This window comes from Macrotis lagotis, chromosome 1, assembly GCF_037893015.1.
Source record: "Macrotis lagotis isolate mMagLag1 chromosome 1, bilby.v1.9.chrom.fasta, whole genome shotgun sequence".
Lineage (NCBI taxonomy): Eukaryota > Metazoa > Chordata > Mammalia > Peramelemorphia > Peramelidae > Macrotis > Macrotis lagotis.
In genome coordinates, this window is record NC_133658.1 from 95950185 (window position 1) to 96238542 (window position 288358).

The following is a 288358-nucleotide window of genomic DNA, read 5'->3' on the forward strand; positions in this document are numbered from 1 at the left end:
AATTTTAAACCAAGCTCTATATAGATCATAAGATAGGATGAGCTGGTACTTATGGACAGGGCCCTCAGGGTTGTTTGTGAGCCAGGAGGCCAAATCTCTTCAGAAATTCAAATACTTAATGCAATCACATTCTTTACAGCACTTTTAAAAAAAGAGGAAAATGATTTTGCTTAAAAAAAAAATTCACATCTGGTTCAAAGTCTGTTTATGCAGGTAAAAACTATAGCAGAGCTACAGCAAGTTATACTAAATGAAATCGTTAAGGCTTAGCTGATACCCATGTGCTGAATGTGACCAGAGTTTGTTCTCCCTTTGTGGTACTGCTGGTGCTGATAGCCATTCATTTCCAAAAAAAGAAAAAAAAAAATCACGGTCTTTAAAGGCTCATATGAGTCTATAGAATTAACAGTTGAGATCCAGAATTCCAGTTTTCTCTGCTTCCTGGATATATGTAACTTTCATTAGCTCCAGAGGACTTTAGGAAAGTATAAGGATTTTCAATTTTATCTACAAAGCTTGTTTATGTGGCTTCTAGGCAGGAGGGCTAAATATCTCTCATAGGCACTTTTAAGATTGCATTTTTATCTGCTATACCTTAGGAAATTTGCATGTCTCTTGTGTTTCTGAGTGTACTTTGAAGGAATTTGGGGGTTTATTAGAAAATGACTGATGCTCCATTTAAGCTTTTGGAGGTAAAGGTCTCTTTTCTTCCAAAGTAGATTATAAAACTAGAAACCTCACACAAAGAAAGATAAGGAAGCATAGCTGTACAAGATCAAAGAAAAGCTGTCAGTTTGTTTTAAGTTACCATCAAACTGAACCGGGGAACAGGATGTTTCTCTGCAAAGCAGTCTTTGCTTGGAGGTAGGCGGGGGTCGGGGGTGGAGTATCTTTGCAATATTTTAATAAATTGCAATGATGATCATAGTTACTAAGAGTATCTTCGCAACCATTTAGTTGACTTCATGAACACTGAAGTTTTCAAATTCGCATTATTCATTCTTGTGATTGGTTTATAATTTAAAACCTCATCCTGCATTTCAGATTTTGAAGTTAGATCTAGTGGGTTTTTTGCAAATTTCCTAAAGCCATAAACTGCCAAATAAAAGTTGAATATTCTTTTATCCTTTCTTTTTAGACCTTAAACAGTGATATATTTCATCAATGAAAAATACAGTTGACATGCTACAAACTCACATCATTTTATTTTTGTAAATTCATATTCTAATCAGACTAACAATATTACAATTCCAACACCCAGGTCCAAAGGTCCAGAACATCCAGAGAGATTTCAGTGACTGTGGTAACAAATACTCTTCCTCCCTGATTCACCTACAGAAGCCTGACAGCAGCTTAACTGTTATGTCTAAATAAAACTGGAACTCTTCCTCGTCAAGGGTTCAGCCTGAACAAAATACAGAATATACAGTCATGTTCTGAGATTTTTGTCATATACCCCTTGATGTAATATGTATATACCTTTTAAATAATTTCAGTGCCATGAAAAAAATAATGTTAATAGCTTAGAATCAAAAAGATGAAAAAATCTAAGTCTAATTTTTTTTAATCTTTTTTTTTCCTCAAGCGTTTTACGATGGGATAATGAGACAGATGTCTCTCAACTGGAAGGACATTTTGACATTGTTATGTGTGCTGACTGGTAAGTACATAAAAATCATAAAACTCATGTTAGGGGGGAAAAAAGAAGCTTTGCTGGAGTAATTGTGCTCTGCCGATTTGCTGATGGCTAAGCAAAGTCAACAAATGAAGCACAAAGCCACCTTCACCTCGACAAATTAATATTCATCTCCATGTGACAGTCCTAAGGTAGTCTTCTATCACACAGTAACTTCTACCACATTATTTCCCAAAGATTGATTTTGAGAAGCATTTCCATTTTCTGGAATTGCCTCTGTTTCATGCTTGACGTATCAGTAAATGGACGACTTAGGCAAATTGCAAATAATTATGGCTCAGTGAGGAATAGTCTGGAGAAAAGGGAGTTTATCAACACAAACAGCTCAATTAGCTTACTTCTTAGGAAAGATCTGACTATTGATATAAGAGGATATATGCATACATAACATACATATGTATTATATCTCTATATGTATAGATGTGAGAGTAAATAATCTTGATATATTCACAACCATATCCCGAAAATATTTTATGTATGTATTTGTACATATATAGTCAAAACAACTCTAGAGAAAAACATTTCTCCAGTGTTTGCATTTGATATACAATCATTTCAGTTTTTATCCAGTAGCCTTTGTTTTTAATATATGCTAAAACAATAGCTAATTATAAAATGAAATTCCCTTAATAAATGGAAAATTAACACATAAAATAAGGGAATTTTTGAAAGATTGGCTTTTAAAAAATGTCCGCATTGAGTTTTTTTGCTTAGTGTTTTTATTTAGCCAGACTTGTTTGTTCATGAAGGTCTATTTCTTTCTGAGTTACAGGGTAAACAAGCCTGAGCCTTTTAATAATTGCTGCAGCTAATCTTTCATAGTTTCTTTAAATAAATTAGATACTATTTTAATTTATGGGAAACTTTGGCAATTATTGCATATTTTCTGTTAAATTTCAGTCTCTTTGACTTTGTGGTAGTGTTTCAGATTTTTAAAACACAAGTTCAGAGGTAATAAACAAGCTCTTATTTTGATGAGCACAATCAGCAGGTCCAGAACACTGGAACAGACAGGGTGTTGGTTGAATGATGTATTTCTGGCTCTCACTAAGAAATATGGCATTTTTTAAATGAAAGGAAATAGATTTCTTTTAAAGCAAAAATCCTTTTTAGTTTTATAACATTTTCAGCCAGTCATTTTCCTATTTAAACCAACTAAATGATCTTTTCAGGAGAACCTGCCTCAATGAAAAACATTTTTCAAGCTTGTGACTTTTTACTTCTTCCTCCTCCTTTACTTATACTGTGTGGCAACAGCACTTCATTCTCTTTATCATTTCATTTCAGAAAATGTCTTTGTTCCCAAAAAGGACAGACCCAGGTTTCTGACTAATCACCAATAATGTCTTAGAGATGCATCATCTGATTAAAATAAGAAGCTAACCATGGCCATATGATTTCAGCAAGTAATTTTGTAAATGCCTTCCTCACCAAATAGGAGAATAGATTCTCCAGGTTTCATTGCACTGATGAAGTTAATGCCAGCAGGATTAGATCAGATTAAGTATGAAAGTCAGATCAGAGTGCTGGTGGACAAGAGCAGAAGGGCAGCAGTCTTCTCGGGGGCTTAGACAAGGGTCGCTTGGGGATGTTCTCCAGATTAGGTGGGTGAGGCAAGGTCTGGCCAAGAGATTTAGAGTGAAATTTGTTCTTCACACAAATATCAAAACAACCTGGCTTTTTCATATCTTGTACTATGGACACTCACACCGTGTCATCCTATTTGTATTGGAGAGTCTGGCAGAGAGAACAAGACTTAAGCTGTTTTCCGATTAATGTCCTCAGGTAGGTTAAAAATAGTCTAACATTTTTGAAAATTGTATTTTCAACCAGAAAACAACATGCATACTTAATAAATACATAATGCAAATTCAATTTAAGCTCTTTAATTCAATCATACATATCTATAGATAATGGCTAGGCATTTTGGCATTTGTACATTTAAGTGATAATAAGCCAACTTTAGTTTTTAAAATTTTTTTCTTAGTTGACATATTGGTTATCTTCTTTCTTGTCTCCTACCCCCAGTTCTTTTTCCTTTAGCAAACTTATAATTTTCTTTAGTAAACATGAAAAATCTAGATTACTCTCCCTGAAGTGCTGATTTTTCTATTCCAAAGATAAATATTTTAGTATCTGGTCTGTCATTGACTGAAAATGATTAAACTGCTTAAAAATTTAATTTGAATGTTTATGACTTATTATACTTTGGATATAAAGTTTGGATGGACACTGTATCCTCTGGATTTTTTTTTCCTTGTTGGTATTACTTAGTATTAGAATCAATGCATGGATGTTGATTCTGGGAGCAGACAAGCTACATTGCATGGTTAGAATGTGACACAGTAAGGGAAAGGAAAGCTTTCTTCAGTTCTGGCCTTAGATGTGGATGAAACCTAAAGAGCCCAGTGTCAAAAACAGGTGCTACACACAAATGGATCACGTTTAGCCTCACACTGTCCTCCCACTATTGTCAGGCTACCAGATCTGAGATTAGAGGCCCAGAATATGAAGTAAGAATCTGAGTTCAAATATTAGGTCCATGGATTAAATTCTTGTTGAAGGCTTTCCAGCAAGGGTGGTATTGTTTGATTTCTTGAATAGCTAACCAGTGGTACTGCTTGATCCCATTTACATGAAAACAAGCTCTATTCACAAACCTATTCTAAACCCACATTGAGGTTCAAGTAAAAATGCACATGATTACAAGAAGCGGTGATATGTTTATGTTCCCAAATCATTCATATATTCATATATTTACATTCAAACATTCACAAGCCTCGTGTGCAGTGGTGGGAATAACTTATTTCCCAGAACAGACAGTCTCTTGGTTCACAACTAAATTTAGTAGCTCCACTAGATTTTAAAATAAAGAGGCAAACTGTGAAAGCTTGTCATTATTTCCCCATTCAGCATTTTTGACAATAAAAAATAGTTTCATGGTTCAACAGCTCCTAAATAACTTGGAAAGTGTCAACTTTGAGATAAATAGAAGGAAAAAAAAACTAGGTGAGGCCACACCTGCAAAAAGATGATGTTGACAAACATCAAAATACTGGAATGTTTAACCACAGGGACAGAAAAACTACTTATTATGGCTCCTCAGATGACTTGTTTCGGGTTGAATATAATGTAAGGATTCTTTTCTGCTGGAATGCAGGCCAACCCCGTCCTTGCTGAGTTTAGAATAGCCAGTGATTGTTAATTTTAAGCCTGCCTTTCCAGACTCCTGTTCAATCACAATGAAATCTAAGGGTCTGGAAGTAAGATGTTTTTTACCCAATGAACGCTTTCATTCACTGGTTGACGGCTCTCTAGTTTATTGGAACGCTGCAAAAAGAGAAATGACTGTGTACATTTGGATTCTCTAAAGGCTTGGAAAGCATGTCTGAAATGCCACCCGTAACCTGGCCTATTGTGCCCAGGTATGCCAGTACAATTGCAGTATAAACTCACCCGCAGTCAGAGACTTTTAAAGATAAAATTGGAAGTGTGGAGGAAGAACAGTAGCTGTTAACTCCAACTTTCTTTTTCTTTTTTCTTTTCTCTCTTTTTTTTTTTACTTCTAGTCTTCTTAATACTGATTGCACTTCATTCTTCCCCTATTTTTTTCCCTTTGATGTGAAGAAATATTTAATTTTAAGCTTTTTTTTTTTTGAAGGACTGATATTTTTTCCTAAACCAGATATTCTACAATCTCTCCTGACTCAACTCTGAGTTGTGATATTATAAGTATCAATCTAGGTCATAATTTCATAAGACTTAAAGCTAGAAAGGACCTTATAGATAATCCAGTTCTGCTCCCTTATTTGATAGATGAAAGGGAGCAAATGAAATAAACAGTATTCAAACCAGAGCTTACTCAAAACATTGTTCTTTCTATAGTTTCATGAAGTTCATAATTAAAATAACTCTTCAGTCTTAAATGAATTTGAATCTAAAGGAAGTTAATTAAAGGTGATAAGATCTTACCTTTAAAGTCCAATGAGAATACTAATTTCTACCAGATTACCCAAAAGATATTCTCCTGTCTGAGGATCCCATTTCCCTTTTGGCTAGTATTACAGTGGATATACTCATTTTCTATATAGAACTATATTCTAACAAAAAGAACAAACACAGACCATTGAGCATTCTTCCCTTTAATTAGAAACAGAACATTAATAAAGGTAATAACAATAACATTAATGTTATTATGCATTTGTTGCAAAACATTTTGCATTTGCTTCTCACAATACCTTGAGATCAACAGAGCAAGTATTATTGCTCCCCTAATACAGATGAGAAAAGTGAGACACAGGAAAATGTGGTCTTGAGGCTGATGAGTCTACATAGAAACAAGAATGAAAAACCCAAAGTCAGCTCTTTTGACTCCTAGGTGAAAGCACTTTTTTCTTCTACTTGACATTTTCTTCTTTGACTCAAGAATCAATAGGAGAGTTAGCCCCATAGACAAATTGCAAGGAAGTTTTGGTTTGGAGGTCAAACAAGATTAACCATCAATTTATCTTACTTAGTAACTGAAGATAAATTTGAAACTATATCTTCCTCTCAACAGAGTGACTTACTGAGCTGTAGATCCACTTAAATTAACAGCTATTCTTCTAGCCCATTAGGATTTATATAAAGAGTGCTTTTTTTCCAGGGAATTGTGCAGGCATATACCTTCCATTAAAGGACATTGAAATTGTTCATCTAACATTTTCTGCAAAGTCTTCTACTTGTGCTAAGGCTGAGGTTTGGTTGGAGGACAGAACTACTAGAAAGCCAGAAAATGTTCCTTAGAAATTTTAACTAATTTTTGAGGGGTAGATAAATGTGGTTGTGATTATACTATCAATGTATCAACATCCCAATAAATATCTCAAATATTAACTGTCTATAGAAAGTTTATTTTCTTTTTGAAACTTTACTTGCCCTGTGTTTAAATCCTGCTTCTGACATATATACTAATCTGTATGTTCATAGGTGAGTCACCTGACTTCTCAGTGTCCTAAGACTTTAAGCTACAGACTAGTGCTGGACCAGTGCTGACCAGAGTAATGAAATCATAGTTTTATAACAAAACAAAGTAAGATAAAAATTGCTTGGCATTACAATACACTCAGCTGTAAGAGCCAGTTTGTCACTTAGTAATTACATCATTGCCCAGCCAACTAAGCCTCCTGTAGGGATAAACAATCAAAAAATTATCACATTTATTCTAAATTTTCTGTGTAAATTAATCTTTAAAAAATAAAATAATTATAAAATTAAAGAGTGACATAAACCAAATTTTAAAAAATAAATAGTGAGGTATAATTTCTACCTTTCCCATTAACTTTTAATATTATTAATCACTGTTAAATATGAGATTATTTCATTTTAATTAATTGGTTGTGTTTTTACACAGCCAAACACATAAAAAATCACAAACCCTAAATCCCATTAATTCAAAAACTACCAAAGAGTGTTGATATATGAGAAATGCACGTTATTGTACATTTTTATTATTTATCATTTAAAAATATATGGTTGTGAACATTAATAAGATAATACTAATAGCCTCTATTCTGTTTCATCTGATCCTATACTTTTACCCTAATTCTCCTCCATATTTGCAAAGTATCTTAGCATCTGTCTTCAAACACTGACTTTAAGCATTAGATAAATTCATTGATTTTGTATTAGTCACATCCCCACCCATAAGAATGAATAGACTGCTTCTGCAGAGATTAAATTTTTTTCATGAAGTAACCATCAGCCTATCCTGATGAATAATTCTCTCATCTAGAGCTTTACATCTTGATTTCTTGTTCTTCCGACATTCTGCTGCACCCAAACCTTCTTCTAGCAAAGGAGATGTAGCTACTTTTTCTCTATTCCATTCATGTAACCCCCAAGCACTGATCTTCCCTCATGTGCCACATATTTCCCACACATCTTCCCCAATTACAGACTTATAGAGGTAAAAGGAAATCCAGAAAATCACTTTCTCCTTTCTTTTCTCTTTTATTGTTGTTGTTATTATTAATTATATTTTTAAATTATTACAGGGAATGACTCCACCATTTTCCCTGGTAGCTCTTTTAAATCCTGGAAGATTAAGTTCCCCTTAAAACCTACCAGAGTGTCTATCACATGGTAGGTGTTTAATCAAAATTTGGGGAAATTGAATTATTTAGTTATATCCAAATGAAAATTTCTGCAATTTCCGCATTTTGGGACATCTGTGAAAGTGGAAAACACCTGGTCACTATCTGCATAATAACCTTTCTTGTTTTTATATTGGTCTCCCTAACCATCTTTCTTTTACTTTTACCATAGGACCTACTTTCTCTCCCCTTCCTCATTTGTGTTGGTCTCTGAAGCCATCCTCAATTTCTACCACATTTGTTTTACTTTGGAGAAACCCAGTGAGATGCAGTCCTTTAACAAAGGTTTGGCTGTAGCTGAATATAGGTCCAAGGTTATTTCTCAGCCATTTTTCTATCCACTGCTTGTTACTCCATGCCATTATCTTCTTGACTTTGAAAAGAAAACCACTGCAGTACTTACTATCCTTTCCCTTCCCATTGTAGTTAGTACTTGCTTCACCCAAGAATCAATCAATCTGTCAATCAAGAAATCTTTATTGAACACTTTATTTAATTAAATTCAACAAACATTTATTAAGGGTCTTCTACATGTTGGGCACTGCGTGGGGGCTACAAAAGCAGGTTCAACTCAGACATATTTCTCAGGGACTGTCCAATATAATAGGAAGTTTTATCATCTTCCTTTGGACCACTATTGCACTAGACATTATAGGGCATACAAAAATTGTAATCATTGTCCTCATGGAGCTTAAAACCAATGCACACAAAATCCTAGAAAACAATTAAGTGTGAGAAGAATTCAGAGAAGAAAAAAAATGGCAGGGTAGTTCTGGCACTAGGCAGTGTATACGTGTGTGTGTGTGTGTGTGTGTGTATGTGTATCATAAAAAGAGAATAGGAATAAATTAAATTAGCTAAAGACAAGGCAGTTTGAGAGGGAGGTCACTATCAATTAGAGGGTCAAGAAAGATGACTCATGTGGAAGGTAGAGATTAAGTTGCAGCCCAAAGAAAGAGTCATGGGGGGGGGGCGGCTAGGTGGCACAGTGGATAGAGCACCAGCCCTGGAGTCAGGAGTACCTGAGTTCCAATCTAGCCTCACACACTTAATAATTATCTAGTTGTGTGGCCTTGGGCAAGCCACTTAACCCACTGCCTTGAAAAAACCTAAAAAATAAGTCCTGGGCGTTGAGGAAGAGGGGACCCCTAGGCATCAGGCAGGACTAGTACAATGTCATAGAGGCAAGAGATAGACTGCCACATTATTGAGCTGCTGCCTAGATCCAGTCTCTCTAGTCATTCTCCACTTCTCTCCTCTTCACTTCTCAGTCTCTTCTTCCCTCTTCCCTGCTTCTTCATTTATAGATTGTTGTATTTTTTGATGCATTTTTTTCTTGCTGATACTTGTATACATAGTTCCCCCTCTAAAAGTGACCTCCCCAACTTCACATCTAATGGTTGAGCCTTCCCCCAACCCAAAGCCCTTACTAGCTCTAGGTTCAAAGGTAGCCTCTGGATTCATATTCCTAAAATGAGCTTAGGAGCTTTCATCAGTAAATTTATTTTTTAATAGTCAACAATTATACAGAATTATCTCAAAGTTACAAAGGTGAAATAATAAGAACTATAGCCACAAAATGTCCTCCCCCCTCCCCAAATAAACTCAGTGCACAAATACACAAAGCATCAATGAAAGGGTGGGCACATACTTAAGAATCACTGGTAGTGAGCCACAGATGAAGGAAACCTGCAGTGCCAAGGATACTTATGACTTCAGGACTTCAGGGTCCTGATGGTTTTTCCTCTTCTTTGTCCTTCCACTGCTTCCCACTGTGGTCAGTCCCTCTGCTGGGTAGCTCACCCCTCCACGACTCAATTCTTGTTGTCCACGATTAGTTAGCTACACTCCTTAGAGCTGCTTCCTGACCTCATCTCTATGCTGAGCAATTGGTTCAGTTACAAAATTTTATAGTAGATAGCAAGGGTTAAGGAGGGAGACAATCTTATCCTCCCCCAATGCCCTTCTTCTTTCCCCTAAAAAGCTTCATTTCTGACACATCTAACAGCCAGACTCCCCTTCCAATTTCATCAGAGAACTATTTTCATATTTTGTAAAAACACAACTGCTTAGAGTTTTGCTGTATTTAACTTTTTAAAAACATATTAATACTTCTGTTTTTTGCACCTTCATTTCTGTGATTATATCAAACAGCTAGCAGGAGGAGAGGAGCCAAATACCAGCCTGCTCATCCCTCCTCAAATCTCCTCCCAGGTTAAACATGTTTTCCCCAGCAAATCAACCAAAGTGCTTTTCAGTTTTGAATAGTTCTCTGGTGACTTGGGGAGGCTCAAGCATCATTCTTTGAAGAGCCTTCCTCACTACCATGTTCTTATGAGGCTCCATGTGCACAGACTAGGAATTAACATTCTTCCATGAGGGTTCAGGCCCCTCAAAGCTAGTGGACCTGGAGATTACACTCATGCCAACAAATATATGTTGATACAATTCCAGATAAACAGATCATTTTACAAAATCCTAATAAATAGGTTCCTGCTTGCTTGTCTTGTGCTTGTTCTAATACAAAGACATTTTTGTTTAAAAGAAAAGAAAAAAGATAATCAAATTTCTCACCTTAGAAGGAAAGGCTGGTTCAAATGGACTCCTAAAAGAGATAGAAAACCACCTTTCAGGTAAGAAACCAAAACATCAGGGATGAAAATTCCTTTGCAAATGCAAAGTACAGAGGACCCCCAGAATTTCTCCAGGGATCTCTGCAGTACATTACAACTAGAGATCTGGCCAAATCTTCTGAATGAGTCCCTATAACACATGAGTAACAGAAATTTCCATAGTGAACCCCAATCACACCTAGAGCAATCTGAATAGAGGTCCAGACTCACTCATCTCTTGAGGGAAAAAAGCTTGAAAAAAATCAAAATCAGAGAAGTCCCCAAGAGTTGTGGGGCTCCTCAAAAGGGATTAAGCCCTTAGAGGTGATTACCTAGTTTTTTAGGCCATCAGACTAACCTTATCCTATGGATAAGGATTCACAGGATTAAGCATCCACTCTCATATCCCAATAAGGCAAACCTGCTCAAAAGTAAAATGAAATGATAAAAAAAATCTCACATGAATGAGTTCCTACATTGTGGTGTAGATGGATTACTAGGTACTGATATTCTAAAAATGTAACACATCTAAAATACTCATACCATATTCCATATTTATAATGGACACACAAATTCAATGAATATCAATAATTATTCATTCAACAATGCAGAAGTTTTTTAAAACAGTAAAGGATTCAAGGTACAAACTGGGGCATTCTTAGATTCTGCTAATGTGGGAATTTGTTTTGCTTGAGTTTGTATATTTGTTATAAGAATTTAGTTTTTCTTTTTTTAATAGGAGGAAAAATGGTGGGAAGGGTTTAATGATAAAATTACTGAAAATAAAAAGAAAAAGTAAGAGTCATTGAAGAAGGTTTTTTTTAATGCATAGAAGGGAACAGAGGGAAGGCCAGAAGAAAACACAGACTAGGAGGACAGCTTTGAAAGTTATGTTTTGAATTTATAGAAAAATTAAAGGAAAAGCAAGTTGTTCATAAAAGTTAAACATTTTTCATGCATAATCTCTTTTCTGATCTACTCTGTATATAGAAATACTCATTTTAGTTGTATTTAAATTCAGAATATTTATTTTTAAAATTTTAAAATTCCTTAGAAAAATTAGTCTTCCTTTGAAAAGGAAACAAAAAAACTGACTATCCATTACAATCTGCAATTGCTTAAAAGGATATACAACTGAAAAGTGCTGAAGTCTCATCATCATCATCATTATTTCTGAGTGTGTGTGTATGTGTGTGTGTGTGTGTGTGTGTGTGTGTGTGTGAGAGAGAGAGAGAGAGAGAGAATTCTGAATGAAGACTCTCTTCTGTGAGCCCCTACAAATGTACAGAGCACCTAAATATATCCAATCAAAGGTCTCATAGTTATGTGTCTATATGTCTATAAAGATAATATGGCTTAGTAAAAAGAACCCTGGACTCATAACCTAAGAGGTCTGGGTCCAAACCTAAGTAATTTCATCTCTCTGATCCAACTTTCTTCATCAGTAGTAGAGGAATTAATAATAACTTCCTCACAGTGCTGTGAGAAAACAGCTTTGGAAACCTTTTGGAAACTCAGTTGTGAGTTGATTTAGTATGTAAGTGTTATTTAGGGGAGGTTTTTTGGTCTCTTTCATCTTTCCCTTTGTACTCCTCAAGGGCAGATACTTCATCATCTTTCACCCAAGCTATTGGTTGAAACACCATAGTATCTTAGGGGACAGACAAGAGGCAGAATGCCAAAGGGAATCCAATTACCACCACCACCTTGCCTGCATCTCCCCTCTGACCATGATGGAGTCAATCAAGGACCCTTAGCCCTTTTAAAAGTCTTGGAAATCACAGTTCCCCTCCAGTCCACTGGACCTGTTTCCAGACCACCCTTTATAGCCATTACTAGGGGAAAAAGCTTTGTGGAGAGGGGTTCTACTTTCATCACCACCACCAATATCTGCTGACCAATTTCAACCTATAGACAGATAGACATAGGAGACCTGAGAGTGGTAGCACCCCTCTTCTTCATTTCTGCTTCTAATCCAGCCCTCACAGTCATCATCTGAAGAAGTATCTCCTAGGAGGAAGAGTTTGGCCATACCCATTAACTATCAATCATCTGTCACATATGGGGCAGTCAAGCTAGGCCAGTCAAATCTCTGTCACCGCTTGTTCACCCCCAAACCCTAACAGAGCCAGCTCAGAACCTTGAACTCAAGAACCTTAGGATTCCAAGTACTTCCAGCCCAGGACCTAAGCTATCATTAACTGCTGACAGCTCCTCTGGACTTCTTACCACCAAATCCTAGGCAATGGCAATGCCATCATGTCCAACAGCAGAAACTGATAGGATGTTATCAGTGTAAATAATATTAAGGAAGAAAACATCAATATCTGCTTTGCCCCTGCACTCTAAGGACCATGGGACTTATCCATCTGACTTGCTGGAGAAACCTTGCATTAAAATGTAAGCTCCTTGAGAGCAGGGTCTGTCTTATTCTTTTCCTTTCATCCAACACTTAGAACAATGCTTTGTACATAGTAAATGCATAATATTTGCTTCATTCTTTCATTCATATTCTAGTTAAGTCTTCATATTATCTTTTACTAAAAAAAGTAAGAATAGGGGCAGAAAGTGCTGCATGAAGGTGGTTAACAGCCTTGTTTTACTAAGACACACCCATAAAGAGGAGACAGTGGAGAACCATTCTTCAGGATACTTCACATACATTGTTCTTGGCAAGTCGTTCATCCATACAATAGTTTCAGCACTGGAAGCCCTCTCTAGGAAACTTTTCCCCTGCTACAATAAAAACTCCAGTCTCAGAATAAGCTTACGAATATCCCATCTGGTTACAATTGACCCAAGTCTGGGAATCCATAAGGAATTTTCTAACTCCAGAGAAAGATGCTATATACTCCAGGTCTCCAAGGCAAAGCCTAATGAAGACAAGGCCAGACAGGAGCAATTTGGAGAGTGACAGACCAACAACAGATGCTATTAAGAGGTCAAAAGAGAAAAATGAAAGATCACATTGAACTAGATATCAACATGAAGGTCAAGGCAAAAAACCAAGCGTTTCTTTGACCTCTGTCACAGCCTGACTAGACTGGATCCTTTGTTACGGAACCTTTTACTTCTAGGTCGCTGGTTTGAGTCCAACCTCAATGGCATTTATAGTCATAGAAATTCATTACCATTTCAGTGCTATTCATTGATTTGTATAAAGATAGGTTGCTGGAGGATCCCATTGTTTTGGTAGGCAGCCTCAGAAATCTCCTGAGACATAAAGCACTCCAGAGACAGGTTTTTTCCCCCTTGCCTTTCTAAGGGAAGCAAAGTATCTGCAGTTCAAGAATATTTAGGAGTATTAGGAGTATTCTGAATAGAAACATCCTATCAGAGTTGCTGTATGTTGACTGGCCATTTAGGCTATTGGGCTGAGAGCTATACAATATGAGAGAGAGAGAGACAGTATTACAGAAGGGGAATTAGAAACTGGGATGTAGGCAAGAATCTTGTACAGTTATGTGAGCTTGGGGGAGTCGAGTAGAGGTTTTAATGGTTGTAGTGGCTGAACATTTGGCATTGGAAAGAGAATGTGTGAGAGAGAGAGAGAGAGAGAGAGAGAGAGAGAGAGAGAGAGAGAGTAGAAGTTAGGAGCAATATGTTTGGAAAATCACATGACAGCAAAGGGACTCAAGAGAGAATGTGGCTATCAGAGCAACCAATGGTCCATTGTGGACATGATCTGTAGGCAAATTGGTTGAGGCTATATGCAGTTATAGGGACTGCTGGAACTTAAACACACATAGGAATACAAATACATTCATACCTACCTACCTACCTATCTAACTATATACATACATACATACATATAAACACATACATATTAAACCAATCTGGAGCAGACTATGATGGATGTTTTTAAAAGACGATTCCATTCAGTCCATTATATATATTGGATTTCTTAGCTGCTCTTGCTTCTTGTTTCAGAAAAATGAGTGCCCAAGAAGGGAGTGGAGGGCATAAGGTGGGGCAGTGTGTGATATGGTATCATCCAATAGGTGGGTAGAAGAGCTGAAGCTGCAAGAATCTAAACTGTGATGAACTTAAATGCTGGGAAACATGAATAGTGTACTCAGAATCCCACCAGCATACCACCCTACCACCTTAAAGCCTAGAAGAACAGTCAGGTGTGGATTCAGTCCCATTGCCTATTGATGTTTTGACTTGATTTGGTTACCATTGCTTACAATATCATTCTCTTCCCCTTTTCTATAAAGGCATATGAATAGAAGGAAATTCAAACCTCAATTTCTCCTTTTTAGCTTTGTGTCCATATAGGTAATTAGCCTTGTACTTATCTGCATTAGTATCATTAGAATTGAAAACCCATTTTAATCTGGATTCTGTTCTCTTCTCAATGTCAGCCTGTTTCTGGACCAGTACAGAGCTAGCCTTGTTGATGCAATAAAGAGATTACTCCAGCCCAGTGTAAGTATGTTCCTATTTTCTCCTGAATACTGGCTTCAGAATAATTAGTCTGTGCACAATGATTGAGAGAGGAATGGAATGGCAGGATTAATGTCATATAATACTTTAATACTTATTATGTCCAACTTCAATTGAGTCTTCTAATCTATCAGATTCTTTCCTAATCATAAACTAGGAAACTTCTTACACTTGGCCTTCTGATAAGGAACACAGTGGGGAGCAAAAGAAATAAAAGCGCTTCAAAGATAGGGTGAGATCATTTGTTATCAAAGCTTTTGTAGAGTATGTGCTTTTGATAGCAATGTCTTCATATTAAAGTAAAAGTACAAGATGGAAAGTTTTTTATGTTGGTTCTTGTCACGCCTAATCCCTTCAATGGTAACCTTTGCCATTGGGTACTTATTTATTGTGGAAGAACATTATTTCTCCTCTCTTCATTTCTGTTTATGTCAAAGGGAAAGAACTTTAGATGAATCTGTATATTAAAACTTCTTTTCTTTCCAAAATAAGCCCCATATTTACATATTACAGACATTAGGTCACAATGAAGCCAGGCATGCCATCAAGCTTTATACACATTTTTTACATTTATACATCCATTTATGCCTGTGAGTAAATTACATAGTTTATATCTACCCTTATTTTGTTGGGCTGTTATGCTAAGCTAGGAGGTCCTATAACAGAGATGGAGAGTGAATGAACATCTATTTAAAGCAGGGAAACATATTTAAAGCCCAAGTGTAAAAAAATTATATAAGTATGTGAAACACTTGCTGTGCTCTAAGAATTTAAAATAGGTTAATGATGTTAACCTAATTCTGACCTACTCACTATAAGGCAGAAACTTACATTTTCATAGGAAATGAGATAGACTATCTGTGAAGAAGAGAATTTCCAAATTTTTGTTTTAAAATTCTTTAAAGAAAATAATTTACACTTTGGTCTCTAACCTCAGCCAGACTAATAATACCTTTTAATCTTGCATTTAAATCTTTTTTCTTATTGAAAGCTCCTAAAGCATTTGGATAACCATCCTCTGCTTCATGCTGTTGTTGGGGTTTTTATTTTTTAATTTTGTTATCTCTGGGTAGCTCCCAAATGTATAAATAGCTTCCTCTGAAGAACACCAAAAGCTTTTCAAGTGTTAATCAATTAAATTAGATTGGCCTTTGTAGTCCCCACAGTGAGGTAGGTAGATACTCCTGAGGTGAGGAAGGGCTATACTCCCAGCTATTGAAGGCTGCCTCCATGGTTGACTGACCATTCTAACTTGGGGGTGGAGGAAGGAATGCCTGGCAACTTAGGCCTCCTAGCTAGCCTTGGGGGGGGGGGGGGTCTGGGAGCCACAGGCCAGAGGTAAGCATTTAAAATATAGTGGTATTATAAAAGAATGTCATTGAGATTCTGTAATGGGGAGGTCTGTAGGAAAAATGTCATCAATCAATATGTCATTTCAATATCCTCTGGATCTTATGGGTTACAAACAGTCCTTTTGTAATCACCAACATTCCTTCAAAGCAGATTTGGGGCAAACACAACTAATTCCATTTTGCTGAGGATTTACCCGATCTACCTGGGATCATAGAAGAAGAGAACTAGGGTAACAAGTGGGTCAAAGGGCAGATTAGACTGGGATCTTTAGCAGGGCTCCTGCCTCTTTCATTAAAAATTGAACCATTAGACACTGTAAATAGCAAACCCTCACTGAAGGAAGGCAACCATTACAATGAGAGTACATGACTGTGGGAAGAATGCAGCAACTGCCAGATGGTAGTTGGTATTTATCCACAATATTAGAAAGATACAAATCTCTGAACTGGGAACTAAAATAATATGAAATGGCACCATTTAAGACTTATTTATGGGGGCGGCTAGGTGGCATAGTGGATAGAGCACTGGCCTTGGAGTCAGGAGTACCTGGGTTCAAATCCAGTCTCAGACACTTAAAAATTACCTAGCTGTGTGGCCTTGGGCAAGCCATTTAACCCCATTTGCCTTGCAAAAAAACCTAAAAAAAAAAGGAAAAAGAAAAAAAAAAGATTTATTTATGGTAGAAGATATGCTTTTTTAGTGGGTGCATACCACAGTGGACTGCAAACTAGGAAAATTCAGCTTCAAATCCCACCCTCTTAGTTATGGGTCCCTGGACACATCACACCTTCTCTAAGTTCTGATTTCTTCATTAGTTAATTAGAGATAATAATACATATAAAATCTACCTTACAGGGCTATGTTGAAGCATACATAAGGCAAAGTATATGGAGTGCTTTATAAACACTCAAAGGTTAAGTAAAATGTCAGTTATTAGTGCTGGTATTAATATTCTCTGAGACCAAGGTCCAGGTCTCAGCTATCTTTTTTGACATGTAGAGGCGCTAGCATTTTCTAGTAGGATTAGGGCTTGTTGGATATTTATAACATCATTCAAGGGCTAATACAGCATTATCAATTTAAAAAAAAAAAAACCCTCAAAAAAGTCCCTGGAAATAAGTGAGGATACTGAGGAAAATAGAGGTTAAGTGACTTATACAGGTTCACACAGTTACAAAGTGACTGAGGCTAAATTTGAACTCAAGTTTTTCTAACTACTGGCCCAGTGCTCTATCAAATACATACCTTTAGGATAATTTAGTCATCAGTAAAGCAGGTTCCCATTATCTCATGTAACAAAGAAAAGTTAAAAAAAAAGAAATCTTGGATTTTGTCACTCTTAGACTAAATCGTTCTCTTTCTGCCTGACTTTCTCTCTTTGTCTCTGTCTCTGTCTCCCTCTCTCTCTCTCCTACTCTCCCTTCCTCCTCTCTCCTACCCTCCCCCACTTCATCATTGACTATCTTACTCAGGGGACAAGACTGCAGGTCATATAAGGCCCATCTGGCACTGCCACAGAAACCACAGGCAGGACTAGAAATTCAATAAATTTAGGAGCTTTTAAGGGGTGAATTAATTGTTTGACCAATTATAGCAGGCTAATTTTTAAATTGATAAATTTATATAGCCCTCAAATGATGTTATAAATATCCAAATGACCCTTGGCAGGAAAAAACTCACCCAATCTAACTAAGCAATGCTAGAGCCTCTACATGTCAAAAAATAGCACCTAGACCAGACTCTAAGCATTTTTATAAATGCTTATTCCCTTCCTCCTATCTACAATTTATCCAACCTCTCCAAGGTTTGAAGACACAAATGCAGTAGGGACTCTTAACAGATAAAGAAGGAAGAAAAATATTGTTCTGGAGCACTTCCTCACTTCACTACTGTGAAATGGGTGGGCAAGTACTCTGACTCTCAGATACATTCCTTCATGCTCCAAGAGGAAATGACAGCATTAGGGTGATCTGACCCCAAGTGGGTTCTGCATCTATGCATTTGTAAGCAAGATCCATAGTCCCCTACTAAAAATTCAAGGTTCTGACCATTCAACATGAGATATTTATAGGGAAGTCTTAGGCCTCTCTGTAGCTCCATCATCTCGATATTTATATACAACACCGCTGTTAACTAAACCCTCCCCACTTGCAGGAAATACCCACTTGCCGCAGAGCAGTGAATCTTATTGAGGGCTAATTACGTATGGAACGCTAGTGTTCAGGGTGAAAGTGCAAAAGTCTTCCTTTATCTCTCTCCATAGGTACAAATGCCACCCAAGTAGTCCCCATGTTTGGGGGGGGGGGGTCTGGAGATCCATTTGTTTTGCAGTGAACAAAAGCTTAAGGGGCCCATTCTGAAATTTTTGCTTGGAAAGTGTTGGGGCAAAATTTTCTCCACTTAGAGATTGATCACTTGTGAATGGCATGCCCTGAAAAAAATGATTTGACTCCTAGGGGAAATTCAACCCCTAGGTTTCTAGATAAAGCAAAACCAGCTGCTGGTTCCCAATGTGTCCAGAGGCAAAGAATGGCAAGTGGAGGGGGTTGGGGTGGAAGAGGAGGGCTGCTACTCAGCTCTTCAGAAGATTATAAATAGGGATGTGGCTGAGGGGAGGAAGGGTCCCTGGAGAGAGCTTAATGAGCAAGGCAGGTTTCCAGTTTGGTCCAGGAGCAATGGAGAAATCTCAGGGTTGTGTCCCAGCCCTGCTGTTAATCTGACACCTGTTCCTGGGTGGGCAATTATAGACAACCTCCTGACAAGGAGGAGGAAGATTCACCAGCAGAGACTTGAGTTTGGGCAGGAAATGTTTGTCACCTGCTAAGAATGAAAACTTTCCCCAAATTCCCTGGTTCTAGGGAAAAACTATAAAGACAATGGATGTCAACTTCTGCCAGCTTTCAACAATGCTGTGCGTGAGAAGATTCTGCAACAAGCCTACAAGAAGACAGTAATGTGAATGATAGTAGGGAAAAAAAGAAAGAAAGAAAAGGAAAGGAAAGGAAAAGGAAAAAGAAAAGCAGAAAAGTTGAAATCAGCAAATTGCATTCAAAGAAGCAATAGTTCCCCTTTTTTGGCTTCTTGTCACTGATGATTGATAGGGCAAGATGCACTGCAGTCTCTGCTACTGCAAGCCCCTAGCAATCCCGTAGTTTGAGATCAGAGGCCCCAAATGTAATTTAAAATAAGGCAACATCCTGAAAATTGAACTATGGATCAGAAGTGACAACTAAGAAACTGTATCTGCTAATTTTCCTCAGAAATGGCTTTGGGGTATTCAGAGAAGCTAGGAAATAGGAGTTTACCTAGGAACAGGAGGAGATCTGGGGGTCAGCAATATTGACAAGTCTTCTGCTTGTTATCACTGTTACCAAATTGTCAAGAATTCAAAAATATCACTGTAGAATTCATTTAACCTTCTTCCGAAACTAGCCTTAGCCCCAACTGCCAAATTCCAGGAACCCCAACTATATCTGAGAAATGCTGTAAATGTAAATGATGGGCTCCCTCTTTAGAAGAGCAATTTCTTTTTACTGACAGATTTTCTCCTCTTTTTTTATCTAGCATCTGTAATCTACTTTATTTAACTGACATTTAGTACAAACTGTTTTTGCTTGTCTCATGGAAATTGGTTTGTGAGTAAGAACTGAGTGCTGTGAGAAGAAGACAGGGCTTTAGAAAACTTAGGTTCTTGTGAACTTTTCTGCCACCTCTTTGCACCCATAATATTTTTTTTGTCTATTCCTGGGTGAAAATAAGTTACCAGGCAATGGTGAGGACCTACAAGGGGTTGTTTTGAGAAGAGCTAAGTTGATTCCCTTTCTCTTATAGCTCAAAGAGTCTAAAAGAAAATACCTAGCCTCTCTCCTAGAAAAAGGAATTGTTGAAAGGACATAGAAAATAAAATGTAGCAAGATATAACAAATTCTTTCCTTACTAAAACTTTATTAATAATACTAGAGATTAAAGACAACTAGTGATCTCTAAAATAAAGGTTCTTAACATTTCTGTGTACTTGTCATGGAACCATTTAGTAGTCCAGTAAATCCAGTGCCCACTCCCACTCACCCCTTCTCAGAATAATGTTTTAAAGTGCATATAAGATTATGTTAACATATAAAAATTGGATACATAGGAAACCAATTATATTGAAATAATTATGAAAATATTTTTTAAACAAGTTCATGTACTCCAGGTTAAGAGCCCCTGCACTAAGCAAGCTTAGGTCTTCCTCCAGGGGGCTGGGTTTACTTAAAAACCAATATTTTATTCCCATTTTGGTGGATTTTGCATGTGATAATAGTAATAATAGATCATACTTCTTGAGTAATTCTTTTTTTAACTGGTGAAGGCCCTCATTGGATATTGCCACCTCTTGTACACCTAAGTTATCTACTAGGCTCCTCCATATACTCTACAGAGATGGAAAAGATGGTTTAAAATAGTTTCCATTTGTAGAATACTTGTCACCTTCCTGTGGCATGATTGCACAGATGGAATGAAAAATGCTACAAATCCATAATTGTGCTCTGGGTTGCAATGCATTTTCCTAATTGTTTTCTGTTACAGAGATGGTAACTAGAGACAAAACAGTCTGGGGATTTATTCAGTAGCTGTACTCAGCAGTGTAAAAATTATTGAGAGACATCAAAAACTATAAGATCCAAGCCCTGCCCATAAGGAGCTTACACTGAGGTTGAGAGGCTAGGACAATACAAATTGGTGGTAGTTTAGGGACCAGTTTAGTGTTGGCAGAGGCTGTGTTTTCAGAGTTTGAAGAGTTCATGGTTCATCATTCTACTAATTTTACAGATGGTAAAACTGATTGATAAGTTCTGGGATAACTAGGAAAGGCTATATAGAGGAGGTAGAAGAAGGAAAGGCTTTTCCAAGTTGAACTTATCCTTATGGGCTATAGCATAGGTTTGGTACTAGTGAGAATAAACAGGAGACATCCCAGATATGAAGATAATTTCATTTATGTCTTTTTCTATTCTGTTCTATTCCTACTACTTCCCACATGATCCTCCACATGGCTAGAGTATTGAATTTGGAGTCAGGAAGACCTGCCTCATGCACTTCTAACAGTATGATTTGTAAGCAAATCTCTTAATTTCTATGTGCCTCCATTTCTTCATCTGCAAAATGGGTTCCAGAATGGAACCTGTCATTTAATTACTCTCTGCAACTCCTGGGTGAGGAAATGTCCTCTACCCTTACAGATCAGCACTTTCTCTACATTCATAATCATCAATCAATCAGTCAGTCACAGACAGATACTCTACTTGAGATGTTAAATGAGTTGCCCGGGGTCATCTAGCCAGTATATGCCAGAGACAAGACTTGAACCAAGATGCTACTGGATTCTACCTCTCTCTGTCATTGCGTTTTTTTCTTTCTTCTTTAAAATTATGGGAAGTCACACTTTCACTACCCATATCCTGACAGATAATTTCTAAAAAGTGCTCTGCAGATTATAAAAAATGGCCAAATAAATATTAGTTGTTATTATGACCTCACACCTGAGAAAGAGTGCTCAGTTTCTTCATCTGTGAAATAAGGAGATTGGCATAGATGTCCAAGTCCCAACCCCTTAGCACAGCCTTAGTCCTCTCCTTATTGAGCCACTTGAGCTAGACCTCCTCCCCAGCACAGATTCCCCTCTAATTAGATTGGCCCCCTTGGTTGTCCCTCACCTCCATTCCTTTGTTCATGCTGCCTCTCCTCACCTGGAATTCCTCTTCCCTTTCCCATTCCAAAACTTGATTTTCCTTGAAAGCAAAATTCAAAATGTGAATAGGTGTAGGTCATTGATACCAAACTAAAATAGAAACTGGACCTCTAAACATGATATAAAGATCCTTACTAGCCCCATTTTGACTTAGAAAAAAATATATATATGTTAATATGAACTATGTTCTACTATATTTTTATTTATTTTGTTAAGTATTTCCCAAATGCAGTTTAATCTGGTTCCAGTGAGCTTGACTTGTCGTTAGGAGACTTGAAGGGTAAATAACCTTTCTAAATGTGATCATCAACATATGATCCAGGAAGTGCCCTCTTTCATGAGGTTAAAAACCATTTAAATAATCCTATTTTTTATTTCTAATTCAGCAAGTATCAGTTATTACCCCACATAAAAATTTTTTTTGTGGGATCTTCCATAATTTTTGAGTGAAAAGGTGTCCTGAAATCAAAAGTGTTTTAGAACTAATAGTCGTTTCTTCATCTATAAACTGGAGACAAAGACATTTTGTACAACCTACCTTACAGAGCATGAGGAAAGTACTTTGAAAATGTTTATGTAATTGTATTACTAATAGCTAGCTCAGTTGATAGTGTGCTAGACCTGAGTTGTTAGGAAGACTCATCACTTGTTAGGAAGATTCAAATCTCAGACACTTACTAGTTGTGTGTCCCTGGGCAAGTCATTTAACCCTGTTGTCCCAGTTTCTCATTTGTAAAATGAGCCAGAGAAGGAAAGAGCAAACCACTCCATTATCTTTGCCAAGAAACTCCAAATAAGGTCTCAGAGCTGGACAAAACTGAGAAACAATTGAACAACCAATATATTTGTGGATTCTTATTTTTTAAGATACTTTTAAAAGATATTTTAGTAAAAAAAAAAACTTGTCATATAAAGGGATAAAACATTTTATGAGCCTGAAACACTCCTCTTAAAAACTTTAAATCATCCTAATTAAGTAAATAAATAAGACATCATTATAGAGAGCTGACTTGGGAGTTAGGGAGACCTGGAGTCTGGAGGCAGTATAATATACTGAAAAAGACACTAGCCCTGGAATCAGAAAATCTAGGTTCAAATTCCATCTCTGACATAGATCCCCTGTGTGATATTGGGCAAGTCACTTAATTTTCATCTTACCATCCTCATTTCTAAAATGAAGGGATTAGACTAGATGACCTCTAAGTTCCTTCCAGCTCTAAACTGATAATTCTATGAATAAGTCCTATCTTCCACATATGACCCTGATCAAAACACTTAACCTCATTGACCTTAGGAAACACTCTTAAGACTTTAGTTGCAGATACACTTTGGTAAAGGGGGTTTCTTCATTGGCAATTTTCCTACTCCGATGAAAACAGAAGTTAGGCAAAAGAAAAAAGAAAAAAGAAAATAAACACATGAGACTCCATATATGTTAGATCAGTAACTTTTGCCTTGTCTAGGGACAAGTGAACAAAAATGCAAAAACTAATGCATTATAAATAAAGGTTTGCATATGATATGATGATCTTTCTGAATTTTAAAAATATTTTATAAATATAAATATTATATAGGAAGTTAAACTTTGTTGAATTGAAAGTCAGCTGATTAAAGTCATGATAATTTGACATCCATAGAAGTCTTATATTTTTAAATTTTGGAAAACAAAAAAATGCAATGTTTATCTTCTAAGATCTAGCCAGGTGGATTATTGTGCCCTGATGATATTATTGAAGACCCTTAAAATGATGTTGAGTTATAATAATCCCATCTTTCTTCCACAATATTTGATTATGATAAAGAAAGAAGTGTAATATTCCCTCCAGGGCTATTTTCCCAACTCTTATCCAAATTAGCAGTCTAAGTTCCTAGATAACAGCTGCTATTCACTATTCTCAGGTTCTAGGGATATACCTGTGCTCTATGAACAAGGCAGAATTGAAGCAGCTCAAAGGAAACATGAGTTGTATTTGTTTAGAGAAAACCCACCATTTTGTGCCCAACCTGTGGTAGAGCACTCCAAGGTTTCATTGATCTGATCAGCCACAGTTGGACTCACTACAGAACTCTAACATAGTGATGTCATTTTGATCTTCTTTGATAATGAAAGATAAGAACCAATCAACCAAACCAGAAGTAAGAATATTTGGTGTAAAATCTCTTCCACCTCACCTCTCTCACCCCCCCCCCCCACGCCCACCCCATCAACTGGAGGTACATTCTTACTGTGAACAAAGTGGATTCAAATTTAAACTTCAAAGGTAGAGAAACTACATAAATAAATGCATGTGACAAAAAAATGCATGTTGGTGCCTTTGTAGAATCCATAGCTGGCATATTTCACAGGTACAAGGGTCACTTTCCTGAAGCTGCCACTGTTTTTAGGTGAATTTTTTTTTGCAACCATTTTTAGGTGCTTCATTTGGCATGGAATGAATGAATAGGTCATTTATTAAACACTTACAATGTGCTAAGCACTGGAGACAGATAGAAGAGTTAGATAGTACCTGTTCTCAGGGAGCTCACATTCTAATTGGGGAGAAACACATAGAAAAAGTTTCCATTGCAAAGCAAAATGGATCCATCCCATAGTTCTTAGGTTATAGGAACATAGTACATAATAACTGCTTTTCCTTAATGTCAGTTCTACTGATAAAATATTTTAAGTTTCTGATATTGAACGATTTAGTAGTAAAAGGACCCTGGAAAGCATTTTGCTTTCTGGGTCTTAGGTAGATGTGGCCGTAGCACGTTCAGGAAAAGTTAATTCCCACAGGAGTGGCTTCCCAGGCTGAAAGCATTGTACTCTTCACCATTCATTGCTACTAGCTCCAGTAGACTGCTACCAATCTTTATCACCAAAGTTCCCTCTGATATGTCATCAGAATTTCCTCCACTGCAAGGGGAAAGACACAGACAGATAAATTCTCTACTCCACCACATTCCTAATAGACTTGATTGTCAGTCTTCCACCACTATATTTGCTTGACGATAGACTTTACTCTCTTCAACTGGCTTGCTTTGTTTTGTATTTAGGCCAAGAAGTATGTCCTTTTCTTTCATACAGTCACAGACTATTCCATTCCATCAACTGTCTGTCCAATGGTCAAAAGACTTTATTTCTCTCAAATTGATTGATACACCCTCATCCAGTTTTCACACTGGATCATTTGACTGAACTACCTTCTTTATCCATTAACTAGAGTGAAGATTGAAGTCCCTAGCTGGAGGAAGGGAGGAAGGAAGGAAGGAAGGAAGGAAGGAAGGAAGGAAGGAAGGAAGGAAGGAAGGAAGGAAGGAAGGAAGGAAGGAAGGAAGGAAATTTAGGAAGTTAGTGGGCAAAAATCTGGGCTGGTTTTGTGAAACTGAATATCAATTTAATCCAAGAAACTCATGGCTGGTATTTAAATATATAAGATAGATAATAGCTTTCAAAATTTGACTATGTCATTATGATCATAAAACCAATTCTAAAAGACAGCTTTGAATAAAACACGGAAGGAAAGAAGGAAGAAAAGAAGAGAAGTTAAACTTAAAAGTAAATAAATAATGGACTCAAATAATTACTCTCTGTCATTCTTCTTCTTCTTACTAGGTAAAATGCCATATAGAATCAACATTATACCATCACAATAAGCTGAAAATAGAGCTTTTTAGAAAGGAGAGGGGACTTTGCTTCATATATGGATATTTTAAAACAAAGAAATAGACCTCAAAGTCCCCCAGAGGCTTTAGGTTTTAGATTACTTGGATATAGATTTATTCATCAAAATTTTAGATATTATTCAACTAAGTTCATTAAATGCCTACCATGGGCAAGGCTCTGACCCCAAGCCCTGGAGAGACAAAAGGATTACATTAGACAAAGACCCTGGCCTTAAGGAGGGTATATATACATATATATATATATATATGTATAAATTTATACATATATATGCAAACAATTACAGTGTAGAGAAAAGATAAGTTCAAAGACAGTGTCAAAAAGATTATAAGCAATGGGTGAGATCACTTCCAGTCATCCTATAAGCTTTCATGTCAGATTTAAAAGGCATGTGTATTTGCACAGAATCATAAAACTATGAAGGGGACTTTGGCCAGGTGACTTGCGCAAGGTCACTTAGCAAGTTAGTGACAAAATGTGGACTGGTTTTGTGAAACTGAACATCAACTTAACCCAAGAAGCTCATGGCAGTGATTTAAATGTATAACATAGATAATAGCTTTAAAATTTGACTCTTACATTGTGACCATAAAACAATTCTGGAAGGCAGCTTTAAATGAAACAGTTTTCATTGTTCAAACATCTAAAAAGCCAACCAGTTTTCAGAAATGACTGAATGACCTACTAGTATTCTTTATTCTTTTTTCTTTTTTAATGGAGGCTTTTGCTCCCCTGCTGAGACCACGTATTATATCCAGTTTCACATCAGAATGAATTTTTGTGGCTAAGTTTGAAAACCTCCTGAAAATAGCAATTAATAATGGAAAAGCTGACAGACCCATAAGTGTAGTGGCATGAATGGCGCTGCTATAATTATGTGTCTTGGTGTGCATGTAAACACATTATAAAAATATAGTATGTGTGTGTGTGTGTGTGTGTGTGTGTGTGTGTGTGTGTGTGTGTGTGAGACAGTGTGTCCTCATACAGGTAGTTGGGGAAGCGAATGTATATGCATATATGCATTCAGTTCAATTCAATAAATATTTATTGAATATAAAATATGTAGAGCCTTGTATTAGCTGCTATTAAAAATAAAGTTTCAATTTTACATTTGGACAAACCTCCTTATTTCTCTAAGTATTTTACTTGTGATTTCATTTGAACCTCAAAACAAACCCTTATTCAAAAATATTGTTTCACCATTTGACAGATGAAGAAACTGAAACAAGGAAGTGAAGTGACTTTCCATCAGAGCAGGCACTAGAATCAGGGTCTGATGACTCTAATTTCAGTGTTGTTTCCACTTTTCTGCACTATATTCTTCTCCCACTCTAAATGACAATCTGTTCTTCAGGAGCAAATATGATATGTTTTCATGATTTGTAAAATATTCCCAAAGCAACAAGTAGAGTGCTGATACCAAATTGTCCATAGCCCTGAAAATAATTAGGAGCTTACAGACTTCTTTAGAAAGACAACGATAGTTAGAGGATTTGAACACCTGAACATTTGGGAAGGAGAACAAAAGACCTGTGTGACACACTAGTAGTGGTTATTAAGAGGAACTCTATGGCAGAAGTTCCTCTGAAATAAAGGAAAAGAAAAAAGAAAAGAAGAAAAGAAGAAAAAAAGAAAGGAATCAGGGAAAAAAACTCTTAAGACTTGTGACCCTAAGTGAAGTCTATATTTATGTTAATTTATTCTATTAAATCAGTCTCATTGAAACTCAAATGTTGGAATACTAGAATGAGGATATTGCTTTGCTAGAATCATGGCCCTTAAGATGGATTTCAATGAAGGTGGAAGACTTTTTGCCCTTACGTTATTGGAAAAGGCTGATGGTGGTAGTGAAATCTGAATACTTGATATGGTCATTAAAAGATAACAAAAGCAAACAAAACTACTTTGATGCTATGTGTTTTTATGGAGTGTTTCTTGGTATATGGCTGATTACAGAGACATTTTCAAGCGATAATGAATAGACATTGTATATACCCCCATTCCTACAAATGCTATTGAGATGTACTGCATTTTACAATTTTACATATATATATATATATATATATATATATATATATATATATATATATATATATATATATATATATAGAGAGAGAGAGAGAGAGAGAGAGAGAGATGTCTTCAGCTGTTATTGAACAGCTCCAACTCATTCTATAACAGTGGATATGTGCTGCTGTTCTAAGCTCTTGTACAAACAAGAGGTTTCTATGTTAGACTTTAGAGAGAAAGTATATATTGTACCAAACACCAAACTCTGGCATTATTCCTTTTGTTATGTGTGTGGGTTTGTGTGTCAAGGGTTCATTTTTTTATATAAAAAAACTTGTCAAAATGCTTATTAATTTTTTAGACTAAAATCAAATATTATTATGAATGGGCAATTTTATTACGCCCTCTGTGGAAGCCTTAATAAGAACAATTAAGTGTCCTTGCCTAAGAGTTTCTCTCTCAATGCTTGCACCAATATCTGTTATGTCTGATCACTTTCCAGTTTGAAAATGTCTGAATTTCCTTTCTAATGTTCTAGGGGAAAGCATTGGTATTTGCCCCACTCCGAGGGACTACTTTAAACCAGTTTTGCAATCTAGCTGAAAAGGCTGGTTTCTTTCTCCAAAGACATGAAAATTATGATGAACACATTTCAAACTTCCACTCCAAGGTTAGTTTTCTGCTTGTGTTAGATAACACTTTAATCCGCATTGCATTTTGAAGAGATCATGGTCTTTTTGGCAGGTAACCTAAATATTTGATTAAAGTACTCCTTAGGTGTGTTGCTTCTGAACAGCTATTTGTATCTGATTATTTTTGTGTGGCAAAGTCATCTTTTATCTTTGTGCGTCTAGGAGGATTTTACAGAAACAGTGCCTGTTTACTCATTTTTTTCTATAATAAACTAATCTTTACATTCATAATAGACTAATTTGTGGGATGCAGGAGAGATGGCCTAGAAGTGAATAATAAACAAGCATTTCTATTTTAATGAAAAAGCCTACCGCCTTTAAGTAGGTTAAATGCTTTGCTGTCCCAAAATAAATAGAAGGTGAATGTCTAATTGTATCATATCGTACTGTAAATCCTTATCTCCCCTGGCTTTATAGCTGGGTCAGTTGGCAGTTTCAGACCGCTAAATCTCATACAGAATTTCACAGTTGTGAGGTTATATGTCAGATCGAGGAGCTACAAGATTTAGGTCAAAAGCACTTATCTGAGAGTGATTTCTAAGCTTGCTTACATAAAGCAGTGTTATCAGCCTTTTATTATTTATAGGAAAGGAGTAATGTAGGACGCGGAAAGGCAGGTGTTCCACCAAAAACTTTTTAGGAATGCCATGTTTGTTAATACACGTCAGAGTTATCAGGATCACATTTATTACCTCTGATGATTTTAGGGCATTGCCCCATGCCCCCCAAAATTCACCTGTGCTGAGCTAATCTGGCTTCAGCAAGATCCTTTGACTTGTCATGATTTTACAAGTTGTAGTTGTAAAAAGTAAAAGCCTGACCTTGATTTTCTCCTGGGAAAACACTAATAGCCTGCTCAACACTCTTTATTACCTACCCATTGGTGCATAGGGAATGTAGAACGAGTTTCATCTTGGAGGAGAAAATGAGGAAGCTGGACACTTCCTGGAAATGAGTTGATTTCCTGGGGTCACTTGGGTCCCATTTTCATCCCCAGAAGAAAGTTTTTTTTTTTTTTTAAATTGGGACCTTATGGACTGAAAGAGTTAAATACTTCCATAACTAGCAATTTATTCCTTCTGACAGAATCTGGTCCACCATTTATTATGGGGGGAGGGGAAGAAAATTACATGTAACTCAGCTCTCATCCAGTTGCCTGGAAGCCTATTTTCCATCACTCATCCCACCCCCAGAACAGGAGGAATGGCTTTTAGGGTATTATGTGGTAGGTGGAATGTTCTCTCATACTCCCCCCTCCTTTACCCTCCATCCCTTATAACAGAATGGTCTCCTCTCCAGCTATAGTTACTAGGGAAGAGATTAGAGGTACAGAGGTCAGCTGATGATGAATTTTAACACGATGCCTTGCACTTATATAAATGTGAATCATCATTATCATCTCCTGGAACATCACATGTATTTTTTCATTGTCAGCTTGTAAAATCCAAGTTACCGGATGATTACATGGGGCTCTGCACTATGGGATGTGTCCACCCTATTGTCTACAGTGACCCTTCTAAAGTCAATGGTAGAGTCCTTGACTTCCCCCCACCCTCCTTTTACCTGTATGAGTGCTCAGTGAACAGTGACTCTCTCTTTAAACTCTGCTTGGTGTCTACCTCAGCATGGTGCACGCCCATAAATAAGCACCCTCAAAAATAATCATTGACTGATTGACTAGTTTCACAAAAGTAGCATTTATTGAATAAGTGGAATTGACAGAGGGCCTTAATTCATTATCTCAGCAAAACTGTCTAAAAATCAAAGTATGTGAGTTTTCCCCTTTTCATTCATTTTACATATTACCTCAGGGATCTCTTTTGTCATCTTTTAAGAAGCAGAAGTGTAATACAATACTGCTGGGAGGAGATGTGCAGGGAAAGCTTTAGGTAGCTGGTATAATATGATGGCAACAATATAGTCAAAGTTTTTTGGTGGTGGGAAAGAATATTCTCCCAAATGGGAAAGAATACTGGATTTAGAATCAGGAGACATGGGTTTGAATCTTGACTGTCTGGCCCTCAGTTTTCCTCATCTGTAACATGAAGATACTGAGCTTAGAAGATACCCTTCCAGATCAAAATCCCAAGATTACATGACTGTGATTCGGTGTCAGCCGAATTTTTTGTTAAAACTCCTGTGTGTCTCTATCAAGAGAGTGTCCCAGATACCCCAAACAGAGACAGGCTTTCCAGCATCGACAGGCTTTCCAGCACAGACACGTACAGTAAAGCTAGAAGTGATACACTTGCAGTTTTTTGGGTTTTTTTTTTTTTTTTTTTTTTTTACTGAATGAAGATATGAAGTAGGATGATAGATACCTACCAGCAAAGCCAGAAGGGATAAACTTGTACTTGTCTTTTACCAAATGAGGATGTGCAGAAGTATTGGAGTTTGGTGCTGTGGAGCAGATCCATACTCTTAGAGATTCAGAGGGCTCTTTCCTAAGGAGACCTTTCTAAGGTCAAAGCCACTAATTGTTAGCTCCATTGCTTCTTTTCCTCCACCATCCCATCCCTCCTCAGGACCAAGTAGGAAGTGTTGGTGAAGGTTGAACAAGTGACTCAAGGCCAGAATGTGAGACTCAGGGAGGGTAGGGTAGGGTAAGGTAGGAAGGCTAGGGGATGTTGCCACTGGAAGCTTTCTTTTATTTGTCTTATGTTAGTGAGCCCAGCTTAAAAAAGTTTTCCCTCTTAGTGGGGGAAACCAGTCGCTTTCCCCCTCCATCTTCTTATAAACTTCCATCTTCCCTGGGATGGGTCGGCTCCCAAATGAAGGAGAGGAGTTTTCCTTCAGGCTGCATGTTATCCTCTTAGCCCCACTGTTTTGGAATAGAGCGTAACCAGCTGGAGAACTGTAAGACTCCTGATAATACAGCTCTTTGCTGCTGTCCCGTCTTAATCTTGTTACACAAATGGTTGTGAAGAGATTCATGAATTTTAATTTTGCCCTCTGCATTAGTGCCTCATGTCACTCATACACAGCTGCCTCCTATGTAGAGTTTTTCACCCCTCCTCCTACAACAGGGGGAAAAAAATTAGTTACAATCTTGGCAGTAGTGCAAGTTAAAAAAAAAATCCACAGATTTAGGCAGCCACCCATGAAGCTGATTAACAGTCAGTGATCAGGAGGAGCAGCTTTGCCTCTTAAACTTTTCACCTTTCATTGTTAGCTGTGAAATTTTATTTCCGTTAAAAAAGCAAGCCTGTAATCAAATCTGTGCCATTCTATACTTTCTGCCAGAGCTTTGGTTATTCTGCACCCACCTATTGCAACCCACCTTGCTCGGGAGCCAATCTGAAGGGGTGGTGGATGTTCTTAAAAAACTGGCTTTGCCAGCTTCGGGAGGCAAAACAAAAAAACCCAGATCGCCACTCCTACTTCTCGGTCCCTTTGCTAGCTAGCTATGGAAGGCACTGCCCAGCTGGGTGGCTCAACATGTCCAGATGTGAGATTGGCAAATTTTTCAGTGGCACAGAGCTCTGACTTCAGAAATGGCTGGAAATACTATTAGCTTGGAATTTTGTTAATAAAAATCCCCTCATTCATAGAAATAGCCTTTAAAATGTCATTTCTTCTGAAGCGTTATCTTTTTTCCTGTCTCAAACTACCTGTGTTGATTTATTTTCTCTCTGTATGTATGCATGTCTACATGTTGGTGTATACATATATATGCATTTATTTTCTATATATTTACATGTATACCCATGCATGTATGTGTGCGTGTGTGTGTGTGTGTGTGTGTGTGAACTTGGTAATGAAAATTGTCTCCAGCTCCGTGGTAAAGTCAGGACATTGTGTCAAAAGAACGGCCATATTGCATTTCTGCTTATCTATTCAAAATGCCACATTATAAGTGGCTGGTGCTCAGAATCTGTGTGGTGTGCTGTTGATAATTGTGGATACTGTAAAGGGTAAACAGTATGAACTCCACTCCTGCGGCAGCTATTCACAGGGTAAGGCTGAGCGTGTTACATCCAATTATGAAGTAAAGCATAATGCTACTAATAGCAGCTATGTAATTTAGTTCAGTCCTCAAAGACCTAGCTTTAACCTGCAAAATTGAAAAATTGTTTTATTCACAATTTGCTTTTTGTTCATTTTTTTTAAAAGGTACCTTTTCATTTCTTAAAATTATAATTATTAATTGGGCCCAGAAATATAGCTTTGATACATGGAATTACTCTTAAGCCACATAACATTCCCCCCAAAGCAGGTATTTTTCTAGCTGTTTTGTGTGTGTTTCAAGTACCCTGATGCTATAGTCTTGACACGTTCATGATCTGGTGACAGGTTATAATATTTTCTTGGAGGGGTCCCTCCTCCTTCATTGCTGGAAGGGCTCACAGATGGCATTGAACTGGACCTACCCCCTTCCAGGAATGAAGCCTCCGTTTTGGCCTGCAGAGGTCAGTACAGAATCCAAGTTAAAAGTGGTTTCTAGCCCATATTTACAGAAGAATTATTTATCCCATATATATTACCTCAGGGACTTTATAAAGAGCTCATTTGAGTCTCTCTCTATTAGTACATTGTGAGTGAGTAGGTCAGCTGATTCAAGCTGAGTAATCAACTTTCCTTTATCCCCACTCCCTGAGGAAAGAATTCAGCTGCCTTTGCCCCTCTCCTCATGGTGCAAAGCATTTGGGGGAAATTCCCTCTGTCACCCTCCTAAGTGGGGGGCAAAGAGAATCAGAGATGTTTGAGCTTAGGAAGTCCTGACTGGTGGCTTTGCTATAGGAAATCTGTGAGGTCATTTATCCTGCATTTTTTCTAAGAATGAAAAGAAACTGTGATTTAAAAAATAAAAAGATTAAAAAAAAGAGCCGTTCCCTATGTTGGGGTGACAAGAATCTTTCCAAATTGACAGACTTCTAGGAAATAAATGGAAGCTACTTCAATGATTATGCAACCCACACCTCGATAAAGTAGATTAGAATGAAAAAACTAAATCAGCTTTTTTCCCCTATAGAAAGAGAAGCGTGTGTTAATTAACAAGGGGCCCAAGGCTTCCAGAATCACTTCCCAGCTAAGGATTATACTCTGGAGAAGGCTTATGTTACAGTTACATTTACAGGAGCCTGTCCTAGACTAACTCATATTTTATTTCTAGTCATTCAGGATAAGCAGAGCTGAACTGCTTCATCTGTCTAGGTTGGGGGTGATGTTTGGCTGATTTATATTATTAATATTATTATTTCATTCTCCAATTGAAAATAAAATGTAGGGTATCCTTATCCCCAAATCATTCTTTGAAAAACAAAAAATTTAACAAGTAGTTTTTAAAAATCTAATCAAAGGTCTCAGCATGACTGGACACTCAAAATTTTTTTTTGAGTTTGATATGTATAACTAGCTAAATATCTTTTACTGTTATAATCAATTAAGGGAATGTTAGTTCTAGATTTGTGTATCTGGTTTTTTTTTTTTTGAAATTTTAATTCATCATGGAAGACCTGATGGAGCTTGAGTAAGGAGTTGGTAGCTCTATTTTTTCTCTGAATTTCACATCATTAATAATAAAAAAAATAAAATAAAACAAATAACAAACTCTTCAGGTGCTGCTACAGGGCCTGTCTGATATCTAAGCCCAGGCAAACCTTGTATTGCCGGAGTCTACTAATGTCTGGTGATCTCTAACACAATGGGGTGGGGAGGAGGATGGAGCTGCAGCATCATTACACATAACTTGGTCTAAGCATGGGAAGTTAACCTCCTGGTGGAAAAACTTCATACTTTGTGGTTAAATCCTTGAGTAATTTCATTAACTTCCTGAGTCTGTAATTTGTGGTTCAGATTCTTTTTGTAAAATGCTATTCGGTTTGTGTCCTGAAAAGTGCTGCTCACAAAAATAACCTATGATTCACATCTTCATAATGCTATCATTGGATTTCCTGAGAGTACTAAAATTTGTGTTTGTTTTTTAGTTGTGTATCAGATACTTGCTGCCTGTGTCTGTGTGTGCGTGTTTGTGTATTTTTCATAAACAATACATCCAGGTAAGAGAATAAAATAAGTTGTTATCTATGGCTAAAAACTGATCCTTAATTTTTTTTCTAATTTTCAGTTGAAAAATGAAGAATGGGATACATATGAAGAAAATCTTCATTATCCACTTCTACTAGTCTTAACCAAACAAGGGTAAAAGACTAAAAAACTCAGAAAAGGCAGGCATCAATTTGTATTGTCATAAATATTTTTCATAAAGCTATGAGCATATAATTGGTAAGATAACAGAGGAAAGTTTTGGGTGTTTGTTTTTATTTTGGCACATTGACATTGGAAAATCCTAAGATTTCTGCCTTGCATCACCTCCATAATATTGTACAGTTTTGAGTTTCAGATTTTACCTTTTTATTAGATACAGTGATTCTCAAGCTCTCCAAAGCTGTGTTTTTCTTATCCTCCCAGTGGACTTGATGCTCTTCCTGAATCAAACCGTTTTGTTGACCTGTGAAAACTCACATATTCTTTTGTTATCTGATTAATTGGGAACAAAATTCTTTGTAGTTAGAGGTTTTTTTAAAATAGAATTTTCTTATTTTGGGGAAGACGTCTAAACAAGACACACGTCATGATTCTTCTTCCTCTCCTAAATCACCATGTCTTTGGAATCTCTCCCAAATTAACTGTTTCTCTGTGTTTCCCTGTGTCTCTCTAACTCTGGGTTTCTGTCTCTCTCTGTCTCTGTGTCTCTGACACACACACACACACACACACACACACACACACACACACACAAACACACACAGCTTTCCCCCCGCCTATAGATGTATAAGAAATCACTACATCAGACCAAATCGTCATAAACTGACCATTTGTCCTTTGGACACAATAGTTTGCCCAGCCCTCTGCTCCTCCTCTCCAATTATGTGTGATTAGTCTCAGTGTGTTGTGTCAAGAAGGGGGAGTGTGCTGAGTGCTTATTATCTGTTTAGGTACAAGAAGAGCACATTTAGGCTCTGACTATGAATGAAAAGTGAGCCTTTATCGAGTCGAAAATCTAACTGCTGCTAGTCTCCAGGCCACTTTAAAAACAGGTCCTTCCCAGAAAAATTCTAAACAAATGGCTCATAAACTGGATTGCATGTATGGGATTTAAAAAAAAAGAATTAGTCCTTACAATTATCTTATTTAAACCAAGCATATATTGTTATGTGTAGTAGTGCTACCAGGGTATAGCAGACATTAAATGGGTACTACACAGGATGAACAGAGAATCACTTTTCTGCAAAAAAAAAAAAAAAAAAAAAAAAAAAAATCTGAGCATATTCCTTTCCTGGTGCTTCATCAAAATGGTTTAAAAAATGCTTTTGTAGAAATCCAGATGTTTATCTGTAAAGAATCATCTGTGCACACTTAGCTGTAAAGCTATTAGCAGGTTATCTTTGCATCCTCATTCAATACCAAGGACAAAATAATGGATATTTAATATTAGGGCTCTTTTTAAAAAATTAAAGAAAAAGCAAGATTTGGTGAGGACCGTTTTGCATGTTAAACAAACTTGGCTGTCATAAAAACACCCACTCCTAAAAGTCTTCCTCTGTTCACGTCTATCATCAAACAAATTTTTCACCACCATCAGTTTGCATGTCCTTATATTCACCACTTTTTCTGCTCCATTAGAGCACCTAGACAGATCTCGGAAGGCATAGGTCAAGTCGCAGTTAGATCATACATTTCTTTCTCACAAAAACTTGAATTGCAATGCCAAGTGATGGGCTAACATCACAATAACAGCAATTTATTCCTCTTTGGATAAAACAGCAGTCTATTCTCAGTGTTAGATAAAGACCAGGGCAATGCAAACCAGCCATTTAGCTGAGTAGTTCAGCTAGTGGTAGCTCTCCTTTGGGGATTGTATGGGTTGCATACTGGCTGAATATTTTCTTGTTTAAAAATCACAAGCATTTGGGATGTTTTAAATAACAGTGCAGATAACTGTCCTCCACTTTCTTCATCCTGGGGGAAAAAACATAGAATTTCTCCCCACCAAGATAGTTACAAAATCTGAGACAAAGAAAACCTTATCACAGCATTGACACCCAAGACTGATCAGTCTTTCATTGGAGAGTATTTTATATATATGTATATATATATATATATATATATATATATATATATATGGATACAAACATACACATATATTCATACACAGACACAACAGAATAGTTAGACAATTTTGTGAAAATTATGTTGTCAAGAATTTCATTTTCATTTGTGTGATTTGGGTAAAGAATTATCAGTCTTTCTTTCTCTGAGAAGAAAATTATTTTTTTTTAACAAACTGCTAAGATTTGGTTTTTTTTATGTCTGCATCGGATTTAATGTTACCAAGTCCTGGTAACTGGAAAACTTTCAAGGAGGATACCTATGATATTCCCTACCTATAAATGAACACAGTAAAGAGACCTGCTTATTGTATCATTTAGTGTATGAATAAAAACATAAATTTTTTTACTATAAAAGGTTAATGGATCCTTATTCTGTCAAAAAAAAAGTTTAGCTTCTTTGAATATTCATAAGAGACTGGCATTTTATACTATGGTTATGTTCAAAATGTGATCAGGATCTAGAAAGTTATGTCAAATTTTAATAGAATGCTGATCATGGAATCAAAAATCCTTTGATTTTAAAAAATTTCCATGTTGCTATATCTGTTAAGCTTTATGATTAAAAATTATCTTTACATAATGCACTTAGAACCCCATAATGTCATTAAAATGAATGATCCATTTTATTACATAGGCACTATGTAAAGTGACTATTTTGAAAGGAAGGCTTCTATCTGATTACGAACTCATAAGTATTATGTCACTATATATTTTTCCTAGCTTCTGACAAAGCTATACCATATTTAGGATAAAACATAAATTCTTTGGGCACCTCTAAGTTAATTTTGTCAATGCAGAATTTTTTCTGATTATTACCCATAGTGATATATTGTGTGATGACCTGAAAAGCTACATTCGAATTGGTTACGAAAAATATATTTTATTTTAGCACAAGACATAAGATGTGAATTGGGATATAAGTGCTAGAAAAGGCTACCTAAGAGGTTGATGCTATTTTGTATAAATCGTGTATTTTGTTGGCTTTTTGACTGAGCATGAAAATGTAACTTCCATTAGGGAAGGGTAATTTAGTTGCTTGGTATTCAGCAGAAAACTTGTCGGGGCCATAAAAGCTTTTCTGGCTGGTTCCTCGGGTGTTTTCAGAGAAGAGCTGCCCACCCCTTGCTGTTTTTCCCTTTGGCTTCAGTATGGGCCGAATTTGCCACTACATACCTGTTGAATCAATTTTGGGGATCCAGCAGTTAACTGAATGAATAGAAGGATTAGTGACCCTCCAGAGCCCTATTTCAACAGCCAGGTGTCTGTCCTAAACTAGTTAACTGCTTTTGACAGTTGAAGAACCTGGTTTTAATGCTATAGGCAATGGGGTTTGTTTCCCCTCCCCCCCACTCCCCCCACCTCCAGGATCTGAATGGAGCATACCTTTTCCCTAACAGTTTGGATTTTTTTAAAAAAAGGAATTGGCTGTCCCCTTTCCACCTACCCCCCCCACCTCCACCTAGGGGGGCTTTGTGCTTAGTCAGCACTTGACTTGCAGTCGACCATATCGACACTGTACCGTGTCAGTCTTGGCCATTTTCCTGGGAAGAGCTTTGCAAAGAAAGGTTGAGAGGTTATGACAAGAAGAAAATCAAAGTGTAAAGATGACCCTTCACATCAGACAGGAAGAAACTGTTTAGACTACTAGGACCAATCTCTAGTCTACAGACCCTATGTGTCCCCAAAGGTTAGGTTCGGCTGAATCCAGGTATTATGGATTGATTATATGGAATGAGCTAGCCCCCTTTCAAGAAAGGTAAATTTGGAATCCAGAACCTTTTCTTCCAAAGGAGCAAATTTCAACGTAAAGCAAAAGCTGTTTATTAAAAAAAAATAAAGCAAGTCATTCAAAATCTTCAGGAGAGTTTTAGGAGTTGCCACGTGTGAATCATAAATTTTTCTTCTCCTAGATAGGTGACTAGCATAAGCTGTGCCTCTGGTTCAATGTGGTCTCTGTCTTGGAAGAGTGTATGTATTTGGAGTGACTTGGTTCTGTCCTTTCCTCCTCCTCCTGACTTTTCAATTAATACACTTTTTAATAGATTAAACAGATCATACTGTGACTTTTTAAATGACAACAACCTAGTAAACAGAAATGTAATAAAATGGCTAATAGGAGATTCAATAGTTAATAGAGGCCCTGACGTATGAGCATATACAGTAGCTGTATATTGGAAACTGTGCAACTGAAGATGGCTTAGTATTGCAAACTGAGGAAGAAAATTGTTTTTAATTAGCACCTTCATAAGAACTGCTGATTAATACTGTTTTGTTTGGTGAAAGGCTTTCAGCTGAGTAATTTGTGCAGCCATTTCAACAGTTTTGTTAGAGCGGATCTCCTGTTGTTAAACACAAACAGCAGATGATAATGGTGGAAGATGAGTTTGTCATGTAACAATTTACCTTATTGAAAAAAAGCTTTATAGAAAACCCAATACAGTAGGTACCAGCAGAAATCACATATTTTAAATCTTTCCAAAATTGCAGTGTGCCATGCTTGTGTTGTTTGTTGTTTTTTTTCCCCAGAGACTAGAAGCAGATTTTTATATCATTTATAAAATTATATACACAATTTAAAGGTGGTGTAGCATGGACAGACCACTTTTCTAGCTACAGTTTACATCAGAGCAATAAAGTGACTTTGTATTTAAATACTTTCTAGGTTAGAAAATTGAAGCCTAATTAAATAATATTGCTTGCATATAAATTTGCACTGGAGCTAGATGTAAGGAAAATAAGGATCACTGTTCTTGTACTAGATGGGTTTGTTCCACATAAGATCTTAAAGGATCTCTCTCTTTTTCTCAAGGGAGGTTTAATTAATCATTTTGCCCTCCTTCTGAGGGCTGTTTTTAACGGGCAAGTGAAAACAGTCCCTTTCACTGGAACCTGCCCAGAGAATAAGGGGCTAATTTCAGTGAACTCTTATCAAATGGATATTACCCAAGCCAGAAGAAGCCTGGGAACTTTTTTTTAATCAAATGCAATGGCAAGAATATTTGCATTAAAATATTACACTAACCAAGGCTGGTAAGAACTGTAAATTATTGGAGTGCCATAAACGAGATTGAGAGTTAGGTATTTTTTTTTTTTGGTTTTTTTTTTTTTTAGACAGGCCTTCGGGGTAATAACAAGGGTTGAGGCTCAATAAGGTTTAGACAGCATAATAGTCTACAAAGAAAAGCCACAGAGCACTAATGTGAAGGAAGAGCTGTCCACCACATGCAGCAAAAATCACCAAAGGTCATTTTATGGTAGCAATTGTGACATAAAATTGGTGGTCATGCTACATGTCTAATACTCAGCAGAGCTTTATAAATGATGGGCCCCTAGCGATGGCTGTCATTAAGTGCTTTCATCATAATAAACTTTAAACTGTTGGCTTTATGAATCGCCAGCCAGCTTCAGCTGTTCGTTGGATGGAGCTTGCAGCGCCTTAAGTGTGACAAGACCTATTAGGAATTGCAACCATGTTTCAAGCGTACTTGGCTTTCCCACTCCTGGGGTGATTGCTGCCTATTAAACGGCATCTGGGAAGATTTTCCTCCAGCAATCTCTGATCAAGAGCTTTTTTGGGGGGCTTTGACCTGCATTTCCTTCAAGACTTTCTCTGAGGAGTTTTATAAGAGCAAAACTCCAGAGGATTTATAGCCACTTCTGATTAATACCTTTTCATTTTTTTTTTCTAGCAACTCTCCCAGTGCTGCATAGAGAAAAGCTTTCATTGTTCCTAAGGTGCTTATTTGTGACCTTTTCTCTGCTTCTGATTCCCTCTAACATGTTCTCAGTGAAATCCTCAGGGTGGAACCAAGACAGTTGTTGAAGTTGTTACAAGCTAGAGAGAAAGAGAGGGTGGGAAGGAAGAGGGGAAAGGGGGAGGAGAGAGAGGGAGGGAGGAGAGGGAAGAAGGGAGAAAAGGAGAGAGGTAAGGAAAAAAGGAGAGGGAAGAAGGGGGAAAGGGGAGAGGGAGGATTAGAGGGAGAGCAAGATGAAGAAGAGAGGAGAAAGAGCAAATGGTGGAGAAAGGAGGAGAAAGAAGAGAGAAGGAGAAGAAAGAAGGAGGAAAGGGGGAGAGTGAGAATTAGAGGGAGAGAAAAGGAAAGAGTAAAGAGGGGGAAGGGAGAGGGAGGAAGAGGGAGAAAAGGAGAGGGAAGAAAAGGGAAGGGGAGAGAGACTGTTAGAGGGAGAGAAAAATGGAGACAGGAAAGAAAGGGAGAGGGGAGAAAGGAGAGGGAAGGAGGGAGAAAGGGGAGAAGGAAGTTTAGAGGGAGCAGAAAAAGGAGAGGGTAAAGAGAAGGGAGAAAGGGGAGAAAAGGGAAAAGAGAGAAAGAGAGGAGAAGAAAGAAGGCGGAAAGGGGGAAAGAATTATAGGGAGAGAAAAAGAGGAAGGAAAGAGGAGAAAGGGGAGAGGGAAAGAAGGGAGAAAGGAGGAGAAAGAGGGAGAGAGGAGGAAGGAGAAAGGGAGAAGGGAGAGGGAAGAAGAAGGAAAGGGGGAGGATTAGGAGAGAAAAAGGAGAGGAGAAAAAAGGAGAAAAGGAAAGAGGAAGAGAAAATGGAGAAAGGGTGAAAGGAGAGAGAGAAGGAGAAGAAAAAAGGGGGAAAGGAGAATTAAAGGGAGAGGAAAAGAGGGAGAAGGGGAGAGGGGGAAAAAGGAGAAAGGGAAGAAGAGAGGAAGAAGGAGAGGGAAGGAGGGAGAAAGGGGAGAAAAAAGGAGAGGGGAAGAAAGGGGAAAATAGGAGAGAGGATTAGGAGAGAAAAAGAGGAGGGAGAGGGAGAAAGAGGGGAGAAGAGAAGGAGAAGAAAGAAGAGGGGGCATGAGAAGGAGGGAGGGAGAAAGGAAGAGGGAAGAAAGAAAGCGGAAAGGAGAGAGAGAGAGAGAGAGAGAGAGAGAGAGAGAGAGAGAGAGAGAGAGAGAGAGAGAGAGAGAGAAAGGAATAGAGGGAGAAAAGGAGGGACAGAGAGAAGGAGAAAGAGGGAGAGAGGGAGGAAGAAACATGCACAAAAAACGGACTTGGCTCCACCCATTTCAGTGTCAGCAGCCACCCAGAAAACCGAATGCATCCACAATGAACCTTCCATGTAAACCGAACACTACACATAAAGATTTCATGATTCAAATTACACTTTCATTAACCTTTCACACGGCAAGTCTTTTAGTTTCTATAAATCTTCCAGTGACTTACCATCTGTCCTGCTGGTGTGAATAATAGATGTTTGGGGAACCACCTCTATAACCCAAAGTATTTCATTTACAAGGACAAAATACATTTTTCAGAGTCACTTAGAAAGGACTTTAATTACTTCTTGTCGTCTTTTCACATTTGCTGTGTGGGGTTGTTGATTTGGGGTGCCTGTTGTGTTGTTGTTGTTGTTGTTTTACCCAGAACTCTCTGGGGTTGACTCAGATGTTTAGGCCTTGGAAAAAGCTTTAAATGTCTAAGACCCTGCCTTAATACTCTTATTAGTCTTTCTTTTAAGCCAGGTAATGTCCTAGGAGATAGCTAGATGAATGTCTCAGGTGTGGACCATTACACAATTAAATTACCAACCCCCAGAAGGGATTAGATTAGAGCCCAGCAGGGAGCACCTGGGAATTCTTGGGTAGAGAGAGGATTTCTGAGTAGCTGGGCTTTCTCCATGAATAGCATCTTCTTGGTTTGGAGGCTATCACCAACTTGTTTTCCCAGATAAATTATTTTTCCTAGGAATGTGATGTCTAGGTACTGAAAACCATTTTTAATGCTCCAAGCAGAATTAAAAAAAAAATGAACAAGAGGGAAGATTCAAGACTTTTCTTCATGCAAAAGCACATATCTCTTTCATTTATGTGAGCAGCTGAGCAAAGATGAACAAATGCATTTAAGAACGGTTGTCTAGGTGCAGTGGGTAGGGTCAATATGAAAAATTTCCCCTCCTCCACCAGGATGTGTGTCTACCCCTTATAAAAGTTACCTTGGTTTATCCTAATGACATTTCGGAGGAGGATCCATGGAAATGATACTGTATTTCCAAAGGAAATCCTTCCCTACCAACAATATTGCCAGATCAAATACTAACTCATTAGCAAGGTCATCTGTGACAAGGTAGTATCTTTCCCAGACCATTCTCATAACCAGCTATTGTCATTCAAAAATTCGTCATCATTCTCTTCCCATACTCTTTTCAAGGGAGAAAGGAAGGGGTACAAAAGAGCAAAAGTGAGTTTAAATTCTTTTTACTCAAATTTCTTAGCTTTCACTTTGCCTCTTTTCATTTTTTGCTGATCTCAGTTGAGTTGTCTCCTCCATTTCTATTCTTACATTGCTCATCCTCATAGTGTGTCTCCGGAGAGCTAGCCTTCCAGAATCTGATCCCTTTCCAACCCAGCAACCCCAGCCCACTCTGCCTTGGAAAGCAAGGAGTTCCTGATGAATGAATGAAAGGGCTAGGAGGCTTTTAATTTGTCTGGGACTAACAAGGAAAATAGCCTAGTGACAGGGCTCCTCACTCACTCTACTTGGCTTCTTCCTGGCTACACCTCCTCAGCCTTTATCTTTTCCTAATGATTCCTTATTTTCATTAAGGGAAAACCCTAGACTAGTTCATCCTCCTTGGCACTGGAACAAATCTCACTGTCCTAATTCTGTGACTGACAAACAACTAACTAAATAGTCTGAGTGTTCCTATTCTGGGTGAAAAATCTATTCAACTCTATCAGCCACAAAGTCTTTGGTTTTTAAACTAGTTATTTATTTAGTCTGTGGAACTTGCCAGTAAATGGAATGTGAAAGTTCTTCAGAATGTTTTTGTCAAGGTCAGTGAGCAAGCTCATCCTATCCTGGTCTTGTTTTGCAAACATGCAAATAGGCCAGAGTCCTAGTATCTCCTTGGAACTTGGAAGAAGGTCGTCGAGCTGCTTCTAACGCAGGATGGTTGCATTTAAAAGCTTGAACCAAATGACCCGTTTTTTCCACCTTCAAGTGCATTATACTTCCTTTTTTCCCCCACTGCCTTCACTTTCAGGAGCAGAGGTCACAGCCTCTATCTGTTTACATTTAAATAGAGGGCTCTCATCTCATTTCTTCTTGGTCAACAGTGACCAAATTAATTTTGTGAGAGCACCCTGAGGTCCAGAGTGGGTGGGCCAGTGAAGAGGAGAGTGAAGAGAGGCTATGCAGAAAGCATCCTATAAATTCTTCAGTTTTCGGAGACCTTCTCTTCCTCAGTGATACTTGTTCTTCATTCACCTTCATCAAGTGTGAGTGGAAGTCAATGCAGAAACATTACTCTGTGAAAGATGAAAGTGAAGTCACTGTTTTGTGTGACCTCATTATTCTAAAGTTCTCCATTCACTTCTACTTTCTAAAGTATCTAAAACTAACATCATAGGTTGAGAGTTTTAGAGATAGAAGAGAACTTTAAGGTGTTCTAATCTCATTTCAGCTATTTACCATGTGTAAACAGGCTGCTTAAGCATCTTGCTACCTTCCCTAACTCATATCCCACCTTCTCCCTTACCTGCAACAGTAGACCTCTTGCTGAGACCCTCAGAGACCAATCCCCTCTAACCGGAGGGAGAGAATCCACTCAACTCTGAAATTCTTCTAATTGTCTTGATTGATAGGTCAGTGGAAACACTCTAATATCTAGCAGGACAAGATGGGAGGAGGAAAACCTGTGCGAAGGTGGCAGGGGGAGCACTGTGGTAGCAGGGCAGATGGCAAGCTATATGGATAAGGCCTGGTTTTCTGGAGAATGACATATGGAGCACTTAGAAGTTAAGTGATTCGTCTAGTATCACCCAAAGATAGGCCTTGAACCCACATCTTCCAGATCTTCCACCATATATACTGCCTCTCTTAGTAGACATAGAGTAGATATTTAATTTTTTTCCATTCATTTTTCAGTTGAGAAAACTAAAATATAGCCATGGTTACACTGGAAATAGCCAAATAGGCAAACCCCTGTACTGTGATTCCAAATCCAGCTCTCTAGATTTATTGCTGTTCCTCCCCGAGTTCTCCTTCTTCTCCCTCCTTTCCTTCCCATCTAAATGATTTGCCTTTAATAGGTTATTTTTAAGGTTCTTATTGGCTTTTTAATGTCAATTTGAATGTGAGGGAAAAGGAATTATGAGGTGGTCTTTGGTATTATTACCTTTTAATCATCTAGAGACATAGGATAAACACTAGCAGAAAGAACATAAGATCAAGTGGTATGTGGTGGAAAGGACCCTGGACATGATCAAGAGACCTGTATTCTAGTCCTCGTTCTATGGCTAACCAGTTTTGTGATCTTGGGGAAATTGACTTGTCTCTCTGAGCCTGGGTTTCCTTATCTTCAAAACTAAAATTATGATACTTCACAAATATATTGCATGGATGAATTCAGAATGTTTATAAATTACTTTTTACAGCATAAAAGACTAGATTTTTGTTGTGCAGTCTTTTCAATCATATCCTTTTCTCCATGACCCCATTTGTGGTTTTCTTGGCCAAGATACTGGAGTGATTTGTTATTTCCTTTTCCAGCTCATTTTACAGATGACTAAACCAAGGTTAACAGGGTCAAGTGACTGGTCCAGAGTTACATAGGTAGTAAGTATCTGAGTTCAGACTTGAACTGAGGTCTCTTAACTAACAGCAATATTATCCTGCTACTTTTTCAGACTAACAGGATATATTCTATTTATTCAAATTCTAATGTAAGGTAGTTATTGGCCAGATAGGAGCATTTTAAAAGAAGATGATTTAATACTTACCATTTTACCTGTTTTTCCATGGGGCACAATAATAATTTTAAAATGGATCCCTCCTAGAAACCCTTAGTGGTAGATAAAAGAGAGACCAAAAAACATTTTTCCTTAGATTACAACCATTCAAGAAGACTCATCAGAGAACTCTTCTATAGTGCCTTAAATATAGGCAAAGTAACCAGTCTCCTAAGTGATATGAGTTTGAAAGTCTGAAAATATCTATTTATCTTCAAAAGATCTCTCCCTGGTATAACCATTAGAACCCTTGTAGCTTAAGACTCTTACTTGTGTTAAAATACCATTTTATTGTTTGCTGTAGTATATATATATATATATATATATATATATATATATATATATATATATATATATTACATATATATGTATATGTATAAACAATTTGGCCAACTATATATATATACACATATATATATATATATATATATATACATATGTGTGTGTGTGTGTGTGTGTGTGTGTGTGCGCACACACACAAACAGAGGATCTGTTTCAACCTCAGGTCAAGAAGACCTGGGTTAAGTCTTGCCTCTGACACTTACTGGCTATGTAACTCTGGACAGGTCATTCAGCTTACTTGATACTTCAATCAACTCTCAGAGATTATAAATTAGAAATAAATGTAGAACCAGTAAGTTGCTGAGGAGTTTCCTTTCTAGAAACTCCCCATGCAATGAAATTGCAAGTCCAGCTGAAAAAGAAATACAAATAACCTCTTGGAGGGATAATAGTTTTCCACCTCCCCTTCCCACCCCCAACATTGGACTCCAACCTTGGTACCTCCCAGGGCTCAGACATTTGAAAGAAACACATGATTTCTTTATTTTGAGTTACTCAACTTGCTAGCATTTCCATGGCATGCCTTCCCTGTCTTTCTGGCTCCTCATTATATATTGTCTTCTCCCATTCAAATGTAAATCCTTGATGACTGAGACTTGTCCAGTTTGCATGTACTTTTTTAACTGTGTTGCTTAGGACAGTGGCTAGCTTTTAAATTCTTTCTCTATATATTACACTTTTGGTCAGACAGGTGGCACACTGGATAAAATGCCAGATTTAGAGCCAGAAAGTCCTGAGACTCAGAAAGAAGACTGTTCCTTAGGCAGAGAAAGGGGTAGAAAGAAAAGGTATAAGAGAAAATAGAGAAGATGTAGAAACTGAAGATGTGGAAGAGAAGTTGAAGAAAAAGGTGGCCATTTCCAAAATTTCACATAGGGTCAGCTCTGGTCTTCTTCAATTACTTATGAAGAGTCACTAGGTCCATCTTTTTGAAAAAGCACTTCTATTGGAAAGGAGTTTCTCCAAGCCTCTTTTTATTTATATTTGCTAAGTTAAGGACACTACTTTCTTAGTCTTCCATCTTGGCCTCTTTTCTCTTCACTTTTTTAAGATCATAAAGACTGTGCCAACAAATGAGAGGGGAGAGGATAAAGATTTGAGAAATGTTAATTGAGGACTTCTTAACAACATCTTTTTTCCCTCTTTCCTTTTTCCTCTTTCCATATCTGCATTTCAGAGTTGGTTTTCTATGATATCCTTTTCTTTCCAAGTAAACATAAACTACTCTGCAGTTATCCTAACCAAAATCAGTTTCTTCTAGAAGCAGAGAACCCAAGCTGTGAAGGGCTTTATTTTCTAATATTAAGGAGAGTGTTTCTAATTTGTATAAAGTCTTAATCTGAGAGCAGAGGATTAGAAAATTCCAAATGTTTCAAAATGCTCAGTAGACTGACTGATTGCTTCTCTTGAACTAATTCTACCATGGAAAATATATGACCAGAGTAGCTAATGTTAGTTTCCGGGGAAAATTGAAATCATTTTGGTCCCAATGTTGTCATTATGATGCCTTGGATCAAATAATAAAATCATATTTGTATTGTACTCTTGAGGTTTGGAAAGCACTTTCCACAGAACAAGTATGTGGAGCAAGAGAACTTAAACTCCATCCTCATTTTACAGATGAGAAAACCGTGATCTGAGAGTTGTGACTTGTCTGTCATCACACATTAGTAAGAACCTGCAACAGGATATGAATCCAAGTGTTCTGACTCAAAAGTCTAGTTCTCTTCACTCTACTAATCTACCTTTCAGACAGAAGATGTCAACCAACAAACCAGGATTTATAGGTTGACTTTAGGGATTTTCTTAATGATACTATGGGGTAAAGTAGGAGGGAAAGAATGAGGATTAATATTCAAATTAGAATGAAAAATAAAATAGATAGTAGATAAAAGCAAAAAAAAGAAATGATTCGGGGCGGCTAGGTGGCGCAGTGGATAGAGCACTGGCCTTGGAGTCAGGAGTACCTGAGTTCAATTCCAGCCTCAGACACATTTAATAATTACCTAGCTGTGTGGCCTTGGGCAAGCCACTTAACCCCATTGCAAAAACTAAAAAAAAATGACTCAAATGAATCATTATTTGAGGAACTAAACTATTATGCTCTTGCAATGATACAATGACTAGTACAAGGTAATCTTTTAATAAATACTTGTTGACTGATTACTTTAGTACAAACTACTCAGAAGCCATGGGTCAAAAACTCTGGATTCTGCTAGATGCATAACTGGGTTATATTCTAGAATGGATCAAGGATTGGCAACTTTTCTGAAAGTCTCATGCCATGTTTTCATTCATGCCTTGGTTTGGGGGGAAGGGTGGCAGGCAGTGAGACCTCAACAATCTACCCCTGTCTGTCAGCATAGCTACTGTAGTCTGGGAATCCTGAAGAAGACCAAATTCCCCAGCACTAAAGAAAACTTGATTTTGGAGCAGATTGCAATAAGGAATGGGATAGAGCAAGACTGGTTTCCTTCCACTATTATCCTGATCACAGGTTCACTAAAAGTCATCTCACATGCCACCTGTGATAGATAGGCTAGAGATTGTCCACCCCTGGAAGAGATGCTTGGGGATCATATAGTTAGTGCTTAGGGAGCTTCCAACACTGCCCCCTGACAACAGAGGAGAAGTTTACCCTGCTCCTAATGTAACAGGTACCATGACCTCGTAGACCAAACTGAAGACAAGAGGATGCTATGGCCTGAAATCCAAGGAGGTCTACTTTCCACATTCTTTTACTCCCCTCCTGCTCAGCAAGGCTGAAACGATGTGTTTGACAGAAAAATCAAATGTGTCTGTGTGATTCACTCCCATACAGTGTAATTAGGCTGTTTCTGATAATTTCTACTGTTTGCAAAGACTACAGAAATTAAGGCAAACAGAAAAGATGGGGAAATACAACAAGAATATAAACACACCAGGAACCAATACTCTCTTCAAGAGGAATACACACACACACACACACACACACACACATACATACATATAGACAGACAGAAATACATACACATGCATACTGCACAAACTCTGAGAAAGCAAAATTCTAAAGAACCAAAGAAAAAAGCAAGCTACCATCCATGAGGAATTCAATTTGACAAATATTTATTAAAAATGTCTATTAAAGCTTAGAGAAATATGAATGATCTAAGATTCCATTTTATTAGAAGCAATTATATGATCTATAATTGTCCAGTCATTTGTAGGGAAGGAAGGGACTGATTATTTATGGTCTTAGATGCTTGGAAAGTCTAACTCTGGGGAGCCCACACATAGATTCATCTGATGACTTCCTGTTTCTTGCCTGGTTGCCATCTAGAGGAGATAATTCCCAGAAAATTCTATTTGCTTGCAGAAAATTCAACATATGCTGGAACAGAATAATCCAATTAAGGTCAGTTTTTGAATTGGATGCATATTTACCTTCCTTTTCTGTTGAAAGAGGGGGAAAAGATTTGCAGGGTCAGAAAGGAGCCTGAGAAAGGGTACAATTAGGCTTCAGTCTGGATATTGATGAACCACTGACTCATCCAAAGTCACAAAGTAAATAAGTTATGGAAGAAGGGTCCAAACCCAAGTCTCTCCTGATCTAAAGTTTAGAACTTTTTATTTTAACTACTTTATCATACAAGAATAATTTATTATCTACTTAATTCAATTTAATTTAAATAACTTAAGTATCTACTTAATCTAATACTCAGGCACTGTGCTAAATGCTCATAAATCTTGCCCAAAACATAGGTCAGATAGGCCTTTTTTCAGCATTCCCATCTGTGTGTTCTATAAAATGAAGGGATTTATGATCCATTGATTTGCCCAAGGTCACAAAGCTAGTATGTGATAGAGGCAAAGTTCAAATGTCACTTCATTTTACAGATGAAGAAACTGAGACCCAGAGAAATGAAGTGATTTCTTCAAAGTCATATACAAGTAGTAAATAAGAGCTACATTTTGAATTTAAGTCCTATTCTAAGACTAATCGTTCAGAACTCTTTCTATTTCATCTAATCATTTAATTTTTCTGGGCCTTAGTTTTTTTCACAAAGCCTCGCAGAGTGGTTGTGGGCCTTAAATAAAACAATGTAAATGTTTGTTATTATTGTAATGCTTTAATATTTATTAAGTGCAATAAATACATTCTCTCATTTGATTCTCACAAGATCCTATTAAGGTACAGACTTAGGAATGAATAAAGACTACCAAGGGACAGTAAAATGACTTGACCAGGACCACACAGTAAGTGTGAGAGATCAAACTTGAATCCAGTTCTATCTACCTACAATCACAGCTCACTGATCTTCTAGTTACAGTCCCTTTTGACTTCAGACTAAACTAGATTGTAAGCTCCTGGAGGGCAGGAACTCATTTTTTTTCTGTATCCCCTACAGGGCTGAACACAGCATGCTCCATAGTGTTTCACTTTTAAAACTGTATACTGTGCACTTTTCCTTTATCTTGGTTAACTAGGAGCCATTCAGATATCTCAACTTCAAGGAAGCTAGGTAGAGCTGTTAACTTTGCATCCTCTGACTAGATTTCCTTTCAGCTTTTCAGCAAGAGTTTATGAGGGGACTGAGGCCAAGGTGTTTGGAATGAGCTCATTCTAGTTGAAATTAAATATTCAAATTGGATTTGTTTTGAGGCTTTGCTCAGGCCTAAAGCTTCAGTTTAATGTAAATGGCAGTGTTTTTCAGAATAAAGGTTTCATCAGGTCAGCATGTAAACTTTTAGTGGAGTTTGTATTATCCATTTAGAGGAAACAATTTGTGTGACAGCCTATCCATCATAATCCCCCTCTTCAGATTTATGGTCACAAAAGACTCTTAATACAGGAGATGTTTTGGGGGAGGAGAAACATTTTCCACACAAGGAGTCTTGCTTTCCTAGGCCAGGTAACAAAGGGTCCAGAGGAATTTGGTGGGGGCCTCCCGACCACCTGCAGGTTAAGCCATTGGTCAGTAGATTAGCTACAGCTAAATGTTTTTTTTTTTAAAGCAAGTTACCCAGGAGAGCAAGCAAACAAAAATCTGATTTAAGATTACATATGGCAAACCAAAATTTAATAAATCCTTCACTGGTGAGCCCAAGCAAAAAGGTGTGAAGCCTCTGGGTATTTTTCTTGTAAGCCTAGTCTGTTGTCACTGGTCTGCAATAACTTCTGGTCCCACCTGCAAAGAGAAGAAGACCTCAGTGAAAAGAAATTCCCCACTTCCCCCTTGAGCAAGTCTTGGTTTATTTACTCTCGGGGCTTCAGTATACCAGCTCAGTGACAGAGTCAGCAAAGGACCTTCCTACCATGATCATTCTTTTTGTTACTGTAACTGCAGGGGCTTGGGGGGAGCAGAATCCAGACTGGGGATGGGTCTGCACAGGCCTTGGGAACTGCTTCTCTTGACCCTGCTGAGACTATGGATCCTGCCTAGGCAAGAAGAGGGAGCATTCCTTTCACTGACCACTATGGTCTCCAGAGAAAGAGAGTTTCCTTGAATGTGCTTCACTGTGGAGGCAGACCACAAGACAGAACTGTTGTCCTTTCTAATACCTTTAAGTCAATCCTAGCTTCTGGGGTGAGGAGAATAAAAGGTGCTTCTAGACATTAGAGCAGAGATCCTTACTTTATCCTTTGATAGACTAGCAAAGCCTTCTTATAATAATCTTCTTAAATAAATAAAATACGTTTAATTGCAAAGGAAATCAATTATATTGAGATATAGCTCTATCTATCATCTATCTATCTCTAGCCTAATGGGTCAGGGAGTTGATGAACTCAAAGAATCTGTATCTATATATCACATGATATATAAATATTACTATATAGTCTATATTGGTATAGATATGTTCATATATTACATTAATATAATATATACTATATACATACACATATATATGTTTCCTTTGGGGGAGCTATGCTCAATGATGTAGTCAAGAACCTTCATGTGATTAAAGGTTATCATGATAGAGAGACTCTAGGAACCCAGGAAGATGAAGATTTCTGATGCCTTCTAGTTGGCTAAGGTTGAACATTTGGGAAACATGATCTCTAATCCTTACTCTTAATAGAAATAATCTGCATTCTATAACATACATTCCTTTTCTCTCACCCTCCAAATCAATAGGATGAACATTAGAAATGTTTCAGGGTTCAAAGGTTATATGTGTGTATCTCTGGGCACTGATGCCTCCTGTTAAATTCAGTCTAAATGAAAGGGATCTGAAATGGAAAACTGCACAAATGCAGCTCCCTCCCTAGGGTTAATTGGTTTTATCCCCAGTCTCCTGAGAGTAATAAAAAGAGAAAGGGAAAGGAAGTGAATAGTATATATAATATTAATGTATTTATAGATTTATGCATGTCTATATTAATAGGCATACATGTACATGTTATGTTTGTATATATTTTATGTCTATATAAAAATGGCTTAGGGAAGCTAGGATAGTACAATGGATAGAGCACCAGCCATGAAGTCAGGAGGACCTGAGTTCAAATCCAGCATCAGACACTTGACACTTACTAGCTATGTGACCTTGGGCAAGTCACTTAACCTTGATTATACCTACTGTTCTAAGGTGATTTTCTTTCTTTTTTTGTGCAAATATCTTATTTTATTCTTACAACAATCCTAAGCAGTAGATGCTATTTGTATCATTATTTTACAGTGGAGGAAACAGAAAGTAAGTGATTTGCCCAGTATCACACACCTAATAAGTGTCGGGTGTCAGATTTGAACTCAGATCTTCCTGACACTAGGTTCTATAAAATGGCTCTTTTCACTCTGTCCTACTTTTTTTTTTTTAAAAAAAGCTCTTAGAGACTATTTCCTTGGATTTCAGAAATATCTGTACTCCGAATGAGATATTTGTGAACCTCTTGTCATAGTGCCCAGGAAACAATAGGCTTTATATAAATGATTGTCCCTTTGCATCTCATCTTCATAGTTAATGAGAACACTTTGTTACTTAAATCTTGGGAAGTAGATGAGCATTCTGAACTCCCAATTAGTCAGTACCCTGCCTTAAGTTATTAAGATAAGGACTTCATCTGACTGATCAGCTATCAAAGCTCTAAGGACAAGGTGGTCCATAGATTCTCATTTTTGCTTCCATCTTCAGCCCATGTGGTGATCTACCAATGCATGCTCACACTGTCATAAAGGTATTTGCCCTGGTTTTGTTAGGATTCCTCCTGCACCTTTCCATCTTCAAGTTTCCTATGGAGTCAATAGGCACATGAACCCTGATGAGTTTTCAAGTGGGGACCTTCTACCTGCATTTTAAGGTTTAAGGTTTCCTGTCCCATGGTCTTCTACCACCCATTTGCTGATTTATTTCACAAGTATTCTCTGACTAAGCCCAGAACTAGCCCTCTGAAAAGGATACAACAATGCAAAATATGCATAATCCCCCAATATAGTTCATATTCTAAAAGAGAGAGAAGATATACACAAATAATTACAGATATTCAGATCTCTCTCAGCTTCCTTATTTCCAGATTCTAAGGTTCTTTTCTTTCCTTCCTATTCAAGACTTCCATGGGTGTCTGGTGAACCTCCCTTTCTGTCTCCTGTCCTCAGTTCTTTATGTCTCTCCTAAATTATTTTCATTGTCATCTCTTCTTTATTTTTTCTCTCTCTCTCTCTCTTCTTTTCTCCCTTTCATAAGTTCTTATCTCAATTCTTCAACACTTAAATCCTGGTATCCACGAAGCAGATGAGAAGAGCATCTCTTTCACTGGGACCTACCAAAAATCTCCTCATCTAGGCCATGAAGTAGGTCCCTACTATCACCCATTATATATCAGACAAGTTCTATTAAATTCAAGAAATATCTAGCAAATACTTATGGCATGTAAGTCACTGGGCTAAGTAAACCCAATGAATTTTAAAAACAAAAATAATTGAGAACTCGTTAGTGGGAGGGGGTAGGTTTTGTGTCCCTCTTTAAGTCTGAGCAGGAAATGAAGGTGGGAAGCATCATCAAAAGCCAGCTTCTACCTTCCAATACTTGTGAAAGGATAATCTTGAAGCAATAGTTCATCATTAGTTCTTTGCCTGGATGCTTCTCAGTGACAATCTAACCCTAAGAAATGACATTTCTTAGAAATGACTTCATCCAACTTTGCAGGATCTATTCAAGCTCCCCAAAGTTAGTATCCCTCATCTCCAAATAACAGCAATAATGTATATTTTTATCATCCTTTAAGACCACTAGCAATAAAGACTCGACTGTCTCCTCATTGTAACACTCTTCTCTTATCTTTGTCACTGGTTTCTATGAATGTTAAACCCCCTTGCAGCAACTGATTTCAAAGCCATATTTCATCTGTATTCATCGTATGTATCCTTCCCCTCTCTAGACATAAGGATCATGTCCTTTCTTCAAGGTTAAGTTTAGTCTGTCTTCTTTGACTGAGTAGATAACACTGATCTTTCCCCACTCTGAACTTAGAATATATACCACACATTCTAGGATTTGATTGTTTTTTGTTTTGGGGGCGATAAGGTCTAGGTTGTTATTTAACTGCTATGAGAAACTCCCAAATAAAGAAATTTGCTCTACCAATTTAAATTAGCAACTTCTCTGAAACTTCTAGCCTGGGATAATTAGTTCTAGCACTGAAAGGTTAAATGAATTGCCCATAGTCACACAGCCTTTAGTCAAAGTCAAGTCTTGAATGCAAATCTTCCTAAGACTGAGACCAATTTATCATGTTGCCTCTTTATTCTATCTTAAACTGTTTTCTAATGGTGTTTTAAGTAGTGTTTCCCTGATTAATCTGTAATATCCTCAGGGGTGAAAATCATGTCTTCTCCCACAATACCTTAAATAGAGTCAGGGAACTAGGAGTTTGGTTGGTCCATCTCCTTTATAGATGCAGATGACAATTTTATCAAGTTTTCTTATCCTGAACTATCCCTGTCCTTATGTTTCTGTGTGGATGCATACAAAGCACTGGGGTTGATCTTCTAAGTCAATATTTCCAAGATGTTAAATATATTAAATTGTAAGCTCCTTGGGGGCAAGCATTTTTTTTTTTTTTGCCTCTTTTTCTATTCCCAGGGCTTAGTTAGTACAGTGGCTGTACTTGAATAGAACTGAAAATTATACCATTCAGGCCATACCTTGCCTTTCATTATCACTTGAGATTGAGGTCTCACATGTGACCTTATTAATATTTGACTCAATAGTGAATGGATAAAGCTTTTACTAAGCATTTATTATGTACAAAGCACTATATTAAGCATGGATCTGGTAAAGATTCTACCTGGTACTGACTGACCTAAAACTCACATCATAGCAAAATTTAGGGGATACAACCAAAGCAGTTTTAGGGGAAATTTTATGTCTATAAATACTTATATGAATTAAAGTGGAGAAAGAAAAGATCGATGAATTGGACATGTAACTAAAAAAATTTGAAAAAGAGCAAATTAAAAATTCCCAATTAAATACCAAATTAGAAATTCTGAAAATCAAAGGACTAATAAAGTTGAAAGTAAGAAAACTGTTGAACAAATAAACTGAGATGTTTTGTTGAAAAAAACCAATAAAATAGATAAACCTTTAGTTAATCTGATTTTAAAAAGAAATAAGAAAACCAAATTACAGTATCAAAAATGAAAAGGGTGAACCCACCACCAATGAGGAGGAAATTAAAGTGTTAATTCAGGGCTATTTTGCCCAACTGTATGCAAATAAATTTGACAATTTAAGTGAAATAGGTGAATATTTATAAAAAATATAAGCTATCCAGATTAACAGAAGAAATAAAATACTTAAATAACCCCATTTCAGAAAAAGAAATTGAAGAACCATAAATAAACTCCCTAAGGAAAAAAAAAAATCTTCAGGCCCAGATGGATTTACAAGTGAATTCTCCCAAACATCTAAGGAACAATTAATTCTAATCCTATATAAACTACATTTAAAAATAGAAGAAGGAGTTCTGCCAAATTCCTTTTATGACACCAATATGGTATTGATACCTAAACCAGGAAAAGCCAAAGCAGACAAAGGAAATTATAGACCAATTTTCCTAGTGAACATTGATGCAAAGTTTTTAAATACAGTTTTAGCAAAAAGATTACACCAAGTTATTACTAGGATAATATACCATGATCAGGTAGGATTTATACCAGGTAGACAGGGATGGTTCAGTATTTGGAAAACAGTGAACATATCAATAGCAAAACCAACAGAAATCATATAATTTCTCGATAGATGCTGAAAAAGCCTTGGACAAAATATAAAACCATTCCTAATAGAAACACTAGAGAGTATAGGAATAAATGGAGTTTCCCTTAAAATAATAAACAGTATCTATCTAAAACCATCAACAAACATTGTATGATATGTAATGTAATATAAACTAGGAGCATTTCCAGTTAGATCAAGGGTGAAACAGGATACTAATTATCACCACTACTATTCAATAGAGTATTAGAAATGTTAGCTTTCTAATACTATAAAAAGTATTAGAATAAGAGAAGCAATAAGAGAAGAAAAAGAAATTGAAGGATTTAGAATTGACAAAAAACCCAAAATCTTTTCTCTTTACAGATGGTATGATAACCGTAGAAAAATCAACTAAAATTACTTGAAACAATTAACAACTTCAGCAGAGTTGCAGAATTTGAAATAAAACCATATATCATCAACATTTCATTATAAAGTCCAAGGACAAGAGATAGAAAGAGAAATTACATTTAAAATAACTACACAACATAAAATACTCTCAAGACAAACACAATTACAAAATACTTTCCACACAAATAAAGTCAGATCTAATTGGGAAAATATCAATTGTCATGATTGGGCAGAACTAAGATAATAAAAATGACAATTCTACCCAAATTAAATTATTTATTTAGTGTCTTACCAATCAAACTACTGAAAAAAATTTACAGAGTTAGGAAAAATGGTAGCAAAATTCATCTGTGGCAACAAAAGGTCAAGGATATCAAGGGAATTGATAAAAAAATGCAAAGAAAGGTGGCCTAGTTAGATTAGTATCAAATCTAAAACATTATCATAAAGTAACAGTCATTAAAACTGCCTGGTACTGGTTAAGAAATAGATTAATAGACCAATGGATTAGAGTAGGTACAAAAGAAACAGTAGTAAATGTCTTGACAAACTCAAAGACATTAACTTCTGTGATAAGAACTCACTATTCAACAAAACTGCTGGTAAAACTGGCAAAACCTAGGCTTAGACCCATATTTCAGATGAAAGGTGAAAATGGGTATAGGATTTAGAAATAAAGGGAGATATCATAAATTAATAGAACAAGAAATACTCATCTGTTGGATCTATGGAAAGGGGAGAAATTTATGACTAAAATAGCAATAGAGAACATTATAAATTGAAAAATGGATTATTTTGACTACATTAAATTAAAAAGATTTTGTACTAATAAAATCAACATAGCCAAGATTCAAAGGAAAACAAAAAACTAGAAAACAATTTTCACACCTAATATTTCTGATAAAGGATTCATTTTTTAAATATATAGAAAGCTGAATCAAATTTATAAGATAACAGGTCATTCCCCAATGTTTTTAGATGAAGAAATTAAAGCTATATAAAATCATATGAAAAAATGCTCCAAATCATTATTGATTAGATAAATGCAAATTAAAACAACTATGAGGTACAACTTTAGTATCAAGTTGACTATGATGACAAAAAAAATGAAAATGATTAATGTTAGAAGGATGTGGGAAAATTAGAACATTAATACATTGTTGATGGAGTTGTGAACTTAACCAGTCATTCTAGAGAGCAATCTGAACTATGTCCAAAGAGCAATAAAACTGAGCATACCCTTTGACCAACCAATACTACTATAAGAGCTGTATCTCAAAGAAATCATAAAAACCAGGAAACGTCTCACATATTCAAAACCATTTATGGCAGCTCTTATTGTAATGGCTGAAAATCACTGGGGAATGGCTGAATAAGTTATTGGATGTTATGGTGTACTATTATTCTATAAGAAATTATACATGTTCAGACTTTAGAGAAGCATGGAAAGAATTACATGAACTGATGCTGAATGAAGACCAAGAGAACAATAGACACATTAACAACATTGCAAGATGATTGACTTTGATGATGCAGTTCCTCTCAAGGACAATCCTGAGAGACCTGCTATCTATAATGCCATCCACATCCAGAGGAAAAAATCATGGAGTCTGAATACACACTATGTTCACTTTTTAAAAAACTTCTTTTATGATTTTCCCTTCTTTTCTCATGACTTTTTCCCCTTTCCCCTTAGTTCTAATTCCTCTTTCATGACATGACTAAATATGGAAATATGTTAAACAGGATTGTACATGTACAATTTTTACCAGACTGTTTGCTGCCGGGATAGGGTGGAGATGGAAGTGAGGGTGATAGAAATGTGGAACTCATAAATTTGCAAATAGATGAATCTTGAAAAACTATCACTGTAGGTAATTGGAAAAATAAAAGAAAATTTCAATTAAAAACATTAAAAATAAAAGCAATTAATGATGCTAAGCATTATGTTGAGCACTGATCTGGTAAAGATTTTACCTGATACTCACTGACCTCATACTCACACTATCACATCTTGCTATTGTCCTGAAAATGCAAGGGGTTCATTTTTTAGTCCTGTAGCCTGCATAGAGCAGATGGCAATCAGTAAGGACACCTTATCAGGGGGCCGTTTAGATGCAACCTCTGACTATGTTCAAAGATATTTCTTCAATACTTCAATGGATCAGAGATTTCATCAATATGAGTATTACCTCCTGTGGTAGGTGAAACATTGACTCAAAGGAGGCAAGGCTAGTTTTTCTATAAAAAGTCAATGAAACCATCCAAGAGACTTAATTAGTCCAAGGGATTAAGGGGTAAACCATTGATGTAGCTTCCTGGTTGCCACTGGCACAAAAAGCCCAATACAAGATAGTCAGAACTCCTCAGACTCCATGGGCTTCCATGAGAGGAAATACACCTTACCAGGTTTGTCTCTGTCTTTCTATACAGGGATCCTTAACCTGAGGTTCATGAATTTGTTTAAATAGAATTCATTTCCTTTATAGGACTATGTATGTTCTTTTATAAATTTTATAATGATATTCTGAGAAGGGACCCACAGACTTCACCAGACTGCCAAAGAGGTCCATGGCACCTAAGAGGATAAGAACCCCTGATATAGAAGAATTGATTTGTGAATTATGTTGGCTAGTCTTCATTCAAGACTGAAGTAGCAGCATTTCCTTTGGGGTCATTTTCGGATAAGGATTTATTCTGTTCTTTTGTGATCATGGGGCTGCAAAGAAAGAAATTCCTATTAAAAACAGACCCTAGTTCATCTCCAGCATTAGGAGAGGAGAAATAATATGACACTGAGGCTACCTGGACAACTCTTCCTGCAGACTCTCAAATCAGAGAGACTTCTCAGAGAATGCATTAATGGTCCAGCCTCCATACTCTCCAATGACACCATGGATTGATTTCAAGGGGTCCATGAATTTAAAGGGGCAAAAAAATTACATCTTTATTTTCACTAACCTTTAACTGAAATTTAGCATTTTCTTCAATGAATTAAAAGCAGTTTTAAGATACCAAAAGGTTAAGATCATCTAGTCAATAGTAAAGAGGGAAACTATAACTCCCTGAACTAATAGTACATCTTTTGCTGAATATCCTTCCTATGCTATCATTAAGTAAAACTGTTTTTGTAAAATGAGAATTAAATACCTTGTTTTGTTATTTTTTAAAATTTTTTAAAGTTTATTTAAGGTAATGGGGTTAAGTGACTTGCCAAAGGTCCCATACCTAGGCAATTATTAAGTGTCTGAGCTTAGATTCAAACTCAGGTCCTCCTGGCTCCAGAGCTTGTGCTCTCATCCATTGTTTCACCTAGCTTCTCCCCTTGTTTTGTTCTAATGCAAAGTCCAAAACATCAAACTAACCCATCACAGGATTGACCCATAACCTTCACTGGCACAGCAACTCATTTCTACCTTCTCTTATCTAGGTTCTCACAATAGATTTTCCAGAGTAGTGTAGTGAATAGATGACAAGCCTGGAGTCAGGAAGACTCAAATTCAAATAAAGCCTTGGACCCATTAATTGTATGATCCTGGGAAAGTCACTTATCCAGGTTGGTTCAATTTCTTCATCTGAAAAATGAGCTAGAGAAGAAAATGGCAAACCACACCAGTATCTCTGACAAGATGACCCCAAATGGGGTCATGAATCACCAGACACAACCTAATGACTAAGCAACAACACCAACAATCTAATCAATGTGCTGAAACCCTTCCTCTAGATCAGGTATTCTTAACTTGTCATTACCTAACCCCCAAAGGATCCAGAATAGATTTCAGGAGTGGGGGAGGGGAGGAAGGCTGTCAGTGAACTTGAATGTGGAAAATATATATATATATATATTTATATATAATATATTATATATACACACATATACAGATATGTATAAATATATATAAAATCTTTATTTTCACTAACCTCTAGGTGTAATTTAGCTTTTCCTTAAATTATTTTAAATCATGATTGAGAAAGGCTCTATAGATTTCACCAAATTGCCAAAGAGATTTATGATACAAAAAATTTCCAGTTCCATGTCTTTTTATATTTCAGGATTACATTGCTTATGCATCTTGTTATCCCTATCCCTGCCTAAAAGAATAGTTTTGTAAATTATAATTGTTGTTCAGTCATACCCAACTCTTTTTGACTCCATTTGAGCATCTTACTATTTCCTTTTCCAACGCATTGGGTACAGATGAGGAAACTGAGGCAAATGGGGTAAATTGACTTGTCCAGGGACACACAGCTAAGTAAATATCTGAACTCAGAAAGAAGAGTCTTCTAGACCCAGCACTTGGCACTACCTAACTGCCCCACAATGGAATTCAAGGGATAAAAACAAACAAAAAGGTTTAGAGAATTTTGGGTCTGATATGAAGAGGCAGCAAGGTTAGACAGGAAGACCTGAGTTCAAATTCAGCCACAGCCATTTACTAACTGTGAGATCTTGAACAAATCACTCAACTATTCTCTACCCCAGTTTCCTTTTCTGAAAAATGGGACTGTAATAATCATAACACCTAGCTTATAGGGTTCTTGTGTATCTTGCTACTGGTTAACATATGTAAAGTGCTTTGCAAACCCTAAAAATATGTAAATAAAGCAATTATAATTTTTATAATTAGAAAAGAAACAATTTAACTTTGGACCAGCTTTGGAAAAGAAACTGATTTTGTATTGGATTCATGAATTCCAAAGATGTCAGAACTGGAAGAAATAATTTTAGAAATTAGAGATTACTTAGAGAAGTGTCTTTTGCAAGGTCATATTACTGACAGCAACTTTATTTTACTAGCAGCAATCCAACCTATCAAACCATCAAAGAGTGGTGTGATCTTAGAAATTAGTAATAAAAAGTTATAAAGATGTTTCAGTATCCTAAAATATTCATTTTGTGTCAGATATGAATGTGATGGGAGAAGATGGACCACCAGGAAGAATCTGAGTTATTCAGAACCTTTGCTTAATTATTTATAGGATTTTTTTTTCAAATTTAAGAAGTAAAGATGATAGACACCTGTCTTCATTGATAAGCATCCCTCAATGATTGAATCAGTCTTAATCCAAAGCATTCTCCTTTGAGTATCTCCTGAGATCCTCCCATCACTTTTGCTCCTCTGTGGAGGTTGGGAAAGACTTCAATATTCCCATCTGACAGAATAGGAAGCTGATCCCACAGTGAAGTGAGCTTGTAGAAAAACAGGGAGTTAAAACTGAAGTCTCCGGTTTCTCAATCCAGGCCTCTTTCCACAGTGAAAACCCCATGCAATCTGCCAAATGTTCATACTGATGCTTACAGTGGCTACTCGTAGAAAGGGGACCAGAAAGAGTGATGGATTTGGTGTCAGGGCTCTGTGGGAATGACTTTGGGAAAAATCACTTTACCTTTCTAAGTCTTAATTTTTTTTTGATCTTTAAAATGAGTATAATACTGCTATCTATTTCAAAGGAGTTTTTTAAAAGTGCTTTGTAAACCTTACTACAATGAAATCATTCTATTATAAAAGCATTTTCAAAGCATGTCTTTCTAGGTAGCTGAGAACATCTGTCTTTGCAGATAGTTATGATCATAATAACTGACATTCATAAAGTATCTCACATACATTATTTCATTTGAGACATACAACTCTGTGAGGTAGGTGCAAACAGGTATCAGTCCCATTTTAGAGATAAGGAAACTGAGCCCCACAAAAGGAAGGGAGGAAGGAAACCAGTGTGAATAAACATCTACAACTGCAAGCACTGTGCTAATTTCTTTACAAATATCTTCACAACAATATCGTCCCCATTTTACAGTTGAGGAAACTGAGGCATATAGAGGTTAATTTACTCACCCTGAATCACACAGCTAGTGAGAGTGTGAGGTCACATAAAGGTGAAGAGATCCCTTTCTCAGATTAAGACCAGTAAGTGGTGGTTTGGAGACTTAGTTGTGTCTCAGGTTTTTCCCCGACTCCTTCCGGCCACAAGCAAACACTGCTATTAGACATTTGCTCTGTTTTTGGTTCTGTTTTTAAAGGAATACCAACTCATGTGAAATGCCTCAAAGTTGATTTATTGCTTTAAAATATAAAATATATAAACTAGCTATCCCTTGAAATCTGCTGATTTTAAGATTTTTTTCTTATAGTCATCTTTTAGCAAACACCTAGGTTATTAACTTGAAAACAAAGCAATATATTTTTTGCTAATTTTTATGGAAGTTTTCTGGAAGAGATTTTCAGTTATTTATTTTAATTATTGGCAACTGAAATTTATGTACCCTCCACCCAATGTTTCCTAGCCACTTGTGCCAAGAGATTGCTCCAATGATATTGTACTTTCTGCATTAACGATCTAAGTGAATATAAAGGATGCCCTGGATAGGAGTGGAAACTTAGTCCCCAGCAGTAATGGGGGGAGGGGGGTTGAGGAGACAGGTTTCTACCAGGATTTTTTTCTTTTTCTTGTAGGCAAAGGAGAAAAAGGCCTGTGACCTATATCGTCAAGGTCTACTTCTTAACTGTTCAGCAATGGGAGAGAATCAGAATGCATTCTGGAAAAAAAAAATCAGAAGGGCTGATTGTCCCTCTAAGCCTTTCCAATCACAGGCTAGCAGTTAAAATAATGCTCACCTACTGAGTTTCCAACTGGGCCCATCTACCTTTTTCGCTGGCAGGGTCATGCCCAGTCAAGCCTGATGGAGCTGCTGCGAGCCCCGGCTGATCCCCCAATACATAGCATCCTGGCTACACCTGTTTATCATGGAGTCCCTCCATTTTTCTTTCCCTTCCTCTCCTGTTGAAAAGGAGCATTAATTAAAACAGTAAACAAATGGGCTCCTCGTTCTAAATCAGGGCTGCAGGCAAGGGAGAGATAACTTGGGCTCTGGAGAAGAGGGATTTTCTGTTAATTTATGGAATCTACCGTCACTCTGTAGAGCAGGCAGGCTGTTCGCTTAGCGGGGAAATGGAAGCAGACAGCTTTTGTCTAAACAGTTCTTTTGCTCGGAATATCTTAATTTTTTAGTTGAATTTTTAATAAGGTACATGGTACTTTTTTTTTTTTTTAAAAAAAGGAGCCAACTCCCGGGTTTTGCCGATGCTCTAAGGGCTGCTCTCCCGGGGCTGGAGGATGAAGGCGTTCTCAAAGTTAGGCGCTGAGGGCAGGCGGGAAGCCGATATATGCTCATCTTTGGCTCAGCCAGCCCAGGGCTCCCGGGCAGGCGGGAGGAGGGATGCGCTAGTTCCAGCTGTTTCGATGTTGTCCTTCAGGCAGCCCTCGTTCGCCTCTGCATCCCTCGCTTGGCTCAGGAAAGCCTTCCCTTTGCAAGATAACAGCACCGACGCTGCCAAGGAAACTCGGAGCATCGTGGAACCCCTACCTTTCCCCTGGCTGAAAAACAAATCCCGAAAAATATAATCTGTTCACTGGAAGTTAAGTCCTGCCCTGTCTCTTACTTTGTATTAACTCCCCCATTCACTCCCAGAGCCTGGGTGGGGGACAATCCTCTCCCGGAATGTCCTGAACACTTTCTCATTTCCCCTAGCTGAAAAACAAACCCCGAAAAATCACACCTGATCTGTTCCCGGGTAGTTGTCTTGCCCTGCCTCTCACTTTGGTTTTATTAACTTTCCATTAACTACCAGAACCTTGATGGAGGAGAATCCTCTCAGGGAACGTCCTTAACACGTTCTCATTTCTAGCGCCCAGAGTTAGAAGTCAACGCCGACTAATATTGTTGGAGAGAGGTTGGGTTTTATTCCAAACTGATATTTGGGATTCTTCAGTTTAAGTGAAATCACATTAAAATTGCAGTTTTCATAAAATTATAGACAGTCCAAGAAAAAAAACTCTAAATTTTTGTCATTTTGAGTGTAAACCTCCTTAAAAACACAGGAATGTCTGGTACATATTTCAAGCCAGCCTACTTTTCCTGGTGGCATATCCAGTAATCATGTTGACAAATTAATGGTAGAGAATTAGTTGTACATTAAAGATTTAAATTATATTATGCAGCACATTGTCATAAAGTGATATAAAACAATAGGAAAATAAATGTAAATTAATTCAAGTTACTGACATGTAAAACACCAGACTGACATCTGTACACTTAACAACCAACTCAGCTGCCATAGTTTAGAAGAACATAAGGCAAGCAAACGTTCGTGGTGGAAATAAATGGGATTCGTGGGTATGATAAATTTGGCTGGGAGGGAAAAGAAGGCACCAGGAAGGAGTGAACTGTTTCTTCTGAATTCTAGAACCTGGCTGATTGGTTTGCTAAGGGTTAAATGAAGCAAACTGCCATCATTCTCCCCCCCCCCCCCTTCCCCGCCTCTTCCTTGATAACCTCTGCATACACATTTCTAGTTTCAGACAGGCTGACAGAGCTGTCCAGGAAAGTTTTCAGTTTGAGAAGAGGGAGGAGGGAGGAACTAAGTTGTGGTGCCCCGATACTGTGAGAGTGAAGCGACCCAGTGCTTGTGTTTTCTCAAATTGAGCTCCTGGAAGAAGAAAAAAAAAAAAGAAAAAGAAAGAAAAAGAAAAAGTAGGAAAAAAAAAGAAAGAAAGAAAGAAAGAAAGAAAGAAAGAAAAAAACTTGCTATGGCTCCTGGGCCCCTGCAGGCCCGACTTTGGGGGGGGGGGGAGTAACATGCACACTACTGTGAGGACTAATTATAAGGATTCGGTTTCCCGGTATGAAGGAATGCATTACCTGTAGCAAAGGATGCATAAAATATCAGAAACCAGAGGCACTGGGAGGAAGCTGAATGCCCCAGTGAATTCAAGCCCTATCCCTAGGTTTATACCCACAATCCAAGCCCATGCTGAGAGACTAATCACTTGCCCATTGTCAGTACCGTTGTCCAATCAGCCCCTGAATAGCAAAACTTCACAATGCAGAGTATGAATTAGAGGAGAATAAATGTGGATGAAGACTTTTTTTTGCAACAATACCTAACTGGGCCTTTCAGAGAGGACAACTGATAGACAAAAGGTCGGCGGAAATTGGAGTAACTTTTGGAGGCCCTTGGAGCTCCTGTCAATAAGAGTTAGCTCCATAATGGAGGAACTGGCCCCCTTTTTTGTATGAGATAGATCAATTGTTCATGGGGGAAGAAAGTCATAAAAATTGGACAATTTTTTTGTTGTTGTCCTTGTCTTAGAAATGACGACTTTCTCCCCTTGAATAAAGACCAAGTGTATTTGACTTCTGCTTATGTGAATTGTAGACCTGGTCATTATTGAGACTAGAGTAAAGTAGTGACATTCCATGCCACCCCCCCTTTCAACCCTCCCCGACTTCCCCCACCCCCCAACAAATAGCTTCTCAAGCTATACAAATGTCAGGTCTCTGTTTTAAAATTTAGCTTTGTTTACCCAACAGAATGGAATTCATTACTGTGTAAAAGTGGTTCTATTTTCTGACCTTTTTATTCAAAATGTTGAGAGTATCAAAAAGCTCATTTGAAGGTCGAAGGTTTATGTATCTATTCTCTTAAGTGTTTTAGAAATTCATACGGAGGACACAAAAGGTGGAAAATGTGAAAACATACTGTTCATTGTTTATCCTAACCTTGGCATGGTTATTAGATAAATGAATGTAGAAAAATGACTTTAAAAGCCATTGTGAACAGGGATTTTTTTTTTCCTTCAAGACTGTTAATTTTAGTCCCTGATCTGTAAAGGTCAATTTCTAATTCTTTTCACTGTGCAGTTTATATAACTTCTGCATTTCAAGTCTATAAAAAGCTTTTGCAGACTTTTCATACAATAAGTAGCAATTTCTTTCATTATTGCTTGAATTTTTTTTTTTATGTAATTCCTACAGACATTTTGATGAAATTATCAGGCTTAAAAGCCGTTAGAGCCTTTCATGGGGGGGGTGTTTTTCCCTCTCTGATCCATTCTCTCTGGATAATTTAAAATTAGTAAGATTAATCAGTTCAGTGATTTAAAAGGCCACACTCTAGTTCGAACAAGGTCTAAAGCAAAACCATTTTATTTTCATATTGGTATATGCCCTAAAAAGTCTTTTCAACTAGTTATCTAAAGCTGATATTTAACTGTTACTTAGTCTCCTAATTTCTAGCTTTTGTTAGCAGAGCTTTCCTGCTCAAATCTCCTCATTCTGTCCCGTGCTAATTGCAGCTTACATTATATAACTTGCTTTGTAAAGAAAACTCTAACTCCAAGCCTTGAAAGTTGCGTGTTTCTATTTGCTCAAACTTGATGCACTTGTCTGGAGAGGGTCATTGCAAGGAAAGCTGTGTAGGCTGTAAGAATGTCCCGGATAACAAGCTTAAACAGAACCTTTTGTTGTTACTAGTATTCTCAGGCCTCCAAAATGAGGCCTTCTTTTGCTAACCGAGAGCTGAAGTGGTTCATTACTGCTGTTTCCTCCTCTAGGCCAGGGCCCGGCTATTCCCACTCCTGAAGGTCTGTAACTTCCTTAAAAAGGAAGAAGGAAAACATGGCCCAGAAAGGTCTTGTTAGGACTTCCTATGTGAAATTAGCAGCTTTCTAAAAGGTACAACTCCAATTACCTCACATTGTGGGGGCAGGGACCAGCCCAACAATGGAGCCCAGCCTAGCAAGTGACATTCTGTCTTTCTCGAGTTACTTCCCTAATTAGGAATGAAGAAGCTCTATTCTGGTGAGTGCATCTATTTACAGTGGCCACAATGCTCTAACTTGAGCATCCTTCTCAAAGACCAGTGTTAAAAAACAAGTGCTCTTTTAGCCGAGCGGGCCCTGGCAGACCGGCACATTCCTCACGGTTCCGCCCCGGACAAGAAGAGGGGAGCTGCTTCGGCCGACGGGGGGATTGTTAACACTTCAGAATTCATTTTCCACAATGGCGCCCCTGCCCAGAGAGCTCTGGGAATTACAGTGGACAATAGGGAGGCATTCTTAGGAGGGGCTAATGATGCAAAAAAAAAGAAAAATATTTATTGCTTTTGACAGTTCCACAAGGGGCAAAAATCCTTGTCGTGGCTAAAGTTTCCACAGCTGGTGGGGGAAGGTGGCTTGAGGGGCTTGGGGGGGTGGGGGGACTCAAGCAGGCTCCGACTCCTTTGTTAGCAGGCTGAGTGCCCAGGGCCAAGCTGTGAAATTAGAGATTAAGTTCATTAAGGTAAGAGAATTGTGTGTGGGGGCATTGTTGTTGATACAGGTGGAGTTCGGGGGCCTGGCTCCCGCGAGCCTATTTACATGTAGGCGTCGCCCCATTAAATGAGCTTAGCGTGCACCACAAGTCAAAGATGTTTATTATTTGCACGAGGGATGACCGACGATTTCCCCGGGACGTTACTTGCCAATCCCCCACCCCGAGGGTGGGCCCGGGCTCCCCGCCGGGGAGCAGGTGGGAATGAAGACAAGTACCACGTAGACAGTGAGAAGACCATCCCCCGGCCTCTCCCTCAGGGGCCTGGAGGAGGGAAGGAAGGAGGAGGGAGGGAGGGAAGGAGGGAGAAGATGAGGGAGGGAAGGAGGGAGAAGATGAGGGAGGGAGGGAGGGAGAAGATGAGGGAGGGAAGGAGGGAGAAGAAGATGAGGGAGGGAAGGAGGGAGAAGAAGATGAGGGAGGGAAGGAGGGAGAAGAAGATGAGGGAGGGAAGGAGGGAGAAGAAGATGAGGGAGGGAAGGAGGGAGAAGAAGATGAGGGAGGGAAGGATCTTCTTCCCCTCCCCCCCAAGCTATTACCTCTTGGGGAGGGCAGCCTGTGGCCTATGTCTAGAGGCCCGTCCACAGTGGGAGCATGAGTGTGCTTGTGTGTATGTGTGAGTATGTGTGCCCAGCAACCAAGGGGCCTTAAGGTAGTTTGGATGCCTCCTCGAAAGATCGCAGGCTCCTAGGCTTGAAGTTCTATGTGGTGAAGGGAAATTAAGAACCAAGGTGGTACCTCGTGACCCTGTCCTTCCCCACAGAACCCAATATCCCTGCTTCCTTGGAAATCTGGCCTACTTAGCTTTGATTTCTTTCAAATAATCATAATGATTATAATGATATCAAGGTTTTTTTTTTCTCTCCCACACATACCTCGGTTCTGTACTCTGTGTGTGTGATTTGTTAGGGGTTTTTTTCCCCTTGTCAATGGAAATGTCTCTCCATCTGTCATAGGTGTTTGATAAGAAGATTTCCACCCTTCTCCAAGAGCCAAAAAGTGCGGGAGAAGTGTGTTTGCATACTTGATAGGCTGTTCCTTGGCCCCCCCCCCAGAACTTTGCATCCTGTTCGGTTTGTCCATTTTAGTTAGGGGTGCTGGAGTGGGGTGGAGGATTCATCCCTGTTGTGGTGGCTGAGTTTAGGATGCAGATAGTTGTGCCGACATCTACCGGTAAGTATGCAAAAAAAAAAAAAAAAAACCCAGTCCCTGCATAGGCCCCTCGTGTTCTCCCTGGGCAGGCTTTGAGGAAAGATTTCTGTGTTTACTTTTGATGGAGTCAATAATCCATCATCTCAGCTGCTTCCACTTATTTTTTCCCCCTTCTGATGGTTAGCTCAGGACTGCAGTAAAGGTGAGAAATATGCTTGGCAGCAGATAGCCGGAGAGTCAGAACACCTCCCCCCTGCAATTTGCATGATAGGCTTCTTCATTGAGCAGAAATTCACCTGCTCTCCTTACCTCTCCCTCCCTCAAGCCACCCGTCCAAAGAAAATAAATAGCTTGGTAATGATTTAGGTAAATGGAATTATTTTTTAAACAGCTGATCCCTTTGAGGCATTTTGAGAAGACTCTTTGGGATTTAGAGTTGATGTTGGTGTGTGAGAAACTGCTTTAATTTTAGATTATAAAAGAATTGGTTATTTGGTTAAAATAAAAGATGTTCAGAGTGAAAATGCAAACTTGTTTCTCCTTAAGTATTCTAATGATGTAGCTTTTTTTTCTTTTTTTGACGATGAAATATTTATACAAGATTTTTGGTCTCCTTTAACCATACTTATATCATTCCTTCCCATCCCAAATATAAGGAAAAAATGAATTGAAATGATCATGGAAGCTATTTTGGCCTTTCACTTGTTTTAACAGATTAATTCAGTAAAACTTATATAATATTTTCTGTAAAAATGTGCTTGTGATCTTTAGCTGAATTTAAAATGATTCTGAAGTGAGCCAGTGGTATTTATCGGACTTCTCATTGCCTTTTGGTGGCTGCCTGGATTTCTTTTTCTTCATAAAATAAAATATTCTTTGTATTGGGAATTCCTATATTTGAGATCTGTGAAATTGCTTATTTCAGACGTTATAAGCAACTAGACAAAAGTTTAAGAAGTTAGATGGAAAAAAAAGGAATTCCCAAATTATTAAATAAGATGTCCAGCTAGAGTGAACTAATGAGGAGAAGAGCATTTACATTTTCTTTTAAAGAACAATGAAGTCAATCCAGGCCAGGGACAGAATTTCCTAAGCTGTCACATTGTGATGTTTCAGGAAGAACAAAGGCCAAAAAGACACAAACAAGAATTTCATGTTCCTTTTTTGTTCCATGTTATAGTAGATAACATTAACTCACAAATCTGTGATCACTTGCAGGTTCTACAATTAACTAAACATTTCTAAAAACTTCTTGTTTTGTCTCGTCCTTGTAATGTGTATGTACATATGAATAATCTTTCCATAAAGTATTATCAAAAAGGCACATTAGCAGAAAAAAGTTGTTATATTAATAACTAGGAGAGAAAATATTATTTTTGATCCATACTTTCCAAGAATAGTTACTTTACATTTTCAGCCCCATTGAATTTGGATTTAAAAACTTTTAAATGTTCTTAACTAGGAGAGAAAATATTATTTTTGATCCATACTTTCCAAGAATAGTTACTTTACATTTTCAGCCCCATTGAATTTGGATTTAAAAACTTTTAAATGTTCTTTCTTTCTTTCCTTTTTTCCCACCACTTTGTTAATAAAAGAAGTTGTTTCTCATTTTAACCAGATTTTCTTTAATTTCATATTCTTAGCATTATTGCACTGAATTTAGGGCAGTGAGTAAAGTTGGTGTAAGGTAATTAGAATGAGATCTGTCTGGCTGCCTTCTTTCTTGCAACTTTGCTCTGATAGGAAAACATTCTAAGTGACCCTCCTTGTTTAATTTCATTTGAGAGCCCAGACCATTTTCAGGATATTTTCCCATCATTTACCTTGATACTATTTAATATGGTAATCAAGAATTGCCATACAGTATTCTGGGTAACTCTTGGTTAAAACATCTTCTCTTTTGGGCATCCTTTATGTTATAAACATTTCCACTTGTCTGCACAAATATTGTTGGAAATTTTACTGGATCCATTTTTTAAAAAGCAGAAATTCCTGCTGTCATAAGAAATAGCTTAAGCGGTTTTTTTTAGTTTTGCATCTTACAACTGAATCTCATTTTAAATAGGTTATAATACATTATGGTAAACATTAAAAAAAAACATTAGATTACTTTCTTGGTCTCTGTAGTCTGCTGTTTAATTATAATCTCTCCCAGCTGGGAATTCTTAAGTCAAGTCTTTGTGGGTAAGTTATTTAACAATGATATTCATTCAATAAATATTTACTGATCACTAAGTATGCATAAAGCACTGTGGTTGCAAGTAAAGATGATAAAAAATATGACATCATCCCTAATTTTAAGGTCCCTTAAGTATTAGACATGCATGAATTATATTCATCAAAAACTTTAGGACACAATGGCTGATTTTAGTATTAAACACTGATTACAACAAACATAATTTTAGCTTTCTAAAATATTAGCAGGTGCTACTGAGGGTTTCTTCATGGTAACATCATTGGCCCAATGTATTTGGAATAACTTTTCCCTACTTTTTATGGAGTTCAGATTTAAAATTTCTTAAACCTGCCTTCACACATACTTGAGTCATCTCAGTTTTGATGGAGCCTAACCACATGTGAGTGCCTTCATATGTCTTTGTTGAATTTTCTTTGGAACTTTTCATGTTCTTTGGCTGTTGAAATTCTGAGTCATGATAACCTAATGGATGTTGGTTTACTGTAGCATTAAGGGATGTTTCCTTCTAGACTTTTATGATATGAAATGATAATTGTAATACCATTTAGATGCAAGATTTTGAAACCAAAATTAAAACTATGTAGCATAACTGCATTTCAAAATTTTAAAAAAGATTCAAATGAATAAGGATTTACATTCATCATGAAATTATGAAAAATATTCATACTTTTTAATGACAACATTTCTGCTTGAAACTAAATTCTTATTTTGGTCACTATGGAAGACTGCAACAGTTTCATATCTCTGTATGGGAGAAGGAAAGAGAACCTAATTATCTAGAATTAGGAAAAATTATAAATTTCAACAAAAATATATACTGAGCCCCTTAAGTGTAACAATGATGAACATTTGAACTGAAGACAAGGAAATTCATCCTGCAGTTTAATCCATAGAAGAATATTTGGTATTAAGGTTCAATCCCTGGAGCACCAGAGGAGGTGACTGTTGTGTGTGTGAGTTGCTGGGAAGTGATTTCTTACATTAGAACCGGAATCTGAATAGCCCAAAATTTGATGAATGCTATTTGTAGCTTTGACTGTTTTGAAAATTGTATTTTGCTGCCATTTCAGGCTCACAGATATTGTCTGAAAAAAATGATTGCAATTTACCATCAGCCTAGAACCAGTAGTTAATTCATAAAATATGTCACAGTATTGCATATCTTTAAAATGAAAAAGATGATCAGATCACTAGAGCTAATTAAAATTTTTATTCATTCTCATTTTATGTGGAATTATTATTGAGAATTGTGTTTTTCTGATGTTACTTTGCTTTCTAATGTTAATTGGCTACCCTTATACATTGTTCTTCCAGTACATTGTTACTGAATTAAGGGGAAAAATAAAAAAAGATTTTCAGATCTGTCCATCATTTGGAATGCTTATTGAAAATTGAAGAAGAGGGTTAAAGATTGCTAATAGATGATAGTTACTCAGAGACTCTCTGCCTTTTCTTCCCAAGTTGTCCTTCCTATCTGACATTCCTTTAACAGGGAATAAAGTCTATTTCAAATGGAAAGCCATGTACCCTTAAGCCAGAGTATTTATTTTTGTGAAAATAATCAAAGTAAAAATAACTGATTTCAGTGCATTCTCATCTTTTCTCACTATTCCTCCTTTCCTAAGAGAAATCCAAGGAGGATTTAGAGAGAGTAATGTATTTCCTTCAGTGATGCAGATTGCAATCTATGCAGGCCTATGTATTTTGGGCAGCTCCTGTCTATGTTATACTATAAAATCACCAGGGTAGGGATGAAGTTACCCAATGGACTGGGGACATTCCTTGTTTTCTCTTGACATTTTGAGTATAGCAGTGGAGTACTTCAGGTCAACATTAATTGTTGAGGGAAGTTATTGTTAAGAGGAAAGAGTCCTATTTTTGGAGTTGGTATCCCTAATTTACACTCTTGGCTATGTCAGTAAATCTCTCTGGAGTTTCCATTTCCTCATTTATAAAATGAAAGTTAGGATTAGATGATTATGGTTTCTTCTAGCTATAAATCCATGTTCCCATGTTGCATTCTCACTCTTCCCAAATAACCCATCCATCACACTTTTCACTCATGAATTTCTTTGGTAATTTTCAGTTCTTCATGATTCCTTTTTTCTAATCTGCTGTAACCTATTAACCCCATCATGTGAGTCTCTCTTGCCTTCTGGATTTTATTAATTTTTAAATTTTTGGAGATAGTAATGTTCTAAGACTCAGCCTTTTAAACATGGTAGACATGAAGTTAAGAAATGCCGACAAATCCTAGGGGAATGCAAGCTCTTCCAGATTCCCTCTACCTAGTGAAAGTTATCAGCCAGCAGATTTGGGGCTGTGTGTGAAATGTAAACTTGCAATTCCTGTTCCTGTTCTTTTTTTGGAATTAGTGACAGAGATGTAGAAAATACATGTGTCTTTTTAATGTCTAAAATGATTAAAAAAAATAAAATTAATCCTATTAAGTAGAGACAAACATCTTAGGTTAGCTATACTCTTGCTTGCATTGCTCAACCTTTTCCCATAGATATAAATGAGATCACAGTTTACTAAAATATTAATATCTTAACTTACTTTAATTTCTTCTAAGTACTACTAATTAAGCTCATACTTTACACAGTAAATCTAAACACATACATTAAATATATTACATATATAAAATATGTGTAGAGGTAATATGGCTTACATATGTATATGAATATATCTACATATGTGCACACATAGATATACATATACACATACCTATAAGCATAAATAAATATGTATATATACTTTAACAGAATAGATATATGTATAATATAATATATTATACATTATAGTGCCTATTATATAATATATGTTAAAACAATCATAATATATATGTGGACATGAATGTATATGTTGTGATATACATAGTATACATATGTGCATATATTAGCCACGTTTTCCATGTAAACTAGTACAAATTTAATAGTACAGATAGTACTAGCAATATACTATAGTATTATTCAAAGTATGAAATTATGTATATATATATATTACTTATTTATATAATATGTGAAGAGAGAGAGATGGACTTCCAATCTCACAAATACTTAAGGAAGATGGATACTCATCTTCAGTCATTCTTGACTTCCCTAGACTTTCTCTACTATGCCATAGAAATCTCTTCACTCTGGAAATTCACTTCATCCATGGATCTTACACATTGGGAAATACCTTCCCTCCTATGGTCTTATTCTCAGATTATCTGATTCTTCCCAGAATTTTCATTCTAATAAGAACTCTCAGACTACTAACTTCATTAATCTTCAGGCTGCAATCCTGACTCTTAGTAACCTCACTTCCCTTTCAGTTTCAATATGTTATCTTTTCAATAAGTCATCATTCCCAACTAGGACCCATGATTTTTAAAATTTCTCTCTGTATTTATGTTACTGTTGTTAGTAAAATTCTTGGAACTAGTAAATATTAAATAAATGTTTATTGACTTGATGATATGATTCAAGAGCAAAAAAAAGGGTGACAGTCCTCTAAATGTCTTCTGGTTAGTCCATAATTTTGCCTGAAACTCTACTATGGGACATTTATTACTAGAGTGGAAGTCCTGTAAGGAAGTCCTCTAGTGACTACCACAGTGCTGTACATGTGGTAGATTTCTTAATAATTGTTTTCTGAATTTAATTGAATTCTTTTCTTTGAATTTTAATTAATTACCCTTTTAAAATAATTATCTCAATTTCTAAAGCTCTTTTGTTCTTATATCACCATAACTTCTGAACATAGCCATCCCTCTTGTCTCCCCTATCCAGCAAACTATCCCTTGAAACAAAGAATAAAAAAAAAAGAGAAAAAAAGTAGTTCAGTTAAACTTATTAAGTCATATGATGTGTTTATTGCTATGCCTAGCCATCCTCCAGTCTACCAGGTCTGCTTTTCTCATCTGTATGACCAAGTTTCACCATTATAATTATAAAATATTCAGTTTTATTTGCTTTTCTTTGTTCTTTCCATTTGCATTGTTGTCATTATGTTTTTCTGGTACTGCTTGCTCATTTTGCATCAATTTATGTTCCCATGGTTCTCTGAATTTTTCTTATTCATCATTTTGTAACAATTCATTATGTTTATACACAATAGTTCGTTTGGCCATTCATTAAGCAATGAACATCCACTTTGTTTCCAGTTCTTTGCTACAATAAATATGTTGATGAACATAAGACCTTTCTTTTGTCTTCAACCTACTTGGTGATATGCTTGGCAAAGGTCATCTGGGTCAAAGATTATAAACAATTTAGTTACTTTTTAAAAAATGTTTGATTACAATTTGCTTTCTGGACTCCATAAGCAATATATTAGTTTGCCTGACCAAATGTTATTTCCATCTTTTATCATATTTTTAAATTTGCAGGACTTGACATAAAATCTTGAAGTTTTTTTATTTGTACTTATATTATTAATTTGATAATTAAGAGATCTTTGGTAACTTTGTAAAGAAGTTGAATGATGAAGTCATAAAACAGATTATAGATAGATGATAGATTATAGATAGATGAGAATAAAGGTAATGGAGGCATTTATTATAGATAGCTTTCTCAAGTAGTTTAGATACAAAAGGAAGGAGAGAGATGAAGATGATAGTAGAACTGGATGGATCAAGCTGGGTTTTTTTTGAAAATGGGAAAGATGTTTGAGGTAGAAGGGAAACAGTCAACAGAAAGGCAGAGATTAATTATAAAGGAGTAGTGATGATACAGGGAATAAACCATTGAAGAAGACATTGGAATAGGATCATTTGTGCATGGGTAGAGGAAAGCATTAGTTTGGAGAAAGATGACCTCTTCAGATAAGGCAGAGCTGAAGGAGGAGATGGTGGCAGAAGGTATCTGGGTGATTTGAGCAGAGGGAAGAAGGAGTTCTCAGCAAATGATTTCTTTTTTCCTCAAATCTAAGGCAAGGTTCTCAGCTTAGATGTGGGAAAAAGAGGAGATGGAACTATGGCTCATAGCTTGATGAGGGATGAAAAGCTTGGAAGCACACTGATGAGTGAGATAGTGAACTAATTAGGGTGGTGTAAAAGAATTGTCTTGCCAAAATGAAAGTCCATTTCAAATTATGTAACTTAAACTTATTGTGGATGCAATGAATATGGTTTCATAGTTTTCTCCAACTTTGTTCAGGAGTGCATGAGTATGAGGTAATAATAAATGAGGGGAGTATTCCATGAACTAAGGCTTGGCAGATTAGGTGGAAAGGGATTTAAGAGTACAGTGGCAAATTGAACTGGTTCACCAAGGATATAAAATGGGGAAGGGAGGAGACTAATGCACAAATAATGGTCTGGAAAAGAACTCAAGATCATGTTATGGACAAAGAATGGAATTTTGGGTTTCAAGGCAGAGAGGTGGAATAACATAAGACTATGATCACATTTGGAAATTTCAGTTTATAAACATGATAGCAATGCTTTATAAGTGATAACAAGATCAGGGGTCTGTAACAGAGGTGGAATGGACCAGGTCAGGTTACATCACTGACAATTTGTCAACCTGCATATTGAATCTCCCGATAATATATTGGAGTGGGGAGAAAGACTGTGAGTCAGGCATTAAACTCATTGAGAAAAGAAGGGGAGTGTCCTAGAGGTAGGTAAATAATAAATATCACAATTGTTGTTGGATATTTGTAGCAATATTTGATAGGATTATTTATAATCTATAATTCTTTTCAGAACTGTTTGATCTTATCATTTGACCACATAGCCATTGAAGAATGATTTTTGATTTTATATACATGGGATAAAAGCTTTTTGAGCTCACTGTGATATATAATATAGAATGCTGATCTACTACTAATTTTTTCAAGTTGTTTCTAATTTTCTATTAGTTATTATCATGTGAAGAGTTCTTCCCCAAGTAATTCAGATTCTTTGATTTATCGAAGAAAGTAGTATTGGATTACATTCTTCCTGATTCTTATCTAGTCTCTTTCCCTAATCTACTTTTCTATTTTAAATACTACCAAATAGTTTTGATGATTGATATTTTATTATATAATTTGAGGTCTAGGAATGCTATTCTTTCTTCATTTCTCTTTTTCTATTATGATCCTAGAAATTCTAGAATTTTTATACCTAAAAATGAATTTTGTTATTACTGTCATTGAATCATAGATTTAGAGATAGAATCCATGTTAGAGGTTATCAAGTACAACTCTAATTTTACAGATGAGGAAACTGAGACTTGGAGATTTTAAGTAACTTGTCTTACATCACACATTAAATGTCTGAGGTGTTAATATTTCAGAGGTCTTCCTGATTCCAAGTTCAATGTGATATCCATATTACTATGAGACCTCCTCTATTTTTATGAAGTATATTGGTATAGTTTTAGATCTGTAAATTAATTTAGGTAATGCTATCATTTGTTGTTCTATTGATGTGATTCAATCATGAGCATTGGCTATCCTCTTTGCTATTTAAATGCTCTCTATTTTAAAAAAATGTTTCTTAACTATATCTATATAAACTTGAATTTATCTTGACAGATTGACTTTGAAATATTTTCTGCATTGTAGTTATTTTGAATGGAATTTCCCTTTCTGTTTTTCCATTTTGATTTTGTTACTGTTATATAAAAATACTTGTGTGTTTGGGGTTTTTTTTGTATCTTGCTACTTTACTGAAACTATTTTTTATATTTATAACATATTTATACTGTTCTTTAACTTGCTTACTAATTCTCTGGAAGTTTTAAGTAAATATTTATAATATCAGCAAGAAGAAAGTTTTGTCTCTTTCCTTTTTTCCTTTAAGTCGATTATTATGCATAACATTTCTAGAATGTCAAATGATAGTGGGGAAAGGGGCATCCTTGCTTTACTCATATTTATTGGAAAAGTTTTTAGTATTTCTCTATTGCAAATAATTACAAGTTTTGGTTTAGAGAAATACTTTTTAATCCTTTTAAATAATGATTTTTTTCTATGTCTATACTATTAGTTTTTTTTGTTAACCTAAATGAATATTGTAATTTGTCAAAGGTTTTATTTCCCATCTATTGATATAATCTTTATGTGACTTTGGGGTATTTGGTTAATTATCCTAATTGTTTCTGAACCATACTTGTATCCTTGGTATAAAAATCCAGTTTGAAAATTGTAGATAATTTTCTGGATATATTGCTATAGTATTTTATTAGGATTTTGCTTAATATTTTTTTGTTTTTGGAATTTTACAATTTTTCCCTCAACCTCACTTCCGTCCCCTCACCCCCCACATTGTTTCCATGCTATACATTGATCAAAATTGAATGTGTTGAGAGAGAAATCATATCATTAAGGAAAAAATAAAATATGAGATAACAAAAAATAAGGTACCTTTTTAAAAAAAATTAAAGGTCTTTGGTCTTTGTTTAAACTCTACTATTCTTTCTTTGAATACAGATGGTATTCTCCATCACAGATACCCTAAAATTGTCCCTGATTGTTGCACTGATGAAATGAACAAGTCCATTAAGATCGATCATCACCCCCATGTTGCTGTTAGGATGCACAATGTTCTTCTGGTTCTGCTCATCTTGCTCAGCATCAGTTCATGCAAATCCCTCCAGGCTTCCCTGAATTGCCATCCCTCCTGGTTTCTAATAGAACCATAGTGTTCCATAACCTACAAATACCACAATTTGTGCAGCCATTCCCCATTTGATAGACATTCACTCAATTTCCAAATCTTTGCTGCTATGAATATTTTTGTTCAAGTGATGTTTTTAAACTTTGTCATGACCTCTTCAGAGTATAGGTGCAATAGTGTTATTGCTGGATCAAAAGGTATGCACATTTTTATTGCCCTTTGGGTGTAATTCCAAATTGCTCTCCAGAAATGTTGGATGAATTCACAACTCTACAAATAATGCATTAGTGTCCTAGATTTCCCATATCCCTTCCAACATTGATCATTGTCCTTTCTAGTTATGTTGGCCAGTCTGAGAGGTGTGAGATGGTACCTCAGAGATGCTTTAATTTGCATTAATCAGTAATGATTTAGAGAAATTTTTCATATGACTATGGATCACTTTGATTTTCTCATCTGTAAATTTTTGCTTAATATTTTTATATAAAAATTCATTAGTGATCTTGGTGTTTATTTCTCTTTCTTCCATTTATCCATTTCTGGTTTAATGGTAGGATTACATTTGTCTTATAAAAGGAATTTGATAGTGTTTTTTCTTAAATTTTTGAGAGTAACTTTCATAAATATCAATTACTCTTTAAACATTTGATAGAATTTATCTAGAAATCTATCATGTCTTCCCCCTCCCTTTGGTAAAGTTTCTTTTCATCCAGTGAATTTAATTTTTATAGGATCCTCTTTTAAAATATAAATGCTACTAGAGAGAGAGAGAGCAAGAATAGAGAAAAAAACTATGGACCAAGTTCCCTAATAAATATGGATAAAAAATTTTAAATAAAATATTAACAAGGAGATTACAACAACATATCACAAAGATAATGTACTATGACCAGGTTTGATTTATACCAGGAATGCAGAGCTAGTTTAATATTAGGAAACCTATTAGTATAATTGACAATATCAATAACAAAAAAAAATCATGATTATGTCAATAGATACAGAAAAAGTTTTTTGACAAATTGCAACACATTCATATTAAAATGCTGAAAACATAAGGGAAAATATCTATAATGAGGATAAGTTAGAATACTTTCCACTAAGATCAGGGTGAAGCAAGAATATCCATTATCATCATTATTATTCAGTATTGAAATTTAAATATATTATAGCAATAAGACAAGAAACAGAAATTAATGGTATAAGCATAAGTTTCAAAGAAATCAACTTTTACATTTTGCAGATAATATGATCTGCTCAGAGAATTGTAGAGCATTAACTAAAACATTAACTGAAAGAATTAACAATTTTAGCAAAGCTTCAGGATATAAAATAAACCCACATAAATTACTGGTTTTTCAAATATAACCAACAAAATCCAATAGGAAGAGATAAGAATAGAATTCCATTCAAGTAATAGTAGGGAGCGGCACAGTGAATAGAGCACCGGCCCTGGAGTCAAGAGGACCTGAGTTCAAATGTGAACTCTGACACTTAATAATTACCTAGCTGTGGTCTTGGGTAAGCTACTTAACCCCATTTCCTTGCAAAAACCTAAAAACAAAAAAAAAGACAAAAAAAAAGAAAAGTCAAATAATAGCAGGTAGTATAAGGTACTTGGTAGTCTACCTGCCAAGACACAACTATATGAGCTCTATAAGAACACAATTGACAAAATATTTTTCATAAAATAAAGACAAATATGAACAATTGTAAAAAATGACAATTGCTCATTGGTAGACTGAGCCAATATAATAACAAACTTAAATTAATTTACTTATTCAGTGCCATACCAATCAAACTATCAAAGAATTATCTGAAATGATCAAAAGGCCAGAATATCAAGGGATTCAATGAAAAGAAATTGTGAAGGAAGGAAGCTTAGCAGGGCCAGATTCAAATGATATTACAAAGTGGTAATCATCAAAACAACTTATATTGGATAAGAATTGAATGACTGATCAATGGAACAGATTAGGTATATAATATACAGAAGCAAGTGACCACAGTAATCTAGTGTCTGATAAACTCAAATTCCAGCCTTTGCGGCAAGAACTCATTATTTGGCAAAAACTGCTAAGACACAACTGGAAAGTAGTCTGGCAGAAACAAGGCATACACCAACATCTCACATGAAATACCAAGATAAGCTCTAAACGGGCAAATAAATATAAAGGGTGATGTCATGAGCATATTAGGGTAGCATGAAAAAAAATTACCTGATAGATCTATGAGTAGAGGAGAAGTTCCTGATTAAAGAAGAGTTAGGATTATGGGAAGTAAAATTGGATAATTTTTAATCCATGAAATGAAAGAAGTTTTTCAGAAATAAAACTAATGATGTCAAAAACAAAGGAAATTAGGGGAATTGTATAGAAAATTTCTCTGATAAAAGACTCATTTCTCAAATATATAGGGAACCAAGACAAATTTATAAGAATAAAATAAGAACCATTGTCCAATTGATAAATGGTCAAAGGATATGAACATTTTTTTCTTGCCTTTCAGAAGAAGCCAAAGCTAATAATAATTATCTAAATCACAAATAATTAGAGAAATGTAAATTAAAACAATTCTAATTATTACCTCATATTCATCAGGCAGAAAAGGGAAAATGACAGATATTCACGGGGATATAGAAAATACATACATTAATGCATTGTTGATAAGAGTTGTGAACTTGTTCAAACATTCTGGAAAATAATTTGGAATTTCGTCTAAAGGGCTAGAAAATCATGCATATCTTTTGATCCAGCAATACTGCTAGTAAGTCTCAACTCCAAAGAGATTTTTTTAAAAAAGGAAAAGGACACATGTACAAAGATATTCATAGTAGATCTTTTTTGTGGTGGCAAGAATTGGAAACTTGAAGAGATACCCATCAACTGGGAAATGGCTAAACAAGTTATAATATGTGTTTGTGATGGAATACTATTGTGCTATAAGAAATTATGAAGGGGAGTAGTTGGGTGGCGCAGTGAATAGAGCAATGGCCCTAGAGTCAGGAGGCCCTGGGGTTAGGAGGCCCTGAGTTCAATTCCAGCCTCATTAATTTAATAATTACTCAACTGTGTGACCTTGGACAAGTCACTTAACCCCATGGCCTGGCAAAAAATAAAAATCAAAAGAAAAATTACGAATAGGATGATTTCAAATAAACCTGGAAAGACTTGCATCCTCATATGAACTGATCCAAAGTAAAATGAGACAAACTAGAAAACTAGTAACAGCAATATTGTAACAATAACTGTGAAAGACTTATAACTTTGATCAATACAAGGGTCCAAAATTCTAAAAGACTTTTGATTAAAGTGCTATCAATTTCTATAGAGAGAAGTGATGAATTTTGAATGCAGATGGAAGCATATTTTTCCTGTCTTTTATTTTCCTTGCTTCTTTTTTTTGTACATGGCTAATGCAGAAGTATTTTACATGATTTCATCTGTAAAATGGGTGTCATTTCTTGCTTTCTCAATGGTTGAGAAAGAAATAGGAGAGAGAGAATATGGAATTGAAAAATAAAAATTAGAAATAAAATATAAAAAAATGCAAATTCCTCTGAGTGGTTGCATAACAAGAATCATTCCTCAATAGATTTATAATAAAAAAAATAGGAATAGACTTTTCAAAAGGAGAAATGAATCCTAGAATTCTCTGAAATCCTTAATCAGAGGAGAATCTTCTCTAATAATATGAAAAAGACAAATCAAAACATCTCTGGACTATTGCCAACAGTCTTCTATTGGGTGGTAGTTAGGTGGTGTAGCCACCAGAGTACTAGACTTGGAGTGATGAAGGCCCGAGTTTGAATTCTGGTTCAGATGCATGGTATTGACCATAACCACCACTACTGAATAAATAACTGTATCTCTGTAGTAGCCCTCACATTAAATATAAACTATTTAAAAGTGTACACAACTTGGCCCCCTTTCTACTATGCCAGTTTCTCAGACATGGACACCTATAGTGAAGTCAAGAGAGTCAGTTTGCTGTTTTTATACACATGATGTTTCCTCTCCTGTTGATATGTCTTTACAATATCTACCTTGTCTAGAATGTACTTTCTCCTCAACTTCTACCTCTTGAACTCTCTGGTTTTCTTTAAGACTCGACACAGGCACCGGCCTTGCCGGCCTTGGAGTCAGGACACCGGCCTTGGAGTCAAGCACCGGCCTTGGAGTCAGGAGTACCTGGGTTCAAATCTGGTCCCAGACACTTAATAATTACCTAGCTGTGTGGCCTTGGGCAAGCCACTTAACCCCATTTGCCTTGCAAAAGTCTAAAAAAAAAGACTCAACACAGGGTGGCTAGGTGGTTCAGTGGATAGAGCACTGGCCCTGGAGTCAGGAGTACCTGAGTTCAAATGCAGGCTCAGATATTTAATAATTACCTAGCTGTATGGCCTTGGGCAAGCCACTTAACCCCATTGCCTGGCAAAAAAAAAAAAAGTGTGGATTGGAGATGAATCTGATTTAACTCCTACTGTATTAGTCCAAAAACAAGCCATCCTGAAATATAAGCTGTTCCCAAGGAAATATTGGAGCCAGTTTAGACACCACCTCTCCCTAACTGCAGGTGAAAGGGGAAGGAATGTTTGGGGGGGGGCTAGGTGGCGCAGTGGATAGAGTACCGGCCCTGGAGTCAGGAGTACCTGAGTTCAAATCCTCAGACACTTAATAATTACCTAGCTGTGTGGCCTTGGGCAAGCCACTTAACCCCATTGCCTTGCAAAAACCTAAAAAAAAAAAAGCAACACAAAGACGACTTTTTTAAAAAAATATTTAAAATATTTTATTTCCCCCAATTAAATTTGAAAACAATTATAAACATTTTAAAGTTTTGAGTGCCAAATGCTATTCCTCCCTCACACCTCTCTGAGATAGTAAAGCAATTCATTATAGATTATATGTGTGCAGTCATGTAATACATTTCCATATTAGTCATTTTATGGAAGAAAACCCCGGGGGGGGGGGAAGAAAGGAAGAAAGACAGTAAATATATTATGCTTCAGTCTGTATTCAGCCTCTATCAGTTCTTTCTATGGAGATAAGTAGCATTTTTCAACATAAGAACTTTGGGATTAGTTTGGATCATTACATTCTAGGAAAAGCTAAATCATTCACAGTTGTTCATCATGTAAAGCCTTACAATTGCTGTACAATATTGTATACAGTGTTCTCCTGGTTCCATTCACTTCAGTTTTTTTTCAGTTCATGTAAATCTTTCCTGGTTGTTCTGAAATCATTCTGCTTTCTTTACAATATTTTCCCATTACAATCATATGCTACAACTTTCTAGCCAGTCCCCAATTGATAGGCATCCTCTTAATTTCCAATTTTTAGCCACCACAAAAAGAACTGCTATAAATGGTTTTGTACCAATATGTTCTTTTCCCTTTCATTTTTAAAAATCTCTTTGGGATACAGCCAATACATAGTATTACTGGATCCAAGGGAATGCACTTTTAACATAGTTCCAAATCATCCTCCACATTGGTTGGATCGTTTCATATTTGTGTACCAGTTTTCTCAATTCCCTTAAACAATGATCATTTCCTTTTTCTGTCTTATTAACCTGTCTGATGGGTGTGAGTCGGTACTTCAGAAATTTTAAAATTTGCATTCTTCTGATAAATAATGATTTCGAGCATTTTAAAAAATATGGCTATAAATAGCTTTGATTTCTTGTTCTGAAACTTGCCTGTTCATATCCTTTGACCATTTAGCAACTGGAGAATGACTTGTATTCTTATATATTTAACTCAGTCCTCTATATATTTGAGAAATGAAGTCTTTATCTTGCTGTAAAATTACTTGGTATAAAAAAATTTTCACCCAGTTTTCTGCTTTCCTTCTAATTTTGGTAGCCTTTCTTTGAGTATATAATCAAAATTATCCATTTTATGTATCATAACATCCTCTATATTTTGTTTGGTCTAAATTCTCTGACAGGCAAACTATTCCTTTCTCTCCAAATTTGCTTATGGTAAAATCCTGCACCTATTTTGACCATATCTTGGCAAACAGCACTTTATGTAGAATTCCTTTTCAGTTGTCACCAGTTGTTAAGATGTACCCTCTTAAAATAAATGTTTTCATTTTATAAATATTCTATATGTAGCTATGTATATACACATTATCTTACCATTAGAATGTAAGCTTCTTGAACTTGGGAATCTGTTTTGTACTTGTCTTTGTATACCTGGCAGTTATCTCAGTGCCTGACATTTTTGTTGATAGATTTATTGGTCTCTGAGGTGTCCTCTCACACCTATAAGATTGCCAAAGATAACAAAAGAAGGTAAATATTTGAAGGGCAGTGGGAGGATAGACATACTAATGCACTTATGAATTTGTTCAACAATTCTAGGAAACAATTTAGAATTATAATTTTCAAATTCACTAAACTACACAATCCGTTTTGATAGAGCCATGATAATTCATATATCCCAAGAATGTTAAAGACAGAGCATAAAAGCATAAGATTCCATACAGATAGAAATATAGTGGTGCAACATAGAACCAGAAGAAACTGGATTTGAGTCCTGCCTTCGACCACTGCTAATTGTGTGATCCCAGATAAGTTGTTTTAAACTTTCAGTGCTCTATGCTACTCTCTATGTTTATAAATTTTAGAGATGGTGCTAGTCTTCATTGGAAGAGGGAGCTTCCTCATACAAATGTTCTTTACACCACTGATCTAGTCCCTCATTTATAGCACTTTTAAAAATAGAAAATAAAAAAGGACAGAAGGAAACATGGTGCTCATTATTTGTGGGCTGAATTATTGTGCTCTATAAATATAATGAAATATCACTGTACCAAAATAATTGACAAAAGTTCAAAGACACTTAGGAAGACTTGTATGGACTGAAATAGAGTTATGGAAACAGAATCAGGAGTCTAATGTGCATACTTCTCCCAATTATATAAAGTAAAACATCATTGAAAGACTTCAGATCTCTGATTAAAGTGAAAAATAAAATATTTTTTCCCACTTCTTAACTGAGAGGTGATAGGCTACAGGTTTGAAATAGAGCAGACTTTTTTGTTTGTTTTTTTAACCAGAGTGAAATTTTCAATTTCTTTGCTTTCCTTTGAAAGCACCTCACCCCCCCCCCCCGAAAAAAATGAACCAGTTTCTGAAAAGATTCAGCTTATGTTTAAAACTCTACAGAGATTGCTTCAGGTTGATAATTACCTTAATTTCACTGTCTTACATTGTAATCTGTATATTTTATTTTATGCATGTAAAAACACTATTCTGAGAAAGGGTCCATAGGCGTCATCAGACTTTCCCCAAAGGGACAAGACACAAAAAATGTTAAGACTCCTTGGATTAGGTGATGCCTAAAAATCCCTTACAGTTGTACCATTAATTGATTCTGGGGAACTCTGTGAAAATTCCTCCTTACTGACAAACCTCAAATACTTAAAGATGATGTGCAAAATTTTATGCGAGTCCTTCTGAAATTGACAGTTATTAGAGACTCTTCTCAAGCTATTGGTCAACCAGATCAATGATGATTTCTGGCCTTTTATGATCCTTAGTATCATCTTACTTACTATGCCTTAGTGGCACAGTAATGATGTTCAAGAGGTGAGGAGTTAGCTGCCTCTGATTCTTGGGTCCTAAGGGCAAAGAAACTTTGGGGTCAGGGAGAGCAGTGTCCTTGCCATGCTTATAAAATGTTGAGGGCTCCAATTGGGCTTTGCCCAAAGGAGCAAAAGAGAGGAAATGAGAATCTTTTCTTCATTTGATGTTTACTCACTTGGTTATCCTTCTAAGTACTGAATTATAACACCCCCTGCTGCTTTTCTAACTCACCTAATTTAATCTTGCCAGGATGCAATTACTTATGCGTCTGATGATTTTGGGATTTTTAAAACATTAGCTTTTCAGACTTATAAGCAGCTGTGCTGATGAAAAGCCACCAAGTTGAGGTGGAAAGAAGGCAGAGACTGTTATCCAAAGGAGTTGTGAAGAGAATAATTGTGAACTAGTGCCATTAAGAGAGGTAAATGAAGGCATAGTCTGAGGGAAAGAAAAAAAAAGTAGCTCAAAGGCATTTTTTAGAAATTTGGGAATATTTTAAACAGTCATAGAAGGCAGGAGAAATAGGAATATCACATGATTCACTTTAAATTCAAGTGTCATTGTGAAGATGCTGACTTTTGAACATGGGTGTCCAACAAGTCCTTAGCCCCTTCTATGGGATCTGATTTTCTTATTGGTGAAATGGGGAGAATAATCTTTGCCTGTCCCTACCTCCTGGGGGTGGATGAATGAAGCCAAGGATGGGAAAAGCACTGTGATTATTCAAGTACACATCCATGAAATTCAAAATACATATCCATGAAAAGGTAGGGGGTGGAATGGGTGGGGGGAAGCCCTTCTCTGCTGAAGAGTTGTTTATCTTAATTGGCAGTTAACAGCTAAGTGGGCCCTTTCTGAAATGTTTGCTTGGGAACCAGCATTTATGTTGATACCACTCTAGTTTGGGCTGCTTTTTGGAAGCTTTGTCTCCTATCTGGGAGATAAAATGGAATTTCCCTTACAATTCTTTGAGATCACTGATGATTAAGCCTACTACCTACTGCCTCTGTCTGGATTCAAGGTGCAAAATGAGACATATGCTTTTTCAGCATGACAAATGAGGGAATTTGTTTTTCTTGATTGCATATTTTTATGGGCTTTGTTTATCTTTTTCCCCTCTTTTCCAGTGTAATAGGGGTAGGGGAGGGAAGAGGAGCATGAAAAAATAGATTTTTTTGTTGACTGCAAAAAAAAAAGCTTAATTTTAAAAAAATCTAAGAAATCTCAACTTATACCTGTTGTCAATCATGATTCCTCCCTTAAGAGATATGTTTAAGTTGGAGAAATTTATTTGCCTAACTTAGAGGCAATTCATTTGGCTTATGTCTCAGGGAACTCATTGCCTTTGATTTCATCTCAAAATTCAGTAACTTTCAAAAGTAAAAGGACCATGGTTGAAGCATAACACAGAAAACTGTGTGATTCAGTATCACCTGGACAGAGCTCAGTGATGTGAAGAAGCTATAGACTTAGATTTTCAACTGATGAAATTGTTCCCAATCCCCAGTGTGTGACTGAAAAAAAAATAATCATTTCACTAGCAGGAGTACCTAGAGGAAGGATTCAGGTTATTTCATCTTGAGGTCATGATCAATTATCAGATTATATAAAAGGACTGACATGTCAGGTTCCTCTCCAGTTATCCAGTAAACAAGGAGATATTAGTAGTGATGAAGAGGGGAGTGGGCCAAGAGGCTCTACTGGCCTCAAAGCAATATGCTAGGGGAATAAGTAGAGAGAGGTCTACTTAGAGGTGACTACATCCTTTTAAAGCCAAGAAATGGAGAATTATTCAAAACTTAAACCATCCAGAAAGTTAGTTCTGAAAAAGCTAGAAAAAAATGCAGGCCCAAATTTTGAGCAATAGCTGGAAAAATTATGGCTTATGGGTGCAATGCAAATAGAGTAGACTTCTGCTGCATTAGAAGGAGTGAAAAATAGAAATAGTTCAGAATATGGGCTTTGTTTATCTTTTTTTCTATACCAGTAGGCTTAATCATCAGTGATCTCATAGAATTGTAAGGGAAATTCCATTTTATCTCCCAGATAGGAGACAAAGCTTCCAAAAAGCAGCCCAAACTAGAGTGGTATAGAAAAACTTCAGAAAACTTTTTGTAAAATGATGCAAAAAAAAGAACCCAAAGAATAAAAGAGATAGTGACTATAATAATGATAATATAACCAAAATTAATGATCAAATGCTAGAATTGATGTTAATACCTATCATGCTACCAAAGGATACATTTCTCCTTTTCAATAATTGACCAATTCACCATTCAAGGGCAAGCTTTGTAGAAGGTTGGTAGAAGGTCCAAATAAATTGTATCAATTAAAAAATTAAATGCTATTAATATTATGTTGAGTTTGGTCCCTAGTTCTCATGAGGGGACACCAAGGATGGTTGAGGAAAGGTCATTATTGCTTTCCTCAAAAATTTAGGAACACAGCTAAAAGATCTCTGGTCTTCCTTAACTGCCACAAAAGAAACCAGGCAATATGGCTAAGTAAAATTTTGTCGTGCTCACATCTCCTTGTCCTTTCTTTTGTGGTTGGTTTTCATAGCAGGTGGTTATAGTTGACTTACAGAATGATGGAAAGTGCCCACTGAGCATAAGTAAAGAAGAAAGCAATTATTTAGAATCTACTATGGGCTAAGGTATGTTATCTTCACAATTATTTTCATTGTACAGTTGATGGAATTCAGATCTTCTGATTTCAGCCCCAGCTCTCTATCCATTGCACTAACTGCCTCGGTGTGTAAGTATAGTGCTCTATCAATGATGACTTGTTCTCATGAAATGAGGTAAAAGCTTTGATCCAAGAAATGTAAGCTCTATTAAAGGAGTTGAATCAGTTATGTAATGAATGAGAAATAAAAGGACATCCCAAATTCTGCAGGTAGCCTTAAAATATTAAAAAATAAAGGGAAGACTTCCAATATATTTGAAAGGTCCTATGTGGGGGATTCATGGAAAGACATAGATAAGTATCACACAAGGTGAGAGACTTTAATATTGTAGAACTGTAAAACTGAGGAAAAACTACACTCAGGTGGGTATCATTGGGTATGTTTCTTGTGGTAATAGGAGCAGGAAGAAATGGTGATAATATTGAGAGGGTCTGTCTAGTCAGACTCATGATTTGGGGAATATTTTCAAGGATACATTTTCCAGGTATCCCTGGCAGTTCAAAAAAGCACAGAACAATGTAGTAGATAAAAATGGAAGGACAGGCACAGACCCAGTTGTGGAATCAGATACCATTCTTCAACCCAAATTCCAGTTTCCAATCCCCCCTTAGCCTGGGCCTCTCCCTCCTAGTTCTTACTTTATGTCTGCTTTCTCGATATGATGATGGCCAGAGGGGAACCACTCATGCTGGCTCCCTTGTATAATCTGATAATTGGCTATAATTCAGGTATGAAATATTTAAAGACCTCCTTCTCCACTAACCTCTACTTAAGGAATGATCATTTCTCCAAGTCCAAACTTTTGGCTTGAGTTCTATTTGCGGGTATCTGAAGGTATTTTCAAAACTAAGGCTCTATATTTTAATAAGTATTATTTTAAAAGAATTTTTCATATATGCATACAATTTAATCTCATCAAAAGTGCTACATCAATATGTCAAGAATCTGTAATTTCAGAATTCCCTCACCACTTAAAATCAAAGATTTCAAATGTCTATAATTTAGTAAATATTCAGAGAGTGAAGTAACTTAATAGTCAATAAACTAGGAAGTATAACAAGCAAAATTTGAACCTAGGTCTTCCTGACTTCATATCTAACACTACATCACAGTCTAAAAATAGTGATGAATGAGCCATGTGTTATATACCATTGATGTCCCTTGAATAAAAGATCTACTCCAACTCTATGTTATAAAGTCCAAGTCAATGTAATAGGTCCATCTCAAATGCAGCCTGTGCACTCTGTATGAACAAAAGAGAAACTTGCAATAAATTTGGAGTGTTATATTCCTTGGAGTGATATGCATTTTCTTACATGTAAAATTACAGCAATGTCTCCTGTTGCCATAGAAATGGCACAAGGATTGTGCTTGGAGGTGGGAGAGCTAAGGGTGGGACTACAGAGGGGAGATGGTAGTGATAGTGATAGTTTTTTAAGATGATTCAAGACTATATGATCTAGCTTGGAGCAACTGGAAGTCCAAAGCCCTTTTCCAACTGCATAAAACTTGCTTCTATTCAGGGATTTCTGAAAAAGTAATAGGGAGAAAAACCTCTCTGAATGTTTGGGGTGTGGAGAAAACAGTGAATAATATGACTGGAAAAGCTAATGGGGAAGAATAGATCTTAGTCTTAGAGGAAATCAAATCCATAGTCATGAAAAAATGCTCCAAATCACTATTGATTAGAGAAATGTAAATTAAAACAACTCTGAAATACTACCTCACACCTATTAGACTGGTTAATATGATAGAAAAGGACAATAATAAATTTTTGAGTAGATGTTAGAAAACTGAGATACTAATGTGGAGTTGTGAACAGATCCAACCATTCTGGAGAGGAATTTGGAACTATGCTCAAAGGGCAATAAAATTGTACATACCCTTTGACCTAGAAATACCACTACTAGGTCTGTATCCCAAAGAAAGTTTTTTAGGGGAAAAGGACTTATTTGTATAAAACTATTTACAGAAGCCTTTTTTGTGGTGATAAATAATTGGTAGGCAAGTGAATGCCCATCAGTTGGATAATGACTAAACAAGTTGTGCTCTATGATTGCAATAGTATTTAGTGTGTTATAAAAAATGATGAGTAGCATAATTTCAGAAAAACCTAGAAAGACTTATACAAACTGAGTGAAATGAGTTGAACCAGAACACTGTGCACATTAACAGCAATATTGTACAATGACTAACTGTTAATGATTTACCTACTCTCAGCAAGAAGATGATCCAAGACAATTCCAAAGGAGTCATGAAAAATACTATCTGTGGCCAGAGTTAAAACTGATAGAATTTGAAACCAAATTGAAATGTGCTATTTTTACTTTATTTTTAAGGGGTTTTTTGGTTTGTTTTTTCTTTCATAACATGACTAATAAAATGTCTTCATGAGATTTCATATGTATAACCTAGATCAAATTGTTTATCATCTCAGAGAAGGGAGGTAAGAGAGAGGGAGAAAAATTGGAGCTCAAATTTTTGAAAAAAAGGAATGTTACAAATTATCTTTGCATGGACTTGGGAAACAGAAATGTTCTTTTAGATTAAAAATTTAAACATGCTTTACATGCAATTGGGAAAAAGTAAAATATTATTAAAATAATAAAATCATCGAGTCTGAGAAGTACAGAGTTTATCTTTGGCAATAAGAGAATAAGACTAGAGTCTCCAGGCATTTTACTTATGAAGTCATTCATATATTTCCCTCATATGTATTGTTGAGGCCTTGTGCATTGAGTTATTATCTTTTCCTACTATCTATACCCTCAAAACAAACTTTGAAGAATTTCCCCAGAATGGAAGGTGTGAAGGGTTTTGATGGCCTGGGTCAGCTTTTCAGGAAGACTGCATCTCCCTGGAATTGATCCACAGGAAGTTAGTTGCCTGTTGGCTTCTATGCTTTCATCTTTCCTAAATTTTCAGAGCTCCCATAATCACTGAAGTGCAATTTTCCTAATCTCTGAAACTCCTTGACATGCAACTAATGTCAGGGATACATCGCACATGTTCTTTAATTGCCTCTTCTACCTTGGATAGGGCCACCAGAGCAAGATGTTGAATTGGACATCATCTGCTCTTCTTTTCCCTTTTTTACAATTACAGTGATGGCAAGTAGGGTTTTTTAATGGTGGAAAAGAATATTTTGTTGTTGTTCAGTTGTTGCAGTCACGTCTGACTCTGCTTGATTCCATTTGGAGTTTTCTCAGCAAAGATACTGGAGTGGATTGCCATTTCCTTCTCCATCTCATGAGGAAACTGAGACAAACAGGCTGAAGTGATTTTCCCAGGGTCACACAGCTAGTGTCTGAAGTCAAATTTAAACTGAGGTCTTCCTAACTCCAGCCACTGCACCAACTAGAAAAGAGAACCTGCAAATTCAGAAATAATCTACCAGAATTGAGTAATTACTCTGGAATAAAACAAAACTATTCAGCCCCAGACAGAATTCAACTTAAATAAACCAAGCCTAGCTTCATTCTAGTGCTGGAGCACATTGACTTGACCTCTAGAATTAAATGTTCTTTTCATAGTGTAATGGAAAGAACACAAGAAGAGATGCCTGAGTTCACATCCTGAGTAATGTATTTGCTATCTGTGTTCAATGTTGGGTAGATCTCTGAGCCCAATTAAGAGGTCATTCTGATCCTAAGTTTTCTCATTTGAAAAACAAGTCACACCTCTATTACACTGCCATTTTTAACTTTTGATTCTACCATTTGGGCTCAGCAGACAAACTCAACTGTTCATCCTATAACATAGGCTCTTTGAAAGAAAATCAGGAAGGAATAAGATTGTATAGGACTATAGGGACTAAGAAAAGAGGAGGAGAAAATATATTTGAAAATATCACCTTCATTCCTACCAGCTAGCTAGTTAATTCTGATTTGCCCACCAAATAAAGACCAGGGAATACAAAAATTTCCCTAAAAATAATCTTTGGTGACCTTTATATAGCACTCTAAGTTTTGCAGAGTTTATTTTACAACAGCCCTATGAAATAAGCATCATTTTTTTCATTTTAGTTTTGGTCTTGACTCATGACTTCTTTGGCAAAAAAAACTCCAGTGAGGAAGTTCCCTCTTCCAATGCACATGAGAAACTGTTGAGTCATTGTTAGTCTTAGAAAGTTGTCTAGGGCAATAGAAGTTAAGCGACTTGGACAGGGTCATATGGGTAATAAGTGCCTTAAAGCACAATTTGAAGTCTGTGTTCTTTTAGCCCTGACATCAGTTGGCTGAGGGAAGCTCTTGAGTCTTACTTCCTATATCCCCTGTAATACAGGTGAGAAAACTGAGGATTTGAACCCAAGTCTCCTCTGACTCCAAATGCAAGACTTTTGTCTCCACATATTGCTTCTTTAGCATGCTCCGTATGTACACAGTTGTTTTCACATCACCTTCCCTGCTAGACTGAATTCCTAGAGAGCAGGAACTGGTTTGAGGTTTTTGTGTTGTTATTTATTTGCTCTTTGCTTTCTATTTTTCTTTTTAGCTCCAGTGCTTTAGCACTGGCATATAGTAGGCACTCAATTAATGTTTATTGATTGATTTATAGTGGGTGCTTGATAAATGCTTCCTAATCAACTTAGGATTTTGAGCAGGATCTATTGGAACAATATTTCTGAGAGGTGAAGAGGGTGATGTCCAGTGGTCTTCATCTCATACTCAGCAATAGAAATAGTATTTTGTAGAGGGAGTCACTTCATATCTTAAGTCTTGAGGGCCAGTTCTCTTCTTCTTATACTTATTACTCCTAAATCCAGGTTATTCTATCTTTAGTTCTACCATGCTGGGTCCTTTCTCTAGAGATGGGATAAAGTCTTCAAAAATACAATCTTTTCTCAATGAGATGTCTTTTAATGCGCAAATCACTCTTTCTCTTCCTTTCTTGGGAATGTTCTTTGTGATCCCTACTTCCTCCCTGTTCTGAGGCAAGATTCATCTTCTTCTCCCCATAATAGTCCTTCCCATCTTTTTATTCCACTTCTACCAAATCACCCATTCATATTGAGAAATTAAAGGAGTCATTATCCCTCACTATTTTCCTGCTAATTTAGTTGGATTTCATCTCTAACATCCCTCTCTTCTCTCTATTTATGAATTTTCCACTATGGTTCTTGTTGTTCAGTCATTTCCGTTGTGTCTGACTCTTTCTGATGCCTAGTGGGTTTTTTTTTTTTACAAAAAGTGGTTTGTTATTTCCTTCTTCAGGTTATTTCACTTATGAGAAACTGAAGTAAACAGAGTTAAATGACTTGTCTTGGATCCCACAGCTTGTGGGTCTGATTTGAGTCTTTCTGACTCTAGGCCTGTAGTGTTATCTGCTGTGCTACCCAGATACCTCCTATTATGGGATCCTGCCTAAAAAGATCCCTCTCTTGAAGAATAGGGAAGAGGAGGAATCTCATAATGAATGGCCTCAATTTTCTCTCAGTAAAGTCAAAGAAAAGAAATAGCTAAAGGAATAGGAGAGGGAAGATATTGAATATTTGAGAGAAATAAACCAAGATTTTAGGCCTGAATGACTGTGAGTATGATGGTGCTCTTTATGGTAATAAGGATGTTGGAAAGAGGGGAGGGTTTGAGGGAAAAAGATATTCTGTTTTGGACATGTTAAGGTTGAGATGCTGAATATGGTTCATGATGTCTGTTAGGCAGTTGGTGATACCCAGATTGATGGTTGGAAGAGAGACATGGAATAGAAATACAGACCTGAGAATTATCTGCAAAGAAGAAAGGAAAGGGAGGAAACACAGATTTATTAAGTACTTATTAAATGATAGACATTGTGCCAAAGTGCTTTTCAAATATCTCATTTGATCCTCATACCAACCCTGGTAGGTAGGAGATATTAGTCTCAATTTATAGTTGAGAAAACAGGCAGGCAAAAATTTGGCTTGCCTAGGGTCATCCAGATAGTAAGCATCTGAGGTCATATTTGAACTCAGGTCTTCTTGACTACAAGCCCAGAGGTATATCCATTGAGTCTCAATTAGCATAGAGATGATAACTGAATCCATGGGAGCTGACAAGTGAGAAAGTAGGGAGAAAAATAGAGTAGAGATCTCAGGGCAGAGCTTTGGGTGATAACCACAATTATGAGAGATTAAAGGAGTCATGACATAACCCATTTTACAGATTAGGGAATCGAATGAGTGAGCTACTTTTCCATGGCCATGTTGGTAAGTGTTTGAGGAGGTATTTGCAGATAGATCTCCAGACTCTAGGTCTAGCACTTCATTCACTAAGCTTTAATGTCTTATTTGGAAGCAATTCCTACTGATGGCAAGTGAGCATCCACAAGACCACAAGTCCTACTTCCAGTCCAGACTCTGAGGCCATCAACCTAAGAAATACTTGTGTCTCCAATGGTCTCTTTCTTTCTCCAAGGCAGCTCATGCCTTTCTGCTCTCTATAGATACTTCAGCATTTTCCTCTAAGAATATCTTGTCTGCTCTGCATATATCTGGAATATACCTAAATAAGTGACATGTTTCTCCCTCAGTAGAATGTAGGCTTTTTGAGGGCAGGGTATCTCCAGAGCTCAGTACAATACCTGGGACTTTTGTTAATGCTTCATAAATGGATGACTGAATGGTTGTTTAAAAAAGAAACTAAGTAAAAGAAAAAACAAAGAAAAGACAGAAAGAGAATTCCCTTTTCACTCAAATGCATACTCTTCAATTTGGGAATGGAGTTAAGATACAAAAGCTTTGTAGCACCAGCTTTTGTGGGGGGAGGCACAAAAGAGAAGCTGTACAAGCCATTAAGGCAATTAAGAAAAGATTAAGGTTGCTCAGGGTGGAGAGAGACCCATAATCAATAGGCCAGAAATCACAGTGGGTTGCAAAATTATAAAACTCAGTGGCTAAAGAACAAACAAGCTTACTACAACCCAGAGGCATTGGTTTGCTCAGGAGTGAAAAAGAAAATCATATTCATTTCTTAGGTCAGGAAAATTAATAGTGCTGGGGCGTCCAGTCATTTTGTCAGCTAAAGAGAGGGGTTATTGGGAATGAGATCCAATAATTCAAGATCTACTTTGCAGCGTCCTTCTTTAAAAACAATTCTTCATTCTGAATGACACTGCCCTAGATCACCTGAACTGAATTCAGCTGATCAAGTAGTCTTAGGAATTTATTATGTAGAGAATAAAGTCCCAAATCCTCAGCTTGATATTTAAAGCTCTCCAAGATTTGTTTCCAAAGTACCTTATCTTTCTGTGTCTGTGTCACTTATAGGGACTCTACTAGTCAAATTGGTCAACTCCTGTATACCAGCACATTCCAGCCTCTGGGACTTTGCTCATGCTATTCTCCATGTCTAGAATGCCTTTCCATCTCCTCTTCCTATCTGAATCATAGGTAAGGTCAAGTAACTGCAGGAAATTGAGAAATCAGGAGAAAAGTAATATATAAACATTAGCAAGCAATTGGGCCTTTCCTTTCCTCAATCTGTGCTTGAATAGGACTCTTCTTTCTCTCTTGTCTGCCCAAAGTTTAGAAGAGAAGAGACTTGGGACACCCATGATTACTATTTTCAAATATGTAAGACAGTTACAGACTAGCAAAATTAGGTTCATTTTGTTTATCCCCAGAGACCATGGTAGAAACCTTCGTAGAAAGTTGCAGAGGCTAGTTTATTCTCTTTATGAACTTCTCCCTTACATCAATTAGGATAGCATGGAAAGAAATGAGATAACTTGATAGGATTTCCCTGTCTACTGAGGTATTGAAAGGAATGAATGAAGGGATCTTGAACATGTTGCAGAGAAAAGTGCCACTTGGGTTATAGGTTGGGAAGAGCTAGTTTAGACGTGCCTTCTAGCTCTGAGATTCTGAGACTCTGGGACCATTTCAGATCCTACTTCCCTGAAAAAAATCTTCCCTGAACATCTTAACAAATAAATATCTTTCCTGCCTCCTATCATTCATTGCTTTTACTTCTTATTTGATTCTTATTTGCGGCCTTATATTTGTGCTTAACTTTTCAGATTTCTATGTCTTCTTTCTAAATTAAATCCTTAAGTCTCTGAGGTCAGGTAATGAAGACATATTTCTTGGTATCTTTCAGGGCTAGCATTAAATCGATCATACTAATGTTCTCTACAAATATTTGCTGGGTGTTTGAAAACCTTCACAGATTAGTAATAATAAAGGACATTGATATAAATGTTTGAAAAGTCCTTATATACATCATCATTTAAGTCTCATGAGAGTTCCACCATTTTGACTGATCTTATTACCCATTTTTGCTCAGCCAGTGTTAGAAGTAGGCTATGAACTCAAGCCTTTCTGTTGCCAAATCTAGTTTTTGCCTTATCTACCTCTCACTGATTAACCCTACAATGATCTGACTCTGACCAAGGCATCTGCTCTATCCACTTGCCCATATTGGGAGAGGTGGGAAGGAGTGTCCTAATCCTTAAAAGCCCTAAGGCAGAAAGAATAATCCGTGAAAGGCCAGTTCTATTATCCTGTCTCCAGCCTCAAGCTGTTCTGACTAATGAACCCAGGTCTTTCTTGTAACTTAAACTTGTTTCCTCTTGTTTGGAGTCTCAGTGGTTGGAAAACAGTTAAGATTCCCCTCATGGTAACCTTTATGATATTAGAGGACTGCTTTTATTATATTCCTTTTCTTGTGTCTTCCTTTCTTTGTTATATAGTCCCATCTTTTTGCTTCCTAGCTACTTAGTTGTTCCAGCTATGGTAACAAGAGGCAGGTTGAACTCTGACCATTATTGGCAATCTTATTCTTCAACTTGTGCTGTGATATAAAACTGTCTCCCAGGGTCTAAAGAGCTTGAGGATTCTCCACTATTTGCTAATATGAGATAATGAGACCCTGCCTAAAAGACATATTTTTAGGGAAAGGTGAGGATAGAAGCAGACAACGATGGTGTATTGAGAGAAATACTATATAAGAAGACTGGAAAAGTGAATGGAATTTGGGTTGTGAAGACGTTTAAATACCAAACAAGGGAGTTTCTTTTTGATTCATTAAGTTAGTGCAGTTTAAGAGAGAGAGAGAGAGAGAGAGAGAGAGAGAGAGAGAGAGAGAAGAGAGGAAGGGAAGAGAGAGAAGAGGAATAGACCTAAATTCCTTTAGGAAAATATTTTTCACATCTAAGTGGAGGGTGGATTGGAGTGAAGAAGAGACTTGGAGCAGGAAGACCAATTAAAAGACTATTGCAATAACTCAAGCAATAAATGATAAGGGCCTGAAATTAGGTGATGACTGTAAGAAGAGGAAAAATTGAGTCACACCTGAGAGATATTGTGAAGCTAGAAAGAAAAAGATTTGTCAATAGATATAAGAGGACCTGGAGAAGATGTGGTATAGTTATTAAACAGTAGATAGCATGATGTAACCTCAACAGAAAGGGTGCTTCACTCTATGAGCAAGGCAGAATGGAAGCAGCTCAAAAGAAATGTGAGATATGTAAGTTTAGACTAAACACCCCAGGTGTTAGAGCATTCTGGGCTCATGTTAGTCTGAGCATCCATAGACACACTATAATTTGTTTCTATAGTGATGTCATTTTGGCCTTCTTTGATAATGAAGCACAAGAACCAAGAACCAACCACATAGCATGCTGGGCCAGGAGTCAGGAAAATTTTTCTTTATGAGTTCAAATTCAATTATACTTACTAGCTGTGTGTCCCTGGGCAAGTCACTTAACTCTTTTTTGCCTCGGTTTCTGTTAAATATATATGAGTAGGGGCATCTAGGTGGCACAGTGGATAAAGCACCAACCTGGAGTCAGGAGTACCTGGGTTCAAATCCGGCCTCAGACACTTAATAATTTACCTAGCTGTGTGGCCTTGGGGAAGCCACTTAACCCCATTTGCCTTGCAAAAACCTAATACATATATATATATATATATATATATATATGTATATATATATATATATATATATATATATATATACATATGAGTAAAACTCATCTGTAAAAGGAGTTGAAGAAGGGAATGGCAAACAGCTCCAGTATTTTTGCCAAGATACCCCACATGGGGTCATGGAGAGTTGGACAGGATTGAATAACAATTCCTTCCTAAGAAAGGGATTGAAGAAAAGTTCCAGCTAGAGATGATTTTAATTTTTTTGCTGTTTAGGATTAATTGTCATACTGCTCTTTTTGTGGACTAGAAAATGACCTGTCCCTTTGGAAGTGACTGGGTCCACCTTTGCAATTACTCACAATCTCCCATCTCTCCCAACTTGGTAGTGTGGTAAGAAGGAAAATGGCAGGCAGCCATTACATCTTGTCATTCTGAAACTCAGTTTACTCTGTGAATGTTTAACTATAGTGTTTTGTGCAAATTGAATTTTTGTATATCAGATTCTATTTCCTCTTGGGCTTACATGATAATCTCAGATATTATTAATAGTCAATATTTATCTAGTACTTTAAAATTTGCAAACTGCTTTAGATGTATTAATTTATTCGAGTCTAATAACAACTCTTTTCAGTATAGACTCACAGGATCACCCACTTGAAAAAGACCTCAAAGGCAATGTAGTTCACACTGCACCTGAAGATGCTATCTACCTGATCTGTGAGCCTCCAGACTTTGCTTAAAAATTTACAGCAAAGGGGTGTTGTCTTTTGTGTCCCAAGGCAATCCATTATATTTTGGCATGGTTTCAACTGACAGAAGTTTTTTATATCAATTCTAAATTTACCTCTTATAACCTTCACTCATTTGTTACTAGTTCTACCCTCTGGGGCAGAAAATATCGAATTCTTCTTCCTTGTGACATCCTTCTGTTATTTGAATTCAACTATCATATTCATTTTTGTTTCTTCTAGGCATCCTTGGTTCCTTTGACTAAACTTAATATGCTATGAATTAAAGTCCCTTCCCTCACTTGATTGCCTTCCTCTAGACCCTCATCAGATTTTCATTGTCTTTCCCAAACTGTAATACCTAGAACTGGACATGATGCTTCAGATATGACCTGAGCAGGGAAGAGACTAGAAAGATAATCACTTCCCTCAGACCTGGACAGTATGCTTTCCTAATACTGGACAGTTTGCCTTTCTTAATACAGCCTAAGATTACATTGGCTTTCTTGGCTGCCTTATCATAGTGATGACTTGTATAAAAATTTCAGTCCCCTAAAGTCCTCAGGGATCTTAAGGTCAACTTCTATCTGTCTATGCTGTGAAACTTTACTTTTATCTCTATTAAAATTCTTTTGTTAGAATATACCAAAAACCAAAAAAAGAATATATCAGGTGTTTTAACCTATTAAGATCTATTAGAGTCCTGCCATCATAAGTATCATAATATTATCATCCTCTTCAACATCAACAAATTTATACAGTAATCTAGTTTTTATATATTATCTTATTTGATCCTTACAACAACCTTCCAGGACAGGCACTATTTTATCCATTTTATAGATTAAGGAACTGATGCAGACAGAGGTTAAGTGATTTGCCCAAGTCACATAGCTAATACCCTTCTGAGGCTAGATTTGATCTCAAGTATTCCTGAATCCAGGTCCAGGATTTTAATGACCATGACACCTAGCAGCATCTTTATATCTCAGCCATATATTGTCTGCAAATTTGATTAGTATGCCAATTATGCCTGTTATTGATAAACAGCACTGGGCCAAACATAGAATTATTTCACAGAAGAAAATCTGAAACTCTAAGAGATTAAGTGACTTGCTTTATAAGAAGCTTACAATCTTATGGGGAAAGACAACATGGAAAAGAAAGCTGGAAAGTGGGGTAGAGAGGAGGAGTACCCTACACAGGGACATGGTGGAGAAGGTAGAGAAGTCCTAAAGTAATCAAAATGAAAATGAAGAGGTGTCTATCTTGAACATTCTCCTTAGAGGTTTTGGAGTTCATGGCTCCTCTCTAACAATCAGAAGGACAGAGGGTAGCGATAAGCTGGGAATATCAAAGTCAGTTAGCTAGTTAAGTAGTAAACCAGGACTAAGCAAAAAGCTTAGTCTTATGGTCGAAACTAACTATCCATATGACCACAGATGAAACTATCTATAAGATCTCTTTGTCCTCTTAATGTTTCTGTGAGAAAGAACTGGAATTTTAAGCCCTGTCTCTTAACAGTAGTCAAGATTGTATACCTCAGTTTTCCTGTTGCAATAAAATGGTATTAGAAGTTCTGTCCCTTTTGATCCCACAGAGAGATTATGCGAACAAAGAAATAATCCTAGATAGGAAAGTATTTGTGCAATGAAACTGCTATAGAAAAGTAAGCAATTTGCTTTATAGTCCCTACCTGTAATGGTTCCTTAAACAATTTTGCTTCTTTCTTTTATAAACCTTGTTCCAGAAAAAGGGAGATTCCAAAATAAGTAACAGTTACTGAAGGTGGAAGGTAAGGTTGAGGGGAGGGACACAGGTGACAACTAAAAGAGGGTGTCCTGAATTGATTTCTAGTCTTTCTATTATTCTCCATAATGAAGATTTTTACTTTACTCTACCCATCTGTTATGAAATATTTCAGCTGTGTAAGGAACTCCAAGGAACTGTGTGAGTTAACTCTCTTTTTTGATGAAGATGAATGTTGATCTGCAACTTCTAGTCTTAGAGAAAGTCCTGGAGGTACTAAGAAGTTAATTACTTGCTCAGGGTCACACATCCAGGAGCATTGGAGGCAGGAATTTTATCCAGGTCATCTTGACTATAAAGTCTATGATATTGTATCTCTTATTGTGAGGATATGACCAGAACACAAAAGGCACATGACTGTAAACTTTCCCAGTGGTCAGTTGTCTTTCCACTACAATAAGCATGTATAAGAGAGAAAAACTACGAGAGAAACGGGTGGGGGGGGAGAGGGGAGAGAGAGAGAGAGAGAGAGAGAGAGAGAGAGAGAGAGAGAGAGAGGAGAGAGGAAGGGAGAGACAGACACAGAGAGACAGACAGAGAGACCATCAGAGAGAGAGAGAGTGAGAAAAACACAGAATGACAGAGACAGATATAGGCAGAGAAAAAGAGGAAGGGAAGGAGAGAGGGCAAGAGAGACAGATAGACACAGAGAGAGAGACAGAGAGACTGTCAGAGTGAGAAAAAATAGAGACAGAGAATGACAGAGAGAGAGAGAGAGAGAGAGAGAGAGAGAGACAGAGACAGGTAGAGAAAGAGAGGGAGGGAGGGAGAGATTGACAGACAGAAAGAAACAGAGACAGACAGACACAGAGAGAGATATAGTCAAAGATAGAGAAAGAGACAATGAGAAAGAGAGAGGAAGACAGAGATGGAGAGAATGACAGACTGACAGAGAGAGGAAGGGGGAAAAGGAGAGACAGAGACAAACATACAGAGAGAGAGAGAGAGAGAGAGAGAGAGAGAGAGAGAGAGAGAGAGAGAGAGAGAGAGAGAGAGAGAAACTCTAACCTGGCAGGTGGAAAGAATTCATGCAGATATCCTGAATGGTCTCCTTCACATACCTCTTACAAATGCATAAGTAACCTGAGTATCATACTATCAAATAGGTAGTCCATAGTAACATAAAAGAGCAAAAAGCATATTATATCTAAAAGTAATCGGATCGGCAAGTGCAAAGGGAGAGATTAATGAATTAAGTGTGGAAGACAGATGTATGGAGAGTCAAAGAGAGCTGAGAGGAGGCTGGATTGGAAATCTATACTCCCATAAATCATCTCTACCTCTTCTGTGAAGGGCCTTGAGGACTAAACTTCTAACCAATATGCTGCATATGCATCAGGACACAATATTCTGGGAAGTTATTGCATTCATAGGCCAGGGAGAGACGCTGTCTTTGGAGAAACTAGATAAGCAAGCAAGGAATAAAGGAAAAATAGATCAACCAAACAGTGGGGGCCATTTGCTTTTCTGAGCTGCAGTGCTTTTTTTTGCAGCTCCTGTGGTCTGTGATTAGCTCCGAGGCCTGCTGGGTGATTTAACATATTTCCTTTTTTTGAACTTGCTGATAATGAAACTCCAAACTTCCAATAGTCCTTTCACAGGAAGCCAGCTGAGGATGGAGGAGGTTGCTGTGAGAATGTCTTCCTAGGCTCAGGCCCTCCAGGGAAGCTGTCCAGTTTTGCCTCCCATTTGAGAGCTCATAGGAATACTATCGAATCCCAAGTGTGAGTTCCTACTTTCAGAAGCTCAGACCCTTTTCATTTGGACACCTACAGAGGGCAATGGGACACTCAGTCAGGGAAGTAGTGGGGATGCATATAGGGAACTTGGTTTTTTCCTTTGCACAAAGGAAGCAACAGAAGCTTAAACCCCTAGACTGGGGAATTCTTCACCTTATTTGTATCATGAACCCTTTTGATGGCAATCTGGTAAAATCTATGGAGTCTTTCTCAGAATAATATCGTTGTTTACATTCATAATCAGAAAGGAAATGTTAAATTTCAGTTAGATGTTAGGAAAGATAAAGATGTAAGTTTATGGACCTCATGAAATCTTTCCTTGAGAGTATAAATAATAAAGAAAATGGGTAATTGTCCAACTTGTTCATCAGGTGACCCAATAGATCTCTCAGAAGATCTTTAGTTAAGAACCACTAACCCACCAATTAAAGTCTATGACTTAATTGCCTGGAAAATAGATCAGTTGACTTTGAGGAAAGCATAAACTTAGAGGATTTAGAGCTAAAAAGAACCAAAGAGATTAATTAGTTCAAACCCCTCATTTTATAGATGTAAGAATGAAGATTTCTACCCTCACTCCTACCTCCCGCTCCAAGTCCTCCACTTAAGGAGGTCTAGAAATCTTTGCATCAATAAATCAAAAATAAATTAAATGTAAATAAGTTATTAAAAAAAGATCACCAGGGCTTTGGATCATCGGGTAAAAGCAGATGACAGCCACACAAGAAATATCTTGTGATTGACTGAAAGAATTTGATACACTTCTTGGTCTATGAATTTAGAGTTTCTTATTCTGAAAGCAGTCAGGGGAATGATGGTTAATCCACAGTGAAGGACTCCTTAGAGGAGGTCCTGCTTCATCCCTACCAGTGTCCATTGAACAGTAAAGGCTAACAGCAGTGCTTCCATTAGGAGATGAGGACAAACTAGACACACCAAAGAAAGACAGCTTCAGAGGCTCAAGGGGGTCCACCTGAACCCCAGGGAAACTTCATGAGGACTTTACGAAGGAAGAAAAAGATTTCCAGTAACAGGAGTTATGAGTTTATCCTTTCACCACTTGCACTGAGTAAACCCACTCTTCCCAGGGACCTTGTCCAAGTGTGTGCCAATAGTTACAAGGGAATGGTTCCCATGTGTGTCACACACAAATGTATATGTCACACAGAAATATATGTATGTATATATATATATATATCTGTCTATACACACATATAACACAGAAATTGCTGTAGAGATATATTTATCTATATATGTTTTGTGAGAGTATATATTTATATGCTAAATACTTTACAAATATTATCTTTTCTGATCTTTACAGCAACCCTGGGAAGTAGTATATTATCCCCATTTTATAGATGAGGAAACATAGAGATTGGATGCTTTCTCTGCTGTTAATTCATTAAGTTGTAACTCATTAGACTTCTTTGCTCAGAGATTTTACTGTTGCATATTATATTGGGGAGTTTAGAGAATTCATAAATATTTGAGAAAGATGTCTATTTGCTCCCAACATACACACATATATATCTACATATGTGTGTCTGCATGTCTGTGTAATAATAGTACAATGGCCAGATGAAAAATGAAACCAGTCATTTAACTTCCCATAGAACAAGAAAACAACATGGATGTTTGGATTAACTAGCTGAATGTAGACATTGTAGACATAGACATTGCCTCTTTCTGATCATTTATCTCCTAGACAATAAAAATTATGTTCACTTCACAAAAGGCATAAAACAAGGAACTACAAGTTCACCAGGAGTATTCACCAATGTGATAGAGAAGAATCAGAATCCAGATCAAGGAGAGATTCCCTGTAGGTAGCAAGATCTTTCAGGTGTTTCTATTTGGGGATGAGATTACTTTGATTGCTTCTAGTCCTAAAGCACTGTAGATTCTCCTGGAAATAATCTGTAATGACTCAAAGGATGCTAGTCTTTCCATCTACACAGGAAAATTCAAAAATTATATAAAGAATGTTAACTGCTCATATTTTAACATCCTTATGACTAGAAACTCAATGGAGTTCATCCAAAAGTATAAAGAGCCGAGATAGAGAATATAAATGAACAACTGAGGGAAGAGTAATGTACATAGTCCTTGGGCAACTGGCCAGTCCATTTGAATAGGAATTGGTGAAACAGTTCCAATGAAAGTAGTAAGGGGAACTTGAGACCCAGAAAAGTTGAGTAACTTGGCTAAGATCATAAAATTTGTTACTGACCAAACCAAAACCAAAATGAATGCTTTCCCCCATATGTAAGAGATTCTCTACCATCATCATTTTGGGATAGGGGAAACATATTTTGTTATATCCATTTTTAAAGTGAAGAAGCTGAATTGTGGAGTTTCTGGTCTATAGCTGCTTCACAATTCAGGGATAAGATCTCCAATGGGTTGATGGGTTAGTCATACTATTGGAGAGTATACATTCATCAGTGAGATCCCAGATGTCTTCTTGAAAATACTGAATAAACTAGATATTTAAATTAGAGAAAAAAAGATTTGGACAGCTATAATAGTTGTCTTCAAATTTTTGAAGAGTTGTCACATAGAGGAAGAATGGCTTGGTCTGTTTAGTCCCTTAGCAATGGGTGGAAACTTCAAAGAGGCAAATTGAAGTTGATAAGAAAAAAGAATGGAGCAGGTTACCTTGGAAAGTGGTGGATTTTCCTTCACTGAGTTTTCAAGAAAAGATTAGAGAACATTTGTTGGATATAGGACAAAGGAGATTTTTGATCAGGTACATGTTAAATTAGAATAGTGTCTGGATGATGTGCTGAGTCACCTAATAGATGGGTTAAAAGACTAGATATTTTTTCCAAAGCTTTTGAACTCTTAAAACTCTACAACATAATTGTATATAAGAGTAAATTCTGTGAGTCAAGAAATCTAATGAGCTAACCACCTGATGAATTAACTGCAGAGAAGTCTCATCTACAATCATAACACTTTTACTTAGCACATCTTCCCCACCAGTCCCTATCCTGTGAAAGGCTGTTACAACCTATCCCAGGGTTAAGCTTTGTGATCCATTCAGCAACCTCCTCACTGCTTCTATAGTTTCTTCCAGGATGCCCTCAACTCATCATTTTAGGCAACCATGTGATCCACTGGATAGAGTACTGTGTCTGGAGTCATGAAGACCTGAGCTGAAATCTGGCCTCAGATACTTCTTTGCTGTGTGACCCTAGTCAAATCACTTAACCTCTCTCTGCCTCAGTTTTCCTTAGCCATAAAATAGGGATATTAACAGCTCTAATTCACATGGTGTATATTATAAGGATTAAACGAGATGATATTTTTAAAGTAGTTGGCACCAGTCTCTGGCACATAGGAAGTCTATGTCTATGTAAATAATGTCTGTCTGTGTAAATATCCCCTTTCCCCTTTTTATGGTATCTAGCAGCAGGCCTTTACCTACCATATGGAGGAAAATATAAATGCTCTATTTGGACAACATATTACTATATCTCTAAGGTGAGAATTAAGGAAGAGAAAGAATAAGGGCATGGTGCCAATATGTATGGAAAGGACTGCACTGGATGTGAAGGATTTGGGGACTGACATCCAACTGGGGCCAGTTTGTCCCCTGAGAAGTCACTTGGGCAGAAACTGAGACTGATGAAAAGTGAAATCCTCAATGTGGGAGGAAGCTGAGTTGGCTTTGAAGTCCAGACTTTGGGGTATCTGCAATCAAAGGGGAAGGAATCAGAAATTGAGGATTAAGGGAGTATCTGAGAGGAGAGAATGCAATTTCCAAAGATCTTTAGAATAAGAAGACTTAGTTAAGGACTTTGTGTATAAAGAGGAGATGATGATGATGATGATTGTCCTTCATTCTCCAAGATCTTAATATCAGAGAAGTGGTGACATGACAAGCAAGTCAATTGAATTTGAGTGAGTGTGTGTGTGTGTGTGTGTGTGTGTGTGGTGGGGTACTTTGCTAATTTACCAGCCTCACTTTCTCTTTTGGAGCCACCTGGTTCCAGTAGCCAGATATGAGTCAGAAAGACTGGAGAAGGCCCTGGATGCAAGGCAATCAGGGTTAAGTGACTTGCCCAAGGTAACACAGTTAGTAAGGATCAAATCAGCAGGGAAGATGTTAATACAGGGAAATTGGCCACAAGGACAGCTAAATGAATCTAAATGTTTCTAAATAAATGCTATAAGACAAAGGAAACTGCATCAATCCCTTTTAAGGTTCTGGTCCCTAGGGATTACCCAGAGAGCATGAGACCACAGCTGGATGCTCTTGAATGGCTCAAGAGAGAAATAAGAATTATGAAAGTAGAAATTCTGTGCTACGCAGCATAAATAATTGTCAGAATAGAAAACTTGAATTCATGGTAGTGAATTTTTCTAAAAAGAGAGAGAATAACTCATTGGTAATATAAATATATAGAAGTGAAGGTTAAGCTGGAAAAACAGAAACAAAAGCAATAAAATAAAAAAAAATTTCTACCTAAGCAACACACACTTATATTGAAGAAAAGATTCAAAGAGACAATTTAAAGATTGCATTCTCCCTAAAAATACAAGTAACAAAACTAGAATGGTTTCTGACAGTTCTTGCAATTCAGATTATATGATTCACACTGACTCAAAATCGAATGTAAATGATGGACTCAGCATTCCAAAAGTCAAACAGTTATTTCTGCTAATAAATTGAATTTTCTATGATAAAATACAAACTATATAACTTCTAGATATTCCAATATCAAGATTGAACCATGTCAAGGCCAAGGTTAGAGGGAAAAGAAAATGAATGAAGATTTATTAGTTTGAAATATATATCTATATAGAGATAGATATGTTTATATCTATCTCTCTATACACACATGTATATATATATAAAATCAGACAGACATAAATATATATCCATACCCATATATCTATGTGTTACAAAGACATATATCTATTTTTTGTATATTATAGAGAGTTTTACAGACATGTATAGATCTTTGTGGAAGTATTTATTCATATACAATCTATATCTATATCCAGATACAAATATATGTGTATATACATGCATACACATACACAGAGAGAAACCCATACATATATGGATGTCTGTGTGTGTGTGTGTGTGTGTGTGTGTGTGTGTGTATGACTTGTGACAGGAAAATGACCAATTGAAAAGCAAAACTGGTCATTTAACTTCCCATAGAACAAGAAAACAGAATAGATATTTATATTAACCAGCTGAATGTATTTGTGCATACATAAACATTGCCTATGTCTGATTACATATTTCATAGCCAATAGAAATTACTTTCACCTTAAAGGGGGAGCAAGGCATAAAACAGAGAGTTATTTTTCCAGAAGTATTCATCAGTGTGATAGAGGAGAACCAGAATAGATTACAGATCAAGGAGAGATTCCCTGTGGGTAGAAGTTTTCCAGATGTTGCTGTTTGAGGAATGAAGTTATATTGATTGCATCAAGCCCCAAGATACAGCAGATCCTCCTGGAAGAAAGCTGTAATCATTCAAAGAACTTTACTCTTGTACACAGGAAAGTTTGAAAATTGTATGAAGAATATTTATTGCTCAGATTTCAACATTTATTTGAATGAATACCCAATGAAGCTTAAATGATAATACAAACAGTATAAATCAACACTGAGCTAGGTCCAGAAGTGAAAATGAGAAAGAGAATGGGTTGTTTTAAAATTGCAAAAGTTCCTTTAATGATCTCAATCTTCCCATAATATCAAAGGCTCATCTTTTCAACTCAAGTTTACCAGCATTGCTGTATGACAGTGAGACCTAGAAACCTATTGTCTCTGAAGAACTAAAGATGGCACTACACAGAAGATTAAAGACACATTGAAGAGGTGAATATCTACCACATACATCCAAAGAGGAACTAGAGACAGCTAGGTAATACAGTGAAGCATGCTGGCCCTGGAGTCAGGAAGACCTGAATTCAAAATCTTCCTCATACCATGTGCTAAGATAAAGTCAAAATGGGTACAGGATTTAGCCATAAAGGGTGATACCATAAACCAGTTAGGAGAAAAAGGAATAGTCTATCTGTCATATCCATGGAGGGGGAGGACTTTAAGATCAAACAAGAGATGTAGAACATTATAAATCGCAAAATGGATAATTTTGACTAAATTAAATTAAAAAGTTTTTGCAGAAATAAAACCAATGCAACCAATGCATTAGAAGGAAAACAGAAAGAGGAACAATTTTAACAACTAGTGTTTCAAATAAAGGATTTATTTCTAAAATATATAGAGAATTGAGTGAAATCTATGAGAATACAAGTCATTTTTCCAATTGATAAATGGTCAAAGGATATAAATAGGCAGTTTTCAGATGAAGAAATTAAAACAATCTATAGTTATATGGAAAAATACTCCAAGTCATTATTGATTAGAGAAATGCAAATTAAAACAACTCAAGTATCACATCACACTCATTGAATTGGCTAAAATGACAAGAAAAGGGTAAATGATCAATGTTGGAGAGGATGTAGATAAACTAGGACACTGATGCACTGCTGGTGGAGGTGTGAACTGATCTGACCATTATGGAGAGCAATTTGGAACTATGACCAAAAAGTAATAAACCTGTACATACCCTTTGATCCAACAATACCACTACTAGGTATATATCCCAAAGAGATCATAAAAAGGGGGAAAGACTCACATATACAAAAATATATATAACTCTTTTTTGGGGTGACAAAGAATTGGAAAATGAGGAGATGCCCATCAATTGAAGGATGACTAAACAAGTTATGGTATATCAATGTGATGGAGTACTATCATTGTGTAAGAAAATGAGTGGGAAAAACTTTGGAAGAACCTAGAAAGACTTGCATGAACTGATGCTTGGGTAAAGTGAGCAGAACTAGGAGAACGCAACACATTTACAGCAACATTGTGAGATGATTGGCTGTGATGGACCTAACTCCACTCATCAGTTCAATAATCAAGGACAGTTATAGGAGACCTATTATGGAAAATATCATCCACATCCAGAGGACAAAACCTATGGAGTCTGAATGCAGAGAAAAACATACTATGTTTACTTTTTTTAAATTTCTTTTAAAGCTTCTTTCTTTCTTTCCCCTTAATTCCAATTCTTTTCTCCCAACATGGTTAATATGGAAATATGTTCAACATGGTTGTACATGTACAATCTATATAAGATTGATTGCTGCCATGGGGAAGAGGGAGGGAAGCAAGAGTGTTAGAAAAATATGAAACTCAAAATCATGAAAAAGGATGAATGTTGAAAACTATCTTTGCATGTAATTGAAAAATAAAAAACTCCTTCAGCTTTGTGACTGGGCAACTTGTTCAGCCTCTATTAGTTTTCTCATCTACAAAGTGGGGATAATATCACCTACATACTGAGATTGTTCTGAAGATCAAAAGAGATAATATTTGTAAAGCATTTTACAAATCTTAAAGTATTTTTAACTCATTTAAATGCATTAAAATACTTTTGTTATTTTTTAATTATTAAGTTTGAAGATCAATAGTAAAGGATCAGTAAGGCAATGTATGGCAAAAGAGAATATGGGCTGGTTTTGTTTTGAGAATGTAGTATGACCAGATTCTCTACTGATTCTCTCATGACATTAGGGGAAATTAAGGAAGGTCTCCAATGACTTGGGTGGATCCACTATGGCTTGGTCAAGGTCACACAGCTAGCTAATTATTAACTGTCTGAGGCCAGATTTGAACTCAAGTACTCGAGACTTCAGGGCCAATGCTCTATCTACTGTGCCACCTGGCCACCCAACTATGGCAAACTTTTGAGAGATCATGGATGAAAGTTACATAAGATAGATAGGTTGTAATTCAGATAATAGATAAGATCATAGACATATTTAGGTATTGGAATGTGTTTCTCTTCTCACTTCCATGAACAGTGATAATCTGTCTTATTTTCCTTTTCCCCACTGGGTGACATGAGAGGAAACAATGATCTTTTCTTCTCACCTAGAAGATTTATGCATTACAAGAAACAAGACACAACAGCAAGTGATTATGTCCAAGGTCTCAATGATATCCCTCAAGTTCTCCTACCTGATTTCCCACTTTTTTACCCATGCAATCTTTAACCAATAAAAGAAGAAACCTTGAACTTGAATTTATTATATTTTATGAAATTAGCATTCTTGAGATTCTTTTAAAGTATTTTTTATTTTGTTAAATAATTTCCCAATTACATGTATTAATTTTTAAAATTATTTTTAAAAATTTTGACTTCCAAATTCTCTCTCTCCCTCCTACTCCTTTTCCCTCCTTGAGGGAAATTGCCAGGTTGCAAAAGAAAACATAGACAAAACATAAGAAAAATAAAAAGGTAAGAAATATGCTTTAATTTGCATTCAGAGTTTAGCAGTTCTCTTGCTGGAGGAAGTTAACATTTTTTCATCGTGGATCTTTTGCAATTGTCTCGAATCATTGTCTTGATTAAAGTAGCTAAACCTTTCATAGTCAATCATTCTTAACATATTGCTCTTATTGTGTACAATATTGTTCTGCTTCTGCTCACTTTACTTTGCATGAATTCATATATGTCTTCCCAGATTTTTCTGAACCATGCTGCTCCTTACTTATTATAGTGCAATAATATGCCATCACAATCATCTGCCACAACCTGTTCAGTCAGTCCTCAATTGATGGGCATCCCTTCAGTTTCCAGTTTTTCCCATCACAAACAGAGCAGCTATAAATATTTTTGTAAAAATAGATCCTTTTTTCCTTTTCTTTAATATCTGGAATATAGAACCAGGGATTTCAAAGAGTATGCACAGTTTAAAAAAATTTTTTTATTTATTTAAGGCAATGGGGTTAAGTGACTTGCCCAAGGTCATAGAGCTATGCATTTATTAAGTGTCCGAGGTTGAATTTGAACTCGAGGGCCAGTGCTCTATCTACTGCATCACCTAACTGCCCCGTATGCACAATTTTATAACTCTTGGGGCATAGTTCTCAATGGTTCTTCAGAATAGTTGAACCAGTTCGCCAACAGTGCATTAGTGTCCCAATTTTTCCACTTCCCTTCTAGTATTTGTCATTTTCCTTTTCTAACATATGGCTTAGATTTAAAATAGCAAAAAAGATACAAAGTAATCAATGGCAAAGTTATGAGAAAATCCACAGAACATCAAGGATAGCAAAGACAGAAAATGCTGACATTTCTTCCTATCCATATTGGGTTGCAAAAAAGAAATTGCATAATTACACTTGCTTCTGTAAGCAATGCTAGATTAAATTCTCAGACAGACTACTATTCTTATCAATTTGCAAAAGTTCATGGAATATTCCTGCCCTGGAGTATGTCATGGATATTGATTGTTTTAGGCTAGTCTCAGCCTATCCCTCAATCATTTCCTACATGGATTTTTCTGTATATTAGGTCCTTCTTCATTTCATTAACACACTCCCCTCCCCCCCTGCTGTCCAATATACTCTAAGAGACCACCCTTCCTTACTACAGTCATGTAGGGAGCAGTTTTTCTTTAGAAAGTGAAACCATCACTAGCCTAATGTTTGTCCTTCATTCTCAAAGAAGACCACAACATCAGGCCTTGACATGGATTTGAATGTGAGGGTACTGTGCTAGGTCACCACTTCACTTTCTTCTCCAGAACCATCTGGGTCCAGTGGCCAGATATGGATCAGGATGTCTGAAGATGGCCCTGGATGTAAGGCAATAAGGGTTAAGTGGTTTGTACAAGCAGTAGGAGACCACTAGATTGAACTTCAGGTTCATTTGTTGTTGTTCAGTCATTTTAGTCATGTCCCGTGACCCCATTTAGGGTTTTCTTGGCAAATATCATGTAGTGATTTTTGCCATTTCCTTCTCCAGCTCATTTTACAAATGATGTGAACAGGGTTAAGTGACTTTTCCAGGGTCACACAGCTGGGAAATGTCTGACGCCAGATTCCTGACTTTACTTGTGGTACTCCATCCACTGTACCTCCAGAAGTCAGTCAGATTTAGAGCTGAAAGGGCTCTTTAGAGCTACTCAACTTTCATATTACAGATAAGGAAAGAGGCCCAGAGAAATAGACATTGCTCCAGGTCATGAGGTAGAATATGGCAGACACAGGTTTCTAATTCAAGTCCCGTGACTCCTAATCCAGTGAGATTTTGATTATGCTGTGCTTCCTCTCTGGTTCTCATCCCAGCTGTGTCATTGATTAACCCAACTAATGCCACTTGGTTCATCATTAAACGAAGAGACAGAACCTAATTACCTGTAAGGGCCCTTTTATTTCTTAACACCTATGACTTGTAATTTAACTTCAAGTTCATTAGGGTGTAGGAAATGTTTCTTCAAAAATGAATGAAAAGTTATCTGCTTCACCAAAACTTGAATTGCTTATCACAGCAGGTGTAGATGCATTAAACCACACCAAAAAATGTAGAAAACTTTTGGAAAGATGATTCCATTCACTATACATGGAATGTGTACATGCCTGTGGTCAATGTGAAATCCAGTAGATCTAAAAGATGAACAGCTCTTGTGAGAGAACTCAGCAGTTATTAGAACTAAATAGCAACCCTGAGAGTAAAAAAGACTGGCAAATGAAATCTAGTTTACTGAAGTCGATTCTTGATACACATTTTTTCTAGAATTGCCAAGGTGAAGGGGAGCAATATGAAGTTGGCACAGATTTTGCAATTGAAGTTCATTCAATAATTTTGTATATTACCAAAGGGAGTGAATAGCAGACTCAACAAGAGGATAGCAATTTGCCTCAAAGTGCCATGCTACCATCATCAGTGCATATGCTCTCAATGTGACAAACCTTGATAAGATCAAAGAAAAATTTTATGAACACCTAGAGATCCTCCTCATCAATTTGCCAAAAGAGGATGAGTTTATAAGTCTGGATGACTTTAATATGAGTAGGCATAGACCAAGAATGGCAAAAAAGATGCAAAAAAAGGAAATATTCCTTTTCTGTTTTGTACTGTTTCTTGTATGTCCAATTCAAAAAACATTTATCATAACCTATAAAGTGTAAGGTACTCTCCTGACAATACAAAAAAAGACTTTGCCTTCAATGAGATTACATTCTCTTTTTCATGGTGGCAAAGAAATGGAAATCAGGATGCCCATCAACTAGGGTATGGCTGAACAAATTTGTTTTTTTATTTTAATTTTTTTTCCAATTACATGTGAGGATAGTTTTCAAGATTCCTTTTCTTTAAGATTTTAAGTTCTACATTTTCTACCTCCTTCCCTTCCCTCCCATTTCCTATGACAGAGAATAATTTGATACAGGTTATATATGTATGATCATGTTGAACATGTTTCCATATTAGTCATATTGTGAAAGAAGAATCAAAACAAAAGGGACAAAAATCCATGAGAAAGAAAACATAAAATCAATTATTATAAAGTGAAAAGACTCCAAATTTTTTTCTCTGAAAATGGATGACATTTTTCATCAATTCTTTTAGAATCTTTGATCATTGTACTGCTGAGAAGAGCTAACAACTAAATCTATCATGGATGATAATTATACAATGTTGCTGTTAATGTCTTCCATGCTTTCTACTGGTTCTGCTTACTTCACTAAGTGTCAGTTCACTTAAGTCTTTCCAGGTTTTTCTAAACTCTACATGCTCATGATTTCTTACAGAACAATAGTGTTCCATCACATTTATATATCATAATTTGTTCAGCCATTCCCCAATTGATAGGCATCCCCTCAATTTCCACTTCTTTGCCACCACAAAAAAAGAACTGCAACAAATATTTCTGTACATATGGGTCTCCTTCCTCTTTCATGATCTTTTTGGGATACAGATCCACTAGGGGCATTACTATATCAAAGGGTATGCACAGTTTTATAGCCCTTTGGGCATAGCCCCAAGCTGCTCTCCAAAAATGGTTGAAGCAGTCCACAACTACACCAAAAGGCATCAATGTCCCACATCCCTTCCAACATCTATCATTCCTCCCCCCCTTTATCATGACTTAGCCAATCCTAGTGGGTATAAGATGGCTCCTCAGTATTGCTAGCAATTGCATTTCAAAAGAGATAACATTTCTTTGGGAGTTAAGAGTAATGATAAAACACACATATAAGATCATAAAATACAATATATATTCAAAAGAAGAATACTAATTATAGTAGAGTAAGGGCAACTTCATGAAAAAGTTGAATCCTGAACTGAATTCTCTCCTATAACATTCTACGAAATATCAAATAACCTGGGAAAATTCTGGAATATCATTAAAGAGATGGTTCTTGAACAGATGGAAAACAAAATGGTAGCTGCAAAGATCTGCAAAGATTCATGGGTAAATATGTAATATCAGACTAATTTTATCTCCTTTTTTTTGAACAAGGATACCAAGCTGATAAATCCAAAGAATACTGCTGCTGTAGTTTATGTAATTTTTTTTAGCAACGTATTTGATAAAGTATCTTATGTTATTGTTATATAGAGAGGTAGAGGCTAAGTAATAAAATCATTGGATAGACTTGGTTGGATGATTAGATTCAAAGAATGAATGGTCCAATGTCAATGTGGCAGGAAGTCTCCAAGTAGTATCCCCAGAGATCACTACTTGACCTGGAGCTGTTTATCATTTTTATCAATGATCTTCATAAAGGCATATATGAAAAGCATGATCATCAGATTTACAGATGTCACTAAAAGTGGAGGGATTGATAACATTTCAGATGATATTTTCTAGAGTCACAGAGAAATTCATGGTTGGATCTAATGATATGAAATTCAAATAATAGACCAAGAAGCATTTATTAAGTACCAACTATGTACCAAGGATTGTGGCTAAGAGGTGAAAAGACAAGCAAAATAATTCTTGCCCTCAAGGATTTTATATTCCATTGGAGATCATGTAAATTCTTATTCTTGGATTTAAAAAAAATCAGTTTCATTAATATAAAATAGGAGAGAGAGTGAAACAGAAATTTATCTGAAAAAGTTCTGGGAGTTTTAATGAACTACAAATTCAAGTTTGAGTCAGGAATTTGATATGACAGTCAAAAAACAATGAAATCCTGGACTACATAAAGAGAGGCATAATTTCCAGATAGATAGCCTGCTTTCTTGAGACCTCATCTAGAGTATTGTGTTCGGTTCTGTGTGCCATGGTTCAAAAAAAAGGCAATGATAAACTAGAAATTGTCTAGAGAAGGACAGTCAGAATGATGAAGGACCCTAAATTCATGTCATATGGGTACTGATTGAAGGAATTAAGAATATTAAACCATGAGTATTGGGACAGGGAGAAGGGGAACATGGTAGCTGCTCCAAGTATTTCAAGGGCCATTCTGGTATATACAGTGTCTGGTATATTGTAGGTGCTTAATGAATGTTTGTTGATTGATTGTTTTAGGAGGAGGAAATAGGCTTGTTCTATTTGTCCCCAGAGGACAGAACCAAATGTAGTAGGAAGAAACTGTGAAGAGCTAAATATAGTCTTGATATCAAGAACAACTTCTTCAAAATTGGAACTGTCCAAAAATGAAATAGGATGGTTAGATGTGTATTCTATGGGGCATTGGACTGGGAACCAGGAAGACCTATCTCCTTGAGTTCAAATTCAGCCTCAGACACTTACTAGTTGTGTGATCCTGGGCAAGTCACTTCACTTTGCCTCTCATCTGTGAAATGAACTAAAGAAGGAAGTGTCAAAGTTTTTCTTTTGTTTTCTTTGCCAAGAAAATCCCAACTGGAGTCATGGAGAGTCAGAATTATGAGTCAGCCTGGAGAATCTGACATAAATGACTAAACCAAAATGGAATGGGCTGCCTCAAGAAATCGTAAAGACCATGAAGGCCTTCAAGCAGAATACGAGTAACTACTTAATGGAGATGATGAAGAAAGAATTATTGTTAAAGTATTAACACATTTTGTGATTCTGAAATGGTCTATAAGCTCTCTGAAGACCTGCTCACATTTTTCTTATATCACCCAAATATCAAACATAAAATTGTGCATATAGCATATACAATTAAGTTTAAATGACTGTATCAGTCTAGCAGATATTTAAAAAGCTTCTATACCACTGAGGGTTCTTCTTCCCTGAAGGTTTTCCAGCAGATACTAGATGACCACCTATATGATATATTTTAGAAAAGATTCTTTCTCTAGTTGGGCTCATATTAGGGGACCATTGAAATTCCCTTGAACTGTGAAATTCTGTGATCCAGTGTACCAGCCCCTGTCAGGGTCTGTGGGGAATACCACTGTGCATGATTCAGTCTATGATCTCAAGGAAACTGCTCAATGAGTGAATGAATGAATGAATTGCAAAGGAAGTTATAACTCACTTCTCTGGCACTATGAGTCTTAGGAAAAACCAGTTGCCAAAGATTTCATAGGAAAATCAGGCTAAAATGATAAGAAGAATAAGCAGTGAATAGGAGCTGGGTTCTGCTGAGTGCTGTCTTGCCTTGGCAGGTCTTAAGAAAGAGCAGATGTGCAAAATGAGGGCATTGGAAAAGATGTTCCCTAAGGCCCCCTTCAAACTCAAATTCCTATTTTTCATAGATGTGATTAACAAAGATTAACATTATCTTTGCCCTCTGTGTCTAAAGGATAAAAGGAAGCTCTGTGTAGGGAAAAGAGCATTGAGTTTTGAGTCAGAAGACTTGGATTTGAATTCTGGCTCTGCTTCTCAATATAGGCTCCATCTTGGGGTAAGTCACGGCCTCAGATAGTTTACATAAAAACTAAAAGTGGTTCGTTGTAATGATCTCTGTTTCCAACAAATGCAAAATGTGTGATTCTATGAAATTTGGCCCTGGAATATCCCTCCTAAACAAACCTGGTATTGGTTTCATGTGTGTAATTGGGTTCTTTGCTATTCTATATAGCAAAGGAAAATTTCCATTGAGAAATCATTCTAGAGGACAGAATGATTCAACTAGTTCTTTCCTGAATTTTGTGTTCTAAATGTTTTTAAAATTCTTCCATATCTTACCTTTCTTCTGCCTCTCACCTCTACTTTCATTTAGAAAAAGACTCTCAGTCTGTCAAGTTCATTGGGAAATAGCTCACTCCATTTGTGGGTCCCCCTATCTCATCCCCCCATTCTCTATTCCCTCTAGATTTCTGTCTCCTTTAGAAAACACCTGCAACCATGAGCAGATGTGCATAAGTCAATTTAGAGCTATGTGTGGCTGGTACAAGCACGTTAGCATATTGAGTGGACCAAATATTTAAATATCTATGATATAGGAAGCCTGGAGACCATTAAAAGCCATTTTTCTCAGTACTGATTGCAAGGGGTGGGGGGTGGGTGAGATGGTGGAATAAATGTTGCCTCTGCTTTCCTTCCAGGCTAAAAAAATCTGCTGGCCTAATCATATTGCCTATGTAAAGTGCCTCTCTCCGTCTCTACCGGAGGACTTTAGGTTGCATTTACTGTAAACAAAGGCGTATTTTGGGGGCAGTTGGATTGAGTTTATTGTTTATGTAAATCTCTCAGAATGTGACATAGCAAGATAGCTTCCTATGTTGTGTTGATCCACATTTTAGGCCAACAGCCAAAGTATTTTATCTTTTACTTCATTATAGTGATCTTCCAATTAGCCGTGGTCTGTAATACCCTGATTTTGGTGGCAGTGGTTTGGGCAGGATTGTTTGATAGTTCTGCTCGAGAGGCAAAATAAGGGGCCTTATTATAGGAAGTGCAGAGGTTGTGTGGGAGCTGAGTTCTGTTGCAAAGTTTGCCGATAAGGGAAAACCGGCCCTTAAGCGTCCATTCTGTTCTGTATATTAACACTTCTAATCTGCACTGCTGATAAAACTGCAAGCCATTTGCCTTTGGAGGAATTAGTTCTGCCTCACTTGTGTAACCAGGCGATGGTGATTAACCTTTAAACTGTCCAATATTCTCAGCAGACTCCTGCTCCAGATTAGAAACTATTTAGTTATGACCAACTAAATTAACAACACTCCCTCCTCTGAAGAATGAGATTTGGAAGGTGGATGCATTTTAAGGTGGAATTGTGTTTTGAATTGGTGATCCATCCTCCTAAGGTGCTTATTTCCCTTCATTAAAGGCCTAGCTGCTGCCACATAAGGAAAGGCAAGAAGGAGATGAGAAAGAGCTAGTGCAAGGGGTTGGGGTTACTTACACTAGGGAAGATTGTACTGGGTGTGTTTGCAAAGGGATGATGAGACAAGGAGGGAAGCTGTCTTGGTAGTATCTAAATGTAGAAGAAGGAAATTCAATCCTTCTACTGGTCCTGAGTGGCCATATTTAATATAAGAATGGGCAACATGTATGAGGTAGGTTAACTATTGGACTGATTTAGGATGCCTCTCCTAAATACAACACCCTCCTTTCCATCTCTCTCACCATTTTTGTTTTTCCTTAGGTTTGAATATCAGAAGCCAATGCTAACTTTTCCTTTGGAGATGGATTCTGGGATCTGTCCATGGTGGTAGTAGACTGTCTGATGCATGGTAGCAACTCTGATAACCTCTGCTCAGCTCTCTTGTATCTGCCCATTTTAAATGTGTGATTTATCAGTTGCAACATACCCTCCAACATATGGACCATGAAAGAAAAGAGCATGGGGCAATTATGTGATAGTATAGTGTTTGTCTGACATAAACCCCAGATTGTTGATCCTTGATGGATAACAAATAAAAAAAATTAAAAACAAAAACAACAACCCAACAACACCTGGTAGCGATATTTTCTGTTTTACCAGTTTTATATTAGCTTCCTCCTTAAAAACTGCTAATCTAGATACTACATTAGTAGGATGTCAGTCAAACTGCAATCCACAGCGAAGCCTTCTTCATATACCAATTTAAATCATTCATGGTCTTTTCTTTGGCATTATTCAAAAGATCATAATAATTTTCTTGTGCCCACAGCACAAAAAAATCAATTATTTCCCCACAAAGACTTGAAAGTACTTAGCGAGTGCTGCAAGAAAAGCTGAGGGTTATATCAAATTGAAATTGCACTCATTACACACAACACAATTAGTTGCCACTAGTCTGGCCAGGCTTTAATTCTGAATGGCATATCTTTATTATTACAGAAACAAGCATGCAAATGGCATTGTTCGGGATTTGCCGAAATCAATAGGATATAGTGCTGTGTGTTTGGTGGCCACTGTCACTCAAGCTGCTGTGGATGTGAGATAATGTGTGTATTTGAATTAATGAAGGGAGCCGGCGACATCATAAGTGACACCCAAATAAAAGAAATGGGTACATGATATTTGTAATTATTCTACTTGTGTTTTTGTTGTAAATACTTGTGCTTTTTGTTTTTTAATCAAAGGATTAATTGCATTTTAATAAGGCATTATGATTTTCAGAGCTTTAGTTAATTAAAACTTGTAGTATATAATTATGAAGTGATGCTGAGATTTTCTAAAGATCACCCATATGTTTAGAATATGTATAATTTTTCTGTTAAGCAATTGCAACATTGCCCCCTTATTCCCCTCCCCCATCATTTCTAGACAAGTTATGTTAAATGTTGATGATGGTGACAATTCCAGGTGGATTTCTCTAAGTGATAGCTAGACCTCAGATTAGTGTAGATTAGGATATTGCACAAATGAGTCACACATGTCTTTGAAGCCACATTCACATGATAAGCCATTCCTAAAAACACCATCCTGAGAGTTAGTTGATTTTTCTGAGCTGTCTTTCTACTTTGAGGGGGAACCTGGAACTCTGGATGAGGCTTTGCTATTTGTGGGTAGACTTGATTCAAAAGTCAGGGAGGGAACATAGACTCATATAGAGTCCTTGTCCTAAGGGAGAATGTAAAAACTTCTCTAGGGCTATCTCTAGGTAGGGAAATTGGTACTTAATATCTGAGTAACCTTGGACAAGCTACTGAATCTCTTCAGTTCTCAACTTCGTCACCTATAAAATGAGGGGACTAGATTAGAATGATCTCTGGGTTTCCTTGCAGTTTTGACCCTATTATCCAAAAAGCATGGAAATTCCAGGTATTAACATGTTAGTAGTTCACAGTAGAACCCAGCACAGGAATGTAACCAAATTTCCTGTAGGAGTGTATTATGTGAAGATTGATAGATTAATTGCTAGATAGATTGAATGTAGTTAGGGTAAAACATTATTAAAAAGTTAAAAAATCTTAATGTCCCATTTTTCTTTAGGGATTTCCTTTTTCTTTTTTAATTTTTCTTTTCTAGTTTTACACTTACCCTCTGAGACCAGGCATTCATTCATTTATTCATTCACGCATTCATTCAACAAACATTTATTGAATATCTAAGAAAGAATGCAAGGTATAATTCAAAGAGATCTGAATTTTGAGTCAGTTCTACCTGTATTTGGAGTTCCAATTCTATCCATGACTTTTGGCAAGCTATTCAGTTTCTCTTGGCCTAGTTTTCTTTTCTGTAAAGTGAGAGATTGGATGACCTCTGAAGTCTTTTCCAGCTTTAAATCTATGATTCTACAATCTCATACTAAATCTATGATCCTGCAATCTTATACTATGTACAGGATCTCATAAATAGCCTAAGAGAAAGAACTTAGGAGTCTCTGCAGTGACAGGCTCATAATGGTTGAATGAGCCTGTGAGCATAATAAGAAATTCAGAAAGTCTAAAGCTGTTGGATAGGGATTAAAGGGGTGGACATGGGGACTACGGTGGTGCAAAGATATGTGAAAGTGATGGGATGTGACCCACCTTCCAATGACAGCACCCCTTGAGTTCTTTGTGTCTCTTTTACAATTGGGTGTTCATTTTCTCTTATTCTAGATGTGAAGGCAATGCAGAGAGACATAATAAAGACCCTCCAAGAAGGAAGTAAAGAAAGGGAAGAGCAAAAGAGGAAAGTTTGGTAGTTCTGGGGGAAAATAGATACTGTGGTGTTTTTACCCCAAACCTTATTTTCCTGGGTCCCCACAGATGAGCCATAAGTAGGCTTGGCCAAAGCTGATTTAAAATCTAATATTATTAGACTGGTCACAGTTTCCTATTTTAACTCTGAAAACCTAGAGCTTGAAAAGGTGATTCATTCAAAGCTTGCTAAAATATTTGCTCAGCAGCACAATGGAGTGTGATGGAAAATAAACTCTTGTAGAGAGTCTCACCCTATCAGCCCCGGCCTGCAGCAGGAAAAGAATGAGGGAAGGTCAGTCAATTATGTGTGGTAATCACCGTAAGCATATTATCTGAGACACAGATGTCTTCTATGACCCCACACGACATGGCTATTAACCTCAGAGCAATATAAAAATGGAGGGGGGTCTGAGGGAGGAGGAGCTGGCAGTCTAGGTAAACTAGACATTTTCAGTCGAGGCTTGTCCACCCGTTCAGAAAAGTTCCAGACATGAAGACTGTTTTTCAGGAAGTCTTCCAACAACCTGACCTTTGCTCACCACAGTCAGCATTGCTGCCTTTCCTCTTTGGAGACCTTTCTATAGACCTAGTCATGTGAGATAAGTAGTTGCATCATCTGAAAATGAGACTGACAAATTGACTTGGGAGATATCTGGAAAACACAATGGCCCTGGAATGCTACTTTCTGTTTGTCAAAGAAAAGGAGAAAAGGAAAAGTAATTTGGGTGTTTGTGTGTATGTTTGAATAAGTCCTCCTCCTGTCTTAGGTGTTAATGGTGAGGGAGTACAATGGTATAGCTGGGGCATAGCCTGGGGACCTGGTCTGGTTGTCTAGGTGACAGGAACTGTGACAGTTGGTGGTCCAACTAGGTTGTCCCACCCCCTGACTTGTCCTGTATCTGGGAGTTGAGCCCAAGTCATTGGAGAAAATCCTGGAAAACCAGAACTGGCAGCAAACTCAGAAATCATCTATTCTAATATCCTCATTTTATAGATGAGAAAACTAAAGCTTAATGAAGTGACTTTCCTAAGATCACACAACTATTCATTGGGAAAGCTGAGACCAGACCTCCAGTGCCTTGACTCCCAGACCAGGACTCTTTCAACTACAAAATTCCCCCCCCCCCCCCCCCCGCCAAATTTTTTAATGACCTGTTCATTGCATGAAAGGCATTTAATAAAGACTGTTTGATTAACATCACCTACAAATAATACATTTCTAATAGCAACATGCTGAGGGAATTACAAATATTGTTATCCCCATTTTATAGAAAGTCAACTGAGACATTGGGAGATTAATTGACTTGCCTAGGGTTCCATATCAATTGAGGGATTCAAACCTCCTTCGGGCATCCTGAGTTCAGGGTCCACCCCTTTTCCACTGTAATAATAGAACATTTAAATGCAATTCTGCTATATCTCATACTGTATATTTCTTCCTTAAGGATATGATTTCTCTCTCATCACATTCAACTTAGATCAATGCATGTCATGGGAATGATGTAAAGACTAACAAACTGCCTTCTATGGGGGGTGGGGGGAGGGAAGCAAGATTGGGGCAAAAATTGTAGAACCGAAAATAAAACCTTTCTAAAATTAAAATAAATAAAACCTTTCTAAAAAAATAAAAACTTAAAAATCTCTCTCTCTCTCTCTCTCTCTCTCTCTCTCTCTCTCTCTCTCTCTCTCTCTCTCTCTCTCTCTCTCTCCCCATATATCTATGCATATGCACCCACCTAAATTTCAACTCTTACCTAACTCTTAATTGTCGAATGTTCATGGCTTCAGACAAACTGAGATCTTGGAAAGTTATAATTTAGAAATGTAGAAATGTCAAGGTCACCCACTGTATCTTGGACCATCACTGTTTCTTTATTTTTTTGAAGTAAAAAATATAAATTTATTTATTTTTGAACTTTGCAGTTTTCCCCCAAATCTCTCTTCCCTTCCCCATCCTCCACAGAAGGCAGTCTGTTAGTCTTTACATTGTTTCCATGCTATTCATTGATCCAAATTGAATGTGTTGAGAGAAAAATCATGTCCTAAAGGAAAAAATAAAATGTAAGAGATAGCAAGATTACATAATAAGATAACGGGTGTTTTTTTTAATTAAAGGTAATAGTCTTTGTTCTTTGTTCAAGCTCCACAATTTTTTCTCTGGATACAGATGGTATTCTCCATCTCAGATACCCCAAAATTGTCCCTGATTGCTGCACTTATGAAATGAGCAAGTCCATTAAGGTTGATCATCAATCCCATGTTACTGTTATGGTGTACAAAGTTCTGGTTTTGCTCTTCTCACTCAGCATCACTTCATGCCAATCTCTCCAGGTTTCTCTGAATTCCCATCCTGGTTTCTAATAGGACAATAGTGTTCCATAACCTCATGTACCACAGTTTGTTAGCCATTCCACAACTGATGGACATTCACTCAATTTCCAATTCTTTGCTACCACAAACAGGGTTGCTATGAATATTTTTGTACAAGTGATAGTTTTACCCTTTTCCATGATCTTTTCTGGGTATAGACTCAGTAGTGGTATGGCTGGATCAAAGGGTTTGCACATTTTTATTGCCCTTTAGGTATAATTCCAAATTGCTCTCCAAAAAGGTTGGATGAGTTCACAGCTTCACCAACAATGCATTAGTGTCCCAGATTTCCCACATCCCTTCCAACATTGATCATTGTCCTTTCTGGTCATATTGGGCCATCACCTTTTTCTTGTCACTGGACTCTGATGAGTCTGGAGGAGAAAGTGAGATTGACAGTTTGGTACAGCTCTGCCTCACTCAAATTCAATTCATACTCACATCAAGACATCACTCTTTTGATGTCATTGGTCTTCTTTGAGAATAAAGGATAAATAGCATGTATATATATACACACATACATGTACACATACCCTAATACATATATACACATATATATGCAAACACATACACACACACACATATATATATACATACATATACATATATATATATATATATATATATATATATATATATATATCCCATTTGATCCAAAAATAATCCTGGGAGATTGGTATTATTATCACCATTTTACAGATTAGGAAACTGAGGCCTCCTCCTGTTCATTGGTGAGTTAATTCTAGAACTTCCATTTTGAAGAGGTGCCCAAGGTCAGCCATGCTCATTCCTTTTTTTCCTTATTCTTCCTCCACTATTTTTTCAGCCTCTTTCTCTTCTCATCCTGGCAGACCCCTCCAGCTAACCCCATTCATCTCCCTTTTATGAATAGTTTTCCTCCATAATGGAACTTCTTGAGGGTAGGGTTATCTTTTGACTTTGTTTATATATTCTGTTTATTCATTTAGTTGCTATGACACCTAGAAAATTAAATACTTAATAAATATGATTGAATGTCTGAAAGACAGGTTAAGCAATGTGTCTATGATCCCTTTGCAAGTGAAGAAATGAGGTGGGATCAGGATCCCAGTCTACTAAATCCAGGTCCAATATTACTTTTTTTATTTTTCCCCAGCACTGTTTCCCACACTGTCTTAATCAAAACTCACTTGGGTAAAAAGTATTTTCTTCTAAGTACAAATTCTTCACTTAGATTCTGGAGACAATATGTACCTGAAAGGAATTTGACTTACCACATAGGCCCCCAAGCTGTGAATGTATATCTTTTCTAGGAGGTAATGTTTTAAAGGCTTTGTTTTTTTGCAAATTTTTATGTTATTGCTGTTGGTGCTGTTGTTTAAGAAAAGCAAGCAACTCACTATAACTCAAGACAAGTTTTTCTGCCAGAGATGGCCCCCCTGCAGAATTGCAGATTCTTTCCAGATTGAGCAATCCAGAAGGGTAGAGTTTTCATAATGATGTTACCACTTAAGCCAACAGTGTATTTAAATAACTTGAATTTTCTGTTTCTCCTGTGACACTTGAAGAGGTTCTAGGTCAAACTCTCCTAAAGAGCCCAGTCCTGCTTCCACTCTTGGCCCTATTTTAGGGGAAGAATGCCCCTAAAAGGTGGTCACAGTTACATTCAGCTCTATCTTCTGGGTGGTAAGGTGAGATTAAAAACATCTGAAGGAGTGAGGGACTTGGAAAGTGACATGGAGGGTGCATTGCAGACTGAAAAGAGAAACTAATCCATGAAAGGCTGTGTGAGAGCTTCTTGCTTGTGACTTGCTTCACACCCTCATATTTCAAAACTGTGATGCTTCTTTTGTTAGCAGGAGCCCCTACAAGCTACCTGTGCCCACACTGTGGGAATCTCCTATGACTTTGGTCTGCTGATTCCCAGGGTATAAGAAAGGAACAGAGACATACCTTTTATTTTGGCACCTGGGGCAAGCAGCACTTAAAAAATAATTCATAATTCCCCAAATGAGAATAATACTGGAAGAAGTTAATACAAATTTGATTGAGTAGAAGAGAGACTAACATTAGCCTCATTGAAGGAAAGATGTTGGTACACTATGGGGCTGCTACAAGACTTTGAATCCATGCTAAACTCATTTTGTGGGACAAATTGGAAGGGTCTAGGCAAGAAAGGAACTTACCTGGTAAGCCAGGGAATGTGTGAAAGGAAAAGTAATCCTCATGATGTGGGAGCTTTTAACACTATTCTTGCTAACTAACATGCTAAGCTATATTGGGTTTAAGGTCCTGAAGCAAAGTGTAATCAGAATGCATATGTAGCAAATTTTTAAATAGCACAATTTTTAAAAAATCATTAGTGTACATTCATTTATTTTGAGTCTTCTAAATGATGGGGCTCTGGGACAAAGCCTCCACCCTAGTTATGACTCTGAAGCAGAGAATGGCTAAGTTTCCTTTGAATTGCTGCTCTCAGATTGTGGAATCCTGGATGTGTTAACTTGGGGGCTGGAGGACTTGGGGATTTCCTCAGAGGCTCAAATCCAAATGAATAAACTCTACGCAAGTAACCCTTGTATGGATTGGGAGTGGAACAAATGTGGCTTGAAAGGAAGGGAATGCTTTCCACTGAAGATATGATAATACATTTATGTGGAGGGAGTGGGAAGTAGGGGGTAGGTGGAATATAAATAATGTTTCTCTGAATATTGTACTTTCAGGCTTCTCCTTTCCTCCTCCCCCTCCAAATCCATCTGAAGTAGAAAACATAGTTTAATGATTTATACCTAAAAACAGCAATCTCTCAACAGTATTTCAGTTTGTTTTTTGTTTTGTTTTAAATGATGAGCAAACAGCTGCAGGACCAATAGAAGATCAAAACCCCAAGAAACAGAGTTTTAGTGTTGTAATTAAATACAACTTAAAACAAAATTAATCTAATATTATTAATGATATGCATAATCATTATTTTACTGCAGGGTAATTAGCCATAAATGGTAATCAGCTCTCCCAAATGACTATAATTAGTATTACTTTTACACAACGAAACCAAATTTTTAGTTTTCTCTTCTCTTTGTCAGTTCTCCCGTATCCACAAATGGCATCAGAATTAACAATTTTCTCTAACTCTGTATAGACTTTGTTCCTCAGATTAGGTATTCATTACAAGACAAAGATCCTGAATTCAACTTCCCAATAGACAGAGGTTCCTATGCTCTTGTCCTATTCTCATGACTCAGGGTTGAGGATCTGTAATATAAGGAGGTAGTTCTTTAGGATAACCTCTCCCAAAAAAACATGTGTTTGAGTATAGTAAGATGCTTGCTTCTTCATCTCATCCAGAAAGGTCTAGAGTCAATGTCATGTATCTGAAGAGATGAACCATGAAAATCCCAGATTCTGGCCTTCTTATATGACCCATACAGAAAAAAATCCCTATTGTAACATGTCAAACAAATGATCACCTGGATTCTATTAAAACACCTACAAGGAAGATGAAAACACTACCTCTCGAGGCAGCCTGTTACACCTTTGTATCATTGTCATTGTTATGAAGTTTTTCCTGACATCAAACCTGTATTTATTTCTTGCAACTGCAATGAACTACTCTGAGCTCTGCCCCTTGGGACCAAACTAAATGAGTCTCATTTCTCCTGCATGAGACAAACCTTCAAATACTTGAGGACCACTCTTTAGTCATCTTTTCTCTAGAATAAAATGCCCAGGTCCTGCAACCAATAATAGACACTTTCTGTCAGAAGACTGTAAAAGTCCAGAATAGATCAATAAACTTACAGAAATTTAGAACTAAAAGGGACATTAAAGATGACCTATTTGAATCCCTTCATTTTACAAATGAGAAACATGAGACTCAGGAAGGTGAAATGAAGATGATGATAATAGTCAAAATTTAGGGCTGGTAGAAATGTGAATCTGTATATCAGGATTATTAGATAATCTAAATAGAGTAGGTAGTTGAAACAATGGGAATGAATGAAATTATCAAAGGATTTCTCCTTTGTGTAGAGAGAACCAAGAGGAACTCCTTGGGGAACACTCATATCAAGGGATCAAAAACAGGGTGAAGAGCCAGGAAGGAAGGGAGGGAGAGAGGGAGAGAAGTTACAAGATGATTAAATGACTAACGAATCACCAGAGCAAATTAGTGGCAGAATCAGACTTCCTAATTTAAATTCCTAAATCCCACCCAGTCTATGGTCTTTCCATTAAAACTTCCCTGCTTCAATCTTGGTTCAATACTTTGGTCTAGAGAAAACTAGAGTGCCCCACTGAACCTTCTAATCATTTACTTCAGGGACCTCTAGCCACAAGCATGAAGGAGATGAGAGCAAGGGGAGAGAGCGATCAAATACTTACTAAGCCGGATAGACTTGTCCTATTCCATATTTAAACCAAGTTCTGCTCCTGGCACCTTGAAAATCCCTTCCTCTCTTTTGAGTTCCTTTTGTGTTACCTGTAATATTATTTGGTTGAAGTAGATCATCTCTAAATTCTTTTCAATTTTGAAAATGTGGTAAATCTAACATAGTCTTCCTTTGATCCATCCCTATCCTACTATGGGGGTTAGAAAAGATAGAGGCAAATTAGAGCAATCCTAAATATGTTTTACTTAGCGTATCTCCAGGTAAAAGTTTTCCTCATCTACAAAATAATGGGACTTAGAACACTGGCATCCAATAGATGCTTCACAAATAGCTGCTTATTGATAAAATTGAATGGACTCTATCATTTCTAAAGGCCCTTTCTGGCTCTAACATGCTATGTTTATGAATCCTCATGCTAGAAGGGGAGTTTAAGGAATCCTAATAATTCCTAATAATTGACACAGTTGTTTATGAATGATTAGGGTTATGTGAATGCCAGTTACTACTTTTTAATTAGCCCTTTGTGAATACTTCCTTTAAACCTTTTGTGACATGACTAATACAAAGCTTCTTTCTTCCTCACAGGCAGGATGGGAGTGTAATCTTCCTATTAAATAGGAGACAGGGAAAGGACATTGAACTGGAATGACAGAATTTGTGGGAACCAGGTTTGTTTCTCCTTAGTGAAATTTAAGTTTGAAATGTGTTACTTTCCCTCCATTAAGACAGTAGCCAGCAACATTAGTAATCATAATTACTAGCATTATTATTATTATTATTATTATAATCAATTGGTATTTATCATAAATTCTCCTCCCTTAGCGACCACAGAAACTATAGTGTAATACTATTTTGCTGGTTAACCTTTCCTTCCAGGATAGTTTATTTTCAAGAAGAAACATTTGATAAAGCCTGGAGTAATTTTAAATACATGATTTGCCATGTTAACACTTGTCACTTATCATATGCACTTCAGTCCAACCTCTCTGACATTCTGTTAACCTTCCAAGGCAAAGCTAAAGCAAGCCATTTGCAGTGGCTCTGTGAAAACTCGAGGTTTAAATTGCTTTTCCTCCCTTCCCCAAACTTACCATAACTATAAATAAATTTAATTATCATTCTAGAAAGTGTAAGCAAATCTTCCATTACATTTTTTCATCTGCTATCTCCCCTCCCCCCAAATTATACTGGAATTATCCAGGCTACTCCCCTACCCCTGAGATAAAATCAGAATGTGTTCTTCATTCTGTATTTTCTGTGGGTCAGAGTCCAATCCAATGTATGGGGCTGTATTCAGCAGACACTAACATTTGTATCTTGGAAAAGATGAGGTAGCTGACACCCAGCTGCCAGAAAATGTTTGCACTGATTCAAAAATAAGCCCCAGCCAGTGCTATGTCCACACTATAATAAAAGCAATAAATTACCTCAGTTAGTCAAAGCTTTAGTCTACACAACTCACTTCTGAATTTTGCAAATATAATAATCATGCTTTTGCATGTGCATAGCCCTTGATGTTTTTCAAAGAGCTTTCATATCCATTATCTCATTAGACTCTAAATATCAAAATTGTGAAGCAGATAGACAAAATAGAGATTTTTTACTCTAGCTATTTTAAAGCTGCATAGATGGCAACTCAGAGAAGGGAGAAAAGGGAGAGAAGAGAATAATTATTTAGGTAGTGCCCACTATGTGCAAAGCACTGTTCTAAGCTAAGTGGGGCAAGTAGATTTCACAGAGCACGGGACTGGTAGAGAGGAAGCTATGAGGTCCAATCCAATCTGTACTAGCTATGTGACCCTGGGCACATCACTTAACATCTGTTTGCCTCAGTTTCTTCAGCTGTAAAATGCAGGCAACAATGGTGCCTGACACGATACCCAGGGGTGTCATGAGGATGAAATGAGATAACAACTGTTAAAAAGTGTCTCACACAGGGGCTAGCTTTATATGTAAAGTACTATATAAATTTAACTATTAAGGTTATTAAATTATTTGAAGATAGATAATTATGGGTCTGTGGTTATTAAGGCTAGCTAAGTGAAGTGCTTTATTAATAACATGTCATTTGATTCTCACATCAACTCTGTAAAAAGATGTTTTTCATATTTTTCATATTTTTTATGAGGAAATTGACTAAATGGGTTATGGGACTTACTCAAGGTCACACACCTAAGAAGTGTCTGAGACTGAATTTGTCCTCATGTCTTCCTTACTCCATGCCTTGCACTCTATCCAGTATACCAGTTAACATGGTTCCAAAGTCTCACAAATACAGAATGGAGGTGGAGCAGATTCCGGGCCTTCTAACTGCTAGATCAATGCTCATGACTTATTGACTCTGGTTTTTTAACAGGTTACTTAGAAATGGTGTCTCCTAGCCCTTTCTTTGGACCTCTCCTTTGCTCTTCTTGCCTTCTACCATTATTTGTATGTTTGATTCCTCAATAAACTCTTTTAGGGATGGCTTGTTTCATCTTTATATACCTAATGTATAATAAATGTGTCTTGTACGTAGTAGGCACTTAGTAAATGTTTCTTGAATTTTATTTATAGAAGCCCTAACAACAAGAATGACAACAATAACAAAGCCAGTATCTATCATCTAAAAGCTTTACAAATATTATCATATTTGATCCTTACATCAACTCTGGAAAGTAGATGTAATCCAATTTTACACTTGAGTAAACTAAGGGGAACAGAGGTAAAGTGACTAGTCACATAGCTAATAAGTTCATAGGACTGAATTTGAATTCAGGTTTTCCTCACCCCAGGCCCAGCCTTCATCCACTGTGCCACCTAATTGCCAGAGTTCATCTTCCATATTTGATTACTTTCCACTCTCTGGAGTTGATGTATTATACTTGGTGCTTCTGCTAGCCTTGATACAGAATGCTTATATGGCATTTAAAAATTCTAACAAGTAATCTAATCTAATGCAAGTCAATAAATTATCATTGAGTGTCTATGGGGATAAGGTCCTTTGCTAGACAATGTAGATGCAAAAGCAAAACAAAGTAGACACTACCCATCTTCAAGAGGTTTAAATTCTCCTAGGAAATTTAAGCTGGCAGTTGTGTCAAAGTTTGACCGTACCTCAATGGTTCTTATCTCCTGAATTCAGGTTCCAAGAACCATTGAGGTAAATCACCCTATTAATTATAAAGCTAATGTTTGTGTTGTACCATACCAGCAATTTTAGAAAACTTAACAGTGGCCACTGGATTGGAAAAGATCAGTTTATATCCTAATCCTAAAGGAAAGGCAATGCCAAGGAATGTTCAAATTATCAAACAATTATGCTTGTTTCACATGCCAGCAAAGTTAAGCTTAAGATTCTGCAAGCTAGTTTTCAACAATATGGCAAAACAAGAATTATCAGAAAAATGGGTTGATTTTTAAAGAGCCAAAGGAACTAGAGAACAAATTGCCAACATTTACTGGATTATGGAGGAAGCAAGGGAGTTCTAGAAAAACATCTACTTCTCTTCATTGACTTCTAAAGCATTTGACTGTGTGGATCACAAAAAATGTGGCAAAGAAATGGAAGTACCCGATCATTTTACTTGTCAAATGAAGAAACTGTACAAAGGTCAAGAAGCAACAGATAGAAATGAACGTGGAATAAAATATTGGTTTAAGATTGGGAAAGGAATATTACAAGACTTTATGTTGCCAGTTTATTTATTTAACATATATAGAGAGTATATCATGTGAAATAACAGACTGGATGAGTCAAAAGCTTGAATGAAAGCTGCCAAGAGAAATAATAAAAATCTCAGATATGCAGATAACATTACTCTGATGGCAGAACATGGAGAAAAATTAAAAATTCTCTTGATGTAGGTTAAAGAGGAGAGTGTAAAAACTGGTTTGAAGATTAACATCCAAAGAACTAAGATCTTGCAACTATTCCCATCACTCCTGACACTAAGATCAGTACTTTATCACTAGTTGCCACTGATGTTCCTTACCATTCAACAAGCATTTATTATAATAAAAATGTTATTATATTACATTGCTGTTTCATTTCAGTTGTGTCCAACTCTTTATGATCTCATTTGGGGTTTTCTTGTCAAAGATAGTGGTTTTCTATTTCCTTCTCCAGTTCATTTTACAGATCATAAAACTGAGGCATACAGAATTAAGTGAGTTGCCCAGGGTTATTTAAGCTAGTGTCTGAGACCAGATTTGAACTCAGGGATTTAGTAGGACAAGACTTATGACTGAAATATGCCTCTGGCTGGGCATACCAAATTTAAAAGGAATAGAAGAGACTTAAAGAATGGACAGAGTATTATATATTAAGCTAATATATTCATTTGATAATATCCAGGAACCAGAGATGGAAAACATGGTAGACAGCATTTGGTTGAAGATAAAGATAAACAGCAAAAGAAAATACTGATATTTTCACTGGCATATGAAACAGAACACCTGTACAGAACTGAAATAGATGAGGATTTTGGGAAACATTATAGAACAAGAATAAAAGAATAATGGAAGATATGTTAGAGTCCTCTTTCTTGCTCTCTAAAACAAAGTAGCAATATTTTCTCAACTTTTTTTTGCAAGGTAGTGGGGTTAAGTGATTTGTCCAAGGTCACATAACTAGGCAATTACCAAGTGTCTGAGGCCAGATCTCAACTCAGGTGCTCCTAACTCCAAGGCTGGTGATCCATCCACTGCACCACCTAGCTGCCCCATAAACTTGTTTTAATTGTAGTTTCTTCCTTCAACAGGAAGAAGAACCAATAAAAGGAACCTTTATTTTGGATCTAAATCTCACTAGCAAAAAGGAACTGGTATCTATCTTAGGAGCCAGAGGTAGGGAGAGACCACATTATCTTATCATTTGTGACAAAAAGAGGGGGAAGCTGAACAGAATCTGATATGCATCTTAGAGTTTGGCAGAGTAGATTTCAAAGGGCTTAGAGAAAACATAGGTAAGAATATATAGCCTAAAATTCTACAGTAGGAGATAAACTCTCAAGAATGAAACTCTGAGAACAACCAAAAAATTCCATTGTGGAAGAAAAGGGGAAGTTATCTAAAGAGACAGTAATACTAATAAACAATCAACTTGGAATGTGAAGAGTGTTAAAACTCAGAATGTGCGAACACTGGTGAGGAAAACTAAAACAACAAAAAAGGTTGTGTTTTTTTAAGGCTATCTGGTAGAAGAAAAGGAGGATCAAAGAAAGAATTAGATTACTGCTTGAGGTGGATATGACAGTGATGATCACCAATCGAGACAAGGCAAAGTACTCAATGGTTACCTTGCTTCTCTTTTCTGTGCCAAGGAAAATGATCTTTGGATTAGAAAAGACAGAACAAGAAATGACTAATAGAGAGTTGACACCCAAGATAAATAGGGAAATAGTTAGAGAGCACCTAGCTGTCCTTGATCAATTCAACTTGCCAAACTCATATAAATTACATCCCAGGGCACTGAAAAGAAGTGGTAGATGTAAATGCTGAGTAACTCTCTTTGATCTTTGAATAACTGAGCAGAACAAAAGAGGTGTTTTAAGGTTGGAGAAGGTCGATATTGCTGCTTTTCTAAAAGGGAAGAGAATTGAATCTTCATACTATAGGTCATTGAATATAGTTTTTCAATTGAAGGGATGATTAGTAAACATTTAGGAAGGAAAGTAGTGGTCAAAGAACCATCATGGTTGCATAATGAACAAAATATTCCAAACTAACTATACTCTTTTTTAAAAAAAAAAATAGTACTATATGGTAGGTCAGGGAATATTGCTGATGTGTTTATATGAATTTTAACCAATTACTTGACAATTATACATGCTATTCTGGTGGACAAGATGGACAGATATGAACTAGGTCAATAGTACAAATTAAGTGAATTTGAAACTATTTAAATAACTAGACTCAATAGACTATTAGACTAATAGTTTAATTAGTATAGTTTAATCATTTAATGTAGTTTAATAGTTTAATCTTAACTTGATTGAACATCCTAAGGATCTTTTTTAGACTCTGTATTGTTTAAACTGTTTTTATTTATGATTTGAAATAAAAGAATAGAGTATTCTTATCAAACTCCCAAAGCTAAGACTGACAGCTAACATATTCAATGACAGGGACAGGACTCAAAAAGATCATGTCAGGGCAGCTAGGTGGCGCAGTAGATAGAGCCCTGACCCTAGAATCAAGAGGACCTGAGTTCAAATCCAACCTCAGACACTTGATAATTACCTAACTGTGTGACCTTGGGCAAGTCACTTAACCCGATTGCCTTGCAAAAACCAAAACCAAAACCAAAAGATCATGGTAGGTTAAATAAAATATTGAACTGATTCTAACAAAATGAAAATAACAGGGAACAAGACAGTGACTGCTAGGGATTCAAAATTAACTTCACAAATATATGAAATGAGAGGCATAGCTAGTAACCATTCATCTAAAGGGGGAAAAAATCAGAATTTTATAAGATTACAACCTTCTCTGGAGGAATAAAAATGATATGGCAATCAAAAGAACCCAATTCTATTTTAGGCTACATGGTTAGGCATAAAGCCCAGGACTAAGAAGATGAAAGTCCCATTGCACTCTCCTCTTATGAGATCATATGTTGAGTACTTTAATCAGTTCTGGGTGCCATTTTAGCAAGGATATTGATGAGTTGGAGATTATCTTTAAGGGGGCAACCAGGAGAGTGAAGGGCCCCAAGATCATAATGTATTGGGAGAAGATAAGATTTAGGGAGTACATAATATCTGCTTTCAAAGTCTGACCAATGAAAAAGAGATTAGATTAGATTACTGCTTGACCTTAGAGGTATGAACTAGGAATAATGGATGGAAGTTACAGAAATACAAATTTTGTCTTGATATAATGAAAACTTTCTTAATAATGAAAACTTTCCAAAGGTAGGATGGAATCTCTTGAGAGATAGTAGTTTCCCCTCTTTGTTAGTGAAACAAAGGCTGGATGACTGTTAATTGTATTGTAAAGGAAATTCTTATTAAGGTTTTGATTGTTTCAGAAGGCTTTCCAGATCCAAGATTCTGTTATTCTACATGTAGTGAGGTCCACATATATAAGTGAAGGGACCTACCCCTGTATATTTCAAAAGGAGGCAGAATAGACATCTCTAGTTTCTTCTTACCATTTTCATTCCTACAGGAGGGGAAGTAGAAAGTTGGAGTGGAGGCCACCACTATGTTCTCCTCAGAGAGAAGAGGGTACCAGACTAGAAGTTCCTCTTCTTCCTTCAAATATTGTTAATCTAGGGGATATAATACCAATTATTTATTTTTAGTGGGAAGGAGCACCTCAAGTTCTATATTGAATACTTGATTCTTTTCTCATCAAATGCTAGCTCAACAATGAACATACAAAGAAAATGACAGAGAAGTTTATCCAAATTGTACCACAATAGAAATTAGAGAAGGTATATAGACATAGGAGGAACAAATATATATTATATAATATGTATGTTTACGGAAATATGTCAGATGATGTAGAGTAGACAAGTTTTTTTCATTGGGAGCTAGATAACTCAGATTAATCAAGAGAGAGTACCCAACCAAGACAAAACTCTCCAAAGTCTCTAGAGTAGCAAGCTGGGAATAGAGAGACATGATGGGAACTGCTCACTTTTCTCAAGTCCTCCCAGAATCTTTTCCATCAGCACCCTGAAGTGGGATTAATCTCTTTGGTCTTTTCTCATGAAACTGGAAATCAACTTAACACTACATGAAGAAGACTATTTCTTCAGAGTCCTCAAAGGGAAGACTGAATCTAAGAAAGTGTCCTTACTTAAAAGGCTATTTTTTTGGATATTTTCTCTGTGTATCATCAGACTTTGGACAGAAATCATATATATTCTCCCTGCCTAAATATAATTCCTCTCAAGTCACCATAAGTCACTTTGATAAATCACAAATCAATATAATATCTCCTCTTCTGATTGGTAAGTCCTTGTCTGGGATCACCATTTCATAAAGGGCACCTGCCATGCTCACTTCACTCCCAGCTCAACTCACTCTCTAGGCTCCTCCACTTTTCTTCCAGCAATCCTATTGCCTTCTCTATACTATTTTCCAGCTACCTTTTAAGTTTTGTTTCCTTTTTAGACTTTAAACACCTTGAAAATAGGTATCATCTTGTTTTCTTGTATTTGTATCCACTTAGCATAATGCTCGATATATAGTAAATGCTTTACAGTTCTAGAAGGCTTTTTGCTTCATCTTTCTGGATAACTATTGGGGATGGACAGAATATCCCATTCTATTTAGTAAAACAAATTTGGAGTCTTTGGAAAAGTGAGTAGATTTTATTGAGAAGTACATGTAGCTATGGTTGATCATAAAATAGAAATCTGTACCTTATGAAAGTTGGCATTCTTCCTCAAAAATAGAAATGATCCTGCCATTTTCCTAGCCTAAATGATATATTTTGTTTAAGCCAAGCCAAAAACTACTTAGTACTTCACAATTGTAACTTGAAAATAAACCAGTAGGGTTTCTCCATTTTTCTTCCCCTGCCTTCTCCTAATCAAAACCTAATCTAAGGAAAGGCTTAAAGGTCAGTCAGTTATACCTTAGGATAAGTTACTGTGTTCCTTCTCCCAGGAGCTTGTTTAGATTGTAAGGTTGACTTCTCATTGTTGAATGAAGGATTTTATCTCTTGCTAAAGAATTTCAGGAATCAATAGAGCAGGTGAATGAGATACTTTAAGGAATGGGGTCCTTTCTTTGTGCCTCTGTGATTGGACAAGGAGTCTGGGAGTAGCTACTTGTCTAGAGGATGGATGATAACTTGAAGAAAAACTATCTAAATGCAGAAGTACTCATGGTTTTCAGCAGAGCTGTCAAACTTGCTGTCTACTCGAATAGACTAACAATCCTCCTGTGTGATTAAAATGCAATTGGGAAATATTTATCAAAATAAGTAAAGATGCAAAAAAAAGCCCATAGATGGTTTTACATTTTAAAACTAAGTCAATATGTAGCCCACAGGGATCTTTATATATGATTATTAGCATTGTTTATATTTGCGTTTGATACCAGTAGCCACAGAGATAGGCACTGATGCTCCAAGTATAATTAGTCATTGCCTGTGGTTTGGACAAGGATGGTAAATAGTGAGAATGGCTTGTCTTGCCTGAAATGTTTCATTCATCCTCTACAATCAATAAACAAAAATTGATTAAGAGCTTCCTCTATGCCAGGGTCTGTGATAAACTCTGTAGATATGAAGAAAAAGAAAAAATAATCCTTGCCCTCAGTAGATTATAGTTTAATAAGTAAATCATCATACATATGAAGGTATATATAAGAACCATTTATAGAAGACAAATGATAATATTAGAGGCTCTAGCAGCCATGGGGACCAGTAACAGTCCCCTCCAAAAGATGGTACTTTAGCTGAGACTTGAAGGAAGCCAAGAATTCTAAGAGACAAATGTGAAGTAAGTTGACCAGTATAGTTTTGCCACTGTGTGCATGTTCATGTGACTCTCTCTCCCTCTCTCTCTCTCTCTCTCTCTGTGTGTGTGTGTGTGTGTGTGTAGTGAAGAATTATATTCTTATTGGTTCTTCATTTTTTGAGGAGGACTATCACAGGGTGATGTTTTGACTTGTATATGAATTGGGTATAAGTGAGACAAAGCAGCACAAAATTCTCAGTCTCTCTCTCTCTCTCTCTCTCTCTTCTAGATCATGGAAGACAAAAGTCAAGACTAATGATGATGGTCTGGGAGTCAATGAATGACCTTGGCACAGTACCTACTTCAGTTTCCTTCTTGACTGTTGGAAGAAATTGTTCTCATCTGCCCATTCCTCCTGGGAAAGTTTTCACTTGCTTAAGATAGACATTCCCCTAGCTCACTGATGGGTTTGAGACCTGTTGAATATTCTCAACCTGGTTTAGCCCATCTGCCTAAATAACATAGTCGCTTAGTATGCTACAGCTTCTTCGAATCCTAGGTGAGAGCAGAACAACAAAAGTGATGTATAAGAAGAATGGAAAGGGGTACGGGGACCAGATTATGAGGAGTCTAAATGCTAAATAAAAGAGTTCCTTTTTGATTCTTTGGTAATAGAGAGTCATTGGAGTTTGGAAGGAACAGGGGAGGGTGGCATGATCTGATCTGTGCTTTAGGAAAATACGTTTGGCATATGAGTGGAGAATGGATTGGCATAAAGAGAGACTTGTGATAGGGAGACTGATTAAGAGATCCAGGAAAGAGATGATAAGAACCTGAGTCAGGACCATGACTGTGTGAGTGACAAAAGGGGACACATATGAAGGATGTTATGAAGGATGTTATGGAGGCAGAAATGACAATGTTTGGCTATATCCTGTGAGCATGATTGAAGAGTCAAGAGTGACACCGAAATTATGAATCTGAATGATTAGAAGGAAAGCAGTGCCCTAGATAATAAAAAAATCAGAAGAGAGGTGGATTTCTGGAGAAAGGTAATGATTTCAGTTTTGGATATGTTGAGTTTGACATGCCTATGAAATTTATAGTTCAAAATATCTAATGGACAGTTAGTCATGCAGGATGACCCCAGAAGAGAACACAGGGTTGGCTAGGAGTCCTTTGCATTAAGATGTCAATTGAACACAAGGAAACCTATATTTTTAAATGGGTGGTCCCTGAATTAATTCAATTCAGTTCAGCAAATATTTGAAAGCTTAACATGTGCTAGACATTTTGAAAAAAATCCAAAAATCACAAAACAGATCAATTAGAGGGGGGATGGTAGTGATTATTCCCATTAAAGATAGGGTTACTCCAAAATGGTTCCTTAATTAACAAAATCTGAGAAACCCATCCAGTCCCAACCCTTCTATTTCCTAGGTAATCAGCTTAATTCTGGATCCTTCCCAAGGGGAAGCCTGCCAAGCACTGAATTTCTTGCTAATATCTTTGACTGCCTTAGCATTGGATTTCAGACTTTGTCGAGACTGAAGCTCAATATTCTGTTACTCAGATCATCTGCCCTGAGCATTCAAATTCCTGTCAACAGAAGAGATTTATAACTTCAAACTTCTACTCCTGTCTTTGCCTCCTACACTCTGCTACATGCTCTCATGAAACTAATTGTTCTTATTCTAGAATCTTATTGACAAGCATCAGAATAAAATCCCAAAGAGAGACATCATAGTATGGTAGGAAAATGCTTGGGTTTGGAGGCAAGACACTTAACAGCACAATTCATCTGAATTACCATTTCTTCTATAAGATGGAGATAATAACTGACCTTACCAGGCTATAATAAGGGCCAAACTAGATAATCTATATCAATTGCTTTGAAAATCTTACAATGCCATTTATATGCTAGCTTATATTATTGTTACAAAAATATTAACACAGGGCTAGAGGTAAGCATGGGGAACAGCTAGATGGTGCAGTGGATAGAGTACCGATTCTGGGGTCAGAAAGACTCATGTTGTTGAGTTTAAATCTAGCCTCAGACAATAGCTCTGTGGTCCTGAGCAAGTTACTTAACCCTCTTTGCCTCAGTTTTCTTATTTGTAAGGTGAGCTGAAGAAGGAAATGACAAACTACTCCTTTATCTTTGCCACCAAAAAAATTCAAATGGGCTCATGGAGAGTTGGATATGACTAAAATGACTGAACAACAGCAGATTATCAAAAATATGTGCAAAATATCTAATTTTCATAATACTATTGATGTTTCATTTTTATATTGCAAATATTTATAGATTATCCTTACTCCAAGAGAGGAATCATGTAACAAAATTATAATGACCTCATCTGAAAGTACATGAAACATTTCCCATCCCCAAACCCTCTCCCTCCTATGTTGCAGAGGGAAAAGAGAGAAAGATAAGGCATATAAATTTCTGGTAACAAGTATGCATAATTAATTAAAACAAATTCACTTATTTTATATATACAAAAATAAATATTTGGCACTGTAAGTATGCCACCTTAATTTACTAGTTGGTGCTATAATAGATTAAATATTCTTCAGACATCTCAAGTGAGTTAACATTCTGCAGAGTGTCCCAGCCCCAAGGTTGTCTTTACCAACTAGAATACTATCTGGTCCCAGGATTTATTCTGTACTGAATCGGCTGCACCCTATTTCTCCTCATTTGATTTGATCCTATTGGAAAATTTTACAGTCTATGCCAAGCTTGACTGAGTTTTTATCTCAGCCCACATAGCTTGGCTTGAAGGTTAGTCGAATAATTAGCCAGCCCCCTCACCACTGACACACCAGAGAGAGAGAGGGAAAGAAAAATTAAGGTTGTGATTAATATGAACAATATCTTCTCAGTCCCTCTCCCCTGACCCACAGTCAGGGTGTGCAGGAGCCAGTTGTTAAATTTTCATTGTAAAGAGCATTTACACCTTGGAAATCAGCAAATACTACAAATCAGGGATTGATTTATTGTTTTGATGATTATATATATACTTAAAGTTATGGAGATATAATAATAATAATAATGCAGATTAACTTTAAAAGTGTGCTGTGCCTATGATTTTTTCAAAACATTATTAAAAATAGTTACCCAGTATACTATTATCCACAAAGTTAAGTTCAAATATTTTACTTATACAACTTTTCATGAACAAATTTACTGCATAAAATGGAGTTTATCTGTATTGATAAATACTAATCCATTGGATTTTGGAGGCTTTCAAAGAGTCAAAAATGTAATTGTAGATCAGTATTTATTATGACCTTAGGGCAGCTAGGTGGCACCAGAGTGAATACAGGAGGACAGGAGTTCAAAATGAGCCTCAGACACTGACTTACTATCTATGTGACCTTGGGCAAATCACTTAACCCTCATTGCCTTGTACCCACTGTAATCTCCAGTTGTCCTGATTCATATCTGGCCACTGGACATAGATGACTCTGGAAGAGAAAGTGAGACTGATGACTTAGCACAGCATCCTCTCATTCAAATCCAATTGATGTACTTTTTATGGCATTACCTCCTTGATGTCATGGTCTTCTTTGAGAATGAAGGACAAATATAATCATTATGAGCTTAATTATCAGTCTCAGATAAAAAGACCCAAAGAGACATTTAGATTCTGTCTCTCTTCTGGACAGTCTGTATGCAGACCATTTCTGAAAAAAAAAAGCCCAAATCTATTATGGGTCCAAATCTTACCAAGTGGCCCCAGCTTTTCATGGAAATCCCCCTGTTTATTTGTTATGAAAGTAGTGTTAGGGTGGTGGTAGTGACAGAGCAGGGAAGGAGCCATATGAGAGATACTAATGAAGGTGAAAATCAATAATCCATAATAGATTTCATATGGGAAGTGAAGGAAAGGAGGAGTTGAGGATGACACCTAGGTTGTAAGCTTCAGGGATGGGGAGAATAGTGATGTCCTTGAAAGTAGTAAAAATATTTGGAAATGAGGGAGGACTTGGGGGTGGCTGGGGGTGGTGAGTTCTGTTAGGGACATGTTGAATTTAAGATTTCTGTAGGACATTCAATGTAAGTTGTCCAGTAGGTAACTGAAGATGCAAGACTAGGGGTCAGCAGAGAAGTTAGGGCTGGATAAGTATATTTAAGAATTATCAGCACACAAATGACAAAGTGATGAGATCATTATGTGAAATAATACAGAGGGAGAATAGAAGGGGGCTCAGGATAGACCCTTGTGGGATACTCACTATTAGTGGGTATAACCTAGATGAAGATCCAACAAAAGAGACTGAGAAGAAAAGGTCTAATAGGAAGGAGAAAGAGAGTGGAGACATAGAAACCTAATTTCAAGGATAAAACAATGATCAATTAATGCCAAAGGCTGCAAAGGAGCCAAGAAGATGAGGATTGAGAAAAGACCTTTAAATTTGCCAATTAAGAAATCATTATTGGGGTGACTAGGTGGTGCAATGGGTAGAGCACTGGCCCTGGAGTCAGGAGTACCTGAGTTCAAATTCAACCTCAGACACTTAATAATAATTACCTAGTTGTGTGGCCTTGGGCAAGCCACTTACCCCATTGCCTTGCAAAAAACCCTTAAAAATCATTATTAACTTTGGAGAGAGAGGTTTTGGCTAAATGATGAGTTTGTTGGTGATGGACACTGAAAAAGAAATGTCAATTGAAATTTCAATATTTTTAGAAATGAATCCTGAGTGCTATTATTTAAGCTGCAGCTATCATTATTAGGGAGGGCCTTATTCTCAGGAATTCTTGCCCCTAAATTCTAGAAAAACTCAAAGAATTGCAATTTTGGTATTAGCTAACTTGCACATGGATTTATATATAATAGGCAATTTGAAAAGAAAGTGGTAGTCAGTTACTGTTTGCTGGTTCTTTTTTTATTACTATGTTTTCCATTGTCAATTGTTTATTTTTTCTTGCTCTCACCAAACCCTTTTCAAAACCCTTGTGACAAATGTGCATAGTCAAGCAAATTCCTGGATTGTCTAGGTCGAAAAATGCATGTCTCATTGTCTGCTGGTTCTTGTGCTTCTCTTCAGAAAGTATTGGGCAGGGACCTGCTCCCCTAGGTTCTGCTGGTTTGTGGAGCTAACCCACCCATAATTCATTCTTCCTGCTTCTCATTTCTAGCAGACAAAGCCTCTTTGGATCTCTCCTTCACAGTCATCAATAGATGAGATGCAACCTGTTGAGCTAACCAGGCACCCATGGTTTCTGCCTCTGTGGCATTAGTTCTAGAGACTCTGGCAGCAGGATTCTCTCTCAGTAGGATGAGGATTCAGCCAGCTGGCAGCAGAGAGGAGGCTGTCTCTCCAAGCTGCATATTGAGGATCTGAAGATAGGAAAAATCAGTCTGAGATTACAATGTGGAGCTGATACTCAAAATCCAATTTCTTTTGAGTAGATACAACAATCTAGAATATTACAGTCCAACATGCAACTGCTCACAGATGTGTATATATACACATACACACAATATATTCATGCATTATGCCTAATGTTCTATAATATCCTTTGTGTCCAAAATTAGATTATAGGGCTGCTTAATGTTCCTTTGGAAGAGGATGACACATTAGATTGCCTTTATTGTCTACCTTCTCACATCATGAGAATGTAGAGAGGGGGATAGGATGGAAAGATCACTAGATTTGGATCTCACTGGATCTGGGTATAAATCCTAGCTCTGCTACTTACTATCAAACATCTGTAGGCCTCCAGTTTCTTCATCTGTAAAATGATGGGTTTTGCCCTAGATGATCACTAATGTTCCTATAAGCTCCAAATCTTTGGTCCTATTCATTCAGTGTTTGTTAAATGCCTATAATGTTAGTCACCATGCCCATGAATTTCTTGTTCAACATTAGCTTTAATATGTATGCACATATATTCATATGCACTATAGGAACAGGTTATATGCTACTTGCATCACTTGTTTATATGTATGTATATATATATACATGCATATATGTACATATATATTTTTTCCTAGTCATCCTTTGCTTCAAAGAGGACCATTGACATCAGCGGATAATATCTTAACTCTCTTGAATTGGATTGAATTGGATTTAAGTGAGGTAGTGTTGCTCAAAATCGTCAGCCTCCATCTTTCTTCTAGAGTCATCAAAGTCCAGGAGCAAGACAAAAGACAAAATGACTGTGATGGTTCAGGATGCAATGGATGATCTTGGCTTCATGAATGAAGGCATGCACATACATTTTTCTGTATATCTATATCTATATCATCTATATCTATATCTATATCTATATCTATATCTATATCTATATCATCTATGTCTATATCTAATCTATAAATTGATATATTGATATAGATGTATAGATATATGCATATATATACAGATACACATGTATCTGTGTATATATAAACATATTCCCATATATGCTATCTTTTTTTTTCAGTCATCTTCCAATTCCTCATTGTGCAGCGCAGATGTTTGCTAACAGAATTGTTGTTCTGATGTAGTGAGCCAAATACTGCTATCCTCCCTATTTTTCAAGTCTCAGCTCACATCCTATCTCTTTCTGACTACTCCAGGTCTCTTCTGAACTCCTATAGCATTTGAAATAAATCAAATTCAAATTTTAAACTACAAATCTCAATATCTAATTTAAAAAAATATTTCACTGCAGTGTTAAATTGTAGTTCAATTCAACAAAGCATTTAAGGGTCTCTGGGGATATAAAGGTGGAAAAAAAACAAATGCTGACTCCTTACCTTTAAAAAGTGTATCGTCCAATAATGTGCAAATAATTGTTATGCAATGCAGACTGTACTAAAGTGTAAAAGAGAGGTTCAATCAAAATCATCCACTTCCTGGGAGGAGAGGGAGGAATTAGGGAGGGCTTTAGGATAAGGTGACATCTGCACTGGCTGTGGAAGATATCTGTAGATAGAGATTGGAAGGGAATTTGTTCTGGGTTTGGAAGTTGGATAAGATTGGGGAATCACTTTGGCTCAACTGTTACTTGCCTAGTAAGAAATAAACTTGAAAGATAGGTTGGAGCCAAAATGTGACCAGCTATGAATTCTAGGCTAAGTAGCTCATATTGTATAGTGTAGGCAATTGGGAGGCACTGGTATTTTTTGAACAAGGGAGTGAAGTGATCATATAGGTGCATTAGGAAGATGATTATGCCAGCTGTGTGAAAGATGAGACAGAGAGAGATTGGAAACAGACAGCCTCTGAAGCCATGTTATCTAAAAATCATCAGAGCCTCTCTGATGTGACTAGAAGTAAAACTGGGAATAGGTGGGGTTATTACAGCTATGTATTGGCTCAAGAGCATACCTAAGTCCATTCAAAACCTCCCCAGCCCATTACCCCTCCCTGCCAACAACTGTCAACCTGTCCATAGGCAAATGCCACTATACCCCCCTTCTCTCTGCCAGCATCAGGCTAGCTGAATCAGACCCATAATTCACTATTCAGTAAATTTTGTTCTTCAATTGGATGAGCCCCAATACCCTCGTAACACATTTTCCCTTTGTGAGATATATGTAAAATATTCCGTCCGTCTAAGTGTTTTTCAAAGAATCAAGCTCTTACCTTTTAAAATTACATGGGGATGGCATTGTTCAAACATGTAAGACTGAGTATTCCAGAAAGCATCAACAACAGGATACAATGCACTAATTTTACCCCACTTTGACTTGGAAAATGTAATCGGTACTTACAGAAATTGTAAATACTAAAGAATCAAGGTAGTAGGATTATTCTAAAATAGGGCGCTAATACATCAAGCAAAATAGCTTTTTGCTAGTCTTAACTGGCTGCCATTATCTATCAGAGAAGCTATACCTCTGACCTCAATATTGTAAAGAAACACAAATGATTATAAGCAGGTGTCCCAGGATTTCTGGGCATAGAGTAGGGGAGAAACTTTGAAATCTCAACTCGTGAAGCAAAGTACAGGAAACCCCACCCAGGGCCTGGGTATGCCAGGACAAATCCTAATTTAGACCCCACCTCCTATGTGAAATTTTCCCTAATACTCCACCTGCACTGAATAACTCTCTTCTTGGAATCTGTGTGTCATATGGCATAAGATTTAGACCCAAGTTGAATTACTTTACATTCTGCTTTCTAATGGTTTCATGCATCCAAAACCTATCTTTCCAACTAGATTATAAGTCTTCTCAAGGGTAAAAGATTGTCTTTTGCATTTTACCATAGCTGGAATGAATCTTAGTCATCATCTAATTCAACACCCTCATAATAGAAATAAGGAAACAGACGCAAAGATGTGAAGTATTTTGCTCAAGGCTAAACAAATACCAAGTAGCCAACTTGATAATCAAACCCAAGTCCTTTGATCCATAAATCACAGTTCCATTTGCAGGGTTAGGCACACACACGGTGGGTGCTCAACAAATATTTGAATTGAAAATCGTTATCTATGGGAATTCTGTGGATTGCCAAGAAGCAAGTCCTTTGAGGTAATAATTGCAAAAGAGTAGCTATATATCTTTAAAAAAGATTTGAGGAAGTTTGCCAGAAACAGACTTCTGACATAATTCTAAGGCAGGAGACCAGAGTATACTAAATATAGAATCTTAAGACTAGAAGGGGCACCAGGGTTATAATTTAGATGCATTTCCTAGAGAAGGACAGAAGCAATTGAGAAATTGCAATTTGATAGCAGGCCACGGGGTTTCAGAGAGAGTTCAGAAGTGTGGGAAAAGAGGCTTCTGATATTATCAGTAACTATCAAATAGGTAGTATATGAACTATTGATTCAAGTCAGTTGTGTCCATCATTATTCATATTGTCTTTTCTTAATGAAATCCAAAGCCTCATGGGGATCTTTGGAAGCATCCCCAGTAGAAAGCAGCCTACTCCAATGGGCTAGAGTAGAGACAAATTTTCCTGGAACCAGTCCTAGAGACTGTTTTCTTTTTCCAATTTTCTGTGGAGATGAATAAAATATGTAGGATGAATCTTCAAATGCCTGAAAACTCTTCTATAATCTCTCAACCTTTGTCATCTATTCTTTAGGTTAAGGGATCTCAGTTCTATCTGTATTGTAAGTTTCTGTTCATTTTTAAGTCAACTGGAACTGTCCTATTGTCTTTGTTGTATGGCTTTTTTTGGCCTTTTCATATACTCTATTGCATTGTTCTTTAACTATTTTATATATGCTAGCATTTTCTTAGCAAAATTGCAAGCTCATAAAGACCAGGAACTACCTGGTTTCTTGTATTACTCACCCTACCTAATACTGGGCTAGAAACATAGTAGGTACTTGATAAGTATCATTGTTATGGGATGCAAAAGATAGATAAAAATTCAATTATGAAAATTTATGTGCAATGGAAAGCCTCTTCATAGAGCACATTTTTCCCTTTAACCAATTCCATTATGAAATCTGTGTGTTTGAGAAAATACTTGTGATGATCATCAAGTTTATCTCCCTACCTCCATGCAGGAATACCCCTACCTATCCAAAAAGTGGGGAATCAGGGTTGAGGCATCAATGGGAGGACTCTGGATTTAACCTCTGCCCAAGCATAAATCCAATCTGAAACATCTTCAACAGGGACTTTTACTCAAAGATTTATAATGAAAGGAAAGTCTGTACTCTTCAAAGGCAACCCTTTCAATTTTGGGAGAGTCATATTTCAATTTTTCCATAAATCAATGATCCTATTGATTTGAATGGTTCAGACCACAAACTATTCATTCCTTCTCAGTCATAAACTCTTCATGGGGTGTTTGCTCAACTTTCTAGGGACCTTCTTCTCAGTCTATCAATATTTCAAAGTTACTAATGGATAATCCAGGTTGTTTCTCAGCTTCTCAATCCTGCTATATTATCAGTCTACTTTTTCCAGTATTTTACCTCTGATGACATCTTTCTCTGTTACATTCTTGGATGGCAATGTGCTACATCTTGCTTATTTTCACCATTCCCCTATACATGTCCTTTAGGTGATCCCTTACTTTAATTCTTTGGAGACCATAGTTCCCATGAGTCTTAATTGTTAAGAAGTTTTTTTGCATTGAATTGAACTAAAATATATTTCCCTGCCATTTTTATTCATTGCACCCAGGTCCAATCCTTTTCCTTCATAACAATCTTTCTAATACTTGAAGTATTTGGATATCTCATAAATCAATAGAATCCTCAGCTCTTCCAAATGATATACTCTCCTCACCATTCTGGTAGTTCTTCTCTGCATGTGCTCCATATCAATGTGGTGTGGAGAATAAGACATTCTAGGGAGAAAACTCTCAATATAAGAGGACTATCTTGCTTCATACCAATGCTACCTAACTTCACATTAAGATCTTTGGCTGCCACATAGTATTCCAGACTCTAAACTTGCAGGCTCACTAAAACTCCAAATTATTTTTTCCCCGTTCTTACTTGTATAGTTGATTTTTTGAAACTGGGTAGGATTTTAAGGAGGCAACTAGGTGGTGCAGTGGATAGAGCACCATCCCTGAAGTCAGGAGGACCTGAGTTCAAATTTGGTATCAGACACTTAATAATTGCCTAGCTGTGAGGCACTTAACCCCATTGCCTTAAATAAATTAAAAAAAAAGAAATTGGGTAGGATTTTTCATTAATATCTATTAATTTCAGATCTCCATTATAACTTATAAAGATCATTTTGGATCTCAACTCTGTCATGCAACATGTTATCTCTCTTCCAGGCTCGAATACTTTATTGTATCACCCACAAATATAATGATCATCTCATCTAAGTCACTGATAAATGATGATCAGAAAAATATCAAGGATGGAACCCTGTGACATTTCAAGGGGTACCTCCCTCCAGGTTTATTCCTCTGAACCTAAATTTCCTCATCTCCAAAATGGGAATGATAGTATTTGCCTTATTCTAGTTCAAAAGTTCTGACTGAGATTCAACAGTCTCATTTGATCACCCAATTTCAGGGTTTTATATATAGCTAGAATTTCTATATTGCTTTAAGCTTTGTAAAGCCACTTATAAATATTATCTCTGTTGATCTGCACAATCCTGGCAAGTGGGTTCTGTGATTATTCCCATTCTTACACATGGAGAAACTGAGGCTGACAGTAATTAAGTAATTTGCTCAGACATAGAAAGTGTTTAAATCATGATTTGAGCTCAACTCTTCCTGACCCCAAGTACAGCACTTTACATTTTGTACCATCTAACATCACTTTTTCCTCACTGTCAGAAAACCGCCTTGCTTTAATTTGTAATGGCCCCTCTTTCCTCTTCTTCTATTCTGTTAGTCAACAAACATTTATTAAACACCTATCATCAAATATCAGACATGGTACTGAGCTGAGGTAAGATGAAAGTCTGTTCAATACACCTCATCTTTGGTGCTTCTTAGCTGGTTTTTCAGAATGAATACCAATTTCATTTATAGAATCATAGAATTTTAGGGTTGGAGGGGGGCCTTAAAGAACATACAATCCAACTTTTATTTGAACTTGGTTCCCCTCTTTAATACTTACAAGTGGTCATACCACTTCCTCTTGAACGTTGGTGATAATAAGAAACTCATTCTATACTAGCATAGCTTGTTTCATTTTTGGACAGCTCTCTCTCTACATCGTAGAGAACTCTGGTGGTACTATGAAGAAATCACTGTCTACCAATTGTATGAATGAAGTGATAGAAAGCTATTCCTTAGAGTGGCTTAAAATTTACTTTCCACCATTAGCTCTAGATTCATTCTTTGGAGCCAAGATAGTTCTTCAGATCCTTGAAGCTAAAATCCCCAGTTTCTGAATTCCTCTTATAAGTCTATGCTGGGTACTGTTGGATATTTAAGAAAAAGATGTCATTCTTACCTTCAAGGAGTTTCTCTTTCACAAGGTTTTAATATTGGAGTTACAAATTCTTATCTTGTGTGAGATTCTCAATAAGGTCTTCCCATCTCTCATTAGTTATGGATTTCAGAGAAGCATTAGGCTGACAATAAAGTAAAAGAAAATAATACTGAAAGACTGTAATCATGACTTATCAATGTAATGTCTACTTATAACTTTGGAGTATTAATGGAGAAACATTCTTCCTTGCTCTTCACAGAGAAGTGATGACTGTAAGTGTGGAATGAAATATTATACAAAGCTGTATTTCCAGGGGGTTGACTGTCCTTATTTGCTATAATTTGAGAGGGGGTATTACTAGGAAGTTATTGTAATGTAAAAAATAACACCAACAAAACCTTTAAAGAATAAAACAATAAAACATTAGTTTTCTAATGCCCTGGTTCTAACCCCCACCCCCTTCTTTCCTCCTTTACTTCTTATGTTCTCATAGCTTTCCTTAGGACCTAAAACAGATTTACTAGACTCATAGCCTTCTAATCGTGGGCATTAAAAATCACAGTTGGCTTTTATTCTCCCCCTCCTCACTCTCCCCCATGAGATACTGAAGCTTTGGTGGAGTGTGTGTTTACTTCATTATCCAGAGAACTCCTGTGAATAAGCTGTTAGATTAACTTCCCTGGCTCAGAAAGAATCTGTACTGGCTCAGTCAATCACTCCCATCACAGTCTTCCTTTCCTTTTTCTTTTTCAGAAGCAAAACAATAGCTGATAAGCATGAGCTCTCAAGAGAACAATGTGGAGCCTTCACTGCAGTCAGAAAGGAATGATCAACAAATTGCTCTGTTCCCCTGTGATGCTCCCTCAACACTTGGGAGGTTGGATGGGGAATGAGCAGAAACCCAATGGGGCAAGGAAGCCTTCGAGCTGAGACATAACTTCTAAAAGAAATTGGCTTAGAGCTGCTAATTATCTCCCTGCCCCCTGAAAATGCAAAAGGCCCTATTTCTCTGGAAGAGTCTCTGGTCATGGAGAATAGGAAATGGACAGTGTAAACCAATTGGGTGGAGGATGCAGAGTCAATAAGTTTCACTCTTGCCCTTGGTTCTTAACCACTTAGACTGGGGCAATGGACCCTGGATTCTTGGATAGATTTAATCTTCTAGGGAGATAGTTTTGGGAGATACTAGGATTTCTTGTAGTTAATTGAAGACCATTCTGGATAGAGTTTTCCCTGAAGGAATAGCCATTGAAGGCTCTACTTACCTTCAATATATGAGGTTAAAACCCACACTTCCCTTCTTTTGATTTACAGAGATCAAGGACAGTATTTTCTTTCTTCCTTCCTTCCTTCCTTCCTTCCTTCCTTCCTTCCTTCCTTCCTTCCTTCCTTCCTTCCTTTCTTTCTTTCTTTCGTTCTTTCTTTCTTTCAAGGTTTTTGCAAGGCAAATGGGGTTAAGTGGCTTGCCCAAGGCCACACGACTAGGTAACTATTAAGTGTCTGAGGTCAGATTTGAACCCAGGTACTCCTGACTCCAAGGCTGGTGCTCTATTCACTGCACCACCTAGCCGCCCCCAGTATTTTATTTCTTAACTTAATTTCCCATGGTGCTTAGCATGTTGTTTTACATATGCTAGTGTAACAAGTGCATAATACGTTTTGAATTCATTACTCACTTTTCCATGTGTTCACGGAACAGTATTAAGTGGCAGTCAGGTGTTGTAATTTATAGAGCAGCGAGCTTAGAGTCAGGAAAACTTGAATTCAAATCTGTCTTCATTTACTTATTAGTTGTGTTTTTCTTGGCAGCTTATTTGATCTCTATCTGCCTCAGTTTCCTCTTCTACAAAATAGTGATAATAATAGTAATAATAGTAATAATAATAATGATGATGATGATGATGATGATAATACCTACTTTCCAGGTTTGAGAAGCAAATGAGATCATATTTGTAAATTACCTTTTATTATACTTATTTCTTTTGTTGTTTTTTTGCAAGACAACAGGATTAAGTGTTTTGCCCAAGGTCACACAGCTAGGTAATTATTAAGTATTGGAGCACAGATTTGAACTCAGTCCTCCTGACATCAGGGCCAGTACTCTATGCATTGTGCCACCTAGCTGTCCCTAATATAATATAATTATTATTATTTACTACATTTCTACTATGTCCTGATCCATGTGCTAGAAACTGTGAATATATTAAACTATAAGCTATGGCTCTGCTTTCATAGTTTGACTGGTCAGATAAGACACATTAATTACTTACGTAACAATGGAAGACAATATATAGGTTTGGTAAGATAAGGAGTATAGATAATAAGCCTGGTAGAAGATTAGAATAAGGAAGATTGTTGGGTTTTGAAGCATTTGTGGGATATCTCAGGGTAGAAGTGATACTTGAACTGGGTCATTAAGAATTGGAAGACTTTGTCTATGTAGGAATAATAGAGGGTGGCAATTCTGTTTTTGTTTTTGTTTTTAGGTTTTTGCAAGGCAAATGGGGCTAAGTGGCTTGCCCAAGGCCACACGGCTAGGTAATTATTAAGTGTTTGAGACCGGATTTGAACCCAGGTACTCCTGACTCCAAGGCAGGTGGTTCATCCACTACGCCACCTAGCCGCCCGAGGGTGGCAATTCTGAATGGAGACAATATAAGTCAAAGTATGGCAATCAGAATGAATAAGGCATGTGTTGGTTATAACAAGGAAAATAATCTGGTTCATTTTGTTGGAGAGGGGGAAATGACACAAGGTTAGATAGGGAGAGTATGGCCAGTTGTTGGATGACCTTGAATGATAGACTATGTTTACCCTTGATCTTGTGGGCAAGGGGAAATAATTGTTGAACATCCTTAGTCAGCACTTAGTACATTACCTGGCATATGCATAATAATAGACTTGTTGACTTGTCATAGTTTAATAAGAATGAGAGGATGCAATTAGTGCTAACCACTTAGCAACCTATAGCAAACAGTTAAGTGATTTGCTTCTCCAATATTCTCTTCCCTTTAACTTTTCTATAACCTTTAGGGAGTTGTGACAGCCCTTGTTTCAGAAATATTGTTGTTAGAGCAGAGTCAGGACCTAAGTGAAAGTTCTCCAAGTGTGTAAAATGTACTACCAGGGATTGTGTCTAAGTCTGTGTGTTGTGTTTGAGTGTACTTCCTCAAGTGTACTTCCAACTTTTGAGGAGGTCCTTCTGACCTCCAAGTCTTGGCTCTTTATTTGTCTTATGATGATGATGATGATGTTTGTCCTTCATTTTCCCATGACATTAGGGAAGTGATACCATGACATGCATGTCAATAGGATTTGAGTGAGGAAGTGCTGTGCTAAGTCACCAGTCTCATTTTCTCATCTGGAGCCATCTGAGTCCAGAGGTTGAATCCAGTATCAACTGAAGCTGCCCCTAGATGTGAGGCAGTCAGTGTCAAGTGACTTGCCCAAGGTCACACAGTTAGTAACTATCAAGCATCTGAGTTCAGATTTCAACTCAGGTCCTCCTGATTGGAGAGCTGGTGCTATGTCTACTGCACCACCTAATTGCCCTTTAATTTATTATAAGTTCCTTGAGTACAGGGACATTTTTTGCTTCTTTTTATATCCCCAGCACACATCTGACAGAGTAGGTACTTAATAAATATTTTTGATTGATTAGTTGATTATTGTGTTCCTGACATATTGGAACACCAAATAGATATTGATCCCATTAGGAAATGTGATAACATTTTTTCTTTAAATCCCGGTTTTGCTTATCACTTATAGTAGATCTCAGATTAAACCCACCCTGCAGCCTTTGTTGCTTGAGAGAAGATAAGCTTCTTTAGGGCAGGAACTGACTCATTTTTGTGTTTGTGTGCTGTCTGCCCCATCACAAGCACTTAACAAATCCTTGTTGCTATTTCAAATTTGATTTCTGACTTTACTTCAACAGAGAATATAGCAGCAGAACAGGAGTTGGAGCAGAAGATACCATGTCATATTGAGCTAGTTGTCACATAGGGAACTTGGGAGCATTTAAGAATTAGGGCTGGGTAGGAAGAAGGCATTGTATAACCTCTGGATATTATCTGAGCCCTTGACTTGATTCCATCCTTTCTGAAGATACAGGTAGTCTGGGCAAATGGACAATATATCAAGAAAGTCAAGGAATATGTTTGTGTTTTGGAGAAAAATCAGAAGAACAGTGTAACATTTAAAAATAATATTCTTTTTAAAAATACTTCATCCAGCTGTTTTCTCCCTCAACATAGCACACATTGGCTCTGTGGCTTCTGGAGGGGAGATAATCATTACTGCTCTGGAGGGAGAAAAGGCCATATGTTCAATATCAGAAATTTATAGTGTTTCATTTTCTGAGCTCCTAGTTACTAATGTATTAAGTTCTGTGGAAAATTCTCCCCATAATATTCTGTGATATTTTTTCTTCTTAATGGCAGAAAGCTCCAGTAGAAGGCAAAGACATTTCCTTGTCTGAATTACTGCCACCATGAAACAGATTGAAAAAATATATCATTTTTATGTCAACCAGTAGCATCCCAGTCCACACAGGGGTGTCTCCTAAAGCCATCAAGATAGTATCAAAGCATTAATCATGTCTGGAACAGAGAGGCCGCACTCTTCCTGCCTGCCCTCCCCCAAACACCAGCCAGGAACCCACAAAGGTTCAAACCCCAGGGCCAGCTGCAGCCAACGGGAGAGACAATGCATACAAGATTCAATCTTTGAGCTCTGCGATTAGAAGCACGTTCCTTCCGACTCCTGCTAATGGACTAAAAGGACAAGCTACTGCAGGTGACAACTCAGAATTTGGACTGGACAGCCCTACACAAAGAAGACTGTAAGGAATTGGACCTGAGTGGTCCCCTTCAAATTTGGTTTGCAAAATTTCTGTTATTATTAATCATATGGAAAATCAGGAACAAGGATGATGGAAGTGATGAAGTTGTTGCAAATGTGTATAGGTGAGATGAAGTAGAAACACACATACAATCACATACATACAAAAATACATTAGGCACAAATAAAAATAATTATAATTGGGAGACAGTATGGCTTACTAAATAGAGTTGACATTGGAGTCAGAACGTCTTGAGTTCAGATTCCACTTCTAATATATATTAGCCATATGACTCTGGGCAAGTCATTTTATCTTTCAGTGCCCCTAGAAAATCCTCTTAAGACTGTAAGCTGCAGAGAAGGTACTGATCTGTAGTGGTAGAGGAAATTCTTTACCTGGAGTTCCTTCATTGGTAAAATCATAGGTCCAATATTGTGTGTGTGTGTGTGTGTACGCACAAATACATATGTGCACACATAGATACATATATGCACACAGAAACATACACATATATAATATATGTGTATGCTATAATAATCATGTTTTAAACTTTAGGAGACTCTTTTCTCACAATAAAACTTGTGCAGTAGGTGATACACCCACATATATAGACACTCCCAAAGGTACTTCCAAAATACTGAAGAAGCTAGCACCCTTAAAATCCCAACTGATCTAATGATAAAAGAAGCACAAAAATTCAGTGAAGAAAAGAAATCCTCAAAAACCAGAATTTTTCAAATAGAGGTTAAGAGGCAGAACCAAGATGGCAGAGTTAATGTAGCAATCAAGCTGAACACTCCTAATTCCCCTCTAAGCACCTTTAAAATAGCTCCTCAAATCAAATTTTGGAATGCAGAGTCAATGAGAGATCAGTGTGAATTTTTTTTCCCCATCTTAAGACAATGGTGGGTTTTGGAGGTAGGTACAATAGAAGCAGCAGTAGCATCTTTGGAATCTTTCAATCCAGAGACAGGGGAGTCAGACAGCAGGTAAGAAAAAGATTATAGGAGACTTTTTGCTGGCATTTGGTGCAATTGGTACTGACTGACAACTGTTCAGTCCATAAGCAATTGTAGGCAGCAGTTCCTTGTGGAGAGGAGTACTTCTCATCAGTCACAAAGAAAAAGGAACCCTGGTCATAGTACTAACATTAGTACATAGCACCTGTGGCTTCATGAAAACAGGGGCCCTTTCCTGGACAAAGACCAGAGTGCAAACCAGGAAGGCAGTGTCCACACCTCTCCCTGAATCAAGCAACCTTGGAAGCACCAAAAACTTGCAGATTTGAAAATATTGTCAGGATAAAGTTTGAAGCTTGGGAAAATGACTCCCCAAACCTAAGTGAGCAGACCCAATTTTAACATAAATTTCAAAGTCAAGAAATAAACTATTTAAAAATGAGCAAACAACAAAGACCATTATATATATACACTCATAAAAAGACAATAATGTTGAAACAGCTACAACCAAGTTATAATTGCATCCAGATCCAACAAGAATTCCTGAAAGAGTTAATGGAAGAGATAAGAATGGTAGAAGAAATGTTGGGGAAAGAAATGAATGCTCCAAAAATTATGAAAGAGATAAAAAGCACTCCCAGAATACTGAAGAAGCTAGCACCTTTAAAATCTCAATTGACATAATGATAAAAGACGTAAAAGACGCACAAAAATTCGTTGAAGAAAAGAAATCCTTAAAAAGCAGAATTGACCAAAAGGGACAAAAGATACAAAAGTTCACTGAAGGAAATAATTCCTTAAAAATTAGATTTGGGAAAGTGGAAGCTAATGACTCCATTAGCCATCAAGAAAAAAAATAAGTTAAAAGAATGAAAAACAGGGGGATAGCTAAGTGGTGCAGTGGGTAGAGCACATCCTTGGAGTCAGGAGGACCTGTGTTCAAATCTGACTCAGACACTTAGTAATTGCCTAGCTGAGTGACCTTGGACAAGTTGCTCTTAACCCTATTGACTTAAATAAATAAAAAAAGAATTAAAGTAGAAGAAAATGTGAAATATCTCATTAGAAAAATAACTTGTAAAATAGATAAAGGAGAGTTAGTTTAAAAATTATTGGATTACCTGAAAGCCATAATCAAAAAAAAGAACTTACATATTATGATGTCTTTGCAAGAAATTTCAAGAAATTATAAAGGAAAATATCCTGATATTTTAGATCCAGAGAGTAAAATGAAAATTGAATGAATCTACTAATAAGCTCCTGAAAGAGATCCCAAAATGAAAATCCCCAGGAATATTACAGTCAAATTCCAGAGCTCCCAAATCCCAAAAATATGGCAAGCATCCAGGAAAAAAAAACCAAATCAAATATAGTGAAGCCACAGGATCACACAAGATTTAGCAGCTTTCACTTTAAAGGACTTGGAAAAAGAGATAGGACTGCAACCAAGAATTACCTACCCAGCAAAACTGAGTATAATCCTTCAGGGGAAAAATGTATGTTTAATGAAATAGAAGACTTTCAAGCATTACTGATGAAAAGATAGAAAATTAGGCATTAAAAGATTCAAGAGAAGCATAAGGAGGCAATCATTAAAGAGCAATCATAAGACACTCAATAGAGTTGGCTATTGATATTCCTTTAAGGGAAGATGATACATGTAACTATTAATAACTTTTTTATTATAGCAGTTAAAAAAAAGTTGGTATAGAGAGTGGGCACGAATATAAGTCAGTTCTGTTGGAATGATAACCCAAAGAATGAAAGTATAGGTAAAAGGGCTACACTGAGAGAGGGGACAAGTTGAAGTAGAATGAGGAAATTTTTTCACACATGAAAGACACATGCAAGGAAGAGTTTTTATAGTGGAGGGGAAATGTTGGAGTAGAGGGCAATGTGTGAAGATCTGTCTTATAGGAATTGATTCAAAGAAGGAAGAATAGATGCATATTTACATACATGAATACATACATACATACATACTCAGTTGGTTATAGAGATTGATCTTACCCAGTAGGGAGATAGGAGGGGAAGAGGATAATGGAGGAGGGAAGGGGAGGGGGAGGAGAAGATAAGAGAGAAAGCAAGTTAAGAGACTCAGTAGTCAAGAAGCAAAACAGACTGAAAGACCTTGGAAGAGGAGAAGGGAGAGGAGAGACAGAGAGAAAAACCAAAATAGAAGAAAATACACAGTAATTTTAATTAAGAGTGAGAGTGGAATGAATGTGGGTTGAAATCGAATGAAATCGAAGGGGATAACAGAATGGATTAGAAATCAAAATCCAACAATATGTTGTTTATTAGACACACGAAATCCAAAGAGAGTTAAGATAAAGGGGTAAAGTAAAATCTATTATGCTAAAAAAGTCAGGGAGAGTAATCATGATCCCAGACAGAGAAGTGCAAAAAAGAGACCTAATTCAAATGGATGATCAGGGAAACTACATTTTACAGCAAGTTTCTCTAATACAGATCTCTTTTCTCAAATACATAGTGAACAAAGTTGGATTTATAAAAATTAGAGCCATTCCATAATCAATAAATAGTCCAAGGATATAAAAGATAATTTCCATATCAAGGGAATTAATGAAAAAATTGGACAGAAAGGTGGTCTAGCTTTGCCAGATCTAAAATTTTATTTTAAAGCATCAGTCATCAAAATTATTTGGTACTGGTTAAGAAATAGAGTGATGGATCAATGGAATAAATAAGGTGCAAAAGAGACAGCAGTAAATGCCTATAATAATCTACTGTTTGATAAAACCAGAGATCCCAGCTTCTGAGATAAAAATTGCTGGGGTAACTGGAAGATAGTATGGCAGAAACTATTCAACATTTCACACTTTATACCAAAATAAAGTCGAAATGGGTGCAGGATTTAGACATAAAAGGTAATATTTAAATCAATCAGTTTGCCTGTCTGATCTATGGGAGGGGAGCAGTTTATTACCAAAGAAGACGTAGATAACATTATTACAAACAAACTGGATGATGTTTGACTACATTAAATCAAAAAGTTTTAGCATAAACTAAACCACTGCAACCAAGATTAAAAGGAATGTAGTAAGTTGGGACACAGTTTTTACAACTAGTTTCTGACAAAGGACTCATCAAGAGAGCTGAATCAAATTTATTAAAAAACAAGTCATTACCAATTGATAAAAGTCAAAAGATATGGAAAGGCATTTCTCAGACAAAGAAATCAAAGCTATCTATGATTTTTTGTCTGAGAAATGCCTACGGTTATCAAAAATTGTTCCAAATCATTGTTGATTAGAGAAATGCAAAATAAAACATCTCTGGAATACCACCTCACACCTTTTAGGTTGACCAATATGATTAGAAAAGATAATGATCAATGTTGGAGGAGATGTAGGAAAACTGGGATGCATTGTTGGTGAAATTGTGAACTCATCCAACCTTTCTGGACAGCAATTTGGAATTGTGTCCAAAGGGCAATAAAAATGTATACTCTTTTATCAGGTTATAGAACCAGTAGTGGTATTAGTTGATAAAAGAGTATACATTTTTATTGCCCTTTGGACACAATGAAAAGGGTAAAAGTCCTACATGTACAAAAATATTCATAGCAGTTCTTTCTGTAGTGGAAAGAATTGGAAATTGAGGGAATGCCCAACAATTGGGAAATGACTGAACTAATTGTGGCATATGTATGTTATGGAACACTATCGTTCTATAAGAAATCATGAGGGATGGGATTTCAGATAAGCCTGTAAAGATTTGCATGAATTGTTGAGTTAAATGAGCAGAACCAAAAGAACAATATATGCACTAACAACATGGGATGATGATCAGCCATGATGGATTTGTTCATTTCAATAGTACAATAATCAAAGACAATTTTAAGGGACTTATGATGGAAAATACCATTCTTATCCAGAGAAGGAACTGCGGAGTTTAAATCAAACCAAAACTTATTATCTTCAATTTTTAAAAGTTGTCATGTATTATGTAATTTTGTTTTCTCTAATATTTTTGCCTTCCTTTTGGATCTGGTTATTCTCTTACAAAACACTCAATATCAATCTATGTTTCACATGGTTACAAATATACAACCTTTATCAGATTTCTTTCTGTTGAGGGGTGGAGGGAGGGAGAAAAATTGTAAAACTCAAAACCTTGCAAAAATTGATTGGTAAAAACTACCATTGTATGTAGTTGGAAAAACAAATAGAGAAATATTCATATATAAAACAAACAATTCCCAGTAAAGAAGTTAAATCTATTTATAATCTTACAAAATGCTTCAAATCATTATTGATTAGAGAAATAAAAAATTAAATCAAGTGTAAGGTACCATCTCACACCTATCAAAAATGACAATCCCTAGAGAGAATGAGGAAAAATAGGTACATTAGTAAATGGTTAGTAGAGTTGTGAACTGGTCCAAACAAGCTATTAATTGTTTTTCTTCAGCTGTTTCAATCATGTCCAACTCTTTGTAATACCATTTGGAGTTTTCTTGGCAAAGACATTAGAGTGATATCCCATTTTTCTTTTCTAACTCACTTTATAGGGAAAATGAGGCAAGCAGAATTAAATGACATGCCTGGGTTTACATACCAAATTCGTGTTTGAGTCTTGATTTGAACTCAGGAAGATGTCTTCCTGACTCCAAGTCAGAACTCTAACCACTTGCCATTTAGTTGCCCCAAATGTACAAACATTCTGGTGAACAGTTTGGAACTATGCTCAAAGGATTATAAAACTGCAATCCTTTTGATCCAGCAATTCCATTTCTAGGTCTGTAACTAAAAGAGATCAAGGGGAAAAAAAGGAAAAGGACTTATAAGTACAAAATTATTTATAGCAGCTCTTTTTGTCATAGAATAGAATTGGAAATTCAGGGGATGCTCATCTATTGAGAAAAGACTGAACAAGTTGAAACACATGATTGCAATAGAATACTATTGTGTTATAAGAAATAACAAGGAGGGGAGGAGGTGGTTTTAGAAAAAAACATGACAGGATCTATATGAACTGATGCAAAGTGAAGTGAAAGAACTGAGAGATCATGGTGCATAGTAACGGTAATATTGCAATGATGATGAACTATGATAGACTCTGATTAGTACTGATTAGTATAATGATCCAAAACTATTCCAAAAGATTCAAGATTTTTAAAAAATGCTCTTCATCTTCAGAGAGAGCACTGAGTAACTTGGAGTGTAAATTGAAGTATAATTTTCTCATTTTCTATTTTTTACAATATGGATAATATGGAAATATGTTTTGCATGATTTAACATGTATATAATTGATATTATTTGCTTGACTTTGAGTGGATGGGAGAAGGGTGGCAGGGACAGAGAGAATTGGAACTCAAAATTTTAAAAATAATGTTGAAAATAAATTTAAAAAATTTTAATGGAGGTGAGTGAAGAGTGACTTGAATATTTGATGGCAGGAACCATATCTTTATATTTCCTTTGCTTTGTACAGTTTCTACTACTCTGATGAGTACTTACATTGCATTTTCACACCAAAATGTTTAAGTAACTCTTCTTTGATTAAAAAGAATTGGAAACAAAGGAATGTCCTTTGATTGGGGAATGACTACACAAAATTGTAGTACATGGATGTAATAAAATATTATTGTGTTAGAAATTATGAATGTGAGACAGCTAGGTGGAGCAGTGGATAGAGCCCTGGCCCTGGAGTCAGGAGGACCTGAGTTCAAATCCAGCTTCAGACACTTAATAATTACCTAGTTGTGTGGTCTTGGGCAAATCACTTAACCCCATTGCCTTGCAAAAACTTAAAAAAAGGAAAGAAAGACAGAAAAGAAAATAAATTATGAATGCAAGAAATATAGAGAAGCATGATACCACTAAGTGATTTCCCTGAAAAAAGTATAACCCAGGGTTCAAGCAATCTAATATGGCCATGGCAGCAAGAAAAGTCGAACATATATTCCTAGAATAAGCAGAAATTTAAGTCTATTGTCTAGGGCCCTAATACTTGCATGTCACTATGGAACTCTGGAATTAAAAGATAGGCCCACTAATGCCAGTCAGATTTTCCATAACATTGTTCTGTGGATCTTCCATAGGAGAAATATCAGAATACTGTGGTGAGAATATACTGGTTCCCAAACAATATGCAAAGAAATCAGTACTCAAACAACCAAACCTTGTAAGAGAGAGGAGTTAGCAGGGATTAAGTAGACAGAAGTCTGATAAATGAGTCTAGATGCAAAAACCTCAGTTTTGATTTCACATTCTTTCACTACATAGTTAAACTGGAAGAAACAAACTATTACAGTAGTTAATGGATAGCTATATCTCAAAGTTATCTCCTTAGGTGTGATTCATGCATCATCAATAAAAAGATCCTTCTTCGTTAATACCCAGAGAGTGAAAAGGGTGCATTACATCATCATTGGAGAGATTTGGGACTAAGACTGGAAAAGAAAAATGATACAACACTTCTAATTCCAGAAACGCTTTCATTAAAGCTGATAGCTGAGCAAGAGTACTGATCTCAACACAAAGCAGGCGATTGTAGGTCAGCCTATATTGTTAATTTCATCACCATGCTATTACCCCCAGGACTGGAAAATAATATTAAAAGAGCAAAATTTTCCCAGATATGCAACCTATCTTCTTCCTCATGGTGTGAGGATCAAGACCTCAAAGAAGATCTTGGTTTTCAATGGTGAAAACCAACCATACAGATCTCAAAGAGAGGCTTAATTATTGGGACAAAAATTCCTAATCTACCTTACTTAGCATTTGAAATCAATTACTTTGAAATCATTATTTTCTCCTTACAACAGTCCTGTAAGCAAGAAGTGCTATTATTCTCATTTTATAGATGAAGAGACTGAAGTTATATGATTATTCCAAGATGCAAGACTAGTTAGCAGCAGAGCCAGAAATAAACTAAAAATACATTTTTTTTATTTTTTAAAAGATTTTATTTAGAGTTTACAATTTTTTCCCCAATCTTACTTCCCTCCTCCCACCCCCACCCCCCACAGAAGGCAATTTGCCAGTCTTTACATTGTTTCCATGGTATACATTGATCCAAATTGAATGTGATGAGAGAGAAATCATATCCTTTAGGAAGAAACATTAAGTATAAGAGATAACAAGATCAGACAATAAGATATCAGGGTTTTTTCCCCTAAATTAAAGTTAATGGGCTTGGTCTTTGTTCAAACTCCACAGTTCTTTATCTGAATACAGATGGTATTCGCCATTGCAGACAGCCCCAAATTGTACCTGATTGTTGCACTGATGGAATGAGTGAGTCCATAAAGGTTGATCATCACCCCCAAGTTGCTGTTAGGGTATATGGTGTTTTTCTGGTTCTGCTCATCTTGCTCAGCATCAGTTCATGCAAATCCCTCCAGGCTTCCCTGAATTCTTGTCCCTCCTGGTTTCTAATAGAACAATAGTGTTCCATGACATACATATACCACAGTTTGCTAAGCCATTCCCCAATTGAAGACATTTACTTGATTTCCAATTCTTTGATACCACAAACAGGGCTGCTATGAATATTTTTGTACAAGTGATGTTTTTACCCTTTTTCATCATCTCTTCGGGGTATAGACCCAGTAGTGGTATTGCATAAAATGCATTAATTATTAATGCTCTTTCATGGAAACATGCTTCTTGCAAAGCTAGAATCCTATGTGATGTAATAGTAATCAACCCCACCAAGATCCCCAAGCTGGTTATGAATAGAACAAAAGAGATCAACAATCAGTTGACCCACAAACATGTCTTAACTGTCTATTATGTGCAAAATATTACATAGTGCTAGGGTTGAAAACCATGATCTCTCCCCATAAGGAATATGTAATATAGATGACAAAATATATGCAAAAATTATAATGAGTAATACAAGATAATATGGAATAAATGATGGATTAACATCAAAAACTACATTTGTTACTACAAGTAGGTTATCTAGAGAAGGCTTTATGGAGCCTTTGAAGGAATGGTAAGATTTCAACAAATAAAGAGGAGCAGAGAGGGAATTTAGGAAAGATAGGATGAGAAAAGGAAATAGAGTGAAATATGTGGGCAAGGAGAAATAGGGGCAAATTATATGAGGTAAATTTACATAGGTAAGGACAGAGAAGCAACAATACATACTCTGATTTCAAGAGACCAAAAGCAAAGTTTTTTGGAGTGGAGGATTTGATATAGTCAAGGCAAGAAGTATTTGTAAAGCACCTACTGTGTACTAATCACCTGAAGTGAGAGATTGTTTGGGATAATTTGTGTAAGATTTGTGAATTTTATTCTGCAGACACCTAAGTTTATGAGTCTATGCTCACATGGATTCCTGAGTCATGCTTTGGGAAGACTGATATGACTGAGGTGTGTATGATGGATTGGAGGAAGGACAGACTCTAGTCATAAGATCAGTTAAGGGGCTCAGACATCAGACATCAAGAGATGAGGTCCTGGTTCAGGGTGACAGCAATGGAATCAGGAAAGAATTGAATGGCAGAATTATTGGAGGAAAAAAATTAGAAAGAACTTAAGGACTGGTTATTATGGGAGGTGAGAGAGTCAAAAAGACTCCAAAATTGTCCAGTCATGCCAGCCAACTTGTTAGTCAGTCAGTCAATAAACATTTGTTAAGAACCTTCTATATGCCAAACTGGAGAAAGAAATGGCAAACTACTCCAGTTTCTTTGCCAAGAAAACTGCAGATAGGGTCACAAAGAGTAGGACATGATTAAAAAAGATTGTACAACAATACAACTAAATGCTATGTGCCAAATGCTATGTTAATTCTTGGGAAATCAAAAAGAAGTAAGAGATAGTCCCTGCCCTGGAAGAGTTCATAATAATGAGGGAGACATTATACAAAAAACTATGAACAAACAAGTCATATCATGATAGAAAGGAAATAATCAACAAAAGGAGAGTTACTTGAATTAAGAGATATTGGGTACCTAGCTGTGTGGCCTTGGGCAAGCCACTTAACCCTGTTTGCCTTGCAAAAACCTTAAAAAAAAGAGAGAGATATTGGGAAAGATTTCTGTAGAAGATAAAATTTTAAAAGGAAACTGAGCAGCAGAGATGTAGAAGAATGTGATCTTTACCCATATATCTGTTTGTAGTGTCTGTCCTCTTTGTCTGGAATGTTGTCCCTCCTCATTTTCACTCCTCTGGAATCTATGATTTACTTCAAAATTCCACTTAAATGCTACTTTCCACACAAAGCTTGCCTGATACTCCCAACCATGAGAACCTGTCATGTATTTATTTTATGTATGTATTCTACATATATGCTTATATATTTACATGTTATTTCCCAAGTTAGAATGTAAGATCTTCAAGGGTCAAGACATTGTTCCTATTGTCTTTATATAAGCAGTGTTTTGCATAGAGATTTGTATTATATAGTGATGCACTTGAGAAATTCTTATTGAGAGACAATGTGATATGATCCACCAGCCCTGGAGCCAGAGAACCTGGATTTAAATCCTATTTCTTATGCTTATAGCCTATGTCATGTCAGGTATGTCATTAAACATCCCCTGTCCTTGGTTTCCTCATTTATAAAAGGAGGGGGTTGGACTAGATGACCTTTTAAGGACTCTTCTAGTTCTAAATCTATGCTCTCATGATTGACTGAGCTGGAGGGCAGAAAGATGAGGACTTCAAATGAGCTGTTTCCATAGATCTAGAATAAGAGAATATCTCTAGTACCACCTACTTGTTACCTTTCCTTGGAGGTAATACATGCTTAGTCCATTAGTATAATGGTGAGAACTATGGGTACCAGAGGATCTTTTTTCATATTGAGGGAACTCAGTCAGTATTGGGGGTTGTCTATGGTTCCAGCCCCCTTTTAAAGCATTCATATACCTCCAAATCAAGACTTCATTTTTAAAAGGAGTTTGTGATTTATTTAGATATCACATTTCCTCCAGGAAGATTTAACTCCTCTTGTTTTTTCTCTCAACTGAAAAAAAAAGAAAGAATGAGGAAAATGCTAAGGCAGTGCCTGAAATGATTACTAATGTGTCTCTCCTCCAGGAAAACAGAACTGGTTCACTGGGCTGGTCTGCTTTCCCTCTTTCGAGAGTCAGTTTCAAATGTAGGGTTGATTTTATTTTCTCTGTTGCAATTAACTAAGAAAAATATTTCAAAGCCGTATAATTAAAGGCCGGCGTTTTATTAGGGTTTAAAATAGTCGCTATGAAATTTGCTCTTGCCACTAGTAATTACAATGTACATCTTAATATCCCTCTGCTTGCCAGTGCTGGAGATAACAGCCCTCTGTGTATTGCATTTGGCTCACACATAGAAGGTAAAATCCTTATCTTATCTCAATCTGCACACAACAACCAGCCTCTCTTCCAATTCAACCCTAATCTTCTTAGTAAATAATACTGATATTTTTCACCATAACAAAATGGAGCTGCTGCCAGATTCTCACTGATAACACTTCTCGTTTACACACCATTCTCTGTCAAAATCTGCCTGATTTTTCTTAATCTCTTTAACTTATCAAAAAAAATACTTTTTACATTCAGCCATGGTAAGTTCCTTTCTACCAAATAATAATATTATAAATAAATCCTTTTGCCTACAGCTGTCTTGTTGAATAGATACCAGACTTCTTCACTCTGGTGCCATTTTATGCTTGGATGGAAATAATTTGCTCTTCAATTTTTCTGCAAATTTCAGTTCCTTTCCAAGTGGCCAACCATAGGGTTTATTACCACAAGGTCCTGAAGCTATCTTGGTATCTGGGTAGGGGTAAAGGGGGGGGGGGTCATCTTAGTTTAAGACTCATATGATTCTCTTTATTCCCTATAAAACTGTATACCCTTTGACCCAACAATACCACTACTGGGTCTATATTCCACAGAAGTTTTTTGAAAAAGGAAAATGACCTATATATACAAAACTATTTGTAACAGCAAAGAATAGTGAGAAAGAATTAGGAACTATGGATGCTCATCAATAGGAGCCTAACTAAACATCCCCATCAATAGGAGAATGACTAAACAAGTTGTGATATATAATTGTGATGTAATACTGCTGTGCTTCAAGAAAGGATAAAGAGGATATTTCAGAAAAAGCTGGAAAGACATATATAAACTGACACAAAGTGAAGTCAGCAGAACCAGGAGAATATTGTACACAGTTAAGAGCTTTATTGTTCTATGATCAGTTGTGAATAACTCAACTATTGTTAGTAATATAACAATCTAAGACAATTTTGAAGACAATATTCTTCACCTCCATAAAAAGAACTGATTGAACCTGAGTATATAGGTAGAAGCATATTAAAAAAACAAAACTACTTTATTTCTTTTTCTGGGTTTTTTTTGTTCTATGTTTTCTTTCACAACTTGACTAATATGGAAATAAGTTTTGCATGACCACCCATATTTAACCTTTATCAGATTGCTTGACTTCTCAATGAGGGAAGAGAAGAAAGGAAAAGAGAATTTAAAACTCAAAATTTTTAAAAATAATATTAAAAATTATTTTAAATTTAATTAGGAAAAATAATCTACTTCCCACCTACAATCTATACTCAAAACATGATGTCCAAAGGAAAAAATCCAAATACTTCAGCTTAACTCTGATAGCCTCTATGTGTCTCCCCCCCCCCACCTCTGTATCAGGTTTTCACTCTTATCTTTAACCAGAGACCTACAAATGACTGAGAGAACAACAGAGCTGGATCAAAGACCAGCAGAACCCTAATTAGCAACTGTGGCTTGTGTAAGTACAAAGCATGCCCTCAATCAATGAAGCTGGAGAAAAGGTTAGACTTCTTGAGTCACCAAACTTCAGGGAAAAGGAATAGACAACATAAGTAAGATAGGGTGGAGTACACCTGAGGTATGACCAATGGTCATTTGGAAGCTCTCAATTTTAATTGATTATATATATGGTGTGGAAAAACCCACCTGGGAGATAGGAACCTGAATCTGGGTTCCAGGCTCAGCTTTATCACTAGATTTCTATGTAAACTTACCCAAATCACAACACCTCTCCTAGGTACCATTTTTTCCTCATCTGACAAATGAGTGTGTTATCAAATTTCTAAGGTCTCTTTTAAATCTAAAAAGTTATATTCCTTAAAATCAATATCAGCTCAACTGTGTTCATGCTAAAGCAATTCAGTGAAAGGAGAGATAAATGTGGAATGAAGTTGTGGAGGAGGTTTTCTAGAGGATAAGATAGACAAGGTCTTCAAGGTTGGGTAAGATTTGCATAGGGAGGGTCAAATAGGCCAAATGCAGTGTCAGAATACAGAAAAAAATGACAGCAAGATAGAGAAGGAAAAAGAAAAAGGAGTTAGGAAGAGGTGGAAATTAGCATTCTAAGATTATACTCACTTATTATACTAATATCTTACTGATATTATTTGTTGAAGCAAGAAAATGATCAACTGTCTAGATTATTTATTATAGAAAACCACAAAAGAAGAAACCAACATCTTTTTGAAAATCTTTTATGCTTTGGTACAGGGGGAGGAATAAACACATATTGAGTGCCTTCTATGTGTCAAAAACTATGCTGAGCCCTTTACAAATATTATCTCATTTGATTTTCACAACAACCCTGTGAAATAGGTATTATTATCATCATCATTATCATTAATCATCTTCCCTTTAAGAGTTTCAGGAGGTATTCACCTCTCAGAATGGCCAATATGATCAGAAAGGATAATGATCAATGTTGGAGAGGATGTGGGAAATCTGGGACACTAATGCATTGATGGTGGTGTTATGAACTGGTCCAATCTTTCTGGAGAGCATTTTGGAATTATGCCCAAAGGGTAATAAAAATGTGCATACCCTTTGATCCAGCAATACCACTACTGGGGCTGTATGCTGAAGAGATCATGAAAAAGGGTAAAAAACCTCACATGTACAAAAATATTTATAGCAACTGTTTGTAGTAGCAAAGAACCGGAAAAAGAAGGGATGTCCATCAATTAGGGAAAGACCGAACAAGTTGTGGTAAATGCATATGATGGAACACTATTGTTCTGTTAGAAATCAGGAGGGATGGGATTTCAGAGAAGCCTGGAACAACTTGCATGAACTGATGCTGAGCAAGATGAGCAGAACCAGAAGAACACTGTACACACTAACAGCAACATGGGGGTGATGATCAACCTTGATGGACTTGCTCATTCCATCAATAATCAGGGACAATTTTAGGGGATTTATGATGGAGAATTTCATCTGTATCCAGAGAAAGAATCTTGGAGTTTAAACAAAAACCAAAGATTATTATCTTCAATTTTTTAAAAAGTTATCTTATGTATTACATAATTTTTCTATCTCTAATATTTTCTATCTTCCTAAGGAATTTGTTTTCTCTCTTAATACATTCAATTTTGATAAATGTATGTCATGGAAACAAATGTAAAGACTATCAGACTGCCTTCTGTTGTGGGTAGGAGGAGGGAAGGGAGGAAGAAGGGAAAAATTGTAAAATTCAAAACCTCGCCAAAAAATGATTGGTCAAAACTACTATTATATATAATTAGAAAGCAAATAAAATATTTATAGTTAAAAAAGAGTCTCAGGAGGTAGATGATCATTTTTCAGAAATTTAACTTGTATTTCCTTAAAGTATAAAGCACATATCTAATGGTAACCACTCTTCCATTCCATTCCATGAATCCATTATTGGTCATAATTAAGTTCCTTTACTTTATTTCCTGAAGAATGAAATGTATTAGCAAGGAATGGTAGCAAGTGTTTGTCCCAACTACATTGGTATTCTTGTGATTTTAAAAGAATAAAAGTAAAACATCTATTCCATTAGATAGATCCTTTGTGGAAGATTAGTGAAAATGGACAAGAGTCAAGCAAGAAGACAAGGCATCTGTTTCTTCAATGAAATGAGTAAGCAAGCTCATGAAACCAGAGATCTACTGAAGTACCAATGCATGTGAAAGAACTAGTAAATAATTACAATTGTCTTAAAAATTTAATGGGCTGCCATTAGAAAATGGTAAGATTCCATTATTGGAGGAATTCAAGCAGAAGTTAGAAGACTACTTTCCAGAGTAATTACACCGGGGATTCATGCTTTATAGAAGTGAATGATAATGATGATGATGTTTATATAGTACTTAAAAGTTTGCAAAATCATATGTGTGTGTTGTGTGTGTATAAATCTCATTTGGTCCTCACAATAGCCCTATGAATTAAGTGCTTTTATTATCCACATTTTACAAATGATTAAACAGGGACTGAAAGAGGTTAAGTGATTTGCCCAAGATTAGATAGATAGTAAATATATGAGTCAGGATTTGAACTCATGTCTTCCTGATTCCAAGTCCAGGACTTCCAACTACCATACTACCTAGTTATCTTCCAAATCTTGAGAGCCTATGATTTTAATACCAAATTTCTCTGAGGTCAGAAACTTGGTTTGTCATACAAAAGACTATGTCCTCAGTAAGGTCATAGATGCTGAGCTCCTATCTCTTTCCCATTGTTTGAACAGTAGTTATACTAGTGGATACTGAGTCTTGAGCAGCTTGAGAATGGTTTCCATGCCCTGCTGATTTCATTTCATTCTACCTGCCTTGTCTGAAGGTCAAGCTTTGTGAGGATAGTACAAGGGGATGACCAAGGCCAACAAGCTGATTCCCCAAGGGGACTCAGTGTTCAGGCTTGAACAATGAAGCTCTTTCCAAAAAAAAAAAAGCCAAAGCTAGAATGATTTATATTAGCACAGGGATAGTTCCTGTTATTCATGTCTTAAGGATTTTAGTTTACATGGTACAGGTGTGCCAGAAGTTAAGGGCAAGACATTCCAACCCCTAACTTCCCCTGCCAGGTGTAGATCTACCCTTATGTATTGCAGGCTTAATTGGGCCTTCATTTATTATTGTAATGAGGACCCCTTTTCTAATATGTATTTCTAGCCCTCATGTGGCTGAACTGTTATTTTTCTCTCTTGACATTTTTTGCCTCTGAAATGTTTTGGATAAATATGCAGCTGAAATGGCTTGTTACTGACTGTGTACATTTTCAGTTGAATGAAAAGTAAAGAAATACAGCATTTCGCATATAAAATATTCCGTTAATGTTATATAATTTGGCTGCAAAGTATCATTTTGCTTTTATGAAAGGGTTTGGTGAAACCCTCGGGAATAGCAGATGGCTAACATGTAGTAATTATCGGTTACTAAATATCACTTATATCATACTGATCTATTCATACAACTGTAACCACATTAAATATAAAAAAGACAATGCATAATATGAGTACTTGAAACAACGGCAGGATTTGAATAAAATGAGAGAACTAATTTTAAGTGTAAATGATTCTAGGGGGCTAGATAGATATACTTGGATCCCCCATCGATTATAGCCATGTTGCTCTCTGTTCTAGAGTTTCACAGGAGGCAGGTCTCTCCTGGCAAACAGCTGGCACAGGCATGCATGGATGAGGAGGCAGCTGGGGCATGGAAGTCAGTGCACGTAGAAATGCTATGAATTCCCCAACTGGAAAGCCTCAACCCTGAACTCCAGAGCCAGACTCTGGGCAACTGATGCCAAAGACTTCTTTACACTATTTTTGTTTGACAGGTGTATCAGCTGGAACAGTCAGATACTAGAATATATCATGAAATGTTTTCATTTTCTGGCAAATGATCAATGAATTGGTTATTATATTTGAAGTCTGTTCTAAAGTGTATTATTCTATTGTCTCCATTTTGCAGATGTTTTGTGGTACTGGAAATCGAACTAGACCAGGAGTCAGAAGACCTGATTTCTAATACCAACTCTGTCACTAACTAAAGATATAACTTGGAAAATCTCATTTATGACTTGGTTTCTTCAGCTGCAAAATAGAAATAACATTGTGCTTCCTAAGAAATAAACTGTAACCCAGAAAGCTACTGGTTTTTCAATCCTACAGAGAACCTTGGGAAGTAAGAATTCTTTTAAAATGACTTTTGTTTAGAATGTGTCATTTGATGAGAAAATATTTTGTAAACAGTAAAGTATTCTGTAAATGTATAATATTGTTATGATATAATGAATCTTCCTTCCAAGGCTAGTTTCCCTCTACTGTACCCAAGATTTCAAAAGTTATCATCATATATCTATTTTCAGATAAAAATCATCATCATCATCATTGTAAGTCACACACAAAGAGCTTACTATATGTCAGATTTACTTGGGGAAAAACATCCTCATTTCATATTACCAAGAGAGCATATTATGATGAAGAAAATATACTTGTTCTGGAGTTAGATGGCATAAGTTCAAATCCCATTTCTGCTACCTATTAGTTCTGTGTACATGGGCACATGAGTCCAAGAGGTCTTTGAATCTCAAGTTTCTCATACAAAACATGGGGAGGTTGAACTAATATCTCTAATATCCTTTTAGATTTATAATCTACTATCACATTAATTGGAAATACATTGATTCACCATCAGATAGATAGATAATAGAAAGATAAATAGATATCTACATAGATAGATATAGATATAGATGATATAGATATAGATGATAGATATAGATATAGATATAGATATAGATATAGATATAGATATAGATATAGATATTGTGACAAGGTTTAGGAATCCAAAAAAGGCAAAAAACTATTGAGGAGCTTACAATCTAAAGAGGGAGACAACATACAAATAACTGTATACTAGCAAAAGACATGATAAATTGGGAGAGTCCAAGAAAGGGATGTAAAATGAAGAAGGACTGGGAAACATTTTTTTATAGAAATGGGACTAATCAGTTCTTGAAGGAAATCAGGAGCTAGACATAGGGAAGGAGAAAATTCCATGCAGAGATGGTATGCCACATTCAAGGCTCAGCTAGGAGATGGTATCACTGGATTTCAAAATGAAGTAGTTTTCTGCCAGTTTAGGAAGGAAGAGAATATTTTATATGTGATGTTAGAGATAAAAGAAGCCTCTGATGCTTATTAAAGTATGAGATATGATCAGATTTACATTTTAGGAAGATTAATTTGATGCTGGCTAAAGTCTGGGTTGTAATAAGGAGAGACCTGAGGAAGAGAGAACAACTAGCAGATTATTACAATAGTCAAGGAGTGAGTGGAGAGGATAAAGACCTAAACCAGGTTGGTTGCAGTATTAGAAAAGAAAAGAGGTGTTACAAAGAGATGTTATGAAGTTATAAATAATGGGACATGACAATGATGATGGAGATGAGAGGAATGAAAAGCCAAGAATGCCACCTAGGTTATCAGCATGGTAACTGGGAAGATGGAGGTACCTTCAAAAGGGAGAGAAAGAAAAAGGGAGAGTTGAGGCATAGGAAAATGTTTTGAATTATTGAGTTTAAGATATCTACAAGACAGACACTTAATAATTACCTAGCTGTGTGGCCTTGGGCAAGCCACTTAACCCCATTTGCCTTCCAAAAACCTAAAAAATAAAATAAAATAAAATAAAAAAATATATCTACAAGATATCCAGGTCAAGATTTCTAATAGGCATTTGGAGATGGAAGACTGGTGGTTGGGAAGGTGATCAGGCCTGGAAAAGTAGCTGTGAGAGTCATCTGCATAAACATGAGAATTGAAATTAGGGATACTGATAAGATGAATAAGTAGATGAGAACAGAGGCAGAATAGAGAGGGCCCACATCAGTGTCTTGGGAACATCCATGTTTTCTATTATGTTCTTGTTTGTGTCATGTACACTACTGATTGTGGGCACTATTCATATTTATGTTCAAGAAATATCTGTGTGCTTATATAAGGAGATATCCCAGAATACACAAGTGTTCATCTGACATATAACAGGTGCTTAATAAAAGCTTGTTAACTGATGGATAAGCTGGAAACAATTCTAAAACGGGATACCATGATATATACATAGCACTTTGCAAAAAATGTATCTGCTGCTATTACAACTACTACTACTACTACTACTACTACTACTACTACTACTACTACTACTACTACTACTACTATTATTATTATTATTATTATTATTATTCAAATTGGGCATACTTGAAAAATACTGGAGGCGTCTAGCCTGGATTTAAAGAGATCTTGGGAGATATGATAACTGTCTTCAAGTATATGAGACAGGGATTTGAATTGTTCAGCTCAGCATCATTGGGCACAACTAGTAGCAACAGATGAAAACTGGAGAAAGGCAGCATTGGACTAGATAAAAGGGAAAACTTCCTAATTGTTCAAACATTTGCAGAGTGGAATGGTCTTTTGAGGAGGTGGTGGTTTCCCTTTCACAGGAGATCATAGGTTCACAAATTTAAACCTGGAAAGACTCTACAGGTGATCAAGTGCAATTTCTTCATTTTTTAGATGAAACAGAGAGGTTCTGTGACTTTGTCAAGTATCACACAGTTAGTATCATGGGAAGGAAATAAACCAAACTCTAAGTCCAGTGTCCTATGTATTATGCTATATTTTCAAATGGGAGGCAGAAAACCTCTTTTCAAGGAAATGGTGAAAGGGATTCTTGTTCAATTTGCAGAATCTTTCCACTATGATCTAATTCTAATAATCACAGAAACTTAGTTTGAAGTGAGTTTAATGGTCTTCTAGGTCAAACCATATCCAAAAAAATGAATTTTTAAAATGTTATTTTATTTTTAAAATTTTTATCTCAGCTACATGCAAAAGCAAATTTCAATATTTATTCCTGCACTCCCACCCCCATTTAGAAAGCAAGTTACTTGGTGTAGATTAAAAGTGTGTAGCCATGAAACACATTATTACAATAGTCATGTTGTAAAAAGAGACATGATTCCCACCCCCCACAAAGAGAAACCTCAAGAAAAATGGGGGGGGGAAGCTATAGTCTGTATTCAGACATCATCAGTTCTTTCTTTAAAAGTTCACTAGAGAAATGACTTCAGTATTTTTTCCCACAGTTGTTATCCCCAGAACAATTTCCCTCCATCCTATCCTCCCCTGCCCCATTTACTCTCTTCTCTCTCTCCTTTCACCTTGTCCCTCCTCAAAAAAGTGTGTTGTATTTGAGTTCCCTCTCCCACGATCTTCCTACTCTTCTATCATATACAACCCCCCCCCCCCCGCCGGTCCCCTTTCTTCTAGCCCTTTCCTCTCTTATTTTTCCTCTAGGGTAAGATAGATGTCTATACCCAATTGAGTGTGTATGTTATTTCCTCTCTGAGACACTTCCAATGAGAGTAAAGTATCACTCCCTCCATCTCATCTTCACCCCCTTCCACTCCAAAACTGTCATATATAATATGCCCAACTCAATGAACTGCCTATCCTACTGAATATTACTGGACAAAAGGCAGCCTTCATCATTTAACTGGTCCTGTGTACAATGAGGGTTCCTGGATCTTGATGAGAAGGTCTTGTATTCTGGGGTTTGATGCAATCAATACAAGGTCATGTGCAAACAGAAACATCTTTAGAAACTCACAATCTATTTAAAAATATCTTTCTTCCAACTGGGCTTTGCTCAGAGGATTTCCCCATGACAATGGTCAATATCTTTGATTCACACATGTATTTTTGTTTCTGATATTAATGATTTGAAGATTTTAAAGCAAAGTAACACCTATGGTTCTGTATATCAAGGAATTTTAAATGAGTTTAATATAAGAATAGATAACACATTGGAATTAGAGCTTCATTTTTCCTTTAGCTGGGCAATTTTAAAAAGTCAACAGATAATAAACATAGTGGGATTATACATTTTCTCTAATTTTTGATCAGTTGTGTAACTAAAAGTATGGCTTGTTGCAAAAAACCACTAGTTAAAGACTGTGATCTCCATCACATTTTCATTGATGTCCTCTGTATATGAACTATAGATCACTTGAATAAAGATTTTTATGGAGATGAGAAAAAAACATATGTTTTGCAAATTATGTTTGTATTCTAAATATCTTTGTCCATTAGCTTCCATGACTTTTCCCTTAACCAGGAGATTGAAAGGTGTCAGATATAGTATATAATAAATAATCACAAAAGAAGAAAAGAAACCAAAAGTGAAGAAAAAGAAATGTATCATATTTTTCTATTTCACTTATTTATTTTTCCTTTTTTCTTAGTTTTTTCTTTTTTCTATTGTTTTTCTTTTTTTAAAAAAATATTTATTTAAGGCAATAGAATTAAGTGACTTACCCAAGGTCACACAGCTAGGCAATTATTAAGTCTCTGAGGCTAGATTTGAACTCAGGTCCTCCTGACTCCAGAGCTGGTATGCTATCCACAGTACCATCTAACTAGTGTTTTTCAATAAACAACCCCCAACAGGTTCATCTCATTAAATATATGGTACTTCTCATTCTGTATTTTGTGCTTTTTTTGGGAAATAAAAAGCAAGAGGAGAGTTTTAACTTTAATAATCTAGAACCCACATTATCCATTATATTTGATATGTGCTTTCTTATCTTCATTTGAAGCTATTGTCCTTATCATGGTTACTGGTAACAAGTGGCACAGTGGATAGAGAGCTAGACCTGGACTTGAGAAAACCTGAGTTTAAATCCAACTTGAGATATTAATAAGTGTTGGACCCTAAGTAAGGCACTTAATCACTATTTATCTAGGTTTTCTCATTTGAGAAATGAGGTCAATAACAGTACCTACCCTCTAGAGTTATTGTGAGGAAAAAATATTTATTTAAAATGGCTTTCGGGGCAGCTAGGTGGCATAGTGGATAAAGCCCCGGCCTTGGAGTCAGGAGTACCTGGGTTCAAATCCGGTCTCAGACACTTAATAATTACCTAGCTGTGTGGCCTTGGGCAAGCCACTTAACCCTGTTTGCCTTGCAAAAACCTAAAAATAAAATAAAATAAAATGGCTTTCTATTATTATTAGTAGTAGTAGTATAGTTCTTTGAGAGGAACTGACAGATCATAAACACATTGATGTGTTGGGGGATAGGAAGTGTCCACCCCAAGTATGTGAAGATTTCCCCTTCCAGAATCCCCTTCCAGAACAGGTAGTTGAGAACAATGTGCTCCAATGACCATGATGATGGCTGAAGCAAGTTCTGTGGAGCTCTAAGAGCTTGGACAGACATCAAAGATACCAAAGTCATCCATTGCAACCTGCTTCGTGACCAATCAGCCTGACTTTTGTCCTGACACCAGACTTCAATGACTCTGGAAAAGAGACCGCAGTTGCTTCAATTAATCCAATTCATGTACAAATCAAGGCATCATCTTATAATGTTATTGGTCCTCTTCAAAAATGAAAGTCAAACCACTGTAAGCAATAGCAAAAAAAGCATAATAAATTGGGAAACAATTTTTACAACTAGTGTTTCTGACAAAGGAATCATTTCTAAAGTATACAGAGAACTGAGTCAAATTTTCAAAAAAAAAACAAGCCATTCTGCAATTGACAAATGGTCAAAGGCTATGCAAAAGCAATTTACAGCTGAGGAAACCAAAGCAATCCATAGTCATATGAAAAATTTCTCTAAATCACTACTTATTAGAGAAATGCAAAGTAAAGCATCTCTGAGGTACCACCTCACACCTCTCAGACTGGCCAATATGACCAGAAATGTTGGAAGGGATGTGGGAAATCTGGGACAATAATACATTGTTGGTGGAGCTGTGAACTCATCCAATCTTTCTGGAGAGGAATTTGGAATTATGCCAAAGGGCAACAAAAATGTGCATACCCTTTGATCCAGCAATACCACCATTGGGTCTATACCCTGAAGAGATTATGAAAAAGGGTAAAAACATCACTTGTACAAATATATTCATATCAGCCCTGTTTGTGGTGGCAAAGAATTGGAAATTAAGTGAATGTCTTTCAATTGGGGAATGGCTTAACAAAGTGTGGTATATATATGTATGTCATGGAACACTATTGTTCTATTAGAAATGAGGAGGAAAAAAAATCACAGGTAGTACTTTTTTAAAAAAAATCACAGGTAGAAATGAGGAGGGATGGAAATTCAGGGAAGCCTGGAAGGATTTGCATGAACTGATGTTGAGTGACATGAGCAGAACCAGAAAAACATTGTACAGTCTAACAGCAACTTGGCAGTGGGTGATAAACCTTGATGGACTTGCTCCTTCCACAGGCACAATTTTGGGCTATCTGAGAAGGAGAATAGCATTTGTATCCTTAGAAAGAATTGTGGAGTTTGAACAAAGACAAAAGACTATTACCTTCATTTTAGGGGAAGAAAAGCTGTTATCTTATTATGTAATTTTGCTACCTCTCATACTTTATTTTTCTTCCTTAAGGATGTGATTTCTCTCTCATCACATTCAACTTAGATCAATATATACCATGGAAACAATGTAAAGACTGCCAGACTGCCTTCTGTGGGGGGGGTAAGGGAAGCAAGAATAGGGGAAAAACTGTAAAACTCAAAATAAATAAAATCTATCTTTAAAATAATAATAATAATAATAATAATAATAATAATAACAATAATAATCCATTATACTCATCATATACCAAAATTTTTGACCATTCCATGATCACTGAACATATAATTTTTTTCTAGCCTTTTGCTGTTAAAATAGTGCTGCTATAAATATGCTGGTACATAATACCTTTCTTTTTGTCTTTGCCCTTCTTAGGTTAGAAAGCAAGCAAGTTGTGAGACCAAAATAAACAATTTAATATCCATCTTTGTATAATTCCAATTTTCCCCTAAAAGTGTTAGATCAATTCATATCACTACAGGTGGTGAATTAGTGCCATAAGTTCTCTCCAACATTTTGACTCTCCCACACATTTTCAATTTGATGTATGAGGAACACCTCAGAATTGTTTTTATTTGCATTTTTATAATTATTAGTAATTTTGAATAAGTTTTCAGATAGCTATGGACAGTTTGAATCTCTTTGTTGGAAAAATTTTGTTCATAGCTTTAACTATTTGTCTTATAGATTTGTATTAATTTTAATAGTTGGTATTCTTATAGGACTTTGTTTTACAAGTGTTAAAAAAGTTTCTTTATAGTCTCTATAGATGCCAGACTTTTATCAGATGTTTGAAGCAAAAAAATGTTTTTCTCAAATCATTTCTTCTTATTCTGCCTCCATTATTTTATGCTTTCAGATCTTTTAAATTTTATACATTTGATATTGCCAATTTTGTCTTTTATCATCTCTTTTGCCCCCTCATGTCAGGTTTTCCCATCCATCTCTAAAAAAATAATGTTCCAATATTCTGATTTTATGTGATATGACTTTTAGTATTTAGATTATCCATCCATTTGAACTTTATGGTGGCACAGCTATGAGATAACTAGTATAAATGTATTGTATAACAAACAACTTTTTAATTTTTCTAGTAGTCCTTTTGCCTGATTAGGAATCTACTGTTTATTGATGTGGGTGTCATTTTTGGAATTAACAGAGGTCTCTACTATCATTGATTAGATAAAGTAAAAAGCAAAATCAGCAATTAGAAGAAAGAAATATGGGAAGATGCTCTTTTCAATTTCCATGTAAATTAACTTTAGAAATTGTATTTGTGGTTAGGAACTCACAAAGATAAAGGGAAGGAAAGTACAATCTAGAGGCAATGGTTGTGGCTGAAGCAGGGCTGGTGATAACTATTCAGATGGAGCAGATCTCTGAATTCATGAAGCTATGACAGCGCCAAGGTCAGGAAGGTCCAGGAGCCTTAGGTCCTCAAGTGGGGATTTAAGGATCAGAAAAGCATAGCAGAGACTATAAAGAGGAAAATTCCTTGGGCCAAAGGTCCCCTGAGCTGCTCTTGGAAGTAACTCAAGTGCTCAAGGGAACTTTCTGTGAGTCAGTTAAGTCTAAGACAGAATGAAGTTGTAGCATTTGTCATTCAGGCTAGGACATAATGTTAGATGTTATGTGAGATGCAATCAATAAACATGTATTCAGAACCCATGATGTTCTAAGTACTCAAACTGTGTTAAGAACTGGAATTATGGGGCAGCTAGATGGTACACTGGATAGAGCACAAATCCTGGAGTCAGGAGGACCTGAGTTAAATTTGACCTCATTATTATTTATCCTAGCTGTGTGACCTTGGGCAAGTCACTTAATCCCATTGCCTTGCAAAAACCAAAACAAAATTGGAAGTAAAAAGTATAAGTAAAAAGAATAAATCAAGGCCCACTTATAAAGAATTTACATTATAATGGGTAGACCTAAGTTGACATATGAGTACATTCAGAATAAACACATAAATATATAAGAATAACCATAAAGTGAAAAAATGCAAAATAGTAAAACCAAGTTAGTTTGAGAAAGAATTCACTTGCAGTAGGGAGCATCAGAAAAGGTATCATGTATAAGATGATGCTTTGACTGGGTCTTAAAGAAAGAGAGGGTCTCTGACATGAAGGTAAGGAAGCATTTCAGGCAGATGAGAAAAAAACTCAGAGAAAAGAATTTTAATATTATTCCTGTGGGAAAGCTAGAAGGCCAGTATAAGAAGGACATTAATATCCAAAAGGTGGGATAGGTAGATTGGGGCCAAATTGGAAAGGATTTTAAAAACTAACCAGGAAACTTTATTTTTTTTACTGTTAATAGCATTTTATTTTTCCGATTACATGTAAGGATAGTTTTCAACATTTATTTTTTTAAGATTTTAAGCACCAGATTTTTGTCCTTCCTTTCCATCCTCCTTCCCCAACACAGCAAATAATCTAATATAGGTTATGCATATACAGTCATATTAAACATATTTCTATATTAGTCATGTTGTGAAAGAAGAATCAGAACAAAAGGGGAAAAACACAAAGAAAAAAAAACAAAACCAACTTTCAAAAAGTGAAAATAGTATGTTTTGTTCATCATTCAAACTCTATAGTGTTGGATGTAGATGGCATTTTCTATCACAAGTCTTTTGGAATTGTCTTTGATGTCCTATAGATGTCCTATAGATGAAAAGAGTCAAGTATATGATAGTTGACCATCACATGATTAAATAGATGCTTACTTCTGGAAACAATTGGAGTGGATTGAGTAAGACAATCACAGGGTAAGATTTTTTGCTTAAAGAAAATGATTTTGACAAAATGGACTAGATTTTGATGAGACTTGGTAGGTACCAATTAATAGGTAGGAGACCAGTTAAGAAACTGTTACAATACTTTAGGCAAGAGGGAATAAGGCCTTCAACTAAATTTGGGGGAATAAAACAAATTAATGGGATGTGGAGGATGAGGAATCAGAAGCAGTTCAGAATAATGCCAAAGTTACAAACCTGGAAGAATAGAAGGATAATGATGCCTTCAGTAGAAATAGGGAAGTCTAGCAAAGGGGAGAATTTAGGGAGACATATTTCTCTTTTAAAACACATTGAATTTGAAATGTCTATAGAAATCCACTAGACAACTGAAGCTGGATATATTGATCTGTGAATTGTCTATATAGAGGCGATCCCCTGAGTATAAAGCAAGAAGAAAGGAGGACCAAGAGCTTGGACAGACTTCAAGAGATAGTAGAGGACAGAAGAATCTGGCATGCTATATGGTCCACGAAGTCACAGGCAGACAGGAGTAAACAACAAGCAACAACAAAATGATAAATACCAAATGAATGGTGCCAGTAGTAATTGTTGTAAGAGTTCAAAGGAAGAGTTTACTGTAGGTCAGGATGATCAAGATCATCAAGAGAGGGGGTGGTAAAAAATTTTAGCTGAGCTTTAAAATTTGAGTAGAAACTGAAGAAGCATTGGGAAACCCCCAAAGTTTCATGGCATGATATGAATGATAAGCCAGCAAAGAACAGTCCTTGCCTTATAAGCTTGCATTCCATAGAGGAGGCTGAACCTAAGTCATATGATGTTTTTTCCAGTAGCAATGTATAGCTTTAAGAGTTGGATTATAGGGAAAACCGAGTGCCACAGAGTTGACACTTTCAAATTGTGGTTTTGGAGAAGACTTTTGAGAGTCCCTTAAAAAACAAGCACATCAAATTAGTCAGTATTGAAAAATTAATTATATCAGCTAATTGTTATAGCAAATAATTGCTATCATAATAAATAATTAGCTGAAAAAATAATTCGATGACACAATGGATAAAATGCTGGATCTGGCGTTGCGGGGCTAATTTTCCTGAGTTCAAATCTGGCCTCAGATGTCACTAAGTGACTCTGGGTAGTCACTTAACTGTTAGCCTCAATTTCCTCATCTATGAAATGAACTGAAGGATGAAATGACAAACCACTCCAGTATCTTTGATAAGAAAACCCCAAATGGGGTCACAAAGAGTTAGACAAGCCTTGAAACTACTGAACAATAACATTCTCCTGAAGGTTAAATACTGAAGCTGAAGTTTAAATATTTTCATCTCATAATAAGAAGACAGAACTTATTGAAAAAGATCCTAATATTGGGAAAGATTGAAGGAAAAAAGGAAAAGGGGAGAGCAGACAAGGAGTTTGATAGTGTCATGCAAAACAACAAATATGAGCTTGAACAGACATCAAGAGATAGTAGAGGACAGAAGAATCTGGCATGCTATATGGTCCATGAAGTCACAGGCAGACAGGAGTAAACAACAAGCAACAGCAAAATGATAAATACCAAATGTATAGTGCCAGTAATAATTGTTACAAGAGTTCAAAGGAAGAGTTTACTGTAGGTCAGGATGATCAAGGAAGACTTCATAGAGGGGGTGGTGAAAAGTTTAGCTGAGCTTTAAAATTTGAGTAGAAACTGAAGAAGCAAATGCCTCCGGGCACCTCCAGAAAAATGTGGTTCTGACCCTGAACAACTGACCCAACTTTCCTGCCAATGATCCCACAGATGAAATTGAGCTAAAGAGACAAGTTTCCTGGATTTCTTAAATCTCTTTGAGATGATTCAGGCAATGTAGTCCAAGTAAGAAACCTCAAGATGCAGCACAGGATTATTCAACCCCTCAGTCAGAATTGTTGTCTTTCTCAAGAATTGGAAGAAATCATCAAATCTAATCTTCTCAATTTTAATTTAGAAAACCAAATCCCAAAGAGGTTGTGATTTTCCCAGTCTTACCCAACCTTTTCCCCTAGCAACACGCCTCTCTTCTAAATGTTGAAGTTGAGCTTCCCTCTACTTTCAAGACCTTAAAGTAGAATTTCTTAAATGGTTGTGGGGAATTCAGAAGTGGGACAAAATACTTTATTCCCTAAATTTCTTCTAAGTCAAGCAGGTGCTGACATGAGGACCTAATCTTTCCCTGGGCAATGACAGTCTTCCCCCTACCCCATTCCTCTATCTTCTGTCTCTTCAAGAATTAATCCCCTAGTCTCCCCCCCCCGGGCTGGCTGGGTGGCTAAGTAAATATTTAGTTTCCTTTCACTCAATGGGATCTCCATTAAGCCATGAGCAAAGAGGGTTTTATTGGCCATAGATCAGCAGCAATCCCCCTAGACTCCACTGTCCAGGGCTTTCTCTTCACGGAGTCGGGGGTGGAGTAGGTAAATGTTACAAGTGAGAGAGTGTTTGGTCTTTCTCTTTAGGGATGGGGGCTGTGGAGCCTGAATGGGCTAGTCTTGAAGAAAGAAAGTACTGGAAAAAAGAAAGCCTTTGCCCTTGGGCCCAAGTAAGCAAATCAATCTATACAATGATTACAATATTGCAAAGAAAAACAATTGTGAAAGAATAGTACTATGACCAACCCAATAAAAAATTACAGCCACAGAAGAATTATGATAAAGTAAGGTTCCTATCTCTTGGCATAGAGGCAATGGCTAGAAGTGCAAAATGAGGCACAATGTATGTGAGTTTGTCTTCTTTTTGTTACAAGGGAGAGGTTTTGTTTTTCTTAGGGGAAGAAATTGAGGGGTATTGAGTAATGATGTTCATTCTTTCAAAGAAAGAAAGTGAGAGAAAGAGAGAGAGAGAGAGAGAGAGAGAGAGAGAGAGAGAGATGAAAGAAAAGAGTTCCAAGGAATCAATTTTAAAATAAATCAAAAAGAACAGAAGGAAACAGAGCACACAGAAAAAAGCAGGGAAATGTGGAACTTCTATATTAAATCTAAATTTGAAAAAATAAATAGTGGGTACTGGGTCTATACCCTGAAGAGATTATGAAAAAAGGGTAAAAACATTACTTGTACAAATGTATTCATAGCAGCCCTGTTTGTGGTGGCAAAGAACTGGAAATTAAGTGAATGTCCTTCAATTGGGGAATGGCTTTTTAACAAAGCGTGGTATATTTATATTATGGAACACTACTGTTCTATTAGAAACCAGGAGGGATGGGAATTCAGAGAAGCATGGAAGGATTTGCATGAACTGATGCTGAGTGAGATAAGCAGAACCAGAAAAACATTGTACACCTTAACAGTAAAATGGGGGTGATGATCAGCCTTGATGAACTTGCTCATTCCATCAGTGCAACAATCAGTGACAATTTGGGGTTATCTGAGATGCAGAATACCATCTGTATCTAGAGAAAGAATTGCGGAGTTTGAACAAAAAACAAAGACTATTACCTTCAATTTAGGGGGGGGGGAACCCTTATCTTATATAATTTTGCTAACTCTTATACTTTATTTTTCTTCCTTAAGGATATTATTTCTCTGTCATCACATTCAACTTAGATCAATGTATACCATGGAAACAATATAAAGACTAACAGACTGCCTTCTATGAAGGTGGGGTGGGGGTGGGGGAGGGAAGCAAGAATAGGGGGAAAATGTAAAATTCAAAAATAAATAAAATCTTTCTTTAAATTTCAAAAAATATAGTGAGGAAATGTCAAACTACATATATCAGAAATTCACAATTTAATAACGTACAATCCTTTTTTGTTTGTTTTTCTTTCTGTCTTGAAATGCACATGCTTGTTGATATTTATTAAACTCATAATAAAAAAAGAAATTATTTCACAAGAAAAATTTAATTTACTCAGGAAACAGGGACTGATGACTATTGAGGCTTTGCAAGTTTGGCTAACTGGTCATTTTTTTTTCTTTCAAGTACATAATACATTTGGAGAAAGAGTATAGGAATGATGGAGAGGAGAGCAAGACAAAGCAATGCTAGAGTAATATTGATAATATTCAGGTCCAGCCTTGTCTATCAATTAACTCCATTGACTCCATAATCCCTCAAAGATAAAATACAAAACTTTCTGGTTAACCTTTAAAATCCTTCAAATCCTTTCTCCAAACTGTCTTACTCTATATTACTCCCCTTCTCTTGTTCAAGGGTCAAGATATCTTTCTTACTGTTCTTCACACATGATAGCCCATTTATTATTGCCATATCTTTGCACAAGTAGTTCTCCAATACCTGGAATACATTACTTCTTCCTTTCTGTCCTTTAAAATCTAGTTTTGTTCTAAACTGATCTCTGATGCTTATAGATAGATAGATGGATAGACTGAGATATAAACATATAGAGGAATAGATATTTAGAGCTAGATCTGTAGATGGGATATATAATATAAAATAAAATAAAATAAAATAATATAATATAATATAATATAATTAATATGATATAATGAATATGATATGATAATATATTTGATATGATTAATATGCATATCTCGAACCATTATATATTTATTTATTTAGAATGTCTTTCCAGATTGTGCCAGTTTCCAATGCCTCCTTTACAAAATTATCTTGTCTTCAATTTAAAAATAATTATCTATGTACATTTTGTACTCCCCATTAGAATTTAAGTCTTGAAGGCAGGCACTATTTTATTTTTGCCTGTCAAGCACAGTGTCTATCACACTGGATGTCTTTCATAAATGGTCATTGACTGGTTGACTGAGTAAGAATGTTGCCAAGCCTAGGGGAAACTAGTGATGCTGAAGATTTGAATGCAAAAAAAAATGAACCCCCAAATCTCTGAGACCTCTTCTCTCTTATGGTTTTAGGGTCAATTTTTCCCCCCAAACAAACCTGATCTAAACAATCTGATCTAAAACAAATCCCTATTGCTAAACATGATTTGTTGTTAGAAGAGGGTAAGTGAAAGAGTAGTATTAAATGCCAGAAACTCTAGGTTGACTGTGCCAAAGACACACATTGCAACAACATAATTTAGAATAGGATCCCTGATTTGGGAGATTTAAACCACCACTAATACTGTTGTTGTACTTGGGCAGGTCATTTACCTTCTCTGAAAGATGTGATTATATTATTCAGAGAATTATAGAATATAATATATATAAGAGTTTTGCTATTTACTACCCATGTGACCTTGTGAAAGTCATTTAATTTCTCTGGACCTCAATTTGTTTATCAGCAAAACCAGGGAGTTTGATTACATATATGATATATTAAGGCCCTTCCAGCACTTACATTATAATACTCCAAGGTGATTAATGAGAAAGACTTTGGAAAATATTGAGTACTATGTAAAAGCAAAATATTATTATCATTATTTTGATAATGATAACTCAGAGACATGATAAAATCTTGACTCAGGATGTGAATTTTCCTGGATATGCTTTTCTTAGGAAGGATGGAAGGTTGTCCATCAGGATAACAATGAGAAAGGACCTGGGGTCAGGACAGGGCATGAACCATGTCACTGCAGAGACACGCTAAGGGTGAGGTAGGGTGGTAGTGGGGTTGAGGGTGGTTTGTAAACAGTAAGACTCTACTCTGAACCTTTAGCCCTTTCAAACTTCCTCCTTTGAAGACAGAACAGGAAGTGGGGATCCTGAAATACCACAAGAATGGTGATTTTAATTTTCTCAAGTCAAAACAAAGAAACTGGAAAACTTACAAGGTTGATTTTTATTTTAAGAGCCTTAAGTTAAGAGGGGAGAATGATTCATGCATAGGTTAAACACTGAATCTTTGAATATTTGACTGGTCTGAGTTTAGAATTCTGATTCTACCTATATTCCCCTGATATCAAGAAAACTTCAGGAAACTGTATTAAATCATCATACTGGATATTGTTAAGGAATATTTTGTTGAGTTCAGGGTAAATTGCCAAATATCATGCCTTAACAACTTAAAGAACTGTTTTCAACTTTAATATTTTAAATTTTTAGTAGGAATGCTTCTTTTCCAGCTCCTTTATAATTTTAAAGGACTGCCATAAGACCTTTGTCAGTTAAAGTTCATCCATATAATCACAATTAAATACTTTTAAAAATTGAAAGAATTCATTGAGATTTCAAACTCTTCCTTACTGTGGTCATTTGATCTAAATGGGCAAGTGACCTTCAGTGACTCTGGATGTGGGAAGACTGTTTCTTCTTTAAAAATAGCAACAACAATGACAAAGGCAAACTCTATAAATAAGCATGATAATAATAACAACAATGAAAATTAACAGCTAATAAAGCATTAGATAGACACTGTGTTTGACAGGCAAAAATAAAATAATGCCTGCCTTCAAGACTTAAATTCTAATGGGGAGCATAACATGTGCATATATAATTTATATACATTTTATATATATCACAGTATTCTATTCCTACTACAACTCTTTGAGATATATTAATATTATACTACTATATTGACAAAGAAATTGAAGCTCAGAAAGATTGAGCAATCTAAGCCAAAGTCACAGAACTTTTAAAAAGCAGAATAAAAATTCAAATGCATGCCTTTGATTCCAAATTCAACAATATTTTTCCCATTGTACTATCCTGCAAAAACTAAAACTGAAAAAGACTATTTGCTAAGGAGGGTGAGATGAACGGAATACTCAATATTACTGAAAGGAGGAGCTGTCCATCTTAAGGAAATAAGAGAAAATGGAACCCTGAGATCCACATTTTAAGATGAGAAGAATTGAAGAATGAAACAGATAAGAATAATACAGCAAAAGGTTAGGTTAGAAATTTTCATCTAGGTTTGAACCTAAACTTGGAGTGCCTTGGGGTTTTTTTTCTGACTTTTCTTATTTCAGTTTGATTTTCTTTTTTATTTGTTTCAAATCTTGGATGGGCTTAAAGAAAAAAAATAGTTCATTTTTCAGGGTTACTAATTGAAGGAACTTACTGCTGCAGGTAGTGGTTGAATTAGATAATCACTAAGCTTCCAATCAGTTCTTAATAGTCTCTGATTCTATTAGTACAAAGATCCTGGTGTCCCTTCAGTTATTGATGAGTGATAACCTACCAAAGAAAAACAGATTTAAGGTGTTTCTTCTAAGTCACATTTCCCAAGTTTCAGTTGTCAAAATTATGCTATGTCCTATTACTGAATTACAAAGGCTGATTTTACTGTCTAAAGAAAGTCTACTTCAGACCCTTCCATTCCTGTACACTCCTGAGTCAATTATCAAGGATTCTCTAATCTTTTTGAATAAGCCTTTTATTATAATACTTTGTTTGATCGTTACTTTGATGCTTTGCTAAATAAATGATCTAATCAACCTGAGTGCTTCATAACTGATATAGATTAAAACTCCATAGCTTCTTGCAAATACTCTCAAATCTCTGTGATAGCACCCATTTTAATGTTCCCCCTCAAAAAAATATAGATCACAACAGATAATCTCAGAATATTCTATGTAGCTCTTGTTCTTGTCCCTCTATAGGTTTTACATATAGTCACTCAAAACCCTAGTGACCTTCCATTTCTCCTGATATCACAAGGGTATCAGTGGAGCATTCAATCTGGTATTCTTCGATTTTGCTATTGACTTGTCCATCCTCTTTGCTTATGAAGATTTCCATAAAATTTCTTTCATCTATACAAATATTTTTTGGGGTCTTTTCTTTAATCCTTTAGAGAAATTCCACCTAATATATATCAGGTCTTTTTCTTTTTCTTTTGATTTTTTGTAGTTGTTCATGCTACATGTGGGCTGATCATCTATTCTCCCTCCCTTTGACTATACAACTGACCTTCCAATGTTTCCAATGATACATATTCTTGATGATGACTTCTACAACACTTTTTGAGAAGATATTTTATTTATTTATATTTATTTTTTGCAAGGCAGTGGGGTTAAGTGGCTTGCCCAATGTCATACAGCTAGGCAATTAAATGTCTGAGGTCAGATTTGAACTCAGGTACTCCTGACTCCAGGGCTGGTGCTCTATCCACTGCACCATCTTCAACACTTTTTGAACTGAACAAATTAATGAAAATATATTACAGACAATTTATTTCCATCATGTGTCAGTCCATTGTCCATTGGGATACTTAAAATTTTATTTCTTCCATGAAGAAAAGGAAAACCAGGCACAGATTTATGTTCTATATTTTGGGATGTCAGATTTCATAATGTTCAGATAATAGAAAAAAGTCCATGGCTAAAGTTGTACAAAGGAAGCCATTTTAGGAGGGGTGGGAGGTACTCAACAAGTAATTCTCCAATGAGAGAGAAAAACATGACAAAGAAAAGAGAAAGTTATACTTAAAAAGTCAATGTATATAAATATTTAATTTGTGCAACAACTTAGAATTTTATTTTATTAAGAAAGATTTTATTTATTTTGAGTTTTACAATTTCCCCCCATTCTTGTTTCCCTCCCCCCACCCCCACCCCCCACAAATGGTAGCCTGTTAGTCTTTTTTTGGGGGGGGGGTTTTGCAAGGTTAAGTATGGGGGTTAAGTAACTTGCCCAAGGCTGCACAGCGGGCTGGATTTGAACTCAGGTACTCCTGACTCCAGAGCCAGTGCTCTATCCACTGTGCTGCCTAGCTGTCCCCAGTCTGTTAGTCTTCACATTGAACAACTTAGAATTTTAAAAGACATATACTCAAGATAGAAACAAGGGTAGGTAATGGAGAATTAATACAGAAATGTGGTTTATTCTGAAAGAATAGTGCTAAATTTTAAAACAAGTGCTAGTTAGGAAATCTAAGGATAAAGTAAGAGATTTTTTTTAAAGTTATTTAAGACCAAAAAAGAGATTTAAAAAGGATGGAACTGAGGAGTTGATGATAACTGATGATGATTGAAAGAAAGCACAAGTGCTCAATTCCCTATTTTACTGAGAAGAAAAATCTTTGAACTGAAAAATCTTTGTTAAGGAGAAAAATCTTTGAACTGGTAAGAACAAAATTAAAATGACTGATGTGAAGTTGAAATATAAGGAAAAACATGCTTACCTTTCCTTGAGGAGGTCAGCATATTGAAAGTCCAGGTATATGTGGAAATATCAGGGACAAGTAATGCATTGGCATTAGTTTTCTGAAATCATGACTGATCCAGTTTATTGATTGGAGTTTATAAGTCATTCAAAGCTGTCTTCTTTTATCTAGTTGTTTTAATTGTACACATTCTGATTATTCTTCTTCCCCCTTCACTTATTGGGGATATCTCAGGTTACTTTTCACATAAGAGTCAGACACATAGGGGGCTTCTGATTCAGACATTCTCTCAGTTTGCTGTGGTGGTCTATAATTCTCAGGTTTACTCTTTTAAGGGCACATTTCCCCAGATCATAAAGAAAAAAATTAGAAGGGATCCTAATAGTTCCTTCAGAGAACAAGGAATTCTTTTTTTAAGTGGAAAGCTGGCTCCAGCACAAAACACATGAAAGATCTATGGAGAAGAACTAAAATAAAAGAGATCTTCAAAGAAATATGATCAAAAAGAGGATGGATTGACCAAATACTGAAAATGAAAGATAAATCTTTTGTATCTTTTATGTCATTGATAGCTTTGCAATGTCTCAAGTAATTGAAAAAGACCCAAACATATCAGGTGGATCCCCTGTGGTTAATTTATGGCAATAAATATAAATTAGTTGCATAGTATATGCAGCCAGAGTTGAGTCATTATCTCCATTGTTAGAGGAAATATCTTACAACTGTAAGATCAAAGATCCAAGATGAATATTTAAGTAACAACAACAGAAGCAACAAAATAATAGCTAATGTTCATATAGCATTTTAATGTTTAAAAAGTTGGATAGATAGATGATAGTTAGATAGCTAGGTAGAAAGGTGAATGGATAAATGGTTAGATGGATGGATGATTAGATATTTTTGTTGCTCTTCTTACTCTATTTTCAAAGAGGACCCATAACATCACAGGTAATGTTCTGACTTTGTATGAATGAGTTTTAAGTGAGTCAGAGTTGCATAGTTATAAGCCTCCCTTTCTTTTCCAGAGTCATTGAAGTTCAGTGGCAAGACAGAAGTCAAGATGACTGGCAATGGTCTAGGATGCATTGGATGACCTTGGCATCTCTGATATTTGACCAAGCTATAAACTCTCCACAGTTCCTACTCTAGCTGCCTTTATGGTCATTGGAACAAATTCTTCTCATCTAACCATGCTGTCAGGAGAAATATTCACGTAGTTGACGTAGACATCCCCTGACTCATTGAAATATTTGAGGTCTATCAGTTATTCTCGATCTGGTTTATCCTGCCTGCCAAAATGATTTACTGAGATGTGGCTGCTGTGCAAGTTCCAGTTTCTTGGCATCTCGAATTACATATAGACATATATATATATATATATATATATATATAATATAATATTGTATACATATATGTATGATATATATAAATATATCTCATATTATTCTTAAAATAATACCATGAGTTCGTGCTATTATTACTCCCATTTTAAAGATGCTAAAACTGAAGTTAGATAGGTTAAATGACTTAAATAGAGTCACATAGAAAATAAGTATTTGAAGAAGGATTCAAACCTAGACCTCTCTGACTCCAAATACACTCCTTGACAGCCACAACATTAAACTGCAGAGGAGTAAAAATCTAAATACTTTAATCACATAGAAATGGAGACCCACTCTCTTTCCTGTAGAACAAGTTACCATTTTATTAGTTTCATTAGTCTATTTAAGTATATAGAAGAATGAATTTTATGAACACTTGAATAAGGACAAATTTAGAAAAATCATTCTGCTTGAAACTCTAGATGAGAAAATATCCCAAGGTGACTCGAGTTTCTAGGGGAAAATATTCAAGCAAAATAATCCTATTTAAAAATGAAATTGTCTTAATTATATTGATTCTTTGAATGACACAAAACTTCTGAACTGATGCAGAGTGAAAAGAACAGGAGAACAATTTTTCAGATGACTATAATATTATAAGTAGAAATGACTGTGAAAGATGAAAGATCTATCGATCATGGTCTGGAGAACTGATGATAGATCACAGAGAGGTGATGAACTAGAGTTTCAAAATGAGATGTACATTTTCAGAAACTAACAAAATATGGACTCATTTGGTTTGATGATACTTATTTGGTACAAGGAAGAGCTTTATTGGGGAGGGAAAGATGCATAAAACAATAGAGATGGTGATAGTGATACCCCCCCCAAAAAGATGGGGAAAAAAGCAAAAAGTAACAAGGAAACATCTTTAAGTATACAGACAAGAGAAGATGAAATAGCTATTAATAATAATATCTAATATTTATATAACATGTTCTATGTTCCAGGCACTGTGAACTTAATTATTATTATTTCATTTGATCCTCACAACATAGCAACAGCATTTGCCATTTCTATACATTTCTATATCACTTTACAAATATTATCTCATTTGAATCTCATAACCCTGGAAAGTCAATACTATAATTATACCCCTTTTACAGATGAAGAAACTAAGGTAGAAAGAGTTTCCCAGGGTCACACAGCTAGTAATCAACTAATATCAGATTTGAACTCAGATATTCCTGCTTCCAGGCCCAGTAGATGACCTAGTTGCCTCCTGTATTACTTATATATACATTTGTAGGAATGATAGTTAAGTAAATTGAAGTCATTGAATTTAATGGAATATTATTACACCATAACACATGAAGAATATGAAAAATATGGAGAAATATGGAAAGGAAGGAAGGAAGGAAGGAAAGACTACAGAAAGAGATGACTGTTCAATTAATATAATTAAGCTTGACTTTGAAGAAAAGAAGAGAATATACATCTCCCTCCTTTCTTCTGGGGGACCATGGGTAGATCATTGCATATACTCTCAGACTAGGTTGATGGTGTCTTTTTTATTTTCATTTTTTTCATTGGAGAATAAAGGTGATATAAAACTAAGAGATATTAATTTACAAATTTGAAAGAAATAAATTAATGTAAAATTCATACTTGTAAAGTGGAAGAAAATGCATGTTATCTAAATTACAGTATGAGATATATGACAAGTTCATAGGGTTATTCATTTATTATATTGTGAAGAGGTTCCTCAGACAGCCAATGATCCAGAGTCAGAAATGAGTCTGGAGTACCCAGAGAATCTTTCTTTTACCTATGAAAACCCTAGACAAAGTATTACAGGTTCAATTTCTGTGTGTGTCTTTGTCTACTTCATCCATTCAAAAAACTATAATCCATTACTTTTTAATCTGATATAGTTAATTAAAAGCAGAGGTATTTCATGAAATAGCATAGTAAGAAATGTAACAACAGAAGGTTGCCACTCCACCCCCCCCATCATAACTCTAGATCACATTCTACAATAAATATATTAATCATCAGTAGAAAGAGTTGGCACATCTAAGGAACATTCTTGGAAGTATATACAAGTATTTATGGCTGGGTTATATGAATCAAGAGAAATTTATACCTCTGACACAATTGAACTATTGTGTTCTGATGATATCATGGTATTGCTGTTCTCATGTAGTAAGTAGTCTCCTGCTAGGTAGTATCCTGCTGGTCTATGGTTGCTGCTAAGCACTGGTTTGTTGTAGAACTTATCTAAGGGGTTGCCTTATCCTCATAAAAGGAGTTTTGGATCTACCAACTTTCTTCAATCCCAAAACTTCAGCTCTTTTAATGATGAGTTAGATGCTTTGCACATCCAGGATTTGGCCATAGAACCATCTTCAGCTGTTTCCTTTCCATAAAACCAGGCCAAGGAGAGTTATCAGTTCCCAGAATCTTACTTTTGGGTAGCTTTTCTTGCCATGAGGAGAACTTTAATTGTAGATATCAAACTATTTTAGAACACAAAATCATGAGACACTTAATGAGAGTTCTCAGGTATTTAATCTTTTTGTGAAATTTTCCCTTCTGTTCATAAAAGAAAAGGTCCTTATTTCAAGTCACTATATGACAGGTTCAGAAAATCTTCTTCAACTTTTATTATTTCCTAAGTGCCTACCTGCACCAATTCAAAATTATTTCATATAATTCCTTTTCAAAAACTGCCAAGTTTATAAGAATCCAAGTTATTCTCCAAATGATGTGGTCAAAGGGTATGAAAAGGCAGTTTTCAGATGAAGAAATTAAAGCTAACTGTAACATGAAAAAATGCTCTAAATCATCATTGATTAGTGAAATGTAAATTAAAACAACTCTACCTCACACCTATCAGACAGATTAAAATGACAAAAAAAAGGAAAATGTTCAATGTTGGAGGGGGATGTGAGAAAACTGGGACACAAATGCACTATTAGTGGAGTTATAAACCATTCTGGAGAGCAATTTGAAACTTTAACTAAAGGCAGTAAAACTGTACATACCCTTTGATCCAGAAATACCACTGCTAGAACTGTTTCCCAAAGAGATCATAATAAAGGGAAAAAGAACCACATATACAAAAATATTTATAGCAGTTCATTTTGCAATGACAAAGAATTGGAAAGAGAGGGGATGCCCATCTTTTGGGGGGTGGCTGAACAATTTGTGATATTTGAATGTGATGGATTATGAGTGGGCAGACTTCAGAAAAGCCTGGAAAGATTTTCCTAAACTTATGCTGAGTCAAGTGAGCAGAATCAGGAGAACATTTTACACATTACCCTCAACATTGTGTGACAATCCACTAATAAGTAATAAACACCAATTCTAAAAGACTTGTGATAGAAAAAGTCATACATATCCAGAAAAACTATGGAGTCTGAATGTGGACCAAAGCATACCATTTTCACTTTTTAAAATTGTTTTATGCTTTTTTATGATTCTTCTTTCATAAAATGACTAATATAGAAATATGTTAAACATGATTATATTTATATAACATATATAAGATTACTTACTGTCATGGAGTGGTAGAGGGAATGTAGGGAAGTAGAAAAAAAGTGGAACTCAAAAGCTCACAAAAAGATGAATATTGAAAACTGTTCATGTAATTGGAAATAATAAAATAAAATAACATTCAAAATACTGCCAAGGGCTCTATAAGGTATAGGATAATGTGATTCCAGATTTAGGTAAAAAGAAAATCCAATCTACTCCATTCATTTTATGAGTGAGAAACTTGAAGCCTGAGAAATGAAATCACTTTCCCCAAAACATACAATCAGTAAGTTGTAAAACCAGGTTCAAACCTGGGTTTTAAGGTGCCAATGTTTTCCCCACTGTACTGTTTTGCTTCCCTACTTACAATTGAACTTAATTATGACACCAAGTTGCTCAATGTTGCAAAATTCTCTTTCAAAAAAAAGTCTTCCCTTTCTGTTCATTACAATCCTATCCCTGTGTCTCATCAGAGAATGGGAGTGACTCTGGATTCTCAAGGGCCATTCCAGCAGAGTATAAACTCTGACATATTCTGCCAAACTGGAAGAGATTCAGTATGGGCTTGATGACAGACTGCATCTCTGTTGTCTTAGGAACAGCCTAGCTAGATTCAGAGGCTCATTACTAGATTGAGTGCAGGGTGATAAATTCAGCCATAGCAACTCTTCAAGGCCATTTACTAAGGTGTAGGGGGGTTATCATTTGTGTCATTGGAGTATTCATACAAATGACAGATCTTTGAAGTATTGATGATCTATGGTTGCAAATCATGTAATACCATGATCTTAGAAGAATTGAAATTGCAGGTTCCCCAAAAGTAATAGAATGAGGCATGATGGGTATAAATGGACTTCAAAAGATTTCAAGTGATGACATGTGGGCCTTCCCAGACTCAAATTCTGTCTTTGCCTTAACCCCACTTTCTCATCCCTGATGAAGAAAAGAAAATAATGATAACAGAAAATTTAAAAATGTAGAATTAGTCAAAGAGCTCAGGTCCATTGAGAAGTATGGGAATTAGCTTTCTAATGTAATAAACATATAGGCTATGCCCTGTTACAGACAGATGTCTAGTAAGTGGAGTCTTTGAAAGGAATAACCATGATGAGTATGAATGATGCCCCCTCCATTTTCAGTAATTATATGAGGCTGATGATGGACAATCAAACATTATCTGTTTTTTACAATCCTAGTTCTATACTTTGAAATTACCAGACTTTGTATTATAGAGGAAGAGGGAAGGATGGATGGATGGAAAGGCAACAAGATAAGGGAGAGAGGAAAAGGAAGGAATAGACAGAAGAAAGAAAAGGAGGGAAGGAAGAGGAGGAGGGAGGACAAATGGGAGAAAAGGAAGAAGAAATGGAAGAAGGAAGGGAAAAAGAAATGAGGAAGGAAGGAAAGAAGGAAGGGAGGAAGGAAAGTTGGTTGTTGCCTGATTTGTTGTTGTCTTTGTTTTTGAAGAAGACAAAAATGATATCACTTGGTTGAAGTCAAAATACAATGAGTTCTGGGGTGGCTAGGTGGCGCAGTGGATAGAGCACCGGCCTTGGAGTCAGGAGTACCTGAGTTCAAATCCAGCCTCAGACACTTAATAATGACCCAGCTATGTGGCCTTGGGCAAGCCACTTAACCCCATTTGCCTTGCAAAAACCTAAAAAAATACAATGAGTTCTACTGTGATTGATCAGATCAATATAATCTCAAATGACTCTACCATAGATGAGGAACAAATAGTCCATGTTGAACATCTGGAGTGGAGATGTATCTAAATCTCATGTTTCTTTTGAGCTACTGAAATGCTGCTTCACTCATAGAGCACAGAGCCTTCTTCAATGTTGGACCATGATGCAGGGCAATCTTTTGCCAGTGTCTCCCATGTCATGGAATCAATTCCAAATTTCTTCAAGGAGCCTTGAAAGTGTCCTTGCATTGCTTCTGTTTTCCACATGTACACTTGTCCCGTGTGAGTTGTCTGTAAAATAGTCTTTTAGGCAAATGTATGTTTGACATTCAAATAATGTGACCAGCCCATTTATTCTGCAGTAGAGTTTGAATGCTTGGCAATTTGGTTCAAGAAAGGACCTTATCTTCAGAGTATTTGAAATCAGAAATGATTTGGTTTCCTGGCATGGTGCTGGCAGACTCTCCAGGTTTAACAGGCATACAACAATGAGGTCAGCATAACAACTCTGTAGACCTTCAGTTTGGCATCCAGTCTAATACCCTGCTCTCTCACACCTTCCTTTGAAACTTCCCAAACATTAAGCTAGTTCTGGCACTAAATGCAACAAACTTATCATCTATTTGGACAACCCTGGAAAGTATACTGCCAAGATAAGTGAACTTATCCACAGCATTCATCATCATTTCTCCATTTGTTGTAACTGATGGTTCTTTGTATGAATGGTATAGTGACTGGTAGGGAACCTTCATTTTCTTATTGTTAGGCTAAAATTAGCAAATGACCAAGAATCAGTCTATATTCTGTTGCATCTCAGGATCAGAGGCTGCATCGAGTGCATAGTAATCTGTGGGAGAAAAAAATCTTGTGCTGACTATCTCTCTACTTTAGTCTTAGTTTGTAGCCTTTCAGGTAAAATAATTTACTGTTAGTAGAAAGGAAGAAAGGAAAGAAGGAAGGAAGGAAGGAAGGAAGGAAGGAAGGAAGGAAGGAAGGAAGGAAGGAAGGAAGGAAGGAAGGAAGGAAGGAAGGAAGGAAGGAAGGAAGGAAGGAAGGAAGGAAGGAAGGAAAGAAGGGATGGAGGAAGAAAGGGAGGGAGAGAAGGAGTGAGGAAAGAAAGGAGAAAGAAAAGAAGCAAAGGGAAGGAGGAAATATGTCAGGCACTGTTAAGCACTTTACAAATATCTCATTTGATCCTCACAATAACCCTGTGGGGTAGGATCTATAATCCTCATTTTACAGATGAAGAAACTGGAGTAGGTATAGTAAATGACTTGTCCAGGGCCACACAACTAATAAGAGTCTGAAACTGTCTTTGAACTTCTTGACTTCAGACCCAGCACACTATTCACCTTGCCACCTAGCTGGGAAAGAAAAAGAAGGGAGAGGGAGAGTTGTATACCACCTATGGATGACTTTTGAACTCTTCTCATGAAATAAGGAGTTTTCTCTAAATGATATTACCTAGACTTCTGAAAAGTTCTCTCCTAAACAGGTGGCAATGAGCTCACAGTCATATTTCAGTTACAGCATTGAAAGGGCATCATGTCATCATGACTGTAAGACTAAGCTTGCAGTCGGGAAAAGCTAGGTTCAAGTCCTGTACTTAATACATACTGGCCTCATGACCAAGGCACGTTATTTGATCTCTCTATACCTTAGGCAACTTTCTCAAATGGATCTTTCATCTTTTTTTTAATGTCATATATTTCATTGCTAGTCTGGATCCCTTCTCAGAATAATGTTTTTAAATGAAAATAAGACAAAAAATAAAATACATAGTATTACAAAGGTAGTTAAAGATTAGTGAAAATTTTTTAAATTTTTTTTTCTCATCCAAGTTCAAGTAATATATACACCAGAAGTTGATGTCTTTCTTCTACCTCTTCTTTTAAGACAACAAATTACAGGCAAATTGTTGATCAGCTTTATTGGAGAAAATTTGGACAGTAATGATTCCAATACCAATGAAGTCACAATTTCCTTAAAGGTCTCATCCTCCTTAACATCTGTTTGCCAGAGTCATGTGAGCACATATTCTACATATCAAACCAACAAGATCATAAGATCAAAAGACCAAAAGATCTTAAAGTGAAAATCCAAAAGCAGGAAACAGAGATAAAACCTAATTCTCTTCTATGGACACCAAGAAACACAAAATGGAAATTGAAAAGTAGAGAACAGACTTAGCTCAACAGGCAAAATTTCAAAAAAGACAGAGATGGACAAATAGACTTTGCTTTAAACTCTGTCTCCAGGCATGAAGTCATATGTAGGGATGTGTGTACTTCTGGAAGAAGTACCCCTTGGGGAATTGAATTGGCACACAATAGAGGGAAAATAGTATCCATTCATATGCCCCTTTCCTAGGATGGGATGGCTGTTATTATTATTATATTACTGCAAGTAACTCAAAACTCAAAAGTGGGACCAAAGACACTTGAGTTATTTAACAAACATTTATTCAGCACCTACTGTGTACTTCTAGAGATATAAAAAGAGACAAAAAAGACAGATTATGTTTCTAGGAACTTAAAATCTAATGGAGAAGACAACATAAAAACAAATATATGAAATATATATGAATATATGAAATATATAAATATATGAAATATATGAAATATATGAAACAAATATATGAAATATATATATGTATGAATATATGAAATATAAGAAAAAGTTATATACTGGATAAATAGGAAACAATTAAAAGGTGGAAAACATTGGATTTAAGAGGGGGTGGAGAAAACATCCTGTAGAAGGTGGAATTTCAGTTGGGACTTAAAGGAAACTAGAGTAGTCAGAAGTTGGAAAGCTCTTAGCAATGTGCCTGCCATATGAAAGCTACTTAGTAAATGTTTATTGACTGATAGACTGTCTACAAATAATTTTAATGTCTCTCAGATGTGAAGAATCCAGAATCCTTTCTTATTATATCCTCTCTTGACTTCTGCTAACCTGTAATTGCAATATCCCTCTTCACCCATACCTCCCCCCCTTTCCCACATCCTTGAGTTCCCTCATTCCCTCAACTTAAAAATGAGTTGGGCTACATTACCTCCTTTTTTTAAAATAAGATTTTATTTTTCCTGACTGCATATAAGGACAAATTTTAACATTCCTCTTAAAAATCAAGATCCAAACTATGCTCAAAGGATTATTAAACTGTACAAACCCTTTGATTTACAAATGTCACCACTAGGTTTGTGTCCCAAAGAGATTACAAAAAAAGGAAAAGGATCCACATGTATAAAAATCTCTGTGGCAGCTCTTTTTGTGGTGTCAAAGGATTGGAAATTGACAGGATGTCGATCAGTTGGAGAGTGACTGAACAGCTTCTAGCATCTGAATATGATGGAATGCTATTACTCTAAGAAAACATGAGTGGGGGGGCAGCTAGATGGCACAATGGATAGAGCACTGGCTCTGGAGTCAGGAGGCTCTGAGTTCAAATCGGACCTCAGACACTTAACAATTGCCTAGCTGTGTGACCTTGGGCAAATCACTTAATCCCATTTCCTTAAATAAATAAAATTTTAAAAAAAGAAATCATGAGTGGGCAGATTTCAGAAAAACCTGGAAAGACTTAACATGAACTGATGCTGAGTGAAGTGAACAGAATCAGGAGAACATTGTACACAGTAACAGTAACATGGTGGGATCAACTATGAATGATGTAGTTCTTCTTAGCAATACAGTAATAGAAGATAATGCCAAAAGACTTGTGATGGAAAAAGCCATCTATTTCCAGAGAAAATCTATAGAGTCTGCATGCAGACCAAAGCATACTATTTTTACTTTTTAAAATTTGTTTTTGTTTTTCTTTCTTATGATTTTCCCCTTTTGTTTTTATTCTTCTTTCACAATGTGACTAATATGGAAATATGTTTAACACGATTGTATATCTATAACCTACCTGTCTTGGGGAAGATGGAGGGAATAGAGGAAGGGAGAAAAATTTGGAACTCAAAATCTTACAAAAATGAATGTTGAAAACTATCTTTATATGTAATTGGAAAAAAAATACAAAACAAACCCCACAACAATAAATAAGTTTCCCAAAGGATGAATATATTTTAAAAGGGATTTTTGTTCAAGTTGAATTTAGACCATGGACTCTAAGATTCCTTCCAACCTGAGATTTCTTGCCTACCCACATTATTGGGGGGGGGGGTAAAATCCTAATGAAATAGCTGTAAATATGCTTTAAATTGCTTAAAAGGATATACAACTGAAAAGTGCTGAAGTCTCATCATCATCATCATCATTTCTGAGTGTGTGTGTATGTATGTATGTGCGTGTGTGTGTGTGTGTGAGAGAGAGAGAGAGAGAGAGAGAGAGAGAGAGAGAAAGCAAAGATGAGAAAAGGGAGAATAGCTGATGCTCATACATTTTCCCATAGTTTCTGCTCAGTGGTTGGCAGGAAGTATCTGGTAGGTGTCTATAGAAAAGTCTGACCAAAAGTATTGTTTGAAACCAGTACAAGTAAAGTGCATAGAATGATTCAGAAAGAAATCAATGCTAATAATAGCAAAGTGATGTTCCCAGAATAATGTTTTAATGAAGGGGGAAAGGTGTTTGAATGATGTGTTTTATTGTAAATGTCAAATGTTGTTAAAATGTCTGTTTAGAAAGATCATTTCTTCACTTAGAAAAAGAAGAGAAATTGAGTGGAGACACTCTGAATGGAGGGAAGTGGGGAAGAGCCTGGTCCTGGAACAAGAAAAAAAACATTGAGATCTGAATGTCTACCCCAGCTTAGCTTGAAGTTATTTCTGGATCACTTTCATCCTTAAACCCTCATTTTTTTGTAAAATTTGGTGAATGGGCAGGGAATTTGGCTGCTGTTAAGTAGTTTAATGAGGTAAAAATCCAAACAGCCATGACTACAAATGTCCAGTGATGAAACATACTATTCATCTCCTGAGAGAAATCTGATATAGGTTATACATATACATATACATATATAATTCTCACATTTTTTTGGACATGGCCAATGTGAGAATTTGGTTTGATTGAATACATATTTACCACAAGGGTTTCTTTTTTTCTTGTCCACTAGAATAGAGTGGAGGGCCAAGAGAAAATTGAAAAATAGATGTTTATTAATTTGAAATGTTAGCTTATAACTCTAAAAATGACTCTATAATGTTCAGCATATGCTATGACTCTCATACCTCCTCTTTTCTTTGTTATAGAAATATTTTGTCTGGTTTTCCAACTATATACAATGCAAGTTTTTACCAATCATGCCTATGATAATCAAAATGAGCTGTTTGCTCAACACTAATGATAAAAACCAGATAAGGTAATGCATTGACTTTTGTAGGTGGTCATCATCTATGTGTTACAATTCTCCCCAAATGACTCTTTCAATGAGATAATTCTTATTATCTCAAATTTCATTATTCTTAATTCATTCTTTTGAGTCTTAAGTGTCTGTTGGTCTTCAGAAGTCCCTTGTTAACATGGGACACATTGGGATAGAATTGGGGAGGCATAATGTTACTAAACCTTGGGGAACTCACTTCTTAGTAGGGATCAGTTTATCAGATATTTTTCAACTTGTCAAGAGAAAATTCTTGAGGGAATGGATGACAGTATAGGAATAGATGGATGATAGTATAGGAACCTGGAGATTAAACAATATAGCTGAGGATATTATACAGAAGGAAAAGGCACTGAAAGAAGGGGGTATGATCCTTTGATCCAGCAATACCACTACTGACTCTGTATCCTGAAGAGATCATGGAAAGGGATAAAAATACCACATATACAAAAATATTCATGGTAAAGAATTGGAAATTGAGGGCATGTCCATGTTGAACAAATTGTGGTATATTTATGTGATGGAACATGATTGTGCTATTAGAAATTATGTGGGGCAGGATTTCAGAAAAACTTGGAAAGACTTGCATGAATTGATGTTGCATGAATTGAGCAGAATCAGAAGAACGTTGTGCACACTGGCAGCAAGATGGGGTGATGATCAATCATGATGGACTCTTTCATTTCAGCAGTTCAATGATGAGGGACAACTATAGGGGACTTGTGATGGAGAATGCCATCCATATCTAGAGAAGGAACTGTGGGATTTCAATGAAGAGCAAAGCTTATTATCTTCAATTTTTAAAGGTTGTCTTATGTATTATGTCATTTTGTTTTCTCTAATGTTTTCTTTCTTCCTTTTGAATCTGATTCTTCTCTCACAACATCTTCAACTTTGATCTATGTTTAGTATGGTAGGCCTATATCAAATTGCTTTGTGGGGAGGAAAGGGAAGGATTGAGGAAAACTGAAAAACTCAAAACTTTTAAAAAAAAATTGGTAGAAACTTGCATTGTATATAGTTGGGAAATCAGACAAAATATTTATATAACAAAGAAAAGAGGAAATATGAGAGTCATGTAAGAGTTTTGGGAGCAGTGAGGACATTTGAGTAAAGCTTTGACACTTCAAATAGAGATGTAATCACATCAGTAACAGAGCTAGTCAAGCCTTCAGTCTAGTTGGAGTTGGGTAGAATGCAAGGTGGAACCTAGGAGGAACCTAGGTGTGGTAGATGTGCTTCTGTGTGGCATGGGTCAACAAGAGACCATGAAGGGCATTGGTTAAGTGGCTAGAGAGAAATAATACAAAAATTTCACAGTTTTGCCTTAAGCATAGACTGCTTTGTTCAGGTCTTAGGAAATGAAGAAAAAAGAAATAAATCAACTGACTGAAAAGGGCAGAATAAAAGGATAGTTTTTTTCTGGTGGTAATTATGCCTACTGCTGATACCATATGTTTGAGTCATTTGGGTAATGAAACAGTATAAACCTTTTGTCAGAGACTCTCGTGTAATCCCAAGGACCCAAATGTTCTTTGGGGAATTTCTCAGTTCTCTATCTTGAAGCTAGAACCAAAATATCTAGGAAGCTTGTTTCCTAATATGTTGGCACCAATTTTCCTTAAAATCACACAGTTCACAAAATTCAACAGCATGTTTTATTGATGGGTCAAGTAATATCAGTAGAAATCATGGAAAATAAAGAAACCCTAAGTCTTGAAACCTGTATGGTGTTCCAGTCATTTACAATCCTGGCTAGGTATTCCTTTCTGCAGTTCCTCAGGAGGTACAGGTCTGAACATGTTCCATCATAGGAAAGTGGCCTCCCACCCTAGAGTTTCCAACTTTGCTCCCCAGATATGATCTAGTATCGTTCCTTCTAGGTCTTCAGGATGGTGCATGCAGCATATCTCTCAGGAACTATAGTAGTTTCCCAGAGAAAACTCATCTCTGTTGTAGGGATCATGAAGAGGGAAATGTGTAAAAACTTCCTTTACTGGGAACTTCTCCTTACATAATAAAATGACTGAATTTCAGGGTAGACAGGGATCTCATAAGCCAAGAATTCCCTCCACAGCATGTCTGAACAGTGGTCATCCAGGCTTGACCAAAGACAATCGATGAAAAGCACCAATTGCCATACTTCCTGATGCATACAGCCCATTCCACTTTGTTATTTGGTAGAAATTTTATCCTTAAATTAAGCCTGGATTTTTCCCCTTGGCAATTTCCACCCATTACTCTTGCTTCTACACTCTGGAATCCAGAGAATGACAACTCTTGCCAACCCTTGAAGTCAGCTTTCATGTCATCCTTACTTTACTTCTCTCAGGCTAAACTTCCCTAGTTTCTTCATATACCATGAATTATGCCCTTCATCATCCTGTTTGTCATCTTTTGCACATTCTTTAGCTTGTCAACATCTCTCCTAAAATGTGGTGCTCATAACAAAATAATACTCCAGATAAAATCTGACCAGGGAGGACTATAGTCCTTGTTTCTGCTTGTTGAGCCTTTCTTAATGCTGTTCATATCACTGTTGACTCATAGTGAATATACAGAACACTAAAATATCCGAACCTTTTTCAGACACATTATAGTCTGCTCATCTTCCCCATCTTGGAAAGTTGCTTTTTTTAAACTAAATGCAACACTTTACATTCATCCCTGTTATCCATCATCTTATTAAATTTGGACCAATGACTTAGCCTTAGCAATGGCTTCACTAAATGTTAGTGGAGAGTTTTTTGGATCCTGACTACATCATTAATGCTTTAGTGAGATCTTCAAGTTTTATATCAAAACTCCACAAATTCTAGATGAGGAATTTCTGTTGATGGAACTGACTTTTGCAACCCAGAAGTTTGCACCTTTTCATTTCCAAGTATCAGTCCAAAATCATGTTCAGACATGGTGACTTTGAAGTCTGAAGTCCTGCCTCCCTTAGGCCATAGAGCAGTGACTTCCAAGTGAATAACTTCCCATTAGTCTTGGAGCTTAACAAAGAACCACAAAGTTGGTATACTTACCTCTCATCTTATGTGAGTCATCACTGGGTTGTGTCCCCATGATTGGCCATGGAGGTCAGGCATGGTTATACTAAACAAGTGAGCTGCCTCTTGTCAACCCCAATTCCTTCTGATATCAAGAGCATACTTTGAGCTGTCAGTAAGGTCAAATGGAATTCAGGTTTAAACCACAAGCACATACCTTAACTGTACCTTTTTTTCTTATGGTACTGGGCCTTGTGAGAACAGAAAAGACCCGAAGACCTTTGATTGTAGAATTGACATCTCCCAGCAACAAGGCTGAGGTTGCTAGTGCCAGAGTGGTTACAGTAGTTTAAGCAACAAGAGGTGATTGGCAATAAATGGCAGTTATCCTTATACTTGAAAGAGGGGTTGGCTGACCCTATAGTATACCAGGGAGTTTTGGCTCGAATCAATCATTTAGACTCAACTCACTGATGAGGCACAAATGATAGGAAGGAAGCAAGTAGAAAATAGCTTTGCATGCACTAAGCAGGCGGGAAAGAGCTACTCAGCAGTGAATCATACAATGACAAAAGCCAGGGTCCAAACCAAGCTTCCATGAAGTAACCAGGGATAGTGACTGAGTAAGCTCTTAACAAGGGGAGGAAGGGGGAGACACAGGCTACATTCCCATGTTATCCACCTCTTGTTCTTCAACCCTAGAAAGGAGAGAGTAAGTTGGGGGGATGAGCAAGAAGATACTTTTATAACATGAGTAATCAGGAGAGTTCCTACTATAATTATAATAAGATTTTGGAAAATCATGCAGAGTATTCTTTCCCCTATAGGACCCTGCTTCTAAAGAGATTATTCCAGTTTGGTTAGAGCATAGAATGTGTAAAGGCGAGTGGTATAAAATATGTCATGCTACTTTTAGGGTTTATAGTACTTAACATAAACATATACAGTAAATAAATTTACACATAAATATGTGTATGTGTATTAGAACTTATCTTCCTGGATGTTTTGAGGTAAAATGAAATAATATTTTCAAATGTTTTACAAATTTTAAAGTTCTAATTGAATTCTAGCTATCATCATTAACATCACAATTACCACTATCTTCATTATATGGGGAATACAATTAGAATCTAGCAGCTAGGTTGCATAGTGGATAGAGCACTGGACCTGAAATCAGGAAGACCTGAGTTCAAATCATACCTCAGACACTATGTTGTGTGACCCTGGCAAATCACTTAAGCAACAATTTTCTCATCTTTAAAATAAACTGAAGGAAATAGCATAAAATTCCAGTATCTTTGCCAAGAAAAGCTCAAATGGGATCACAAAGAGTCAGACACAAGCTGGGATGGTAGATTCAAGAGAGACTGATGAAGACTTAGAATACTAGGTTCAGGATTTTATTTTATGTTATAGATAGCTGAGAGTCACTAACATAAATAGTAGGAAAAGTGCTGAATTTGTAATTGGAAGACCTAGATTCAAATCTTGGGTCCTTCACTTATTACCTGACCATGGATAAGTCATTTACTTCAGTTTTTGTCATTTATAGATTAAGAAGTTTCACTAGATGACCTCTATAGTCATTTCCAGTTCTATGGTCTTCGAAGGTTTTGAATAAAGCAGAGGAGTGATAGAATATAAGGTACATCAGGGCAATCCACTTATGGCTATTGGACCCAGATGGTTCTGGAGGAGAAAGTGAGACTGGTGACTTGGCATAGCATCCCCCTCACTCAAATCCAATTCATGTGCTTGTCATGGCATCATCTCCCTTCAAGAATGAAGGACAAACAACAACATTAGGACAATCAACAATGTGAAAGATGGATTAGAAAGGAAATATGTTGGTTGCAAAAAATGGTCAGGAAGTTAAAATAGTCTAGGTAAGAAAAATGAAGCTTTCATCTAGATTAATAGTAGTAATAATAGAGAGGAAGGGGATAGATATAAAGTACTATGGAAACAAAAAAGGTGACATATTGTCAACTGTATGGACTTTGGAAGAAAAGATAGCTTTGAGATTATAGTCCCAGGTGACTGGGGAAATGGTGATACCATTAAAGAAATGGAGATATTTGGGACAGGAGGAGATTTTTGGTGGCAAGATAAGTTCAGTTTGGAACATGCATAGTATGAGATATTTAGAGGTTATCCATGTGAAGATAACCAATATGTAGCTGGAAATATGGTTGGAGGACTCTGGAGAGAATTTTTGGAATAGAAATATAGGTTTGAGAACCATCTACTTAGTGATCATTGAAACTATAGATGTGAATGAAATTGTGATTTCAGAGAACTGATGGTAAAAAAAATGCTTATTACTTTTCATCCAAGATATGGTAGCTTATGGATATATATATAATGAGACATATGAATAATTTATTGAATTTTTGCCTAACTTTATCTCTTAATTATAAAATAAAGTTCTATTGGCAGGCATGGGGGCACATGGCAGGATCATTGAAAATTGACAGAATATGTACATATATATATTAATATATAAATATACATATATTATGTTTGGGAGCATCAATAAAACTTTTTTAAAAGAAGCATGATGCACACAGGTTGCTAATGGGAAAAGAATGAAGAAACAGCAAAGGAATAGTCAGAGAGGAGAAGAACCAGAGCACTCAGTGTCAAATAAGCCAAAACTGGGAGGAAAGCTAGATACACAGATTTGTCTGCAAAATCAAAGGCTGCGGATAGCTCAAGGAGAATAAGGACAGAAATGGGGACGTTGGCTTTAACATAAATATGATGAGAGAGAACTATTTCAGTTGAGTAGTGAAGAAAGAGGCTTGGTTTCAAGTGAGGTGTGGGATGATAGTGAGAAAAATGGCATCAGAAAGTACACACTCCTTAGACCAGTGCAGAGTAGTCACTGTTGACTAGAAAACTGGGAGATTCAATGACTTGTGTCAGAAGTGTCAGAAGCAGAATTTGAATGTAGATCTTTTCTGATACCATTGATTCTCTATCTCCTGTTTCAGATTGTTGCTTCTTATAGCCTCCTTTTAAAGGCCACATGTAAGAGTGGAGCTCGGATGTCTGAATAGGACAGTACTCATCATTTAACATCAGGGGAGCATAAATAGACTAAAATAGTGGGTTTTTACATAAGGTCCACTGACTCCTAAGGGATTCATGGATAGATTTCAGGGAATGAATGAACCTGGATGGGAGAAAAAATTTCATCTTTATTTTCCCTATTCTCTAACTGAATTTAAGATTTCTTTTAGTGGTGAATATAGGCAACATATAAGGGTCCATAGCCTTCATCACACTGCCAAAGGGGGTTTCATCACACACACACACACACACACACACACACACACACACACACACACACACACACACACACCAAAACAAAGGTAAAAACCCCTGGGATAAAAGTATCCAGGAGAAGGTGGAAAACTCACACTTTATTAAGGCAAAGAATTCAACGTTGCCAAGGTAATTTCTTTCCTTGTTAAGTTAAAGTCATGAATGACAGAACAAAATCCTCAGCAGCAGCAGGAAATGAATATTTCTCCACCTTATAGGGAGGTATTGTTAATGCCAGAACAAAGGCCTCCTATATGGATAAACAAGGACCCAGAATATTGCCAAAAGACAATCATTTCTCACATATTTCTCTTCATCATGGATTTATTTTTCAGGGGTGTTCATAAGGACAACTATTTCAACTGTACATACCATTAGCCAGATTTGAGAGAGTTCTAACCCTGGAAATTCCTGCAAGATTGTCTCCCTGTTGTGAGGTTCTATAGTTGGCACTATAAAGTTCCCAAGACTTGTACTATTTAAAGATGGAGCTTCCTGTGTCCAAAGTTTCTTTGAACACCTCTATATCTCTCTGCATATAGAGATATATATTAAATCTTCCAATTGGACAGCTGTCACTCAATTGGAGTGGAACTCTTGGGTTCTTTGTACTAATGGATAGCTATTTGTTATAACCTTAAATGGCAATTGTCACCCAACCTCACCCTGGTAACTGCAGAACTCTGGAGAAGGCTGTCCTGCTCAGAGACACTAACTCAGAAAGATGGTCCTTATGAAACCTACTGCCAGGTCAGAGCCAGTTGAAACTTCATTTTCCCTTTCATTAATGTTTGTCGAAGGAGTCTTCAGACTTAGAGGTGGAACACAAAAGGATTTGATATGAAGATGTGACACCTCCTCTTAAATGCCCTAACCACATTTCTGAAGTTGACGGGGATGTCGAGGAGTGAGGCTGATAAAGCCTGCTGTCCCCTCCAAGCTGACTAATCAGACATGAAGTCTTGGCAAGAGATAACCAGGTTAGAGTCGAGCCAAAATGACATCACATCAACTCAATTTCAGATCCTGTACACACCAGTGCCTATCACCACTCCAGGTTGCTAACATCCTCGACATACAAGAGGTATTCTTAGGCTGAGATGTCCCCCTTTTACCCTGTGGCTGTCACTCTGGAGTACATCAGGAGCACATCTGTCACTTAATGTAAAAGCCAGTCAGGTGGCCACCATTCTGTGTCTAGGGTCTAATTGGGACTGTACTCCTCCTCCCCACCCCTCAGAATCCTACCCTTTGCCTCCTAGTGCTCCCTTTGCATCTCTGATGGAGGCCAGGGCTGGACGTTTTCACATCCCCCATGAACCTAAGTGCAGGGGATAAACTGGGGCTTTCAATCTGGAGAGTTGTTCACATCAATAATGAATTTCAAATAATTTATTCACTTCAGGAGTAAGTGGTTGGCATACAATCCTTACCGCTGGTTTGCTGAGATAATTGATTTCCATATAGTTTAAAGATGAGGAAAAGAAACATATGACAATTGGAGCGGGTTTGGAGGCAATTGTGAATGCCATATCAGTTTAATTATAGCTCCATCTTTAGCTGACATGGGTTCTTTCCTATTGGAATTAAAATATCCAAGCAACTTGAAATGTAACAGTGATGAATTTTTCATGTTCTGCTCCCTACCTTGTATCCTAGCTCAGGGCACTGTTACAAGCACACTTCTAGCTTTTTTTTCAATAGATAGTTAACATGACATGCAAGACTGGTCTGCATGACACAGATAACTCAGGGGAATCACAACCAAGGAAATGAGATGCATTAGTATCTGGATGTGAACTGGGGATATAAGTTCTCAGAACTTCTTGTTCAATTTATAGAAACAGAATTTTCCCGCAGTGCAAAAGATTTCAAAAATAGTAATCACATTCAGAAAAAGCAATGTTCCCACTCCAGGTACTAATATCAATATGTAAAAGAAAGTCATTAACTCAATGTACTACTCAGCAGCACCTATTTTATGTCAACAAGCTAACTGAGGTGATAAAACAAAGCTATGGCAGAAATTTAATTACTGACCATTGAGATTTGGGTAGTCTTTGGATACAAGATTGATGGCCATGGTATGGAGAGTCCATTGGAAGTGGTTATTCATATAGTATGAGTATCTTTAATAGGTATTTTCCTTCCTTCTAAAAATCATAATTCCATGGTATGGTTAGGACCTTCTGCAATTCAGGTCACAACAGCTAGTGAAAATACCATGTTGATTAAGGGGCTATTGCAGAAAAACTAGGTCACTGCTATTCCTAGATCTTGATCTGGGTTGTACGGGGGGACTCACTTATATTCCTTTGAGCCCCATTAATAAGGGACTTCTCCATATTCAATCTTACCAACCATGTAGCCAAAAAACTATTTTTCATTGTATAGGATGTGATTCAATACCATTGTGTCTTTTACAAAATTGTTACACCATCTGAGCTTGTTTTCAGTCTCCACTGATCCCTATTTCCTTTTTCTTTACCCTTTTTCACTTTTGAATGGTATTTCCCCCTCTCCTTTATCAAAATCTGCTTTCAGTTTCACAGTGAAATTTATATGATTGCTGTTTCACCTGGCAAGTCTTCCCACAGGAAAAGCTCACAGATTTGGAGTAGAAAAGATCTTAGAGGTCAACTCCTACCCTTTTATGTTAAACATGAGAAATTGAGTCCCACGAAGGCTTAGTGACATGTGCAAGAACATATATAAAATATATATGTATATATGTGAGTGTGTGTGTGTGTGTGTGTGTGTGTGTGTGTGTGTGTTGCAAAGTTCCAGAACAGGGAGTGGAGTCAGCCAGCTTCCCTGACTCCAGATCCAGAGTTCATTCTCTCAGACTGACTCTAGACATGTATAAAATAAAGGAAGAGGGTAATTTGTTTCATTCTATAAGCTTTGTTGATAGAAGAGTACTAGAAATGTTTTAAAAATTGAAAAAATAATAAGGGGGGAAGGAATAAACATTTATTAGGTGTCTACTATACCAAGCACTACAGTAAGCACTAATAATAAATATTTTTCCACTTTATCTTCACGACAGCCCTGGGAGGTAAATATTGTTATTATTTCTATTTTACATTTGAGGAAACTGAAGCAAACTTAGAAATGACTTACCAAGGGTCACACAATTAGTAAGTATGTGAGGTCAGATTTTTAACTCAGGTCTTCCTCACTCCACCATGTAACATGATGGAACATCACCAATAGCCTCATAGAGTTTGGGTTTTGGTGATAATAATATCCACAATGATCATTTTGAGTTTTTCACTCATTCATTCATTTTTATTTATTGCTTTGGATAGATATGTGAATATTTTCCCTCTCCTGATGAAGACCACAACCTCTCCATATCTTAGTGGATCAGATGCTTTGATCTACAAAAACCTCTTTATATTGAGCTTTACTGAGATTATCTGGTCCTCTGATAATGTACACATTGCCTATCCCATGGTCTCTATCCTCATAACTGTCTTAACCAGTGATAGAATTTGCTTATTACCACAATCAGGCAGGCAAAACAATTAAATTGTTAAAGTAGAGAACCATCAGTCGTTGTCAGTAGCCCTAACAAGAACTGCAGTTTCCAATCCCCTCTGAAGTAATCTGAAGACAGTATATAAAACCAGGCAGATTGTAAATAAATCAAATAAAGAGGGAGACTATCTATAAGTACAATAATATTTATTTATAATAATATTTATAGTGACAAAGAATTGGAAACTAAGAGAATACCCATTGAAAGGGTAATGGTTGAACAAATTAAAGTGTTTATCATGTAATGAAATACTATCATTCCACCAAAAAAATGACCAAAAGAGTAGTCTCAGAAAAACCTGGGAAGATTTGTTTGAACTGATGAAAAATGAAGTGAGCAAGAGAACAAGTTATTAAAAAAAAACATAGTAAAGTTAGGCAATGTTGGAAGGTTAAAAAATTCTAATCAAGACAATGACCAGTCATAATTCCAGAGGACTAGTGATGCGGTGTGCTTCCCATCTCCTGACAGTGATGTTATGGATAGAGTGAAGGATGACTTTTGAACAAACCTCATATGGAAATATGTTTTTCTTTGATTTTGTGTGTATATATATATATATATATATATATGTTATAAGATTTTCATTTTTCTCTTCTTTTTACTTTTTCAATATAGGGCAAAGAGGATATGAGGGAGTGGAAAAATACTTATTAATTTGAAAATAAAACATTTTTTTAAAGTAGGGAGAGTCTTGGTCTCTGGACTGGAGTTTGCAAACTGTTCCAATATTTTGTGGCTATAAAGATGATTGTTTTGTAAGGAAAAGCACGAAAGCTTGCCTTTTGTGGACAAGCAGTGTAGTAATAAGGAATCTGAAGAACAACTGTGTGATTCTCCCTGTGTATCTGTTTACATGTTCTTAGACGTAAAGAACACCAAAAGGTTAGGTAGGAATTGTTTATCATCAGCATCAGCATCACTATCATGATTGAAAATTTGCAGTTTACTTTATGTGCATTATTTTGATCTTTGCAATGACCCTGGGAGATAAGGATTCCAGGCATTAGAATCTTCATTTTAACTGATGAGGAAACTGAAAATCAGGCTGAATGATCTGACCTGAAGCATTAGAAAAGCATCTGGAATTATCCTCAGTCTCACTGATGTTTTTTTCTTGGAAGAAGCCTCAATGACACGATTCTAAGTTCCATGAACTGGCCTCTTAGAGATGGGCCAACCCATCTCAGAAGCCCCAAAAGATGGAGACTGACTAAAGCTTTTATTATAACAAAAGAAGATGCATAATTCCTTACTACAGCAGAAGAAAACAGAACTATAGCTCAACATTTAACTATACTGGCATGAAAGATGCCTTCAGTTGAGGTTTGAGGAAAAAGTCTAGGTTCTGGATAAGCAGCATATGGTGACTGTTGGGAAGGCCACTGTAATGGATGGAAAAGAGAATAGTATAAGGGAAGTAGAGAAGGAATTTGCCCTTATGGGTGCCATCAGCTTCCTATTTTAAGGAATTATTCTTATCACTATGTGTTCAATTCCATCATTTCTATCTACTGGAGGACTGCAAGTTCTGTGAATATCTTCTCAGGCTGGATTTAGAGTCAGAAAACGGGTTTGGATCCTGACCCTTTCATTTCCTCCAAGGCAAAACCCTGGTAGTGACTCTTCAGACCATTTGTGTAAGGAGATGGGACATGATCCCTGCATTTTGCCCTTAGACTACTCTATTTGGAAGAGCTCATATCTTTTTCAAACTGATTTCTATTATATGGAATCTACTAGAGAATTTTATCATGGTTAGGTCATAGAGTCAGATAGGTTGGTATCAAGGTACCCACTCTTGGATCTACTTCTTAGTTGCTATGTGACTTTAAAGTCAATTAATTAAAACCCCTCCTTGGGACTATTTCTCTATACAAGAGAATAATTTCCTTCCATTCTTTATGATAGAAGTACTAGTGAAAGAGAAATGTTCCTGGATAGGAAGGTAAATACTAGATATTATTGGTTATAATAAACTCTAGGCTCCTTTAGGCACATTGTAAGGCATTACCTCTTTAGCAGATACACCATGATATTTCTCCCTAGTAGTAACACTGACTCTAATCCTTTGAGGTAAAATATGATCATCAAGGACCCTTTGTACTGTGTGACCTGGGGGAATTGATTTACATCTCTAGGTCTCAGTTTTCTCATCTATAAAATGAGAATTAATTAAAAAATCTTCAAGACTCTTTCTGAAGGCAACTGGATGATACAGTAGATAGAGTGTGGCTCTAGAGTCAGAAAAACCTGAGTTCAAATCCAAACTAAGACACTTACTAGCTGTGTGACCCTGGGCAAACCATTTAACCCTATTTACCACAGGTTTTTCTTCTGTTAAAATGATCTGGAGAAGGAAATGGCAAATCACCCAAGTATCTTTGCCAAGAAAAGCCCTTAAATGGGGTCATGAAGAATAACATATTACTGAAAGAACTGAGCAACAAGATCCCTTCTACCTTGAAGTTTCTATGATTCCACATAAGCCCAACAAGACAACATCTAAGCCCTCAGGGTAAAGAACAATTTGGATTTTTAATGAATGTTTGTTTATATATACATATATATATAAATATAATATATGCTACATATAATATATGCTTACATATTCTAATGCTACATATATAAATATACTATAAACACAAATAATATATTATACATGACACAAATAATTGTAATATAATTATATCAGATATAATTTTATTATATATTATGCATAATATAATATCAAATGATAATGATGCTTGTCCTTCATTCTTGAAGAAGACCATGACATCAGAGAGGTGATGCCATGGCATACACTTGAATTGGATTTGAGTGAGGGGGTGCTGTGCTTAGTCATTAGTCTTACTTTCTCCTCTGGAGTTATCTGGTCCAGTTATCAGATATGAATCAAGACAACTGGAAATAGACCTGGATGCAAGGAAATCAGGGTTAAGTGATTTGCCTAAGGTCATACAGCTAATAAGTGTCTAGGGTCAGATTTGAATGCAAGTCCTCCTGACTTCAGGGTCAGTACTTTATCTACTATACCATCTAGCTGCCCTTTAATAATATATAATACTATCACTGATCTGTAGCCACTGATATATATATATATATATACATATATATATATATATCCATAACATATATATTCATATTTATTATAAATATCCCTAAGTCATTATTTGTGGGTTTTTATCCTTTGGTACCCCAGTCAGAGACTGATTCTTGGATCAGAGGGACCGTATCTATGTCTTAATTGTATAATTCAGATATGTGATTGAAGGGTAGTGTGAATCCAGTGGATAGAGGGTTGGATTTAGAGTCAGAAAATGGTTTTGTATCCTGACCCTTTCATTTCCTCCCTGAGTGACCTTTCTCCCCTGAGGGATCACTTTCCTCAAATGGAGAAGTTGGTTCTCTGATTTTTCTTCTAGCTGTAGATCTAGGATCCTATGGTCTCAAAATCTAAAACAGTGGTTTCCAAAGTGTGGTTTGAGGATCACTGGGAATCCCTGAGACCCTTTAGGAGATATGTGAAATGAGAATTATTTTTTATAACTAAGATATTTTCATTTCTAATGTGATAAATATTGAAAATTATAACCTATAATAAACAAAAGCTCTTTGGGAATTCTCAATAATTTTTAAGTATGTAAAGGTGTTCTGAGATCAAGAAAACTGAATATCATTGCTTTAAAACATAGACTGTAATTTGGTTGAAGATGTCTCAGCAGAATAATAACTTGCATTTGCATTTGGTCAGAATGTACTTGGGCTTGAGCCAAAGCTGAAGGGAGGAGGGTGCCTAAGGCAAACAAACCAAAGCACACAAAAACCAATGGGAATACTTCTAGTAGGCTTAAGGAAGCTGTAGGATATTATCAACCATGATTCTGAGGTTGTGTGGAGTCGTCAGAAAAGGACTGGACTTGGAATCAGGAAGATCAGTGTTCAAATCCCACCTTATGAACTTACTAGCTATGTGAACTTAGACAACTAACTTCTCTGTACTCAGTTGCTTATATGTTAAACAAAGGGTGTGAATTCAATAGCTTCTAAGGTCCCTCTTAGTTCTAAGTCCAGTTTGCTGTAACATTTACAAGAAATGGTAGATAACAAATCATCTATGAAATATAAATAGAAGAAAAAAGGAATATAGTGAATAGAACACTGCACTTGGAGATAGAACATGAATTCAAATCTCATCTCAGACATTTAATAACTGTGAAACCTGAGAAAGTCACATGACCTTTCTATGCCTTTGGTTCTTCATCTATGAAATAAGGGAAATTGAGCCAGATGGCTTTTACAATCCCTTCTAACTTTAAATCTATGATTCTGAATCAAGATATCACCCTCCTAATGCCATTGGTTCTCTTTGAGAATGCAAGACAAATGATAACATTCAATTAATTCTTTATGTCAATAACTGCTTCCTGTATCAAGCTTATACTGACCCCCCCACTTGATAATATCTTCACCTCCCCTGTATTGATGAGATATATGTAGTTGCTTGCTTGTATATGTATTTTTCCTCCTAGAAGAAGGAAATCTCGAGGGACAGTTTCATTTTTGTCCTTGAGTCCCCTAGAACAGTGGTTGGCACTCAGTAAGTACTTGATGCATGAGCAAGATCTAAAAGAAGACTGGCAGAGAGTATTCACAAAGAGCCTTCAGAATTGAAATTGAGAACATTGACAAGAGAAGAAGCTGGCTTTGGTGGTATCAGACAAGTCAATGCTAAACTAGCTGGTTGACAGCTCTAATAAAGACGTAGAACCTAGTTTTTTCTAGGATTACTAGTAAAAGGCAGCAGTATTCATCTGGGACTTGAAGGAGTTGGACCCTGTGAAAGGGTCAATAAGTGATTGTCTTTCATCTATCTTGGTTTCTTGGAAAACCAAGTCATACTCATCTTGCTCCCTCTGTTCCTGCCCTCTCAGTGGGGTTTGGTGACAGTATACTTGTATAACACGTGTCAAGATGCCAGCCTTAGTTTGTATTTTTACAGTCCACTAATTAGACCATTTTAACTAATTTGTTTGCATTTTGTATGAGCAAGTTGGGCTTTTGGATTGACTAATGTAATTGCAGCTGGTTACTGCCAAATGCAAATTACTCTGTCTAGTGTGGACTAGAGAGAAAAGCAAATATTTAATAGACATCAATACCCTTGTAGCTTTTTACTGTGTTTTCCCTCTGTGTAAAGTTGAAATCATTTCTACTGTATTTTATTGCACATCAACACTAAATCATTTTTAATCATTAAAAAATAATTAGCCCTCCATTTTGTTCTGTCTTGGAGAGTTAAGTGAGATTTGCCTTGATATTTGGGGAAACGTTCTTCATTCCAGCTACTACCCTTCATTAAAAAACAAACAACAGAAACAGCAACAACAAAAGCAGGATTTTACCAACTAACCAGAAGCCTTTTTACTTTGGTCTGGGGCTATTATTTTTCTTTATTCTACCATTACTCAGGATGTGGACATCACACAAACATCTTATTCTGTGCCCTGATGTTCTAGGGATAGAGGAACCTAACTTTTCTCTCTTTCACCTCATCCCATAGGTACAGTGACCATATTTTCCTACCCAAAATGAGGATACAGGGTATGACAAAGGATTTTTAAAAATTAACCAACTCGTTTCTGTCATTGTGTATACTTTTGCATATATGTTGTATATAGGTTTTTGCAAGGCAAATGGAGTTAAGTGGCTTGCCCAAGACCACACAGCTAGGTAATTATTAAGTGTCTGAGACCAGATTTAAACCCAGGTACTCCTTACTCTAAGGCTGGTACTTTATCCACTACACCACCTAGCTGCCCCATATATGTTATATATACAACATTGTACTTCAAAGATGCTAGAAATATAATCAAAGGTCTGGGATTCAATTCTTGATTTGGCTGCTTGGTTGGTCCCTGTCCTTCATTATTGAAAAAGACCAAAATGACATCACTATGTTTGAGACACATTACAGTGTGCCTGACTGTGGCTGATCAGACCATTATGAACTTAGAATGCTCTAAGGTCAGGCACAAATAGTCCATGTGAGCACTTGAGGGAGGTACTATAAACTTATATATGTCACATTTGCTTTGAGCTGCTTCAATTCTGCCCTTCTCATAAGGCATAGTACCCTCACTGATGAGGGCATGCCATGCTGGATGGTTCTGTGCTAAGGTCTCCCATGCTGCACAATCAATTCCAAAGTTCTTAAGAGAGACCTTCAGGGCGTCCCAGTGTCCCTTCTTCTGACCTACTTTTGAGCACCTGCCCTGTGTAAGTTCTCCATAGAATAGTCTTTGTGGCAAACCTACTTCTGGCATTCTAACAGCATGATCAGCTTATTGCACTCTCTATAGTAATGTTGAAATGCTAGGCAGTTTAGCTCAAGAGAGGATCTCAGTATCTGGTAAGTTCTACTGCCAGGTGATCTTCAGAATCTTCCTAAGATAATTTAGATGGAAGTGATTCAGTTTCCTGACATTGTGCTGGTAGACTAACCAGGTTGCACAAGCATATAGTAATGAGGTCAGCACAACAGCTCTGTAGATCTTCAGTTTGGTTGTTAATCTAAAACCTCTTCTCTCCCACATGTTCTTTCATAACCTCTCAAATACCGAGTTAGCTCTGGCAATACATGTGTCAATCTTATTGTCAATGTATACCTCCCTGGAAAGAACACTGCCAAGATAAGTGAACTTGTCCACAGTATTCAAAAATTCTCCATTTGCTGTAATTGATGGTTCCACCTTTGGATGGTGTGGTGCTGGCTGATGGAGCACCTGAGTTTTCTTGAAGTTGATTGTTAGGCCAAAATACAAGCAAAATACAAGAGAAATGATCCAAACTTTGTTGCATCTCAGCTTCAGAGGCTGTATTTAGTGCACAATCATCTGCAAACAGAAGATCATGTACTAACACTCTCTACTTTGATCTTGGATTGTAGTCTTTTCAAGTTGATAAATCTGCCATTAGTTCAGTAGCTGACCTTGATGTCATTTTCATCTCAGTGAAGGCTTTTGATAACATGACTGAAAATATCATGCTAAAAAGCATGGGAGCAAGGACACATCCTTGCTTTTCTCCATTGGTGACTGGAGAATCTTGAGAGCATCATCCACTATCCAGAACCCGGGCATGTATGCCATCATGAAATTGATGTACAGTACTAATGAACTTCTCTGGGCAACCAAATTTTGACATAATTTTCCATAAACTTTCATGACTGATGATATCAAAGGCCTTGGTCAGATCTACAAATGTTGTATAAATACCTGTTCTTGGCATTTTTTCCTGTAGTTGTTGGGCAGCAAACACCATATCAACTGTTCCTTGAACATTTTTGAAGCCACACTGGTTCTCATGGAGGTGACCATCTTTCAGGGGAAGGATCAGCCTATTGATAAAGACTTGAGCAAGAATCTTATCAACAGTGACTAAAAGAGAAATACCCCTGTGATTGTTACAGGGAAATCTATTCCCTTTACCTTTATAGAGATGGACAATGGAGACATCCTTGAATTCTTGAAGGATAACCTATTCATGTCACTTATAACTTGCAAAATTTCAGTCAGCTTTTGGATGAGCAATTGGACCCACCCCCTTGTGGAAATCAGCTGGTTGCCCACAACTCATTTAACTTCTTTGAGTCTCTCCCCTCCTCTATAGAATGGTGGGAGGATTCTGGGTTTTTGGATTTGGGGGTGTGTGTGAAAATAAATATAGGTCTATGTTCCTATCAGTTTTATTTTAGTTTTAGATCCAAATTCTCTCCTTCCAACCACCCTTCCCTGCATCATAAATAACAAATTTAAAAAATTAAAAAAACAAATAACAAATTATAATTTATAGAATAAATAAAACAGAAATCACCCCCTTACAAATATGAAGTCATGCAAAACATATGTCAACAATGACCATATTCTGAGAATGAGGGCAGGGGAAGGCAAGGAAAATAAAGAAAAAAATTCACTTCAATATATATTCTGAATCCATTAGTTCTGTCTCTGAAAATGGAGAGTATTTTTTAATCATGATTCTTTTGAGAGTTACCAATAATTTTCACAATTGATTATCTTTAAAATATTGCTGCTATTGTGTAAATTGTTCTTCTGATTCTGCTCACTTCATTTTACATCAGTTCATATATCTTGCCAGGTTTTTCTGAAACCATCTCTTTCATTGTTCCTTATGACATAGTAGTGTTCCATATAATATAAGCTGTTCAGCCATTCCCCTACTGATGGACTTTCCCTCAGTTCCCCTTGTCTGCCAACACAAAAAGAGCTACCGTAAATAGTTTTGCACACATGAGTCCTTTTCTTCATTCTTTTATCTCTTTGGGGTAATAGAACTAGTGGTTTTGACGGTTCATAGGTTATACACTGTTTAAAACATTTTGGAGCATAGTTCCAAATTGCTCTTCAGAATGATTGTTCCAGTTTTAGCTCCATCAATAGAGCTTTAAAGTCCTGCTTTTCCCACATTCCCTTCAACTTTTGTCACTTTCCTTTCCTATCATCTTAAATAATCTGATGGTGGGAGATGGTACCTTAGAGGTTTTTAAATTTGCATTTCTCTAATTATTACTGATTTGGCATATTGTTACATAATTATTGTTGCCTTGATTACTTCTTTTGAAAGTTTCCTGTTCATACTGCTCATATCCTTTGACCATTTATCAATTGGTGAGTCTTAATCATATATATATATATATATACACATATGTATATATATATAGTTCTGTTTCCTATATATCTGAAAAATTAGACCTTTATAAGAGTTACTGTAAAGATTGCCCTTTCAGTTTCCTGCTTTTTAATTTTAGCTTTATTGATTTTGCTTAAAAGTTTAACTTTAATAATTTAAAATTTTAAATTAAACTATTTTTTAATCATTGAAATTATCCATTTTATCTACTGTAAATTTCTCTTCCTCCTTGATCATGAACTCTTCATAGGTAATTCCTTCCATTACCCACAAATTTGTTTATGATATCTCCCTTTTATAACTAAACCATATACCCATATAATATGAGATGTTGGACTGTTCTAATTACTTTCAGACTACTTAAAAGTTTTTGTCAAATTGTGAATTCTTGCCTCAGTCGCTGGGCTCTTCGAATTTTTCAAAACTAGATTATTGTACTCATTTGTTTCTGCCTTTTATATACACAATTTGTTCCATGTATCAACCATTATATTCTTACCAGGTACAAATTTTTATGGTAAGAACTTTGTAGTGGAATTTGAGATACTACTCCTTTCTTTGCATTTTTTAAAAATTAATTCTGGGTGGCTAGGTGGCGCAGTGGATAGAGCACTGGCCCTGGAGTCAGGAGTACCTGAGTTCAAATCCGGCCTCAGACACTTAATAATTTCTTAGCTGTGTGGCCTTGGGCAAGCCACTTAACCCTATTGCCTTGCAAAAAAAAAAAAAGGCTAACCAAAAAAAAATTGATTCCCCTGATATCTTGACTTTTTGTTCCTCCAAATGAATTTTATTATTCCATATAGAGTTAACAAAACACTTTATTGAAAATAATTTTTAAAATTACATGAATAATTTCAGGTTCACTTTAGAAACCTTTGAAGTCTATGCACAGGCACTCCATATAAGAACTCTCGATGGTCTTGTGGCAGCCCATCAATTTTACTCTATGACAACAATAACTGAGATATTTCAGCAGTTTAATACAGCCTAAGGGAGACAGATTTAGGGTGAAGGTACAGGACTTTACAACCAGAATTTGGTAGGAGAATTGACCCATCACTCTAACATGGGCCACCCACTCACATTGTTTATATTATCACATATATACATACTGGTTGGCATGTAGTTAAAGATGCTGTTGTTACAGGGTAGAGTTGAATGTTGATGAATAATCTCTATTTCCCAGCCTCATCTCTCTAACTTTTGGGACTCATACAGGTTTTTATTGAAATTTATTTGATTTATGCCAGAAGTCTAGCCTCAGTAGATTCCACAACTGACTCTACAACTCTGTCTGAAATTACTCAGAGAATCTGCATTGCTTTAATTCAAGGGAGTGATGATGTTGTATAATACCTCTTTCACTGTTCATTTTGCCTCTGGAGATGTAAAGATGCCAGCAGTGATGGAGATATAACTAGGCAGATTCCTGATATCCAAGAAGTGAGATTTATGTCCTGGTCCAATAGAATGAGGGTTTCTGGAAAAGCCTGGCCTTGAGGTATTCTTGTTTACATTATCTAAAACAAAGCTAGACAAATTAAATAACATTCTGATTCTGAAAATACTTGCTGCCACCTTCCCCAACGTAATTCCCAGGGAATAGCAGTAGACGTAGATATTTGACCTTTGTGATAGAGAGAACTGCTGGTTCTGGGTTCTGGGAAAGCACTAATTTTTGGAACTTGGAACTAATTCTTGAACTTCACAAGGACTCCACAAAAAGAGAAAGAGACTTCAAGGGTCCAGAGTTAATAGGAAACCTTTTGTAACACATTTTGTATATTTGTAACTCATTTTGTAACTCATTTTCATTCCCCTTTCATTTTAAGCTTTGAGAGTGTAACTCTCATTTTCATTCCTCTTTGTAACTCATTTTTGTTCCCCTTTAATTTTAAGCCTACTTCGTGTGTGTGTGTGTGTGTGTGTGTGTGTGTGTGTGTGTGTGTGTCTGTGTGTCTGTGCAATGTGAGAATGGGTTGTGAATTTGAGAAAGGACAAAAATAACTCAAGTCAGTAGGTTGGACCAAATATAAGATGAAATTGAGTAGGGAGGAAAGGAAAGTCTTACACTTAAGTTAAAATAATAAACTTCACAGGTCCAGCATGCAGAAGGCCTGGTTAAACAGTATGAAAGGAAGCTGAGTGCTTAGTGGACTGCTACATCAATTTTATTCAACAGGGTGATATTGCCATCGAAAAAAATTTCATGTGATTTTTTGAATTTAGGAGAGACATTGATAATCTAAGTCATTCAGAGGAGTTTATCCAGAATAATAAAACGCCTTCAAGTTGTATCAATTGGAGGAACTTGGAATGTTCAACATGGAGAAGAGAAAACTTGAGGAAGTTGTAATTACTGTCTTCAAATATTTGAAGTACTGTTATGGAGAAGAGGGATTAGATAAGTTTTCCTTGGTTCCAGAGAGCAGAACTAAAAACAATACATGAAAGTTAGAAGGAGAAAACAAAAAGCAAATTTAAGCTATGAGAGGGAAAACTTCCTGAAAATTAGAACTATCTAAAGTTGGATGATCTACCTCTGGGGAAGTGGATTCATTTTCACTAGGGGATTCTTTATGTAAAGACAATTTACCCTCATCTAATGAGCTATGGATGTATTCTACAGATTTGAATTAGATAAGATGGACTTTAAGGTCCTTTGAACTATGAATCTGTGATTCTGTGACAGAAGCTTTTTTCTCATGGACATAATCCTAGAAAATAAATCTCAAGTGGTATCAATTGAAGAATGGAACTCTGTTCTCACAAGGTGTCTACTATCAAATCCACCCCTAAATCTAGAACACTCTCAAGGAAGGGATTTTTACAGAAATCTTCTTCCTCCCATATCTCCCACATCTGGGCTCTGAAACAGTTAAATAAATGGAAGAATATGTTGAATTTATGAGAGTGACTAAAAAAGCAAGCTTGCATTAATTATTACATGCAGACTGTAATTACAGATTTAAATGAAGGCTGTTTTATTTGTCACAGATGAGAAAACTGAATGCCAGGCATCACTGCAATTCCTTGGTGTCTGGAAGACTCCCTCCACCCCCCCCCCCTTTGCCCTCATCCCCACTCCCAACTCCTCTCACATTAGAAGCAGAGACCCCAGTAGCTCCTTTTCTTCCCCAACCCCATTCACCATTGCCTTACACTCAATGTGCAGATCTGCTCTGGGGTCAGACATTGAAGATGTATTCATTATCTTTCCCCAGTTAAAACCTATGCCAAAGAGTTATAAAATTCGATTAGAGAATGCATTCTTAATCTTTTATTGTCATCCACTCCTTTGATGACAATCTGGTGAAACCTATAGGCCTCTTCTTGGAAGGTTTGTAAAAGCATAAGATAAAATTTTTGTTGATGTTGTGCAGTTGTATTCAACTCTTTGTGAACCCATTTGGAGTTTTTTTTTTTAGATTTTTGCGAGGCAATGGGGTTAAGTGGCTTGCCCAAGGCCACACAGCTAGGTAAATATTAAGTGTCTGAGGTCAGATTTGAACCCAGGTACTCCTGACTCCAAGGCCAGTGCTCTATGCACTGCGCCACTCTATCCACTGCGCCACCTACTTGCCCCTATTTGGAGTTTTCTTGGTAAAGATATTGGAGTAGCTTGTCATTTTCTCCTCTAGCTCATTTTATAGATGAGAAAAATTGAGATAAACATGGTTAAGTGCCTTGCCAGGAGCCAGATTTGTACCCACCAAGATGAAACTTCTTGAGTCCAGATGAAACACATAGAATTACAAAAGAAACCAATGATATTGAAAGACAATTATCAAAATAAAATTTAGAAAAACAAGTCAAGGTTAAGAATAGAACATTTTGAAACATAACATTTGAATAGGTAATAATGAAAACATTCCATTTAACTGATATGTTTCAGACTTCAAACAACATTCAGCCAAATAGGTAAATAAGAAGGAAGGTACCTCCTTTAAAATTCACCCCATCAGGTACAGTTTGGTAGCATAGTAGATACAGCACTGCCCTGGCGTTAGTATGATCTGAGTTCAAATTTGACTTCAGACATTTGATGCTTACTATCTGTGTGGCCCTGGACAAGTCACTTAACCCCAATTGCCTTGCAAAAAAAAAAAACCCAAACCATAGAATTTACTGTACTAACAGGTACAAAACCATAAGGCCCTTACTTTGCAAATCTCTACCTTCTTCTGACATGTGTAGACAACTTGGACCTTTTGTAATTAAAATTCATTTCTACTAGAACCTAAGTCAAAATTGTATATAGACAGATTCAGATTTAGCTAATCCATGTAGATCTCAGAGACTCTAAGGAGTACAAAGGAGGAAAGACCTCTCTAGCTGGTTCTAGTTAATACAAAGCATAAACAACTCTGAAAGCACTTTCCCCAAAGGCAAGATCTACACTACATAAAGAGAAATGAACATTTAAGAAAACAAAATTGTGTTTCAAATCTGACCTGATTAATTTTCTGCTCAAGAATTAAGTGAATTCTTTATCTCTCAAATAACCAGTTAGTACTACAAAGACCCAGAATTCGGTATTTCTTTGAATTGCTGTGGAACCAAAAGACCGAAGAGGTATATTAAGCACCTACCATTTATGCTGCCAATTAAAAATACAAGCAAAACACAAGACAGTCCCTGTCCCCAGGGAGTTTATAATCCAACAATGGAAGACAACTTATCAAAGAGGAGACTGCAAGGGAAGAAGGCGAAGAAGTTCAGAGAGTCTCAAAGGAAATGAAGCTTGGCTAGCCTGGGTCCATTTCCAAACAATGTTCCTGTTAGAAATTCACCAATAGGAAAAGGTATTGGCATGGTGGAGGGATGTCCAGTTAAATGGAGATGCTAAGGAATAAAGTGCTAGATGAGGAGACAATATTACTGCCACTTTTATAGTAATAATCAGTATCATAATAATTACTTTTTCATCATCATTATAATCAACCCCATTACTACTGCCATCATCATCAGTAGGAGCACCTTCAGCCATCTCAGTCTCATCATGACTATCACTTTCACCACCCTTATCAGCATCAATATCATCACCATCTCCATTAGTATCACCAATTCTACAAACAATACTGTAATAATCAGTGCCACTCTTATCAGCAACATTACCAGCATCCCCAACTTCATATACATCACCATTTCTCTCATAAGTATCACCCTCCCACATATACACTCCTGTTATTATTGCTGTTAACTGAATCTGGTTCAACTATACATCAAAGAAAGATTTGCTGGTTAATCCATCATTCAGGACATTTAAAAGTAAATTGGCTTTGCTCTTTCAGCTTTGGAATGATCCTAGTCTTTACTTAGGACAGGGTCTGGTACTGCCACAACAATCACAGGTGGGATTCAAGTCAATAAATCTAGGAGCTTTTTGGATGTGAATTAAATGCTTGACCAAACATAACAGATGAATGATGGTATAAATATGAAAATGACCCTTGGCAAAAAAAAGGTTTCTCACCCTTGACCTAGGGTTAGTTATGTGTAGACTAATAGAAAGAGTGGACAAATGACCACACAATATGTTTGAAAGGGACAAAGTTCTCCATATCCAAAATATCTCCTGGATAAGCTTCTACTTGTGCCAGATATCCCCATCTGGTAGAGTTATTCTAGCAAGGATGTTTAGGGAAAGAGAGATAGGACTATTAAGTTTTTAATAGGTAAAAGGAAATTAGGAAATGTATAGCATAACACATGACTGGAGGAGAGCTGATGTACTTGGGAGGAGTGGTGCAGTAGGGACCTATAGAAATATAGAGAATGGTTACATGAAGGCCTAGGGTCATAGCAGTGGGATCACTCAAAAAGAAAATACTCCTGAAAAAAAGAAATGAGATAATTGCCAAAGATAAACTTAACTGACTTTCCATTTTTTTTTCTTTTTCTGTTTTGTGGTGGGCAGGTCAACACCTTTTAGATAAAGTCAATTGAATATCATTCATAGTCTGAGAGACTTAGAGTTTGAATAAGTCAATCAATTGAGAAACATTTACTGTGTATCTACTATGTAGGCTGGGTGTTCTAGGGGATACAAGAGAAAGCACTTTGTCTTGTCTTGTTTTTTTAATAGAATTTTATTTTTTCAATTACATGTAAATACAATTTTTCAACATTCATTTAAAAAATTGAGTTCCACATGCAATCATGAAAAACATTTTTATATTTGTTGTATTATGAAAGAAGGAACAGATCAAAAGAAAAAAACCATGAAAAAGATAATAAAGTGAAAATAGTATGTTTGAGTTTGCATTCTCTTCTTTTTCTGGATGTGGTTAGCATTTTACATCATGATTCCTTTGGAATTGTCTCAGATCATAGTATTGCTGAGAAGAGTTAAGTTGTTTATAGCTTATCACTACACAAAGTGCCATTACTGTGTATAGTGTTCTGGTTCTGTTGTGAGATTTTCCAGGTTTTTCTGAAACCTGCCTGTATGTCATTCCTTATAGAACAATAATATTCTATTACATTCATCTACACCACTATTTGTTCAGTCACTCCCCAATTGATGGGTATCAATTTCAATGCTTTGCCATCATGAAAAGAGTTGCTTTAAATATTTTTGTATTTTTTATGATCTCTTTGGGATACAGACCTGGTAGTACTATTGCTGGGTCTAAGTGTATACTCAGTTTTATAGCCCTTCAGGCATCATTCCAAATTGTTCTCCAAAATGTTGGATTAGTTCACTGCTCCACCAATAATGCAATAGTGTTTCAATTTTCCCATATTCTCTCCATTTTTCTTTTCTGTCATATTAGCCAATCTGATATGCGATCTCTATTCTTAAGAAGGTATATGACTATTTAAAGAGTCAAGACAATTATATTTATAAAAAAACAACTAACAGCCCTGGGCAATCAATGACAATAGACATAACTTAAGAGTTCAGATGAGAGAAAGATCAGTTTGGGCTGTGGTAGTCAAGTAAAGCTTCATGGAGGAACTGAGACTTTTTGCTGGGTCTCTGAAGGATGAATAAGGTTCACTGTGGAGTGAGGGTGGGGAAATATGATGAAAAATAACCTAGGCAGGACGTGTTCAGTAACCATAGCTGTCACAAACCCTTTTCCTCCTGGATTCAATACTTCTAATCTCTCCCCAATATAGCAGGATTACTAGAATTAGACAACCAAGGTTTTATTGAAGGGCACCAAATTTAGTGAGGTAGAGAGGTAGGATCTGACAGTTCTTATTTTTCAGCAACTAGAAATAACTGAATTTGCTACCTAGTTAACAAAAATAATTATTGTGAATAGGAAGTTATGAAATCTCAGAGCTAGTCCCTGGTCTACCCCAAGTTTCTCTCCATCTCTCCAATGATCTCTTCACAGTAACTTCAAGGTGTCCCAGTACCCCAGTACCCCTCCCCAGTATTTAATTTGAATTTAATTTTAAACATTTATCTGAGGGAAGATTTTTGTATATTTTGTCCTAGTGCAAAAATTACTAGTTTTGCCTCTGTCTAGTAATGAAGGCAATTTCTAGTTCCTTAAACTATCACTCTGACATTAGAGTCTTCTCCCCCCTTGCACAATCAAAGATACATATATAGACTAACAGTGCCATGGAAATACACCCCACCCCCTTAGTTCAAAAGATATAAGCCTGGTGTATGTATGTATGGGAAAATATGGTGGATATTCTCTTTTCCATTTCAGAGATAGTAAAGATCTTCTTACTGCTTCCTATCTGCCATGAAGACATTTTTATTTAAACTAAAAAAACAACACCATAGATTCATGAAAATAAAACTTTCCTACCCTTGGGGATCTCTGAATTCTGTCTGAATGGCCACATGAGGGAATATCCTTAAGCCCATCAGACCAGCCTGTGAGCATATGGCCTCTTTAGGCTGATCTATGTCTGAAATGAGGTTACCTCCAGTTTATGTCTTCCTTCCTTTGGCATGGACCTTTGTGAGATCTGGAAAAGTAGTTGGTATATTACCTTTTTTTCAGGCACCTGAGTAGTGGAGTAGCAGCTACTCTTACTGGCTACCCAAGCAGTTTTGTTGGCAATAGCAACAGTGATAGTGTCAGACACAGCAGCAGATTGGCCAGGAGGTAAAGAGTTACTCACAGAGAAACCACCAGAAAGAGAAGGGCCCACTTGACATTGATCAGGCTGTATTAAGTGGAGGTGAAAGATAAAATAGCTAATGGCAAGCCCAATTTCAAATATTCTAATCAGGTTTCCTAGTAGCCTCTCAATAGACTATAATCATACCATGATTCCCAATTTCTTAATGTTCCCTTTCTGTATGGGATAAATATGTCCTGTATCTGAATCTTGCTTGTACTCTGGATACCTTTTAAAATAATTTCTCTCCTTCCTTTTGCTGGTTGAGCCCCTTATAGTAGAATCAAAAAGAAGACTGTTCCTCAAAAATCACAAGGAAGGGTAGAACGAGAGAACTGTAAGACTGGTTCCCCTATTGAGGAAATAGGCAATTCTACAGCAATGAACCCAGGGAAAGCTAGGAAGTTAGGTATAAGACAGGAAACGGAAATAGTCATCAGCCCCTAATGGCTTCAGCATGGTTGTACCTCAGCGGTGGGGGTATTAAACTGAAATTGTTGGAAGGAAAATTTTTGTTTGGAAAATAAAATGTAAAACTATATAGAATAATATATTCACAGTATATGCATTTTATATCTGAACTTTAAAAACATCTAGCCAAATATCTGCCTTACTGACATTGCTTCTAGGGTGCATATATTGCAATTTCTTTCCTCTGTTTGGGAAACTTTGCCTCAAATGTATATTTTTAAGGCTTCTAATATGCATTTAGAGTTGGAAGAAGCTTCGAAGTCATCTCGTCTTATCTTCTCCTTTTAAAAATGAGAAAACTGAGGCCTAGACAAGTTAAGTGGCTTGCTTAAGGCAAAATAACTGGTATGTTTCAGAGGTGGAATTCAAACTCTGTTCTACTGACTTAAAATCTAGCATCCTTTACATGATACTAACAGTTTCCTTTTCCTAAATCTCCCTTAGAACTGCCCCTCAGTTATTGGGAAAGGGTTATGGCAGGAACTTCAGTTAAGCTCTCCTCATTAGATAGGGAGTTAAGAATAAATGGATTAGAAGCAACTTTGAGCAACCCAAGTCATTCTGATTTTTATGAATATCTAAATGAACCTCAAAGATCCTATGAAGGAAATGCTTTTTGATTCCAGAAAGGAATATTACTGTGTTGAATGTAATGATGTAATGATAATGTAATGTAATGTAATGAAAATGGTTGACTTAGAAGAATTTGGAAAGAATTGGACTTCTGAAGGAAGATGCTATTCACCTTCAAGAAACAGATACTGGAAGGAAACAAGCATGGTCTTATCCTACATATGTGTATATAAGGAGGAAATATAAAGTTAAAAATTGCATAGCAGAGAACAAAAGAAAAACAAAAAGGAAGCAAAGAAAAGCTGAACAGCTTTGAAAACAATGTATTGTATTTAATATATATAGGTTTTCTTGAAATGTGAATCTATAGTTTTCTATTGAATCCTTATGATTTTCTGTGAACATGCAACATTTTTTTTCTTTTCTGACTTTGTATTTCAGTGTAGAATTAAATTAATAAATAAATGGAGGGGCAGCTAGGTGGCGCAGTGGATAGAGCACCTGCCCTGGAATCAGGAGTACCTGAGTTCAAATCCAGCCTCAGGCACTTAATAATTACCTAGCTGTGTGGCAAATACTAAAAAAACATAAAAATAAATAAATGGATTTAGTAGTTAGTTAAAGCACTGCTGCTTCTGGGTCGAGGGAAAGAGGACTATGTCACTTGGCTAACTATTCATCAGCATTTCAACACAAAGTTCATCCTAGAAGGATCAGTCAAATTCAGAGAGCTCAGGAAACAAATCTTTCCTTCATTTCCTTGTAAAAGAGACATTATCATAAGATCATAGGATTTTTAGCTGGAAGGGATTTCTTGTCCTAGACTTTCATTTTACATATGAGGAAACTTAGTCCCATACAGAAGCGGTTTCCCTAATTTTCCCCTCGTTCCAAATTTCCCTGTTATAAACCATCTTTCTAGTCACTCAGGTCCACAATCTTTGTGTCCTCCTAGACTTCATTCTCACCCACTCCACAAAGCCAAGCTGTTGTCAAGTCTCATCCTATCATACATATCAACTCTCCTCTCAATTAGCTACATTAGTCCAGGTCTTTATCTCCTCAAACTTGGATTACTTCAAGAACCTTCTATATGATCTCCTTACCTCAGACCTCTCCTCTCCCAGATTTGCCCTCCACTCAGATGTCCAGATGATTTTTCTAACAGTCTGGCCATATCACCACTCTGCTCAATGCAGCTGTTCCCTCTTACCCCCAAAATTAAATAAAAGTTCCTCTATTTGACATTTAAAGCTCTTCATAACTTGGCCTTCCTACCTTTTCAGCCTTCTTAGATTTTATTTCCCTCAATTCATTTTTTATTCAACTATATACTTTCACTTCCTTGAATATGATGCTCCATCTCTCATCTTTATACTATTTTACTAGTTGTGCCCTATGCTTAGAAAAGTTCTATCCCTTCACTTCTGCTATTTTCCTGACTTTCTACAAGATAATAGAAATTTACTTTATTAAGGAGGTCTTTCTTAGAACTGTCCCCTCACTCCCAGTTGCTAATGCCTCTCCTGTCATATTACTTTCCATTTACTATACATATATATATATGAAAACACACACGTGTGTGTATATACGCATATATAGTACCGTTATTTATATGCTGACTTTCTCCAGCAGAATACATACTCCTTGAGGACAGTGACTATTTTTTTACTTTAGTTCCAGTGCTTATTTAAGCAACAGACACATAACTGGTACTTAAAGAAATACTAGTTGACTAACTGACTGATTTGCCCAAGGCCATACTTCTAGCAAGTAACAAAGTTAGGATTTGAATTTATGTTATCTAGCTCTTTCAATAAGAGCACATAATTTCACCAAAGCAGGCATTCAAGCAAAAAAGAAAAACAGGGAGATAACTATCGTTATGGTAAGGTTGGAATACAACCTTGCCAAGTCTAGTAAGAGAGAACTGTTCACGAGGGAAGCAGGAAACAAGTTTGAAATGGTCAGGTATAAAGAGCAAAGAATAGTGGCAGGAGCCTTTACTAAGATGGTTGTGAGACGATTCGAATCCACTGTTTTTAGGTGAAAGTTCCAAACTTCTCTGTCCATTAAATCTTTCTCTAAAACTGTTGACAATATAAAATGGAGTGATTTGTATTTTCCTCTTTTTACTCTGTCCTTTTCCATTCTTGGGTACAGAGAGATAGTAAGCCAAATTGAGGAAAGAGAGGAAAGTAAAGGAAAACAAGCAAGCTCCTGGACAACCAAGAAGGGATTGCACTGTTGTAGAATGTGAATAGCTTTCTAGGAACCATGCATCAGTGGTGAATTGCACAGCTCTTTTGCATAACATGCAGAAATATTCCGTCCCCCTCTGGTTCCCCCTAGTGGACAGGCTATGTGACTCAAGCGAAACTAAAGACATTTAATTCCCAGTAAATGGGGGAGGAGTTGTGTGATAGAAGACACAAACTTTAGAGGGGAATGGGAGACTCTCAGCCCAACTCAGAAGGTGGATAAGAACATAGTTTCTTAGAAAGTCATTATATTAATGACTGAATACTGAACAGAGAAATAATACTGACCCTGGAGTCAGAGGATTTGGGTTCAAATCCTGACCCTAGTGCTCAGGACCTGTATGACTATGGATAATTCAGTTAACCTCTATGGGCTTGAGTTTCCTAATCTATACAATATAGTACTTGAGTTTCTGAAGTCTCTCTTGCCTTTAAATCTAACGATCAAAGAACATTTCTTACATAAATGCCCCAGGAATCATGCTAAGCAATGAAGACTCAAAGCAAAAAAAAAAAAAAAAAAGCCCCTCCCAGGAAGATTGTAGTATACTGGAAGAGACGGCATGCACATAAATAAGTACAGTGAGGATCAGTTAAAACCTCCTGCAGGAAAGAGCAGCTGACCTGATTCTTGAAGGAAATCAGAAATTATCAAAGGCAGAAATGAGGAAAGAAAAAATCTAGGCATTGGGGGTCAGGAATCCTGAGAGACAAGAGAATATCTAAACGCTCTGTAAAATTGGGGCATCCACCTCACAAGGTTGCTATGAGTTTCAAATGAGAACATATAGCAAACACTTTGCAAACCACAAGGCGCTCTGAAAATGTTAACTCTTAAAATTGCTATTAATATTTGACACTGGGTATAGATTCAAGGACTGGTTATCTTCCTATAGACATCACATGAGGCCAGTTGGAGTCAGAAAGGAAAGAAGCAAGATGGTAGACTGAGAAGGGGATATTCACTTCAAATACTCTGGAGGAAAAAGATGTTACTAATATAGCTGTGAGGACTGTGATCGAGAATCATGTAAACTATGGCTCTTCAACCCTTAATTAAATCACCCTGCACACAACCCATTTTTTTTTCACAGTGAAGGAAATAAAGTAACAAAATGGGAAGAGAGAATGCAGAAAAGGATTAGCTGAGATCGAATATTTTCTCCTTGGTTTCTGCTTGTCCAGGTCTGACTAGAATAACTTATAATTAGTCTCTCCTTGCAGATGTGTGGTTCCAAAGACTTGTGGATTAAGGAGAAACTCTAGAATTTCTCAGGACCTGACAAGTTACAACCTGAAAAGCTACACTTAGTCCATTAAGGATTTTTCACAGTGACATTTGAGTGCAGCTCGGGAAATATGCCACCTTGCCATTTACCATTTTCAGGGCATGAATGTCGGAGAAGAGCTTGCTATGAAGAACAAATAAAATGGCTTGCATGTATAGAGGTGAAATGATGAATACTGATAAATGTACTTCACTGAATGTCAGCAAATGTCACTGGAGAAGCCATTTACAGCTACCATAACAGCCTCACAACCCAACAAAGAGTAGCAAAAACAGGCAAAATGAACTGGGCGTATTCGCTTCCACATGAATAAGCAATCAGCGCTCTCAGAAGTTACACCAGAAAGTTGTTAAACTTGATAGAGGAAGCTTCTTTCAACCATGCTGACATGTACTCCAGATTGCTACAAAGGACCAGGGGGTGGTTCACAGACGTCATGGCGGCGGGCGGCGGCGCCTGGCAAGGTTTAATAGCCCCTTTTGGCTCAGGTGGGCACCTTTCATTTTTATGCCAAGACAATAACTCTCATCTAAGAAGGATGCTTCATGTTCCCACTGCTTACTTAGTGATCAGGTTGCCTTTCCATTCTCTATCCTTGGCTGTCCCTCCCGAACATCACCAATTTGGGTTAGCATCCAGTAATGGTTGGTGGGTATTATAGATAGAAGCCTGCAATAAAACCCCACAGGTAAAAAACAAAACAAAACAAAGTAACCACTCCCCTTGGACCAAATCTCCAATTTCTCCATAAGATGAGGTATTCAAGGACAAAGATGATTAGCTGTTTTGACTGGAAGAGTGATTAGAGATGTTCTAGAATGTAGAATGACCCCTTTATTTTATGATTTAAAAAACTTATTCCAACTGAAGTAAAGTGACTTCCCCAAGGCCACATTGCCATAGTTTCAGAATCAAGATTAGAACTCTAATTTCCCATCTCCCAATTAGGCTTTTTTCCCCTCAAAATCCTGATGCCTGGATAATTTGAAAATTCCATTTATAAAGTCACTTGTTTCTATCATGTTTGTTATTTAAATAGAGACAGAGGATTCTTGAGAGCTGTTATCAGGGTTTCTTTGGAATTCACCTTGTTCTGATATGTTTTCTTATTCCTCTCTAGCTACACCAGTATCTGTGCTTCACAGTGGAAAAGTGAAGATCATATTCTCAGAAAAGCTCTCCAAGGAAATGTGAGACTAATTAAAATAAAATCCCAACCTCTACTGATTTTCTAATCTCTATGCCCCGCCTCCCTCCCAATACACACAGTTACTCAATACTTTTTCACCTTCTTTTCAGAGATTAAAAAAAAGGCTGCAATCTGTCTCTGCCTTTTTCCTGTCATGTCTGTCTGTCTCATTGTCTCTGTCTGCCCCTTTCTCCCTCCCTCTCTTCCTCCTTTCTCCCCCCCACAAACACACATACAAGCACACACACAAACACACACACACACACACACACACACACACACACACACACACACACACACTGCCCAGACAAATTAAGGTCACCTCAGTTCCAGTACACCATCCATAGGGCTATACAAGGAGCCTTTTGTTGAGTAGACATCCTAGATTCTGTGTAACTGAATGTATTAATAGACAAACTTCCTTCTTCTCTCACTCTTCCACCATATGTTTACTCTCCAAGAATTTGAACAGAACATGTTTTACAATCAAAATAATATGAACTCTTGGGAAAGTAAATCTCCCTTAGATGAACTTGAAGGGAAAAGGGAGATTCAGTAAAGGGGAAGAGGTGGGAGGCATAGGAGACACGCTCCTTTTCAACAAAGTTTATTTACAAGACTTGCATAATGCATATTTTATTTTCTTGAATAAGGTGCTTCCTGAGTAAGATCCTTTGTCCTGGTCTTAGGAAATCAAAAGACATTTGTTTATGATTTAAATCGAACCACATTGCCCATAGTATTGACTTTAATGCTTAGTTTAGGAAGTAGCAGAGGGTATTTGAAGAGAAAAGTAAGATTACCCCACTTCCACCCCTACTCTCTGGGAGGTGCAAGAAGAGTGGAAGAGGAAGGGAGGAGTAGTCCTAGAATAGCAGAAAATACCAGATTACCAAAAATGCTCTGATCCCTTTAGAGTGTTCATTTCTGCCTTGTTACCATTTGACATGCATAAAAAAGTCTCCTTAGACAACAAAACTTAAAAGCATTCATGGAAGGTATCTCCCACAGTAGTAATTATGCCCTAGTCTTAGAGAACTGCTAAAACCCAGGGGCATTAAAAGAAAATAAAAACCCCAAATGTGGATTTTTCTCTTTTGTTAATGGTATTTGTGCATTTGTTTGGTCAGTATATATTCGCATCAATGTATACCCACAACGCTGTAGGAGTTACCCAATACATCTATGTTTTGATTATGAGTTGAAAGTGCAAAGCAAAAGAAAGGGCTAATATTCTACCACTGTTGCTGCTTTGAGTCTCTATGACTTAGGAAAGAGCAAGCAATAGTCTCTCCATTTCACAAGTGAGAAGTGAAGCAAAGACAAGTTTGAGAAACACATCTATCAGTCAATGAGTGAAAGGGGTTCAAACCTACTGCCACTTTAATCATCTAGCTATGCCGAGTATAAATGTATAACAATTATTGACCAAGAGTGGGGAGGGATCTCTGAGGCCAGTGACTGGTTTTATATGCTTTGCAAGGAGGTTTCTCATGGCTTAGTGAATGGAGCACTTGGCCTGGAGTCAGAAAGACCTGATTTCAAAACTGATCTTAGGTACTTATTATTCTTTGACCCTGGAAAAATCATTTAACTGCTGTCTGTCTCAATTTCCTCAAATGTAAAAGGGGTATAATAATAGTACCTATGTCACAGTATTGTTTTAAGGCTCAAATGAGATCATATTTGCACGTAGTAGGTGTTATATAGGCAAGGGCATTAGATTTAGGGGGGGTATTAAGTGACTTGGTCGGTCAAGGTCACACAGGTAAGAATAGAAGGCAGGAACCCAGTTCCTCTGATTCCAAAGCCCATGCTCTTTCCACTAAACTATACTGCCTTCCTTTTCCTGTGGTTGTTTCTCTGGAGTGTTGTTTGAAAAATACTATAGAGAGAGGCAATATGTTGTAGTGCGAATCATCCTGTTCATTAGAGGCAGAAGACCTGAATTTGAAGTCCAGCTCCTAACCAAGTGATCAGGACAAATTGTTTTACTTCTTAGTGCCTCAGTTTCCCCATCTATGAAATGAGGATAGCATTTCTACCATCTCTACAACCGTATATTATTGAAATATATTGATGATTTATATAATAAGAGAAATATTAAAAAGGCAAAGTTTCCTTTTATGATTTATTCTCTACTTTGAATATATGACCTAGAGCACCTGGGAAGACTAAATAATATGCTGTGCCTCAATAGAAAAAAGCATATTTCCCATAGCAAAGTCACTACAAGACTTCCTCTCATACGCCTCAGTTTATATAAAGATTTTCCCATAGGCTTTGACACTAAAACAGACAACTGGATATTATAGAGGAGAAAAAGTAGTAATGAGATTTGGGGAAAATGCTATAATTTTGGGGGAAGCATGTCATGCTAGGGGAGTATGTAGAAAGAATTTACCTTCAGCCTATGTTTCAGTATCAGGCAAGGGTAGGGGACTCTCACTTGCTTAGAGCATCTGGTTTGTGCCTAGCTAGGGTTAAGCAAGCTATGAACTAGTTTACCTTGTTCTGTTTTGAGACTGTGTATACTCCCAAATCAAGTGTAAAGAAAATAGCCCTTTAGGTGGCTTGAGTATAACTTGAGTATAACTAGACTTATAGAATATACTGTAAAAATGGACTGATGACACTTGGATTTGGGGACCTAGACAGAAATTTGGGTACATTCTGACAAATTGAAGCAAAAAAAAATTCTGCAAACTAGAGAGGCTGTGTAGGGTTCTGGTTGTTCAACAGGGCAGACTAGGTTGAATTATTTAAATAACCAGGCCTACATAGTCTAGGAGTTTTGATTGCAAAAGCTGTCTCAGGGGTGCAGTTGCAAATTTAAAGCCATGTAGTCATTCAAATATAGGGGGAAGACATGAGAGTAGACAACTAACTGGTCTAATGGGGGGGGGGGGGATGGAGAAATCTTTCAACTTCCTGAGGTCTGCCTGATGATTTGGAACCAGATCTGTCTCTGGGTGGATGAAGAGCAGAGCATGGTGGTCTTCGTTATCCAACACACACACAAACACACACACACACACACACACACACACACACACACACAGACACAAACACACACACACACCTGCTAAAAAGCAATGCTTACAAGTGAAAAATACTCATTGCAGATAATCAGTGAAACTAAATGTTGCATTTAAAAAAGAGAAGAGTAACAATTTTTTAAAAGTACAAACAAAATTTTCCCCTCTGTAACCATTCCACATCTTTTTCATGCAAATAATTCCCCAAGCCCGATAATTGTGTCAGTAAACCAACTGGTCCATTAGCTAACAGAGGGCACCCACTGGGTGTTTGCCCCAAATCTCCCATCTACTATAATCCAAGATCACTCTCCTTACTCTTTCAAATGCTTCACTTTGCCTCTTCCCAAATTGTTGGTTGGCTTCTGGTCAGTGGAGGGAAAAGTACATTTTAAAGATGAGGACCTTTAAATGAAACTAAAGTTAAATGAGTTTTCCCCAAATGGGCAGGAGGGAGGGGAGATACTTTTTTTATGATGTGTGGTCAGGTTGACAAAGTTTCAACTCCAAAAAAGTTTTTCAAAACGCTAGAAATGTGGGTATATGGATATCTGTAACCAGTAAGTACCAAGACTATTGTTTCTTCCATGCCTGAGGCTTAAGGTTGCTGTAGTCTTAATTGGTAGAGGTGTTAGGTCTTATGATAAATTCACTATGTCTCTATTTTTAAGGAAACGCTAATAAACAAACAGAACATGTATTAAGGTGACTGCATTCCCTCCTCGAATGAAAAATAATTCCCAATTTGCATTGCTTATGGCATAAATTAAAAATAAAGTGCTCTTTTGAAAGGCTCTGGTTACCAGGCAGCCCTCAGACTCCTACAGAGCCCAGTCTTTGACCCCGATTCTGTGCTCTCCTCCAAATAGATGGCATTAAACCCTATTGCTGGAAATCCGTACCCATGGTCATCTTGCCCACCTAAACTGGAGAATACAGCTTCCTATTCCAAAGATTTCCTTTGGTCTGTACTTAAGGTTCGATGTCAAAAGAACCGCATAGTTCCAAGGGGGAAAATCCGTATATACTTTGCCCTTTTTTCTTAATGGCTAAACATTGTAATGGTAGCTAAATAGAAATTCTTGTCTGTTAATAGGTGCCTTTAGTTTGTAATAAATAGGAATGCTAATGACTTAAATTTGGTATTTGGTATGCATTAGCGTTTGGAAAGCTTTTTCTTCAGAGACCTCATTGGCATGCAATATGGCAAGCTTCCTTTGAAACATATTTATAAAATAACTACAGTATAATTAAACCAACAAAGCCATCTTTTAAGTAAGCTTAAAAGCTCAGTTTTTTCACTCTGTAAAAAATTCATTTTAAAGGGGGGGGAAAATAGTTTTGCCTCAACCCCCACTGTATATTTCATTTTGCATCTAATATTTCCTTTGCATCTACGATCTTTGCCTATCTATTTCTTTTTGACAACTGTGATTATTAATAAAGTGCTGGTGAGGGAGATGTTTCATAGCGTCTTCAACAAGAAGAATGCGGTGGCTTTTTTGTTGTTGTTGTTAATAGGAATTGTAACCTATCTTGACAGATCCAATGTATAAGATGGGCTTTCCCCCCTTCATTGTGAATGTTGCCGTTCCGGAACAGGCAAGGAGAGGATCAACAGATATGGCAGGTAATAATCAGAGTGGATGCTATTTGATACAATGTAACTAAAAATATTTTAAAGCCCTAAAAGCAATAGATAAACAAAAGCAATTATGTTTCACTTTGCGTTCGGCATGGGAGTAGTTGTTGTTGCCGCTAGATTGAAGTGACGAGGAGAAAACTCGGAGAGATGAGGCTGCTTGGGACTCGGAAGGCTTTTTACCTTTGCTGGTTCGCATCCGGACGGACTTATAGCCGGGATCTACTCGGGCTACCGCTCCGGCTCCGGCTCTGGTTCTCTGATGGGCTGCGTTGCCTGGGAACAGGTACCATATGAATTTGGAACGACTCAAGTTCTCGGAGTTTTCAACAGTTTTGCAAACCCAAAAACACGCGCGCGTACACACACTCTCACACACACACACACACAAACATCCCTCGCCTTCGCCCAATCTCTGGATGGAAAACCAGGTTTGTTTGTTTTTTTCCTTTTAAAAAGGAATTTAAAAAATACATTCAAGGCTCCTTGGAAGGTCCCCAGAAGGATGCCCGAAGGGGGCCTTAAAAGTTTTCGCCTTTGGACCCCCACGCGATGCCCTCTGCTCCGCCCGCTTGGTACCAGTCCCTTCACCTTGGTCTTTCTCCGAGGGGATTTAATCCTTCAACCCCACCTCCTGCACTAGAAATAAACACAGTTGACATCATTGTAATAATCTTTATTTAAAACTGTTACCAAGGTTACAAATTGCCGAGCCTCGCATGCAACAGGTTCCTCTGAAGCAGTATCATTACAGATTAACAGTAATGTGTAGGATTAGAATAAAAGGCATAAGGGATTATGTAAGGAGGGGGGGGCTCGAAATAACACCCGCATCTTGACTCGCAGGCTCCAGCCCGCGGATAACGCTTTTCCGAAATGTGCCCGGGAAACGCTGAACTATAAAAATAGGATTCCTTCCCCAAAAAGGTTGTGATGATGACCATGGGCATGTAAGGGAAAGAGGGAAAGAAGGAGCGCGCCCGGGATCGGGGACCGCCGTGACTATGGCGGGGACGAGGCAGTTCATAATCGTCTGTGAGGTTCTTCGAGGCGGTCCCGGGTCCTTGTTTTCTCCGAGGCCCAGTCTGAGAGCCCAGAGTGGGGAAGATAAGCGAGCACGGGCTGGTTGGCGACGTTCGGGGGAGAGGGGAAAGGGGGGGGCGGGAAGTGGCAAGAGGAGGGAGGGGAGGAGAAGGGGGGAACCGCTGGTGCTGAAAGGGTTCGTAGGCTAGAGTCTGCTCTGGGTAAACGATCCAGTGGACATAAAAAGCTTCTCGTAATGATGCGATGTTGGGCAACACGCACAAAAAGAGAGTCGCTGTGTTTATCCCTATTGATAGCATCGCATTGAGATAGAGTCCGCGCAGTGCAATCGAGGCCGAGCCTCAGCTTTTCTCTCCTCCCCGGCAGCTTCTCCCTCGGTCCCATCCTCCGTCTCCCTGAACCTCCTTCTTCCCTCTAGTGCCTCAGTTCCTTTGGAGCAAAGGAGGTCAGGGAATTTGCGTGTGGCCTCCCTCGGGGAGACCTGAAGGGGGAGGAAGAAAGGGAGGATTCTAATCCAGCGCTCCCCAAGGGCGAAGGGATCGGAGAGCTTTGGTAATGCATGGGGCCTAGAGTATAGTCCAAGAGAGAGCTGGAGTTGGAGGCAAGGGAGTGCTGGCTTGGGCCAGAAACTGGAGGAAGTAAATGAAAGCCGGCCCTGACCTTACCCCCTGATCCAGGTGGTGCTGGTGGGCACGGCCATGCCACTTTCTGGGCCGCTTGTCCCTGCTTGGTAGGCTACAAGTCTGGGCCTCACCATTTCCCCTTGAATATTATGGAAAGACAGAGCGCTTATTCCACTACCTCCGCCTCATTTTGTGACAGCCGACCAGCGACTCAAATTAGCGTGCCGTTGCCTCGACCCGGTTTACCCCATCGCTGTCCCCTCGGGGCCAACTCCGGGAAAGGCCCTGGGCCTATTGACGCACCGCGCCGGGGTGTTTTCCTGCTGGAGCGGAGGGAGAAGGGCTGGAAAAACAAACAGGGGTTGGGGTTGGGGCCGGATCTCAGGAAGTGCGCAGTGCGGAGTGAGTGCCAAACAAAGGCCTCTCCTTGGCCGGGTCACCCCGCGGTGACCTGGGAGACAACTGAACCATTGGGCGTCGGGGTGAGCCTGCGCCTTCCAGCTACTCTGCACGCCACTGGCCGGCAAGCTCCCAGGTGCATTGCTGAGCTGAGATCAAGCGGGCGGGGCCAGGCTAGGCCAGGGTATCCATGTTGGTTCCCTGAAGCTCAGAGGCCAGTATTCCCAATGTGGGAAAGCAGGGCGCCATCCACTCCTAAGGCAGTGCGCAACCGTCTAGCTGTTGGGGAGGGGGTGGGCTGAAGAGGGAGGGAGGGAGGGAGGGAGGGAGAGAGGGAGAGAGAGAGAGAGAGAGAGAGAGAGAGAGAGAGAGAGAGAGAGAGAGAGAGAGAGAGAGAGATGGCTTAGGCCTCCCAGTCTTGGCCAGTTCTGAGAAGGAACCTCTTTTCATCCTCTCCAAACTCTATTTGAGGGGACTGGGGCGGAGAGCGGGGGAGAGAAGGGGGGACGGTGGCTAGGGAGGGACTGTCACAAGAAAGAGACTTTTTCTCCCTAGTTAAGAAGTAGATGCCCAACTTTGTCGCCCTCTCGCCTCTGGCGAGGAAAAGGGCCCAGGCTAAGGAAAACGACGGGAGGGGACTCTTGCAAACAGCTGTTCCTCATACATATTTCATTATACAATCAGATAATGCGTCCCACCACCTTCTCAATTATTCACAGATAAACATTTTCAAGACGTTTTGACATCTGTCTTGGTGCCTGCTATTAATTTAGTAATCACTGTAGTTAAAAATGTATGGGATTTTTGCCGTGAGGCACTCCACCTCGCTTTGCGGGCAAGGGCTGTGAAAACGCGGGACACCCGCGTGTGAACGTACCTCCCCATTGGAATAGTCTTTCGGGCGGGAGCGGCAGCCGCTCTGTTGACAAAAGGACTTAGAAGTGCATTTTCATCATTTTATTGTATTTGTGAGTTTAACTCCCTTTTCCTAGAAGGAACAATAGTTTTCAGGCCCCGGGAAGAGGACTTCGGAAATAGTTTTAGTTCTGGCTGTGGGCTATCAGTCTCTGCTAGCGGTTGAAGTTGCAGGTCAGAGAGTCAGACAGACCAACGAACAGACATTTTCTGGCTACAGAAAAAGGCAGGAAAACAGCCCCTCACCACAAATAACCCAAACCTTGTCTTTCTAGCCCAGCTCAAACTACCATATGTCCAAGATTACCGAAGAAAATAATTTCAGCTTCCACCAGGAGATTGGAGTTCACTGGGGCGGGGAGAAGATAGGAATCCCTTTTTTGTTTCGATGAAAAATACATAAAGAAGTATAAACATACAGATCGATACACAGACACGCATGGACCTATAGATAGACACATTCAAAGAGGAGCTCCTACATACATTTAAATGCATACATTTAAAGTCACATATACTTGTTTTAAATCTTCAAAGCAAAACAAATCTGGACTTAAGTGACTTGTTTTTTGTTTTAAAAAATAAACTCCAGCTATAAAGGGTTTATTTGGTCCTCAGGACAGCAGAGGATCTTGTAATGGATAAAGTCTTTTTTTCCTGTTTAAGGGACAAATAAACAAACAAAACGAGTTTGTTGAGATAAAGTTCTAAATCCCATCTGTAGCGAGGTGAAAATAAGCTAACTTTGAGGGAAGTTTTTCCATTCATTTGCAGGTTTTCCTATTTCTTCCTGAATTTCTGGCTCTGCTCTCCTTTTTTACTGTCTCTTCTTCCTTTTTATTTTTTCTAAATTAGTTTTTACTACTCGAATATCTCAGGAATTTGCTGAAAACACCTGGTAGCAACCCAGCGACCGTTAGTTGGTCCAGATGAATTATTTGTTCTTTTATTTTAAAAAATGCAAATAGCAACAACAGCAAATCGATTGAAAATAACTTATTCAAATCCGTGGGAGTGACGGTCAGCTCGAAAAACACATTAAAAAAAAAAGAACCATCCCTCTGTCGTCTTCAGGAGATTTACCTCAACAAAAACTTCTTGTTTAGTGCCTTTCTGCAGGGTGAGAAGGCGGGAGAGGGATACCAAGCTTTCCGCAGCCAAGCCTTGTTCTTCCTCTTCTTCGCTGTAGAAGGATCCGACCTTCTCCCAAGTGTCCTCCTAAACTCGTTCTTTTTCAAAACAAACCTTTCTCAGACTTGTCTTCGACTTTTCAACATGCCTGGAGGGAAGGAGGATGTCAGTTCCTCCCGGAAGAACTAAAGGTGAGAAGGGAGAGAAGCCGGAAGGGTGCGGTGGGGGAGGGGGCGGCCTAGTCGGGGTTCTCAGCGTGCATATGGGTTCTGCACAAAAGAACGTCAAATTAACGGGCCGGGGTGGGGGGTGGGTGGGGGAAATAGAGGGGGACAGCGATTGTTCCACGAATAGAGTTGACTTTATCAATGTGAGGCTAGAAAGAAAACAAATCTGTAGGTTAATTCGGGAAATCATTGTACTTTTTCATCCTCGCCTTGCATTAGATGGAGAGAGATGTCAGCCTGTGACATTTATACACATTCTTTTACCCATTCCCAACCTCTGGACTCCGACTGCAAAGTTCTCCAGCTGTATGTAGTCAAGCAGTTTTGAATGGTCATGGCTGGAAAAGCCCCCACGCCAGCGGTAGGAATACAAAACTAAAAGAATAATAGCAATAAAAATAACAGCAACAGCTACATCATCATCATCATCAAAGAAGACATGTCTTGTAACTGTTCTTGTTCTTTGGACTTGGAGCTGACTGGGGAAAAAAGGGGTTCTGGGAGTTCGGATTATGGTACTAATTAAATCTTTCAAATTACAGGAAGGACAATAAAAAGAAATGGAACAGGAGAGAGACAAGCACATCCATTTCCGGATTATATTCTGATCTAGGCTGAATGTTTTCACTGGGAAACAAGCTAACGTTTTATTTAGAAGGGCCCTTCAAAAAGTCCATCCACCCAAACGTATGTCTGAAATGTTTCTCCCAGAACAGATACTTATTTTGAGGCATTCCCCAATCCTGGGCTGGATTGGGGCCCCCTCGGCTTCTCCACTCCACCCACACCACACAAGGATTGGCATTGGAGAAGAGCAGTGCTCGTCTTGGTGAGTTACCAGGACCTGCCCAGAGCTCACTCTCTCTCTCTGCCTCTCTTAGAAGTTTTTTTTTTATTTTCTCCACTCAAAGGCAAGCCATTTTCCATGTGTGAATGTGTGCATTGAGGTGTGTGGTCAGGAATAATTGAGTGTGTGTTTGTGTACTAAGGTGAATTTGGTGTGTGCACACTTGTACTTTATTTAACTGGTATTTGTGTGCATTTCCTCAGACAATTCTCTATGTGTTTGTTGCATAATAAAATAAATTTTCATGTGTGCATTCTGTGCATTCATTCATTGGCATGGGAAGAAGGGACTGAATTTGTAGGAAGGTGCACCTGCGTCTGGTTTTGAATGAGATTTTCAGCCTATAAATGATTGGGCGGCTCTTAAAGGAACTTTCCCTCAGTTTCTAAAAACCAAACCCCGGCAGACTTTTGAATTATAATTCCTATGAGTAAATTTCAAAAATCTCGAGCCTGACTAGGATTCTCTTCCAAGGCCATTTCTATTCCTGTTGCTTCCAGAAGTGCTTCCAGGCCTGGGCCCAAGGGAAGGGGATGATTTTCATATCTGTCCCTGTCCCTTGTCTCCTACTTGATCTCAGAAACCTTGGCAAGTCTCTGGCTACCTCGTCTTCCTCATTCTACCAGTCTAAAGGAGTAAGGAGAGACTCCCTCCAAGGATTTTAAAGCACTATTTTCTGTCTGAAGAAGTCCCTTTTCTTCTCATTACCCTGTGGCATCCCCTTTCCCTCTCTCCGGTTTACTTTTCTCTATAATCACATAGATCGAGAAGACCCAGTAAGGACAGGTCAACAAGAATGGTATGGAACAGAACTGATGCATCATGTTCAGTCCACGCGGGTTCTCTCTATTATCTTCTACATTAGTACTGAATATAATTTGTTTGTGGTCTGCTTATCTAAGTTAGTCTAAAGAACTTAGGTGGGGAGAAACGATGGGAAACCACAGGCTCCTACCAAGTTGTTCTGCTCCCTAAACAAGGGGGGGGGGGGGCGTGAAGACGGGAGAGGTAGTTAAGAAAGCAGTTTTAGCCAAGGGGATGTCCCAGCTTTTGGAAAGAGGTGGAATTTGTAATTTGGAATGGATCAAGACCCGCCCCCTCTCCTCCTCCCTCCCTCCCAACCCAGCCTCCAGCCCCGCAACCCCCAACCCTTTCCGTGTCTTCTAGTGACTGTCACAGGCTCTAGGTAAGCCGGAAGAGCTCTGATGGGGCACTAGGACACGTGACTGGGAAACCTGGGGGGCGGGGAGGGTGGAGCTCGGACCTTGTCCCCCACGGTGAGCCTAGTCCAGTTTGGGGCCCGGGGTATGAAAAGGGAGGAATGAGACCTGAGTTGAAGTCATTTGAGGATGAAACAAGAAAGCAGGTCCCCAGAGATCCGGTTAGAGAGTGATTCTTCGACATACCTTTCTTTCTTTTCTGTGTGGATGTTCTCCCCTCTCTGTTCAGGGAATTCTCTGTGGGGGATCAGGAGGGCCAGAAGCACTGGTCCTCGGGTCAGACTTTTATCCCTTTTCCAGAGCGCTGCGAAGATTTGAGAATGAGTTGTTTGCTTATGTCTAAGTATGTAGGAGTGTGTGCACGAGACTTCGTGTGTGGTACGTGGGCATTCCTGTGTCCTCGTGTCCATGGAAATGTGTGTCTATTTGCAACCCGTAAAGCCTAAATGTTCCTTAGGCACTGTGAACTATATAGACTTCTATGCTTGCTGGTGCCTGCGACTGATCTATATGGGATCTGTGAGCGTTGGTTAGTCCATGATTTAGGCAAGTTAGGTTTGATAAAATATAAACACCTTTTCCCTTTCTCTTCCTTCCTTCCTTCCTTCCTTCCTTCCTTCCTTCCTTCCTTCCTTCCTTCCTTCTTTTCTTTCTTTCTTCTTCTTGTTCTTCTTCTTCTTCTTGTTCGTCTTCTTCTTCTTCTTCTTCTTCTTCTTCTTCTTCTTCTTCTTCTTCTTCTTCTTCTTCTTCTTCTTCTGCTCTCTCTCTCAAGAATGAGTTGAGTGCCTAAGGAAAACGTCTCTCATATCCTGTGGCCCCAATTCCCCACTCCGGTTCCTCCTTCTAACCTAGTTCCAAAAAAAAAAAAAAAAAAAGGAATCAAAGCCCTCAGACTTGGGCTACCGGTGCCCGAGGCTGGGCTGAGGAAGGCCCCCAAGAAGGAGGCCTCAGCTCTCCAAGACAAAGGCATAGCGCTTTTACTTTTGTTGGGTCAGGCACAGGGGAACGCCTCTCTCCTAAAGTCAATTCTTTGGGGGGTGAGGTATGGAAGGGACCGATCAACGGAGCAAGGCAGCAAGTACCGAGTTCAGGGGGAACCCTGACTTGCGCTGCTTTGATTTAGAAGCATTACCAAAAAACACATCCGTGTGGAAACGAGACTGGAAGTTAGCTGGGAATGGAAAAAGAGGTGGGGTGGAGGTGTTTGGAATGGGGGGTTGAGTGGAAATGAAAGGTAGGGGGGGTAAAATTGAGGCGGAAGTTAGAATAGAGGAGGGAATGGGATGAGGAAGGGAATGGAGTGGGGATGGAGGGAGAAAGAGGCAGGGAAGGCGACAGTGGAGAACAGGCAGTGAAATAATCTGTGGAAGGGATGGAGATAGAAATGAAAGTGGACTGGGGAGAAGGTGAAGATGAAGACGGAGGGGGGCTGAGGACCAGAATGCTACTGTAATGATGAGCATGGCGATGGATCAGGGGCAGAGAAACTGTTTCTATCCCTATTTTTCTCATGTGCCACCCAATGCCAAAGTACTTTCTGACTCCCAGAAGAGAACAAATAAGACTAATGATTTATTTATTTAGGGGAGGTGGGGGTAAACTAGAAAAGGGAGGGAGGGGAGGGGAAAACTCCAAGGGACAGCGCCTTGAGAAGTGAAGGAAAACATGTGTAACCTCAGCCCCCAGCTCTCAGCTGACTAACAGGTTAGTTAGACGGTTGAGCCGGCATTCCGCAGGAAAGGGGGGGGGGAGGGGGAAAGAAGACAGACAGACAGAGAGAGAGAGAGGGGGAGAGAGACGAGAAGAGGGAGGGAGAGAGAGGAGAGAGCAGGAGAGTGAAAGCGCGAGAGAGCGCGCCAGCGGGTTTTTAAAGGAGGCACTTTTACTTCCTAATGAATATTTATCCTCCGCTTCTGCCTGCGCCCGGCTTCCCTTACCTTACAGCAGGTAAGATCCTCCCTGGTTCCTAGTCCCGGGTCCTGAGCCTTGTGTTGGGCGCTCTGGTCTCCATTCCCGTAGCCTTGCTAAGTGGCCGACCAGCTTTGGGTTGTTATCTCTGGGTGGTGGAGGGCAGCCAGATTAGTAAGAGAGTGGGTCACTCTGGCCCTAAGTGGCTGTGTACATGTGCCTATGCATCCCGTTCGCCGCAGGCGTTCTGATATATGTGTATTATGTATAAAAGCTATAAATATATGCATATATTTTTATAGTGCATAGCACACAATGCAGTGCTTATATGGAATTGGAGGAGTGAGGATGGGCTACCTGAGTCCCTGTATGTGGTGTGTGTGTGTGTGTGTGTGTGTGTGTGTGTGTGTGAGAGAGAGAGAGAGAGAGAGAGAGAGAGAGAGAGAGAGAGAGAGCCGCAAGCTTGAGACATTTTCAGACTTTTGCCTCCGGTTGTACTAGCTTCCTTTTATACTTTTTTCCTTTCCCATTTTTTGCTCCCTACCCCCCCCAATCCTCCACCTCATTTCTATCACTACTTTCTTTCCTCCTGAGTTGCTATTTTGTTGTCTATTGTGTGGCTTCTGCGACCTCCCCCCTCCCCACGGGTGCCCGATGGTAGTTCTCACATAAAAGAAGGGGAATAGTTCAATTTCCGCCTAAAAATCTGACACAAAGCTGGCCTGGGAAAGGGATCCCCTCCCCTTCTCTTCGATTTTCTCCTTTCCGCGGGGCCTCCAACCACAGACCAGACCCCAGAACTCCCCCTCGGCCAAGGGGCACCTGCGCCGGCCCGTTCTTGTAGGGGTGTGGGGGTGGAGAAACAGGCTTGGAAGATATGGTGATTCAGGGTCCACAGTCAGGGGCTGTTGTTTCTCTAAAAGGGGGGACTAGACTAGAGCTGGCTCAAGGAGTTCTGCCTAACTCGACACAAACTTTCTCCCTTCCCTGCCCAAATGGGCTGTTTTCCTTTAGGTCGGGTGATCACAATACACAGACGACAGGAAAAGAGAAGTGAAGGAGGGAAGGAGAGGGTTGAGAGGAACTTCTCTGACATACTATATAGGAAGAGAAAGACTGTAAACGCGGACTTACCCCGTCACCTGTTGAGAGTCCCTTTAGGGTCAGTGGTTCTGGGAGTTTTTGTGCGGTTGGGGGGAAGTTGGAGAAGAGAAATTGTTTCCCGTTCAGTACAATCCTACCTCAATCTGACCCTCCTGGTCCACCACTCCTACCCCTGATCCACAGTTCCATGTGTAGAAAGTAACTTTTCCCCCTCTGGTTTCCTTCTTCATCCCCCCCCCCTTTCCTCCCCCGACTCTCCTTTCCTCTTCTCTTCCTTACTTTTACCTTCTCTCCTTTCCCCGTCCGTTCTCTCCTATCTGGCAGTCCGACTCCTGAGGTTCAGGCCTGGTATTGGGCTCCCAGACGTGCCTCCCTGCCCAACCCATGAGGCCGCTTGTCTTAAGCCTGGAGAGTCTTTCTAAGCGATAGCTAAGAAGTCAAGAGCAGCTTCGCTCTCTCTCCCCCCACTGCCTTTCAAGCCCACTCCATTTGTTATTCTTCTGACACTTTGTCCTAGCTCAGCGTCCGGCCACGGGCAGGACAGGGACAAAGCCCGGGGAGCTGCCCCGCTCTCTTCGACGCTAAATCCCCTTCGGGGTCAGTGAGCTGCAGGCCTGCGATTTGCTGGCCTCTCGTTTACTCCCGCTCTTAAAGCTCTGGATTCCGCCCCCCCCCCCCCACCTCCCGACCCCTCTCTTCTCTCCCTCAGACCCCTGCGTCCCCTCCCCTTTCCTCTCCATCTCCTCCCCCTATGTCTCTGTCTTCCAGGGTCTGAATGTCCCCCCCCTCCCCTCCACCATACCTCTGAAACTTGGGCCCTCACTTCCTCGGTCCCATCCACTTTCTGGGTTATAATCCTCTCAGCTCTTTCCCCTTCCCGATTAGGAGCAGATTAGCTTCTCTTCACTTGCAGTTCTAACCTTCTGGGGATTCCCTTCTCTGTTCCCATCTACCTCCGCCTCTCATCACCACACCTGAGCTTTCTGCTTCCTGCGCTTTGAGATCATCACTGCTGCCTACAGAGTCTTGGTTGGAATAACTGAGATCTAGTCTAAAATATTACCCAGCTATGGCTTGATTTGGGATGGTGGAAGTGGAATGATTGGTTGTAGGCCGCTGCTAATGCAGTGAGGAGGTAGCTCGGGGCTAACAGAGAAGAGAGAACTTCAGAGAGAAGATGGTCCCGAGAAAGCAGCAGAATTGGGGTAGGGGCTTGCTAAGGGGATGGATCAATTTGCTTGAGAGAGCACAGGTGTGAACTTTCTATGAATCCTTAAAGACCCATTCTTCTGGTCCTCCCGGAATCGGAAGGACTGAGGCCCACGTGGGCCGTTGTCCTCAAATCCAGCAGTTCAATGAGATTTCTAGGAATAGGAGGCTCAGGGCACTGGGAGTAGCCCTTCGGAGTCGGGTGGGCACTAAGGGCTTGAAGAACTATACTGTGAGTGCGACAGGAATGGGGCTCCTCCCCACATCTCCTCTCTCCCACGGCGGTTTTCGGAGCCAGAACTTCAGGGCTCCTAGAGCTTGGAGCTTCCTCTGGGTGAGGAAAGGCATGGGCAGAGAAGAGCAGTGCTTAGCGCCGGGGACAGAAGAGCAAACCTTATTTCCCTCCTCCAAGGGTCTTCTTGTAAACCTGATTTCTAATCTGGGCTTTAGAATTTCTCACCAAAGAGCCCTATGGCCCTGTTCAGAGAAGGTGGTGGTTGGTCTAGCTGAACCAATCTCTCTATTCTTTCGGCGGCCTCTGCTGCAACCCTCACTAAAGACACTGGGAGACAGCAGATTCCAGGCACTCTTCCAACTGCGGGAAGTCTTGGTTCTGCACTCTTAGAGGACCATTGAGGAAGCCTGAGGCCCTAGAGAAGTTGGGCATCCTCTTAAGGTAGAGGTGGGAGAAGAGGCAGGTGAAGCTGTCAGCTTCGAATCAGGAAAGGAGTATTAGCCAGCCGGGGAAAGAGGGAAAGATGCCTTTTTTTTTTAAACTTTGTGGTTCAAGTTTATTCTTTGCTTTTTAAATTTTTAATTATTTTTTAGCCTATAGCTTCCTTGATCTTTTCCCATTCCCGCGGCCATATAGACATACATACACTTGCTCAACCCTCAAGGCACAGTCTAGAATAGGAAAGATAGTTGAGGCCATCTCATTAACTGACCCAACTTGTGCGGGCAAGACTTCCTTCCCAACTCTAATAAGTTAGAGGCCTAAAATGGGGATAAGAGGTACCAGAGAGGAGACAAGGACCGGAGGGGAGAAGGACGATGAGTGTAAAGAAAAGGGGGAGGAGAAGGAGAATGAAGGGAGGGGGTTGAGGGAGACGTCAAAGCTAATCATCCCTTAGGTCACGGTGTGGGGGCTTCCGTGGGTGCTTTACATTAGTCCCCATCGCTTCCTTAGGGAATTGAAAGAATGAATTGATTTTTAATTGTCTGCATCTAAGCAGGCAGGCAGCGAGCTCCCCCTCCCCTAGAAACCCAGAGGCCACCCCTAAAGGCGTCTCTCTCTGCCCCACACAGCTCTGTTCCCGAGTCTACCCGTCCTGTCTTTCGATCTCTTCAGTCCTTTCGCTCTCCACCCCTTCCTTCTCAGTCTCTCCTCTCCTTCCCTTCCCTCCCCTCCCTCCGTCCCTCCCGCCCCTAGCTCTTCTTTCTTCGCCAGCCTGGGTGTCTGGGAGCAGTGGGACGGGACCTATTTCCTCTCCGTGAACTTTCCTCTTCAGGAACAATTTTCTCTCCCTTCTTCAGGGCCCCGACAGAGGCAATTTCTAAACTTTTCATCTTTTAGAAAGTGAAAGTCAGACTGCTGGTGGTGCTAGTGCTGGCTGCGGAGGGAGGGAGAAAGGGGTGGGGCGAATCCCGGGGCCAGGAGCTCCGGGTGCCCCAGCTCCATTCAGGATATTGCTGCGGCTCATTAGAAGTAACCAGTTGCCGTAAGGTGCGTGTATACACCGGGAGGCCTTCCTTTCAGCAGTCGGGGAGGCTTCATTAATCGGCGCTAACAAGGCGTGCAAATGCAGAGACTGGGCAGCTTTCTTGCAACGCCGGGGCCTTAGCAGGGCGCCAGGCTAATGAGGGTCACTAAAAGGGGCTGATCAAATATTCAAATTTCTCCGCGCACCAGGAACTTTTATGAGGGGAGAAAGTTGAGGCAACTGAGTAGTGTTTACTCACGGGGGCACAATTGCTCCAAGCTCTAGGCCCCCGGGCCGCCGCCGCCTGACCCCCGGAGGTTGGATGTGGGGGGGCGAGAGACTGGAGGAGGAGGGGAGAATTGTTGTTGTTTGTAATTCAAAGGAAAGTAATGGGGCCCTTTAAGGGCTTCTCCCTCTCTCCCTCCTCCTTTCCCTAGTCTTTGAGAGGGAGTTTCACAGACTGTATCCTCCTGGGAGAAAAGTTGACTATGAAGAGAAAAGTGTGTTTTCCTCCTTCCACGGATAATATTTACGGGATCCTAAGTTTTCTGACTGGTGAAGGGGGCGAGGGTTGGGGATGTGAGTGAGGGAGCCGAAAGTTGCAGAGCCCAAGGATTCCCCCACCCAGTCTGGCTGCGACTGGGTGGCAAACTGGGTGGCGGCCTGGTGAGAGAGTGACCGAACCAGACTTGCCTTTCCTTCTGTACGTGATTGGCCAAAGGCATCCAATTCCCCTTCCTTTACCTACTCACCCAGAAAGCTGGCACTTTGGGGTCGGAGTAGAGAATCTATACTAAAGAAATTGAAGTTATTCCTGTGATATGGGGTTTCCTAAGAGGAGCTGCGGATGGAGAGCGAGGTGATGGAAAAATGTGTGTTTGTGTGCGTGCGTGCGTGTGTGTGTGTGTGTGTGTGTGTGTGTGTTTAGAGGGACTAATACCTAAAAATAAATGGTCTGATCCTGGCAAATAGTGCACCTGGGCTCAATACTTCTGACAATGATCTTCCTTCCTTCCCTTCCTCCTTCTTCTCTTATGGCTCTCTTCTGCTCTCTCCCAGCTGTCTCGGAGCTGCCCCCCCCCCATGAGTTGGGCCAAGACTCCTACTCGGTATTATCTCTCTTGTCCCAGGAAAAAAGTGACCCAGAGGTGGTTCCTACTCTCTAGCCTTAGAACAGGCCTTAGAGCTGGGCCTTTCAGAACTTGATCGGCTCTGCAGGGGACTGGAGCGCTGAGAGGGAGGCCCTTAGTAGGGCTAAAGGTGTCCAGGATCTGACCTCAGCTTCTGAAATCCTCCCCACCCGTTCTGCTGTTGGAGATGTGTGGTATCAGGTGCTGGCCCCTCATCCCTTTTCTGGTGCTTCTTCTCTCCTCCAATCCTTCCTCTGTCTAAGAAACTCCTCTTTACAATAGCTCCTTGCCCCACCTGGTTCTAGCGCGGACATGAACCCCTTGAGCTGAAGCCTAGAATCCTATTCACAAAAACATCAAGCTAATTTTACCACTGCACCCGGCCTCCGAAACTGCAACCCCAGAGTCCTGGATGGGTTTGTGTATGTGTGTGGGGGCAGGGGGGACAGAGAAAGTCTGTGTGTGTGTGTGTGTGTGTGTGTGTGTGTGTGTGTGTGTGTGTGTGTAAGGAGGAATACTTCTTAGGCTCTGACCCCCACACTCCTTGCACCCTACATCTATTCATTTCTCCCACTCGGCCGCGAGTCCCCAGACTCACAGCGCCCCCTTGTCCCCCCAGGCCCAGAGTGACCGCTCCAAATTGCCGAACCCCCTCCCAAGTACATTTCAGCGAAATCCCGAAGCTATCGGACCCTGGGCCCCAGCTCGGCCTCGCCCTCCCAAATCCCTGGGGTCCTAAACTTACCGGTTCCAAGACGAATCTTCTAGGCGAGAAGGGCCGCTGGCAGCGCCTGGGGGCCGTGAGAAACGAGGGGCCAGCAGCTTGGGGGCTCTACGCAATTTCTTTTGCTCTTCTCTCCCGGGGCTCTGTTCCTTGGCAGTCCGCGGTTTGGTTCTGGTCCCAGCCCTGGACCTAGCGCCTTGGTCCTGGCTCCTTGGCCAAGGGTTAGGCTGGGGGGCTCCGGGCTCTGGTGCTGAGGGACTGCGTGGCGAAGGGAAGACTCCGTGCGGCTCGGCGCCCAGCTCCCCGCCTGACTCTGGGGCTCTGCACTAACCCACTTGCACTGACAGTTCGCAACCCACAGCTGCAGTCATTAAAAGCCATTTACACCCCCAGCCTCCTCACACAAAGCTAGCGCGCCAACAATTATCTGCTTGTATATTTAAGGACAGGAATTCTGTCCCTAACAGGCTTAGAGCGCCAGGCGCCAAGGCCCTGGGCGGGGGCACGAACAAGACTGAGCCCAACTTCCCGCTCGCTCCGGGAGGGAGCCAGCAGGGTGGGCTCCCGAGAGCCTCGGCGTGCGTCTAGGTGCTGCTGCGCTGTGATTAGACTGCTTTTTATCAAGCTTCTTGGAGATTTTCGATTTTATTGTACTTTACAAATGAATGAGTTTGAGAAATCTTCCGAGCGTGTAGGGGCGCGGGAGGCAATAGCCTAGTAGGGAGGGGGGGAAGGGGAGACGCCCCCTTTCCGGCCTGAGGTTCCTGGGAGGGGGTCAGAGTGGGAACTGATCAAACCAGGTTGTATCCACAGAGTCCAATGCCTGAGTCCCTTGCTGGGTGGGATGCAGTTTGGGGGTCACGAGCAGCTTTCAAAAAGTTGAATAAAATATTAGGAAACCCACCCGCAAGAATTCTCCCTCCCACCTCCAGTCCACCCCCCCCCAGCAAATATACTCCCTTCCCCTTTTCCTTCCTCCCTCCCCACTTCCTTCTCCAGTCTCCCTTCTCCCCTCTCCCCACCCCCAGCCTATAATCCTTCCCCTAAAAGAAAAAGGGATTACAAAGAAAAGATTTTTCCTTTTTGTGTCCCAACCTTTGGGTTCCTTCTGGGGACCCGCTGACCGGTGTCAGCCGCGCTGGGTCTCCCCAGCCGAGCGGAAACAGAAATCAATGCGGGGGGGGGGGGCAGAGGAGGATCTGGGAAAGAAAGAAAATATGTCTACAAAGTGGGGGTTTCCCGTCTATCTTTCCCTTTTGTCTTTGTTATTAACCTTTCGGAGGCCAAAGGAATGGTTGGAAGTTCCCCCCACTCCTCTATCCTCTTCGGGGCGCGGTTAGGTATCCTTCAAACTATAGGCCCTGAAGACTTCTGAGAGACTGAGAGCCTTGCGGCAGCAAAGGCATTGGAGGTCTCGGGCTGGACACCGCAGGAAGCTCCTGGGGGAGGACTGGCAATCCAGGGTCCCCAGTACCCCCAAGATCCAGGATTAGGAGGGTTAGTAGTTCCGCAGGCCAAGTCACGTTATGTTTTCCCATTTTCATTGTAATCTCTCCCTCCACCACCACCACCACCATTGATGTCTCCAAAGTACTGTGGACTCTACGCCTCACCCCCAGATCTGCATCGGAATGCAGAAAAGATCTTAAAAAAAAGTTTTGAATTCCTCAATGATTTTTCTTCTGGAAAGGCGGCTTAGGATAATTATTTCAGCTTTATTGAGGGCAGATTAGTTGAAGTCTGGAAGCTGCGTTTCAATACGCGTTGTACATGGGGCCGACAATGTCGGTATTGTTTGCAACTGTGTGAACCTATTCAAAATATACACTTTTTAACACCAAACCAAGTCCTGTCTAAATATACACAGAGCGGGGGAAGGCAGCCTCTGACCCGGACAAATCTCGGTAAATCACACTTCCACGGCCACAGAAACCCCCACAATGCAAGGCCTGGCTCAAGATGCTGATTAAATCTTCTTAAAAGCAACATACCTAAGAATAAATATCCTTGCCCCAGAGCAGGAGCCCGAACTGGTACGGCGGCCAGCCAGTCATCCCAGGAGGTGGGCTGAAAAAGGTTTGGTCCCCCGCCTCTCGAGGATCCGAGAAGTTTTTTTAGCTTGGTTTGGAGTCAGTTAGTGTCATTTTAAAATTGTGTGCGTGTGTGTGTGTGTGTGTGTGTGTGTGTGTGTGTGTGTGTGTGTGTGTGTGTGTGTGTGTGTGTGTGTGTGTGTGTGTGTGTGTGTGATTGAGGTTTTGTTTTTCCCCATAAACTTTGTCAATGACAAACGTGCAGGCCTTTGATTTTTCGTATTTCTCAACCTTTGCTAGCGAAGGGCTAGGAAGGATGCGCAGGATCTGGGGGAGATGGGAATTCTGGCTTCTCTGAGATGCCCTTTGGAGAGCTCGCCGAGGTGTGGGGCAAAACAAAGCGAAGTAAATGCTCTAAAATTTAGCGTGGTGGATGACTGTTGCCCTGCCAGATTATTTTTGTTACTATTATTTTTTTCTCTGGTGTATGATGGGGGATGAAGGCAATGGCTCCATGCCCGATGGGGGCGGGGTGGGGCGGTAAATAGACTAAATCTCTAGAGAATTTATGTCTGCGAGTTCAGTTCTGGCACCCTCGGAGAGTTCGAAGTAGCAAAGGCCAAAAGGAGAAGTGCCCTACTTCCCCAGCTCCGCTGGGCGCTGGGACCCGCAGCCTGGGCCTGGGAGGAGGGGAGGAGCGGGGGAGATGCCCTCTCCGCTTCTCCAGGCTGAGGCGCCTGACGGGGTCACCGGCGCGATGAGTCTCATGATCTCATCTTTCCTTTCTTCGCCGGCACTATTAGTGTTCAGATAGGCAGAATGAAGAGGACCTACGTGCAAATCATGTGCAAATTGTCTCTGTTCGGAGTCCATGGTTCGAACGGGTGCGGATTCTAGGCCAGGCCGCGTCCTCTTATCCCCCCAGATCTTTAGTTTTAACGAGGCTCGTTAAAAAAAAAAAATCACAATAATATTCCACCCTCTAATTGCTCATCCCATTCAACAAATACGAGCACACTGTTTTTCACATTATTTGAACCCTTATTTAGGGGAGGGGGGAGGAAGAAGGAGAGGGGAAGAGGGGGTAAATGGAGGGGGGGGGGAAGTGGCGAGATTAAGAGTTACAAAGATGAAAAAAAAATTCTTTCTCCCGGAGTCCTCCCTCCCTTCCTCCCTCTCCCCTCCCCCTCCCCTCCTCCTTCTCCTCCTCCTCCCCCCCTGCGCATTTGGGCTAAGTGGTAAAAACCTTCCTTACGTACTCATTATTGATTGGCAGTGCTGACAGTGATTGGCAGGGGTTGCCGTGGCAACGCCACAACGACACTCAGAAGACCAATAGAAAAGCGAAACAAAATGTTTCAATGCTGCACTCACTGTGGATTTAGGGGAGATATTATGAGGCTGTTGTCATTAGAGCGATTGCTGTTGAATCGCTGAATCTTGACTCGGTGGTGGTTGGCTCTCTCTCTCTCTCTCTCTCTCTCTCTCTCTCTCTCTCCCCCTCTCCCTCTGTGTGTGTGTGCACGCGCGCGCGCGCGTGTGTGTGGGAGCGCGCGCGCGCGCCCAACCACTCTCCTTCCCCTCTCTCTCCTCTATGTGGCTGTGCGGGTGTGTGTGTTTGTGGATGTGTGTGGGGTGTAGGTGTCCTTTACTCCTGTCTTCCTCCTCCTCCTCCTCCTCCTCCCCTCTCCTCTCCCTCCTCTCTCTCTTTTCCTCCTCCCTCTCCTCCTCCTCCCCCCTCTCCTCCTCCTCCTCCTCCTCCTCCTCTTCCTCTCCTGGCTCTCCCTTTCCCTGAATTCTCTCCTCTCCTCTCAGGTCATTCCATGGTATTCCGCTCCCCTTTAGAGCTCTATCCCTCCCACTTCTTCTTGCCAAACTTCGCGGATCCTCACCACCGCTCCCTACTTCTGGCTAGCAGCGGCGGCGGCGGCGGCGGCGGCGGCGGCGGCGGCGGCGGCGGCGGCGGCGGCGGGAGCAGTGCGGGAGGCGGCGCGGGAGGAGGCGGCGGCGGTGGCGGAGGCGGCGGCGGCGGCGGCGGCGGCTCCAGGGCCCCCCCGGAAGAGTTGTCCATGTTCCAGCTGCCCACCCTCAACTTCTCTCCGGAGCAGGTGGCCAGCGTCTGCGAGACGCTGGAGGAGACTGGGGACATCGAGCGGCTGGGACGCTTCCTCTGGTCCTTGCCCGTGGCCCCGGGGGCGTGCGAGGCCATCAACAAGCACGAGTCCATCCTGCGCGCCCGGGCCGTGGTGGCCTTCCACACCGGCAACTTCCGCGACCTCTACCACATCCTGGAGAACCACAAGTTCACCAAAGAGTCGCACGGCAAGCTGCAAGCCATGTGGCTGGAGGCGCACTACCAGGAGGCGGAGAAGCTGCGCGGCCGCCCCCTGGGCCCCGTGGACAAGTACCGGGTGAGGAAGAAGTTCCCGCTGCCCCGGACCATCTGGGACGGCGAGCAGAAGACTCATTGCTTCAAGGAGCGGACTCGGAGCCTGCTCAGGGAGTGGTACCTCCAGGACCCCTACCCCAACCCCAGCAAGAAACGCGAACTGGCTCAGGCCACGGGCCTCACTCCCACACAAGTAGGCAACTGGTTTAAGAACCGGCGGCAGCGCGACCGGGCGGCTGCGGCCAAGAACAGGTCAGTGCCAGGCCCCCGCCGGCCCCCAGCCTCCAGCCCCGGGCCGCCCTCCGCTTTCCCGGGGCCCGGGCTGGAGGTCTCGGACCTGCGGAAGGGGAGCCGACTCTGGGAGGGCGGGGAGCGAGGCCGGGAGGACAGGCGGCAGACCCGGGGCTGAGCTGCAAAAGTTTGCACCGCCCGCAGGGCGCGGGGAAGGGGAGCCGCGCTTATTAACTTATTTGCCTGAGAAGGAGGGGGAGTGGGGGGAGGGGGGATCCGGGAACCAACCCTCCAGCTCTCGCCGCGTACCTTCTTGGTAAGTGTGAGGTGTCCTGAGGAGCCGACCCCCCCCCCCCCCACAGGCCTGGCTCCGAAGTCCCCGGCTCTCTCTCCCGCCCCCCACCCCCACCCCCGTGTCCGAGAGTTGTCTGAAGCGGGACCGGGTTGGGGCTCCAGGACGCCAGAAGCAGAGCTCCGTCCCTCCGTCTCTTTCTCCCACTCTTCTGGCCTCGGTACTTTGCTCTCTGCTCAGCGGAAAATAAGCAGGGTTTGAATTCAGGTCTTCCTGACTCTATTTGGGGCTAGTACTCTATCTCTTGTACCACTTAACTGTCACTAATCCATGAGTCTTTATTATAATAAAAGAGGTGCACAGAAAAATAAAGTCTAAATAATCTATATAATATAGAGTTGATTTTTCTAGAAGTAAAAAGATTTATACTTAAAAAAGTAGTGTTTTTCAACAGTGAATCTCTCTCTGGGTGGAATGGGGATGTAACTGTAAATAATAGCTAACATTTACATATATATACATACATAAATACAAATATTTTAAACAAATATAATACTTAAAAATTTTTCATTGAGGCTGAGAGGTTGAATAATATAAGTTCATACAGCTAGTAAGTATTAGAGTTAGAATTTGAACACAGTTCTTCCTGACTTCAAATCTCACTCTGACCCATAGTTTCATTGATCTAGCTTCTAATGAAGGTAATGTAAAAAAACAAAATATTTCACAAAAAGTGTTAAAAATTATCCTTCCATATACTGACATCCTCCTCTCCCCCATTGATACTTGTCCTCTAAAAAACTGCTTCCTTTGTTTATCTTCGGTGGCATTATGGTATGGAAAGTGTTCCAGAGCAGAGTATGAAGGAAAGAAGGGAGGGAAAGAAGAATAAGATTACTTTGCCGTGGTCAGGGGTCCAGAAGTGGTTCTTTAAGGTTTATATCTATTAACCAATCTCCTCCCATTATATGCCTCTCTCATCTCTTGAACTTCTCCAGTAGATGGTAAGGCAAGTCCTGGGAATTATTATTGCCATCATACAGACTAGGGTAATGCAGCTAAAAAAAAAGGTTTAATCATAAGTAGGTGTCTTTTCTCTAGCTCCCCACCACTCAGTCTCCTTCAATGGATATTCATCCAGGTTACAACACTGTGATTCTCTGTCCTGAGCTATCAATCCTGCTCTGTACTATTTCACTCGATCTTATCAGCTTCCATCAATTCAGTGATCATCTCTATGCTGATGATTCTCAAATCTACTTATCCAGTACTAATCTCTCAATTGACATCCAGTCTCACATCTCTTCAGACTGACAACATTATCTCCCCCAATCCAAACTTTCCTCTCTCTAAACTTCCCTATTCCTATGAAGGCCACCAGCATCCTCCTAGGCACCTAGATTTAAAACTCTATGTTTTCCTTATTCCTCACTCTTTCAAATCCCTATACCCAATCTATTGCACTATAAAATCATAACAACTTTCTATGTTCTTCCTTCCACAATTGTGATCACTGAGTGCAAGTCTTCATTTTATTATGCTTGGATTATTCCAATAATCTCTTGGTTGTTCCCTCTGTTCTAAGTCTCTCTCTTCTCTCCTTCACTCAGCAAAGTGGTCTTCTTAAAGCATAGATTTGACTATGTCCAAACCTACCTCCATTCAATGAACTCCAGGAATTCTCAATAAACTTCAGTGGCTCCCCATCACCTCTTGTATAAAACATAAAATCCTTCATAGGTTAGTCCCCATTGCCTTTCTAGTCTCCTTCATTCCCTCCAGTCTAAGTTCCAGGGATACTTGTCTTCTATTCCTCCATCATCTCCTAACTTTGGGCAATTTCATTGACTGCTGCCTATTCCCCTTCCTCATTCCCAGCTCTTCTTTTCCCTGGCTTCCTTTTAAGTCATGGATAAAACTCCCACCTTCTACAGGAAGTTTTTCCTCAATCTCCCTTAATGCTAGTGCATCCCTTCTGAAATTACTTCCCATTTATGTTGCCTATATCGTTTATACATAGTTAATTGCCTGTTGTCTCTTCCATTAGACTGTGAGTTCCTTGAAAACATGGACTATATTTTGACTTTATATCCTTAATCTTTTACATGGGGCCTGCCTAATCAATGTTTATTGACTAATGACTTACTGACTTCAGCATAAATTAAATCAAAGTTCCTTCTGACACAAGGAGAAGAGACAAAACCATTCCATGGATGATGATTCAGGGAGACTGGACAGCACCCTGTTTTCCAGATGTGAACTGGGAGTACAAGGAAAGGAACAGGAACATGGTCTCTGGAGTCCCACAATGGGAGACCTAACTCAGGAAGAAGGTGCTGGGGAAAGAGGGGAGGAATAAGGAGGTAGGGAGTAACCTAGGTCAAACTGTCAGGATTCTGCAGTTTTGAAGAAGGAATGATGGCAGGAGAAGAGTATACCTCATCCAACAATGAATAGAATTAGGGGTCTTGGGAGTCTACACTTACCCCTTTGGATCTCAGTTGAGTTGATCCCCAAACATATTGTGAGATAGAGCTCAACAAACCTCCTCTCTCTCTCTCTCTCTCTCTCTCTCTCTCTCTCTCTCTCTCTCTCTCTCCCCCCTTCTGTCTCTCTCTGTCCGCTCTCTCTCCCCTCTCTCTCTATTTCTGTTTCCATCTCTGTCTGACCCTCGTCTCTCTCCCCCTCTTTCTGCCCCCAACCCCAACAATTATTGAATCTGAGCTTAGAGGCAAGAACTAGTTCTGAACTCCATTGACTGGTTTCTGCTGCCACCTCGTGGCCCCATCCAACATCACATCTCCTAGATCTCTGATCCCACATATTTTAATCTTCTCTCCTCTTCCTGTTATTCCTTCCTCTAATGGCACTTGCTTTCCCTATCCTGTATCTCTCCTTTGAAACACAGTTTCTCCTCTTTTTCCTGAATGCCTCCTATCGGCAGTGATCTTGGATTAAATAAAGTTTGGGCTACCCCAGAACAGAAAGACTGGTTCTCTCTCCTTCTCTCCTTCCCCTCCCTCCTTCCCTTTCCCCCTCCATTCCTCTTTTCTATGGGAAGTGATAACATGGATCCCCCCTTCTAATTTTTTTCATTTACAAAATGACTGGGAAGTTGTAAATTTTGTTCAGAAATACTTGCTTCATTGGGGGAATGCTTTCTGCTATCTCCCTTTATGGAGAAGGTAGTCCCTGGGGAAGACTTCCCCTGATTGGAAACAAGGAAAACAATACATTTTTTAATGCTAGAAAAATCCACTGTCTATGACAAGTAGACCTTTGGTTTGTAAAAATGAGTCATTGCCTTTGTAGCATCAAAGGCTCACAACTTCTTGGAGATGATAACGTTACAGGTCATTGTGCTTCTAGACTTTACTAATATCAATCGATGTCTTTCCCTTGCTATGACAGTATTGGAACATTTTTTCCCCATTTCCTTTTTCTTCCTTAACCTGAGGATTTAGGAGGTGAGGTCTCCTAGACTGTTTCTTATTTTCCCTTAGAGGACTCTTAGTCTGGGCATCTCGCTCACTTAGTCCCTCTGTGGTATAGTGGAACCTAAATTTGGAATCAAAAGGAGTTCCAGTTTTGACCCTGCCACTTACTATCCCATAGAGCCTTGGACAAGTTACTTTTCTGGGTCTTGGTTTGCTAATCTGGAAAAAGGAGATAATACTACTTATACTGCTTATTTCATGTAGTTATTTTAAGGATCAAATACAGTAATGAGTAAAAAATGCTTTGCAAACCACAAATTAAGTTTTATAATACCTCATATTTTTATAGTGCTTTGATAATAATTTGATAATAATTGCCTCCTGTTACTTTTCCAGCCAATGACTTTTGAGGCAACTGATCCTTTGATGAGGCAGGATACCAGAGAAAACAGAGAAAGGATGAAGGACCAAACAAGTGGAATATCTAAGAATAACAATGGTAAGATGGAAATACAGAAAGTTCAGAAGGCAATTGGATGAGATGTTGTTCCCTAAGTACCACCTAATCCTAACACTCATTTTCCCTTTTAGGTTTTCACCTCTCTGATGGGCCTAACACTGCAGATCATTTCTATGGACTTCCAGGGCCACTGTCATTGTTGTTATCACCACTCCATATGGTCTCTAAGGGCTGTTGTGATTCTCTTGGTTCTTTTCATCTTCATGTGGACAAAGCTCATTTTCCTTGAATTTCACAGAGACAAAGTTGGGGATGGACAGTCCAAGAAAATCAGAAAGAATCAAGGTCCTTTTTCTCATACTCTGCTGCAGTTTCCAGACTGTGACTGTGCTTCTGGGACATGATTAGAGTTTGCTTTGGGTTGGGGTTGGTCTACAGGGAAGTAGAACACATCTTAATAGTGTCTCTTGTGTACAGAGCAAATGATTAAGTTCATAAGGAGGAGAGAATGGAAGAGGCACAATATCCTTTCTTGGAGATCACTCAGTTTCATATGGAGCAGATATGGTCCCCTTTGAAGGAGTTATCTACTGTTTCAAGGACACCCTTTTCTCAGAGGTGGGTAGTGAGAGGAGAGGGATAAATCCACATTCAAAGGCATAGATAACTCCTGATAATATGCAGATAGGATATTAGAAGTAGGAAGGCCTTCAGAAATCATCTCATGTATTACAGATGAGGAAACTGAGGCCCAGAAAATGGAAGTAACCTACCAAAGGTAGTATAAACAATTAGGTGAACATGATTCCATATGTAATTTTAAATGGTGGATAGCAAAGACATAACTTAGATCCAAAGGTATAACAAATCTTTCTTTGCTTTGGAATGCCTTCTAAGATCTGCTTTTGTTTTCCTCATTCAGATTTACCTGCTCAGACTAGACCAGAAAGTGAGTTTTTTTCTCATCTCCTAAGAGTACACATAGACTGAGGGTAGGGTTGACTCAGGTGAGCTTGCTGGAGAGGAAGAAGTAGGGAAGTAACCTGAGATTTACAGGTAGTAAGTTCAGTGTCCTAGGAGATATTGCATACATGTTTGTGCTCATTATTGCTGGAGGGAGGAGGAGATAAAGAAAGGATTGGAAGGGTCATTAAATAATTGAGTGCTTTATAATCACATCTATTGTAATATTACTATTGTAATAATTCTATTTTCTACCTCTACCTGCCAGAATATTCTGGCAAAACTTACCCTTCCCATTTGTACCTAAGGTTGCTGAAAGCTATTTGAAGCCAAGATACCCATCTTTAAAGGAAGCCACACCTACATTAAACCTAACTTCCTACTGGACAAAATATAATGGAATGATCAGAGTCTACTCCTCAGCTCCCTCTATTCATGAAAATGCCTATCAGCTATTCTGAACTAGATGTCCTTCAGCCATCTAAAACTCAACAGGTTTATTACAGAGCTCTTCTTCCTTCCCTAAAACCCATGTCTTTCCCAAATATCCTGACTATTGTTGAGGGCATCACAATCCTTCAAGTCACCTAGGTTTGAAACCTTGGAATCATCCCTGACTTCTCAATCTCAAGTACTCCATATATCCCTTTCCCAAATTTGGTCTTTTTGATTTCTGCACCACCTCTTACATACTTCCCTTTTCTGCCTCTCAAAGAGCCCCCATTCTAGTTAAAACCCTTATTGCCTGGTCTATGACAAAAGGCTTCCAATATATTTCATTTCCCTGACTCAAAAAATTTCCTCACTTTCAAGAGACACATGAAAGTGATTTTCCTAATGTACACAGAGTTAATCATGTATTACACAGGTATCACCCTGTTTTCCCTGGCTTTGTAAACTCTAGTGGTCCCCTATTACCTCTTAGTTCAAATAAAAAACTCCTTTGTTTGACTTTTAAAGCTCTTCACTACCCGGCCACTTTCTATCTTTCCACTTTCCTTCCATACTTTTGATGATCCAGTCAATACTTCCCTACTTTCTATTCCTCAGATATAATATTCTATCTTCCATCTCCATACCTTAGTATCCCCATAACTGGAGAGAATTCTTTGCTTGCTCACCTCTTGGAATCACTGATTTCTTCAGGATTCAAAATAAGTGCCACCTTCTTGGGAGACATTTTCCTAATCCAAATTCCCTAGCTGTGGGAAGTTTTCCTCATCTATTTATCTGTATATGCTTTATATACTTATATGTCTACATGTGATTTCCTCCAACAGAATGTAAGCTCCTTGAGGGCAGGGATTGTTACAATTTTGTCTTTGTATCCCTAGTGCTTAGCTCAATGCTCCATCCACTGTAGGCACTTAATAAATGATTGTTGATGTGTTGATTGATTGATTGCTTATAACAGGGAGAGGTTCATTGAAACCAGAGAGCAGCAGAACTGGAATTTGAACCCAAATTCTCTATTGCCAAATTCAACACATTTTTCTTTACATCATGGTATTCCTTGGACTTGAGAAATCTTTTGAACAGATGTGGGATGAGTAGATAAGGGCTCATATTTTAAAAAGAGGGTATTTTTTTTAAGGTTTTTTTTTTTTTGCAAGGCAAATGGGGTTAAGTGGCTTGCCCAAGGCCACACAGCTAGGTAATTATTAAGTGTCTGAGACTGGATTTGAACCCAGGTACTCCTGACTCCAGGGTGGGTGCTTTATCCACTGTGCCACCTAGCTGCCCCAGAAGAGGGTATTTTTCCAGTTCAATACAAATAAACTTTATGACATTGGCATCCTTCCCTCCCCCCCCCCATCTTGGGTTGCATTGAGAGAAGTATAATGTCCAGATCAGAGAGGTGATGGGCATTCAACCCTGGCTAGTCTGTATATGGAGTATTATGTTAAATTTGAAGCAACATCATTAAGGAATTACATTGCCCAGCTGGAAGTCATTCAGAGGGCATCAACAAGTATGGAGAAGGGACTAGAAACTATGCTTTACTCCAAAGATATCTAGACTCTATATGGGGAGAGGTCGCGATATTAGATTGCACAATATTTTATTTGGCAATATTACATGAGAGAGCATGTGAATAACAATCAATACCTGAAGGATTGTCCTATTAAGATGAATTAGATTTACTTTGCTTGACCATAGGAGGCACTACTAGGAACCCTATAGATGGAAGGTGGAAAATGACAGATCTCTCACTTGATATTTGGACAAACTTCTTCCAGTTATATTTGTCCCAAAGTAGAATGTCCCCAGAAGTGATCAACTTACCAATACTGGAACTTTTCAAAAAGAGTTTGAATGACACCTTGTCAGGGATGGTATAACAGGGTTTCTGTTCAGGATGGTTGGAATAGATGAGCTTAGAGATCCTCTCAAATGCTGTTCTTCTCTGATCTAATTCATCATTAGAGCCCCACTTGGAGATTTCAGTTTTGTGAGGCATACCAGAGTTGGTGTTCTGATGGCATAAGCTTTCAGATAACCAAGTGTTCCCCACTTCCTGATAAGTCATCCTTAGTGGAGACTTTTGTATTCAATAGAATATAGGAAGCAGAAATAACATCCAAAGACCACTCTGATTCTTTTCCAAGGAAAGGGATACCTGAGGGAAATAGTACAGCTCCATTTGGTTTCTTGGGCATGACTGTGGTATTTGATATCACCAGTATTCCATGACAAGGTCAGTTATCATAGTTTGCTTGAATCAATGTGAAATTTCAGGAATATTTCACTTTATGTTTCTCTCTCTGAACTGAAAACATGCTCTCTGTTAACTTGGATCACCTGAATGCTGACTGAAAGTTGTATGTGGTTGGAAGAGGGGACAGTGAAAACAGGACTCTCCTATGGGATAATGGTATTATAAAAATACTTTCCTAGGTGAAATGGAATGCAACCAGGACTTCACAGATCCCATATCCTTAATATCATTTACTATTCTTTTAGGGCCAAATGATGTGAAAGGGGCAACCTTAGTGGATTTGATTTAAGACACTTGATATACACTCAACCACCTAGGGGGGTGGCTAGGTGGCGCAGTGAATAGAGCACCGGCCTTGGAGTCAGGAGTACCTGGGTTCAAATCCGACCTCAGACACTTAATTGCCTAGCCGTGTGGCCTTGGGCAAGCCACTTAACCCCATTGCCTTGAAAAAAAAATCTAAAAATCTAAAATCTAAAAATCAACCACCTTAATACAACTAATTGGTGAGGGTTTTAGTCCTGAGAGCATGTGTAATGTGCCTTGTCTGCTGCCACCATGGAGATTAGTGAACCTTCTTCTAGGTATGAGTAACTAAGGAGCTGGTGCTATATGATGAGTTTTCTAATTGGTTTCAGAGATAGGATGATGATGGAAATGTAACTAGATATACATCAAAAGGTACAAGTTGACAGTTTCCTTTTTTTGGTCATTATTTTATTTTTCCAATTACAAGGAAAGATAGTTTTCAACTTTCATTTTTTTTTGGTAAGGCAAATGGGGTTAAGTGGCTTGCCTAAGGCCACACGGCTAGGTAATTATTAAATGTCTGAGACTGGATTTGAACCCATGTATTCCTGAGTCCAGGGCTGGTGCTTTATCCACTGCGCCACCTAGCCACCCCTATCAACTTTCATTTTTGTAAGACTTTGAGTTCCACATTTTTCTCTCTCTCTTTTCCTTCCCTCCTCCCTCCCCTTGACAGTAAGTAATATGATATAGCTTATACATGCGCAACTATGTTAAACATATTTACATATTGGTCATATTGTGAAAGAAAAATAAATTAACAATCTCTTGATCTCTTCTTAGGCAACTTTGGAGTACAGAGGATTGCTATGAGGCACCAGTTGGTAGAAAAGGCACCAGTCCCTATCTCTCAACCAGCCATGGCTTCATGGCACCTCTGTTCCTTGTGTCTCTTAAGTTTCTTTTTTCCTGATTGTAGGTGAGTGAATATTTGAAGATTTCCACCTTGTGAGCTTGGAGGGATCAGAAAACCCATCAGAAGACTGTTTGGCAACTAGATTTGGTAGCAGAGACCACAACAACCAGTAGCATTGGGAAATAAGTCACTGAGGAGTTAGTCTCAAGGGGTTGGTGTTAGACATCAGTCTAACCATCTTATCCTGCAAGAAACCAGAGAGTGAACAAGGAGAATGATTCTCCCATGACCAAATATCCTTCCCAAAAGTGAACTTTGTGAGTTTTCTTCCTTCATTCATCACCAAGCTCTGACTTTCCAGATGATCTTCATCATGCCATAGCAGCCTTTTCACTCCATTCCTGTGACCTCATCCTCTGAATATTTGGTTCTTTCTAAAGGGCCTAGGTCGGTTATATTTCCTCCTTCATTCCTCTCTAGACTCCTCTTTTGATTCTGTAGATTTCTTTTGCCATCATGGGAGAACCTACCTTTTTTGTTTTTGCTTGTCTTTCTAGTACTCAGCATAGTGTTTGGCATACAATACGTATGCAATAATTGTTTATTGACTGATAGACTCCACAAAGGAGTTAAGAGGTTAATCTTGGGTACCTATGTTTCCCCACATTGTTCTTTAGTTATTTTATACTTTAAGTTTGAATTAAGTCTCTCAAGGAATTGAAAATATATGGAAGGGGAAGTACCTCCTGGATTTACTAGGATTTAAAAAAGATCTCTCCTATACCTTTTCAATAAATAACCCTTTGTAAAGCTAACTGTGATCAATTGATTAGTCAATTTGGGGAGGAACACAGCAGCCAGGATCCCTCGAATGAGTTAGAAATCCCAGATACTCAGGGTTACCCAATGTTAGAACATTGAAGAGAGAAGTTGCCAACTGCCTTCTGAAGATTTGGCCTTCCAGTGGAGCCAAGAAGTATGAAGGTCATTAACTTTTTGAAAATTAAATTGTATCTTCTTTTTATGCAGATCTAACTTCTTTTCCTCTCCTGGACCCCCAACTAAGAAAACAAGAAAGTAAAAGTCCTCTTATAAGCATGTATAATAAAACAAAATAAGTCCCTACATTGGCGATGTCCCCTCCATCAAAAAAGGTCTTAGTCTGCACTCTGAGTCTATCCAAGTCATTAATATTTACTCGAGAATCTCACATAGACAGAACCTTGTTACCCCGATTACTTTTCATTCCTCTGACATGTCCTGTTTGTGTCTCCTACAGAGCTTAGTATATTGTAGACATCACCAGTGTGCATAACACATTTTGTTAGAGAACTCATTTATAGAATTTTATAAATACATTTTAAAGATACACATTTATTGAACTTAAAATACCATTTTTATTCACAACACTAGGAAACTAAAACTTAAAATTTAACAACTAAACTTTGTTGTATAAAATACAAAATTTATAAGACATTAGAATATGTCTGGGAACTTCTGGCACACTCTGTATGTATGTTTATGTTTATTTATGTTTACTATACTATATATATAGTCACCTAATGTGTTAGGAAACTTAGGAAGCAAGCAAATTGATCTTCCCTGAAAGATGCAGTCACAAGGACTAAATTTGAATCTTTGTGTTTCCATTTATGACTTATGTGACCTTAGGTGAGGTATTCAACCACTCTGGCCACAGTTTTCTCATCTATCGAATTTTGAAAGTTGGTCCATTTTGAAATATAATAAAACAAAAAAATGTAAACACCATTTCATTTTCAGCTCAACAACTGTACCAATACAGTGGGATTTGGCCTTTGAGTCACAGTTTGTTAACTCCTTTACCATATGGTTTCTGAGGTCCCTTTCAATTCTAAGTCTATGATCCTGTTAGATCTCCCATTTTAGTAATAATCGAGTGAGTGCTTCAGAGAAAAACAAACGAGACCCAAAGAATGATTTACAGTAAAGGCAGGATTTTCTAGGACTGTTATCTCAGAAGGAGGGTCAGGAGAAGCAACTACCAAGTTTGTAGTCAATTATTCCAAAATGATTTAGAACTAAAAAATTTTGTAAACTCAGACAGAAAAACCCCGTTATCTTCTCAGAAGGCCCCCAAAATTTAAGAGTGGGAATTTAGTCTATCTTGATGTGAAAGGGGAAAGCCTTCAAGTCTTCAACCAAAAACAGTTTCTAGGAGGAAATTAGGCTCCTAGGAACAATAATTCCCAATGTGCCACAGTCTAGGAATTAGCATATTTTATTTTAGCCTGAATGTAATCAATTCATAATCCTTTCTCTTGCTGCTTTATTTTATTCTACTTACCTTAATTTCTTATTGCCCTCAGTTGTCCTATTACATCATCCAGTCCTTTGTGGATTTGTCAAAGCAACATATGGGCCACTATGGAGCATCAGTCAGGGCCCTCAGTAGCCAGGTATGGTGACTGCCCAGATATTGGAGAGAGCTGATCAAACAGAAAGTCTGGAGATAGGGAGTCTTGGTGACTGAGAACCCATCTTTCCCCTGCCCCTGCCACTTTGTTTTATCTCATTACTTATTTAGTTATTAGGACTTAGCCTATTAGGCCCCCCCCCCCTTATTTGCGGCCAATTCTGCTTTCCTTTCTTGTCTGTGCTCCCCTCCCAAAACCCTCATTACCAAAGGCCTTCTATACAAATGGAATGGATCAAAGGGAATATTAAGCTCAAACATCTGTAGCATTTTTAGACAGTTGTTTAGACAATAGGCAGACTTGGTTCTGGCTTCATTTCATTTACCACTCCAGAACTGGACCTTACCTGTTTCTCTCATCTGGTTCTATTTAAACAACAAAAAAAAACTATTGAAAAGTTCAAATGTGATATATCCTCTCTCTCTCTCTCTCTCTCTCTCTCTCTCTCTCTCTCTCTCTCTCTCTCTCTCTCTCCCTATATTCTGAATCTCTCTGGGACAGATATGAACAACAATGACCTTTACAATAGAGTTACGTTGTAGATCTAATCTACATGGCAGTGAGAGTGAACAGAAGAGGACAAGGTGTCAAACAACACCCCAAGACCTGAGGGACTTCTTTGCTACAAGGACTACTGGGAATCCATTACCTCCTCCCTGAAGGGATATTTGGCTTTTCTTTCCCAGAAATTCATTCACTTTCTTCTTCCTAGAAGAGAGACTGTCTTTTCAGTCATTCTTCTAAACTGTCACTCACAGGAAAGGAAAAATGTGAATGATTGCTATTTGGTTCTCTTCATCACCTTTGGGGTATCCAGCTCCTGCATGGGTAGAGTATTGGTTTTGAAGATTATTCTCTCTCTCTCTCTCTCTCTCTCTCTCTCTCTCTCTCTCTCTGACTCTGACTCTGTATTTCTGTCTCTCTCACTCTTTCTCCTCCTCTTCCCATACAAATAAATTCTCATTTCTATTAAAAATATATGGCCCTTGGGCCCCAAGCTAATTGGTCCTGGTTGTTTCAACTTGCAATTTTAGAACTCCTCATAAATTCTGTCTCCTCCCATTTTACTTTTTTCTCTTCCTTCTTAATCTCCCCACTTGTGTTCAAAAAAGAAGCAAGCACAGCTGAGTAGCTATCTGGTTTTAAAACAATGTTACATGTGTATAGAAGATGTTTCCCCTGAATAAATAAGTTGATATAATCACAGAAGACCTGAAATGTAATCATAAGGTATTAATGGGGTGTTAAATTCACTTTAAGGATCCTTCTACACCTTGAATCCTTTATGAGGTACAAATGCCTTTTGGGTCAAGAAAGAAATAGCATAATTGACAGAGAAAACAAGCTAGTCAAGCTTCTGGGGGTTTTTAAATAGCTAAGTTCTGGATTAATTTTTAGTATTTAGAGTTCTGGCTTGAGAACAGTGGAGATAGCAAGCCAAGTACTGCTAGTACAGATTACCAATGGTGGTGGTAGAAGGGGGATAATGAATATAATCTCTATTCCATGTCTACCTCATTTATCATGGAGAGCTTAATGAATCAGTTAGGAACAGATGAGATAGTAACACAGATAGGGAGTCTAAGATTTCAGATATATATTCAAAAAAAGAGACAGTCATCCAAGAGGGGATGTAGTTTCATACAGTTCTCTGGCAAGTGAGGGAACTCTACCTATCTGTAACCAAGAGAGGCTGGGAATAAAGAGAAAAACAATTTCCAATTTTAAGTTGTCAATTGCCTTTGTCACATATGCATCCTATAAGTTTGCTTCTCAGAGGATGTACCCTAAATCTAAATCTTCTCGCATGGATTCCATAGGAAAGTAGACTCCAGGTTTATTGGAGGAAAAACTTATAGTACCTATTCTTTCTGAATCATCTTATTTAATGCCTTTGCTAAAGCCAATTATATCTCTTGGCATGGCTGTTAATAGATGGTGGTATTGGGGACTAATGAACTAATGTTAGAAGTTACATTCCCACTGGTTTCCCCCCAGCTGTGAGAAATAAGTCAACCCTCTGAGGATGAAATAAAATAGAGCACCATTTCTGGAGTCAGGAGGACCTGAGTTCAAATCTGCCCTCAGACCCTTAATAATTACCTAATTGTGTGACCTTGGGCAAGTCACTTAATCCCATTGTCTTGCAAAAACCAAAAATAAATTCTGAAGTTTGATTGAAAGTGAGGAACATAGCTCACAGGGGATACATACATAAAAAGGAAAATCCCAAATGCCAGTTAGATAGGTAACAGTTATTAAGGAGGCAGCAGTTTCATCAGTAACCATAGTGGGTAAAAGAACCTTCCCCACCCCGCCACTTCCCCTTTGTCCTCCTTTCATTTTAAAAGATAGGTAGAAGCAGGAAGACAATGAAGGCAACTGAAAAGGAAGTGGATATCTGCTCTTCTCTTGGGGAACTCCAGGCTTAATAGATATTTCCCCAATGGAAACCCATTCCTACTTGTGTGATGGATGCTAGCATATGTCAAACTATCTCCTCATTTTATCTGATTGACCCTGAATTCTAGGGTTCCTCTTTACACTGTTCTTGGAAAGCACAGTTTGCCTGGCCCCAAATTCAACCTAAACTGGGAAAGTCCAACTTAGAGAACTCTTGCTAAGGTCTCTCATCCCAGTCACTCTCTACTGTCACCAGAGTCAGAATTCTCTCTTCTTTCTGGCCACTGGGGTTGGGAGAGATGGAGAGGATTGAATAATTTCTCCCAAAGCAATAAAGGATGGAGAAAAATTGTTTGAAAAACTCCACTTCCCTCTATCTTACAGTCCTGTGATATGGTCTCTGAAAGGAATACTAGAAAGATAATAGAAAAATTATTTTAATATCTTTCAGTGCTATAATCCATCTCTTGCTGTATTCAGTAAATCTCTGCATTTGAGATGGATCTTGCGTAATTGTAGATATCCTAGAGGAGAATTTATTTCTACTTAGCCATACAACTCTGAGTGCTAGGATCTTGCCACTCTGTTTGCTTGTCTAAGAGCAAACAATCAGTTGCCATAGTTCTCGGGTACAGAATGGACAATGGGTCATGAGTAAGTCTCTGTATCCAACTTCAGTTCTATTGAGATCAGGGCGTTTGTGACCAAATCTTCAGTTTTGGACAGGGAGATAGAGGCTTAGAGGTGAGGGAATGGGTAGGAATAAATATTAGCATGAAGTTTTTTTGTCTACCTGGAGGATTGTTCTTGGGTTGAAATAGAAGTATTGCTGCTGAATGCAAATAATGTTTTTATTTTTATTATATATTATTCATGCTAATTATTATTAGCATGCTCATGATAAGCATGCTAATATAGGAACATTTGAAGGCAAAGAGAGGCTAGTAGGTTGTGGAAAGACAAAATATTTAATATGTGAATACCTAACCAGTGGATGACAACTAGCTGCCCTTAGTATATTAAGAGAAATGGGTAGCTTAGCCATTAACCATAGTACTCATAGATGATGACATGCCAATATATAAACTTAGCTAAAACTATTTCCACTCCATTCCAGGAATCTCCTTATAGATATAAACAGTTCAGTCTTGTCCCAAAGTTCTTCTATATAAATTCAGCAAAAATTTATATAACAACTGACTGGTTACTATTGTATCCTTCTCTCAGTTTCTTTCCTTCAACTCTCAACTACTGATACTAGATGTTACCATTGCCTCATCTGGGAGGAAGGAGAGGAGAGCTGAGGCAAACGTTAGCATAGAAATAGTATATGCAATGTCACACTAAATCTAATTTCCAGGGATTGGGAGGTGGGGGAACATTTATTATGTGCCAGGAAAATATTTTACAAATATTATTTCTTTTGATCCTCACAACAACCCTGAAAGGAAGGTTCTATTATTAGCCTCATTTTATATGAGGAAAGAGGCATATGGAGGCTAAGGGACTTGTTCAGGGACACATGGCTAGTATGTAATCATGGTCAGATTTGAACTTAGATCTTTCTGACTCTAGACCCAGCAGTCTATGAAACATCCCATCGAGATGTTTGCAATCTAATATAAAATGAAATTCAATAGGGAAAAATGTAAAGTAATGCTTGTATACAAAAAAATTAACTTCACAAATTAATTTCAGAGGATCAGATTGAGCTGTGATGTAGAGTAACTAGGCTTGTTCCAGAGATGGTGAGCTATGTAAATTATGGATGTCCATTTGAAAAAGCATTTGGGGGTGGGAATGAGCTAAGGTTTATGGGACTAGAGTTGCAGGGAAGAGATAAAAATACGACACTAGCAAGGAGAAATTTCTGGAGCAAGGAAGGGCATGACATTTTCCCCACTTCTGAAGCAAAAATTCAGCTCTTTAACAACTGGGTCTCTTTTAGACATGGGTTTGAAGAAATGAAGACTATTTTGCTGAAGCTTCCAGCATCTCTTCATCCCTCCCATCCTCAAGACTTCCTCTTCTTTGAATAATATCTGAAAGAAGTTGCTCATTACCCCTGTGTTCTCTGTTTCTCCAAAGAACTCATGATTCTTCTTCAGTTGGAGAGAAGTTGTTGAATGCAAGGACATGCCATTTAAGGTCACTCATCTATATTGATCATCAAATTCAATCTTTTCATTTTACAAAAGAAGGTAATGAAGTACAAAAAGATTAAGTCTCTTTCCTAGGACTACAAACTAGAAAGTATTTGAGATGAAATTCAAACACTGGCCAAGTTAAATGCTTTATCCACTACCCTATCCAGTCATCAATTTATCCATTTACAATAACCATTTAAAAGTGAATAGCCTGTGATGCCTGGTTAATTCTACTCTAGAATCTCAGGTGCTTCCTGAAGCTCCCTAAACTGTTTCCCACTCTGTTTTCCCCATGGATATTTTAATTATTCCCCAAATATGTGTAGTTGGTTTATGATCCTCTCTTCTTCAGAGAATTCTTCTGCAGCAGTTATACATATCTCTGAGAATGCTGTCTGGGAATCAGAATAAATTTCCTTATAGACTTCTTCACGTTTTCTCTTTCCTTCTCCCCTTCCCTTTCCTCCTTTTTCTCCTCCTTCTTTCCCCCTTCCTCTTCCTTCTTTCACATCTCCTGTACTTTGCCCCTCCTTTTCCTTTTTTGTTTAAGGTTTTTGCAAAGCAAATGGCATTAAGTGGCTTGCCCAAGGCCACACAGCTAGGCAATTATTAAGTGTCTGAGGTTGGATTTGAACTCCAGTCCTCCTGACTCCAGGGCTGGTGTTTGATCCACTGCACCACCTAGCTGCCCCCTCCTTTTCCTTTTTTTTCCCCCTTCTTACTTCCTCATCTTCTGCTTCTTCACCTATTCTAGGTCCTCATTACAGCCTCTTCCTCCTTTTCTTCCTCTTTTTAGAGGCATTATGTCTTCATGGCTATAGTGCTTAAGTTAGAATCAGGAAGATTATTGACATTGAAAGCTTAGTAGTGGTATGCTCAGAGGCAAGTCATTTCCCTTCTCCAAGTCTCAGTTTCCTCTTCTGTAAAGCAGGCATAATAATACCTGCAACTCCCTCACAATGTTGGGAGGCTCAAAGGAGATAACACTATGTAAATGTCAGTCATTTTTATTCTTTCTCTTCTTACCAAATTTGCTTTTCTACAATAACCTAGCCCATCAACCCTCTTCAAGCTGCCATGCCTTGTACATTTACCCTAAAAGGTTCTTGCATATTTAGAGACTTCATTTCCCTCTCTCATCCTGAATGTGCTCATCTCCTTTCCAGCTCTGAGTATGCCACTTGGGCAGTTCACCTGCAAATTGGTCCTGCTTTGTCTGTATCCTCCTCCTGCTCTAGACATTGCACTCATTGATGGACAGTGGGATGTCCATGTTAGCACTTCTCCTCAGTCAGGAAGGGTTTGCAGGAGAGCAATGAGCTATGCTTGTGTTGAATATTATTCCCAGAATTTTAAACACTCGTTAAAGGCTTTGTTGCATCTCACTTCAATACACAGCACGCTCTAGTTACTTCTCTGAACCATAGGGGCATTAGCCTGCGTAACGCTTATCAATATTTTAGCATGTGAAAGTCAAATGATGTTGAAACATTGAACTATATTTCCATCTGTGCAGGCTGAAATGGTACAAGCTCAGCCTTGGTAATGGAATACCTCCTCCCTGGCTGCCTTCTTACCAGTGATACAGACAAGGCTTTTCTTACTCTCAGCCTCAGTTTCCTCCAGTTTGTAGTCCGTATTCACACTTAGTGCATATATTCCAGGGAACATGAGTCTGATTCATCATCTGAAACATCCTCATTCATAGGCAGAGTAAATGACAACCCATGTATTATAATTTCACAAACACTGGGAAGGTTTCCCTTCACCCCAAATATCTACCTTCTTGCCAATCAGAAAGTAGAGGATGGTAGTGATCTAGGCTAATGTCCTAATCCAGACCCTGTGTCATTGTGCTGACAGGAGTGTTCACTATTAATATTATTCCAAAATTGGATTCAAATGTGATCTATAGATGGTACTGAAAGGGGCTCAAGGTAAAGTCAGGTATACCAGTGTTGTCTTGCCTGATAAGCTAACAATCTAAGATAGACAACATAAGTGTTGGAGAGATTGTCCAACTTGCACAGACTCATGAATAATTAGTGGCAGATACAAAGGTTTTTTTTGTTGTTATTGAATATTTTGGGGGGTTTATTGATGACATGGACTTTATTATATTTTTTTAGACTAAAATGAGGATGATGATAATAGGCAGTATTTATATTATATCATATTATGTTGTGTTATATTATGTTATATTATAACTTCAAGTAACTCTAGCTGAATTTGTGTCCAACCAGTGATTTTCTTCAAAATTTTCCTTGTTTATGTTTTAGTCATACTCTTATTCTGTGTTTGGTTCTTGAGCATCTCTCTTACCATAACAACTTTTATGGTGGAATTCTTTTTTTTTTTCACTTTTCACATACTTCCAGTCTACTTACTGACTTTGGAGATTATGTTAGGGCTAGTCTGCTAGGTTTTGAACTTGCTCCTTGTTCAGCATATAATTTAGGGCTCACAACCATTTCTCACTCCAGAATACCAATATAAGGCCCAGGTTCTTTCTTCTAGATCTATGTAGAAACATTGTAGGGTAGAGCTATGCTGTATTTCCTACAAATCCACCATTTTGACTCCCAAGAATTCCTGATATTCCAACTGTGCTATAGTTTCTACTCATATTACTAAGATATGACCAAAGGTTCAGCATACTGTAAGTTCATCAGAGTGATCAGAGACCTATTCTGATCAACCACCTACAGTCTCATCTTTTAAATAGTTTTTATTGCTATCATTTGTCACCTGCACTTCCAAATATATCCTTTTTCTTCCTCTTTGCATCTCTTTTTTAGCAGAGACCAAAATAGAAAAAAGAAATAGTTCACAACTCTATAAGACACATCGACTGAGCATGATAGAATGTAGAATTTCACATACCTATAGTTCCACCCATACCTCTCTGGAAGGAAGAGAGTGAGGTACATCTTCTCTTCTCTTTCTAGGAGCCCATCTTGGCTCCTAGATATGATAGTGATAATTATGCAATATTCCTTTTCTTCCTTATCCCTTCCCTTCTTCCCTTTGGTTCCCTTTCCTTCCTTTCTTTTCTTTCCCTTCCCTTTCCCTTCCCTTCTGACTTACCTTTCCTTGACTTTCCTTCATTCTTTCATTTGTTCTTTTGTTCATTTATGCTAGATGGCACAGTAGATAGAGCAGTCCTTGGAGTCAGGAGGATGGGATTTGAATCCTGTCTTAGACTTTTTACTAACTTGAATACATCACTTAACACTGATTGCCTCATATCCAGGGCCATCTCCAGTTGTCCTGATTCATATCTGGCCACTGGATCCAGTTGGTTCTGGTGGACAAAGTGAGGCTGGTGACTAGCATAGCAACCCCTTGATGACTTACCACAACATCCTCTCACTCAAATACAATTCATGTGCATCACCTCCCTGATGTTGTGGTCTTCTTTGAGAATGAAGGACAAACATTATTATGTTCATTCATGTCTCCAATGCTAACTGAGGAAACAGTCTGAGCTAAATGATTTATTAGCAAAGCAGTCATGAACTTCCCCATCAGTACGAAGACCTTGAATACAGAGAGATTTGGATTTTGATATATGAAATGAAAATAAATAAAACCAATTAATGAAAAGAATACAATTAGCCAGTATCCAAAATTAAGTAATCTGATTTTTAATTGGAGGAGAGATTAGGAACTTTTCAAATTGTGGAAGGGAGAGTGAACAGGTGTAATTTCCTGAGATTAGAAAAAGAGATGTTCCACTTTGGCTAAGTATTTGTATTCAATCAAAGGAACATAGAGACATTAACTGATTAATCAGTAGACAGACAATTTTCAGAAAAGACATATGTTACAGGAGACATAATTGTAAGAAATTGCATCAATCTTCAGGTCTGATAGGATTTCTGGTCAGCATAATCTAGGTCCTTTCTTAAGGGTCTCTAAGCAACACATAAGGCACACAATCACATAAGGCAATAAATTTTTCTCACAGTTTCCATAATTGAATAAAATTTTCTCAGAAGACAGAAACTGGACAGTGAATAGAAAGGGACTGAATCACAAAATGAAGTCAGTATGGTTCAATCATTTTCCTTCCTTCCTTCCTTCCTTCCTTCCTTCCTTCCTTCCTTCCTTCCTTCCTTCCTTCCTTCCTTCCTTCCTTCCTTCCTTCCAACATCATTGTTATGGTGTATACTGTTTTATTGCTTCTACTTAAATAAATTTTTATGTATTGATTTTAATTTTATTTTCTTTAATAAGCAAAAATCTGTTTTATCTCCTTCCCCCCACCAATTAAAAACAAAATAAAACAAAACAAAGTCTTTGTAATAAATATGCAGTCAAGCAAAAAAAAAAAAGAAAATTCTACATCAGTGATGGTACCTAAAGCATAAGTTCTAGTCTGTACCTTGAATCTATCATTTTTCTTTCAGGAGGTGAAGAGTATGTTTCATTGTTAGTCTCTCAGATAGTATTTAATAATTGCATTGATCAGAATACTTAAGTTTTTCAAAATTGTTTATCTTTGTAATATAGAAATTGTACAAATCTCTTGTTTCTTCCCAGTCCAATAGTATTGTTACAGGCATTTACTGCACACCATAATTTCATAAGCCATTTCCCCAATTGCATATCCACTTTGTTTCCAGTTCTTTGCTATTAAAGAAAAGTTGTGTTATCACTAATTTATAAATTTGCAGTCCTTAGACACACCTATATTCAGAGTACTACTCCTATCCAAACTTTTTGTATCTCAATGGAATGCTTTTAGTAACTCTAGACATTGTTACAGATGATAAAAAGTAGATGACTCATCAAATGGAAAATGGATTAAGAAATGATGATATATATATATATATACATATATAATCCTATTATACCAATATAAGAAATGATGAAGAGGATGGTTTCAGAAAAAAAGCCGGAATGGCTCATATGAACTGATACTGAGTGAAGTGAGCAAATATGTCATTTTTGTAGACTGAAAATAATAGTGGGTATCATTGTCTCTTATATTTGAAAAGTCATAGAAGGCAGGGAGGATAACTTAAGACTAGAAAAGGAAAGTTGAGTGGTTTTTTAAAATAAAGGTAATTTAATCTTCAAACTATAGTCTAGCTAGCTTGACAAATCCAGCCAAATTCTGAGAATGGATAATTAGAGATATTAGTTGCATATCTAGAAAATGAAGTAGTTATCAAAGAGCAAGCATGATTATGTCAAGAAATGATAATGAACTAAACTGTTGTTTTTTTTTTTTTTTGGACAGGGTTACTCTAGAAGGGTATCAAGGGAATGATGTAAGTGTACTTTTACCAAGGTTTTAGGGAAGGCTTTGATCAAGTATGTCATACTCCTTTTGAGGAAAAGATAGAGAAACGGGGGCTAGACTAGAAATCAATTGATAGATTTAGACCACAATGAATGGTCCAGTTCAAATGGTTTGATGTCAACTTGATCGATCTCCATTGGAGTGCCTCAGAGATCTGTGCTTCACTCTCTGTGGTTTAATGTTTTTTAACCAATGACCTAGATAAAGTAATGGAAGGCATCTTATCAAATGTCCTGAGAAGATTATCTACTAAACTGGATGACAGAGTCAGGAACTAAAAAAGGTCCTTGACATATTAGATCATTGGGCCAAATCTTGCAAGTGAAATTCAATAGGGATAAATGTAAAGTTTTTGCTTGAAAGATCAACAAATATTTATTAAATATATAATGTATCAGGCATTGTGATGAGTGTAGGAAATACAAAGTGAAAATAAAATGGTCTCTCTCAAGATGATAATAATTTCATTTTCTCCCATGCTTTACAGTCAAAGGACTGTATTTCTTTCTTCACCATTCCTTAGTAATTTTCTTACCCTGGATGATATTTTCATCACCATGTCCCAGAAGCCTTTTCTACCTGAAGGATGTCCCTACCACCATTTTCTGATAGACCTCACCTTGGAAAATCTGTATTCTAGTAGTCTTCTCATGCTAAAAGATCATTTGCTCCAGGAACCTCCATTTTAAGAAAGTGCCATTAAACAGTCATGTTTATGACTCCATTTCAATTTGGACCTTGTTTCTGAATGTCTCTGGACTTCATTTTCCCCATATTGCAATATGGATATCTTCTCACTGCTTTTAGCTTCCCTTTGTGTGCTTTCTTCCCTCATATAATCTTCATAAAAGCAGAGACTGCCTTTTTTGCTGATATTTGTTATGTCCAATGCTAAATATCTTACACATAACAGGTACTTAATAGACGCTTATGGCTTTGACAAGTGCAAGTTGAGGAGGGACATTCCTAGATAGCAGACTGAAAAAATATCTGGGGCTTTGAATTGGGCTCTAAAGTCTATATGACTCAAACTTTATATGAATCAATAATGAGATTTAGGAGCAAAAAAAAATAAAACTAATTTAATTTTAAGGTAAAATTTAAATCCATAGTATATAGATTGGGAATAAGACAGGCTGAGTGTTTTCTGACCTGATCAGGTCTTGAATATTGTCCTCAGTTCTGGATACCACATATCTATTTTATTGATGAATAGTCAAAGGATATGAACAGATAGTTTTTCAGATGAAGAAATCACAACTATCTATACTCATACTAAAAAATGTGCTAAATCACTATTGATTACATAAATGCATATTAAAACAACCCTGAGATATCTTCTCATACCTAATACCAGACTGACTAATATAATATAAAAAGGAAATGATAAATACTATAGGAGATATAAGAAATTTGAAACACTAATGTATTGTTTGTCGAGTTGTAGATTGATCCAATCATTATATATCCAAAGGGCTAATAAAACTGTGCATACCCTTTGATTCAGTAGTACCATGAATAGGTCCGTTTCTCAAAGAGATTAAAAAAGGGGGTAGGGGAAGAGGGAAAGACCTATTTGTACAAAAGTAATATTCATAGTATCTTTTTTTTAGGTTTTTTTTTTTGCAAGGCAAATGGGGTTAAGTGGCTTGTCCAAGGCCACACAGCTAGGTAATTATTAAGTGTCTGAGACTGGATTTGAACCCAGGTACTTCTGACTCCAGGGCCAGTGCTTTATCCACTGTGCCACCTAGCCACCCCTTCATAGTATATCTTTTAATAGTGGCAAGGAATTGGAAATTGAGGGGAATGTCCATTAATGGGAATGACTGAATAAGTTGTGGAATATGATTGAAATGGAATATCATTGTGCTATAAGAAGTAATGAATGAGATGATTTCAGAAAAACCTGGTAAAACTTATAGAAACAAATGCAAAGTGAAGTGAGTAGAACCAGAACATTGAACACCATAACAGAAATGTTGTGCAGTGATAAATTGTGAATGAATTATTCTCCACAATATAATCATTCAAGACATTGCTAAAGAAATCATGATAAGAAATGTTATCCATCTTCCAGATGGAATCTGAATATAGATAAAAATAACTATTTTTTACTTGATTTTTATCATTTTTTGGTTTGTCTTTTTTACAACATAACTAATATAGAATTATGTTTTCATGATTGTATATATATATATATATATATATATATATATATATATAAAATCTATAATAAAGTGCTTCCTGTTTTAGGGATTCAGGAGGTGAGTGAGACTAGGAGAGAATTTGGAACTTAAAATTTAAAAAATAAATGTTTAAAATTGTTTTATATGCCATTTTTGGGGAAAATATTATTTTGGAAAAAGAAAGAATGATCTAAAGGGGAACAGCAAATCTATTTTCAAGTATTTGAAATGTGGGTATATTAAATGTGTTTAGTCTCATAAGGTATCTATAAATAATGGGTAGAAATTCCAAAATGTAAAATTTAGGAATATGCGGGGGAAAACAAACAACCTTTGGAACAGTTTGATCCATCCAAAAGAATAATAGGTTCCTTGAAAGGCATTTAAGTCCCACCTCAACAGAATTCTTAAAACAAAGCTGAGATGATCACTTTTGGGGTATATTATAGGAGAGATTCTTTCAAAAGTAGTTGACCACTAAGTATATAGATGGCCACTAAAGTTCCATTTGCCTCTAAAGTTCTGCAATTCTATGGTTCGAGTGTGTCTGGGATCTATCTCACGTATAAAAATAATCATTCTACATAGACTGCTATCTGATCTATAATCCTATAATAACAAAAGGCAAGTAGGTGATTCAGTTGATAGAGTGTTTGGCCTGGAGTCAGGAAGGCTCATTTTCTGGCCTCAGGCACTTACTGAGACACTGACACTTAACCCTGCTTGTCTCAGTTTCCTCCTCTGTAAAATGAGCTGGAGAACGAACTGGAAAACTATTACAGTATCTCTGCCAGGAAAACCCAGACTGGGCTAACAAATTATCGAACATGACTGAAATGAATGAACAACAGCAAATGATAACAAATCACAAAGAATATAAATGAATGACATCACAGAGAACAGTCTTCTGATGAATAAGTTCAGGTGAGTCACAAATTGAGTTAATTGGTACAAGGACAGGATCTTGTGGCTTCTGTTCCTATTTCATGCTCAAATTCCTGTCTTAGTTACTATTTTTTTCTTCCTTGAGAATATTTCCCATAACCATTGTCTTGTGAGCAGTTGGAGTGAATTCCAAGCAGAGGTCACTTGGCTAGAAGGATCAGATTTGCCCAATGAATTGATATTAGTGCTATAAGCAGGGTAATACTACTTGATCAGCTACTAAACAGGGGAAAGAGGAGTGAAGAGGGAATAGTGGAGCTGAAGCAAACCATCAATTTCAAAATTTTGCTGATTTTGAGAGACAGTTTGAGGCTCCCAGGGAAGTTAACATTATTATTAGTGTACTTTTTTATTGACATACTTGGCCTTCCTAGGAATTCACAAAAATTCCTGTGAAAAGCAGTAAATTGGAAATGGAATCCCATTAAAGTGTGAATCCCATTAAAATTATCATGGGAACCTAATATTTTTTTTTTGATCCTCCTTCCTGGAAACTCCCAGAACAAAGGGAGAAGAGAAGGAAGATTGTTTTGGATTGCTCTGCTCTAGCCAAGTCATTTTTCCTCACCATCTCTGGCATACTCCCTGACTCACTCCCATCATGGCACCAATGATCACTATCCCCATTCCTTTCCCCTCTACCTAGCTAATGATTCCTAATTTTTTAAGACCCCAGATCAATTCCATGAAGTCTTCTTTAATTAATCCCAGACTAATTCTGGGAACTACAAGATCTTTCATACTTTAAATCATTGGCATTTCCAAATATGGATGGATCAGAAGTCAGGTCAAGCTAAACAGTTGCCTTGGCTTGGGATTTAGTACTTACAAGGGCTTCACTCGATCATAAGTTTGGAATTGGGAAGGACCTTGAGAGTACATGTATTCCAGTGAGGTTGAGTGATTTGTCTGATGTCACATAGGAAGCAAACAACAAACAGAATTTGAACCCAAGATCTTTGACCCATATTTAACACTCTTTCCTCTATTCCATCCTGTCTTGGATGGAATTCTTTCCCAGTGATGGCTTCTCTTCTACCCACTCTTTACCATATGATATGATAAAAATCCCCACTAAGGAGGAAACACACATAACTTTCTGAGACCTCAATGCTAACAATCATTAGTTGATATCTCAGACATAGGTGAGTAGAAATGAGGTAGACCTCAAAAGGCTCTAGTTATGGTTGAACTGTTGGGAGCTAATGTGAGTTACTGTCATCTCAGAGTTGGGAGAGAGGTTAGAGGTCATCCTGCCTAACCATACCAGAATGGAGAAGCCCTCTCCAACCTGTAACAAGCCCTCATTCAACCTCTGCTGAAAGACCTCTAGTAACCAGGAATTCTCGACTTCCTGAAGCAGCCCACTTCACTCGGGATTAGCTCTAATGAGGGAAATCTGCCTCTCTGAGGCCTCCACCCATTGATTTTTAGCTTTGCCCTCTGGGGCCAAACAGAATGTCTAATCCCTATTTAACATGACAGGCTTTCAGATAGTTGAAGACAGTTAGGATGCCCTCTTCCTCCCCACCCCCCTTCCCTTCCCCTTAGTTTATTCCTCAGGCTATCCAGGGATAAAACAGACACTAATTTTTTTTTCTTTTTAATGTTTGCCAAAGAGGCCATAATGCTTCAGACTGACATCTCCTGGTCCAGATAGGAACAGTGAAAAATAAAGGATAATATTAATTGTGGGAGAGGCTGGAGGGGGAATATAATGTCATGGAAAGACCATTAGATTTGTCATCAGAGGACATGGGTTCCTGCCACTTACTTCATGTGTAACCTCTGGGTCTCAAAGATATTAAGAGGAGGAGAGGGCAGCTTCAATGACCTCCATGTTCCCTGCTATGGTCTAGACAAGTCATTTGATGTCTCCAGGAATTCATATCTTCTATTAATTGAAGGGGTTAAATTAAATGAACAATCCAGTTTTTTCTGACTCTAAGGATACAGGTAGAGAGGCCTGGAGGGTCATGTGGTCCCCTTTCCCAAATCACTACTTGGGATGCTGGATTGGTCTCCAAGTCAGATTCTAAGGAAGGATGGAGGGATCTGGAAAAGGCACAAAGAAAGTTGAGAATTTCATCCCTCCTCCTTCCAGGGCTGAGTACCTCCTGTGATAGAATACTAGCTATTTGGTACATGTTTTCTTCCAGTTTTTGAGCACACTGGATTTCACTAATAGAGTGGGTATCCAAGACCCCCTCCCCATCTCCCAACTTTCTGGAGACTCCCTTGTCTCTTGATGTCCAAGGTCCCCTCCCCAAATCCCATTCCCACCTCAAGCTTACCCCAGGTACCAGAATCACTAATTATAGCCCTGTTTTTAATTCATCTTTATACAACAAAGGCCATGATTTATCTGCTTTAGACATGCATTTTATTTATCTCCTTAGTTAGCCTTCTAATTAACAGATGACATTAAATCAATGCTACCACAAGAATGTAAAGAGCTAGTGAAAATTTTCAGAACATCCATGTTTTCCTTGATCTTTGATATTATATGTCTTATGCCAGATATACACAGATAACTATACCACATTTTTTCTGGAGAGTAGGAACTCTGGCCCCCTCAATCATCTGGAACACAAGGGACTTGAATTCTGGGAGGAAAGAAAAAAAGCCTCTCTGCATGAAATTGCTTCTATTATAAAGTACTTGATTCTTTTTGAAAGAATGCCCCAGACCCATACTTAGAGTTGATCGAATTTTAATCTCTGCACAAAGCTAACAAGTTTAGTCATAAGATTTCTAGTCCAATACAAGAACAGGAAAGGCACAAAAATAACCTGCATATAAAAGACACAAGTATGTCCCAGATTAGTTTCTCTGAAGCCTTTCTTCATTACATCAGTTCTTTTGTAAGGCAGAAGCAGGTACCTTTCTAAGCATGGGATTTGGATCAGAGATTCAGATCTACCATTTAATAACTGTATGACATTGGACAAGTCATGTAGTTTGGCAAAGACTCTTTTTTTAAATCTCTAAAATAAAAACTTTCCTTCCTTCCTTCCTTCCTTCCTTCCTTCCTTCCTTCCTTCCTTCCTTCCTTCCTTCCTTCCTTCCTTCCTTCCTTCCTTCCTTCCTTCCTTCCTTCCTTTCTTCCTTTCTTTCTTTCTTCCCTTCTTCCTTCCCTCCTTCCTTTCTTTCCTCCTTATCTCTTCTGACTCTGAATCAAACTACTTTCAAACTTAAATTTTTTTTGGCCAAAATGTCTCCTGCCTGTTTTAGAAGCTCCTCCAGCTATCTGTTCACTCACTAGACAGAAATTGCTGACTGTCAAAGAGCCTGAGCTCAAGGCAAGCTCAAGCCAGCTGATTTAGGTAGCTAGTTCAGTTGACCTTTTCAAAGATATTCAATAATTATTCCTGAGGTCCCTTGCCCTTGAGACAGACATCTAGAATTTTTGTTATTATACTTTTAAGGTATCAAAGCACTATAACTAATTTAATAAGATATAATAAACATTTTACCTACTCTGTACCAGGCTCTATTCTGTGGATGAAGATCAAGCACAAGATTATTTCTGATCTCAAGAAGTTTATATCCTGCTGGAGAAATGTGATTACAATACTACATGTATACAGGGAAGGAAATAGAGCAAACAATTATACAATACAGTAAAATTTGGAGAAAGTTAATCCATGGGAAAATAACAAAAAAATCCCTTGAAGGCTATTGAAGGTATACCTTAAAAGAATTTACAGGTTCTAGAGGAGAAGTTGAGGAGAGGAAACAGCAGCTTTGGAGGCACAGAGGAAAGAGTTGGGATATATGGGGAACAGCAAATAGACTGGAGTATAAATAAATTAAGGAGGGTCATGGTTAATCTGCCTAGAAAGATAATCAAGATGAAATCATGACTAGGACTATACTCCCAAAGTGATGAAAGAAAGAGGAAAAGGGCCCATTTGTAACAGCTCTTTTTATGATGACAAAGACCTGGAAATTGAAGAATGGCAAAAGACCTATCAATTGAAGAATAGCTAAACAATTATGAAAGGTGAATGGAATGAATATTATTATATGAAGAGAAATCATGATAGAGAGAATTACTTTCAAAACACCATTATGCCTTAGCACTTTTGTCCTAATGACATGAATCCTTTCTGGGAATTTTTCTTAAATCATATATGTATATTTCAGAATAATGAACTAGTTAAAAAGTGAATAATAACAGTAATAAATAATCAATATTTATATAGCACTTTGAAGTATACCAAATGCTGTTTAGATAAGCATTGTGAACCTCATGAAAGCAAAATTCCCAGTCTTAATTCTGAGCTTATCACCTCTCTATCATGAAGTGGGCTGTAAGTTTCATTATGAGTCCTCTGGAATCATATTTGGTTGGCCATTGTGTTGATGAGAGTTCCTAAGTCTTTTAAGTTTAGCTTTTCTATTTTTGTTGTTATTGTATTGTTTTCCTGGCCCTCCTTACTATCAGTTCATATAAGACGTCCCACATTTCTTTAACACCATCTCTTCATCATTTTGTAAAGAAAAATAACATTCCATTACATTCATTATACTATAACTTGTTTAACCATTACCCAATTGATGGGCATTCCACTTCCCTACCAGTTTTCAATTTTTTGCTATTATAAAAAAGATATATATATATATATATATATGTATATATATATATATATATATATATATATATATATATCTCCTTAAATTTTGTTACTTAGGATGAATTCCTCATTTAATGTGCCCTCCCTCTTATTCTCCCATCTCCCTTTTGTTTCCTTCTTTGAGTGAAATTATTTCTGTCCCCACTTCTGTGCATATATTCTTCTCTTCTTTGTCTAGTTCAGATGAGAGAGAGGTTTTAGTGTCACCCACTTCACTTCATCCTTATTCATTGTGGGCCCTGATTATGTGGAATAATTTCCCTGATCCTTCCTTTCCTTTTACCCTCCCATTGTATGCCTCCTCTTCCCCTTCCTTTCCATTCTTATAAAAAAATTATCAAAATGTGAAGATGGCAATGGGTTTTACAAGTAACTGAATTGATAGCAATGGAGTTCTCAGCCTGCAGATGATCATGGTGTCAGACAACTAGTCAGAGATTACAGGGTATAGGACTCTATTGCATTTCTCATACTTGGATCCTGGTCAAAGTCCTGGATTCAAATCCCAAGGTGCAGAAATACATTAGCACACCAATCCTTGTGGTCCCAGGGGAGCTAGGACCCTAGTCACAGTTCTAGGGTAGAAAAGGATACTTCTTGTTGTTGTTCATTGATCAGAGTACAGGCAGACTAGGAGAGTAATTAAACACACCTCTTCTTAGATCACACCACCTTGGAAGAACTGAAAATATACATACCCTCAAAACTAACTCTGAAAATAGCTGTATTAAAAAACCTGAAACTTGGGAGCAGAGTCCAATTTTTACATACAGTTAAAAGTCAAGAAATTGTCTAAGGAAAATGAACAAAAAAAACACCCAAAAACAAAAAGAGCCTGACCATAAAATATTATATGGTGACAGGGAAGATCAAAACACAAACTCAGAAGACAATGAAATAAAAGCAACTACATGCAAAGCCTCAAGAAAAGCATGATTTAGTCTCAGGTCCTGGAAGCACTCAAAAGGTATTTTAAAGAAAAAATAAGAAAAGTAAAGGAAAAATTGGGAATAGAAATGAAAGTGATGCAAGAAAATCATGGAAAAAAAGTCAACAACTTGGTAAAGGAAGTACAAAAGTACTAAAGAAAACAATATCTTAAAAATCCGAAGTAGCTAAATGCTAAAAGAGGAACAAAAATTCACTTAAGAGAGGATCTTCTCAAAAAGCAGAAGTGCTCAAATGGAAAAGGAAATACAAAATCTCACAGATGAAAACAATTCCTTAAAAATTAGGATTGAACAAGTGGAAACTAATTACTCTATGAGACATCAAGAAACAACAATAATCAAAAGAATGAAAACATACATAAAAATATGAAATTATCTCATTGGAAAAACAATTGACAGAAAATAGATTGAGGAGAAATAAAAAGCCACAATTAAAAAAAAAGAGCTTAGATATCATCTTTCAAGAAAATTACCAAGGAAAACTGCCCTGATAGACTAGAACCACAAGTTAAAATAGAAGTTGAAAGAATCCACCAATAAACTCCTGAAAGAGATCCCAAAATAAAAACCCCTAGGAATGTTATAGCCAAATTCCAGAGTTCCCAGATCAGTGAGAAAATATTGTAAGTAGCCACAAAAAACTCCCAACAATTCAAATATCATTGGACCGTGATCAAGATAACAAAGATTTAGCAACTTTCAGATAAAGAATCAAAGGATTTGGATATGATATTTCAGAGGGGAAAGGAACTGGTACAACAAGCAACAATCACCTACCCAGCAAAATATAATCCTTCGGGGGGAGAAAATGGATGTTTAATGAAATAGAGAAATTTCAAGCATTCCTGATTAAAAGAGCAGAGTTGAATAGAAAATTTGATTTTCAAATATATATCAAGAAAGTATAAAAAGATAAATAAGAAAAACAAATTATTTGGGGTGGCTAGGTGGCGCAGTGGATAAAACACTGGCCCTGGAGTCAGGAGTACCTGGGTTCAAATCCGGTCTCAGACACTTGATAATTACCTAGCTGTGTGGCCTTGGGAAGCCACTTAACCCCATTTGCCTTGCAAAAACCTAAAAAAAAGACACATTATAAGGAATAACTGTTTACATTCCTACTTGGGAAGAAGACATTTATTGCATCTTCTAAGACTATATCATTAGCACAGTTAGAGGGAGTATACATAGAAGCCACAAATATGAGATGAATTTGATGGGATGATGTAAGAAAATTAAGGAGTGAAAAGAAGAATGCATTGGGAGAAGGAGGAAGGGAGATATAAAAT

General features: G+C 37.7%; 2 protein-coding genes and 2 long non-coding RNA genes across 5 annotated transcripts in view; 2 read left to right on the plus strand and 2 right to left on the minus strand.

Moving 5' to 3' along the window:
- LOC141513442 (calmodulin-lysine N-methyltransferase-like) overlaps positions 1–36782 on the plus strand; it is a 116186-nt gene extending 79404 nt beyond the window's left edge. The window contains exons 3-6 of the mRNA XM_074223287.1: positions 1586–1660; positions 14810–14873; positions 28188–28319; positions 34409–36782. Of these exons, the coding sequence (XP_074079388.1) occupies positions 1586–1660; positions 14810–14873; positions 28188–28319; positions 34409–34486 (349 nt within the window). The 3' untranslated portion in view covers positions 34487–36782. The remainder of the gene's footprint in view (positions 1–1585; positions 1661–14809; positions 14874–28187; positions 28320–34408) is intronic.
- Positions 36783–50556: 13774 nt separating this feature from the next.
- Positions 50557–238415, minus strand: LOC141513864 (uncharacterized). Of its 2 annotated transcripts, XR_012475897.1 has the most exons (4): positions 238345–238415; positions 149435–149555; positions 84370–84495; positions 50557–50714 (listed from the first exon to the last, which is right to left on the minus strand). It is a non-coding gene; the product is annotated as an uncharacterized LOC141513864 (long non-coding RNA). The 2 variants fall into 2 exon arrangements; XR_012475896.1 differs by lacking the exons at positions 50557–50714; positions 84370–84495 and adding an exon at positions 142514–142952.
- Positions 238416–241169: 2754 nt separating this feature from the next.
- Positions 241170–244951, minus strand: LOC141513866 (uncharacterized). The gene is made up of 2 exons (XR_012475899.1): positions 244751–244951; positions 241170–242418 (listed from the first exon to the last, which is right to left on the minus strand). It is a non-coding gene; the product is annotated as an uncharacterized LOC141513866 (long non-coding RNA).
- Positions 244952–256187: 11236 nt separating this feature from the next.
- SIX3 (SIX homeobox 3) lies at positions 256188–257170 on the plus strand. The gene has a single exon (XM_074223417.1). It carries the CDS (start codon positions 256196–256198, stop codon positions 257168–257170), a length of 975 nt encoding a protein of 324 aa, XP_074079518.1. The 5' UTR covers positions 256188–256195.
- Positions 257171–288358: the final 31188 nt, after the last annotated feature.

Coding starts and splice junctions, on each gene's coding strand:
- SIX3 (XM_074223417.1), top strand. CDS start 256,196: ATGGTATTCCGCTCCCCTTTAGAGCTCTATCCCTCCCACTTCTTCTTG.